The sequence below is a fragment of the Chroicocephalus ridibundus genome, chromosome 3 (genome assembly GCF_963924245.1).
Source record: "Chroicocephalus ridibundus chromosome 3, bChrRid1.1, whole genome shotgun sequence".
In the NCBI taxonomy this organism is placed as follows: Eukaryota; Metazoa; Chordata; class Aves; order Charadriiformes; family Laridae; genus Chroicocephalus; species Chroicocephalus ridibundus.
The window spans coordinates 83857323-84144050 of NC_086286.1; the positions used below are offsets into that span (position 1 = coordinate 83857323).

At 43.7% G+C, this 286728-nt stretch overlaps 7 protein-coding genes across 20 annotated transcripts; 5 read left to right on the forward strand and 2 right to left on the reverse strand.

Annotated features, from left to right (window-relative positions):
• Positions 1–25565: 25565 nt before the first annotated feature.
• Positions 25566–33362, reverse strand: PRDM13 (PR/SET domain 13). The gene is made up of 4 exons (XM_063331114.1): positions 33222–33362; positions 31354–31485; positions 31135–31255; positions 25566–27043 (listed from the first exon to the last, which is right to left on the reverse strand). Exons 1-4 carry the CDS (start codon positions 33360–33362, stop codon positions 25566–25568), a joined length of 1872 nt encoding a protein of 623 aa, XP_063187184.1.
• A 17997-nt stretch (positions 33363–51359) lies between these two features.
• Positions 51360–68858, forward strand: CCNC (cyclin C). Of its 2 annotated transcripts, XM_063329889.1 has the most exons (12): positions 51360–51517; positions 52262–52368; positions 56090–56174; positions 56418–56487; positions 58044–58095; positions 60910–60965; positions 62239–62274; positions 63133–63224; positions 63939–64006; positions 64300–64379; positions 66308–66426; positions 67085–68858. In XM_063329889.1, the coding sequence occupies exons 1-12, from the start codon at positions 51486–51488 to the stop codon at positions 67137–67139; spliced, it is 852 nt and encodes a 283-aa protein (XP_063185959.1). In that variant the 5' UTR covers positions 51360–51485; the 3' UTR covers positions 67140–68858. The 2 variants fall into 2 exon arrangements, with proteins under 2 accessions (XP_063185959.1, XP_063185960.1); XM_063329890.1 differs by lacking the exons at positions 51360–51517; positions 56090–56174.
• A 1004-nt stretch (positions 68859–69862) lies between these two features.
• Positions 69863–74380, reverse strand: TSTD3 (thiosulfate sulfurtransferase like domain containing 3). The gene is made up of 4 exons (XM_063329891.1): positions 74216–74380; positions 73893–74045; positions 73532–73691; positions 69863–72220 (listed from the first exon to the last, which is right to left on the reverse strand). Exons 1-4 carry the CDS (start codon positions 74304–74306, stop codon positions 72157–72159), a joined length of 468 nt encoding a protein of 155 aa, XP_063185961.1. The 5' UTR covers positions 74307–74380; the 3' UTR covers positions 69863–72156.
• Positions 74381–77761: 3381 nt separating this feature from the next.
• USP45 (ubiquitin specific peptidase 45) lies at positions 77762–134519 on the forward strand. 7 transcript variants are annotated; one of them, XM_063329892.1, is made up of 19 exons: positions 77762–77881; positions 86509–86618; positions 88702–88871; positions 90474–90577; positions 91274–91374; positions 99901–100046; positions 101332–101427; positions 104078–104208; positions 116590–116677; positions 120747–120828; positions 121814–121905; positions 122865–122975; positions 123941–123997; positions 125353–125496; positions 128628–129297; positions 130955–131052; positions 131442–131528; positions 131994–132147; positions 133348–134519. In XM_063329892.1, exons 2-19 carry the CDS (start codon positions 86519–86521, stop codon positions 133479–133481), a joined length of 2565 nt encoding a protein of 854 aa, XP_063185962.1. In that variant the 5' UTR covers positions 77762–77881; positions 86509–86518; the 3' UTR covers positions 133482–134519. The 7 variants fall into 7 exon arrangements, with proteins under 7 accessions (XP_063185962.1, XP_063185965.1, XP_063185969.1 ...); XM_063329893.1 differs by lacking the exon at positions 77762–77881 and adding an exon at positions 77967–78094; XM_063329895.1 differs by lacking the exon at positions 122865–122975.
• A 5507-nt stretch (positions 134520–140026) lies between these two features.
• Positions 140027–170012, forward strand: PNISR (PNN interacting serine and arginine rich protein). 2 transcript variants are annotated; one of them, XM_063329901.1, is made up of 12 exons: positions 140027–140173; positions 152540–152658; positions 153877–154062; positions 157134–157357; positions 159022–159208; positions 159520–159710; positions 160325–160462; positions 161503–161602; positions 162333–162386; positions 163687–163857; positions 166632–167733; positions 167983–170012. In XM_063329901.1, the coding sequence occupies exons 2-12, from the start codon at positions 152571–152573 to the stop codon at positions 168011–168013; spliced, it is 2472 nt and encodes an 823-aa protein (XP_063185971.1). In that variant the 5' UTR covers positions 140027–140173; positions 152540–152570; the 3' UTR covers positions 168014–170012. The 2 variants fall into 2 exon arrangements, with proteins under 2 accessions (XP_063185971.1, XP_063185972.1); XM_063329902.1 differs by having other exon boundaries at positions 166635–167733.
• A 3273-nt stretch (positions 170013–173285) lies between these two features.
• Positions 173286–185086, forward strand: COQ3 (coenzyme Q3, methyltransferase). 6 transcript variants are annotated; one of them, XM_063329903.1, is made up of 8 exons: positions 173318–173456; positions 174515–174638; positions 175012–175164; positions 175334–175433; positions 176970–177212; positions 178377–178536; positions 180811–182877; positions 184425–185086. In XM_063329903.1, the coding sequence occupies exons 1-7, from the start codon at positions 173381–173383 to the stop codon at positions 181005–181007; spliced, it is 1053 nt and encodes a 350-aa protein (XP_063185973.1). In that variant the 5' UTR covers positions 173318–173380; the 3' UTR covers positions 181008–182877; positions 184425–185086. The 6 variants fall into 6 exon arrangements, with proteins under 6 accessions (XP_063185975.1, XP_063185974.1, XP_063185973.1 ...); XM_063329905.1 differs by lacking the exon at positions 184425–185086 and having other exon boundaries at positions 173286–173440; positions 174541–174638; positions 180811–181897; XM_063329904.1 differs by lacking the exon at positions 184425–185086 and having other exon boundaries at positions 173316–173456; positions 174545–174638; positions 180811–181897.
• Positions 185087–192495: 7409 nt separating this feature from the next.
• On the forward strand, positions 192496–219708 carry FAXC (failed axon connections homolog, metaxin like GST domain containing). The gene is given in 7 exon segments (XM_063329910.1): positions 192496–192627; positions 192629–192789; positions 193159–193294; positions 198626–198822; positions 207349–207566; positions 212706–212822; positions 214412–219708. Coding segments are annotated over 7 exon segments (1230 nt in total). The 5' UTR covers positions 192496–192510; the 3' UTR covers positions 214696–219708.
• Positions 219709–286728: the final 67020 nt, after the last annotated feature.

The window sequence follows — 286728 nt, forward strand, 5'->3', positions numbered from 1 at the left end:
TCCTCCATACTGTGATTCCGGGCTGGTGCCTCCCATTCCCACTTCCGTGCATGGCCACAACCACTCTATGGCTGTGCTCATTATAGCTGCTCGTTATAAAGGCAGAAACTGGAAAGAGCAGTTCGCTGGCTGTTTTTTTAAAATATGTAGTTGAATTTGAAGGTCCTGCTTTGCTTATTTGTTTTTAATCCGAACTTTTCATCTCAACTACATAAAATATTAAATATATTGTTCACTTGGCCTAAAATATAGTTCAGCCATTAGATGGGGTATATGGAATGCTTTTTTGCCTGTTTCATCTTTCTATCTTATGGTTATTTTAAAAGCTACCAGAAAGGAGCCATGTTTTATAATGCATTTATAATCTTACCCATAAGCTGTCTAACACTAATCTTTTACATAACTAACTTTTTTAATAACTATCTACTTCCATGTCCATGAGAGTGTCTCACAGAGGCAAAGTTCATTTTCCCTCCTCTTGCTAACATCCCCATGCTCCTCCACAGGTAACAACTCCCATTGCCTGTCTACTTGCCTAAATGGTTAAAGGGACCATGTAAAACTCAGACAAATTGTTCTCAAGCATTCTTTGCTCTCTTTGTTCCCAGAATAGCATGCACACTAACAGTCTTAATTCTTTTTAGCTTTTTCAGTCTTTCCAATTCTGCAAGTTGCAATATTAACTTATCCTATAATTCTTGTTTTTATCATGTCTATGATCACAGAATCAGAGAATCACAGGATGGTATGGGTTGGAAGGGACCTCTGGAGATCATCTAGTCCAACCCCCCTGCCAGAGCAGGGTCACCCAGAGCAGGCTGGACAGGAACACGTCCAGGCGGGTTTTGAATGTCTCCAGAGATGCAGACTCCACCATCTCTCTGGGCAGCCTGTTCCAGTGCTCTGCCACCCTCAAAGGAAAGAAGCTCCTCCTCATGTTTAGGTGGAACTTTCTATGCTCAAGTTTGTGTCCATTACCTCTTGTCCTGTCACTGGGCACCACTGAAAGAAGACTGGCCCCATCCTCCTGACACCCACCCTTTAAGTATTTATAAGTGTTGATAAGGGCCCCCCTCAGTCTTCTTTTTCTCCAGACTGAAAAGACGCAAATCCCTCAGCCTTTATTCCTAAGAGAGATGTTCCGGTCCCCTATCATCTTTGTAGCCCTTAATGATGTCCAGAATCCAGCAGAAGAATGAATTTTATTTTCCATACTTATGTTTTGAAGAAATTGTGTAGGACTTCCTTGAAAATCAGGACTAAAACATCACAGATGCAATTGCTGTTTCATGAAAGTGTTCTCTTCTCAGTGACTGGGCATTTCTCAGTTCTCTGCATTAATTAATTCCTGGGGTTTGTGATTGCTTGATTTCATTCAAATAAATTCTGTAAAAGTATTTGACATATTGGATGGGAATGTTCTATGAGCAATACACAGGTATAGGACTTCTAGATTCTGGTGATTCCCTTGTGAGAAATGTTTACCGTGGTAGTTATGGAAATCTTGTACACACATATTTCTTGTTTTGGATCGCAGAGTTCTGTCATGGACAGATTCATTCAGTACTTTTTGACTTGTTTGTTCTTGATAACAAATTTGGTGAGATTAGGAGACATGCCAAAGATGACAGAGGAGGTGTTGGTAAAATATATTTCAGGGCATAGTAAGGGCTGTAATTGTGTGAAAGACTTTCTATAGACACTCCATATATCATAGAATCATAGAATGGTTAGAGTTGGAAGGGACCTTAAAGATCATCTGGTTCCAACCCCCTGCCATGGGCAGGGACACCTCCCACTAGACCAGGCTGCTCAAAGCCCCATCCAGCCTGGCCTTGAACACTTTCAGAGAAGGGGCATCCACAACTTCTCTGGGCAACCTGTTCCAGTGCCTCACCACCCTTACAGTAAAGAATTTCTTCCTAATATCTAATCTAAATCTACCCTCTTTCAGTTTGAAATTGTTACCCCTCATCCTGTCACTACACACCCTGATAAAAAAGTCCCTCCCCATCTCTCCTGTAGGCCCCCTTTAGGTACTGTAAGGCCGCTATAAGGTCTCCTCAGAGCCTTCTCTTCTCCAGGCTGAACAACCCCAACTCTCTCAGCCTGGCCGCATAGCAGAGGTGCTCCAGCCCTCTGAGCATCTTGGCGGCCCTACTCTGGACCCGCTCCAACAGGTCCATGTCCTTCCTGTGCTGAGGTCTCCAGAACTGGATGCAGTACTCCAGGTGGGGTCTCATGAGAGCAGGGTAAAGGGGCAGAATCACCTCCCTCGACCTGCTGGCCAGGCTTCTTTTGATGCAGCCCAGAATGTGGTTGGCTTTCTGGGCTGCAAGCACACATTGCCGGCTCACATTGAGCTTCTCATCCACCAACACCCCCAAGTCCCTCAGAGCTGCTCTCAATCCATTCTCCACACAGCCTGTATTTGTGCTTGTGATTGCTGTGACCCAGGTGCAAGACCTTGCACTTAGCCTTGTTGAACTTCATAAGGTTTGCTTGGGCCCACCTCTCAAGCCTGTCCAGGTCCCTCTGGATGGCATCGCTTCCCTCCAGCGTGTCGACTGCGCCACACAGCTTGGTGTCATCAGCAAACTTGCTGAGGGTGCACTCAATCCCACTGTCCATGTCACCAACAAAGATGTTAAATAGCACCGGTCCCAGTACTGACCCCTGAGGAATGCCATTTGTCACTGGTTTCCACTTGGACACCAAGCCATTGACCGCAACCCCTTAAGTGCAGCCATTCAGCCAGTTCCTCACCCACTGAGTGGTCCATCCATCAAATCCATGTCTTTCCAATTTAGAGACCAGGATGCCATGCAGGACAGTGTCAAATACTTTGCATAAGTCCGGGTAAATGACACCTGTTGCTCTCCCCTTATCTACCCCTTATCTACCAATGCTGTAACACCATCATAGAAGGCCACCAAAATTTCAGGCCTCGACTAGCCCTTGGTGAAGCCACGTTGGCCATCCTCAGTCACCTCCTTATTTTCCATATGCCTTAGCAGAGATCCCAGGAGGATCTGCTCCATGATCTTGCCGGGCACAGAGGTGAGACTGACCAGCCTGTAGTTCCCTGGGTCTCCCTTTTTTCCCTTTTTGAAAATGGGGGTTATGTTTCCGCTTTTCCAGTCAGTGGTAACTTCACCAGACTGACACAACTTTTCAAATATAATGGAATACGGCTTAGCAACCTCATCCGCCAGCTCCCTCAGGACCCATGGGTGGATTTCATCAGGTCCCATGGACTTGTGTGCCTTCAAGCACATGATGGTACATGATTACTAGGAATATATGACTTAAGGGATGGGTTCTTTTTATGTTGTAAATAGGTGGCACAGTTAAAGACCCAACTTATTCATCCAGAGGGTGACTGTTGCTCTTTAGTTTGGTAAAATGAAAAGCTTTTTCAGAGCAAATCTAAGGCCATCACAGCGCAGCTGAGATCTCAGCTGCAAATTACAAATTTTTCAGCATGTTTTGGAAAAATTTTGATTTTGTGGGAGTAGGCTTTTGATATTTTGTATGTAGTTATCTGTACCTTGCCCTTTTCTTGATGATGAATGATGACTAGAAAGGGTATGTGGATATGAGAGTTCTCCAGACAGACTGATGAAATGGTAGCTCGTTGATGGTAGAAAACTGCAAAGTCAATATTTTTTAGGTGGTGCAATCAAGGTTTTCTGAATTATGCGTTTTCTGACTCATCCAGAATGTTACACCTCAGGGTGCTACTAACAAATATCTTCAAAGGACATTTTGGGCCTTATCCCAGAACATCAAGACCTTTTGGGACATACTCATGTCTTAATCACTCAAGTGCTTTCAGTGCAATCAATACCACAGTACAGAAAAGCTAGCAGCTGCTTTTGCAATATTCTGTTGGAACTGGCCCTAAGCACCCAACCATTTGTGAAAATGACTGTAAAGCTGAGTTTCCTTGTTCTTTTTACCAATCTCTCATTTAAAATACTATTTAGGTTCTTTTCTTGTATTCAAACTTTTAACAAGATGACCGAGATTCCTACTCTCCCACAATGATGTGAGCAAACTTTTTCAGGTAGGAACACAACAGTTCGATACGGCATTTCGAATATGGGTCACAATTCTTTTTTCTGATGTCTGAAAGAAGCCTTAATAAGCTCTTGGCATTTAGAGAATCAATCTTTTCTCTTTCTTTCTTTTTTTTTTCATTTTTTTGTGTTCATTAGAACTTTTTTCCCTTCCCGGCTTTCAAATTCTGTAAGAAAAAACCTTGGAAGAAAATTAAAACTTCTTTTTTAAACACATCACAATTTGTTGATATTTTCAAGATTCAAGTACAACTGCATTCACAAGTTGAATGTGTGTGCTGTTTAATATCAAACAATTGTTTTAGTGCCATTTCAAGTGTCTGGCTGTGTTCATGCCTGCTAATTAAATGTTTTTTTTAAAAAAAACATAACAAACCCAGCCTAAATTGTGCAAAACTTCATCTACATCTGCTTCTCTTATAAAAAGACGTCCTTGGAACAACTCCAGGGTATTAAATAGAAAGCCTTTTGTTACAAATAAGACAGTCATTTACCTGTAGGCTTTAGCATGAGTTACTGTGTATTAAATTCACCATTCAGTCCCTATTGGCGGTAAATAATGCAAGTGTCTCTGTGGGATAAAAAGGAAGTATTACTTGAACCCTGTTTAGATGTGCTATGTTCTGGTGTTTTCGGTGTTTGATAACAACCAAATATTTCTGTCCCATCTCCAAAGACTTCAGGGTGGAATAAAGAAGTCGTCAAGTTTCCCGCTCACATTCAGCACAGAGGGTCGCGACAGGCCCCAGTGGCAACACCTGCGGGTTCCTCCAGGACAGGGCTCTCTCTTCCATATGCAGCAGCATCAGTACAAAGCCTGTGAGGGAGATGGTGAGGCAACAGCCTGTTACAGTAGGCAGACAATACATGCATTTACACGTTATCGCTTTTATCTTGTGTGCTAATCACGCCATCCTGCAGCTTTCTCAATAGCTTGCAGGTAATTGAAAAGCAAAGGTTATAAATATGAGCAAGGTGGAGCTGACAGTGCTAAGAACAGAACACCACTATGGAGAGCCTGTCTTGTCTGGACCATCCATCGCAACAGTGTGATGCATCCACCAGGAAACTGGTGGGTTTTTGGACTCCTCAGGGCTATGAAAACCCAAACTGTGATCCGCTCAACCATTGCCTCCCAGGCTGACCCTTGCATGCTTTTCAGAAAGAAAATCTTCTTCGTGCTAAGACCCACCATAAGACCAAACCTAGCCTCACACATGTAGCTTCTTCCTTCCCAAAAACCTTTTTCTGCATATTTTCTAAATAGCGAAACTTTCCATTAAGAGCATGAAGCTTGTAGTGCAAGAGAAAGGACTCATAAAACTCAGCACTGAAATTACAAGGATGATACTTAAGCTTCTTTGGCTTTCTTCACCAGCTTTCTCTCATTAAGGTTCTTCATAAGAACATACACACATGTGCATATTAACAAAAATGGCTAAAAGTCCTTCAAGGTAAAAAAAAATTTCTGCAAAGAGACTAGAGAGAGGTTAAAAGAAAACAACAGAAACACATCGTTCTATTTTTAAGAAGCAGAGCTTAAGGAGTCGCTGAATAGATAACGCACTCAGTAATATAGACGGAGATGTCATAGAAGTCAGATTTATCCAGGCTGATTTTCCTGCCCCTGTTTTTACCCATGTAATTTCTCCAGTCAAACTTCTTGGTGTTCTCATAGCAAAGCATGCTCACAGCAGGCATGGAAAAGCTTGTTTCACATATTGCAGTATGCTGTAAATATTCCTATAGATAATTAAAAAAAAACCACTTACAGAATTGGATGCATTGATTTCTGTGAGATAAGCTGGAATCGGTCTTGTCTAAAGTGGGTGGAAAAAAATGAGATGAAATGCAGTATGATTTCCCTCAAACACATAAAAGCCTTTGTCCACAGTTAGAAGATCACCAGAGCACAACATATCTGGCAGCACTCAGTGAAGACAGTTGTCAGCTTTTCTCAAAAAGAAGTAAAAAATGTAACTCATCTTGGCATAAACACCCTTTAAGTTTGAACCATTACAATGTGATTGCTGCAAAAGCTTCTAAAACATCGACAGATCTTTTCAAGAATGGGCTAGAGGCAACTGGGTTTACACTGGATTTCGGAACTAACTAAATTAAAATGTTAAGAGGTTTTTTCTGATTGAAGTTCAGTGGCATTTTTGCTGTCACAAGCTCAGTCATAGCAAAGCATCATTGCCTCAATGTAGTTCGTTTGGAAGGAGAAAATTCTGCCAGATAATTATACCTTATCACCAGGAATAAATTACACCTTGTAAACCCCCTGAACATTACGTAGTCTACTTTCTTAAGAAATAACTGAATAAAACATGTGGATTGCTGAAAACAAGAGGCATTTTTAATTAAATAGGAAGTAGGATTGTTATAGATTTAGGATTTAGTGATTCTTAATATAGCATCTGATGTGGCAGGCCCGTTTACCCATACATGGTGGTGAATGGGTTTTAAGTTCTAACCTGAACAAAGGCAATTTAATTTCCACCTTTCAGACCACAGCGTTTCGGATCTGGGACTAGCTTTAATCTTTTGGAAAAATGCCCTGAAACATAAGTTCAAAACCTACAAATCCATACCTGAATGAAGACAGTTCAGGACCCAAAATCCAACATTCATTATTACAGCATTCAGAATTTATTGCTCCTTGTGCAACTGAAACTCCACGTTCTTGCACCCCCTTGTTTCACAGCCATAATGCAAGAAGTCTGCGCTGACGAAGCACAGACCCGTCACTGCCCAGGCTGCTTACTGCTTGAAAAAGCACACTCTACAAAATAAAGATTATGCAATTCAAAAGGCAATTTTCAGAGCCCGAATCTGGGGAAATTTTCAGCAGAACAGCAGAACGGCCAAGTCGAGCTTCAGAATTATTTGCTCACCCATGCTCCTAATTAAAAACATGAGTTAGTTAAATTCTGAAAAAATAACACTGCAGCAAGACATTTTCTTCCTCTTGGGCCACTTTATTGGGAGTATTTCTGCCAAAGCAGAATCACACATGTGACAGACACTGTCCAGTTCCTTATGTTTTGACAGACAATATGGGGCGTTCTTGACAGCGATGTTTCTTCCAGCTCTACGCTTACTAAATTCTGCAGCCACTTCATCTCAGTTGCCATTAGATTCGTGACGGGCCGACAGATGCAGGTGTCTTTTTTGTACCAGTCGTTCGCTGTACCTATAATATCATGCCATCACAAAAGTGATGATAAAGAGACTGCTGTTTCTGAGCATTCTCACATGATACGAGTCAAGCATATAAAATTGCTGTAGGCTATGAAAACTGCTACTCAGGAACTCTCCTCCCTGTCATGCAGGTTCAATCAGCTGAGGATCTCCTACCTTGGGACTGCGTGTCCAGGCTGCTGTCAAGCACCATCTCTTATCTCTCCACAAGATTTACATCCAGCATTTTGCTTCTGTCCCAGTAATTACAGTCTCGGTGCAGCCCATGAGGGTATCGTCTAGAGCAACCACCTCTTTTCTACATTTTCCATCTCTAGCAATGCCCCTCTAGTCCAAACAAAATACAGAGGCCAAAAGTATCATCTTCCCCTGTCAATTAACCGACACGCTTCTATCAGAAAGGTAGCTGTGGTGACACACAGACAGTAAACTTTGTCCGTCTGTCAAAAAGCAAAAGTCTGTTTCGCTCTGATTACAAATTCTACTGTGGCTTACGGTTAATAATCACAACAACTGAGACAGCAAGAGTTGTCCTGCATCTTTTTTCCTTTCGAGTTTTGTATATCCTTGCACAAAAGACAATAAAGCATCAAATCTCCAGTGGAGCCCAAGGTAACTGGAAAAGCAACGCGTCTCGCTTTATGTTGCCTGCATGTCTTCTATTGTATTACTCTTAAATCATAGCAGTTACAGGTAATTAATAATTGCTAGTTTCTATTAACATTAAAAAACAACATCAAGAACAGCTCCTTTTTAACAATGGCACATTTCAACTAGCTTGCCCGGGATTCTTGTTTCTATGGCCTGGGCTTGACAGACTAAGAATACACCCAGCTGGTTTTCAAACCAACACTTTCAATAGTCCGGGGAAGGGCTGTATGACTTGCCATAAAAACAGCTGCCTCTGTCTCCCCAACCAGCCAGGAATAAGCTGAAGAGAACAAAACCTTGAATGAAAACACCTCGACTTTTCATGCAAGGACAAAAGGTGGTCATTATGCATACCAGGAAGGTTCTTTTATAGCTGCTAATTACATATAAATTGGGGAGTTATAATAAAAAAAATCATTTCTCTCTTCATCTACCTAAAATGTGATTTCTACAGCCATTATATAATTAATGGTATTTTTCGGTAACATTATTAAGAACAAATGAGCTAGTGTTTCTGAAATAATCATAAAGATGCAAATACTGAAAGTTCCTTATTAGAACTGGTTGTTCAGCATGAGGCAAGTGGCAGGAAAAAAATCTTGTCTTGAAAACCGCAAACTGAACTTTTTTCAGTGTTGAAAAAGGATCAATTTCTATCTTTCTACTATCAAGAAATAAATCATCCCTATTATCTCTGACACGTTATTTCAAGCTCCTCATTTTTCTCATTTGTTCAGAAAATGTCAACCAACTACTGATCTCCAGCAGCAAACCTAACGTAAGATGAAGAAAGATCAAAAAAAATTCCTAAAAGAACAGGAAAATCTCCCTCCTGTCACTACTACTCTTTACCAGAAAATGTCAGTCCACCATGAAATAAATGTTGTTCTTGACTCTCAGTCAAGCAGTCATTCACAGGTGCATGTCTGAAATGTGTCACTGTAAGCAATGGTAAGCAACATCTTAGGGAAAAAAAATATAAAAATAAAGAACAACCATCTCTTGGGAGATATTTATGGCTCCGTGAGCAACAGCCTGGATAGCTTTTAGTCAGCTAAGTTAGATGATATACCTCACCACCTTCAGATGTCTTGGGTGCTGAAAATCCATACTAAATGTTATTAATATAGAGGAACAAAAGGAGTGATACAGGGAACAAAGAGGAGAGAGAGACTTGTCTGTATTATATGGAGAAGGACATTGGAATCAGGTGCACAAATATCATCATGTCAACACTCAGTCCACCAGAAACTTCATTTATCTTAAGGCAAATTAATTTTTATTTTTGGTAATGTTTCTCTAAAGAGAGAAAAGCAGCCAGAAAGCACAAGAAATGCAGAAGTAAATATTCAGTCCTCCAGGATGTTTTCTGTTGGCAGAAGGTGAAATAACTCACATCTCCACAAGAGCCCTGGGACTTTGGTGTCGGCATTTCCAGCAGATTCCTGCTGTCCTGAGCTACCCTGCGCCACAACGGCAGCAGAAGGCTCCAAACAAAAGGAATAACATAACCCAAAATGCGTGAGAGCAGACAGAAACCCATTGCATGGGCCCGATGGCAGTCCATCAAAGTCATGTCTCCTTTCCCCCAGCCCACGCTCTGGCCCACCAGGTGCTTCTGCCGGCTGAGGGCTCCCTCACGGGGAGGGGGGATGCAGGGAAACCATGTCTCTCCCAGCAGGAAGCTACAGGCTAGATCTGAGCTGATGGTAAGAAATGAAGGCTCCACTACTGTGGTGAGGGGGTAAGCAAGATACCTAATTTTCACGACAAGGTCTTTTTTACTTTTTATTTTTTATCCTTATTTTTTTTTTAATTATCGCAAATAAACTTTTTCGACACATTATAATTCATCTGACTCCTTGGAAACGTCACATCTCCCACTTACTCCACTGATGATGGGAAGAGGCTCTGTCCTTAGCTGACTCAGACTGTCAAAGTGGCTTCTTCCTGGCTAATTGTTAAACATCCTGCTTTAGCATAATTTCGTAACCTTGCTCTTCCTCTCACAATATTACGTAGCATTTGAATACCTTCTGTGATACTGTCGCTCATTTGCAATGCCACCAAAAAGCTTGGAGGAAAATTATGTACATCTTAGTGATTTATCAGAATAGTTTTAATTTTGTATTTTAAAACTCATAGCAGCAGCTTAAATTTGCCTGTGACTATACCAATACGTTCCCAGTATTTGCTGTAGTGCACAGAAGTCAGTCTTATGGATTTTCTGTCTGTTAGTAGGAAAAAAAATCACAACTTATTGATCAAATTATGTGATACACATACTAAATATTACAAATACATGAGTACCCGAAAAAGTATTCTCAGGTTTGTATGGACCTCTCGGGTTCTTCAGTAAGGCCCTTTCACTGTGTTCACGTCAAACACAGCATTAATTTACAAACGAATGTCTTTTTCTTTGTTTGATCACAAAATGCACCTTATTTACATGTCTGGTTTTGCGCTGAAGTATTTACCAGTCTTCTTTAGCTGGTCTAAGCGATACCTGGTACTTGCTAGTTGACACAATACACTTACCAGTGAGTTCAGATGACGGGGGGGGCGGGGTGGGGGGCAGGGAGAGGAAGTTTTTATGAAAGTGGGGCCTGGATACAATAAATAAGTCAACGAAAAAATGAAACATGAAAGGTGGCAAATCATAAACAAAATAATATGTGTGTGAATATGAAGCATGGAGCTATGTCTATCTATGAAAAATGCTAATTCTTGCTCTTGAGCCTCACTGCCAGACTGTAGCTTTCCAATGAGTGTTCAGAGTGCACCTTTGCACGATCGCTCCATTTTCGTTTCAGTTTATGCCTCTTACCTCTTGTCCTGTTGCTGGGCACCACTGTGAAGAGCTCGGCTTTGCCACCTTTACTCACTGCCATCAGGCATATGTACACATGGAGCAGATTCTCCTGAGCCTTTTCTTCTCCAGGCTGAACAACCCCAGATCTTTTAGCCTCTACTTGTATGCCAGGTGCTCCAGTTTCTTAATCCTCTTCATAGCCCTTCACTGGACTCATTCCAGTAAGTCCCCGTCTCTCTTGCACCAGGAATCCCAGACCTGGACCTAGCACACCAGATGTGTCTCACCAGGGCTGAGTAAAGAGGAAGGATCACCTCCCTGCTGGTGATGCTCTGTCTAATCCAGCCCAGGAGACTGTTGGCCATCTTTGCTGTGAGGACGCACTGCTGGGTCACACTCAGTTTGTTGTCCATCAGGACTCTCAAGTCCCTCCTGTAAAACTTCTTTCCAGAAATTTCATCCCCAGCACATAGCGGTCCATGTAGTTCTGCCTTCCTTCCCAGGGTCAGGACTTGGCATTTCGCTTTGTTGAACTTCACGAGATGCCTCTCAAACTGTTTCTTGAGCCTGCCAATGTCCTTTTGATCTGCAGCATAACCGTCTGGTCTACAATCACTCCTCCCAGTTTTGAATCATCTGCAAACTTGCTGAAGGTGCAGTCTACCCCATCATCCAGGTCATTAAGAAGATGTTTGTAATTGATGAACATTATTGGCCTCAGTATTGACCCCTGGGGCACACTGCTAGTGACTGGCCTCCAGCTGGACTTCAAGTTGTCGATCACAACCTTCTGAAACCATCAGTTCAGAAGGTTTTCCATTTGTCTAGTTCATTCTTCATCAGTTTGCCAATAAGAGTGTTGCAGGAGATGGTGTCAGATGCCTTGCTAATTTCAAGATAAACAGCTATGCAAGACATTCTGTTCTCATTCTTTTAACTATGATCAGCTGCGGCTGCACTGAATTTACCAAGTCTCCCAAGCCCTGAGCAACCTGGTCTGAACGACCCTGCACTGACCCTGCTGTGAGCAGGAGATTGGGCTGGTTGGCCTCCTGAATGATCCCGTGTTTCGTTATAGCAAAAACAGCTGAATTGCTCCTCACCAAGAACAGGACCCAGGGCTAGGGTTTTCCTGCTATGGAAAGGAACTGGGATGGAGGAGCCGTGGAACTGCCATGAAGGATCAAGCATGCTTCTCCTGTTGGACAGGAGGACAGGAGAGACAAGGGCAGTGAATGCTGCTGCTGAGAGGGTCAGGCTGCCCAGGGACGTGTTTGAGTCACCATCCCCGGAGGTATTTAAAAGACAGGTAGATGTAATGCTTAGAAATATTGTTTAGTGATGGTTTTTGTTAGTGTTCGGTTGGTGGTTGGACTAGATGATCCGAAAGGTCCCTTCCAATCTGAGCAATTCTATGATTTCCCACATTAAGCACTGAGCTACTGCTCCAGCTCAGCTCCCCACATCCCAGCACCTGCGACACTGAGCGTGGGAGCCCCTCGTGTCAGCCGCAGCAGTCTGCTGCTCTGGGTGAACCCACCTGGTAATTGTGAGCTCCGGCTTACAGTGCTCCTTTCTGACTGACAAAGAACATTTCCTGGTTGCAGGAGTGAATGTAAAGCCTTAAATCTAGAAGAAAAATGTCAGAAAGAGGTGAATAACAAGAAAAGAGCAGCTGATCATGCAGGCTTAGCAGTGTGCAAAAGGTTATTTTTTTTGCTAATATTTTTTCTATTGTTTGCTCAGAGTTGCTAGACTTTCAATAGCCTACAGTGCAGTGTGGAAAGAATGCAGTTATTAGATTGTGCTAAAGAAACTCAAAGAATATGAGATCCTAGAAAAAAAGATACTTCTAAAAGACATGATCTTATTTTTTTTAAAATCTCAGACTGGTGATTTCTTTTTATCATTTAACACACCTGAGATTGTTGAGTCAGACATGCAGTATAGTAATGCCTGTGGCCACATTAACTCAAAATCCGCTTATAATAAGGATCAGAAACACAAAATCGAAAAAGTAACTGTTAGATGATTCTCATCTAGATTTCTAAAGGTTGCAGAACCAGACTTTAAGTTTTAAAGGGAATATAAATAATGGTACAGAGAATTCAAAGGCAAAGGTGGAGAAAAATTCACCCTGAGGAGTCCATAAATTGCAAAACTAGGTATCTGGTGAACAAATTAAGACAGTATCTGACATTAAGGTGAAAGTCTGTGTAAACGTGACTAAGTTATATTGAACACAGACTGATAAAACTGAGATAATGGACAAGTCAAGAAATCACTCCTTACTGTGGTAAGGTAAAATAAAAACTCAAAAAGGTAACATTTGTAAGAGTTTTGGAAAATGGAGAGCTTACTTGCAGGCTGAAAGTATACCAGGTGTTAAATCCTGTTGGTCACTTTAATATTGTTATGAGGTTGTTAATTTGAATTGTCCCTGTGAGCACATCCAGGACTAAATTATCCTTTCTCCATCCACACTGCATGGCACTTCTGGAGGCTCCCAGTCACATCCGTACTCCCCCAAACATGTCTCACCTGTCCTTTGAGGTCTAACTGCACATTTGGCAAGCCGCCTTCTCCTGGGCTCTTCATAGTCATCTGCATCCTTCACAGCCTTTGTAACAGACATGTCATTACTTTTTGCTTCAAACCAGGGGCTAGGAAGGGGACCACTGGAAACAGGACGGTTCAGTGGGTTATCAGCCTTTTCCGTGCTCTTCCCATGCTTCGAATTGTTGACAAGATATACAGAGCAGTGAACATCTGCTCTGTAGGACTGGCTCATCCCAATGCAGGAGGCTCCTGCAGGGATGCGGCACACTGTCACATCTCATGGTGTTCATTTGTCATCTTCCCAGCATGTGTCCTCAAGCCTGGGCTCCTTCTCCTCGGAGGGAGCCCCTGAGCCTGGCGCAGCATCAGTAGCTCTCGCTGTTACCCAGGGACATGGCCAAGGCTGGTGGGGAATCAGGGGCCTTCTCTGATTAGTGTATGTGCGGTTGAATCCTGAAGCTAAGGTCCTTCCCCAGGGCACTGATTCAAGAGACAAGACGCATGTCAACAAGTAAGACTTTTTTTTTTTTTTTTTGCCAGAAACCTCTACTGCAGTCTGATACCATCATTCCTACCCAAAGAGATCATGGGCAAAGAGCAGGCCCTCTTTAACACCCCCCATGATTATGTAACTCATTTCATAGAGAGTGACCTGCCCCTCGGCCTCAAACACCCTGAAGTTGGCCACTTACAGACAGAGTCAGGCTTAATCCACCGAGCTGAGGGTGGGAGACTCGGGGAAAGACAGCAATGTCCAGAGACGTCTCTCAACGGAAACAGATCTCACGAAACCCAGATCTTTCCTTCTGAGCCATTAAAACTGAGGACTAATTCCCGGGGCAGCCATAAAAAAAAAAAAAAAAAAAAAATTAGAACAGCCTCGGTCAAGCTGCCCTCTTACACAAAATCCCTGAAAAAATAATCATCTTCCTCAAACTTTTCCTACGATCTTTAGGCTGTTTTTTTTTTAACTGAATCTACAAAGGAGAATGGGCATCCCTTACGGGTAGAGGTGGAGCAGGACTGGACATAAAGCAAAGCCTGGAGCTCCAGAAGGGCAGAACTGAAAAGTAATCATTCAAGCATAAAAATCTTCACACTTTAAGACTGAGTAGGCTAATTTTGAAGGCATCTGAGAAAATCAGAATTCTGACCAAAAAAGCAGCTATTGCAGTAACATTTGCAGTGAAACTCCTGTGGGTATATAACAATTTTGTAGAAACAGTGTTAAAATTGTTTAAACTATGTTTAGAAAAGCCAGAGTCCAATACAGATACCTGCTCGATCCTACGCAAGACCACAGCAAAATGCTCGACACCGATGTCGTTGGACATTCTGGAACGTTTTGCAAGATAAAACGTAGACAGAGATCATCTGGCACGAAAAAGATGGTTTAAAAAATGGTTTGGGAATAGACTGAAAGGGGGCAAGTGCAAGCTGACTTTGGTTAAGAAGGTCTGTGTATTAGCAATACAAAGGACCCAAATTAATATATCCTGCTCCTCAGGGCTTAAAACTTGACCCAGTAATTCAGGTGAGGACTACAAACTGTCTTGGCTTCTTTGAAAGAGATACTGAAGAGCTAACTCAAACTCTACCAAAGAGCTAAAGCTCAAGTTAAACTCTACTAAAGAACTAGCTCAAGTTAAACTCTACTAAAGAACTAACTCAAGTTGAGAGCTCAAAAGAGATAATGCTGCTAAAGAGCGCTGAATTAAGCTATTAGGGATTTCTACTTAAGATTTAAGAAATCTTTCGCGTATTACATCCATGGTCTAATCAAATGGTGCTGTAGCTCCTCTACAACATCACAAACTCGCTTCAACTCAACATCATTACTGCTTACCATTTTTCTCATAACTTTTGTCTTCTTCTGCTTGATTCCGTTTCTGTGACACCTTCCCTGTCTCCAATGGTCAAGCCCTTAACAAGGACTTGGTCTAGCAGGGGGTAAGATGCATTTCCATCATTAACAATATATTATGGTCCAACATGAGTATGTTGCATAGTTGAGCATTTTTTATTTTAGAAGTAGAGAGTTGTTACTTACACGTAGCACATTCTCAGTGTTTGGGCAAGGTCCATAGAGAACACACAGTGGGGAGTAGGAAAAGGGGCAGCTTGAGCTAGGCAAGGCAGGCGAGAAATGGGCTAGAAGATAGAAAATTAGAGAGACAGATGGGAGCTAATTTGCACAAGACCTTGAAGGAAAGAACAAGGAGTTTGAACTGCATGCGGAAAGCTGAAATGCAAGAGATTTCACCATAAACATTCACACCGAGAGAATGATATTTAAAAGCCTTAATAAGATATGAATTTGGGTAACAGTTTAATTATCTTTCTGAGAGAATGACGCAGGTGACCTAAGCCTCGGAACCATTTTTCATATTGTTTTCCCCATCTGTGGAGTCACTAAATAATTATGCCATTATTGTGATTGAGGCCTCACTTCTGAGGAATTTCAGCAACACCTGGATATACTGACATTAACTGGTTCAGTGATTAAACTTCCCTCAGTTGCTTTAGTAACCACGTCTTTGATGGGATTAAAGAATTCTGTCACCATCACTTTTCTGAAATCCCCACCAGTCTCTACTTTACTAATCCACTAATTTGGTTCCTCCTATTTACCAATGTGCTGACCACCAGGCAACAGCACTGATTGCAGGACCACCTGCTGGGGTGATATTTGAGAATGTCTTTGCAAATATATCCTAGTTTTCCTCAGTGTTTGAGCAGGCTTTTTTCTCTGTTGAATATCCAGCCAGTACCCGACTAAGGATCCCAAAAGGGTGTTTCTCCATTCCAGAAAGGACCCTTGGAAAGGCTGTGGTGACACCGCCTCTTTCAGCATCTAGGTCTTGGATAAGGAAAGTGAGCTATATCTTTGCATCCCACTTGATCTGTGCCTTCCTTAAAGCAGCAGTGTCTTTCCAGGATCTAAGCTAACAGATTCTAAGGTAGACTCTAACAGTCAAGGGACAAATCAGACTATTTTGCAAACTATTGCATCTGGAATTTTCTAAAGAGCCCGAAAAAAATACGCACCAAATGACCATCATAATTCCTCAAGAGTCAGACACCGAGCTCCTTGTGTAACGCTCCAGCCAACAGCTTTAATTGTGCTGAGATACAGGTGATGTGAGTGGAGCTGACTGCACTCCAACAGCGTCCCAGGCTGGATGAGGGCAGGAGAGCGCAAGGGCAGGATAACATTAGAAGCCGTGTGGCATCCTATGCTTTGACAGTTGCGTACGGTCACTTCTGCAGCTCTTTTACCTCTTGCAACTTTTGGCACCGGGCTGCAAACAGGCGTTTTAGGTGAGCCCAAAGACCTATTGAGAAGCAGTCTGAGCACAGGTCTACCCATGTACCTTTCTGTGGATGCCCAAATATCTCTTTTTCGTGGAAATGCATCATACAGCCACCATATGACAGGCAAAGTCACTCCAGAGTCCACTCTAGAAAGGGCCCCGTCACTTGCCAAAAGGGTAAATGGGATTTATAGGCAGATGGAGTCTGGCTTGTCCTTTGAGTAGCGTGGTTGTACCTGCCAAAGCAAAGTCCAGCAGAGCTGACACGCAGACATGGATAAGGAAAATTACCAGGCTTTTGGGAGGCTGTTGACAGAGGATCTAGCACAAAAGATTAATGAAATCTGTGTAAACTCCTATTACCTCTGCTTCTGCTATATGTATTCTTCAGAAATACAGACACACAGATTCTTTAGAACTGACTGTGATTCTGTCACTCAGTTCCTTGTTAGTTTTGGCATCTTTCGTAAGCATGACAGATAGAAGCAACTCTGAAAGTCTTGGAAGGGTGCAGAGGAGACATCAGGGAAAGCATGCACACCACAGAAGACTGTGCCAAAACAAATGAGTTTATAAAGATCACTTTGCTATGTAGTCTATTTGAACATTGTACATGCCATGTCTTTCACCGTATATTCTTCAGACTATAAATAAATCAAATTGACATATATTCACAATCTAGCACCATCTGCTGCGTAGAAGAGGAAGGCATTTTAAAAGCAGAAAAAGGATCTGTTCCTTTTCTTACACCACACATCTTAATCAGTGAAATGTATTCCTGTTTTTACAAATGCGTAGCTTGGCTTTAAATATAACGAGCATTTGAAAAGAATGATTTGAGGAAACCCTCCTAACTATGGATTCTCATTTACTATTAGTTTCTCCACTGCATTAAAATTCATTTATTTCCAAAACACTAAGCTGAGAGCAAGAAGCAGGAAGGTCTCGTTTGAAGTGTGGTGAATCAGACCTTTGTGGAAGAAATGCATATAATCAGAGATAAGGTTTATGTTTTATATACAAATTCTTCTAATTTAAGATAAACATGGGATTTAATAATTGAGGCAAATAGTTCTCTGCATCATCATATAGTGGTTTTACTTGCTAATTATATTTTTCAACTGTTTTATATATATATACCCTTACAACAGGTCTTTTTTTTTTTCATTAGCTGTGACAAAAGTATGAGATGTTATTCCCAACAAATTTCATTCAGGAACATAAGTTATGCCTTTCTTTCCTATTTATTACTCAATTAAATATATATATGTGTGCGCGCGCGCGTGTGTGTGTGTGTGTATATGTATTCCTGAAATGTTAGGTGTCTATCTCTTTTCAAAGTTTTTGGAAGATTGTGGCAAAGCACAGAGGCATATTCTGAAATTAATACATACAGGCTGCCTCAAAAAATTAAGCTTAAGCAACTTTGCTCCCCACAGGACACTAAAATTAATTCATTAAGGAACTCAGCTCTCCTTCATTTCTTCAATAGCTAAGCTGCCTCATTTGACTTTAACATACAATCTGTTACGGAACCACTGAAATCGTTCAATATAAAACACTTGTTCACAGTTTCTTATGTCTCTCACACTAAAATATTGAAAAATTATTTAGCTTCCTCCCTCTGCTTTGTCCAAAAGTCTAATGCCTTATTATTAGCAAAGTGGTTGTCAGCAACAGAAAAAAAAAAAGGATGTTAAATCAAGTTTCTGCTTTAAAAACAGAAAAGAGAAAAAGGAAAAGAGCCCACAAAATTTCAGCGTACTGATGCAGTGAATTCTGGCCTGTGCAAAGCTGGAATAGTTTTCCTTATAGGTGCTGACCCAAAGACAACTATCACTGTGGGCCACAGGGTGCCAGAATCCTGCCTGAGCTCTGACCAGAGGCTGAAGATGGTCCCGAGTCCTTTGTTTCAATCAAAAAATGTCTATTTTCTGCTTATTTCTACAAGGAGGGGCTCTCTCAACAGTTAAAATGCACAAACTGTAGGCCAGCCACCATTGGTATAGCTGTTTGGACGCAATTTGAAGTGGCTGCTTAGCTGCAAATGTGAATTCTCAACAGGATGCTTTAGCCCTGTGCTGTGACCAGCAGGATCTTTGGTGAAGTACCTCTGAAAACCCTGGAGTATCCAGCCTCTTTGATTTTTCAATAAATATACTAAAAAAATACACTGTCTGCTTCTTTTAGCATTTCTTTTGGTGAGCTACTGCATAGTTTAGAGTACTGGAAAATGGAAAAGTCGAAGTTCTACACAGATAAATAGGACTCAGAGCTGAAATGTATTTTTAGTACTCCAATTTTCTGAATAGAGCTAAAAAAAAATAATAATAAAATTGCTCATGCTGTAAGAACCAGTCATATGCTCCAAAGTTAACGACAGGCTCCAGCCGCTCTGACTCACCAGCAGGTTTTACAAACTACAAAGGAATACAAAGGCTTCACCTCTGCTCATTCTTCCTGACGTTTTCCCCATGCAACTGTTTATTTATCTGCAACGTGGCTAAAATGATGCCAACAGCGAAAAAGCTATGAATTATTCCTTAGCGCTCTGAACCTTAGTTTATTGATGTTGTCTCCATTTCAGATCAGGACTTCAAATTACCTGGTACCAAATCATTCCCCTCAGGAGCAAGCCATCTACAATTTCTACAAAAGAATATAAATACAAGCCCTTCCACTGGAATGGGATAATACATTCCAAAGCAGAAGAGATAAAAAATTGTGAAACATTAAACATAAAAAAAAAAACACACCCAGATGCAAGTCTACAGGAAAACCTTGTGAACTTTGATCATAGTTTTCCATAATATTTCCAAATATCAGCTCTAAACATAGCTGAATATATACCTCGGATCTAGCCATCTAGCTCTTCAGCTATGGTTTTTTTCAGTTGCTAAGAAACTTCTTTCTCCTGTTTCTTGTAAAATACAAGTTTATAACATCCGACATGCTGTAGGGAATCATTCCTCATTGGATTGACTTTGAATATACCTGAAAGCATTTTGTTGCTCCTAGATTTTATCCGCTATGGTCCAATGAGCTCCAGTGAGCTTGAACCCGACCTTGACATGTTGCTCTTTACCTTCAGGTGATAATTCAGAAAGTAACTGCTCACAGTCAAGTTTAAAATCATTCTTTTCAGACAGTTTTGAGGAAAACAAAAAGATCAAAAACAAGCCTTGACCTTCACCATTCCCTAACCCGAAGCCAAGTGCAGTTAGATTTTCTCCCATCCTCGTGTCTGCTTGTCACACAGGAAGTTTGAAGCCAAGGCTTGCCGTTCACTGCATCGGGTGCAGGTCTGGGGATTCTTTTTTTTTTTTGGTATTGAAAATACAGCCTACAAATACAGCGACTATTTCAAAATGTATTTCCAAGCACGTAACTTATAGTGCAAATAGAAAAACAGTTCCCTGAAAATACTTTCAGCATGAATGCACCCAAATGAATTCATAGACTCCCAAATGAATTCATAGGCTTTTCTGAACAAATACATCGTTTCTTTGCCACATCAGAGTTGTGGCCATAGAAAGGGACCCTTAAGAACATGCACTTTTTCATACATGTAGCTGAGCTTTCTGATCAGATCACATCTGTGCGCGCGTGAATTTAAAATATCAGCTGAACAGAAAAAGCTTTGAAACTATACCCCTTTAACTGTATCGAGCCATTGCCTTGCTCAGAAGTGATCAAGTCCTCCCTGAATATTGTACTAGCAACCAGTCCAAAATCTAAGCTCATTTGCATTACAGCAGACTACGTCTGTCTCACCTACATGTCAAAGAACTTGGCAAATTTTAAATCAGTCCCACTGGCTTCACTGAGAAGAGCAGGTATCCAACACTAGCAAAATCAGGTAATTTGACGGGTTGTATAAGGCTGTAAATTCTAGTCTTGTGTTTAAAGCCATTCAGCAAGTTTAGAGGAGTAAGACCAAGATCTCTGGTCTGTAAGACCCTGTCCTACGGCTTGGTCATTCACAGCACCATTGATCTCCCATGTGCATCCTTGGACCATGAACACAACCGCGGTTACAGCATTGAGACTGTAACTACAGCATTAACTATGGCAGAGTTTCATACTGAAACCAAGATCGGTTGGAAAACAAAACTACTCCCAAGATCTTTACAATCTGCTTCTGCGATGCTTTGCGCCTCCTGCCAGACACACCCAGACTTCTTGGTGCTCTTTCTATGAAGAGGCTAATACAGGGCAAGTCAAAAATCATCAAAACTGTTTCTCAAGTTTAAAAAATGGAAAGTTACTCAAATCAATTGTTTTTCCAAGAATACCTGAGGCTGAGCATAAATTTTTGGAAACTGAAAGACCAGTTTCTGGGATGTTTAGACTAGTTTCTAATAATGTCCAAAAGCCTTCACAGTGCATGTATTCTTCTTTACTCTTGGCTTCAGCAAGTAAATAACATTCTATTCTTCACTGCAAAATGCAGCTTTTCATTATTGTCTGTTCAACTTTACTCAGAAAACGTGAGTTCTTCCATAGAAAATAAAATAGTCTTTTAATCCCTATGGCCCTTAAGAAAACAAACGTTCCAATGAGTAACGTTTAAAGGAGATAATTTTTCTCCAGCCTCACCACCATTCTTTCTGCCTACACTTTCCACTTTGCACGGAATGTTTTTCTCATCTAGAAAGCTCTTTTTTTTCCTGTAAATGTGGTTAATTAATTTCTCTGTTATTACAGGATGCAGAGGACATACTTGCCTAACTGCAGCTATCGATAATTACAAATTCAGAAACCCAAACCTGTTCCTGTCCCTTTTGGGTTTTGTTACCCTAGTTGCAAATGGTAGCTACTACGGCCACCAGCCAGCAGCAGCGATGGTAGCCCTAGAGGTGTTAAGAACGCAAAATCCAGGGCACATTGTGCCACGGCTGAGTCTGCCATTAGCTGAGCCACACAACCCGCCACCGGCAGGTTCTTCATCTCCTCTCAGACCCAAATTTGCCCCCAGGGAAACCAAAGGACGGCGCGGGAACCGCCAAGACTGGCGCAGGACTTCCTGACCCCACGAGCCCCGATCCACCGGGCCGCAGGGCAAACTCGCCCAGCGCAGGGGAGAACGCTGCCCGGCCTCCCCCCGCACCGCCCGGCCTCCCCTGGCACCGCACCGGCCCCGCACCGCCCGGCGTTCCCCCGCGTCCCGCCCGCTGCCGGTCCCGCACCGTCCCGGCCCCGCCATCGCCCCCCGCCCGGCTCCGGCACCGCCGGCACCTCGGGGGGCGGGGCGAAGCGCGATGTGGCCAATAGGAGCGCGGCCCGCTGTAGAGCTCAGCCAATCAGCGGCCGCGCCGGCTGTCGCGGGGGCGACCCGCTATGCCCGATACTCGTCGCCCCCGCGGCGGCCGCTCGCCCGGGGCCAGCAAAGGGCGAGCACGGAGCTCCGTCCGGCGTGCCAGAGCCCGGGGGCTGAGACTGCTGATCCGCCACTGCTTTTTCTCCCGAGCTGCTGCTGTCCCCGGCCCCGGCTGCGGCCCCGGCTGCCGACGCTGCCCAAATCACGGAGGTTTCGGGTGAAGGTTGTCACCTCATTCCTGGCCCCAGAGGGACAGTAAAACAAAATAAAAGAAAATTGGAATAGAATAGAATAGAATAGAATAGAATAGAATAGAATAGAATAGAATAGAATAGAATAGAATAGAATAGAATAGAATAGAATAAGCAAAGCGAAGAGAAGCAAAGAGAAGCAAAGAAAAGAGAAGCAAAGAAAAGAAAAGAGAAGCAAAGAAAAGAGAAGCAAAGAAAAGAAAAGAGAAGAAAAGAAAAGAAAAGAAAAGAAAAGAAAAGAAAAGAAAAGAAAAGAAAAGAAAAGAAAAGAAAAGAAAAGAAAAGAAAAGAAAAGAAAAGAAAAGAAAAGAAAAGAAAAGAAAAGAAAAAAGATAAAATAAAATATTAAATTAAATTAAAAAGAAAAAATAAATAAATAAAATTGAAAAGAAAAATAAAATAAAATAAAATAAAATAAAATAAAATAAAATAAAATAAAATAAAATAAAATAAAATAAAATAAAATAAAATAAAATAAAATAAAATAAAATAAAATAAAATAAAATAAAATTTAAAACCACAAGAAAATTAAAAAATAATAGTAATCAACCCTCTCTTCTGACAAGAGGGCTGCCGCAGCGCACCGCACCTCTGACATACGGGAAGCCGCACCCGAGCGCGGTGGCTCCTCGCAGCAGCCGCGCCGTCCTCCCCCCGCAGCGGCCCCGCTGGGCCCGGCAGAGCCGCCCGGGGCGGCGGGCAGCGCCGGCGGGAAAGCTCCGCAGCCGCGCCGGTGCGCGCCCCGGGCGGGTCACGGGAGCGCGCCCTCCGCCCCCGCACAGGGACACGGGGGACCCGGTGCGCGTCTCCGCGAAGGACTTGGCAGGGATGGGGCCCTAAACATGAGATGTGGCAGAATTCCTCCCTGTGTCTCCCCTCTGTATTTTGTATTTCGATTTAGCCGCTGCATAGCAGTGAAAAAAAAAATTAAAAAAAAAAAATTAAAATCCATATCCTGTTTTGTTCTTTTCTTTTTTTCTTTTCTTTTTTTTTTTTTGTCCTCGACTTTGATTATTTGCGGTTGCTTATATTTATTTCGGTTTGTATTTTTTTTCCTAACTCAAAGACTACATTAATTTTTCGATATACGAACAGTTACTTCACACAAATTGACTGCCCCAAGTACTTCTTTTTTTTTTTTTAAAGGTAGCCCAAGTATTACGATTTGATGGGACACTTCTATTAAAACACACAAATGCTACTGACATGTAAATAATTCCTGGATGACAGTTTTATTACTCAACCCTTTCCACGACCTTATAGAGTACCTGGCGCATCTCTCTCCGGCAGCAGCTCCATGGTACGTGCCTTCCCTCGGGAATATTGAAATAGATATTGAAATAAATATTGAAATAAAGAACTCGCCGGCTAAATTCCGGGTCCCGCTGCCAGTGCTATAAATGACAACAGCGCTTGCGACTCCACCGACAGATGAACAAGACTCCGGACTCCGCAGGAGAGACCTTTTCCATTTACTTTCATGACGGAAACACAACTTGCGTCCCGGGATAAAAGCGAACCGAATAAGTGGATATTTAGTGCACTAGCTCAGACCAAAAGAAAAAAAAATCCTAAAGCCTACAGCTTTTGAATCTAAATCAAACCTTTAAAGGAGATCCAAGCCTGGCATTTGAGTTACCATTTCCTATTACTGTCAAGCACGTTTAGCCTTAAGCGAGCAAACAAAGGATCAATTTTGTATCTGAGATTCTATCAGTTTCGTATCTGAGATTCTTTCAGATGCTGGAAGTAATTTGTTTGCATGCTACTTTGCGTCACCTCCACCCGGGACTGAAATAGGGCCCGATCCTGGAAACTCACAGCCTCCTGCCTCTCCGCACCAATCCAAGAGATTTACCATCTGCTTCAGAACAGTGAGCTCCGCAAAATCCAAAAGCGGGGCTCCCTCCGGTCTCCTCTTCCCGCCCGAGTGAAAGCTCCCCTGAAAGTATCAGATCGGACCTGATCGGGGGGTTTACCCGCGTGGAGGCTTTTCCAGGGGAAACAGATATTTTTCTGACAGTCTTTTTTTGTGTTGAACGCGTTTCAGGTTTTTCATACCAACAGTGTAGAGAGATATCTTTTTTTCCCCTTCAGATAAAAGTAACAACGATTCTAAAGAAGAGTGTTTGCAAAAGGGGCACGTTTGACAGAACACAGACAGATAAAGCAGACGAATAATGTTCAGTCTTTAACATCTCTGTGCTGGCCCTTTGCAAAAAAAAAAAAAAAATTATTGTTTTCCAAGAGTCGTAGGTATGGGAAAGAACGGATTTGACTTCGTTTGGGTTTTGCTGGTTTGTTTTGATGAATGAGACAAGGAAAATACTCAGACAAATGTATAATAATATATTATAATATATTATTATAATAATATATATATAAAATACTCAGTGGCAAATTCTTTAGAGCTTGACGGTGAATACCGTGGTATCTGGGCCGAGCTCCCCGTCATCAGAAACGTTATGGAGAAACAGGAGTTCCTGCTGACAGCACTTCAGTGAACCAACTAGACAAACAGTAGTTTGTCAGTAACTTTATTTAAAAAAAAAAAAAATCGCATGACAAACTGGAACCAAGACCAAAATACTGTATCCACTGTACATCATTCATTAGAAAACAAACATACACCACATTTGTATTCTACCAAACAAAGAGTGTATTTCCTTTAAAATTATATAGTGCGTGCTTTTAGATTCATGCTTTTCAATATTTATTTTACATTTGTTACTCAAATATTATCTGTTATAAATAATTGCAACTTGATCAAATGGTGCACCTGTTACTGTATGCAAACCTCTTCCGTGCTGCAAGTGTGGCTTATTGTTGCCTTTTTTTTTCTTTCCTTCTTTCTTTAAAAAAAAAAAAAAAAAAAAAGCTGTTGGTATTGCTTTATTAGGACCCGAGAAAGCACATCTGACGTGTCAAATAAAGTGTATGGATGCCAGAGGCGCTTGTAGACCCAGGACTGCTGGGAACCCCCACGGCTGGGACCGCTGGGACAAGTGACGGGAGAGCACATAGAAAAAAAATCGTTTCCAAAAGGCACAATTTCCTCGACACAAAGGTACAATAAAAATATATGGCCACTGAAATACGGGCGCCGATGGGGAAGCGGTGTCTCTCCGATGGGATCCCGGGCCCGCCAGGGTTTCGCCCCCCGCCATCCTTTCCCGGCACCGCGGCGGGGGGACACCCGCGACGAGCGCGCAGCCCCGCCGCCCGCGGGGACCTGCCAGTCCGCCACCGCCCTCGACACGGCCTCCCGTGGGACCGCCCCGGGAGGCCTGGAGCTCCGAGTAAGTTGGATGGGGGGGGTCTGCGGCGACACCTCCCCACACACCCCCCGCCCCGCCCCGTCCGCCTTCCGCATCACTGCTGGCGGTGCCTGCTGCCGCTCTCCGGGTCGCTCTGGTCGTCGGTGAAGCAGACGTCCACGTCGCTCTCGTTGTCAGTCTTTTGCTCCTGCTCGGGGTGCGGGTAGCCAGAGTCACTCTTGTCCTCGGCCGCCTTGCCGAGGCTCTGCCCCGGGTGCCGGGACTTGACGTGCCGCTCCAGGTCACGGCGCCGCACCAGCACCTTGCCGCAGTACTCGCAGCGGTAGGGCGTGTTGCCCTCGGCGTGCAGGCGGATGTGCTTGTTGAGGTTGCTGGGGTCCCCGAAGGGCCGCAGGCAGACCTTGCACTTGAGGGGCTTGTAGCCGGTGTGAGTCCGCATGTGGATCTTCAGCCCGTACTTGCGGGAGTACAGCTTCCCGCAGTAGAGGCACAGGTGACCCGTCTTGGGCTTCCCGCCGGCCGCCCCCGCCGGCAGCGCCTCCAGCCGCCCCCGGCCCTTCTCGGCCGCCAGCTCGGAGAGCTGCTGCGTGTGCATGGCGATCTCGCGGTCGATGCTGGCCAGCGAGCCCAGCTCGGCGGCGTGCAGCCCCGCCGCCGGCCCCCCGAAGTACGACACCGACTCGGGGTACTTGAGGAGGCCGCCGAGGTGCAGCTTCAGCGGGTAGTAGGGGGCGGCTCCGTAGAGCAGCTCCCCGTTGTAGACGGTGAGCGGCATCACCGGCAGCCCGCACTCCCCCGCGTACGCCTTCAGCCCCTCGAAGGGCGGCAGCCCGAAGCGCTCCAGGGCGCCGCCGGGCAGCGGCGGGTAGCGGGCGGGGGGCAGCGCGGCGGTGGGCAGCCCCCGCTCCACCTGCCGGAAAGCCGAGGCCTCCTCCAGGGGCGAGAGCAGCGGGAAGGCGCGCAGCCCCCCGCCGCAGGCCAGCCCCGCCGCCGCCGCTGCCGCCGCCGCCGCCGTCGGGGGGGCGGCCTCGCCCGGCAGCGCCCCGCACTTGGGCGGTGCCTCGGCGGCGGCGCGTCCCGCCTTCAGCCCCCCCAGCAGCTTGGAGAAGCCGAGGGCGGCGGCGGTTCCCCGCGCCTCCTCCCGCAGCGGCCCGGCGGGGCGGAAAGCCGAGCGGGCCCCGGGGCAGAGAGCCAGCCCGTTGCCTCCCGCCGGCCCCAGCAGCGGCCCCGGCCCGCGGGCCGCCCCCACGCTCATGTCCAGGGCGCGCTCCTGCTCCTCCTTGCCCGCCCCCCGCTTGGGCAGCCCCGGCTTGGAGAGCGGCGGGGAGGCGGCGGCGACCTCCCGCTTGACGGCCTCCCGCGGGCCGCAGCCGGGGGGCGGGTGGCCCCGCAGCGCGGCGGCCGGCGGCTCCTTGTGGGGGAGGCCGAAGGCGGCGGCGGCGGGCCGGCCGTGGTCGTGGTGGAGAAAGGGCCGTCCGTGGCTCAGCGCGCAGTGGAAGTGGACGTGGGCCTTGAGGCTGTTGGGGTACTTGAAGGTCCTCCAGCAGTACCAGCAGATGTACCGCTCCTCCCCTGCGGAGGCAAGAGGAGGGGACCCGTCAGCGGCGGCCGCGCATCCCCGCGCATCCCCCCGCCGCCCCGGCCCGCCCGCCGCCGTGCCGTGCCGTGCCGTGGTGCGGTGCGGGCGCTGCGCTGCGCGGTGCGGGCTGCGCTCCCGCGGACGGGGCGCCGCGGGGGGAGCAGCTGCTGCCGCGAGTCGTCTGTCGGGGGGCCCATCTGTTGGCGTTTGCGGAGGAGGGAGCGTATGTCAGGGAGTCGGCTGCACCGAACAAAGGCCAATCTAATGATCGTGAGCCCCTCATTACGCGGCGAGACAATATCCGATATGTATGGGCCATATGTAATCGTTCCCTTTCAGAGGACAATGCCCTTTGTGCCCCGTCCCCTAAACATTTCGGCTTCTCTCAAGCGGAACAGACCTCGGTGGCCGCGGCTGTGGTGACTGCCCGGCACCGCGGAGGCACAGGTTTCGCTTCCCCCTCGTGGCCCTGCTTGCCAGGAGTGTGTTCCCACGGAGGAGCATCTCCCCAGCCCCGACGGTGACACGCTGCCTCTGCGGGCAACCTGTCTGTCTGGGTATCTTTTCTTTTTATTTCTTTTCTTTTTCTTTCCTTCTTTCTCCCCCTTCCCTTTCTTTCCTTTTCCATCTTTCTAACTGTCTCTCTCCTCCCCTTTCCCTCTCCCTTCTCTCCTCTCTTTTCTTCTCTCTCCTTTTCTCTCTGTGTACCCATATCCCTCTCTCTCCCGTTCCTCCAGTCACTGCCATACACCGACAAGACGTTTCAGAAGACCCTAGGGTCCCCCCGAGCTGCTGCCCACCCTGCCCGTCCCCAGCTGACCCTCTTTCCTGAACCAACGCACCGAAACGCCACGGGTGAGGCCAAGCGCCACACGGAAACGAGAGGCCGCTGCAAGCCTGGGGCCAGCTCCTCACGTTTTGGGGGGTCGCCTGGGGGGGGGGCCGAGGTAGGGCACAAGCCACCGGGGACGGGGGGGCTTCGGCCCTGCGCTGCGCTCCGCGGCAGCCGTGGGGGGCGGCGGGTCACCGAGGCGGACTTACAAGCCCCGAGAGGGCTTGTAACGCAGCTTTTGGGCCAGGGACCAGACGGTGGCCGGTGCGGGTGAAACACCAGGTATTCGCCCTCCGCGGGAAACTCGGGCAGCGAACTCGCGTGGAAGGATCCAGCGCTGGTGCGTGTCCCGCGTCCCCCGTGTCCTCGCCGTCGTGCGCAGCCCTTCCTCGCTTGCCGTGGAGCGGCGGTCCCGGGCCCTGCAGCCTCATGGAGTCGTTGGACTTGCTTTTTCGCCCCGTCGAGAAGGGAAGGGGGTGGCACCGTGTCCGCCCGGAGCGCGGGTGGGGCAGCGGCTACGGGGATGCGGAACCACGGCCGGGATCGCAGCGCCGTGCTTTGGGGAACGCGTAACGGAGCGGTACGGAACCAAAGGCGTGTGGCCCCGCACGCCCGCCGGCTCTCTCCCTCTGCCTCCATTGGCCGTTGCGGTCTCTCCAGCCGCGCCGTTTGGCCCCGGGTTGTCCTCGGCAAAAGTGTGGCGGGATCGGCAGGACCGGCAGGACCGGCTGCCCACCGCGAACGCCACCGAACCCGGTCCAGCGCTTTTCCCGGCTCAGCTCCAGCCCAGAGACCATCGCTCGGGGGAGAGAAAAAAAAAAAAAAGTGAAAAAAAAGTGAAAAAAATAAGAAACGAAAACAAGGAAAACTACCCCTGTCTCATCACCATAAATACAAATAGATGGGGTCAAACACAGAAGATTTCCAAAGTTTTCTTGTTTCGTTTTGGTTTTGATTTATTTTTTCTTTTTAAAAAGCGCTCTCTGAATTTCTTCCGCCCTGGTGCTTTGCTTTGTTTTGTTTTTTTCCAGCATACTATCCTTAAAATAAGAGCTCTTCAACATTTTGATACACTTATTAATTAGTCCGTATTAATTAGCCTGGAAACTGTGTGGCCGGAGACACAGCAGATCCGCAGGATCAGCCTGCAATCAAGTCTCGCTTCGACGGGACGAGGAGGATGCCACACGCTGGGTGCCTCTGGCAGACCTGTGCTTTCTTGTCGTTATTTCCCCTGAGCAGCCTGGTCCCCATCCGCAGGCAAGGACTGCTGTGCTGGGAGGGCAGAACCCGGCGCTGTGTCCTCCTTCCTGCAGCCGAAACTTCGCCAGAGCCTGGGCTTTCCGAGGAGGGTGACCCTCCGCAGACTCAATCCCTCACTGCCCTTGGTGGGGGAGGACAGAGACGTTACCAAGAGTTTCTTTTCCGGCTGCAGTTTTAGTGCAAGGAGGGATTTGGGCTCTTGCGCATCGCTCGAGTCGGATGGGAGGCGAGCTGCCAGCGCCCGGCGTTTCGGCCATCGTCCCTGCGGGCCGGATCCCGATCACCCTGCGGAGCAGCCAGCCTTGAGGGGTGAGGAGGGCTCAGCGCCTCCCCCGCATCGTGCCCTCTCTTCCTTCCCGGGGATACCACCAGGCTGAAGGGTCTTCTGCATCGGGCAGGAGCAGGGAGGGTCCCCTCGCCGCCAGCTCAGCGGGCTTAGCCCGAGGTGGGCGAGTGCCCGCCGGTCGCGCCGAGCCGCCGCCGCCCCCACTGGGCGCGCCGGGAGCCCGTTTCCCCCCCCCAGGATCAGCGGGAGGATGCGTGAGGGACTGGACCCTCAAAATAATTGTCTCAAAGCTTGCTTAAGCTTCTGTAAATCGACAGCAGGCTTGCGGGCCGATAAGAAGCTTGCTTGTGTCTATTTAGCACTTTCTGCAGACCATTCTTTTGCTTATTGCCACCGGCTGAAAAAGGTGTATTGCCACCAGCTGAAAAGGGTGTAGGCCTTTGGTTATCAGAGTGGCCAGACCCTGTCTACCCCAAACTCGCTGAGGCACAATGACTGTGCTGAGCCAAGTGCTGCCCAAGCAACAAAGGCAGGAAGAGCTCATACGGCGACCGTGTCAAACAACGACTAGCTGGGCACAGGCCACTGTCATGCTGATTGGTCAAGCTACAGACCAACCTGGACTATAACTGGTACAGTGACCCCACCAGAAATTGAGACTCCCACCACCATCACGACTTGAGAACTACGGATCAATGGGACACCGCTGAACTCCAGAGGACGATCGGGACGCTGTCGGGCCTGTGGTGGTGACTATACTCTTGCTGTGTTCTGCAATACCGCTTCTCCTTTCTGCCTTTCCACTACTTCTGCCTTATTCTATCCCTCATGTCAGTGACTATTGCTGGGGAATAACAATAAAGCTACAGTAAGCGGCATCTGACCTCGTTTGTGTCCTACTCTCACGCTTGGAATCATTGCGAACCTCTCCCGGCCCAACTTGGGCTGGGATGTAACACTGTCTTCCCCCGCAAGGATTAGCCAGAGGATGTGCCTGCTGCCAGAGCAGCCCGACGGGTGAACACTGAGGGGTGCCATCTTCTCTCCCCCTCTTTAATGTGCTGCCACCTTATCATTTTTGTTAACATGGGTGTAATTCCAGCTAAGAATCAGCTTGCTGATTGAAACAAGCAGTCCCAGATGACTGTCTTCCCCTCCCCAATATCCTCGGAAATCCTTATTTGAGTGTGATTTGATGACGACTTAATTTTTTACCTAATGCATCCTAATTTACAGGTATTGCCCAGTACCCGTTTCGACTTGACTATGTGAATCTGCCCACAAAATGACCTGAAAAGAGGGTCTGAAGCTCTGACCAAGGAACACACAAGGTGAAAGTGATGTTTTTAGCAACTGCGAAGCCAAATTGCTGTCTTGCATAACAACACGAGCGCTGTTTTCATAGAAATTCCATTTGCCTATCAAAAGATCATTAAATTGTGCCGCTGACAGAACGACTTGAGGCACGGGGGCCCTTCCATACGCTACCGAGTTAATAGATCACCCTTTAAACATAAGCAGATGGAGTCTTAGTTTAAAGGGTGGCAGGTTAAAAGTCACAGCAGCTGTGCTGGCATTAATTTTTCTGAGGAGCCACGTTTGCCTACCGCAGTTTGGGGTCCCCCCTCAAAGGTGTCAATTAAAGAGGGTTTGTTTTGTTTCGTTTAATTTGGCTGCTCTGATATCGATGACCGCATCCGTACCTTTCTCGTCGTGCGTCGGGGTGGCGGTGACGGGGATGTCAAACCACTGCGCCAGGGGGTTGGAGTACCAGACGGTGAGCTCCTCTCCCGGCTGGACATCTCGCAGCGCCCGGTAGAAAATCTGGGAGGGAGAGAAAGAAAACTTCTTCAGGAGGCTTGAGCGGGGAGGCAGGCGGCGGAGAGCGGTGCCAGGCCGTCCCGGAGCCGCGAGTGGGGTACCTGTCCTCCTGGCAGATCCGCAACAGCCTCCAGTGTCTGCTCTTGGGAGTTTCGGGCAGCCCGGATTAACCCTATCCACTCCAGAGCTGAGCTCCCGGCTTCATCCACTAATTCCCCTCTCACCATCCGCACCTGGAAGACAGGCGGCACCGCTGTCACTTCCACGCCACACGAAACAGAAAGACAGCAAAAAGCTTACCCGTCCCCCTCCCCGCTCTGCCTTGCCCGGGCGAGCCTGCTTTCCCACGCCGGGAAGGTCTCTGGGCATGGCAGCTGGGAAGCAGCGGCGACAGCGTGCCGTTTTGCCGCCGGTTTGGCTCTTCCATCCTCGCCCACCTTTGGGCAGGACCTTCCTCGATTCGCAGGTGCCCCGGGAGAGCTGCGGCTGGCCTGGAGGGAGCTGCTGCTCTGCCGGGGTGAGGATGGAAGAGCCCGGGCCCGGCGGGGACCTGCAGCATTGCGAGGGGAAATGGGGAATTTTTCCCTCGGGTCGCACTGGCCCAAACGCACCTTGTTCAGTCGCAGCTGCCGCATTTAGCTTAACGCAATATTAAATGCCCAGATAAGATGTTATTTTTTTTAAGGGTTTCCGCAGCCTTTGAGCCCGTGGCAAAACAATTGCGACACACACGACTTGTCGGGAGACGGGGAGGGGGAAAGGGGAGAGGATTCTGCTTAGCTACAAAGTCTCTGTGGCCCCATCCTTCATAATCTGCTTGCCCATACAAAGAGAAAATGAAGTGCCCGTTCCCTGAATGACCGTGCAATAAAAGTCATCGGAACAAAGCAGTCTAAAGCGAGAAACCAAGGGAGCCAGATGAGAAATAAATTTGAGTGGGCTGGCAGAGCGTTTAAAAACAATTAAAGGGCATTAAAAATCCGAGCGGAACGCGTGAGCCGCGGCTGCCCGGGGGGTAGAAAGAGGGCTCTCATCCGCAGCCCCCTGAAGAGCCTGATGGACGGGGCGAGCACCCTTCATCGCCTCCTCCTCGCTCCTTCCCACCTCGGACACCGTCTGACCCGGTAGTCGGGTGGCCGTCACCCCCCTCCCGCTCCGACCGTGATGGTTGTTTGCCGTTCCGGGGGTCGGAGCTGGCCCCAGGCTTTGCGAGGGGGCCGAGCTGCGCCGGGCTGCCCCGACACCTGCACCTCGCCGCCGCCGCCCCCCGGGGACCCCCGGCCCGCTCGCCCCGAGCTCCCCTCCGGCCCCAGCCAAAGGGGTCGCGGCCGAGGAGAGGGATAGGAAAGGCGGGGGCGGGGGGGCACAAACCCGAGCCAAACGCAGGAATAAACCTGTGCATCCGCCTCTCCTCCTCCGGACAAAACCCGGGGGTTGTGAAAGCCGCATGCCCCCGTCTCGCGGGGGCTCCAGGGGCGAGGAGCCCGCCGTTCCTAGTCCTGGCCCTGCCGGGGAAGGGGGCGATGCCCAAGTGAGCGAAGCCCCGCGGGGCGGGGGCCGGGCGGCGGGACCAGAGCCCTCCGGCACCGGGCACCGGGCAGGGGGCTGCGGCGGCGCGTTCAGCAGGTCTATGTCCAAGGCGGGGGAGCGTCCGCTCCTCCGGGAGAGCCCCCGGGTCCCCTGGCCTCGCCACGGAGGTCGGCTGGGCTAGCGGAGCCCCGTCGGTGAGGAGGAGGGGGAGAGGGCACGGGCGGGCAGGCTTTCCTGGCAAAGCCACGAGGAGACATCTCGGGACGCTCTGGAAACGTTTCCCGTTCCTTTCCTGGCTCGCTCTAAGAAGGGAGGATCGAAGAGAGAGGGGGGGAAGAGCAGCCTCTTGTCTCAAGCCAAGTCAACGAAAAAGCAAGGTCCAGCGGTGCGGGAGAGACCGTAGGAAAAAAAAAATGATAATAAAAAAAAATAAAAATACCTTTTTTTTGGGTCCCGGCTCCCTGCGGTCTGACAGGTACTTGCCCAGTTTGAAGATGCCCGGCACAGGACCCAGCCGCAGCCCGGCCGGGATGCAGCTCTCGGCGCTGACGCTGATGGCCGGAGCCCTGCTGCTTTGCATCGCTGCCTCTGGGTGTGAGCGCTCGGGAACCCCAACTACTTAAGGGGGCCGGAGTGACAGCGGCGGGGAGGGTGAGGACAGGCGTATCTCCGCCCGCAGAGTGACGCGGCGGTGTGCGGGCCGCCGGCTTTTCAACGGGAGCGAGGAGGGGTACCCCTTGGCAGGGGGATGCTCTGGGGGCGCAGAGTTTGGTGAGAGAGTTTGGCTCCTCGAGCAGCTGCGGAGTCCCATCCAAGAGGGTCACATGGAGCCTTTCCCTAACCCTCCTGCATAATCAGGCGGAGTGAATGGCTGGCAGACAATGGGCCAGGCGACCTTCCCATTCCTAAAAATCCAATTTGTCAAGGGCAAAGAAAAGGCGCTGGTGAATCAAAGGTCTGGAGGGACCATTAATCCTCAGCATGGGGTATTGTCCCCCAGACAGTTACGATATTTTAAGTGACAAATCCACTGTATAATTTCTCCATAAATTTTACTTCCTTTTATTGTTCCTCGACAAACCAGTTTTGGAAAATAAGTGACTATTTTAAGTCTACTTGGCTGAGCCTTTTGAGGTTTAATATACTTCAAAGATTTTTAATTCTCTTCCCTTGGCTTTATTGTAAAGGAGATTAAACAAAGAGATGGGGAATGTTTTGAGGACTTGTTAACTTCTATTGATTCTCGGCGTGTGCCATACAGAAATTGGGCAGGTACTTGATGGGAAAACACCAGAAAATACCTACACTTTTTTTTTTTTTTTTTTTTTTTTTAAAGAACGACCATATTACCATTTCAGTGGGTTGGTTTCAGGCCAGTAATCTGTTCAGAAGAGCTTTGATCCTTAAGGAGGATGAATAGCACAAAATATGAGCCGCTGTAGCCCCTGTAAAACACAAACCGCTGCATCTGCGAGCGCTGGGGAAGCTGTGCCTGTAATTCTTGCGATTAGGAAAGAGACAGGAGGAGATAGAGACACACAGCCACCAGGAAAGACAGGGACACGGCCAGCAGATAACACAGATGTCTAGCGAACAGCACGCAGCTGGATTCCCCGCTTAATACATCCACAGGTTCCTCTCCCACACACAAAATCGCCTGCCCCGACACTGCTTTCGGAGGTGGAACCTACAAAAAGCCACTGTAAATAAAGCCAGAACGAAGCGATTCGAACAGAGTGCGTCTATGTCCCTCCTCTCCGCATAAATGTTTTAATTAAGATACAACGAGGCGCTAGGATTAAGTCGTTTTATAATTCAGGATGGGCAAGTGTCCCAAGAATTTTCCTGGAGCTGAAAAGGAAAGGCATGCGACTTTTTTCTTCTGCACATGCAACACTCCAGATGTGCCTGTCAGACCAAAGAGTACAGTAACAAATTCCGTTTTCCACTTTCGCTTTTATAGTCCTGTCTAATTCCCGCTAGCAGGTTTTCTCCGCACCATACCTCGTAACTCTCCAAAAAGAAGGTTTCTCAACCTTTCTCCTGCGGAGAAGTTGCACACGCAGATTTTATCCAATGCTTTCAGAAGCAATGGCAGGTATGGAGCTTTTTCCTTTTTTTTTTTCACTGCCGTTTTTCTAATAGTCAGACCTAATAAATTTCAAAAGAAAACCCAAAAAGCTACGCTTAGACGTGTGTCTACCCGTAGGTGCCAGGTAACTGAGCGGGCTCTTCTCAGGTAACCCCGCTTTCTGCAAGACAAACCTTGGCCCGTCGCTTTCGATGTGATCGTTAGCGTGGGCATTAATCTGGATTTGTTCGCCGCCGTCACGCGTGGCAGCGTGGGAGGAAAAGGCCACAGGGATGGGCACGGGGGACGAGAGCGTTTTGGAAGCCGGCGCGTCTCCACGAGTTGTCAGTCGCAAAGATGCTCTTTCCCTTCTCCCTGCCCGGCCCCGCGCCGGGAGAGCAATGAAAGCTCATCCTGGCAAGTTACTGCCGCTGCTGCCACGACACTTGCCCACGCCGGTGGCTGCGCGCCCCAGCCCCGCCGCTGCCAGCCCCCTCCTCCCCCGGCCTTGGCTGCCCTCCACCAGGCACCGGCGTCCGCTCCCACAGTCGGGGCGAGCCCCGGAATGTCAGCGTCCCTGCTGAGACCGGTGGGTCGCACCGCCCGTTCCCTCCCGGGGCTGCCCGCGGGCACCGGGCGGAGAGCGCTGGGCTCCCCCGGACGGGTGGCACCGGGATGGGGACCGGGACGAGGATCGGGGCAGGGACGAGGCGCTGCCGGGGGCTGCTGGCCTGCACCGAGTCCGCGTCCGTCGCGGATGTATTTTTAGTAATGATGCGTATCGGCGCGCACACGAGATAAATGTCGCGCCTGCCCCCCGCGGCACCAATGGTCATCGATCGCGTCTCTCCGCGGTGCGGTGGCAGCGACCGTCCCGGGAGCGGGGTGTGTGTCTTTCTTTTTCACTTCAGGGAAGTGAGGGGGAGAGGATGTGGGGAACTGAAGATGACCCCTTTGATCAGCGGCCTGAATGGGGAAAAAAAGGATAAACAAGAAGTTGAGGGCAATAAATTTAAGCCATGAACATGTCCCTGTAACCTCTGGCCTGGCCGCTTGAGGATGAGACCGGGTTGAAATTCCGAGAGCCGCAGAGGTAGAGAGAGGGCTTTTAAGGCGACCAAGGTACCCTACTGCTCCGCCTCGGGAGCCGCTCCCTCCCAGGCCTTAATGAGTCAAAAAGCGTGAACGACACGCGAACAATTTTATCAATAGGACCATGTAAAGGCCGACTGTGAGGAAAGTTATTTATTAATATAGCCGATTGTGGCTGGTTCCCATCCACTCAGAAAAGAAAAGCCCTTGCTCTGGAAGCATTCACACCAGTTCTCCAATTTTTATTCTGTCCTGTGGCTCAAAGTTGAAGTTCCCCAAGTGAAATAAATTGTCCACAAAAGAGGAAAGGAACCACATTTTCTTTTATTTTTCCTTCCCTAAAAAGGAAGGGTGAAACCGATCTAATGTGCCCACTGGAGCAAGATGCAGCATGAAAGGCCGGGTGTTAAAAGTAAAAGCAGCCTTTGGAGCAAATGGGATGGAAAATTAAATGAAATTAAATAGCTTGAACGACCGTATTGTCCCTTATTAAAAAGACACATTAATTACATGGTTTCAGCTTTATTCAAAGACAATGTTTAGACTCAATCAAAACATTCCACTATCGCTCTTTATATACTTAAACCGGGCTACTAGAGGCACCATTAAAGCGAGATCACTTTTGCCCAGAGATGCGATGAAAGTTATTTTCCTCGGCGGCCCTTATTTATGCCCACCGCTGAACTGCCGGTGCCCCTGAGTAACACTTTGGCACACTGTTCTCCCTGATTTAACAGGTTGCCCCATAATGAGGCATGAATGTTAAGGAACAACAGTCATCCAAAGAGGCACAGTTGCGGAGAGCAATGTCCCACCAGGGAGCTCCATTCAGACCATCAAACCGCTCCGGCACAGAGAAGGTTCAACACCACATTCAGACCAGCATGAATGCCTGTATACAGGGCCCGCCTCATTATGCCGCCGAGCACCGCAGCGCAGGCTCCAACAAAATGCTGCAAGTTCATTCAGCAGGCCATGCTCCGCGGAGCCAGCCCCGCCGCCGGCTCCCGGGGTGACCCTTTTCCCAAATGGCTCTGCCCCGCCGAGGCGGCCCTTCCCCGGGCTGCGGGACGGGACGGGACGGGGCGGGACGGGGAGGGGACCGGACGGGACGGTGAGAGGGACGGTGAGGGAGGACGAGAGGGAACGGGACAGTGCTCCCCGCCCTGCCCGGGCTGGCCTCGGGGCTCCGGACGGCGCCCGCCGCCACCGCCCCGCCGCAAGGGGATGGGGATGGAAGGAAGCGGGTGGAGGGCAGGGGGGAGGCTTGCTGAGACCCTGAAACACGCAAATCCCCTTTAAACCGAAGACACCAATACGGTCTGAACGTTTACTTTCATATTTTCCTTTTTCTCCTCTCCTCTCCTCTCCTCTCCTCTCCTCTCCTCTCCTCATTCCCTCCTTCCCTCCTGCCTTCCCCTCTCTCTCTTTTGCAATTCCTTGATATTTCTTCCTCGATTTCCCTCACTTCCACTCTTTCAGCCACTCTCCCTCAAAACCCCTTCCCTTTCCCACGCATTCCCCCTTTCTCTTCCTTCCCACCACATCCATTCCTCCCCCGTGACACCTCCCGCCGCCACCGCCGCCTCCCCGCCGCCCCTCCGCAATGCTGCCGGTGCCGGTGCCCGGCGCTGCCGGTGCCCGGTGCTGAGGGCGGGCGGTGCCGATTGGCGGGGCCGGGCGGTCGCGTCCCGGGGCCGGCGGCCCCCAACCAGCTGTGCGGTGCAGACGAGATGCGGGTGGGATATTAAAGCAGCTTTTGAATAGTAATTCAGGTTCTATGGGAACCCGGGCAGATGACAGGAGCTCGATTTGGTATTCGTATTGTTAATCGCGAGCGTCAGCCCAGATCGGATTCAAACACGTTTTGTGCTCGTTAAAAATTCCAGTGTAGGGGCTGAGATTTTTCTCTTTTTTTTTGTTTTGTTGTTTTTTTTTTTTTCTTTTAGCCCAGCTTCAATTGGAGGCGAAACTTACCGCATAAAGTATTCAAAGTCTGTCTAAAGTTGCCTTTTAACCGGATTCTCCCCCTCCCGCAGCCCCCGCCGTATCTCTTGGTTCTTTCGGTTGACATGGTGCAAATAAAAGTCAGTAAACTTGTTGCTGAATTGCAATGTTTCGGTGTACCTTATAAATTCATACCTTTTCTCCCTCGATCGCCTCAGAATGAGCCCCTGCCTCAATTCGATTTTCCTTGCTGTTGGGCACATTTAGGAGAGAGTCTATTTGTGAAGTTCATTTCTAGGCAAATGTATTCAAGAGCTGATTGGGATGAATAGGACCGTGTGTCAGCCGCCCCTAATTGGGATTAAAGCACTTCGGACCATATGCAGAGAGTGACAGAAATTCTCAGGTTTCATTGTGCTCAGACTTCCACCCGCCTGGACACTCGCCCTGGAAAAGGGGGATTTTTAAAGATTTCAGGGAGAAACTGAGGAAATAAAGAAGACGGAGAAAATGACCGGGCTGATGTCCCTCTGCGGGACTGCCAGCGTGGCAACTGCTGGGGACAACGACGGGCAGCGGCGGGACCCGGCGAGGCGGCGGGGCCGGGGCCAGCACGGCCGGCAGCGGACCTGGCGCCGGGTTTCCCGGCGGAGGGAAGGGGAGGAAGTCTCGGCTCTCTCACCCCCGGCTTCTATCGGGGGTTGAAAACGTAATGCGACATAATAACCCCGCGGCTGGGGGGTTATATGGGATGGGAATGAAAAACCCCACGGGGAAACTTCGCCGGGTGTTTCTAGCCTAAGGAACAGGCTCCCAAAAAAGGAGGGAGGCAGCGAGGAGGGAGGGAGGGAGGGAGGGAGCGGAGATGCGAGTCACAGGCAGACGTCGCTCCCTGCCCAGCCCAGCACTGGTACCAGGGAAATGGCGTTTTTGGAAATGTGGCCCTGCTGCAGCGGGAGCTGGCCGGGGGCTGTTCTCCCGGCGCCGGCCCCGCCTGGTCTAGTGAAAGATGCCGGTCAGATGCCGATTCGGTCAGTGAGTTGGACGAGGTGATCTTTAAAGGTCCCTTCCAACCCACACCACCCCGTGAGTCTATGCTTTTGACCCAAAGCTGCTCCACGTCCATATCCATCCATCGCCCTGTCTGCCCGTCCATCCAGCTGCGTGCCAGCTGTGCACGAGTGGCCCTGGCAGGGTGAAGCATCCTGCCGGGATGAAGGCTCTGCACTGGTGGAGCCATAGAGAGAGGCGATGTTCAAAGCTCAGGCCTGGCCTTCACAACTGTGACCAATCCGGGTGTGGGGTCATCTGAATGTGGCAACACAGAGAGAAAAATATTATTTAAGTTAGTGATTTTTAAACGCTGTGCTCAGTTATTAGAAATACGATGTTTAATCCCATCATAATCAGAAGGAGAAGATCCTGTACCGCTAACAGGGCCTTTGTTTGCCGAGGCTACTTTGTCCCAGCGAGGTGGCCGAGTGCTGGTGACCGTCTGCTGCTTTCGTCCTCTCTACGCTCCTCTGCAAAGTACCCACCGCCCCGACGGGGTGGCTTTGTGCCGGTGTCCCCGGCAAGCTCATGTGCCGCTGGAGGCACAGATGGTGTCCCCGCCGTGCCCGCTCCGCGCTCCGCTGCCGTCCCCGCGGGCTCCGGGACCCACAGGCCCGGCGGAGCCTCCGGGGGGGTGTTCGGTAAACCCGGGGCGATAGGACACGGCTTTCTTCGGCGATACAGAACAGGGTATCCCCTGCGGCATCTCCGCGGTGCCCGACTTTCATATTTCTGCAAGACAAAGAGCGGGATGGAGCGGTGGGCACGGTCGTGCGTGGCCGTGTGCGGGGGTCGGGACACGGCGGTCGCGGGCGGGTGGTCGCCGCTGAGCCCGGGAGAAGCCCCTGAGGCAATTTAGCCGCAACATCGCTGGCTACGGACAGGGGGAAATGCACAGCCCTGCTGTGCCTCCGCCCCCAGACGGCTGCGGTATTTAAATAGAAAAAAGGAAAGAGCATCCCCGCGCCAGCCGGCAGCGCTGCCCCAGCTTTCCGGGGGCTGGCGGGGGGGCACGGCGGGTTTGCCAGCCCAGCGAGAGCGACCCGTGTTTGCCACCCCCGGGAGACAAACCTCTTCCCTTGCCCCGGCCCGAGGAGAGAAGCGCGGCGCCGGGACACGGCAGGACCGGGAGTGGTGACAGGCCCCCGGCCCCCGGCTGCCCCTCGCTCCCGGGTGCCCGCGGAAAGGATGCCCGGGAGGCCCCGCTGGGCAGAGGCTGCTCCTCGGGGTAAAGGCAGAGCTGCAGGCAGCCGCCTACAGCTCCAGCATCCATATGTTATCCCGCGTACATCCACAGAGGCAGGAGGGATGCGGGTTTGTCTGTGTGTCCGTACACAGGCACACGAGTGTGCCTGTTTATAAGTCGGTATGCTGAAGACACTGAAGTGCCCTTTTTTTTCCCATGGATTTCATGACAGGGGCGCAGGGAGAAAGGCCCTTTCCGCTCCCTCCCGGCCCTCCCTGAGAGGCAGGGCTGTGACTTATGGAAAAGCATACTGTACATACAGAGCCAAAGGTTACCCAATATATACCGGACCAATGCGCTAGGAAGCATCTGCAAAGGTCTGCATGGCGCTGAGGAACCGAGTCGCTCCTGTGCTCCGGAGAGCAGCAGGGTGAAGAAGCACGGCGCTTCCCTCCCTCCCTCCCTCCCTCCCTCCCCATCCTCCAGCATCAGAAATATCCCCGGGAATCCAACCCATAGAGCTATATTCTGATCTGAGCTCCCTCTGAGTCGGCCTTTGTAAAGACAGTGGTTGTACCACTTAAATCACATGGTCCTTCCACCTCTAGGCAGGCACTGACTTTTAATTTCAGCCTGGGCTTTAATTGTTTGGGTTTTTTAAATACAGTGGGAGTCTCCTTCTCTGAGCACTTCCACAGACTGTCTCTCTCCGTCCTGACAGCTTGATAGATCCGAGACCGACCCTGAATCTCTTCCAGGGATGAAATTGTGCAGCGACAGAGGAAGCCAAAGCACGCAGGCAGAGTGCGCAGCCCCCAGAGCTCCCTTCCTCCTCCTCCTCCCCCTCCTCCTCCGAGGACCCCTCTGCCGTGCTCAGCTCGGCTCAGGCCGAAAAATATCCTTTACGCGCAGTAAATTTGTTGCGTTTTCCTCAAGAGCTTACAAGGAGGGGGTGGGGGTGGTGGTCATATCTTTTAAAATCAGCCCCGTGTTTACAGAAGAGTGGCAGCTGTAAAACGAAGCACTTAATTTCAGGAAATCTTCTCCCCGAGGGGCAGCGTCAGAGCAGTGGGCTATGGAGGGGCGGTTCACAGGTAGATGCCAAGGACCTCGGGAGAAGCAAAGCGGCACCAGTGCCTGGATGGGAGCGGGGCCCGGCGGAGGGAAGGCACCGACCCGCTCCCGCTGCCGATGCCCTCGGTTGGGGAGCCGGGAGGTGGAAACGGTGGCGATTTCGCCCGTTAAGGCTCCCACCGAATCCAGCCCCGGATCTGAGGGGAGGCAGGGAAATAAATCATTGGCACGGAAGACAGAAAGGGATGAAAAAACGGTAGCTGCTGGAAGGAAGATCTCTCTCCGCAGTGGCACCAGAGAGCAGGGCAGAGCTTGCTGGCTGGCTGGTCATGATGTAGATGGAGAAAGAAATGGGTTTTGCCAGCAAGCGGGAGAAAGGGCTGTAAGAGAGCTGACTTCCTAATGAGCGCATATAATGTTGTAAAGGGTTTCAGCATTTTATGCTTTTCAAGATACGGCTATCCGCAAGAAGAAAAAAAAAAAAAAGAAAAAAAAAAGAAAAAATAGAACTTTGTCACAAACGTAGCCATCAGAAACTGTTCGTTACACTCTGGTAAACATCCCCTCGTGGTGAAATTGTTGGTGGGGGGCGGAAGGCAGGGCAAGAAAACGCATCTTTTTCTAGTATGTGCAGCTCTCTAATTAATGAATTCGACAAACTGAAAGGTCTTCCTCTGGTTCCTGCGACTTGACTTTTTTTTTTCTTTTTTACTTTTTTTTTTTTTTTTAAACCCAGTAAAGATATTCGAAACAAGAAAGTATTTGGGTTAGATACGTAGAATAACGGAGGTTAAACTCACGTTATCTAGGACTTATCTTAAAGTACACCACGAAGTACAGTCTTTTTCCTTCTCTTTATTTCGGCATTGCATATTCTGATGCTGAAATATGCATCATTTTGACAGCTTCGGAGTTATGAAACCAAAGAAACTTTTGGTGTCATCTGTCGGAAATAATTTTTCTTCACAGCCTGTAGATTTTATGTTGTTATTTCTCTTCATTGTTTGTGCTATTAAAATAAAATCTAAATAAAAATATTCAGTATTTTTGCCTGATCCCTTGTGACCGCTGCCCTCAGCTTTCCCAGCATCATCATCTTTCAGTCTAAATATTCAAATATGCGTTTAGAAGAAAAAGACAGATTAACCTCAAAGTTTCGGTCTCACTCTATGTCTTTCACACGGAAAAATAAGGGCGCACTTCGTGCACACACATACAGAAGGGTTAGCTCTTCCAAAACTAGAAGGAAAAATAATATTTGTATTTTAATATTTCGATCACGGCTTGGTATTTGGCGGGGACGCCTTTTGAATAATCTGACCTATTTAGATTATTTGCGGAATGAACCCTTCTCAAAATCGTGTTTGAATTAAGCTGCGCTCAAAATATCAGAGTCCAACTAACTCCTGCTTTTGAGTCACTGGCTTTAAAGACAAATTATGATGCCCACCGTATCGGTATTTCTGCTTGAGAAAGATGGCTTGCCACCACTGTGTTTATACCCGTGTCCCGAGATATTTGATGAAAAAAATCGTGTGTGCACATTCAGCTACCGCTGAGAAGTTTTCAACATCCCGCGTTAGCCAGAGCAGCCCCCGGGCTTTGGGGTTCAACCCCAGGCGCAGAAACTGCTCTCGGATGGGCGCAGGATTGGACCCGCTGCAAACCTAACCCCATACGGAGGCAACGCTTGACTTTCATCCATCCCTTATGAGCCTTCCAGGCAGCTTTTCCTCGGCAATGTGAGACCCGGGCCAGTCCCCGAGGTGCCCGCACCCGCCGGCACTGGGCTCCCAACGCTGCACCGAGCTGTCCGCACCCGCTGTCCCCGCCCCGGCTTGCCCTGCCCGCTCCCTAGGAAGACCCCGCAACCCTGGACAGCCTTTATTTGAGAAAAGGCGGCCCCGTCCTACAGCCTGGGCGTCGCGGAGCCGGTGTGCTGAGATTTTCCTCTACTGCTTTACATTGCAAAGAAAAAAAAAGAAAAAAAGACTTTTTTTTTTAGTTTTCGCTTTTCTATTTTATTTTCCTCTTCTCTTCTCTTCTCTTCTCTTCTCTTCTCTTCTCTTCTCTTCTCTTCTCTTCTCTTCTCTTCTCTTCTCTTCTCCTTCTCTTCTTCTTCTCTTCTCTTCTTCTTCTTTTCTTCTTTTTCTTCTCTTCTCCTTTTTCTTTTTCTTTTTCTTTTTCTTTTTCTTTTTCTTTTTCTTTTTCTTTTTCTTTTTCTTTTCCTTGTCCTTTTCCTTTTCCTTTTCCTTTTCCTTTTCCTTTTCCTTTTTCTTTTTCTTTTCCTTTTTCTTTTTCTTTTCCTTTTCCTTTCAATTCCGAGAAAGCAAAAATACGCCTGTCCCCTGGGATGAGTTCCCAGGAGGGGAAATATCTGCGTTTTCATCACGGCACACCTGAAAGCTGTCACCCCGCACCCTTGTGCCAGTGCTCAAGCCGAGCCCCGCACTCCGTGTCCCTCAATTCCTATAAATATCAACCTTTACTGGCGCTCCACCCGTAGCCTGCCCGCTGGAGGAGAAGCCGGCCCAGACCCACGGGGGCCGCAGCGCCGAGCGGCTACGGGCTGCCGGCGGGGCGGGGGGGCGGGGACGGTCTGCAGCACCCCCGTCCCGCTGCCGCACCGAGCCGGCCCCGGGGGGCGGGTTGTGTTGGAGGCGGTTGAAACCTGGAGCGAGAAGACGGCAGTTTCTCAAATTCCCTTTAGGAGACCGCAAAACGGGGTGGAAAAGATGCGCATACACATGTGCGTGTTGTACGCACGTATATGAAACCTGTCCGGGGGAATGTAGGCACGGAAATATATAACATGGCAGTGATATATTTTTGTCTCCTCGGTTACATAGTTTTTCCTCACATATATAGTTTCAGAAACCCCCTCTGAGCTTCTGGGTTGGAGAGAAACCGTTTGCTACCAGATAGAGCGAGGCAGCGAAGCCTCCCCTTGGAAAAGCGTCTCTCAAGCGTGATCCGGCGAAGACGCAACTAATTAACTCGCTTCTCTGTTTTCCGCTCATTTCTCTCCGGTAATGTCAGGGGCTTGCCGGGGACGGGGGGCGAGGGGGGGCGGTTCTCCTCAGGCCAGGCTCCACCGTACGCACCGGGGAGGCGCAGCCCCCCTTCTCGCCTGCCGGGTTGCTTCAAGGTTAGCCGATACCTTTGCGAAGTCGTGCAGAAAACCCGGCTGCCGAGGTCCCACGGGGCCGAGTCAAGCAAGAATATACGTGCTCCTAATTTTATTCGAGTTAATAAAAGCAACACTACAAGTTTGCAAAGGCGGGAGACTGGGGCTGAAGGCGGAGGAGCCGCTCTCGGGGGTGGTGGTGGGGGGAAACGCAGAGTTTTGAGTGAAAACCTGGAGGAATAGTAAAAAAGGAAGGAGAGGGCTTGGGGAGGTGGGGACAGCCTCTGTGCAAGCCTGAGGTGGCGCCGGAGCATCCCCGGTGCCCTGCCGGGGCGGCCGCGGGCTATTTCTGTTTTACGGTAGCATCCTTTCCTCCGGAGAGGCCGAAAGCTCAGAGCAAAAACTTGCACCTTCGGGTCAGACTCCCTTTCTCCAGAAGGTGTTTAAGATGCGGAGGGGTGCCCGGAGGCACCCAGGGGTGCGGGGGCAGGTAGAAAGGGCTCCTGCCCTGGGCTGGGCGACGGCCTCGGGCAGCCTCCTGACTTCTCAGGACAGCTTTCATCGCCCACAACGGCTTAATGCTCATTTAACTGAACCTCTGTGAAGAGGTAAGGGAGAGGTAAATTCTCCCTGCGAGGTGCTGGTTACCTCAGACACCTTCAGTCCCCTCTCTGTGTCCCCACGGGGGTCCCCAACAGAGCCACCCTCCCTTTGCAGCTCCAACACAGGGAAAGGAGAAGCTGTAACTCTGCTTAGTGCTGGGATTTGGCCAGGGGAGAAAGGGGGCAATCTGCAAAATACCCTTTCAGAAGGGCTGCATTTCACTCACCCTGGTCTTTCCAGTAGGGAAAGTCCTCCCTGATGGGACACATACCCCGTGTGAGTGAAGGGCCACCTGGTCGGTGTCTGGACTGCAGGTTGACCTACACGGCTCACAGGGCTTGAAGGACAGTTTAAGTCCCATCACAGCCTGAACCGGGTGTGCTGCTCAGGATCTGGCCCCACATGCCAGGGCCGGGGCCATTCCCTTCACGGAAACTCTGAGCCATCGGGGCGGAGGATGCATTTCCAGCTGACCAGAGGAAAAAAAAAGACCAACCCTCAAATCAACATAACACTGATTTGATACTCTGTCCTGCATATGTTCCTGCTGTGTACATTTTACTGAGAGGAGGTGGGGTTAAATGCCAGAGTGTCTGTGACCCAGAAAGGAAAACCCTTTGAAATAACAGGCTACAGTGTGGGAACGCTGGTGATTTTTAAAAATGATTCTAAGTGCAGGTTGGTAGGAGGTGGCTGAGAGCATCTTTCTGAACTGGCTACCCTCGCCAAGGAGTTCTCACAACAGAGCTGATGCTGATGGTTTTAATAATGCCTCCGTCTCTTGTCATTTATCCTCACGTTGTAAACTGAGCCATCATTATTCTAAAGTCTTTCCCTCATCTAATGAAATTATCCTGAAAGTCTTCTACGTAGAATATTAAATGGTTGCCTGTGCAAGAGTCTTTTTTTGTGTCTGTGCATTGGGGTAGGGTGAGGGTGCTTCAAATAAAAAATTCTCCAATATAAATCCTTTGCCCCTGAAATCATCAATCAGGAACAACAGGATCCTTATGTTCAGATACGTGCTACCAAGCAGCCGAATTTTTGTTTCATATGTATAAACATTATTTGTGGATATTTCCCACTGGTTTGATGGGGTCACATCCAGAGTCACCACTCCTCCAATCCACCTCCCTCAGTGCAGTATATAGCCTAAAAGACCACCATTATTGGGAAAAATATCAGACAACTGTCACATTACCTAACTTAGCGAAATCATAACAAAGGCTTCCATTAGAAGTGACATAACATAAGCTGGAAGGGGTTTTCAATTCCACTTACACTTCTTTTCCCCGTTCCTTCCCTGAAATGTCTCACATTCTCGACATGTTTTGTGGAAGCTTGATTAAAGTCAGGAAATCTGGTTTTGTACCACTCATTCATTTCCCGAGGGGATATTAAACAGAAGACAGCAAACAGGAATGCTTATTGTCAGATCTGTGAGAAGAGACGTACTGTTTTCGGTTATTAGATGAATATGTAAACATGTACAAAAACTGAGAGCATTAGTAGAGACTATTTCTGTGTGCAACTAAGGGAAAAGGATAAAGGAAATACTGTATTTGGAATTGTGGAGGAGGACCCATGAACAAATCCTGAACGAGCATCATCCTTCCATCATTTTAAATGCTGTTTATAACATGTGGATTGGAAGAAGCATTTAGTTTGTAAAAAAAAAGAATCTATCCAACTATTCTGTGTATATCTATATCTAGCGATGGACTACTAAGCATATTCAATATGTTTGTGATGGGTTTTATTAGGGGGGCCGAGGGGGAAGAGATCAGCGAGAGCTGACAGATAATTTCAGCTCACAGATACGACAAAGTATAATTTTACCTGCAGGTTCTTGGCTGCGATTTTTTCATCCTATATCTGGATGTCCCTCAGAGCAGCAGCCAGGTCCGGGGCTGAGCAGGGGACATCAGCGCACACAGCAGCACTGCACATCTGTTTTGTGAAATCTTCGTTTGCCTGTTTTGACAGAAACACACTGAGAGGACATGGTAAATAAAGCGATCCTCCGCACAGCTCCTGGAAAAGAAAGGCTGCAGAGCAATGTCAAGGGGAAAAAGCTCTGCCCTGTCTGCCCCTTGCCGTGCCCCTGCCCGGGAAAGCACCTCTCAGCTGGGCCTCCAGGGAGATGGAGCCGCAGGGGCATCCATGTTCTCCAAGAAACATGGGAAACCGCACATGGCCATCAAATATCCCCCCTGCACCATATAACGCAGCCCCGCGGCTCCACACCAGCCACAGGACTCCTGGCCTGGCAACGGGCATCCCCAGCACGCCCCAGTCGAGAGAAGCCCTGGCCCCTTTGTGCGGGGGATACTGCAGGGCTGGGACGGACCCCCTGAAGTACCAGGTGCCACGCCGCAGGGATGCTCTCCAGCAGTGCAGGATGGCCTTTTGCAAGGCACCAGGAGGGTTTACTCCTCCACAGCCCTGGTACTGGTGTGGTCTGCTGCTGTGCTGTGAAATGGGGTCATGCGACATGAGGCCTGTCCTGCCGAGAAGAAGACAGTCCAGGAGCGGGGGCTGGCAAGACCCTGTGGTGCCAGGCGCTCCCGTTCCAGCAGTGTCCTGCAGTGCCAGGTGCTGGGCGAGCAGGGCTGTTCCCCGTGCCCAGAGTGCAGTGGAGCAATGGTATTTATCATAGCTATGGTAAATCTCCTGCCCAATCTCTACTAATTGCTTCCTGCCACACTGCAGCATGCAGAAACACAAACTGCCAACACGAGGTACCAAAGCAGAGCAAGAAAAAGGCAAGGGGGCAGGTGGAGAAGGATGGCGTAACAAAGAGATGCCCGCTTGATGTGATAAGCAGCAGCATGAGGTCTGCTGCTATTTTTGGTTGCTCTTATATGTTCAGTGAGGCAATGACAGGCTTCTGTTGTACGGCAGCTTCCCTCTCTGCTGGCTTCTGGGTGCTGTGATAAGCTGGGTGCGATGCAGTTGTGGGTGGCTGTGATCCAAAGGCATGTGCTGGCAATCTGGTTCCCCTTTTTGTAGCTGTGACGCTGAAATAGAGGAATAAGGACTTTCTCCTTGGAGTTTTCACATGCTCAGCAAGTTCTGCAAGGTCTGGATGGCATTTTGGAGGAAGGTGTCTGGTCAGAGCGCTTCCATAGAAATCCCACAGAACTCAGCCTGTGGTCTCCGCCACGTCTCCTTGCATTGAGAAGGAAGAAGTAAAGGAAACACAGCCAGGATATGAAAATTCTTTCTTCCCTACCTCACCCCTCACCCTCACATTCTTACTTACAAACAGAGTCTCAAACCTAGACTCTCTCTGACGTGCCAAGAAAGGCTTCTCATCCCAGGGGCACATGTTGAGAAACATCACTGTCTCCATCTTACCCTATGCATCTTCCCTCTCCGCTTCATAGTTCCTCATGCGTCCCCAGCACCTTAGCTACACCGTCAGCAACAGATCACTGCACGGTTCTGTGAGACTGGGTCTGAAATGCCTTTCAGGGGTACTTGGTCAGTCTAAGGACAACTATTGGGTACTTCTCACTGCTCCACCCAAAAATTCTTGGTTTACTGCATCCAGCCCCCAGCCCCTGCCAGCTTCAAGGCAAAGCCCAAACTAAGCACCCCCGGGATGCTGCAGGGACAGGGAGGGACATGCGCAGTCCATCTCTGTCATGATAAAATCAAGACAGCATTCAGGTTCCCCTACACAAACTCGCATATAAATACTCATACTCATACATTCATATGTATATGAATACACACCTGCATACCTCTAGGCTCATCTTCGGCTATCACAATGCCCAATATATTCATATATATATGAATATATGAATATCCCAAAAGATACCCAGAACTACATTAATTATAGCCAAACTAATTTGCTCATTGAATATGTAGAAAGTCCTATGTTAAGTTTTGCTGAATGGAGCCATTTCTTTGCTTACTGGTGACAGTGGTGTTGGCTGCCTCGCGGGATATTTACTTCTGGCTCCGCAGACAGTCTCTCAGTTCAGGCTGATGAAGCAGAAGGAGAGGTTTGAAGTGGTGGACAGAGATGGAGAGAGTTTGCCCACTGTGAGGAGAGCCCCTAGGGAGCAAGTAGGCGGCTCTTCGCATGGTACGCTGTGTGCAAATGGACAAGGCATACTTAAATTTCATAACAAATAGGTTTTGTCAGACCATGGAAAAAACAGTCCTCCTGTGCTCACAGGTCTTGCCAACCATTAGCACCACCTTCCCAGCAGGATAAACCAGGAGTTACCTCACCTCGCTGAGGATCTGCCCTTATCAGTACTTCTTGCTGCCACCATGATGGCTGACAGAAACTCTGCTGACTTTTGTGAGTGCAGGGATAAGTCTGAACTACAGCCTGCGTTCATGGTGGAATGGGGAGGCCATGAGGGCTGCAGCTTTCCCATAGCTGCTGCCAGCTGCTGTCTATCTGTCTGTCTGTCTGTCTTGTGTCCAGGCAGCCTTCCCCTTCCTGCCCACATTCAGTCCTGAAAACTAGGCTTGCAGGAGGGGTGAGTACACACACTCACCTGGGTGTAAGACCACACTTACATACATCTCTGGGTGGGGAAGGAAATACCGCCCCCCCCCCGACCTAGGTTCTGCCAAAGTAGGGTCCTCATTAGAGGTAACAAAGTCAGAGTGATGATTTTGGAGTAGAAGGTGTGGAAGTGGGTAACGCACCCAGGACTGACTGACTCAATCCACTAATTTTATATACGGTGCATGTGGAGGACAAGGGAGAGGAAGAGATGAATGCAACTTCTGGCACCAGCAAACACCGGTAGAGCTTGCCTTCAAGACCCCAAGAGTTTCACCTTTTTAACATTCCTAGTTAATTAGCAACTTAGGAAACCGTTCTGCCAAGCTGAGGCAACAAAATGCAAAACCTAATGATTTAGACAGCAGCTTTAATGCAAACATGCTTGGGTCAAATATTAAATCTCATAAAACAAAAAGGTCACTTTTACTGCATCTGTGCTGGCACACCACACACCAGCTCCATATGCCAAGGGCCCTGAGGGCACTCACAGCCCTGGCTGTCCTTGCCCACCCCCCAGGGCTCCCCTCACCCTGCCCATGGCCCAGGACCCCGTCTCAGCCCCCTGGGGCCATCAGGCACTGCTACATGCTGCCAAATGGCATTAATGAGCCCCCTCCCCAAACACGGAGTGGGGTTTTAGCCAGCGAGCGATAAGAGTGTGGCTACCTGGCCTGTAACAGCCTTGCTCAGGGTCCCTCGTTGGTGGCCACGCGCTCCCAGCCCTGCCAAATGCCAGGTGGGCTTGTTCGCCTGGGAGGTGATGGCTAGCATTCAGCTAGACTCCTTCAGACTTTTAAAATACATCCTTTTTTTTACTGATCTCACTGCAAAAGTCAGGCGTAATTCTCCTAGAGCCAGTGCTGCTTGAAGAGAAGGCACCATCCTTCCCTCCATCCCTCCCTCCATGCTCGCCCTCACCGGCGTGCTGCATCCTGGGGCAGCGCAGGTACCGGGACCCCCGGCTCCTGCCTCGGTGCACCCTTCCCAGCAGTACATGCATTAATACATCTCAGATCCCGCTCAGAAGTTATGACCTGTGAGCGTTTCCCATGCCACCGCAGGAAAGGACAGGAAAAGAAAGCTGCAAAGGGTTCAGGCCCAGGTTCTTCCTGTTAAACTTAAAAAAAAAAAAAATAATTACCTCCAGGGGCTTTCTCCAATGAGGAAAATTCCAGCATGGAGCAAACCGAGCCCTGAAACCTCAGGAATTGGGTAAGGTAAAGGGAAATTTAGGTGAGGTGGAGACCGCTGCAAGACAAGTAAGTGGTCTGATGTCTAAAGAACAAAGTCAAAAGTTTATCAGGAAGTTGCATTGGGACATGGTTGAGACATCACAGGAGACAACATGTGGTCCCAACTGGGCCCTTACTGGGAGCAGCCTGGTACCGAATTTAGATAGCAGAGGTTTTACACTGGAAGAGGGCAGGTTTATATTGGACAGAAGGAAGAAATTCTTTCCTGTGAGGGTGGTGAGGCACTGGAAGAGGCTGCCCAGAGAAGCTGTGGATGCCCCATCCCTGGAGGTGTTCAAGGCCAGGCTGGATGGGGCTGTGAGCTGCCTGCTCTGGTGGGGGGTGTCCCTGCCCGTGGCAGGGGGGCTGGACTGGATGCCCTGTGAAGGTCCCTTCCAAACCACCCCGTGTCTCCCCGAAGCCACTACACCTCAGGAAAGCCCTGCACAGGCGGCGGGATCCCGAACGGCCCCCACCACCCGCGGGTCGAGGCTCTTTGGGGGCTGCCAGGCCGCGGCGGCCGCAGTCCCACGCCGCCGGGCCGCTGACGGCCGCCCGGGGCCCGCCGGGGCCCGCCGGCGGCGGGCGGAACCCCCGCGCAGGGGAACGGTTCACAGTGCCGCGTGTTGCCGGCCGGCGGCGGCGGCGGCGGGCGCGGGGGGGCGGTGGCGGCCGCCTCCTTCCTGCTGCCGGCGCGGGGGTGGCGGCGGCGGCGCGGCGGGGCCGGGGCATCGCGGGCCCGGGCGCCTCCTCCCCGCTCCTCGCTCTCTCTCCTCTCCTCCCCATGGCCGGGAACTTCTGGCAGAGCTCGCACTAGTGGGTGCCGCGGGGTGGCGGAGGAAGGGGGTGGCGGGGGGATGCGCTGCGGGCCGCCGCCGGGCTTTGTCCATTCATTGCCGGGGCGCGGCTCGGTGGGGAGGCCCGGCGGGGGCCAGGGGAGCGCGGTGGCGCCGGGGTCCGGTCTGGCAGCGGCGGCGGGGCCTGCTGGCCGGCGGAGCCCTGGCGGGAGGCGGGCTGGAGTTGTGAGAGCGGCCGGGGCCGCCCCGACGTGTGGGGGCTCTCCGTGAGGGGGAGCCGCCTCCCGGCGTCTCCGTCGGCTGCCGCCGTCTCCGGCCAAGGGGTGTGGGTGGCTGCGGTCCCCCGGGTGCAATGTGTGTGTGTCCCCAGCGGCAGCCAGGGCTGAGCTGCCTTAAAATACCCCGTGCTGGGCGCGACCGGGTCTAAACGGGTGCCCAGGGTGTACTAAATATAACGTAAACCTTCCTCGTTACCCACAGGCACCTCAGATCTATACAGCCGGTTTAGTTGATATAGCTAAAAGCTAACCTTAATCCCTGCTAGTTAGTGGTTTGGTTTGGTTTGGTTTTTTTTTTTGATATCTAACTTTGAAAACCCCAGTGAACGTTTCCTTGAGGAGGTCGTGTGTGGCTTGGTTAAAGGCCACTAGCCCTTTAGCCCCGAGCCTTAACCTGTAATCTGCTGGCACGGGGTGGCTGGAGGGGGGGCACTCTCAATATAACGCTGACAAAGAGTTGCTGAAATTATTTCCCCTTCTTTTAGTTTACAATGGATTTTGGATAAACAAGATCTGTTGAAGGAACGCCAGAAAGACTTGAAATTTCTGACCGAAGAAGAATATTGGAAACTACAGATATTTTTTACTAATGGTAAAACTGTTTTGTTTTCATCTCTGCCATAAAATCTGTACAGCATCTGCCATGTCTAAATGCAAGTTTGAATTGCTTAGAGAGTGCAGTGTTTTCATTGTGGTGTTCCGTACACTTTCACAACCTATTTTAACAAAGAACTGGAATATCAATAACATTGTCATTTGTGAGCTGTATTAACACAATTTTAGGAGAAATTACAGGCAAACTAGCTGCATATATAACATTTTAACCTGTGACGGGACAAAACATGGTACGTTTTCATATTTTCAAGAGGTTCTTACTTAAAAAGTACAAGGAGAAACAAGCAGAAACTGCTAAGCTAGCATATGAGAGGCTCAGTGTCATGCATTAATATTCAAACTGGGCTTTTGGTGGGCTTTTTGGCTGTGGTAAGTATTGTAGCTGATCTGTGCAGTCCTTTTGAACAGCAAAGCTTGGAAACTTGTTATTTGGGATCAGTTACGTTCTTTGAAACCTTCATCACAGCCTGCATCTTGCCGTGTGACTGATTCCCTGGCACCGAGTGGCTCTCAAATTGCCTACAAGTTTCTGAGAGCTGTTGGCAGGAAGCCTCTTCTCCAAAGGAGTTTGGGGCTTGTCTCTGAAGTTACCTAAGACTTACTTCATCCTGCAGAGTGTTTAACTCTAGGAATGGCTGCACTGGAGCATATCAGATTATGCAGGCACTTAAACTCTTTTGTGTGCAATTGTTCAGCATTTTAAAAAAATCTGCCTAAACAAAGGATATTGCTAAGAAGTATTTTTTTTGCAGACAGCTCTTTGAATATTTTCCACAGCAGTCCTTTAACGTACAGAATGCTTATTTTTTCAGCTATCTGGCCAGACATACTTGAGACAGAGAAGTTAAGTGACTTTCCCGAGGCCACTGGAAGATATTATGTCAGTGCTGGAATTGTATCTGTGAAAGATACTTATCCCAGCTTCTCTTTTGGCTTAGCTATTTTTATAATAATTGCGTATGCTGCAAATCTGATTGCTGTGGATACATCTGTGTTGTCGCTTACATGGCACCAGGAAATCAAGCTAGAAATCTGTTCAGTCAGTTCCTGAAATTCCTTGAGGTTAAACCAAAGTGTTGTAGCTTCATAATGCAAAAAGAGAAAGGGGGGTACTGATATTTATAAAACTGCATGTCTATGCTAATTTTCACTAGTATGAATTTGAATTATGAGATACACTTTTAAAAATGTTTCACTCCAGCATTTTTCTTGTGTAGGCAAAGATTTACAAAGTAGACAAGGTGGTTTCAGTTCAGGGTTCTCAGGATCCTTGCCTCCCATGAAGGTTCAGTGTATGACCTGCAGCAGCTGGGGAATGGCTCTGCCAACATCTCCCTTGTGCACGTACGACCTCAGCCTGCCCTGGAGGAGAGAGTGGTGCTGGGCTTTCACCCCTTCTCTAGCAGAGAGAGGCCACCTTCATGCAGAAGGCTCTCAGGGGCTGCTCTGTGCTGGTGGGAGCTCAGGCAGAGCTTGCTGTATTCAAGCCCTCGTTATGTGTTGTATCATCACCTGCCTCTGCGTAGGGATCCTGCTTTGGGTTTATGGAGCCTCCCCCTCTTCTCTCTCACCTCCTGTGTTACCTGGGTGGGGAGATGAGTCTTGGCCATGGCTTGTCACGTTCAGCATGTGTCTGCCCAGGAGATGGTTGTTGCCTAAAGCAACCAAGAAATTGCCCGGAGAAAGGCCGTTTCCTGCTGCCTCCTCATTGTGGAGGTGCAATAGATCACCAACCGATTGTATGGCCATGTGCAACTACTCGGACTGTTAATACTTTAGAGAAGGAAAGCTGTCATCTAAAATAGTTTGGAAAAGGGAATTGATGTTGATTTCTCTCTTTGGATCATCAAATCTTAGTAGAGTTTTTGGTTGAAAGGCACATTAATTGATTTCCCTTTCTGGTTTAGGGCAGAAGCTGTAATGTTTGTGTTGCAGGTTACCCAAGACATTCATATTTAAAACAATTTTTATTTAAAAAAACCACTGAAACCATGTATTTTGTAAACGTAAGGGAATAAATAATCCAGTAGTTTCTTTGGAAATATTTAAAAAATTAATTACAAGTATTGGACTTTTTCCCAGCGTATACAAGCTTCCATTTCATTAAGTCTCTCTAGGCTCTTGTCCATTTTTTTCCCTAAACCAAGCTTGATATTTTTCTGACAGCAGATGGCCTAACCGTTCCTGAAAATCCCATGGGAGTGAGAAACATATTTGGAGAATTCTGTTTAGCTTAGTATTTGGATTTTTCTGATGCCTTAATAGTAAGACAGCTTTGTAGCCCCATGGTCAAATCAAAGGGAAAAATCCTTTCAAACCTCTCAAGATATGCTCATAAATATTTTAATATTTGTACAGACATTGCATACCGAGCTTAACCTCTTTTCTGGCAGTATTGCTTGTCCTAGTGTCACTGGCAAACTAGTATCAATTTGGCATTCTTGTTTTTAGGAAAAGAGTGGTATGACATGGACAGGAACTTCATGTTGCTTTGGGTAATCAAGAGTGGATGACAAATTAGTTACCTTTTCCTATGGGGGAAAAAAAGTTGCTAATTATCAGTGCTGTTCAGGGTGTCTTTCTCCTTTTCTCCTACGTTCAGCCCTTTTTAGCCAACAGCTTCCCTTGATATTTGTGTGTTTTAAAATTTTGTGCTGCTCATTAGAAGTGAGAGTAGGGTGTACCCTGACTGTCCCCAAGCGATATGGGGTAAGGGCATGGGGAAAAAAATCTGGACTTGCGTGCTTAAGTAGAGACTAAGAATTCAGCAATGACTGATAACAGAATTGTTTGCTTTTTCCATCAGTGCTCACTGTCTTGATCTTGCTGTACAGGTTTTAAATATATATTTAAGTGTATTTTAAATTACTGTTTTGGACATTTCTGGTGAGGAGGGGAAAAAAAGAAGAGGGAGTCTTAACACAGCCGAGACTTGCATAGAATAGTGGCCGTGAAGAATTATGCGAAAAATAACAAGTAGCAACCTTCTGTTTTGCTCTGCCATTCTCTATATCTGACCCCTGCTCTTAATCCCAGCTTGATGCATCTAATTTGCTTGGCGCCTTTCCTTTGCCTGGGAGGCCAAACAAGAGCTACCTGCACAGATGACACCAGGGTTGTTTTTTGGCCAACTGGCAGAGGACCACTGTGATGGAGCAGCTGACTGCATCCTCTGGTCTCCCACCCCCTCTCCCAAGACTAAATATGTCATTTTTTTAACACCTGCTGCCTCTGCCAAATTTAATGACCATGTTTGTGTTGGCAGCTTTAGTTGTTTGGAAAAAAAACCAAACAACAAAACAAACATCCATTTTGCATGGCACTGAAAAGCCGTAGACTGATATTGTAAGTATTTGGATTTGTTTTGCTCTAAAATGGAATACCCAAGCTTTTAGCCTTCTGAGATTTGTGTTGTCATCTTAAAGGTCGTGCTCATTTTGTACACAACGAAGTCAAGTTGCCTTTCCCTTTTTAAAGGTGTCCACAAGCTTCAGGATGCAGTGCTTCTTCTTCACCTGCAGGTCTGTAGGTTTACAGCAACATGTTGTGTCACCGGAACGCTGTATCTGAACTGAGGGAGAAGACTGTGCTGCTGCTCTTTAGAATCCCCAGCACTAGTCGTGTTTTGAGATCCTTTGGTATTTGGTGTCAAATTGTTGTAAAAACTCAACTCAAGCTTTTGTTCATTTTTTTTTAAGTTATCCAGGCTTTAGGTGAACATCTTAAATTAAGACAACAAGTTATTGCCACTGCTACAGTCTACTTCAAGAGATTCTATGCCAGGTAGGACTGTTTACTATGATGGTACGAGAATAAAACATTTGCTAGGCACATTTTGGTAGCCCTTTAAAAATGCAGTTCTGTATTAAAAACAGTGCCACTTTTGTTTTCTGGATGGTGTAAAGCTTTTATGCTACTAAAGTTAACTTAAGCTTTGCTTTTTCAAAAGGAAGTGTGGTGCTCTTAATAGATTAATCGTTCTACGTGTATGAAACAACATATTATAATTTTGTTATAACATTTCAGATATTCCCTAAAAAGTATAGATCCAGTATTAATGGCTCCTACGTGTGTGTTTTTGGCATCCAAAGTAGAGGTATGAAGTATTACAATTTTTTAATGTAAAATTATGTGATGTATGAGAGAGAAACCGTTTAGGACTTTTAAACTTTTTGTCGTTCTTCATGCTTTGGGGGTTGAAACCTTCTCTTTTTTTGTATGGATTTCTATAGCAATTTAAGAAAAGGAGACGGAGAAGGCCTTCAAACATATTACTTAGTGTTTGATCTTTCACAATTTTGTCTGAATTACTAACCCTGAAGGGCCTCTGAAAACTGTAAAGAGTAATTTAAATGGCTGTTTCACTGTGGTACAGTGTTTACGTATTTACATACACTATCGCTTAAATTGTGCAGTTTGCCTTTCTGGTGTGTTTTTCCTTCTTTATGTTTACTCAAACTTTAAAACATAATTTGAAATGTTTTCCTAATTATCCTTTTCCCTTCCACGTAGTGAGGGATCTTCAGAGTTTACCACACTTTCATTACTTGAATTAAAAGTATGTTGTAGCTCATATGGCATCTTTGAGAAATTATCGTAAGGAACTGACCCATTAGGGATAGTGGTGAGAAGGCTCCAATGCCTCCACCATCAGAAGTCCACTTTGAATGTGGCCAAGAGTTAGCATCAGCTTGGGCACTGCTCTTAGTCCTCTGTAATGCAAGAAGTTTTTCAGCTGTCTGAGAAGTGTCAGCATAATGGAAAAAAATCAAATTGGCCAAATTATGATATGTCAGCACTAATGAATTTTACAGGGGGAATTCAAATGCCTAGTGGATGGTAGAAGCAGTCCTACTAAACCAGTAGTTGCATGTGATACTGTTTTCTGTACAAAGACTGTGACACCTTCAAGTGTTTGGAAGAGATGAAGGAAAGGAGAAAGGTGCAGAATATTGGAGAGAGTATTTTTTATCAGCCTGTTAATTAAGCCTTTAAGAAAGTGCAAACGTAGAGCATACGTAGACAGATTTACCTTATCTCATAGAACAATTACTAGAAGTCAGTGCAGCCTTTTTTACTATGATGCAGATGCTTTTTACTTCTATGCAGAAGCTATGGCTTCTGCAACTCTAGAGGGCAGCTATAGTGGTTATGATTCTGCTATGCACTTCTCTGAAAGAATGTTGTCCATAGAAATTTTTAATCTTGCTGACTATCTCAGCAGAGAAGCTAAGGCTTTGTGGAAACATAGTAAAAAAAGGTAGTTAATGACAGGTTTCTAAAGGCAGTTTTTTCTCCAAGCCCGTTAAGGAAAAACAACGTACCTTCTTGAAGCCCTCTTGTCTATCTTATCTTGTAGGGTGTTAGCCAGCTAAGCTTTTGTGGCTTTGGTACCTTTCGTAAATGTTTACTGTCTCTCCGTAACTCAAACAGCAAAGTAACTAATAAATGAAAAAACTCTTTACCTAAAATCCTTTAATTTACTCTGTTCACCTTAAGAAAAAAAGAAAAAGAAAGAAAAAGGGGTGGGGAAAAAAAGAAATACTGCATAAAGAAGCCCATTTTAGTAAGAAGCCATTATTTTAATTTGATAACAGTATGAGTATATGGTATTTCAGGTGGTTCAACTCATTTACCATTCCTTTTCTTCAGGAATTCGGTGTTGTTTCAAATACAAGGTTGATTTCTGCTGCTACTTCTGTATGTAAGTATTAATGATTTTCATTATACTGTAGTTAGTATAATGTAGTATAACTCTGTAGGGAGATCAGACATTTTCTTTGTGTTTTTTTTTTTTGTTCTATTTTGTTTTTAAAAGGTAGCCTTTTATCAAGTCATTGGGGGGCTTGCATGTTGACTGCTAGGAGCCAATTAAAGCTATACAGAATAAATAACTTCTGTTTTTAAATTTGGAAACAGAAGGGTCCTTTCTCTATTACTTTTTGGTTGATTCTCATTTGAACTTATGCCAAGCATAAATAAAACCAAAGTAATAAAATTAAACTATTGAGGTTTATAAACAGCCTTGAGTAGTAAATTGATTTCTGAACTACTCAAAGATAGCTTTGGAAACTTAGGGCTTTATTTGTCTGTTTTATAGCAGGTATGTCTCCAAGGAAGTACCTGTTTTCAGAATTTTTGGTAGGCTCCATACCTCCTAATTTTTTAATCCGTTTTTCCCCATCATAATATTAGTCTCTGCACGTGATACTTATTTCTAAAAATACATCTTATAACCTACATACTGTTCACAAATAAAGGCAATAAAATCACGCTGTAGGTACTTCGTTCTCTATCTTTCACACCTGCCTCGTACTTTCCAGTTCCTGTAGCTTGCATCTCATCCTTCAAGGTCTTAGTGATGGCTTCCTTAATTGAACGCTATTATTTGACCCAGAAGGTCCAGCTGCTCTCAGGAGACAATTCGTGGCTGTGCTCTTCAAAATGTAGGTCAGTGCTTTCAAAATCCCTCCTAGCTGTTGAGGGGACAGGTGACTGGCTGCATCTGTAGCCTCCACATGCAGTAAGTGCATCAGTCCATGGGGCTGGCCTTATGACAGTTCCACCATCAGGAACTGAAACGCATCTTCAGTGCCAGCATGACCAAGACCAGTACTGGATTTAGCAATAAGAGTTGCTATTTTTACAGCAGTAGCATCTCAAAGCACTGACCTGTGTGGCAGTTTTGATGCATCAGTGAGAAAGCCGGATGGATTTTGGTAAATACGCAGTAGCTGATTTTACTTGGACTTCTTCTCCTGAGCCATGCTGTTGCTGAAAATCCCAATTCTCAGAATCCCACAGAAGATTGCCCCCCCGCAGTTCTTCCTTCAGACCTAGAAGCCCTGCCTGTCCTGATAAGTGCTCTGCATGTCATGAAAGTGGGGACAAAAAGCAACATGCTTTCTCCTAGCGTTTATGTCTCTTACTCTACCTGGTCTTCCTTTACCAGAGTTGCTTCAGTAGCGTGCAGCAATTTTTTTGGAGGCCTTCATAGAAAAGGTGAAAAAAGAGGAGGTGAGACAACTAAAGAAAAGCTAATGAAAGGGATGACTAGCACAATAGTGGTCAGTTGAAAAGGTTTGTTTGCTTTTAGTTCGGTAGAAACATGAAGTTAGTAACACATGCTTCTTTGTGAGGAAGATAATCTCAGATTGGTTTCTGGCAACCTCTTCAAAAGCTTTTCACTCGTGTTTCTACGGCTCCATATGGTTGTGTCTGCAGCTTGCTTTGTGGGGAAAATGTTTTGTTTCCCTATCTGCCCCTTCAAAGTGGTTTATTTTTTTACTATGTATCTCTTCAGTTTGCATGCTTCTTGAGAAATTGGTTTTATTCATTCTTCTCCTTCTTGAACTCATTAAAATTTCCAAGCAACAGCCTAGTTGTATTGTCCTACGGCAAATTTTCCAGCAAAGGCCACCATAGGTCTAAATGTTGAATTCTTTAGTCTAGAGGACTGGCACTATCATTTCATCAAAGTGAACGGCGTACTGATTTTCTAGATGTAGTATCGGTTCATATTATACTGTCATTAATATAAGGACTATTGTCCACTTCCAGGATGTTTAAATGTTACCTGTTTTCCTTGGAGGACAGGGACTTAAAATAGATGTTAAAATGTTTCACTTGTACAAATCTCAAATCCACGTCCTCATGTGTACTTAAGTTTTTCTTTGCTCAGCATTCCAATATGAGGTCACTCTGGTTTTGCAACTTAACAGAATTCTTAACAGTGCACTATTTGTACCTGTTCTCATTGTAAAATGCATGAGGATAATTAGGTATCTAAATTAGGGATCATCATAAGCTAGAAAACCGAGGATATATTTGAACATTCCCTTGGAGGCAAGTGTCTTGAACCATATCGGATGCCTAACCAGATGCTTAGGTGTCTCTTTCAAGGAGAGAAACACCCTTGAAACGTCTGATAATCCAGTGCCTAGGACATTTGTCAGCAGTGTGGTGCATTGACTTCTTGCTTTCAATTTGAGCCTGTTTTTTGCATATCCAAAATCTTTGTGTTGTGGACATACAAGAGCTTTTGGCTGAGCTCTCTCACTCTGCCCTTGGTCTTGCTTTTCTAAGGCTTCATTACATGGTTTAAAATCTTGCATGTTGAAGGATCAAGCCTATGTAAAAAAAATCGCATCTGAAAATTCCATTTGGATTTAGTGTCGGAACTGAGATCCTGAAGAGATCACCAGGTTTGGAGTGACATCAGTGGGTAGATAGCTCTCTGAATGATAACTTGTGGAAAACTAGGTGCCCACAAGCTAGTTGCTAGTTAATCAGATTTAAGGGTGCCCAAAGCAGCAGACAAATGTCTGACTGAGTACCTGTGAGTATCTGGGTTTCAGGTGTATTTCTCTTTCCCTTTCAGGATCTTAAATCTTATCACTTAACTTTTCTCTTTCAAAAACAAACCTTTTGCGCTGCAAACAGATGAGTTAATAGAAAGGGAAAGAAGTGAAAGTATTAATTACGTAATTTTTAACATACTCATTTCTCTTTGCTGTAGTGAAAACTAGGTTTTCGTATGCCTTCCCGAAGGAGTTTCCTTATAGGATGAACCATGTAAGTATCCTGTTCGAAGTACAACTTGATCAAATAAATTAAAAGACAAATAAGTGTTAGCAGGAAATTGTGTCTTTTAAATTCTAAGAAAGAAATATTTTCATCTTCGTATGTCAGGGTGCTTATAATTAGTTTTAGATAGTTTATTGGGAAAGTTACTTCTAAAAGTAATAAACCTCCCATAACCTTCTTTCCTTAAGTTGTTGATGGGAGTGCTATAAAGAGAAGTGATGTGACTGGGTGACTGAAATAGTGATTTTTAGTATAGTATGATAATACTTTTAAAGCTTTAGCTTTTTTTGAATGTTCTTGTTTACAAATATATTGCTGCAGGGAAGGTAAATAGCCCTCGCACCTGGGATACGTCAAGCTTGCACACAGGAGCAGTTGCTTACAGAAAGCAGTTTTATTTTTGCATATAAAATGTAATGGCTTTTGAAAAATAATTTTTATTTATTAGTTAAAATTTAGATCTACCAGTGGTTTTCAAGGTGTTCTCAGTCACAATGCTGAGAAATTTTGTAGTTTTTCTTGAAACCAGTTTTGACCTGTGCTGTAGTATTTTGAAAGTTAAACAGAATTAATTATTTTTAGATCGACTGTGACAAATACTGCTTTTCACCCAAACTAGAAAGCCAAATGATATATCAGAATATAAAACATCTAAGACTTTGCAATAAAAATGCGCTGCTATTTTACAGATAAAAGCAAGTGGAAATGTATTTCGGAGTACTGCTTTCCTGTAGCCAAAGCGGTCCAGTCTTTTCTTTGGTATCACTAATACGTCACTATCTCTATGGAAAATGAGAGCTGATTTAATTGCTGCGATTGGACAGAATATTTCATATGACATTAAATCTGAAAATACTTTAAAAGCCCATTTGGCTTGTTAGTGGCCTGATGAAGAGGCTCTAATTCTACAAAAAGGACTTCTCTGTTGCTTTTAAGTATTTATACACAGGGAACAATTTGCTGCTGTTGAAACAAATCAGACAGGTACTGCCAGTGAAGTAGTCTTTCCTAGTAAACTTGATCCAAAATGTTTAAATGCATTGTTATTCTGACTGGGGTTAAGTTCTAATGATGGTAAGGCAATGGCTAATAATAGTTTGATTTTTGTTTGGTTTTGTAGTTTCAGAGGAGTTGCATTTAGGACTGTTAGAAATACGTGTTGAGAAATCCTGTGGATTCATGACGTTAAACTGGATGCCGGTTAATTCTTTCTGTTGTCTGAAACATGCTGCTGTTTAACTGTGATTTTACTTCTTTGCAGATACTAGAATGTGAATTCTATCTCCTAGAATTAATGGTAGGTGGGCTTTTTTGGTGGTTTGCCTTTTTTTCTATTTTTTTTTTTGGTGTTGCCTCAGTTTACTTTTTACTGATGAAGAATATTTTGAATTTTGTGCTATGAAATATGCATTATGCTGTCTCCCCCCCCCGCCCCACCCCCACCCCGTCTCCAATTTTAGAATGATGTCCGTGGAGGTCTAACGTTTACATTTTTCATCAGAGTTTTGCATACAGGAGTTTTATCATAAGTAACTGCATTTGCAAGAAGTTATGCTTTGGGGATTAACTTATTTTTGCAGTACACTATGCAATATGTAGTACGTGTGATAACTATGTCTCGCTTCAGTGTTCAGCACATGTATCTTAATGCGGCTTTGCCCTATAGTGTCCATACAGTTGGCTGCTTTCAGCAAGAAGATTATTCCTTCTTGTTTACACCAACCTGGGCCTGAAAAGAGGGGATTTGAGAGCGAGAGCAGTGGATTTTTTTTTTCTTTCTTCCTTTCCAAACCAGTGTCAATTATTTTGGCGTGCTTTCCATGTATGGTATTTAGTGACAGACTGTTTTCTGGCAGTGTTTTGTATTTCCAACTGGGAATTACGGGTTTGTAAGCAAATGAGGTTTCAGTGTGCTGCAGATGTGGCTTTTTCTGTCTCTTAGGGGAAAGACATTGACAGACTGGCAACCATGCTATGTAATGGTATTCTAGAGAGAGCACTGCCCTCATTAGAGCAGGGTTAGGTGTCAGAATGCTACTTAAAAAAAATAAAATCAGTAATTGACTTGTAAACCAAATGTTGTATTTTTTTAATATGAACTGACAACACATTCTGCATTGTAATCTAACTTTTATCCCGTTGACGTTTTTCCTAGGACTGCTGTTTGATAGTATATCATCCTTATAGACCTTTGCTCCAATATGTGCAAGATATGGGCCAAGAAGACATGCTGCTACCTCTTGCATGGTAATGAAGACAATGATTAACAGTAGTGCCTCCTTTCAGCAAGAAAGCGAGTATTTAACAGTTACGCTTCAGAGGTGTTTAAGCAAAAGCAGACTTAGCTATATTTGAATACAAAGGGTGCCCTAGTTAACCTGTGCAGGTATACGTCTCCGACTTAGCTTATTCTGTCTTTAACCCTGTAATGATTTTACTTTGCAGCGATCTAATTTTTATTTTTAGACTAGCTCTAATAGCACAGTTTTTTACACTACTGAATGGCGACTATGAGCAGAAGTAATCTTTTCCTATTAATGTCAGCTTTCTCTTGTATCTCATCATAGGAGCAATATATAGGGGTTTTTAGCTGTGTTATCAGAAGTCTTGAACTGTTTCTCAAACACAGAAAGACAATAAAAATACTTTTTATGCTTGCCCTTACTTACTTGTGAAAGAGGTATAATTATTTTACGGCATGTGTCAATACCCTCTGCAGAAAGACATTCATGATGCTATAACACAGTGCTTCCAAATAAACTTCTGCTGTGACTACAAGGAAAAAAATGAAAGGCTTTAAGAGATTTTTTACAAGGGAAGAGATCTCTTCCCTTGCTGTTTTGCCCTGCAGCCTTACTGTTTCTACCATCTGGGAAAATATTTATAAACTAACAGCAGCTTTTTGAAGTCATATAGTCTAAAGGTGAATAGGGCAATACTTACAAGTTGTTTTTTGCACAGGAGGATAGTGAATGACACATATAGAACTGATCTTTGTCTGCTGTACCCTCCTTTCATGATAGCTCTAGGTAAGTAACACAAGTAATGTTTCTTGTCCTGTTTAAATGGATGTATTCTGTGCCTGTCCCATCAACAAGCATTTCCTTAGAGCGACCTCGCAAGGTGCTTCAGTTTGTGTTTCATACAGTGCTGACAGTGTAGCCTTGCAATTTAGCAAGCCTTGAAGAAAAATCAGATCATGAATCCCGAGTTTCCTCTGGTGAACCGTATACTGTTTTGTCTGACTTATAAAAAATAGAATGTTTCTAACTGTATTGGGAGTGGATCTTTGTTCAATATCCATGTCGCCTGATCTTTGCAGCTTGCCTACATGTGGCCTGTGTTGTCCAGCAGAAGGATGCAAGGCAATGGTTTGCTGAGCTATCTGTTGATATGGAAAAGGTACTCTATTTTTTCCTCCCACCACCTGTTAACAGATCGACCAGAAATGGTAGTCATGGTTATAAAACTGTCGTCTTCCGTGTCTGCGATACTGATTTGAACTTCATTCAGTGATCACGTGTTAAGCACTGTTGAAATCGGGCAGATCTCATGGGAAGGGAGACAAGGTCAGGTCATTCGGTTATCACCCTGCTCTGAAAGTTAAGACAGAACCATTGTGTAATGGCAAAGTGTTGCTGGTGTTGCCATTTTTCAGATGGAAATATAAAACCTTTGCATTTTTTTGCCAGAAAAAGAATTCCCAGTGTTTTTTGTCACTCAAGATAGACTTTTAAATTCTAGTGCATGTAATTTTCTGATTCTCCTTTCAGCATCATGCCTCCATACTGTTCTCATTTTCTCCCTATAAATCTACATAGTATAGCAGAGTGTAAAATGTTCCTGACGCTTTGAGGATGACCAGGGCCGTGACTTCAGTCAGTGTTAAACAGGGGGACACCAAGATCATTCAGTTCTGAGTTTGCTGCTATTACAAATTCTATGTCAAATAATCCCCTTCATAAATTTATCAGATTCCAAGGTGCAGTTGTTCTCATACTATTAATGTTCTTCATCTTCGTTAGTTCCTTTTACTTTTTAGGTTGACTTTTTTAACCTTTGTTTAGCTCCAGCAAGCAAGTCGAACTAGTACACATACTCCTTATCACACTGTTTTTCAGTCTTTTTTGAAACTGGGAGTCTGGAATTAAATAGCATGTTATGGATGAGACGTACCATTGCCCTCTGCGCTCTGTATTGCCCTTTATCCCACTGATGATACCCTGGCGTTGTATTTGTATTCCAGGATTTGTCTTCAAATTTAAGCGCAGTGTGGATGCTGTGCTGCATCAAGAGTTCTGTGAATTACGCTGTCGTGCATGTAAAAGGAGGGTGATAATAAATTGGCAGCAGAGGGAGAACCAACCTATATTTGACAGATAAGGTTACCATAAGCTTCATACTGAACACATTTGAATGTTCACACGTCCTGGTTCTCACCCCAGTGAAACAATCTAAACTTGATTTTTTTACATTAACACCACGGACCTCGTAGCCAATTAGGACTTCTGTTTCAAAGATACATATTGTTCTCGCATTTAATCAAAAGACCATGTATTAAAAAGAAGAAAGAATTCTACTTTATTAATTTAGCGAATGATGAAACAAGTATTATCCACCTTTTGTATAGGATATTGCACTAGAAATTTAATAGGAAATTAAGGTGGTTAAGTTGCAGTAGGTAGAAAATGTCCAAACTGGTAGAGAATGCTTATGCTTCCAGAAGTGGAATATGAAAGTTCAACAATTCTTATTATGTGCATATAAGAATATAATAAGAATATATAATAATAAGACGACGACTATAGTAAGAATAAGAAGTATTTAGACACTCCTTGGCTCTTTATTTCTTGGTAGGAAGGAATTCAGACCAATGTTTTGTGGTTTGGGGCTTTTTTCTCCCTACGCTGTGTCTCTGATGTGTATAGAACTTTGATAGTCACCAGCTACTGTATTGGTCACCTAGCTGCAATCATGCTGCCAGCTGTCTGTATTTTCCGAGCAGCATAGATATAAGCTGTGACCGTCGTTGCAACTAAATAAATAAAAAGCTCTTCAGCTTGCAGGGGCGGAGAAGTGGTATATACAGTCGAATGGGAGGGAAAGTACACTGTTCAGGCTTCCATTCACAATTAAATCAGAAAACTACTTGTAGTAATGGTTGATTGCCAGACCAGATGAAATGTGAGACGGCTCTGTTTATATTATGAAAATTGTGCTACTTAATTTCAGTTTGGGGCGTGTTTAATTAATTACACACTTAAACTGACTGTGACAGAGATAAAATCACTATTGTGCCTGACCTTGCGCTCTGTTTTCTTTCTAATCAGATTTTAGAAATAATCAGGGTTATTCTGAAGCTGTACGAGCAGTGGAAGAACTTTGATGAGAGGAAAGAGATGGCTACTATTCTTAGTAAAATGCCTAAACCAAAACCACCTCCGAACAGGTACTGTACTTTCTTAATATACCTTGCATATGGAAAAACATCTTAAGAATGAGTAAATGTTTAATTTGAGGTACAGCATATGTTTTTACAGTGCAGGCCTTTCTATTATAAACAGCCCGTCTGACTGTTGAGGAGCTAGTGAGAAGCAGAACATTCGTTGTTTTATGGAACGCATTAATGTAATTAGAAGGTGATCGATACCACTTAGCAAATGTGAGGAACCGCGGTGTGAGGCTCTGTGACTGGGCCAGATTCCTTGGAACTAGGCCTGCTTGATGTCGTATTTGATTACTGCGATTAAAGATCACTGTCGGGGATCCGCACAAGCAAATCCCTGCACACTGTAATGCCGTGCTTATGTAATGTGAACTTTGAAATGTTGACTTCAGAAGTAGATTCAGCAGGCAGCTGTATGGGGATGTATTGAAATTATTATTCAAATGAATACTTAATGCGTGCTGAGAATAACCTTTGCATTTTTTTATGAAATTCAGCAGAATATCCTGACTTATTTGTGTATATGTTGAAGTATTTTCCTTCAAAAGGTTTTTACTACTTTCAGAATACTGTATTTTTTAATAAATAAATAAATAAATAATGTAATATGGTGCTTATTTTTGAAGACACGTGTTTTTGTTTTTTCTTTTCTTCCAAACAGTGAAGGAGAACAGGGTCCAAATGGTAGCCAGAACTCTAGTTATAGCCAATCTTAAAACATTCCAAAGAATTTCTTTATGGACCACTTTGACTCGAGACATCCTGGGATCTTTACCTGCGTTCATGAAATGGACAGAAGGTTTTAGTAACATCTTTGACGAAGAACTTGAAGAATAAATAGCTTGTTTGTGTCAAGCATTTTGAAAGCTTTTTCTCTAAAACTGCATCATTTTCTCTGACGCTGGAGCAAATGTACTAAGATCTTTCAGTGTAAGGAATCAAACGATAAACCCAGCTGCAAAAGATTAACACTGTCCACTCAAAACAAATAGTTCATGATCGGTTTTGTTTGCTTTGAGAAAATTGTAACTTGCCATTGAAGTGAACTATTTTTAAAGCGACAATAACCTGAAGCCTAAGTGTAACTGTATTAATGACTTGTGTTGTCTTCATTTTGTTTGTGACTGAAGGAAGATAGTGCACTGTATGTTAAATCTATTCATTACCTTGAATTTTGTTGATTTTTAAAAAAAAATTAATATGGATTCTGTAACAAGTGACACAGCAACCCTTCAGAAACAAAGCCTAGAAGAGCCTGCAAAGAATATTGTTACAGTTTTAATGAAAGCTGCAGGAATGAAATTCAGTTCCTTTTTTGGATTAGAAAAATGCTGTTTTACTCATAGATGTACTTGGATGTTTTTGCCATGAAGCGTAGTAGCCCAGCTTACCAGAGAAGTGCAATATGTATAGTGATTCTGCAGTTTTCTTAAAACATTTCAAGTGTTAGGAATGAAAAAAAAACCCCAACATACTATGAATTTTTTTGCAAGTAAATGTACTGTATGGTACTATTGGAATATTTCACAATCAAGTACAAATCTGGATATAATTGCTATTTTTTATGGTGGATTTTTTTTGTACAAAAGATATACACTGTTAGTCTGCCTTCACTGTTAGTGTGAATTTGTGTGGTTCATTAGAGAGTTTATTTAAGAGGATCAAGCTTTTGGTGAGTTTCATACTGGCTAATTTTAATTGTGGTGTTAGGAGCAACTCTTTAGAATAACTGAAATGGGATTCCTTGGTTAACTACGTGCTGGAGAAAATGAGATACCTTCAAACAGGCGGCCATATCCTGTGTTCCTTACTCAGGCAGATAATCCCACTGAAATCAGGAATTGGCCTAAATCGAATTTCTTGAGTTTTAGATAACTTTGTTTTCAATTAAGTTCTGTACAGCTTCATTTTGAATGATGATGCCGACTTGCCCGAGTATAAGAATTGAATGATAAAATAAAGTTCAGTAACATTGTCCTCAATTATTTTTTTTTCCTGAAGCAACACATTTCACTGGTCTGAAATATTGGAGGGAAGTTCTTGAAAGCCCTTGCTCTATGATGCGTCTTGGTTCAAAAAACTGTCCCCTTAAAAAAAAACAACCTGTTTTTTGCAAATACCTGTCTTTGTAATTGGCTGGTCATTCAGTGAAATACAACTGAAGTGTGTTTGTATGTAGCCCGTTAGGCTACTAGCATTTATTTCTGTTCAGGTTATTTTTGTAAAATATTAGGTAAACAAGCCCAAACCACTTTGGTGAGATGGAAAATATATACATTTTGGTCTTTGCTACTTTTGTTGCCATTTGATCCATACCTTTTATAGCCAGTTGATTGATAAAGTGGAATTTGGCTATTTACCTTTGTTTCTTGAAGTCTAAAATGTGCTATTTGTAATGTGGACTTGGGGACTAGAAATAAATCAATGCAACTTGACCACTGTGTGTAGTTCTTAAACAGGAACTATTCTTTAGGTAAATGTCAGTCTTCTCACATATACCACATAATCTGCTAAGAAAGCAAGTGTTTTGAAATTAGGGATTTCACGCTATTAATGAAGAATTCTGACTGGAGTGATTAAAAGTTTTCTGGCTGCTCAAGAGCCTTTGCAGACTTTACTTCACACCAAAATTACCTGTGTGACTTAAAACCTCAGAGCTAAAATATCAGGCACTTCTTGGTGGTAACTGGAAGTATCTTAAGTCATTTCTCTACTGGGAAGGTGAGGATAGTTTTACCAGCTCTGATTCCAGCGTAAATGGTGAAAAGCAATAAAGTACGGTTAAAGGAACTGGATTCCGTGATGACAGTTATAAAAGGAAAGCTGTAAATTGGAACAACAGGACATCGAACATAATGGGAATTCAACAGGTTTGCTACCAACCAGACAGAAGAAATCACCTTTACTGTGCTTCATTTCAAAGGAGAGAAATCCACAAAAATTCATTAGAAGAGTGGTAGCTGAAACTCTTCACAGATTACATGGTTGTAGGTGACAGCGTAATGTCAAAGCAAACACAGGCCATCTATGCCAAAAAGAGTTAAAAAAAAATCTAAAAGGAAGCAAAATGAACTGGACCAGACAAGTTATTTAACTTAATTGTCATTTGAAAATCAAGTTACATCCACATAGGGAAGATACAGAGAAAGACACAGAAAGGATTATCAACTTTGACAAGATACAAATAGCTTGAGAAACACCTTGCAAAAAACCTACCAAGACTAATAAAAACTAATTAAAAGAAAAAATAGGTATACAGTGGCTTTTCTGTTAAAATAAAAATCCACAACTCTTCAGCTCAGGAAAGATAGCAGAGGTCTAGAAAAATCTAGAGTGGTGTGAAGACTGATGAGGTGTCAACCGTTCACCACTTCTGACAGAAGAAGCAGGAGGGTCTGATGAAAACAATACATGGCAGGTTGTGAAGCAGCAAAGGGAGAGACTTAACCATGCGTTGTTGAAGCCAGCACAGCCTGCTGTGAGCACTGGGAGTTTGTGTGGAAAATTTACAAATACCCAACTATACCAAGACATGCAAAGCCTGCAGGAAGTATCAAAGCACTCTTGAGTTGTAAATGAAGATAATCTGGGAATTGTATCCCTACATACTTTATCCTGCTTCATGCTCTTCCTCAGATGTTTATGACCAGTTGCTGCTGAACAGAAAATAAAGGGCTAGACAAATCTTGGTGTGACCCAGTGTGACGGTTTGTTGTTCATTTTTTGTGGCTATGTAGTTTTAGATGTTCACAACAAACTCTAATGTAGCTACAAAAGGAAGCACTGGCCACTTGTGATTAAATTGTGACTAACTTTAGTTGACTAGATCTCCTTGCCTTGTTCACCTGTATGTTGAGGTTTGGTGGCTTGCTCAATACAAGTAGACAAGATTAATTACACATTTAGCTAAATATTTTCAAATTTTCTAGACAGTCTGACCTTAATGATCTAGATCAAAAGGCATCCTTAGTCCTGGTGAGACCTGGCACAACACAGCCAACGGTGGACTTCAGTTGCCTCTTTGACTATGTGCCCACAGCATTGCGAAGCCGACAGGCTAGGTCATGTTAAACAGGCAAAATTAATAGATCATAGGAGTTGGCTAAATCCAACAAAACTGCTGGCATCTGCTACTCCTCCCAAACCCGTCTGAAAAAGACCTTTTAAGAGTAAGATAGTGAGAATTAACAGAATAATTGACCCCCACCAAGGTAAAAAGCATACTGATCCTGCCATTTTAATTTCGTCTTTATCCTGTTAATTCATCAGTTAAACTAAACCAGCATCTTGAAAATTAACCTAAATTCTGGTTCTTAAGTTGCTTGGGTTTTTTTATGGATTGGAAATAAAGTATAGCAATAAGAGCGCTAAAAAGTCAATAATACTTTCAAGAAAAGCACACTCGTTACTCACTACTATGACAACTACACTACTGGGTCTCTAATTACTAGTAAAGACAGGAGAACAGAAACCCCTGTAAGATACAGAGTCAGGGCAGCATGGCTAACACAGCTGGCTGTGCCAACTACAGGAGTTCTCCTCTAGAAACAAATGACTGCAGAGAGACTGCAGGACTTGTTAGGAAATAAAATTCCAGTAAGATTAGTTAATTTTTCCTTCTCTGTTATCTGAACTTGAGAGGGTATATTTTTTAGGTCCTCTTCTCACCATGCAGACTGCACTGTCAGAACAGAAGAGCTGTAGGGTAAGCACACATTGCCCGTATTGCTGATTACAGCAGAACCAGAAATTTTAATTCTTTTTTCCAGACATACTGCAGAGTGCTGAACTTCTGGGCTATAACTTAAATTTTCTAGAGGCCAAAGCAGTTCACCTTTGCTGGTTCCTCTGAACTGCTAACAGCATTAAAAAACAAACAAAAAAAATCCTTAAAATAATGACTACGCAAATTTTTAGGTGGGGATGGGATGGGTCGCTTTGTTTTTTGAAGTTTAAGACACGCAAATTAACGTACATAAAAGAAGGAAGGGAGTTTAGTAACTTCCTTGGACACCTCAAGTTTTCCAGCCTAAAATGATTACATCTCTGTAATAATAACTTCAAATACAGGCAAGTTCTCACTTGATACTGAGCTGCTGAGGGAAAAGCTCTTGACTGAATGCTGTAGTATTTTGTGCTCAGAAGCAGATCTGCACATAAAAATGCATATACTTTTAAAAATAAGGAATAACACAACGTTTTGAACAGCAAGTATTTTAAAAAAAAAATTTGTACTCTACGTGTACTCTTTGATGACACAGCAAGTATTTTAAAACTCCAGCTACACATGAAATAAAATAAATCTGTGCTTAGGGCAGTTACCCCAATTCCATTAGAATATCTGCAGTGTAACTATTCTAAACAAACTAGCCAACACAGTTATTTAGGAAAGGATAATTTTATTTGTCCTATCATCATTATTTTAAGCAGTCATAAACTAAATCACACAAAAATCTTAGTAAATGTAATAAGCACTTAGGTTCTCTTCACATACTTTCACCAAAAAACATAGCCCCAAGTAAAGGTTGAACAAATTTAATATGCTCTATTCATGTCATAATCTTCAGATATAAATTAAACCAAGCAGTTGGTATGCATGGCTATTTAAACGTGAATGTCCATTTACACAAGCAAGCAGGAGTGTATTCTGGAATTGGAACGCACACAGTTTGCACGCTAAAACCTACCAACCATCCCGAAGCCTTGATGGGGCAAGGGTTGGGGTAGTCATCTTCATTTTTTCTCTGGAGGTTCATGTTTTACCCAATCTTCAAAGCCACCAGCATATTGCTGAACGCTGAAAACATGCAGAAGATACAACGTTAAGAAGGACTCTTCTTGAAAAAGGTATCTAAGAGGACATGGCAAAAAAACCCCAAACTAAAATGAAAAAAAAAAAAAATCAGAGGAAAAACATACAGAAATTCTCTGTAATCAAATACACTTGTACCTAGCTTCAATGAGACAGATCAACATTCCTTGTACTCTAATGCTGCCTGCTTCCATGCAGTGTGTTCTGTAGCTCTTCTCTTCCAAATGACACAATGCTGGAGATCAAACATCAACCAAGTAGTAGCAGCTGGACCAATGAAACAGTTTGCCACTTCTTTTTTTTCTTTTTTAAAAGAGAGAACAGACTCACTGTGGTGGGAGATTTACATGTTATTATACTTCATGTGTTGTCAAATAAATGCAGCACACTGATCTTTACTTCCTTGCAAACCTACATGCTCTATAGATCTGACATAAGCCTGCACAGAACTAAACTCTGGAAAACAAAAACCCACCATGTAAAACAATACTGACTCCTTCAATTAGGCAGCAGGAAAAACAGGTAATGGAGGATATTTTGCACTTATTAAAACAATGTATTTATAAAACAGGAACATGCTTCCATACTTTTGACTAGAATTTGCAGGGATCTTCCATTTCATGAAATGCAGCTCAGCAAGAACACGAGCAACCAACCAATTTTTTAAATTCTATCTGCAGTCTTCAAGCCAGCGAGGCACCTTCTGTCACAGGTGTAACAATTCTGCCAACCAAATGCTGGTTTTGCTCTCGCTCTATCAATCTCACTGTCTTTTTAGCTATTGGCTTCACTGCTTTACTCATGGCAAACAATCCATTGCTTTACTGGAAGCGAAGGCATACTTTGTCAACAGTGAACTGTACAGGTGGAACTGCAATTTAACAAAGGGTGCGGTCTCCTAAACTAATTTAAGATTGTACTTTTACCAAGGTGAGCAATTCTCCACCCTTCCAACCATCCTAGATCTCAGGACTAGTGCTTATGAAGCTGTATAAGGAAGCAATGTCTTGGTGAGGGAGCCCTAAGAGGCAAAAGGACCCCTGTGTGGCAGCACAGTCTTGCAGCAGATTCTATCACCGGCAGCACATGCGCAGAGCTGCTGAAGGGTTGTTTCACAGGGCAATATACCTCACTTTGCTGGAACACCCAAGGTTCAGTGGCAGCAAGAGGAGTTGTCTAACTCAAATACCAGTCGCTTTGTTCACATTCCACATCTAAATTTTCACCCTGGCCCATAAGAAGCGAGTAAGACTTCCACTTCACAGGGAGAGGCCACCCTTACACACAGAAGCTTACCTGCTGAAACCCAAGGACATGGCGAAACTGAGTGCTTGTCTACTTCTCTTCCCTGCCAAGCAGGAGAAAACCACAGGGTCCGACTTGGCCGGCATCTTTTGACTGTACTTCTCCTCGAACTCCGTTGGGTCCATTTGCAGAGCTTCCACTAATTCACCCACTGGGAAATACCGAAAGAAAAAAAAAAAAAAAGAGAAAAGTCTCATTTATTCACCAGGCTTACACTGTAAGGCTTCCAATTCCTAAGAAGTTTAGCCTCACACCACACTAGCAGCCCTCTAGCACAGCTCCTCTTCGCTCAGTCCCTGCCACTTCTGCTCACAGGCATGGCCATCAAGCACAGGGGAACACCTCGACTTACGGGGTATGTTGACGGATGCTGGGATTTTTCCAAACTTGTCGATCTCCCACCTCTCCCGCACATCTACGTGGAGGACCTTGGTCTTCTTTAAGTCTTTGAGCTCCTGGTAGGAAAGGCTCGGCACCTCGCCGGCGCAGAGGCTGCGGCTCGGACCTGCCAGAGAGGAGCAGCCCGTAAGCCCACAGCCGGCTCCCGGCCCCTCGGGGACGGCCATCGTCTCCGAGAACGTCTAACGTAACACTGGGCTGCCCCCGGGCGCCGGCAAACCGGACCCCGCCCGCCCTCGGAGAGACCCAGCCGCCACTCCGCCGTCCCCGCCTCACCGGCCGCTGCCGGCCGCCACCATCCGCCGCCGCTGCCGGCCGCCCGCAGGGCCTGCGCCGCCCACCGCCAGCCCCGGATCCCGGACGCCATCAGCCCGCCTCGGAAGATGGCGCCCGGCCCGGCGCGGCCCTCCCTGCCGCCGGCGGGGGAGGAGACGGGACACCGGCGGCACCGCCTTCGCCTCAGGCCGGCGCAGGGGTTCAGGGAGCACCACGGCGCTAGTCGACGCTGGGTTAAAAACAATTAAAACCTTTTTTTTTTTCTTTTCCTGTTCTTCCCCTTGTGACTCCAGAGTAATTCCAAAACCTGAGGAGAAAAGGTGGTTTTAGCACTGGCCTGCACCGCTTCCACCCTCCCTGCTGTCCCCTCACAGCCGCAGGAGTCCCAGGGCAACAACCGCATCCCCGGATTCCATATGCTTTGGGTTTGGAGGTTCTCGGTCTTCCAGCCCTCAGGACCGATGGCCAAGACATGTTTTAATGTCTTAATGTTAGAAATGAGGGTTCCTCCATTCAATGCGTCCTAAACCAGTACTCTGTATTTACCACGTATAAATACATCACCATACCAGTGGTTCCAGCCTTTAAAGGCAGGCCTGCTGGATCTTTTCCCTCCTTCATAAAAGATGTGTTTTGAGGAGTACGCTGTCTAATCTTTGCTAATGAGAGTTCTCAAAACAAGAACAAAATATTTCTCAGTACTGTAAAGTGTGACAAATTGAACCTGGCACACGTAACTGGTTCACTAGCTGCCCTTCTGCCAGCCTCTCCATATGGCCTCCTTGACAGCCATTTGCGGATTGTCTCTTTGAAGCAGTATATCTATCTGTATATATATATGAGTCGAAGTTTTATGCGTTTTCCATTTTCAACAAGGTATGGGTAGAATACACTACTTCTGCAAATTCTCTTTTGAAGTATATTTTACTGTATATTTCCCCTGTAGTAAAATAACAACCATGGTTACTCTCCATTTATTGCGTATATTGCTATAAGGACCATAAAGCATGTGATGTGGACCATCGCACATGCACATTCACATCAAATTGCATTTTTATAAATTAATTTATGGTTTTAATTTGACCCTGGATCACACACACAAAGAATGAACACACTAGCTTCCTTGCAGAAATAGGAATGACCCACTAGCCATCTCATGAAAGACTGAGAGGCTGAAGTCAGAGGAGATGAAGCTAGGCAAACTCCCCCGGTCGGTGAAAGAGTGGGAAGCAGCACATTCAGTTCCCCTCTCACCTTCATGGCACTGTCATCCAGCATTCACTCAACCCCTCCTCAGCAGCTTTTTTCATTTCACCTCTTGGAACTCTCTCCATTTCACCTCTTCTTCAGTCCACTCTTTCTCCATTTCTGCACAGCCTCCCACACTCATCCCCACTGGCGTCATTTCCCAGCTGATTACCCAGCTGCATTTACCCTCTTCTTTATCCTCATCTTCTCATTTGACTGAAGCCTTCATTGATTGAAGATATGGTTCACAGACCTAGCCCTTCATCAAGCCTTACTGCCTTTCTATTTTTTTTGTTACTGCATCTTTTTTCTATCATCTGGGTTTTTTTTTCCCCACAAACTTTTCAGCATTCCCATAGTATTCTTCACCATGCTTTATTATTTGCTTTTGGCCTTCTCTGCTTTCTCTTTTCCTTCTTTCATAAGTCTGATTGCTGATGCTCTTCATGTTTCTTTCTTATTTGCCTTTGACCCTTCATTTTCTCTCACTACCAAACCCCAGACATGATTCAACCACAACATTGACTTTCTTTGGCTCTGCTTTTGCATTGTTAAGTGCTTCTGGAGGAAAGCTGTGGACCTGGCTGACTTCTGTGACAAATCTGTTTTCCTAACATGCAGCTTGAATGTATATGCCATTTTTCCCCAACACAGTGGGAACCTATGCATAAAGCCTGCTGTCCTCACTCTCTGCACACAATTCAAATAATTTCCTTTGCAAAACATCTTCTCAGCTCACCTTCTCCATCTCCTTTGTTTGCCTTCCCCTTCTGCCAGCACCCCAATGTTCTATCGTAGAATCACAGAATGGTTTGGGTTGGAAGCGACCTTAAAAATCATCTAGTTCCACCCCCTGCGACCGACAGAGACTTCTTCCACTAGACTAGGATGCTCAAAGTACTCCACTTGCTTTTTTTTCCTTCCCCTTATCCACCAATACTTCACCTCAAAACACCACAGTGAGTGATCACACAGAGCTACAGGGCTCTGACCAACTCCCTATATGAATATCTAGCAGGAAGCAATGAGTCTCCTATATTTAGCATAAAAGCAGATGTCCTCTTCCAGATATTTCTGCTCTCCTCTCTGTACTAAATGAACGTATTCCCCGTCACATCCCACTATCCCCCTTTCGCACATCGTCACTTTTCCTTCCTTCCCTTTAACCTTTTAATCTAGTTATTGCTCTTGCAGTGCAGTAATTCCCTAACGTCTCCTGTGCGGAGGAGGAAGGGCCTACTTCTCGATCCAATTTGTTTCAGGTTGTTGTCCCATATTCCTTCTCCCTTTTCCATACAGACTCCATGAACACAGCATTCACAACCCATGTCTGGGGCTCCTCCGTTACATGGCCTGCAGTATGCCCGCACGTCTTTGGGCTCAGTTGTCCCCACTGTCACTGAAGTGCCTAAAGAATTCCTCCTGCCTAAATCAAATCCCGCTTAATCTGTCAACCTCTTTCGACAATAGTCTTCTTGGCATCTTGTCTTTGCTTGGTCCGATGACTTCTGCATGCTTCCCTAACCATTCTTTCAGCCTGTTTGATTCTTTCAGATCCACTACAAGTTTTCCATCCTTGTATTTTTGAGGGATGCCACAGCAGCTTCACCTTTCCCCTCTTTTTTTCTCTACGCCTTATCACTGGATAATCTCATTCCAATGCAACTGCTGTCTCTCAGTCCTTAATTCAGATTTGCCTTCTGTCCAGATAAAGCCCCCTCTGCTGCCTCGCCACAGGCCGAGTTTAATCTCAGTCCCAGCCTCTACTATCTCCTCCCTCGCGTGCTGGTCACCGGTGACTCTGCCGGTCCCTCCGCTGGGACACGCACCGTTGATTTGCCATCTCCCTCCGGTCCCTCCTTGAAAATCTGCATAGACTCTTCTGCGTCCCCTCTGGGCAGGGGTATCCCCACACCCTTGGGCACAGGCAAACCTGTTCCCTTGCTCCCTGCAGACACAAATCCAGTCCGGCACCTCCGGGCCTTCCAGCAAGACCCCGCCAAACCCAGCTGCGAAGGAACTCCCATGGTGCCTCCCTCCTCTTTCCCGTGAGTTTCTCAGCAGCCCCGCAGCCGGACCTGCCGCTACCTGTTGCCTCTCAGCGGGCCCCGCTTCCCTCCGTCCCTCCCTCCCTCCCGCCCAGCCGGCAGCCCCGCTCCCCCGCCGCCTTTCCTACCCGGCAGACCCCCCCGATCCCACCCGCACCCCCCCTGCCGAGCTCGTACGGCGCCGGGGGCAGCCGGCCCGCCGCCCCGGGAAGCCGCCCGGGCCGAGGCTGTGTCCGGGGCGGGGAAGCGGAGCGGGGAGGCCGGGGGCGGGCCGCGCCGGGCGGAGCGGAGCGGCTCTGGCTGCGGCCCAGCTTCCTCCGCCGCTTCCTGCCGCCGCCGCCGCGCCAGCCTGCCTGCCGCGCGCTGCTCTGTGAGTGCGGGGCGCCCGGGGCGGGGAGGGGGGGAGCCCGCCGGACTTGCCCGGGGGCGCGCCGTGCCCGCGGCGGGCTCTTCCTAGCCGAGCCGGGGGGACCGCGGAGCCTCGGCGCGGCGGCCGCGGCTGGAGGGCCGAGCCGGGCAGGGCCGAGCCGGGCCGCCCCGCCATGGCGGCGTCCGGGCCCGCGGCCCGCGGGGGAGCCAGCAGGTGCGGCCGGGCTGGGCGCGGGGAGGGGAGCGAACTTGTGCCGGGCTGGGTGACCGGGAGTGGGGGAGCACTACGCCGCCGTGGCCCCGGGCCGGGCCGGGCCGGGCGTCCTCCCCGGGGCAGTCCTGCCCGGTGTTTTGAACTGGTGTCCCAGTACGGCTCGGCGCGGGCTCGTTTTGTGTGCTGGTGCCGTCCGGAATAATGTGACCCTGCCGTGGCATGACAAACAGCCGCAGCGGGCCGTCTCCGTGACCTGCAGTCAGTTTCTCGGTCTGTGAAATTAGAGAGCGTCGGCAGCATCGCCTTCGGTCGGGTTTAAACATAAGCTCCGTTCACTTCGCATTAGGCAAAGCGCGGTTACGGAGTGGTGTGGCGGCTCCGCGCGGCGAGGCCGCCGTGGTTGTTTCTGACAGCTGGGCATATGCCGGCCTGGTGATGCCACCGCCGTCCTGCTGCCGCCGCGGCCTGGCTGGGCCAAGGCACGCTGCCGGCTCCCCGCGCCGAGTGCTTCCGCAGGCGGCGCGTGTGACCGCAGCGCTGGTGCTCCGCGACCTGAAAGCTTGGTTTTCAGCGAATGCAGATGGGTACGTACGTGCCTGGTGATGAGATGACAGCCCGGTGACAGTCCTCTCCGGTGATGTCCTTTCCAGACACGGTGTTTTAGACCCATAACTGCAACTCTGCACGTTGTATTTGAGTTAATGTGTTGATTTTTGGATTCCCAGGTTTCTTTTAGAACTTCATTCGGTCTTTTGCTGTTGATGTCCTTTAGGACTTCATCCTACAGCTCTTGCTATAGATATGTCGCTACTCTCATGGTTAAACAGGGTTATGTGCAACAGCATATTAAACACAGATGCGCAAGAATAAAGAAAGACATCAAGAACATGGAAGTGGATGGCAATTACTCCAGGTGTAGCACTATGTTCTTGTTATGCATCGTCTTTAGCTTCAAGTATTTACCAATCCCATTAAATAATCCTCCCATACAACCGCATAAAGCAGAGTCATGTTTAAAGGATTCTTTGCACCCTCATTTTCCAGCTTTTTAAATGGAAGTGTAGTAGTGGTGCGAGCATGTGCCAGATTGATAGCAGAACATGCCTTTGTGAAATTGCTCTGCAGTTTACTATGGTTGTAAATATTTTGTCAGATTTCTTCATGAAATATTGAAGAACTGGTGCTCTGTAGTTTGTTTCTGTGAGATTCACAGAAGTGCAGCTCGCGTCTCACGGGTTCTGCTGTGAGCATCAATCGTAGATCAAGGACAAGTTGTTCCACTTTAGACGTGTCATCAAAACAAACTGGGGCAATTTGTGTGGAGGAAGAAAATGGAATAAATTTTTTTTCCCCTCAGCGTCAAGACTTTGACTTTCAAAGAGCTCAGACTAGTTTTCTGTAGTCATTTACGATTTTATCTGCTTTACCCCTATTAATTAGCTGACTCCCACAACACCCTTCCAGAGCAGATGGGAAGTTATGCGTAGCCGTTGTCTTCCTTCATCTTCTCTGACTCAGCCCTTTAGGCAGGGCTACAGCGTGAGTCTCGGCCTAACGTATTATCTTGTGTGGGCTTCACCCTGGTATCTCACACACTGTACTGCAACCACAGTTCCTTTTCATTACTTGCTATTAATTTACAGTTTCTTCTTCTTCCCCCTCCGCTTTTTTTTTTAGACTTCACAGAACTAGTGTTTCTCTGAACTTCATCCTGTGCTCATATTGCGCTTCATTTTCTCTTCTGACATCTTGAACCACTTTTTTTCCCAGTTTTTGTCTGCATGGTTATCCTGCCAAGATTCTGTAAGTTCACGGGTTATTCTCCAGCTGTTTCCGTTGTTACATCCTCAGATTTTCTGTGGTGATGGCACCATTACATCAGTGTTCGTATCACGTGAGTGCATAGTCTGTCAGCTCAGTCATCTGACTGCCTTTTCACGTACAAAATTTTCACTTGTGGGCCAACATCCTGAGTTATAAGTCATGTCTCTTTTTATGGTACTTATGTGTTTTGCTTTTTAAAGTGTGAATTTGTAGGAAAATCCGTGTTAGACCAGGAATGCATCCACCCAGATGTTTTTGCCTTTTGGTGTGTTCGTATTTTTTTTTAAATACATTTAAGGTGGATTAGAGAACTTAAGCAAAAGTTGCAATTTTCTTTATGAGTTTGGATATTGACAGGTATCCCTGAAGTTTTCCATAAGACACTAGCAAAACCTTTGCTATAAGATACTAGCAAAAATACATCCTCAAAATACTACTCCTTTTGCCCACTTAATCCTTTAATTTAGTCATAAGCCCAGTAACAGGGTCTTTTTATTCTTGTTTCTGGACACGTCTGGTTTATGTTCATCCTTAGAAATAAGTTTTCTGGGGCAAGTGGGTTTCAGTAGGAAATTTGAGGGGGATTGTGCAGGATGCAAATGTGAACGTTGACAGACCGTGTTTTGCATGGGCAGCTGGATAAAAGGGATTACTAAAAGTGAGAAATGCTATGGGTGGGATTTTGTTGTATCTGGTGGTCTGAAGGCTCTGTCTCACTTCTTGCTCAAAGAGTACCTCAGTGTCTCACCCTTTTAGGACTGTAATAGAATGTCAGGATTGGCGTTTGAGCTCCAGTGACGGTGTAGGATGTGTGATGTGCCTTTGGGCTAGGAAATCTTGGAGATGACACTTTCAGAATTTCAGATGACATTTTCCAGGGGAAGAAGTGTTGCTGCCACTACCAGTCATCAGTTCTGGTCCTTTTACTGCTCTAGCAGGCAGTGGGGGCTTGTTTGCCGCAAAGGTTTCGGTGGCTGTCAGAGCGCTGAGCCTCCTGGCCTGCTGATGGGTGACACTGCCCGGTTGCTAACTGTGATGGATGTGGTTCTTGCTGTGATTGGGTGACATTTGATCTAGCAGCGAGCAAGCCAAAATGCCACAGGTAACGCTCCAAAATATATAAAATTGCAGTTTACATCAAAACATGTAGCAATTCTGCAGAGGATCTGGCATTACTGAGCTGTGCGAGGCTCTGCTTTTTTGTACTCTTGCAGTTATGTGGAAGCTCATAAAGCCCCTTTACAAATGTGCTATGGAGCATCTTGGCCTTTGGACTTAATCTGCACGTCTGCGCTGTTCCTCAGCCCCTTGCTTTGGTGGTGGGCTGCTGTTGACAGACAGACAGTTCTGTTAAGTTACATGAAAGTGCTAATTTTTGAAATGCTGTGTTCAGTGCGCTATGCCTTTTCAGTGTGGTGCAGTTTTGTGTTTTTTTTCCCATTAGCAACATAAAATCATATAATTCTAATTGGAGAGTTTGACTACAAGTGCTGCGGTGGTTGGTATTTAGGATACCTCAGATGAATTGAGGGATTGAGGTAAATGTGATTGCCCCAGCTACTTTGAATTCAGGTGCTCACTGATGGAATGATTAACAGTGCTGGTTTTGCAGTTAATGGCCAGTCCTACTGGGAGAGTCTTATCGGAATCCAAAATAGTACCTGGAGACTGTCTGTAGACTCACTTGGCTATATTTCATAGGGTAAGCATGCTTAGATGAGCTGGTGGTTATTATACCGTTTGTATCTTGTTGTTTGCATTTTAGTAATGCAAGTGTAACCCTCCTAGTTAATCAAGAATCAGGAAAAATATTGTGGTAGGTATTACACAGATAAGAACAAAAAATGTGGCACTTGCCTGAAAGATCTGGCACCCTAATTATAAGATGAGAGAAAAAGTGGATCTTGGCAGGTGGAAGCAGTGGTATGGTAGTAGTCAGGACAGCAGGGTATTTCTCTAACATACTGATGATCTGGTTTGGGTTTCATAGAATCATATCAGAGAATACCAGGTTGGAAGGGACCTGAAGGATCATCTGGTCCAACCTTTCCTGACAAGAGCACGGTCTAGACAAGATGGCCCAGCACCCTGTCCAGCCGAATCTTAAAAGTGTCCAATGATAGGTTTCTTATAAGCACCATAGTGAAGGTACAGCATGGGAAAACTCACTAAGGTGGCACATTTCAAAATTTAGCAAGTGAGCTGTGGACGTTGTAGGAGGAGGGACTCAACCTCTAAGCAAACGAGTGTGAGATGGTAAGACGAGAATAGGTTTTTGGGAGTCTAGACAGTGAAGACATAGTTCGCTTCTCCACCTCTCCTGCATAAAGATGCTGTGAAGAGGAACAACCTCTTTGGTTTTGGTTTGGGTTTTTTGTTTGTTTGGTTGTTTTTTTTCCCCAAAGGAAAAGTGAGTTGTAGTTCACACTAGCCTTGTATCTTTTATTGGTCCTAACTCTGCTCAGTTCCAGTAAAATATAAAACTTTAAAAAAATAACAATTACTTATTTTAGAAATTATATCCATCTCTTTTTACTTTCTAATTTTATACTTTATGAAGAGGGTGCATTTCTAAAGATAGAAATATTAATGCTGTTACGTACAGACTATTTCAGGCATGCCTTACATTTAAATAGTCTAGGCATACCTTGGATTTAACATAACAAATTTAGCACGTTGATTCTTGGCACTTTGACAAATTTAAAGCTTTTAAAATTAGATAGGCAGATCATTCTGCTGCTTTTGAAGTGGTTTGATCTTTCTAGAAAGGTGGAAATGAGCAGTTGTAGCGAGGAGCTTTTGATCTTAATCAGGTTTTTGTAGGCAGACTCACATTGGGAGTCTTTTAAGAAGTAAAAAGTAAGCAGAGAATAGAAAGTGATGGTGATTACACTTCAAACTCTTGTATGCTGAGCTAAAAAAAATATGAACGTGTTTGGCAAGGATGACTTCTTAGTTTTGTATGAAATTATTGTTTATAAGGAAGAGAATTAGCTTTTTCTATTTTTAGTTTTTTCCCCGTGAAACTGCATGATTTTTACTTAAGGTTTGTACTGTGAGCCAAATAGAGATCAGGCTGGAGCTAACATACCCTCTGAACTCAGCTTCTTCTATTGCAAAATCTTTTTTTTTGTTTAATTTGTCAGGTTCGTTAGTCAAACATCATTTGCACTGTGACTTGATTTTGTGCATATGAAGTGAGAAACTTACCATATTTGTTTTTCCTTCAGAAAAAGAAACTTCCAAGTAAGGATGTGTAGAGACTTCTTTGTGCTTGTGCATTCAGAGGGGGAGTCTGTCTCCTTTAGGAGACTCCACAGCTGATGGCTGTAGCCAGAAATTACTCACTGAATGTATTTAAAAAATGGGAGAATGGGTTGAAAAAAGGCAAATCATGGGAAAATTGCAAAAGTTTTTAATTTTCATTGTGTTAAGTTCATTTTGTGTAAATTGCTCATTTCTTCTCCACCTGCTTGTCCTGAATGGCTTGTGCCTATGGTCAACAGAAACGTACAGAATTTCTCTCTTCCCTTTTTTTCTTAGCTGTATTTTATGCTCTGTATTTTTATATCTTGGGGCTTTTTGTTCAGGGTTTTCATTCCAATAAAATCTTGATCTTCTATTTCCCATAAACTGAAATATTTCCGAGAAGTAGTTTCTGAAGCACCTTAGATTTCTTCCTTGTTTATCTCAATTAAATTTAATAATCAAATTCCTGGTGTAAACATTTTGATTTTGAAGTGCTGATCATGTTTTTAATTGTTAAATGAAATCTTTTACTTGTAATGTTTTCTGTCCCCAAATATACTGGACAAGTAGTAGATAGTACTGCATATATAATGTGCTACTTGCATTGCAGATGCTTGCTGAGTGGCTCTTTGCTCTTACCCTTTCATATCACTTAAATGCTTTTCAAAATTAGGCACAAGCCTCGGCTGGCTAGGTCCTTGATAGTCTGTGGCTTTTCCAAGAGCTCACAGGTCAGTAAACATTGTCTGATGGATGCCTGTCTGTATGTGTGTTCATGAAAACTGATTAACCTAATGGTCCGTGTTATCTTTTGTTCTGCCTGCTCTTACTGAAAGAAGACTGAAAAGTCTCCGGGTTGCTCAGTGGGTTCCCAAACCTGCAGCGTGAACACCGGCTCCTTATGCCAGCATGCATTTCTAATGCTGTGTTGAGTATGTTGGGCTAGAAATGCCACGTTTTCAGTCATTGCAGGTACCAGCTGACACTCTGTCTTTTCCATGTGTCCTGAGGGACCCTCTAGAGTGGGTTGAGTGGTGGGCTGTGCGTGCCCCGATCCGGATTGTATCGCTTGGATTATGGGCCACAGGATTTCACAGGTGGTAAAGACTTGCTTATAGTTCAGCTAGTCAGGCCCATAATTGTTCTTTCGTGAAGTTATCTGAGCTCTCAAAATGTACTGACATGAACATGACTTTCACTTTTGTGAAATCTATGGTTTGGACAGTTTTACATAATCTGTCCAAAGAGATAAGAATTGTTATGCTGAAATGAACTCGTAAATCGCTTATGTCAATGTTGAGTAACCTAAACACAACTACGTTCCTTTAGGGAGGACATTTTTGCTGTCTTTGCTATTGACTCTTTACATAATTTAGTGTAAAATCATGAGTTTTCTAACAGCAGCTGTGTTGGCCTTACTGTTTGATGAATGTCTCAATGAATCTTGTGCTCAGTTAAGTGGCAGTGCGACAAGTGGTGATGGGTTGTTTTACATGAAGCTTAGATGTGTATGATAAGGTGCCAAGTTGAAGTTGTTTGGGTCTGAAGCACCTTCTCCTGTCCTAGGGATGCCGTGATGCATGGCTGTTGATGTACATTAGGCACGCTAACATTTGTTGAATATAAATAGTCAAGAGCTGGAATACTCACATCTTTCTTACTGTATGAACATAAATTGTGAACCTAGAAGATCAGCAAAGCTGAATTCAGTGGCATTCTTCACTTGCACGTCTAAGCATTTGAAGCTTCATACACTTAAGTACAGGAAATTTTGAAATCTATAATTTAAGAACATCGTGGTATATAATATAAACTGATTGCTATGTAAATGTAGCGTTCTGAAAAAAATGAAGTGCATTTTGAAAAGTGGAGGAGACATGAAGCCATTGATGCAAAGAACCAGAGAGCAAAGGTTTCTTTCATACTCTACAGAAATTTGACTTGTCCAAAGGAAATTTCTAGTCCATATGTTCCTGCAGAAAACCTCCAGCGCTAGCAGTATGCGTGACAGATGCAGAGATGTGTCCAGATCTATAGGAACCTGGAGCAGGAGCTCTGAGGTACCGATTGCCTGCCTCACTTTAGTGAGGGCTGTTCAGATACCAGTGACGGTGGTGTTCTACTATCGATACTGATGACTGTTCTGCTGGTTGGCTTAATGGATAAGAAAGGAGGGGGAATACTGGGTTCAATATAAGGTCAGTTCCCGTGTCTCTCAGAGCTTCAGTAAAGGTCTAAATGGATATACGAAGAAGATTTAAAAACTTAGGTAGACAAAGTTTTTAAACTTTGGCAAACTTATCTACTTGATTGGTAGCAAGAAAATATCTTTTGCTGTCCCCAGATGCGGGGCGTTTTAGAAGTTTCCTATACATGAACGAGGTTGCACAGTTAAAAATGGTACTGGTGGCTCAGGTGATATTATTAACCTGTTTGGGGTACATAACAAGATGTAATTTTTTTTCTAAACAGAATGGCTCACAGGTTTGCAAAGTATGAATGTTTGACTATCTTACATTCTGTAGGAAAACATAAATTTGTTTTTATGAAACACATAATTAAAAGACAACCTGTATGCTAAGCCTCAGAAGTTGTTTGTGTGATGCACAGCTAAACTTCTTCAGTGAATTCACATTTGGATTTTGATTAAATGACCAGTGTGGTGAAATCACTGAAGATTTTTAAAATAATGTTTAGGGGCAAATATTTATCCTTTAATTCTGTTCCTCATAGGAGTCCTTGATTAATGACCCAAATTTCGTATGAGAGACTTCATCCATATGGCTTCTCTGGTGTTTAATAGAGGGGTCATCTCACACTCCAGTCTGTCCTCACTCATATGAGAGGACACTTTCATGAGATTTGGAAGACTTGAGTATTTTATTAAAGTGTTTTAAATTGCTCAAAAGCTTTTAGGGAATGTGCAAGGTATCCCTTTCCAAAGGGAGATATGTTAAGAAAGAGAAGCTTTTATTTTAATGACATTTTTTCTGGTAAGGTATGGATGTAGCTCTGTGGTAGTTTACTGCACAATAACAAAAATAAAGAAAATCTTGTTATCTCAAATATTTAACACTGCTGCCTGGAAGTGTGCGTCCCCTGTAGCTGCAGATATAATTCATAATGTCATGTAACGTAACTAACTGATCTTGCAGCATTCCTAAGAGTTCATTCCTGACACGTTCCTACTCCTTGTTACACAATAGCTGACATTGGTCAAAGCCTAAAACTATGTTCGTGAGGTTTGAATGTGTGATTTAATCTCATGCTTTTAGAGTTGGAACTCGAGACATTTGCTGAAGCGTTTGGACAATACAGCAACCCCTGTTTCTCTTTCTCAGTAAGTAACAGATGCGGGTGAAAGATCCATCAAGAGCCAACCCCGAGAAAGCAAAGAGAAGCAAAAGGCCTAACAGGCCGCAGGATGAGGACTCCTCAGATGATATTTCAGGTAAATATATTAAGGGATGTTTGGCCCTGAGGTTGAGGGCTAGCTAATAACTTCCGTGTTGACTGATGAAAACCACAAATGAGCGGTACCATGAAATACTTTCCTTGTTTCGATTTATAACAGAGATATCCCCAGTCAAGTGCTTATGACGTGATCAGTTGTTACACTACGTGACTGCCCAAAGGGCCAAAGAGTTGGTTGATCTTCAATGACAACCTCTTCAGAGCAGAACAGTCCTTTCCAACGCGCAGAAGGTCAAGCGTGTGTGGCAGCAGGCTGCTTGCCTGAACAGGGAGCTTCTGAGGCAAAAAGGAAGGGCAGAGAGGGTGGAGGCAGGTTTGGGCTGCCCGTGCAGGGGCCCTGAGTGTGCAGGGATGGGATTAGGTGACCCAGCCTCAGTTAGAATTGAATCCGTAAAGGGTAACATAGGCTTGTATGGATACTGTGCCAGCAAAAATGAAGGCTAGGGCAAGTGCAAACCTGCCGCTTGATGGGGCGGGGGACCTAGGGACAAGGGGCATGCGAAAAGGCTGAGGACCTCGATCCTTCTGTCTTCACATGGAAGCTCTGCACTTGGTTCTCCCTGGTCCCTGAGCCTAGTGTCAGACTCTGGGATTTAGGCATTGTCCAGAGTATAAAAAGATTGAGAGCTGTTAAGCAAACTGGACATGAGTAAGTCTGTGGTATCAGGTGGCACCTGAAGATGCTGAGAGAGCAAGGTGATACTGTGAGGCTACACTCTGTCACCTTCTTCACAACAAAATGGGGAGAGCAGTTGATATGCTAGAGGGTAAGTCTACCATTCAGAGTCACCTAGACCGGCTGGAGAAATGGGCTGGCAGAAACTGCACGGAGTTCAACAAAGGCAAGTGGAGAGTTTGGCACCTGTGCCAAAATAACTGCACGCAATTACAGGGAATCAATGGCTTAAAAACAGTTTTGCGGAAAAGGTCCTGGGGCACGTGCTGAATAAAAGCAAGCGGTGTGGCTTGTGCCTGCCGTGTCCTGGACTGTATTAACTAAAGGGCAGGGTGAGGTGCATGATTCTTCCCATCTTTTCAGCACCACTAAGACTTCACCTGAAGTATTGTGTCCAGTTGTGGGCTCCCTGTTACAAGGACATTGACTTGTCGAACTGAGTCCAGCAGTGGGCAACCTCCTCTGCGTTGTTAGGGAGATTGAGAACGTGATGCGTGAAGAGGGGCTGAAAGGAATGGATTTGTTTAGCCAAATGACTGAAAGTGTAGTTTCTTTCTTTGACTGCCTGATAAGTGGTTATAGAGAAGGCAGAGCCAGACTTCTCTAGGAGGTCCGCAATGAAAGGACTAAAGGCAACAGAAAAAAATTAAGGCAAGGAAAATTCGGCTAGGTGTGAGGAAAGTTACTTTATTTTCACCCTGAGGATGGTCAGATGGAAAACTGATTTTCTAGTGGGTAGGTGAAACCTCTGTCCTTGAAGATATTCAACACTCAGCTGAACAAAGCCATCAGCAACCAGATCTAAATTTGTATTTGGCCCTGCTTTGGATGAAGGTTTGGACAAGATGGCCTTCGGAGGTTCCTTCAAACCTAGTTTATTCTGTGATATTATAGTGGAATTTGTGCAAAAAATATGACAGAGAAGAATGTGGTTGATATTCGTGTTCAGAATGGACAGTTGTAGTATTTGGGTATTTGAAAAATCTTTCCTTATGGATTGAAAAAGAGGTAACTGCCTGTGTTGTTACATGCAAAAATAGGTTTATATGGTATTTTACTGGTGACAAAAAAAACCAAAACAAAAACCAGGGAAATTAATTTTATACAAAAGCAATCCTTATACTTTTGTACAAAGTAGTTTATCTGTTTTTAAGAGGTGGTGTTTATTGACTTGAAAATGATTCTCATTATAGAAAGACTGAAATAGATCCTTCATAAAATTCAGTATATGGGGAGCAGCTGTCTCATTTTTCCTGTTTTAGTTCTTTACTATTTTTTTTCTTAATGCTGAATTCGTTGAAGACTGCTGTTTTAGTGTACACGTGCTCCCTTTCATAGCTATTATTTTTAATGGTTGAAAGTGAGTATGTGCCATTTTCTCTAGGCTTAACCTGCCAGCACGTGAGCCAAGCGGTGGATGTGCATCATGTGAAGAGAGCGGTAGCTCAGAGCGTCTGGTCAATATGCGCAGAATGTCTGAAGGAGAGGCGGATGAGTGATGGTGAGCCCGTGGCACCTTCAGACATCTGGCTGTGTCTCAAATGCGGCTCTCAGGTAAGCATATGCTGTAAATTTACGGAGGTGGATCGGCCCTGATTTTTCTAAAGGATACGGCTGGTGTGGATCCTTGTGTGTTAGGCATCTCGTTACCTTCAGTGAAACAATGTGACATAAGTGCTTAGTTGTGAGAGGCCATGCTCCAGCTTCTTCAGTGGAGTGGGATGTGGCATTACGGTCTTCTTGTCTGGTTTTCGTCAGTGTTTTGTGTTAGCTTTATGGTGTGGTTCGGTATTGCAAGTAGTAAGTGACAGTCCTACCTTTCCTGTGTTCTTCATCTGCATGCTTTTGCCACTTACGGAGAATTGGCTCCAGGAACTGTGTGGTTGCAAAATGCATCCGTTCAGCTGGCTCATCTGGCAGAAGATTCTGCAAATACAAATGAATGAAAAAACGGATCTGTATATTGCTGAATCAACTCACATTGTGGGCACTCAGTGCTAGATTTGATTGAAACCAGGGAGAAAGGATTGTGCCGGCATGAGAATGCCGCTTTTTGTGGCAGCTAGCCATTAGATTTGATCAGTTATAATGTGAAATTGTGCCCTCAGAGTTTAAAATGGGGGGTCCTGACCCCAAGGGCTTACACAGGTTTCTGACCTGTGAGTGAAGTAAAGCCTGATACAGAAAAAATCAGTTTACAGGCAGTGCCATGCTTGGTTCAGCTAATAGTTGCCTGAACAAAGCATTTCACAATTTTCTTAGACTTTTGGTAGATCTTGCTATAGTAAGGACAGAAGCCAGGTCCTACTAATATTAACTGAACAGATCTAATTTTGCGAAGAAACATGCTATTCGCAGTCTTCAGAAAATAGTTAACTAGATCAGAGGAAGACTCATATTAGCTTGTCTCTGAAATTTTGTAGTTAATGAGGGCTTTTACAAGGAGTTAAATCTGTCTGCTTTTTTCATGTTTTGGAGGCTATTAACTGCATAAACTCATGCCTCATTCAGAGACCAGTCCTGAATCTTGTAAGTCCCACTCTGTAGACACTTAAAAAATTACAAATGCGTTCTCTTGAAGTTGCTGTACATAGTGCGTTCTGAGTAGCTTTTTTGTATAAAACCATTTTATGTGCCTTTTGCTGTCTGGAATGCATTTGGCATTCTTGAGCAGTGAGGGTTACCTGTGCTGTCCTTTCCTTGATATTCTGTGAAGCAAATATGCTACATAGTAATTTATTTCACATTTTTTAAAGGGAATTCTTACTTTTGTGAATGACATAATTTGCTGTCTGCTGATACTTACTTGAAAGCTAGGAATTATTTTTATTATGTTAAAACAAACCTAGTAATTTTCTATACTTTTAACTGATTTTTCCAAGTAGAGAAGATGAGATTTTGGTTCTGTGTAGTGATTGATTTTCCTTTATTAGTAAGAAGAAAATGTGTTCATTAAAAAAAAAAGTTAATTTGTAATACTGAATTATAAAGAGTGTTAAACCCTCTCAGTCCTTGAGATTGCTAAGTAAGTGTTTAGGGCACTATATCTTTCTGCTTAATTTTGAAAAGTAAAGTTTTTGCAGTTTATTTACTAATAATATAGTCTTTTCGTACTTTCCTTTTTACCCCTTACTGTGTTGATGTTTCCGTTTTTAGGGATGTAGTAAGAACTCGGAAGGCCAGCATTCTCTGAAACACTTCCAGACAGCACGCACAGATCCTCATTGCATTGTTATCAACCTCAGCACGTGGATCATATGGTAAGAATGAGTATGCAGGTGTTCGTGGGTGCTTGTGTGGAAGGACTACTCATGTAGTGTAGTGTCTTCTCATGATAAAGAATGATTATGACAGGTAAAATGAATACTTGATATAAAGCAAAGGCAGCCTTTCTGGAGAGAAAGTTAGTTTGTCTTTAGGACTCTCGGAGGGGTCACAAATCAATACTAAGATAGAAGTTTGTGTCCTTTGTGTTCTGTAGAGAGTTGGCTGGTTAGAGGAGTTTGTCCTTCCTGCTTGTTTTTATATCATAGAATCGTAGAATCTTCATGGTTGGAAAGGACCTTTGAGATCATCGAGTCCAACCATACACACACAGAAAACCCCCGACAATCTCTGCCACTAGAGCATGCCCTGAAGTGCCACATCTAGACGTTTCTTAAATACCACTAGGGATGGTGACTCAACCACCTCCCTGGGCAGGCTGTTCCAGTGCCAAATATGTTTGTTTGCAGGACTATAAACTGAGATTATTTACATCTGTGTCATGGTGCATTTTGGCTGATCTACAGAAGAACATATAAGGGATGAGAGAATTCAATTTTATTCTTCTTTTTAGTATGAAACATTGCAGCCTAGAGCTTAAGTAATTTGCGTAAGGTTGTGAGAAAAGTTTGTTAGAGCTGGGAGGTGCATCCAGATGTCCTGAATTCCACTTCGTTTCGTCTTTTGTTTAGGTGTTACGAATGTGATGAAGAACTGTCAACACACTGCAACAAAAAGGTTTTGGCTCAGATAGTTGACTTTCTTCAAAAACATGGTTCCAGGGCTGAACCAAGTAAGTTTATACGAATAGTTTTATCTGGGGATGTCTATAATGTACTGTCTCTAAAAGCGAGTATTTCAGATTTTGAGTCATGTTAAACATACAAATGAAAAATTCTGTATGATGTAAGTATGGTACAATTTGTAGTTGCACAATTACTCTACAAGTAATGCCTGTTGTAGTGGTTTTCATAAACATAATTTCATTTTTTTTTGTACAGTGTGGTTACATTTTAGGAATATTTTTGGCACTGTAAGATGGTTTTCCCAAATTCTGTCTTCAGTGAAGAAACATTAGTTTATTGTAGAAAAGATGTTACCTTAAAAAAGATACCATGTAATTTAGTGCACAAAAACTATATAGAAGCATTAATCAATTGAATTTTCCAAGTATGGATATGTCACATCTTAAATTTTTTCTGATTTAAATTTGTTTCCCATAGCAATTAAATTTGTTTAAGGGGATCTTTTAGTACTCTGTTTTGGTTGTAATGCTTTCTGTTCACTGATGTCATTGGGTTTTAATAAATAGAACACTAATAGAAAATAGTATTAAATTGTTTTCTTATGTTAGGAGCCTACTATTCTTCTCAATATGTGCAGCAGTTGATAGAACTTCGTACGTGTGGCCCTCAGGTGTTTGCTCATGATAAAGTTGATGTTATTCATCCCTGCTGTAACCACCTTGGCAGCATTTCTGGCTTATGACTTATGGAATGCATTGGATTCCAGATTTTCTTCACAAAAAACAGAGCTTAAGTAAACTTTTAAAACAATTGGTTGTAGGTTTTAGCAGAGACAGTCATCTGTTTAGAAGTAAGAATGGAGAAGTATTGCCTTTCTGAATTAGAGTAGGTATTCCTTTTAGCTGCATGTGCATAAATCCTACTGGTTATAAGAGGTGTTACATAATTTTTGAGGGGGAAAAAATGAAAGGCCACTCAGAAATACATATTTTATATTTTGATCCAGTCACAAGTTGTATGTTAAATTATTCAATTGTAATAAATTGATAAATTGCTAATTTTTGCATCTCTTCTTGGAGCAGTGAAAAAACAGTATGTGATTTCAGTTTCATTCACAGCTTCAATTTCAAGTTTATGTGTAATAAATGGGTGTTGCAGCTTGCTTGCAGATGGAAATGTAGTGTTTGTTTCAATTTAATGGAAAGAATTTCATTTTGGTTTTGTGCTACTGGATAAGACTTTCAGAATGATATGTCCCTGTGTGCTTCATGGTTTAGATTCTTAATTTATGAATCTGCAAAATATCTAAAGTTTTCAGAGTGTGGTGCTTAGAAGTTTTCTGTGAAATGTCTTAAGCAACAAAAATTCCAAACTAACTCAGGAAAAGTAACCTTAAATTAGGCCCAGGATTTCTTAAAAATGGGGTTTATAGCAGAGCAGGGCAGAATATATTTGTGGTTCATTTTGATGCTCTGTTTTGAAAACGCTTATATTTCATTTAAGTATTTGCCTGATATAACTGGAAGCTCTGAAGGGCAGTTGTGTCTCCTGCTCCACGCCAGGAAAGGGCTAAGGCTGATACAAAAAGCGAGCACATGTGTGTACTTCCAGTAATGGTTTTAAAACTGGAAATCCGCAGAGAGTGTGGCTGTGCTGAGCAGTTTGGACCTTGTTCTTGAGAACTCTGGGAACGTTGGCCCAAAGATGTTTTGTTGGGATTTCTTAAGTGGCAGGGAAAAGAGGAATAAGCTGTTTGCCTGGCATACTTCGTTGCTTTGGGCGGGCTCCTTGCTGGAAGAGGCTGGGAAACAGCCGTGTGTGGATAAATAAGTGGTATGTGTGAGAGGGCATTCCCAGGCAGAGTTGGCGTTCTTGTTTCACTTTGATAAATGTAACAGCAATGCCTTTTCTGTTTTATGTCAAATACTTGGGCTGACACACTTGGTACTTCCTCTAAAGAAATGTAGTTTAAGTAAGACTATTTTTTTTCTTTAAATTAGACTGCCTGTTTTTTTAAAAATAAAATCTGAAATCGAAATGTAATTCATGCTGTTGTCCAGAACACAAAGTATAACAGAGAAAATCAACTCTACTATTGACAAGTTATCTTTTTTTTTAAGCGTAGCATTTTATTTCATGTTACAGTGATATTTTCAGGATAACTGTCACCCTTTAAGTTACTATTTGGCTTATATTTTTAAAAAATTATTTTGTATATTCAGCCATTATAAAAAAACCCTCTAATTATAAATAAATGAAAAATAACTTGTGTGAGAAACAGGGAGTGTAAAACCTGACAATTATTCATTCATATTTCCCGCTTAAAAATCTTGTGCCTTTTTTCCCATTGGTTTTCTATTTCTTCCTAAAAAGCAGCCACAGCGAAGACACTTGATTTTCATATCAGAATGTGGCACTGTAACAACAATTCATCTTATGTCTGTATTTCTTTCTGTTGTACCAAGTGGTTGGCATGGTGCATCATTAAAATTCAAATAGCATTCTGTAGAAATTTCTGCATAAATGCAGTATGAACATGGATATGAGTAACAGATAAGGGCTGCTAGGTTTTTTTTTTTGGTTCTCAAAACTGCAAGAGTCATTTAAAGATAAAATGATCAGCTTAAACATGTAAGGGAGGGTTATATAGATTTCCTAATTAATGCATCTTGGAAAATAAACAAAAGCAAAATGCTTGTCATTTGGTACTAATGTGGTGGAATAGTGTGGCAGCAGGATCCCTGCTTTTCACTCGGCCTCTCATAAAGATTCGACTTCACTTCAGCTGTAAAAATGTGCAAATTACATTACTACTACATGACTGACTTTTGTAATTACATTAAGCGATTGAGATAAATCCCAGTGCTGGGTTCCCAAAAGAATGCTTGCAGCTGTGTGATTTTCGCATCTGATCCTATGGTTTGTTGTACCCAGCAATGCCTGTTTGTTTTGGGGGGGTTTTTTTTGGCCTTTTTTTTTTTTTTTTTTTTTTTTTTTTTTTAGAGGAGTCTGTTTGGTTAAGAGGTCATGTTGGGCACAAGATGGAAGAATAAAGCAAGATTGCTTTCTAGGGTGTACCACCCAGAAATTTGTTTTGTGGAAAAGGTTAGCGGGCCATGATGATTTTCACGGAAAGGCAGGTGCAGTATTGTCCGTGTGGCACACTTGTGAGCTTCACATGGACATAATGCACATGTAGTACACAGAAACCATGCTGAGACATTGCGATCTGCATGTCTGCTCATTTGCTGGAGAAAATAAATTGTTTTGCAGTCTTAAAAGTGAATATTATGCGTATTTTCCTTGACAAAAGCCAAATTAGATGTTGGTGGAGACATAAGATTGCATACTCAATTTTTTTAGAGAGCAGTTAATTAAATTTGTTCATGTGGCAATAGAATGGGAAGGGAGAATATTTATTCTCAGATTTTCTAGTTAAATTTATTGTTGGGAAGGTCAAACAGAGGAACGAGATTTTGCTAGTAAGTTCAGCTGCCCGGATTTGCCAGTAGGTGAAAGTTAGAAACTTGATTGCTGTTTTAATGGATGTAATGGACATAAAGGAAAGATTAAAACATATATAATTTTACAGTACAATTAATAGGTGTTAACTTGTATGGAAAAACAAATAGTATGATGAATAACTTCTCAGATTTGCATTCGTCTGTGGATATTAGCAGTTGACAAAGGATCGCACTGAAAAAATAATTGTGTTCTTTCAAAATTGATTTTTACTATGTGTAATTTGGACTTTAAAGTCATGTAAGTCCATTCTGTCTATTTAAAAAGAAAACTAACTAGCAAAATAAAGCAGAATACGGTGATTCTCCAAATCTGAGATACACTTTAGCAAAAAGACATTTCTGTTGTTGGTCATAAATTTTTCTTTCAAGTTTACTTACTTGTTAGGGGCTGCTGTTAATTATACAAGTTGCAAAGAAATGAAAAGTGAATCCTTGGCAAAAAAATTTTTAGACATTCTGTCATTTTAATCCATGTATTCTTCCCTTTCCTGTGCACATACTTATTTACTTGTGAGGTGTAGCACAAGTCATTTAAGCATAGAGGATCAAAACTGGTGCTTGAACAGCTTGCTCTTTCACACTATGCAGATGTGTTTTTTCGTTTGTAACGTTCTGGCAGAATCTGAGAAATAAAATTGCAGTTGTAATCTTTCATTTGGCAGTGTTGTAACACTGCAAGAGAAACTGGGCTTTTAAAATGTAAAGCTACTGACCATTTCAGAAGAGAACCGTGCTGTTTTTCTAAGGGTTAGATTCTCATTGTTGTACAGTGTCGGGAAAAAAAAAATCTAAATTTTTTAAATAAAAAAGGAGCGCCAGACAATTTAGTAGCATTTCATAATACAGCATGATGAGAACTTGGTAAAAGAAAGGCAGTCTATTAACCTTGCTTTTACTGTGAAGACCTTCAACTGAAGTACCAGAGTTGTATTCAATAGAAAAGGCTTGACCTTGGAATAAAAGTGCATATTCCTGGAACCATCATTTTTAATTAAAAAAAAAAAAAAGTTGCATTGAAAGGATGAGCAAAAATGCTTACTCCCCTGGCTGAAAGAAAAATTGGATGTCATTTATCCTTTTGCTTGCGTACCATCTGCACCCCCAGGCACAGCTCAGTTTCAGCAAGGGTGGTACAGAAGTCCATGAGCACTGCAAATGTTTGAAATACTGGCAAAACAAATTGATGGAGACCCTGCCGTAAGTTTTCCGAAAGTCTTTTGCAAGTGGATGTGTCAGCACTGTGTGTGTGTTCGTACACCTGGTCTGGTGACTTGCTCCGATTCACGGGCTGAATTGTTGTCTGTGCTGAGCAAGAGGTGTAGCAGCGGAGCAATCTCCAACTGCTGTCCTCTTCCCTCTGGGTCTTTGAGCAGCCTGGTCTAGTGGGAGGTGTCCCTGCCCATGGCAGCGGGTTGGAACTAGGTGATCTTTAAGGTCCCTTCCAACCTAAACCATTCCATGATTCTGTGATGGGAATGGGGGTTACTAGCATGGGGGAGAGCAGGGGATGTCGTGAAGCTTTGCCAGGCCTGAAGGCAGTGCCTAAAGCGCAAATACAGCTGTCTGAGCACCAAAGGAGCAGGTGCTGGAGGTGGACATCATGGTGGGACCAGAAGCAGGCAGTGACCTGGTGCCAGGGAAGAGGCGGTCAGTAGGGTGTGATGAGTTGGATTGAGAGCTGGGCAATGGGTGTTGGCAGAGTGCTCCAGTCAGGTGTCTCTGCGCCCAGATACGCATTGTTGAGGGAAAAGGAGGTTGTGGTGATCAAGGCACAACTTGGGTGAGAGTTTTCCCTGTGTGACTGGATTAGAAAGGCCACCTCTGCAACAAAACTGCAGAAGGAGTCAGACAGAGAAGCGTAGTCTGAACGTCTGAGCCCCAAAACAGTCACAGTCGGGTGCTCTGTCGCTGCTGTGGAGGGACAGACCTGCCTTGGGCTGGTGTCCACAGGGCCTGAGAAGGGCAGAGACTTGGCGGGCACCACGTCAGTTCTCTAAAAGATGTAATAGTGAACTACAGGCAGAAGTCAATCTGTGAATTTAATTACTTTTGTGCTTTTTACCCACGTTGCTCTTGTTAACATTAACGAGGTCCTTTATAACAGGTATTACTGCAGGTGGCGGGGTGGCTTGGAGTACTTTTCTCAAAACACTGGCCAGGAGCTGAAGGCCCTTGTGGGCAGCAGCGGATGACAACCATTTTGATGGAATCCTTCTGCTGGGGTCCTCGTTGTGTCTATGCTGGCATAAAAGTCACTTTTCATGTTCAAAAGCACGCCCATTAAAATATTACAGGACTACAAGATTGTGTCAGCAAGAGTCTATGGAATGGTTCAGTGCAAATACACTTTAAAAAATTACATATTACCCTTTTGATTAATAACATGCTTGTAGCCTTGGGTTAATCTTGCAGAAGGACCCTCCAGCCCCAATCTGTAGAAGTATTAGCTATCACAGTCATTACCAGCATTTTCTATTAAGACTGACCAACTCTTCACATGTCAACTAAACATTCAGCTTCAGGCCTGTCTGTCATTTGTCACTGAGCTGGGGACACTGAGTTGAGTTAAATTAAAAACTGCTGTCCCTCCTCTGACTCTGTGTATGTCCTTAAAAATGTCTGCATGGAATAAGCGAGGCAGCAGATAATGTTTGTAATGGCAAAGCTACACTTTTCTGTCAAGACTTTTTCACAGATACAAAAAACCAGTAAAACGTCACATGGATTGTGTTTGTAAAATCTATTAAAAATCAAGAAGCAATAATTAAAACCTTCTGAATGAAAGAATTTTCCTAGATGCAGGCCTTTTCTTGATTTACTGCTACTTCTCCTTATCCCTATACTAATTATCCAGCTTCGCGGCAATGTCTGGTTCTCGTTTATTGTGTTTTATAATTGCGTATTCATCCAGCTCTTATCGCAAAGCTGGATGCTTCGGCTTTGTTTTTTCCCCCTTAAATAATTTATATGTAAGGTTCAGCAAATGGAACCTTGCTACTTGTGTGAAGCTGCCATTTAACCATGAAGTGAAATGCTTTTATCGAGTTTGCCCTGCAGATATGGTCCGCTGTGGCAGGGCTGTCCATATTTGGTGGCTGTGCAAGGAGAGCCAGGTGGTGCTGCAAAGCGTAGCACAGTGAAGCGTGGACAGATCTAGGTTTGACATTTGTCATCCTGTACTGCTAAAGGGAAGAGAAAAATCTGCTTTTCCATATGCTTATGCTTTAATTTTTGCCTGCAGTTTTGTCCAGATGGCCTTGTGAACATTGTTTACTTTAAGATGCTGTCCCAGATGTTTTTGAATGCCGATGGATAAATGCAACAACTGTGGTATACTAATACACAAATTATTTACACAATTTTGGCTTTTTTTTTCCCTTTTTTTTTTTTTTTTTATTTTTAACCATCTCCTCTTCCCAGCACTTCTCTCTCATGTTTCGGAGGGGAAGAAGTCTCCACTTGTGTTACTAAATTTCTGAGAGTGAGCGGTGCCTTTGAGTTGCAGACACTTGGAGCTCCCATTCTTTTGGAGCTCTGCGTGGGTGGATGAGTCTCAGCCACTGCAGCATGGCCCTTGTAAGCATGTCAATTAAAAGGCGTTGCTGCACGTGGTCCATAAAACAGTGGCTGTTTCAGGGTGTGAGCAGCCCCCAAGCTGTTTGTCAGTCGTTGCATTCAGAAACACTTTGTCTGCTTTTTCAAGGAGAACTTGGTGTCTTACTTCGCCCTTGTGCTGTCTTAATTTTCCACACGAGTGGAAAGCTGTGTAAGCAGTATTACCAAAAATATTTAAAAATGTTTTTGCACGGCAAAGCACCTCTAACTGCGTTTTGACAAACACAGATACAATTTGGAAAAATAATTATGCCCTCATGACACTATAGGGTGCAGGCAGACTGCGTCAGAAGTTTGTTGCCAGATACAGTAGATATTTTAATGACTTATTTTTTATTTAATTATATTTTTTTCATCTTCTAAGCAAGAAACTACCTAGGAGTGTACATAAAAGAACCTTTTGGCATGAGCATTTCATTAACGTAAATAGGTCTGTTAGATATTTCTCAAGAACACTTTAATGAGACTTCAATGTGAAACTCATTAGAACAAATATATGAATTCATATGTCAAGACAGAGATTGCAGCATCACAGTTCTTGGCATCTATTAAGTCCATAACTCATTTACATTGACATGCATTGTTAATCAATATTTAAGACACTGCAGATGTCAGTAATGTTCATATTTAGTCCTGCAACCATGACAATATGAAAGTTGCTAGTAGAATTTGAGGCTAAATATTGTTATCTCAAGTCTTTCCATTACCTCTAGGCTACAAGTTAATGACTGTCTAACTTTGCTGCCCCTCATCTATTTAAATAATAAGGGAAACAGGGAAATACGTGGACATAATACTGGTAGCATATTCCATTGCAGTTTTATCAAGTTTTTGTTGTTTAAAATTTAAACAGCTGCATTGTATGCATTTGGGTTGCATTAGCAATTCCTCAGGCTGTGACAAAGGGAGGCGGGTGGAGGAGCAAATGTAGCATTTGGGGAAACCGATAACAACTCTGATTTGGCTGTTGACCGCGTTGTACAAGGCAATTCGAACAAAGCACGGTAAGCAATAAAGACTTGCAGCATTCAGCTGGTAACTTTTGGTTACCTCTCTTCAAATGCACCAGAAAGCAGCCTTTGTGTGGCATTTCTAATGTGTCTAATGAACATACATCTTAACTACCCATTGTTAATAAACTAACAGAGCCTATTTTACTTTATTTATTGCTTGGGTAATTGAAGAAGTTACAGTCTTATAGGGGAGCGTGATTATTGTGGAAGGTTTTGTTGGATATATGTAGTTTTTGGGGGGATTCATTCTTTTTTCCCACCTGCTGTTGACTATTATTTTTAAAGATTACCTGAACAAGCTTAGGGTACCATCAAGGTATCTTTCCGCGGATGTTAAAATTCATAAACATAATCCATGGAAGCACTGTATTGATTAAACTATGCAATTATATAGTAATATTAATCTATAGTTTAATTATAGGTTCGTCAAAAATCATACGACTCCGTGAAGAAAACAATGAAACAAGTGAGATACTGAAAGGAAAAAGTTCTGGTAATGGTGCATCAGTTCCAGTTAAAGGAATAAATAATTTAGGAAATACGTGCTTTTTTAATGCTGTCATGCAGGTAAGATGGAAAGATCATACAGCTTTCTCTTAATATATTTCAGAAATACTTTATCTGTATAAGCTGTGGACTTCAGAAAAGGTTCTGACTGTTACCAGTCTTCGTTCTGCTTTCTGAAGGTCCTTTTCAAATTCTTTTTACTCCTTGCTATCCAAGCAAGATTTCCTGTTATAACAAAAAAGAATCCCTGGATCAGTAGCATTTTTCACAGTAATGAGACAAATGAAAATGTCAAGTGTTTTACACACTGCATATGTGTGTGGGTTGTGCTCTAGCATATGGTTTTATTTGTAGTTCAGCATTAGGCAGTCATGAGTAATGCACAGTATTTACCATACTGGTGGGTGTGAAAAGTGGTACTTTTTGCGTAATATAAATGTCTGCGCAGTGCATTGTGATGGTTTTAAGCCCTTACAATGGATGCAGTTATAAAAGTACTTTTATTGATTATGGGGTTTTTTTTCTGACCAGAATAAGAGGGATGAGTGATACTAATACACTTTTATTGATGTTGAGTGTACAACTAATCCAATATCCTCAAAAAAGCAGCAGCCTTAGCGGGTTTTATATTGGACCATCCTATTGCTTGTCAGTTGAGCAGGGACATCTCTATTTCTGCAGACAGGAGTGAACAAATGAGAGAAACTGCTACAAAGGCGTTCTGAACTGGCACTCTTTACCTTGTGTTTATGGTGGTGATTACAAAACTCAGCAAACAAATAGTAAATTTGTCAGGAGCAGAATTACTGCAAATTGTTTCTTGTCTTAGGGCTCTGTAGAAACCTAAGTGATCTGCAGTCAAAGTTAACCAAAAATAAAGAAACAAAGCTGGGATATGTTGAGTTGGTTTCTTTTTCAAATTCAGAGAGGTGATGCTTTTCAGTGTGCCAAAGCCTTTGTGCTTCTTGTGCCACCATGAAGGGGACTGTGGAGTTTAAAAGAAACAAATGAATTCTGATACTAATGTCCTTGCCATAAAAAACCCCTAAGAGTTAATGAATCTTGTTGTTCAACAAAAATAACAAAGTTATTACTAGGAAACTATTTTGGAATTACAGAACCAGAAGTAGATACAATTTTAGAAACAGTCTGAGTTCAATGATCTTGGCTCTTACAAGAGTGATACCTGCTTTTTCTAGTGGTCTGATTTAAACCTCAGTTGTACATTATGAAATATATCTGGTTTTGTCTATCCCTGAGACAAGAATTTATAACTAAAGAAAAAAATATAGTTGAAAGATCAGCATGTGTTTCTTGGTTGTTTGGTTTTTTTTTGTCCTTTAAGAACTTGGCACAGACTCACATACTAAATGAACTGATGTATGAGATGAAGGAGAAAGGAACAAAGTTAAAAATCTGTCATACTTCAGACTCCCAATTGGTAAGTATGCAGCAAGAAATATAAGTTTGGGGAAATGTGGGAAGAAGCTGGAGGATGGAGAATCGCATCTCCATTAAAGAGACACTCTTACTGTCCCCTTTCTTTTGCCTTGTAATTGTTTAGCCAGTTTATGATTTCTGTGAACTCACTCCAATTACAAAACTGATTATTCAGCCCTGGAGAAGGAAGAATAATCACTTCCTTTCACATTTTGTGACATAGAAGTAGCAAATAATGCCTGACCTTAAGAAAGAATGGCTGAATTATTTTTGTTTCCCATTTAGTTTCTTCAGTATGAATGTATGATACAGAAAATAGTATATTTGGCTCTAGAAAGTGTTCATGAAATATTTTATTCCAGTCTGTCCCAGCCCTTCATTGATAAGGCTTTAAAAATGTATTACGTACTTCACGGGCCAGAGGATTAAACTGAGAGTGAGGACCAAATTTCTTGTCCTCGAGCTCATTGCAGGCATATGGGAAAGAGACTCCTGTGGTTGTTCTCAAAATACATTGCTGTTCCTAGTCATGTCTCGGAGAGACATAGGTTTTCATAATATGTTGTTGGCAATAAAGATGATACCCCTTTCCCTCTGCTAGCTAAAAAAGGCAGTTGACAGAGGATTTCTTATTCTTTTTTTTTTCTTTTTTTTTTTTCCTGCTGGTCGCTGGGAGCTTCCTGGTGGCAGGGAGGGTTGAGGGGTGGGATTCTGTTTCAGATACCTCTGAAATAATGAAGATTTCTGTATGTTGCTGTCGGTGATGTTCCGAACTTCTCCAGGCAAGAACAGTGTGAAATGCACTGCCTTGCTGCCTTCATTACCTCCTGTGGCAGTTCTGAGCAACAACATGTTTCACTAAGTTCTCCTGAGCCACAGTGGAGGTCTGGAGCTTGTTTGTGCCCAGAAGCTTAGAAAGCCAGTGGTATGTTGGTTTATGCTTAATGTGAAACTTGCACAGCCAGGAGGTTGAAAGATTTATTTTTTTGTTTAATGACAATGCTTACAATGTAAATAAGATCTTTGGAGCAAAGACTGTGTTTTCTGGTCTTTATATGTCAACAGAGGATTAGAGGGCTGCAGTAGTCTAACTGATAGTAATGGAGAAACTCCCAGCTTCCTGCATGGTAAAGGGCATTTTCCCACCATTTCCTACCTTTTTATAATGCAAATACTTTATATTTGTGTGTATCCATAGTGCTTATGTTTTGTGTAGATCTGCTTTCTGGTTGAGGCAGCCTCTCTTATTGTTTGTCTGGCGGTTGTAATCTCATTTTGTGAGAGTCGGGCCAGCTAGTAGGAAGCACTGTGGTCACATACGGACCTGGGAGCATGTTAGGGAGAGCTGGCCATCTGTGGCTATTGAGATGCACGTGGCATGCGAGCAGTGCAGGAGTGTCTCCTACTCTAAGACTGGCTCAGGTGGCTGCTGGGGGGCTCCTTCCAGCAACAGGACCTGCTGGCTGGGGTGAATCTCATACCAGGAGGGGCTGCGTGGGATGTACCCTGTGCCTGTCCCCGCTCCGCCATGGTGGACCTGCTGCAAACCGCTGCTGGTGCCTTCCCAGCACCTGGTTCCTGGAGGAACATGGTATATTTCTGTGGCTGTTGAACATGTGGAAATTTCAGTGTGCGGCTCACAGGTCAGAGAAGCTGGCCACCCCTTCCCTGGGGTTGAGCAGACAAAGTGCCACTGAGCTCTGTCTTACGCTGGCCCACAGAGGAGGTCGCCCGCGTTGTCTCTGCAACTGAATTTCAGTGCACGTGGGAGTAAGAGTAAAGCAAGTAATTCAGGAGGTAGTCTGTTTTTGTGAGAATCAGACTGCCTGATTGACATGCCTGTTTCCAAAACTATTGGTTACCAGCCAATTTGCTGGACAAGAATTGTTTGTGTTTGCAGCTATTACTGCTTAAATAATAAGCTTTCTCGTCCCCCTGTACTCAGCACTGGTGAGACCCCACCTTGAATACTGTGTTCAGTTTTGGGCCCCTCACCACAAAAAAGACATTGAGGTGCTGGAGCGAGTCCGGAGAAGAGCAACGAAGCTGGTGAGGGGTCTAAAGAACAAGTCGTATGAGGAGCGGCTGGAGGAACTGGGGTTGTTTGGTTTGGAGAGAAGGAGGCTGAAGGGAGACCTTACCACTCTCTACAACTACCTGAAAGGAGGTTGTAGAGAGGTGGGGGTCAGTCTCTTCCCCCAAGTAACAGGCAAAAGGACAAGAGTAAATGGCCTCATGTTGCACCAGGGGAGGTTTAGATTGGATATTAGGAAAAATTTCTTCACAGAAAGGGTTATCAAGGATTGGAACAGACTGCCCAGGGAAGTGGTAGAGTCACCATCCCTGGAGGTATTTATAAGTTGTGTAGCTGTGGTGCTTAGGGACATGGTTTAGTGGTGGCTTTGTCAGAGTTAGGTTGATGGTTGGGCTCAATGATCTGAAAGGTCCCTTCCAATCTTGGCAATTCTATGATTCTATGATTTCAATCATGTAGGTGACATCAACATTTTAAAAAAAAAAAAAAAACACAACCAAAACCACTCTTCAGACTGAAAGTTACATTGTTCTTTGTCATAAATGTCCTAACTTGAAATAAGTCTAGTGTGTTATTAACTTTGAAATCTGATGTGCAATTTACCTTTGCTTTGAAGGATCCTTTGGTGGTAAACCTCTCTAGCCCAGGACCCTTGACTTCGGCGATGTTCTTATTCCTTCACAGCATGAGGGAAGCTGGAAAAGGTCCGCTTTCTCCGAAAGTGCTGTTTAGCCAGCTTTGTCAAAAGTACGTATTGTCAGTATCTCTTACTTATTTATTTTTAATTTCCAGTGATATGTTTCTAAGCGTGACATGTCTGTTGTCCTTTCTAAGGTGCTATTAGGTTTTTACTGGGCAGTCCAGAAAATGTTTTCTTCATGTTTTAAAGTTGCAGGGCTCCTTGTTGTGCTCCAGGGTTGTACCCGCTCTTTGTGAAATGTATGATCCAGTTCATAACCAGTAACTTTCAATGGGCTTTGAACTGAGTATGAGGGGGCAGAAGAGGGTATGGTAAAACTGAAGAAAATAGAATTACCTTCGAGGTTTTGTGGTATGTTAGCATGAAGCTGTGCTAATACTGCAAAGTGCATGGAGCTATTTTGAAAAAAAAAAAGGGTAAGCTTTTAAATGGGAAACCTCTGCTATGATGTCTGACCTTGGCATCAATTCAAAATTAAAAAGAGTCTAACAAGTAAGGACTTGAAGCAGTACTGAAATGGCATATGGCTCCAGATTGCAAAGAGCTCACAAGCCCTAAAGAAACTCCTGTTTCTTGTTCTGGAAAATGTTTACAGTGGTGCTTTGTAGGTGCCTTCAATTATGATGCAAACAATCTTGCTTTTAAAGCACCTGTAGAAGACCTATTTAAAAGTTGATACAAGTATTTAGATATTTGCTTTATAAGTAGAAGAAGCTGTAGAAGCAGAGTAGCTGGAGGATGATATAGCTGAATCTCACGTTAAAAAAGATAAATAATGCATGTTGTTTTACTTGCTACAGTATTATTGTATGGAATTTTAAGCAGCAAGAGAGTTAGGAGGAGAGTTGCAGCCCACTACCATGGCATTGCAGGGCAACCTCACTGTGCAAACATGGGTTTAAAATTTGGTATCAATAAACAAAAGCTTTTAGACTACATCAGGGACAATTTAATTCTGATAAAGAAATCAGTTATTACTTTTTCTTTATCCTCAAAATTCAACTTCAGAAACTTAATATTATATTTTTTCTATTGTACTTGACTTCCTTTTGAGTCTTTTGAGCTGTAAAAGGGAATTTGTACAAAGTGTCCTTATAGTGATTTTGAGTCAAACAGCAGTGTTCTCTGTTTAGCATTATCTACCTGGAAGAAAAATATATAGTGAAGAAAAATATGTTGTTTTCTCACTCCTCCTCCTGTTTCAGGACTACCCCAAAAATGTGATTGTAAGAACAAAATTTGGTCAAGAAATGAAAGGGAAATGATTAAATAGGAAGAATATTTTTTTCTCTTTACGTATTAAGGATAGAAGGGAAAAGATGATGTAAAACATGTTTTGAAGCCCACCTTAGCAAACTCATTGTAAAACAATCGTGATGCAGTATCCTTCAGATGGCATTGTATTTTTGAAGTGATGGTTATTTTGTACCTGCTCTGTGTGTGTTGTATGGTCATCAAGTGATGGCTACACAATATATTGGTATTGAATCTCAGATATCTAGTTGTTCTTTTTCTTCTTGTTGTTTTTTGATCTTTAAGATAGGCATATACTTCAACCACCAGCTAAAATGGAAACGTGGGCAGCAGACTTTTGCTGTTTAGACATGTATCTGTCAGCTTCTGTCATCTCCTGCCTTCATCCCTACTTCTTGCTTTTGTTAGCCTTGCAGAACACAACTTAGATATAAATCCTTTACTAGCTCTAGTATCACTAACAAAAGTGTCAGCCACGTCCTGTTAGCAAGAAATTAGGTGTTTGAGGGCAGTTAAGTGGCCGCATGGGTATGACAGAAGGTTTTGGTCTTTTGATTATATTGTTATTGATAGTGACATAAGAAGCAAGAAAGAAGAAAGGGAGAATTTCAGCAAATTCAGCAGTCTGCAGTGGTGAAGGTAGGAGAATGGGAAATCCTCATCTTTGCAAACAATACATTTACTATATATTAACTTCAACACTATGAATCCAGTGTTCTGTCGTGCCATTTTTACAAAGCCTTTTTTCACCTTTTAAAGTTGTCTTTCTACTCTTTAGCAAAGCTGAAATGAGAGAGAGAGAGAGCATGGCAAGATTGCAGGTGTCCCCAGCTAGGAAGAAATCTGTGTTGCTGCAGCATTCTCTGTAAACTGCTTTTTGAATCCTGCCAAGAAGTCACATTAATAAAGTAATCTTAAAGGCATGCACTACTTGTGGTCTTCACATGCCTTAGCACAAACTCTTTTTACTTAACAAGTAGAGTTCAAACAGCATTTTTCCTAAAGAGATGACAGGATGAGTGTGTAAAAGGAAGAACTACACTAAAAAAAATGTTTGTATTTCAGAGGGATATGTCAGAGAAAGACAAGTCAGTGAACTACTGGGGAGAACGACTTGAAATAATAATGGTTTGGTTTTATACATTTTACGTAAAAGTTTGCTGACTCCAATTGCAACCTTGTTTTTTTGTTTTTATTTTTTTTTCTTTTTAGTTTATTCTTTCCCTAGCACAGATCTTGCTGTCTCAGTCCCAGTCTGCAGTATATGGCCATACCTTTCTTCAATAAAGAATTCATAAAGCAGATTGTACAGAGAGTATAGGATGTACTTGTCTGTGATGTCAAGAGCTGGACTCAGTGACCCAGGAATTGTCTTCCCAGTCCCAGTTTTTACCATCTAGCCGAAAAGAACACAGCAGTTTCCGAATAACATATTTCTCATGTGTAGGTAATCCTTTAAAAATGGTTACTTTTCCCTGATGACACAATTAGATTATATATATATATATAAAAATATATGTGAATTTTGATTAAATTGGTATTGATGAATTTTACTTTTTTTGTTTTTCAATCTCCTAACTGAATGGTGATGTATTTTCATGTTGAATCAGTTGACGCAAGATAGAGTAAAGGTAGCTGTATAACTTAACACCTGGCACTTGCCCTCATTTCCAGTTCAGTTCTGGAATACACTTCTGAATTTGATGCCCAGAGTTGCTTTTTTCTATACCCTTGTAGGACTTCAGGACTCCACCTGCTTCAGATGTTGCAGTATGAGTTTGGATGCTTGCATTTGAACTGGGCATCCTCACCCAAAAATTTAAAAGTGCTCAGTGAAAGAAGATACAAGAAGGCAGGGAAGGAAAGAGGAGGAAAAAAGGAGCGGGCAAAGGTAGAAATACAGCTAGGTGTGGGCAGAGAGGCTGTAAAGAAGGGGACCAGGCATTGCCTTGTTCAGCTGCAGCTCTGTCGTGGCATCAGGTGGGATCCCCAAACCTGCAAGTGAGAAACTCTGCAAAGTAGATGCACGTTTGCGGCTCAAAAGCAGTGAGAGAACTGGGACACGGTCCTTTCAACAGCAGACTCTGTCTTTAAGGGTCTAGGGAGATCATGGCGTGGAGTTCATAATCCTCTGTATGAAAGGGTATTTGTGGTGGTTTTTTATTAAATAACAAAAGAAAAAAAAATTATACCAAGTGTTAATTTTATCAAGTGGTGGGGTAGCTGGGTTGAAGAAGGGGAGAAGAAAAGAAATGGATGAGTCTTTCTATAGCAACTGTTCAGCGTCTGGTACTAATTCATCCACTGTTAATTTTGTTAGTGTTGCAGCTGTCAGATGTTTTGCGAGGACAGATTGTGAGCATAGCTACGGGGCCCTTCTGTTGGTTTTCCACTATGCTGAATATCAGGACTGCAGACTTCTGACTTATCTGGAGACTTAGTGACTAACGCAACACAGATATATTAAGAGGACATACATTTTATTTCCTTTATTTGTTATGATTGAATAATTTTATTGGTGGAAGAAAGCTTAGATTTGTGTAGCAAGTGAATGTTGCAGCATAGAAGTGAGGAGTCGAGAAAGTAGTTACAGAACTTAGGTGCTTCAGATTTCCACCAAATAATTATTTATAAGGGTGTTATATTGCTACATTAACATGCAGGCAAAAATACTTGCCTAACAAAGATTTTATTAGTGGTCACAAAATATACATCGGTCTTCCCTCCCCGAGGAGTATTCATCCTTCCTTCTCAGGTGCGGAAAGTAGGACTGAAGACGGAGGTGGGACTGACAGAACGGAGCTCTTGCACAGTTAGGACTATCGATTCGTTTTGGAGGGAAACCTAAACAAAGCCTAGAGCATTCCATATTTATCACTTCTGAGAGGACATGCTAAGGGAGACTGAGGTAATGTTGTACGAGATTTAAGGGGTGAACAGGATTTTCTCGTTGATTAAGAGTCTTTTAGAGCCTTTTCAAATAGAATTGCTGTAGAGAAAAATCTCTTTTAAGAAAAGATTTCCAACTTGCCTATTTTTCCCATTTGATTTTTACCATTTAAAGATAACTGCAGCAGAACACGTGGTTGATGTTTCCTTGACCAGTTGTGAAGGATTATTTCGGGTCCCTGTCGTGCCTCCATGTGCTTTGCTGACGGTGCTGCGCCATGTTCAGGAGCTCTCTGACAGGAGATTGAATATTCTTCTCTGTGCAGCAGTAGCTGAGAGATTGCACGTCTTTCTTTTGGTTAACTTTGTCAGAGTTTCCTTAATTTTACAAAGAAGTTAACAAAGCTGGATGGATGAGGTTTATGAGTGCAAAGTAGATGAATTGCGTATATAAGTGGTGTGCATTGGCAGGAATCATCTGCACTTGCTCCTGAGTCTTGCATTCGCTTCTTCTACTCAGGAGGAAGACCTCTGCAGCATATTGGACAACACAAGTATTTGCAATGTTTGTGGTATTGGTGAGCTGCGTAAGCAATATTTGTAGATACAATGAAGAAGAAAACCAGTAATTTCATTAGGTACATTGGAGGTGTATCCTCATTAGCAATGTTCACATTAACCAGAATAGAGCATTAGAAGATAAAGCCAGTTTGGAGCTTAAGAGAGAGGTAACAAAAAGAGGAATCCTTCACGTCAAGAGGGACTTGAATATTGGGAGTTTAGGCAGGTGAGGACATGGAAAGGAGGCATAACAGCAAGACAAGACAGGAAATGATAGAAGATAAATCAGTTGTGCTTATTTAACTGCCCTCGGAAAAGTTCAAGGAGCTGTCTGTGAAACTGAAAGGCAACAGATTTAGAGCCAGGGGAAAAGAAGGGGTTTTTTTTAACATTTCGTAGAACTAACCTGTGGAACTTGCTGTCACAGAGCACTGTTGCAAATCTTAGCAGGACTTAAAGGAAGAAAGAAAATTTAGACGTCTAAAAAGAGAAAACTTTTTGTATAGGGATACAAGACCTCATGCATGAAGGCCTTCACTTGGCTACCAGCTGGTAGGAAGAAATTTCCCCAGACAGGTATTTCCATTACTCAGTGAAAAGAGCCTCATTTCTCTCTGATGGTCAAGTGGGAAATGGCTCTGGTGCAGGATGTCAGCAATTATGTTCATTCAGAGCTACTTCTATAACAAGTGCTTTTTGCGCTGGCAGCAGAGATCTGGTGCGCCGCAAGGAAGTGATAGTGCTTCGTTTTCTCTTTTGGGGGAAGGTGAGGCAGAAAAAGATGAAAGAAATCAGCCAGCACGTCCAAAGGAGAGCGAAGGGCTGTCTGTCCCTGCCATCAAGACAGGACAGGCATGTCTGGTGGTGTTATTTCCATGTGGGGGCAAGCCCGTGTTTGGTTGGGTTTTTTTCTACTAAGCACCCCGTGGCAGCAGAACTCTTATGTCTTTGGGACAGGTTTGAGGTAAGATTAATCATGGGGATTAATCATGCTGTAGGATTTTGCTCTCTTTTCTGCCGTAGTGCTGCATATAACTTGGGGTCATTAATGAGAATAATTGCTTTAGGAAGAACAAAACTTCATTCTAGCTGTTGTGTGATGACAGTGAATAGGTATTTGAAAGTGTCACTGGGAAAGGTAAGTCATGTGAATTGTGGTCATTTTTATAAACTGGCCTTTTGCATAGTTTTTTTGTAACTTTCATTGATAACTGACCAGTCTTTAGAGATGAACATTTTCATATGCAGATAAGAAAATTTTTTTTCTCTCTGGCTAACATTAAGTAAACATATTATTTTGCTTCTCTGTATGGTACTGCAGCGTTGAAGGGATTCCTACTGGATCAAATCAAATCAAATAATATGTTTTTTTTTTTCTTCTCTTTCCAAACACTTATTATTGTTTCTAAAGTTTTCCAAGGTATGAGGCTATCTTCTGTTCAAAGATAGTAATTATTGGAAGGATTATTTTGGAGAGGATTTTTATTAGAGACAGCAAAAGTATGGCCATTCTGTGCAGTATGATTGAATGGCTGCAATTGTATCCCAGTTTTGCTTTTGAAGTGTAGCTTAATTTGCCTCAAATTAATATAAGATAGGAATTGAAAGTATTAATGCTTAGAGGACTGGTGTTTTTTTTTTCCTTTTAAAAATTATGTTATTATGTAGTTTTTGTTACTAAAGCATTCTAGGAAGTAGATCATCATGAGAAGTATTTCTTTAACTGACAGTTATAACTGGTCTCCAGATGAGTAACGAGAGGCTAAATAAGCAGTACGCATGTAGATGTCACAGTTGTCCTTCACCACTTATAGCCATTAGCAGGAGTTCAACCTGTTCTGTCATTATCCTGCTGACACTGTACAACAGGTTGTATCGCATTGGCACTGGCTTCCATATGTCAGCACATCTGTGAGCGGTCAACTCAACCAACCATCTTCAAGTCCCCCACTTTTGCCAGGGATCTTGCTTGAAGCATATTTTTCAAGGAGACAAGAGCGCACATCTTTTAGTTGTCAGATTTCTGTGTATCAGCATGGACTAATTCCTTCCCCCCCCCCCCCGCCCCAATACTGGTTTGTAAGTGTAGGAAGTTTCCAGTAAATGCACTGTGTGGTGTGAAATTCCCTCCCTTTCTCCCTCCTTTTTTTTTATCGTTTTTAGGTTTTCTTGTGTGGCTTCCCCTCAAAAAACAAATGCACTAATCTGTAACGTTTTTCCACAGAACACCAGATATTTAGTATTATGTACAACGTGCTATGTACGTGAATGACAGATTAACTATATGTTAAGCAGTGTTAACAGTGACATCATTTATCAGTCAAAATAATTGACTCAAACCTTACATAGCATCTTTACACGTCATTTTCTGTGCCACTTTACTTACAAAGTGGTAGCTGTTCCATTCCCATCATTTGTGTTTCCATTAAAATTCAAGCATGTAGATTTATGTGGGGTTGGAAGGGGTTTTATTACAAGCACAGAGAAGCCTAAATAATCTTGTCCTCGTAGATGCAATGTGTGCTTGTAAAATGAAAGACTAAGAAAAATGAAAAACTGTCATGGCTCAGTTAATTTTAACCCCTTTCATTTAAGCTAATAAACTGGTGTGGAACATACGGGTAAACTATTTTCTCTTGAAATACCATTTAGTAAATTAATTTTCATCTGGAACGATTATTGTGTGTTCATCAGTGGGAGGTTACACTGGAAAGGTATGTGTGGGGCTTTTTTCTGATTGGCATTGAAGATCTAGCTCTGGGAGGTGTGCCTGCAATGAAGAGACCCTCCTGTAACAGTGATGGAGTCTTTGCTTGCTGCTTTGTCAAGTAATTATTCATTTTTCCTCCTTTTTACTATAACGTCTTTTGCAGTGGCACAGCTTCTGTGGCCAAAAAACCCCACAAAAATTCCTATTAGTACCAAGATCCAGGTTATGTAAATGCAAGATTTTGTTTTCTCGCTATACACTGGAGCTATTGATGTGCATATGTTGGAGGAGATAGGCTGAATATAACCATGGATTCCTACTGTCTTGGGAAGACAAGAAATTTCTCATAAATAAAACTAATGATAATACTGTGGCTGACTAACTAGGTTTCTCAAACTGAACTGATTTTGGCATCTGGGTTAAAAAAATAAAAACCAGATTCTTTCTGATTCCTGGCCATTCAATGAAAGAAACAATGTGAAAACTGTTTTAGCCAATTGAAAAGTGAAACTGTGCATACATGTAAACATGTGCATGCAGGTATATATGTTTGGGGCTTTTTTTAGTGTATATTGGGTGTTTTATTGGATCCAAGAGAAAGCTTTAGTGCTTTTCAGGATTTATTTAGTTTTTATAATCAAATTAAGTGGAAATAAAACATATGATTTTAATAGCAGCAAAAACTTGCATCTTAATAATAGTAAACCAAAAATATTTCATTTTTAGGAGGAGTATTTCAAGTTTGAATTAATTGATTTTTTTTTTTTAAATTTGAAAATAATATTTTATGTTGGCCTGCACATGCAAAAAAAAATTTAACTCTAAAAAGAATGCTTAAAAAAATCACCCACTCTGCTGATTCCAGATTTTATAGTAAGCATCATGGTAGAGCAGCATCATTAAATCATTTTTATCTAGGGATATTGTCCATTTTGTGTCAAAAAGTAGATACAAAGTATAAATGTGAAAGTGTCATATTTGTAAATGTGAACATGTTGTTTTGGATAGGCAGGTCCAGATTTATTCCACTTAATTTTAGGCACTGACCTGAGATGCCTTGCCACCTTAGAGCCTTCTCCAGTTACATCCCAAAGTGCCTCCAGCGAGCAGTTCAAAACTGAGCCCCGTGTATCACAGTCCTGCCTGTAGCCCAGGGCTGCCATGCCCTAACTTGGCATCTTGACATCTTGCCCAGCTTTAAGTTTTACTCTTGTAGGCACGTTGCATGTCTGATGCATTTTCTGGTCGCCTTTAATTTCTCCCGTCCTCGGGCACAAATTTCTGAAGCAAACCTGAGCAGCTTTAGTGCATGAGTGGGAAAGAAACCTCACCTTCAGCAACACTATAGAAGAGCTGAAGAGCACGGCTGGGCAAGTAAGATTATTGTGCCTTCAAAAAATACGGATAACGTATTTACAGCTCAATGTACCTGTTAGCCAAAGCACACAGTCTGAGGCTGAAAATGAAAACTGGCTCAACAGGCGTTTAATAAAATTGAGTAACCAAGTAAGTGGTTGGTTTTTCTGGCTGCTCTGACAGTTTGAGAAAATTCCTATTTGAGCTCTGCTCAGCCAGTTGTCTCCTGTGCCAGATTTTGGAAGGGGTGCACATGGTTACGCCTGCATGTGCTCTTCCCAGTGTGCAGCGAGAGTCACAGCTGCCATTTCGTAGCGTTACTGGAAATGCAAAAAAAAAAACCCAAACACAACAACCCAGCCTTTCAAATCCCGTTTTAGATTAATTGGTCCAAGACTGTAAATTTCTACACTGAAAGGGTTATCAAACATTGGAACAGGCTGCCCAGGGAAGTGGTGGAATCGCCATACCTGGAAGTATTTAAAAGACACATAGATATGGTGCTGAGGGACATGGTTTAGTGGTGGTTTTGTCAGAGTTAGGTTGATGGTTGCACTCAGTGATCTTAAAGGTCCCTTCCAACCTAGGCAATTCTATGATTCTATAAAGGTCTAAAGGGTAACTTGCCTGGAAAGACAGGTATGGTTTGGCCAGTAATTTACAGTTAATGTAAGTAGAGATACGATAATAGTGACTATTTACACAGTCTCATTTGGGGTTGTGAAAAGCTGGAGGTCCAAATTGTTCACAAGAAGCCTTCTAGCTAGGGTTATTAAGGATAACACCCTAAGGATCTGTCCACGTATTCATAAGTGTATTTAGTAATTTCTGTGTAACCTATGCCTGCAAAATAGGATATTTAGAGTATATTTAGATGCCGTGAGTAGTGAAAAAAAGACATTTACAGTTTTTGAATGGCAGTGATTGAAACTGCTGAATGAACAGATGCAACGTTACCCCTGTGCAGTTGGCTAAAATTTCACTGGTGCAAATGGCAGCATAGCCTGAACCAGAGGTTTTTCCTCTTGTGATTTAAGATGCTCTGTGCAGTTGGGTAAAACATCACTGGTGCAGTTGGCTATAACATCACTGGTGCAAATGGCAGCATAGCTTGAAACAGAGGTTTTTCCTCTTCTGTTTTATGGGGCTCATGCGGATGCTGCTGATGGCCTTTTTGCAAGAATTGCCTTTCCTGTGGAGCCTTTGATTTTTGCGTGTCCTTTGCATGTAGTAATGTGTAAACAGTACAAACTCAGCCAGTGCCAGTGTCCCTTCTGCGTCCTTGGGCTGACTCGCAACCTGGCTCGTCTCCGCTGGTGCTGTGGCCAGACACCACGGAGGAGGACAGCTCGAAGGGCAGTGTAGTCTGAGAAGACAAGGGCGACACCAGATGTGTGTTTTCCAAGGCATGTAGACCCTTTTCCTTCAAGACTTTCAGTTTCTAGGGATGAAGAGTTTGGAAGTATGCAGATTATTATTATTATTATTTTAAGAAGCTGTTGCAGTCTTTGGTGACTTAGATCTTTAACCTGAGTAGCCAGTGTGTATTATTCTAGAAGGTGGGCTTGTAATCTGGGAATTTCAGATAGTCATCCAAAAGGTAGTGAGTGATGTTATCATTTATGCAGAGGTGGTATCTTTTTTGGTTGCAGCTTTAATGCTTTTTAGCTCATTAAGGATCTCAAAACCAAAGCAAAAACCCCTCCTTCATTCAATTTTATTTTAAAAAGGATAGCTGTGGCACATGGTTATACAAGAAGTGCTTATCACTCACCTCGTGAACAAAATCACAGGTCGACTGGAGAGCTGCATCCTCATGGCTTTCTCCTGTAGGTCATTTCACATGCTCAGCTCAAGATGCTGCTCGCTGCCATTTTGGGGACAGCCAGGGAAATCCCCATGGTGGGCTGCTGTGCAGGAACCTATTCTGGAGGACTTGGGGCTGCTTACGGATGTGGCACAGAAATCATACTTGAAAAAGTTTTACCAAGGGTTATAAAGTTTGGATGGGATGGACCACGCTATACCCCATCCCCTAAACCTGATTATTGTGAGAAAAGAGCATCGTATCTGGATTTTCTTTTTAATGCTGGCTATTTAGATTAGTAAAGGAAGCTAATGGTGATAGGAAATGTAGCGATATTAAATCACAGTAACAGTGTGGAGGCTTTATGATCTTCCATGGGTCGTCCAGATTACTTGTTCTGGTGCACTCAGAAATTGCAAAAAAGCTAAAATTTGTGATGCTTTTGTATTCAATATGCAGTGGGAGCAAAATACTTGCTGTACTTGGCTGTTACGATGGGTGAATCGGGAAGATTTCTTTGAATTAGTGCAGAAGACTTGTGAAATTTCCAGCCTCTGTCATCTCAGATGTTTCTTTGCTCTCAAAACCAACTGGGTATACAGCTCCTATAAGCAGCTTTGGGGGAAAAAATCAGACAGTGTGTACTCAATTTATTACCTGCTTTTGAAGACCTGGTAGCTTTTGGAATCTGGATTCAGATGTATTGTCTGAATCAAAGCAACTGTGAAGAGATTGTCTCGTTGAATTTGGGCTCTTTCCATTTTAGGTATGAAGCTGCATTTCGTTTGCTTTCGTTTGCGTATGTTTTAATAGGAATTTCAGATGTGAAGTATTGCAGTTTGTTAGACTGTAGAACAGGAGTTTGGATGTGGATGTGATATGAGTTGATAATTCATGATGCTGAAAGGTCCTTCTAAAACTTTACCAGAGTGACTCTTAGAAGAGTGATTAACTCTTCCTACCAAAACCCCCAAACCCTGTCTTTACTCATTAGCAGTGCTCTAGAATGGAAATCTTGTGTTTAGCGCATTTATCCCCAATATCTGTAACGTTAATTGAAGAAATGTAGCATAAATAAAAGGCTAATTGAATACAAAGTAAATTACATAGATCAGAATATCATATTACAACTTTCTCTCATGTTTTCTTAATAGCATTTGAAATCCATATGCTTATGTGATGCTACTTATTTTTAGCATGCTTACCATCTTACTTATTGACTGTTCACTCAGTAAGCTGCAGATTACTGGACTGATTGACTGTGGAGCCATTCAGAAGAGATGTTTAAGAAGAAAACATACTTCTGTTTAAGAAGTTAAGAAATTCTCATTTGGATTCTGACCTGCAGTTTTCCTTTGTTTGATGCACAACCTTGTGACTTCCCTTCCATTTCAAGATCATCTTTTCCCAATTCAGACTACAGTGCTGCTTCTGGTTTACTATTTACGGACTGTTTATATGCATTTGAGATTTCTTCTTGGTAGAGAGAAGGGTGAGACAGCAAGGCAGGTTCAGCACTTTGAAAATCTCCTGCATGACATTGGGACTGTTTGGTGATACGGAAGTACTGGTATAGTCTGTCACCAAAATGCTGCTAGCACGGATGAAACTTTACTGGCAAAACTGTATTTTACTCAAGCCATCCCTAATAGGGTCAAAATGCTACCCAAATGAAAGTGCAGCGTTGTTGGTGTAATTGCAAACACACCAGGAGCTTCCTAAAGCCCCATTAGATCCAGCAGGGATTGCACCTGTTTGTACCCTTGGCATCCAACAAGATGTCTGATGTAAACTTTCTCTCATTAAGCACCTCCCAGTGTAAATTTAAGTTCCTCGCTGCTTCTTTCGTAGGGCTCCTCGATTTAAGGGGTTCCAGCAGCAAGACAGCCAGGAGCTTCTGCACTATCTGTTGGATGCAATGAGGATTGAAGAAACAAAGGTAACGTCCTCGTGTATGTTTTTAAAGAACTTATTTGACTGTATGGTAAACTAGTCTTTGCTTCAGTGTTCTTCATGTTCCCTGTGTTTTAAAGATGTACTTAATGGAGTAGCAGTGGCTCGTTTGTTATCTTGGGAAAAACAATGACATTTTTGAAAGAGGATTTCATTATGTTCATGTTTATATAATAAAACTGCTGATTGGAATAACAGTTTGAGTTTCAGAAAGAGCATGGTAAGTAGATCATGATAAATTTAGGAATCTGAATTGTTTGCCTCTATTAAAAAAACAAAAGGACAAAAACCAGACTTCTGGGTCGTCAAGAAAGTAGAAGTAGAACCTCTAATGTAGCTGACAGTGGGCATTTTAGGGTAAAGCTTTGGGACAGAAATTAGCAGCTCCTAGCTGTGGGCCTGCCCATACTTTTGTATGAAATCTATTTAAATGAAAAAATTAGGACAAAACCAAAATACTGAAAAGTTTCTTATATCTCTTGAAAGTGTGAAGAACTACTTGTTTTATAAATAAGGTGCTGCTTTTCAGTATTTAAAATCTACATCCAAGTATGCCAAGTACATAAACTGTTATATTAAAAATGTCCCTGTGTGGTTTTTCTTGTGGTTTTTCTCATGGTTTTTTTTTGCTTCGTTATCTCTGGCTCCTGCATTGTTGAATACAAGGAAGTGTGCATTTGCTTGCTCAAACTGTTTTGACCATATCAGATTTCATCTGCTGGATTTAATAATCTTGGACCCTTCTTTTCAGATAATATTTTGGTAAATGGTGTTTTATAAGTCTCATCAAAAGGAGGGCCTTAAATCTCATACTGACCAGCATATTTCCTCTTCCCTCTTACTTAGTAACGGGACGAATGTCATGATCCTGAGCTGAATTATCTTGGAGATGAAACATAAAGCTGTGTCTGAGCCCAGTTCCTGGCACTAGACTAGCGCTGAACAAATCCCCATCCTACCACAATATCAATATATATTGGTCTTGGGAGCAATACACTTGGTCATAAGCAGAACTGAACTACAGGGAGAAAGAGCTAAACCTTGACTTTGTCATGCTTACAAAATTAGGTGTCGAACAGGGCATGCAACAGAAGCAGCCAACCTTAGTTAAAAACATTTGTCATGTTTTTGCAGTGGAGGGAAACTTTATTTTGTTGTTTATTGATTTTAATGTAATAAAAAGTGGAAACTGTATTTGCTCCACAAGTGAGGATTCACCAAAAGCGGGATTATTACGACGACTAAGCAGCTTCTCCAGTGGGTGATTCCACTTTGCCCTTAAGTCAATCCCCAGTTTCACCAGTGAACATGCTATCATTATGATAGCCTGCGTTTGTATTTGCCTTTTAAATAGTTTATTATTGGAGAGTGGTGACAGCTAGAGTAGCTAGCACAAGAGAGTAATGGAAGATGGTGAGAATTTTAAGTGACCTTTTGGGCACTATTCCTACTGTCCCCATCAGTGGGCAGGGAGAGGTTGCTCCCACCCTGCAATTACACCCCTCTGCTGCCTTAATGGTGCATTATCACAGAATCATAGAATGGTTAGAGTTGGAAGGGACCTTAAAGATCATCTGGTTCCAACCCCCTGCCATGGGCAGGGACACCTCCCACTAGACCAGGCTGCTCAAAGCCCCATCCAGCCTGGCCTTGAACACTTCCAGGGATGGGGCATCCACAACCTGCCTGGGCAGCCTGTGCCAGTGCCTAATCACCCTCACAGTAAAGAATTTCTTCCTAATATCTAATCTAAATCTACCCTCTTTCAGTTAAAACTATTACCCCGTGTCCTATCACTACACTCCCTGATAAAGAGTCCCTCCCCATCTCTCCTGTAGGCCCCCTTTAGGTACTGGAAGGCTGCTTTAAGGTCCAGAGACTCCTCCCGGAGTCTTCTCCTGGAGACTTCTCTTCTCCAGGCTGAACAACCCTAGCTCTGTGCAAACACGTCTTTATCACCTCGGGCTGCTCCACCACAGACAGTACTAGTAAAAGCTCTCAGTCTTTTTTTTCTTTAAACTTTATTTGATTATCCCGTGTTTCAGGTCTGTAGATGGCATGACAAAGGGCGAACGTCAGGCCTGTGGTGACCCGCAGGAGCCTGGCAGCTGCCCGGTGTCCTCCCCACCACAACGGCTCCTGCTGGGGACAGCCTGCCTGCAGCAACCTGCCTGCCACCGCAGCCCTGTGGTGGGGGTTACAGCCGCTAACCTTCCTCTTTCACGCTGCTTTTAAACTTTACTCTCGGAAGAGGGAACAGCCATTGAAAGGGCAGCCGGCTGCTTTGCCAGCCCCCTGCGAGAGAGCCGAACGTGGGGCCGTGCCTGCTTCCCTGTCCCTACCGCGATTAGGTTTTTTCAACCCCTAAGGGTTTTGATGACAAATACATATGATACATAATATGGCACTAGTTATGGGAACTGACAAAAAAAGCACATTCCACTTTTGCCTCCTCTCCATGGTTTTGTATCTCATACAAGGGCTTTCCAACACCAGCGTTGAACTTTTCCCTATCCCTGTTAAAAAAAGTTAGAAAGCGTGTATGTACACAAGTGGGTTTTTTTAAGATAAAAGCTTGTCAATACTACAATGAAGATGACATAGCGTCTGCTGTTTCCAGCAATGTGGGCCGGAGATGGTTTCACACCGGGGCCTGAAGTGGCTGAACCCTGCTGCTAATTGATTAATGTCTGCTGCCATTGTCCCCAGCGCCCTGCCCATTCAAAGACTATGTCTTTCTTTGACCTAAATAAATGGTTCAACGCGCTAATCCCAACAAAAGGGTTGCTTATGGCCCTAAACCCATTTATGGTGCTCGACTTCATGAATTACCTATTGATTAGTCCTTTTAGTATATTGTGGGCTTTAAGATGAACAAAGCTGAGCTCGGGGCAGCGGGAGTTAATTCACAAGCCAGGTCACATACTCATAAGGTGGGAGTATGACTTGGTCGGATGGGTGCCTGAACTGGAAACCGAACCTCCGACATAGCATAATATATGGCTTGCAAGTGTTATTTGCTGCCTGCAAACAAGAGTTATTTATGATTCTTTTCCTGTTAGGACACAGGGTTTGAGTTACTCGCAGAAGGTTTGATATCTCTGTCTGTCTCTAGGATGGTACTTCGCTCTAAGTGTGACTTCAGTGACACGTGTCACTGTAAATGTCATTTGCGCACTGACGTGAGGGAGTTGTACACGTTACTAGAGTTTGTGGATTAGAAAGCTGGTACGTTTTCCAGGAAAAAGGGAAGCAGGGGGCATGCAGGCTGTGGCGTTCCTTGGCCGCGGACCTGACGCTGCCTCTGGCTTCCCAGCCTGGGGAGGCCTGGGCTGAGCCGCCTTTGTGCCAGCCGGTGCGGTTCTGCTGCTGGAGTTCACCTCTCGGGAACACGGCACCTCCGTATCCCCTGGGGCAGCTGAGAAATAGCGGGGGGAGCACCCCCTGTTTGGAGGTGCAGCTACAGCTCACCTGTATGACATTTCTTCTTCCAAAAATGCCGGGTTTTAGGATTTTTTTTTTTTTTAAGCAAGTGTTGATGACGTTTATGTGGATTCATAAAAAGTTTTGTATCTCTCCTAAGGTTTTCTAACATAACTTTGAAATGCGCAGTGTTAGAAAGTAAACAGAAGTAATAAAAATACTGCCCAAACGCAGGCATTGAAGTCTGGCTATTGAAAGATACTTGGCTCCCTTCAAGTATTTTGTATCTTAGCAATTAGTAATAGTCCATTTTTCCTCAGCACTTCCCTCCCCAACAGTGGAAAAAATGGGAAGTATTTGTTCACTGCAAATCTTATAGTTTCTTGATAACCTCTCAAGTGCTCTACAACGGCTCCCTCTTTGAGGGGAGGAAATTTTTCAGTAGTCACCTACTAAAGTTAACCTCATGTAGCTTTGGCACTCTTAGTAACAACAGTCGTTTTAAAATATTAAATGATGCTTAATTTAATGAAGTAAGAGTAGATAAAATCTAATCATATATTATTAGTTTTCAGAATGTTTACACTTAAAATACTTGCTAAGCATTTTGTTTGTCTGTTTTTTAACTATAGCGTATACAAACTGGTATCTTAAAAGCATTTAATAATCCAACTACTAAGACGGCAGATGAAGAAACTAGAAGAAAAGTCAAAGGTATGCAACTCTTTATTGAATACTTTTAAAAATGCACAAGTTTTTAAATACCGTTTTCTTCAAAACTGGTTATTGCAAACAGCAATAACAAAGTACTGTAGTTACAAGACTTTTATTATGTATTATTCTAGTGCCACCTAGTGCATATCTAAAGGATAAAGAGTTTAGTATGTGCTGACTTGCATCTTTGTATCCAGGATGAAGTCTTCCCCTGTATTAATAATGCCTCTTGTAATGATAGGTAGAATTTAATTTTGTTCTCTAAAGTATTTGCTGCATCATCAGGTTTGTTGTATAGCCACAATCATTGTATCACTCAAGAGAGGCCACTTTCCATAAATAAAACTGATTTCTGTTAGCTGACTGATACCGCGAGCACTCTAAATATGATTGATTGCAAAGCCAAGATAGGACGCTGTTTCCAAAACAGCTGTTTTTTAATTAATTTGTATGTGTGTGTTTATGCAAAAGTTCTAATTTGGGGGATTTTGTTTTAATTAAAGTCTTAATAATGATTAAGCTGTTTGGAAAGTCGCCCTTTCCAAATCTGCAGCAGTTAAGGCATAGAGATGTATTAGAACAGGCTTTGGTCTCATGTTTTAGAGTTTTATGGTTTCAAAAATCGTTTAGAAAGGGTGACAACCTGTCTGCTACCCTAGTGTCTATATCAAGACAATACAATATTAAGTATTCAAAAGAAAACTGTGATTTTATTTAAAAGGCTTCTTCTTGAGAGATACAGTACTGTTATTCTGTTACAGTAGGTGGGGAAGGGAAGGATAACAGGGAATCATATCACTAAAATATTTTGAAATGTTGAGATAATACAGTATACGATGTATTAGTTATTGTATTGTGTTCAAAACATTTTGAATATGTTTAAAATTGTGCTTTCACAATAAATCCTCGAAAGAATTTTGTTGTACTTATAGTGTGGCATTGGATCTGTTATTTTTCACATTTAAAAAAGGCAATGTTTTTTCAGCATATGGAAGAGAGGGTGTGAAGATGAACTTCATAGATAGGATCTTTGTTGGTGAATTGACTAGCACTGTCATGTGTGAGGAATGTGAAAATGTAGGTATTCTGGAATTTGGTTTGATGTGGAATAGATCACATACTGGTTTGATTACGTTGTCTTGAAAGTATAAAATTGTATTGCCAATTTTATACTTGTTTGTTTGTAAAAGCAAGACTTTATTGAAAGTTTCTCATTTAAAATGATTTATTCCTTCTTTAAAGCATTATCCTCCGCAAACCTAAGAAGAGGGATCCTTTAAATTCAAAAAAGGATTCAAGTACTGGGCTTGATTTTACATCTAACTTACGGCTGGAGGTTCCAAATTCTATAATCATCCGTTTAACCCCCTGATTTTATTTGATATTTTTAAAACACCTGCCTATCTTAAGATGCAAATCCTCCTGCCTACTCTTCTGGGATATACCTGAAAATTGGGAATTGCTTACTTTGAATTAGCATGAGTGGGGAAATGCTAAAATTACTTTTTTTTACTTGAAGTGTTTTTGATAATTAACGTAATAACTCTAATGAACAGCATATTCCTTTCATAATTAATATTACTGACATTTCATCATAAATGCTTTCCATGATCCTTATAATTTTCTTTAACTTTGGAAGAGAAAAATCTTATTTGCATGACTTTTCTAATTGAATGTTACATTTGTGTTTGGTTTACAACATTATATTTCATATTATAGAGATTAAGTTAATCAATCAGCCTGAATAATTAAGCACAGTCCCGCAGTGCCAGGTAAACTTCCCTCTGTGTGATGTGCAGGTTACACTTCAATGTGCTACTAGTATCAATGAAGAACTTTTACAATATACAAAATAGAGGTTGTATGTATTTGGCGTGTCTCATTCATTTTTGCTGGATTCTTATATTCCGCCTGCAGAGGACTCAGGAATTTGCTCGCTGTAGCCCTTTGAGGAAGAGTTAAGCATTCGCTTTCCTTTGCCTGCGTTGGCAAAGATGTTTTTGACTAATGTTTGTTCATGCAAACTCACTCTTTAGGGGAACCCCTCTTGGAACATCGCTCATCAGGCAGTCATTCTTGTTACAGTAGTTTTGATCTCATTTATTGCTTTACTGGAACCCAAATCATGGCGAGTCCCTGCACAACAGGTAAAAATAAGGCCTACAGTCCATATCAAATATCGCAGGTGTAAGACAGGGTCACGGATGCAAGAGAAGGGCAATGATGACAGTAATTGAGGGCATGACTGTGTTCAGTAACTTACATGTACAATATGATTTTTAAATTTTTTTTTAAGGCCTTGTTTTTCAGTCTTTCCAGAGGCAAGATAAGTCAGTTTTGGAAGGAATTTGATAACGGCAAGGGAGAGAGCTTAAGTAACAGGCTTGGATGAGATGCTCTAGTCATAAAGGCACATGGGAAGTGCTGAGAGCGAAAGTCTTTAGGTACGATTTGCCAGATATTTCTAGTCTCAACTTAGATTTTTATATGGCTTATAGATGGCAAAATAAAACTTCAGCACAGAAAAGAAGGCTGGTTTTTTTTCAGTCCCCTTTTCCCCAGTAATTGGATTTATTTTAACAATTACTAGCGTATGTTATGGCATGAAAATTTCTAATAAAGCTTTTGGCTGTAACCAGGAAGCCTGACTTAATCTTTTCGGAGAGTGTCAGGTTAGAACCTGTCATCTAACTGTCATTAACCAGTCCTTGCTGCTTAACGGTGTACGAGGTCCAACGCTTGCACAGAAGCATCCAGGGTCAGGAAACTCTACAAATTAGCTTTCTGCAGAACCGTGCCATCTAGAAGGCCCACATACTTGAAAAGCTCAGAGAAACAGCACCGTACTTGCTTCTAGGTCCAGTTCATGCCCAGATGAATGGCTTTGCCCTTTGTGTCTGTGTGCCGAAATTTTCTGCAGTGTTAGAAAGAAAATCAGCGCTAACATAAAAAAAAAAAAGTTGTTTCTGGAAGTTCTTCATTGTAGTTTGATACATCTTGTAACTAATAAGCTTTTTATATAGTTTCTGATAACTATTTAAAAAAGGGAGCTATGTGCTAAACTCATATATTCCTCTTTGCATTTAATATGCATTTTCTCTTTTTCTTCAAGATTTCAACAGTAAAAGAACCTTTCATTGATCTTTCACTTCCTATAATAGAGGAGAGGGTAAGAAACGGAATATGTACTAAATAACTATTGCTTCCAGTGGATTATTTTTACATACCTTTATGAAAATGTTTATGGATATACACACAGTTTTGATTTCAAGCCTAAAAATGGATGCTTGTCCATAAATACGTGTACTGTCATACATCTGTTCATTATATAATTTTATTTATATATATAGACACACAATGTCATTAAGTCATTTTTAAATTAGTCCAAACTTGGAACAAAGGACCGTTGTAATTTACTGTATATGTAGGTCTGAGATTACCTTAATTTAGTAGTATTTTTAGTATATACTTATATGAATAGAATGATTATTTTTTTTTTTTTTAAGGTCCAGAAAGTTAGATTCTAGCATATTGGTTTGCATCTAGAGAACCTGAATCATTGGGCTGAAGCGTACCTATGGGATGAGACAGTGTAAAAATGGCTAGACTTCGAATATCTTTATTCTGGTGTTTTTGGCATTTCACAGAATGCCTCCAATAGCTGTGGAGGAACTGTGTTGCTTTGGAGACATATACTCTGCTTTTGCAGGACTTGGGGTTTTCATTGGAGAGTAGGGGGGGTGAGTTGGGGGTGGTTCTTCCCCCATCCTGCGTATATTCATGTCTATTTAAGGGAGAGTATTTAACGTAATATTTAATCCCATATAAAATGTACTTGTCTCCCAACACCAGTTTTGCTCATCATAAATTCTTCTTCTCCATTGCTGCATTGAGTGCTGATGTCTGTGGGAGCTGAAGCTTTAGGAACATTTTGAGTATTTGGGCCCCTGTGCTTCCCGGCTCACACGTGTAACACGGGAACTTCACGGGCTCTTTTTGAGAGCAAGAGATCTGCTGGCTTTCAGCAATCGCAGCACTTACTTGAGGACATGCATTATTTTATGGTTGTCTCTTTCCTTTACAGTCTAGATACACCGCTGCCATTAATGTGATGGGGGCTGTGCAGCAGCTCCTTCATCACCTCTCAAGGTGGTAGGCTGCACGAGGGTCTGACATATGGGGAGCGATGTCCCCTTTGATAAATTCACATCTCGTACAGCTCCGCATGTGTTTATACAATACTAGAATAGATTATTTGGTATGTATTCTCTACAGGAACTCTGTATCATTCCTGTTTCTTGTGGCTCTCAGTTGATCCTTCAACGATGTTGACAGTGTGTTTATGATAAATAAAATTAGAAAGTAGTCCTATCTTGTAATTCAGGGGCCAGTTAATTGGATATAGGTAGGTTACTATTTTCTAAAGCGAAGGAAAACCCCCACATACTTTCATCTTTTATGTAGGTTGCAAAGGAATACAAAATTGGCGTATTTCCTTTCCTAATTTCCTGTCTAATTTCCTAGGTTGCAAAACCTGTGCCTTTGGGAAGAACAGGTAAAGGTAAAAGCGTACAAGAGGCAGATCTTGCTCAGTATAACTGTTCTTCTATCACTGCACTGAATAATCAACCCAAAGTTGTCAAGAAACACACTTTAACAAAAGATAAGGTAAGAACTCAAATACTCGCACTAACCAGTCATCTTGAGTTTATTCTGAAATTTCTAGGGTTACAGGGGTAGGAATTTTGACATCTATCAATGAAGGTATTTTGGTATACATAAAGCTGACATAGACTTGTTTTAAAATATTTAGGTCATTATTAGAGGTGTGAGAAAGGACAGTCATTGGGAACCACTTAGTTTTCAGTTACGGGGTTTTTTTTTAAAGGAAAAAAAAAATCTGCAAGTTAATTTTGATTCACGTTGCTTTTGGTTTTGTTGACTGCTTTTCTTCTGGTGCCCTCATAGTTTGTTCCTGGTTGCAATCACAAGAACTGTTAAGTAATGCTGGCTCAGAGAGCAGGCAGGTCTGCGTTAGTGCTGTCCCAGGGATTAGCTGGTAGCGGGTGCAACAAAAATAGTACAGCCAGCAGAGACTCTGGGGGACCGAGATGATGGTTTCCGTGATCCGCTTGGCCTTCAGCAGCCCGAGGGCTGGGGAGCTGGGTTCAGCCCCTCTCCAGTGCAGCCTCCTCGGCTGTATGGTTCTTCCTGATGGTAGTAAAAGGGTTCTGCAAACACGCCAGCCTAACAAAAGGGATTATTGGTACGTATTAGTGCTTAGAGATTAAAAGAAGTATGTAGTAATAACTGTGCACATATATTACTGTTAATGAAGCGTGAGAAAGGCTCTCATTGTCATTATTGTCGTATAATGTCATTATATGTCATATACGGTCATAATTCTTTTTTTTAATAAGCCTTATCATCGATATAGGGTTATGTGGCCAATTACAATCTTAATAATAGAGTTAATACTGATACATAAAACACAATTACTAAAACGTTTTCAAAATTAAGAAAATAAAATATAGTATGGATTCAATAAACTAGATTATACAGACTAAAGGAAGCAACAGCTCTGCTTTCAATAAAAATGGATAGAGTGACCTATGAAGTATGTCTGTCTAATTGGTGAGGTTTTGTGATCCTCTTTGCCCCCTCCATCTTTTCAGACACGTATTTATCATTATTTTAGTCTCTTTTTTTTTTTTAATTATTTCAGTGTAATATAACTGTTCTGCAGTAAAACTTCTAATCCAAAACAAGCAATTGTTGAATTCAGTCAGCGTTTGTTGATGTTCTGTGACTTCAGTTCATTTTCTAAGCTTGCTTGTGAAAATGGGGGCTGTCCCGTGGGTGGTTTTGTAGGCAACGGAGTACCTGAATGCTCCTTGTTTGGCTTTTCTCTTGAAATGGGGAGCTTCACAATTTTAATAATTTTTTGACTGCTGTTTACATAGTACCTGTCAACACCAGCAGTAATTTCAGACAAGCTCCTCTCCCTCTCCTCTACGTATAAAGCAAGCTTAACTGAGACAAGAAATTGTCCTAATGGAGAATAGTTTTGGGGGGTTCTAATTATTTTTATTGGTTTTTTTTTTTCCTTTTTTGATAAACTGTTCACTTGCTTACAAGTTTAAGGACTTGAATTACAAAGTCACGCATTTAGTGTAGGTTTAAACCCTGCTTAAGAAAATATTCAGGAATATTTTTTGTCTTTCACGTAGACTTCATTTGGAGTTAAGTTCTTGCTTAAAGTTTAAAACTGAGTATGTGCTTGAGGAGTCTTCATGAATTGAGTCTATGGTATATATTTAAGGGATAGACTGAAAAAAGTTCAGTGCCTGCAAGTCAGGCAGTTCCCTGTAGTGCCTAGCATTTTGGTACCCGTGACCTGGAGTGGGATCCAAAACAAAACCAGTCCAGAAACCCCCTCTACCAAATAAGAAGCTACCTAACGAGAGTCAGGAGGAACTGCTAAACACAAAGCCGTGTCTAAAGTTACGCGCTCGCTGCAGTGTAGGCACAGGATCAGGTGTGCAGATGGCTATTTCCCTCCACGTAGGTTCCCTGTTATGGAAGCAACCCGTGAAAGTTAGTTTCTGTAGTTAGCTCCGTGAGAGCACTGATGTGAGCTTAACTCCTCCTGTATGTCACTTTGTTTGTTTAAACATACTTCATTAATGCCAAGAAGTGGAAGATGTGAGTGCGCAGAGCTCCTGGTGCTCAGAGGGCATTATGAGCCTTATTTTAGGAACGTGCCTAGACTATAGGTTATGAGATCGTGGCAATTTTAGATTTTTGTACCTGGTATCTGAGTGAGCCCTACTGAAGGGGTCTGTGCCCTGTTGGGGACCATAAAACCTCTCCTGAATCAGGTTCCAACACACTAAATGCACCTGAAGAAAAAATAAAACAGAATAACCATATAAAATACTGATAGGAGCAGAGAATGAGACAGAGGTAGAAACAGGACGTGATAGAAACAAAGGAAAGGATGGAAAGAAGAAGGTGCAGACACTGATTGTTGTAGGAGATAAGGACCAAAACTCGAACTGTTGTGGTGAATGAGAGGATTCCCGCTGGCATCACTGGAATTTTGATCCAACTCAGATAAAGGAAAAAGCAAAAGGGGAAGGAAAGTTGCTAATTTCTCCTGGGAAAAAGGCAAACAAAAGAAAGAAGTAAAAGAATCATGAACACTTACAAATCACCTAAAATTATGGCAGCTTTGGTTTTTTTTAGTCTGTAGTAGCAGTTTTCTGTGGCAGCAAGGTTTTTTTTTCTTCTTACAATCTTGATAAAATACAAAAAAATCAACTTCAGATAACATACAAATTAGCAAACATACTACTAAGGATGTTTTATTTAATTCTAAGACAAGTGCCTACAAGGTGAGTTGAATGTTCTCCTGGAGGAGCTAAGGCCTTCGACGGGAGGCTGAGGGACAAGCTTAAACTTGAGAACCTTTTAGAAGCTTAAGTTAGATTAAGAGAATACCACTCCAAATGTGCCATCCCCAGCTGCCACGAAGTGAATGTAATTAGTTGTGGGAAGTATTGATCTCACAGTAAGTATAATGCTCTTAGCCAGCTAGGGTGTAGGTTTCTGATCCTAAATTGGTTTAAAAAGATCTTAAGGAGAGATCAACTAGCTTAAACGTGAGAGATGAAGAATATAAAAACAATAGGTTTAATTTGCTTTGAATTTGTTATGTTTCAAAACCTATGTTAGACCACAGTTCTGTTTTTTGTTTCTCCCCTATATTACTGAAATAATAATGCCATAATTTACAGAATCAATTGAACCAGGAGAGACGGCTTGCCAGAAAAGCCGCCTCTAATGAAGAGGAAAGAAGTCCCATTATCATGCAGGAAAAAACCAAAAAGCTTGAGCTGGAAGGTAGCTCTGGCGTCCTGTACTCCAAAGACGCGAGCGCTGACTCTGCCGTAAATGGAAGTCAGACGGAAGGCAGTGAGAAGGAAGCCAGCCGCTCGGAAAGCAGCTTCGATGCAGACAGTGAAGCCTCAGAAAGCGAAAGTGCTTCCAAGCAAACAGCGTTCAGCCTGTCCAGCAACGTGTCTGGTTTGCACGTCAACCATGGAAATGCTAAAATGCCGCCCAACAAACCAAGTGATGGTAACGATGAGATGATTTCCAGTGCCATATCCAAACTCAGTTTCTGCGATACTATAAATGAAGATAAAAAAATGAGCCGCGGGGATTCAGCATTAGGTTTATCGAATAATTCCGTGTTCTCAGTAGACAAATCCCCGCCGTCCCAAAACCCTCAAAACGCTTTTCAGACGCTTTCCCAAAGCTACATAACTAGCTCAAAGGAATGTTCTGTTCAGTCCTGCCTTTACCAGTTCACCTCTGTAGAGCTCCTAATGGGGAACAACAAGCTTCTATGTGAGAGCTGCACGGAAAGGAAACAGAAGTATCAGAAGAAAACAAACTCCACAGGTAAAGTGCTTGTATCTGTCTGGACACTACAAAATTGCCTCTCAAAACCTGCAGTTTCATTGCTCCAGCACGGGCCTCCCCCTTGTGGATAAAGAGAAAATGCCTCCCCAGGTAGAACTTGCTCGTAACAACTTTAAAGTTCATCCTGCGAAGGCAACAAGACTAAATCTTATATTAGAACGTAAGCATAGATGCAACTTAGAATTTATTTTGCATCTTTATTTTATCCAAGATAAGTAATTTAATGACGACCACAAACTGAATAGGCTCATCGTTATTAATCTTTGCTGCTGTTTCTGTTCTTTGCAATCCCAGAACCTTTGAAATAAATGCTGTATTTTTCAGCTCTAGCAACTTACATAATTGGGGAAGTCATGTAATTAAGTAAGAGGGGCAAAAAATGACACTTGAAGAGGAAAGAAAAACTTACAAAGATTTGTAAAAATGGAGATGAGGGAGAACTACCTTCTTGTGATGACGTTTTCCTCAATGTTTGTATAGCCCAAGCAGACCATTAGGGTTCACTGAGTAAGAAAAACAATTTAAATATAACGAAAAATAAACTTTTAAAAAGGACTGGAGGATTTTTTTTTTAATGTGTAGTAATTCAGAAAGATTAAAAAAAAATTAAGCTCTCCTGATTATTTATAAATAGAATACAAAGGGAAGTCTTACAGTAACAAAAAATTGCCTCTTTGCTGTGCGTTTATAGATGTCTGGAGAGATACAGGTTAAGCATGGGTAAATTCAGAAAAATTAATCTAAAAAACCTATTTTATAATCATTCATTCATCATTATTGGTCTGCGAGTAAGTGCTATATAAGTCATATTTTGGTTCCATGGGCACAGTGAAAAATGGAAAATCAGTTCATAATTAATAATTAATTTTTGCCTTCTAAAACAAAAGATTTAAGAAGTCACCTACTTGAAACGCTCCATTCTACCTGAAATGAAATATTTACCCTTGGACATGCATAAAACCAGTACATTAATTAATTATTCAGGGAAGGAAATGCTTTTACTGTAGAGCTAGCCACTGAGCTATTTTTGGTAGGAGCCCCGGATTCAGTTCCCTCTGCAGCACGGGGGGATCGGAGCCCACGTTCCCCAGTCCTGCGTGCTGAAGCCAGCAGATTGAGGCATCCTGAAGTAGACACCCCCCCTCAGGCCCTTCTCTTAAATAAGCACAAAGCATCTAGTCATTCAGAAAGAACTGAAGAATGTAAAATTAATCTCTATCTTAGCCGTTAGGACATTAGCATAGATGAAGAGACCTGCGCCTTCCCTTTCTTGTTCCAGTGATCATCCATTTATTTTGGGTGAGGTGGTTTTAACAGGAAAGTTGGGTGCTATAGTAACAGGCAATGTAGGTATCTCAGCGTGCAAGCTGACCTAGATAGCGTACATGCTTCCAACTTTTGATCTGATTTGCGCAGGACAGGTTAAAATAATGCTCGGATTTGGCAGGTGATGTTTATTAAAAACAAGAAAAATGAGAACAAAAAATTTCTGTTGCTACACAAAATTTCCCTTGGATTTTATACAACATGTACAAATTAATTGCAACGTAGATCTGTTCTAACAGATGTTTAAAAAATTCTTAAATTCTGTGTGACTGCCCCACTTTACAAATTATTTTGGTATTCATAAATACAGAAAAGAAAATGGACGGTGTCTACACAAATGCCCGGAAACAGCTGCTGATTTCTTCAGTTCCTGCTATTCTTATTCTCCATCTGAAAAGATTCCACCAGGTAAAAGGCCAAAACCCTCTTGTCTATTCCTCTGCCTCACCGGTGGACGAGCAGTTCTTTTTAAGTGTCATTGTGCGTACCGATATTTGCTGTTTACATGGAGAACTGGTAGAACCACTATTTGAAACATGCTTGTGGGTTTTTTTTTGACTGCCTGTTACCTTCAAGAGCGCATTTAGGCAGTATCCAGGGAAACCTCTTACGTGTCCATCATGCTTATGTGTAGCAGGCGCTGTATTGAAAACATAACAAAGAATGTTTAAATGTTACAATCTTATTCTTGCTTTTGGTTTCTTTTAATGGTATAGCAACGCACCTTAGCTTTAAAAATCTTCCTAGTAAAAATAATTATTTGACGGTCTGGTTTTTTTTCTTCTTTTCTTTTGAAGGCTGGTTTGAGTCTACGGAAAGTAAATAGGCATGTGGATTTCCCCCTGATTTTAGACTTGGCACCATTTTGTTCCGCATCTTGTAAGGTACCCCTTTCAAATCTTTATTTTTATTGTCCTTCAACGGGTTGTTGTCCTGAGCACACGTTAAACTGGATGATGATGATGAAGGTGATGAGGATTACTATTTCTTCCTTTCCTAGAGAAATTAGAGTGAATGTTTTCAAATAGTATCCCGAGATCAGAACTGTAACTAATTGAAGTTCCATTCATATCAAGAATACCACAGATGTTAACTAGTACTAGTTAAGCTATGCTGCCCTGATGGTGTTAGTGTATCTAACAGCATTAAGGACAAGTATTGGTGCTTCCATGGTAACTAGTTTAATTAATAGCCTCTCGAGTATTTTGAATAGATTTATTTCACCACTGGAAATGCTGTAGATGTCTGTTTGCTTCTTTTAAATTAATACTGTTGAAAGCTAGTTAAGATATCCGTAAAATTCATTGTGAAATAATTTCTCTTTGTTTTCTGTGTATCTGGGAATGCAGAACGTTATGGATGGTTCAAGAGTGCTGTACAGCCTTTACGGAATAGTGGAGCACAGTGGGTCCATGAGAGGTGGTCATTATGCGGCGTATGTGAAAGTCAGGACACCCTCCAAGAAATTACTGGAGCATATTTCTACCACTAAAAGTGTTCTGGGTATGTACAAACAGAGCCTCCTTTCTCTGTGAGTAAAACCAAAAGCAACCACGGGGTACAGCTCCTTATCCTTAAGGGGATTTATAGCAAATAACTGTTTTAGCTCAGAATATTCTGTTATTTTTAGGGCTGCATAAATCAATTCTTTTTTTTCCTCAGTTACACCCAGTACGTGACCTACTTCTGTATTAACCCCACGTAGAGCTCAGTGGATAATGGAATTTTGGTTCAGTTATTAAACAGAATTGATGGAAAACTCTTCTCTCGTTCCTAGTCAAAATAATATGTCCAGATGAATAGTTGTGCCTGGTAAAATGTAATTCCTTGGCATATTTGGTATTTGCAGTTCTAGTACAAGAGACAAATCCATGACACTTTAAACTAAATTTTCCATATATTTGAGCATTTTGCCTATTTTAGGATTACAAATTTTTAAAAAATCTGGAAAACTCTGGTTTAATGTGAACAGCAAGAAACTTTTTCATGGAGGATGCGAAGTTTGCTGTAGGGTTTCTGTTGGTATTTTAAGAACAGCACACTAGTTCTTATTAATATGTTTTGGATATGCAGAATGAAATAAGATTCTAGGATAGAATCTGTTAGTGAATGATTTGTGGAAGCAAGAATGTTGAGCTGTCAGAGTAAGATAAATATATTTACCGTTTCCCTTCACGGGAGGAGTGAGAACCAAGCACTATCCAGTCTATGCTGTGTAGTATCCCTTTGCATTTGAAGCGCGTTTCCCAGAAAGGTCTATTTTTTGTATTATTTCTGAAATGGAAGTCTTCCTCACTCTTACGCTTCCCTTGCAGTGATTGTTAGAACAGATGAGATCTTTTTGTGTTCTTCATTTCACGCTGATCAGCTTTGGAAATATGGGGGTTTTTCTATGTCAGAACTGGTTGTGTGCTAGTATAACTTTCTGTTAGAAATCAGTAAGCTGTACTTGAAATGTCTTAGGCTTTTTGAAAAAAATATGAAAAAAGCACTGGCAGTGTACACTTGTAAGCATTGTCTTCCACCAGCTTCTCTTACAGTTCTCTTTAACGTGTAAATTTCAAACTACAAATACTGGACTGCATCTAAGTCATGAGTTATTCTTGTGGGTTAGAAGCTTCTCTTGCTTTTTGAAATATCCACTGTATTTGTTTGATGATGACGTGGAAGACAAAAAACGACTTCTTTTGCTTTTCATTTCAGGTTTAAAAGAAGCCATGGGCGCATCAGGAGGACAGTGGGTGTATGTTAGTGATGCTCACGTTCAGATGGTTCCAGAGTCAAGAGTACTAAATGCACAAGCATATCTACTTTTTTATGAAAGACTATTACTATAATTCACAACAGTTTAATTTAAAAGATGGTCGTGGTTATTTAGTTTATCTTATTTAAAGCTGCAGTGGTAAGAGTACCTGTAAATATTGTGCCTTTATCTTGTAGAGAATTTATCATATGTTGACTCTGAAGTTCAGTCACGCTATTATAAATATCTGGATGGTTCTCTTAAAGTATGCACTTTGCCAAACATTTAAAATTCCTGGATACATTAAAATACAGTACCGTTAGAATGTAAAATGATGTCCTATCCTCTTGAGGTCTATGGAAAGTTTGTTCTTTATTTTAATAAACTTTCACCCGTAGTTCTAAAACAGTTGAGAATAAAAATACTGATAGCGTTAAGTGCCTGGATTTGCTGGTGTACGGTAAGAATATAAAATATTTCAACTTTTTGTGATCTAGTCCAGATCCTTCCCGTCACTGGGTTGGATGTCAGCTGTTAAGACTTCTGCAGACAAGAACCTGTCTAATCGTGTCACTTCCGTGTAGTAATGGGAAAGCACAGTGCTTCCAGGATGGAGTAACAGCAGCTGGCTCTGGGTGATGCTGCAGCGCTCTTCCCCGAGAGACTGGGGAATAGATTGGGGAGAACGTGGCTTCCACAAAGTGACAGTGAATCCTCGGATACCCAGTACCCTGTCGGCTGTCTCCAACTGGCACCGGTATAGCAATGTACTCCTGTTTTCATATAAATATATATTGGTGTGCATATGTATATCCTCTGAGATACATACGCACGCACACACACACACACACACACACACGTGTGTGCGTGCATGTATATATATATGCACACCGTAAATCTATCAATATATATTGTCATTTTACCTACTAGGAAAGAGAATTGCAAATACTTCTGTATTTAGTAAATTTTCAACTTCATAATTATGACACTGTACAGTATATAAGCTTGTGTATGAGTATGTGTGGGGTTTAAGTGTAATTGGGTAATTCTGTTACTTTTGGTTCTAAACATGAATTTGTTTATCTGTTCCTGAATACTTTTCTCACAGGAGTAATAAACTATAAATTATTTTTGCACTGTGTGTGTGAGTTGGACAGTAAATGATGACTTTTGCCCTGTCATACGTGTCTGGACTTCCCTGTGTCATGCGTAGAGGATACCACCTGTCCCAGTGGCAGAACTTGTTTCTGTATCCAGTTTGCAGAGTTTTGAGTTACTTCTGGTAATTTCTTATTTCCAACCCGGAGAGTAATAGATACATTTTAAGGTCAAAATCTGATGTCTGCTTTGAAGCTATGCGGTATTTCATTTATTTAATAAGCAGTTACTTAAATACAAATTACTTCCGTAACAGTTCCATCCTGTCCAACTTGCTCTTTGGTAGAGAAAAGACTTAAGTTTATTTCTGCTTACTCTTTTCATTTATGGAAATGTTTTTTTGGTGAAAAGACATGCTGTCCCGACCACTATCTCTACCACATGCTGTCATTCCTACTTGTGCGACTTTCCTATTCTCCTGTTCTATTTCAGACCTTCCTCCCACCTGCACCCGCTCTTTTGCGTAAGAAAATAGCAAAACCTGCCATAATTATATTTGCTCAAACTGCTGAGGTATATTTTTTAGCCACGTTACTTATGCAAACTCGTACAGGCACTAAGGATTGTTAGGCCAGACAACTAGTTGTCATAACAGAGTGAGACCCTGCTCCCACAGGATTTTATCTTCCAAAGGAAAACTCCTCTGTTTAGGTCAAAATTAGGCTGTGCCTTCTGGACAATGCAATAATTTGTTGCCCTCCACAGATTAAAATTGTCTCAGTCTACCCAAAAGTAGTAAAACCAAGCAGTCAGCTTTAGCCATATGTATTCCAACTAAGCACATCTTAACCTGAGTCTACACTAAGAAAGAAAGAAAAAAAGAATCATGTTTAGGCTAGAGTTGGTTAAAATATGTTAATTCTCTTTTACCTCCTTATCTTCCCATGCCCTTCATCCACCTCATACACCCTCCCCCTGTTTGTAAATAAATGGTTAAAACTCGGGATTAGTTCTGGGCAAGAGTTGCAGCAAATACCAACCAAGTTTCACTTCTATGATGCAATCTTGCTAGGAGACCACAGATGGAGTGCGTTTGATCCAGCTGAAAGCAGACGGACTGACTAGACGAGGCCTGAAGCTCCTAGTTTTTGCTGACTTACGTAGAACTACTGAACCTAAGTACCTATGTTAATCTCCTACTTTTTAGCCTAGAACTACCTCCCTGGAGTACAGAACTAGGAGAAAAACAGAACAAGGTTCTTAACCTGTATTTTCTTAATTTTAATGCTATTTCCAGGAAACTCTTGAGGTGGTCTTTGCTTCTTTTTAACCTGAGCTCACATACTGTTTGGACTGCTGAAATCTGCCCAAGTAAACTTACAGACCAGGATACCATGAAAGACGCCAGCAGAATTATTTCCTCATTAACAGCCGGGAACATTTCCTTCCTTTTAAGGTATTTTACAGGACACGTAGAGAAAATGGCATGAAAAAAAGCTAACGCCTTTATCCAAGATAGCCTCGCTCGTGACCAATAGTGATGGCTTCCTGAGTTGAAATAAAAGCAGTGTTAGCAGCAACTCCAGTAAGTTCAGAGCCAGGAACAGGTATGAAAATAATAGAGAAGGAAACACGCTTTAAAAGTGAGGGCAACAGGTGAAGTTATGGCTTTAGAATGAAGAATTGATGACTAACACGCGATGTCATACACAATTTTAGATGCAAGTCACACTTGGTGTGGCCTTCAAGACATAGGGTTGGGGTTTTTTTTGTGGCCAAATTTGGCTCTAAAGCAAGTGATTGTACATAAATATGCATACCGAAGATCTGTTATACTTCCTTATCAGGAATTGCAAGAGAAAGTCAGAGCATTCCAGGAACCCTGTATTTGCTAAAATGTTAAATGTGGTTCTAGAGTCTAGGAACTCTTAGTTTCCTGATGTGTGCACTCTATGGAAAAGCTGTGGGTTTTCAGAATTTAACTGAAGGGCTCCAAAGTTTAAGACTCTCCTTAAAATATCTTCTGTTACCAGAAAATATTTTCAGGCCTCCAGCACGTACTCTTCACAGAGCTACACCCTACCTTCTTGGTTTTGTTGGGGTTTTTTTTGTTTTGTTTGGGTTTTTTTTTGGGGGTGGGTGTTGTTTTGGTGGGTTTTTTTCTTTTTTTTTTCAGAGAAACTTCAGATTTATTATATTAACTTACCGACACTGATATGTGTACAGACATCACGTTTGTATAAGCCTGTCCTCCTAAGAGAGGGCTACAAATACTTAGTGGTGAAGGAAAAACAAACAAATCAACCAACCCACCCTGAACTTCTCTGCCCAAAATGTACCCGCTGTAGCCGTCTTTGTTTAGAAAATGAAATACAGTCTGCCAAACCTTCCTACCCTGTTCCCATCTGCACCCTCTGTGTGTATCAATGAAGTGCTCTTGCTTACGGATTTCAAGTGGTAGCAGGTGAGAGTGGCCTGTGAATTCATTAAAAGGCTGAAGTGTCTTAGCTTCACCATGTGCTTCTCTTTGGACCTCTTTTTTATACTAACACAAACTGAATCATAAAGGGATATGAAATAAATGCATCTACATTCTCAACCCATTACAAAAATCTTACTTGAATGTATTAGTAATAAACTAAGATTTGGAAAGGAATAATTTCTCAAGGATAAACTTTAAGATTTATTAAAATGGGAATAAAGAAAGCATTTGAATACAACTCATTTAGCAAAAATTAGCAAATCCAATTTTAATTAGAGAAGTGGTAGCATACTTCACAAAACAGCTCCACAGCAGCCCTGATTAAACACAAATTTGATAGTCCTCAGTTTTAATCAGCTGGAAACTTTTTTGCTGTGCTCTGTACACATGTATACATTTGTACAAGGATTTATACATTTACATGAAAGAGATTCCACTGATGTTCAGTAGAACCATTTCAGTCTAATTATTTTAGAATAATTTTTGGTTCTGTACCTACTTAGTGTGTCTTAGGGCGTAATTTTGCCAGCAGTTTTAGCTGTTTGTACCTCTCCTGTTGATGTATAAATACACTGCAGAAACAGTGGGGAAAGTGATTGTTCAAAATTATTCAAAATCTATTTTTTGGGTAAACTGAGATTATAAAATATATTTTCAGACAGAAGTCTGTCAGTTCAAGTAAAAACAGTTCCTTTGCACAACATTATATAAAAAGTAAGTGAATTTATTTGTTATAACAGAACAATTGCAATGTACTGTAACTACGTTAAGACTACTTGGTGTACATTCCATTTATAAAAAGTTATAAATACTTCTGTCTTCATTGATATTAGTAGAAAAGCTATTTTTTAAGTGCTGAGAATGTTTCTTACATCTATTGCCGCTTCCAATATTTTTCTAGTACGAAGCATAAATGTGCAGTACTGCTTTTAAAAGAGAACAGAAAAGCATTTATTTTGAGGAGGTTTATGACTTCTTAACACTTATCTCATTCCTTTGCTAGGTTAGTTTTTTTGGGTTTGAGCTGTGTAACCTGGGGATCATTACAGTGAACTCTGTAAGGAAACCACCATGTCAGTACCAGACATTCCCTATTGAGCCATTTCACAAAGCAGAGTTCTGACACTGCTGTCATCTGTGCATGGGGAATAATCCCTGGGATGTTCATATGTGCTTGCACTTATACAAAAGACAATCCAAGTAATCAAAAAACCCCATTGCTAAGCCCGAAAATACATCAAGCATGTTAAAAGTTTTGTCTTGTTTTCATTCATTTACTTTTTTCATTTGTTTGAACTAATAGTCTGACTCTACTCTGCATGTATTTAAATAAAAGTATTTTTAGAATTTTACTACAGTACTGATACATTGTACACTTTATTTGTAGATTTCTAATTCCAAATATTATTAAGTAAACAGGGCCTTAAGCACAGACTGTGTTTAAAAAACAAACAGAAGTCTGATCAGTTTTCCAATCTATCCTAGGTGCTTTAACAAGTTTCTCAGAATAAAGCTGCCATTTATCTTCTGTTCATTTTGCCTTTACATCTATGGTATATATTATTTGACAAATTTATAAATAAAACATCCAACCATTTGGAAAACTATATTGTTTACATAGAAGCTGTATGTTGTACAATTGAGTTTGCAAAGCTTCCATTTTTTTTTCCCAACTAAAGAGAGAACATTTTTTCCTTTTGTCTCGCGTCACAACTTCACTGCACTTGGAAGAGCTCCCCAGAGATGAGTCCATATCCTTGAACACTGAAGCTACACCACTTGTGTCCCCCTGCCTTACCATCCATGATGTAGGTCATAGAGTAAGAGACAGAGTTGGTTCCCTTTAAAAGAACAGAGTTTTGTCCTTCTGTGACAAGATCAGGACCAAAACTGGGTCCCCTTCACATCCCCAGTTTCAGCAGTAGCTTCAAGCTTGCGCATCCGTAAGGTCCACTCCAGGGTTCCAGCTGCGCGTCAGTTGGCGCTGGACAGACTTAAAACTTCCAAAACACTTCTATCCATGGGAAACATTCTCGGTCCAGCCATTGCGACACAAAAAGTCTACAACACTTCAGTTAACAGTAATACGTAGCATAAGCGGCACCAACAAATCTTACAATGAAATCATTATGTGAAGTAAAGCACAAGTTTCTTGAAGCTTTCAATTTTCCATAGATTTACAGAAGTTAGTTTATTCTGTTACTCTATGTGGGTATTAACGTGACTTTATCCAACGATCAAAGAGATTATGGATGTTTCAGGCATGTACAACAGATGATGTGAAAGGAAGTGATCACAGCGGTAAGTAATGTGCTGGCTAATGAAAATCTCTGTTCCGCAAAAAGCAATGCAACCACCAACTCCTGGCCTACAGAATCAACCCCGGCATCCGTACAAGAAGAGCTATTTACCAAGGATGATTTTGGTTTATCTTCACACGTAAATATACAACGATAACTTCAAGGTAAATCTCATAGCTTAAAGGTTAATTTGGGGATTCTGAATAAAATACTTCAAGAATTGCCCTGCTCCACAAATCCTCCAGAGATGCACAAGACTGCCCCGACTGACTTAGAAGGCCGACACCCTGCAGCTACACGACGTGGAAGTTACTGATATATGCCCATGCGGCACCACTGCCCGGAGTTACATCCACGTCACGAAGCACCTTTACATACTTCTTCACGTAGGCTCCACAGCGGAGCCTGCAATGGATTGTGCTCCCTGGCCAGCAGTTACCTGTGGAGGCCGCGGGGCTGCCGAGCTCCCCGCGGGTCTCCTCACACTAAGGCAGGCCGGCGCCGAGGGGAAGCCCCTGGGGCGTCCTGCGGGGACAGGGCGATGTTGGCCGAGGGAGACCCCTCCGTCCCCGGCCGCGGCTGCCATGGAGCGCGGCGAGACACAGGAACGTGTGTGGCTGCCCACAGTAAAGATGGCGGCGGGGGGGCGTTGCCCGCCGCCGGCCGCTTCCCGCCGCCGGAGGCCGGGGGGAAGGGAGGCCCCGCCCTCCCGCCCTTAGCAAAGATGGCGGCGGGAGGCGTTCGCGTGTTGCAGGCAAGGGTCGCCACCGTGACGCGTTTTACTTCCGGGTGAGCGCCAGTAGGCGCCATATTGTCTTGTTCGTGAAGACGAGGAGCGAAAGAAGGGAGAACGCGGCCGCCGGGCGGTAGCAGCGGCGGTGCCGGCGGCGGGAGGCAGGGGAGCGTGTAAGTAGCGGGGCAGGCTGCGCTCGCCAGCGCTCCCGGGGGCCGGCGGGGGTCGAGCGGACCCGATCTTCCCCTTCGCTCCTCCTCCTCCCCCAGCCAAGCCGGGCCGGGAGGCGTTGGGGGCCGCCCGTCCACCGTGGCGGCAGGTCCGAGCCGGGCGTGAGGAGCCGGCGGCGGCGCCGGGCCGGCCCGGAGGAACAGGGAAGAGGCGAGCTGCTGGGCCTGCCGGGCGGCCCGCTGCGCATGCGCGGCGGCGGCGGCGGGATGAGGGACGGCCGGCGGCGGGGAGCCCCTGGGGACCCCCCGTCCTGCCCAGCGCGCATGCGCCGCCGCCGCCCCCCCCCCCCCCCCTCTTGGTCCCACTGGGGGGTCCCCGGTGGCCATCGGGGACAGGGTCCCGTTAGCCGGCAGTGCGCATGCCCGCGGGGGGCGCGGCGGCGGCGCCGCCTCTGCCGGGGGTGAAGCCGCCGTGGGTGCTGTGGGCTCCCGCCCGGGGGGGGCGGGCCGGGAGAGGCCGGCCCCGGGAGGTGGCGAAGGAACCCCCCTGGATGGGCAGGGGAGGACGTCGACTTATTTAGGCGGTAATAACCTAGTTAGGAAAGCGACACGTGGGCCAGGGTTCGGCGGCCGGCGGTGTCAGCAGCCCGGCTCTGGGAGATGAAGCGTCTCTGTGGAATGTTTGTGTAGTTCTGTGGCGATTCTCACGAGTTCGTTCCACTGGAGGGCTCCGGAGAACAAAAATTAACAATATCATCACGCACAGCAACGTTTGTAAGGCACCGCAGCCTGGTTCAGCGGCTTGGCGAATGCGGGATGTTCCTAAATCTGATCCTTAAACAGACCACAGGGTTGCAAACCTTTTTGTACCAAGCACTGCTCCAGCCAGATTCCCAGTACTCTTTTTAGACAATCCCACACAATTCAGCGTTGAACTAAACTTGTTTGGGATATGCTAGCCTGTACAATTTAGGATGGGGCTACAAAAATGCTCAGAGGGCTGGAGCACCTCTCCTATGAGGACAGGCTGAGAGAGTTGGGGTTGTTCAGCCTGGAGAAGAGAAGGCTCCGGGGAGATGTTGTAGCGGCCTTCCAGTACCTAAAGGGGGCCTACAGGAGAGATGGGCACAAACTCCTTAGTAGGGCCTGCTGTAATAGGACAAGGCACAATGGTTTTAAACTGAAAGAGGGCAGAATTACACTAGATACTAGAAAGAAATTAATTACTGTGAGGATGGTGAGACGCTGGGCTAGGTTGCCCAGGGAAGTTGCGGATGCCCCATCGTTGGAAGTGTTCAAGATCAGGTTGGTTGGGGCTTTGATCAACCTGATCAAGTGCAAGATGTCCCTCCCGTGTCAGGGAGGTTGAACTAGAAGGCCTTTGAAGGTCCCTTCCAACCCAAACCATTGGATGATTCTATGAGGTGCTATCCCAGCTGAAATTTACCAAGTTTCTGAAACAAATTACTGTAGGGAGTATTCATCTACCCTAGTGGTTGTTCATTTCTTCTCTTATAGTCACACCTGTAAATGTTTGTACACAAACAACTTGTATCTAAAGGTGTGGGATACAGAGAGCAAGGGATGCTCTAAAGGATTTATTTTAAGGCAAAGGGTCAGCCAGCTTTTAGAGGTGAGGAATTCAAAGGTAGTCTTCAAAGCATAAGGTACGTCTACCAGCAGACAATATTCTAACATCATTTTACAATGGCAGGGTTACAAATAACAGGCCAGTCCAGCTGAATAGCTGTATTGGGTGTAGGAGTAAGAAACCCCTCTTGAAATCAAAAGTCAGGCCACGCTGAGAGGTGGTGCCTCTCGCGGAGGTGACTGATCCTGCGGCTGCTCCTGATCGTAAAGCACAGGAGGAACTGGGAGCCTCGGCTTTGTCCAGGGACAAGTCGTTAGCATTACTGCCAATTCAGTGACAAATCAGAAGACAAGCTACTGATTTTTGATTTGCCTGGGGCAGCAGCAAACCTTGTGTCATCTCTGCTGTTATGCCATTATGAGAATTCCTGGATTGTCTCTGTCACAGGTGACATGCAAACTCCTGCTCTGAAAGAATGCGCTCAGAGGTATTGCAGGGCTTAGGAGTCCACAAATTTAGCACAATTCCACAAATTTTTAGTGGACAGCTCACCATATAACCTGTAGTGGTAGAGAGGAGTCTTAACCATGTTTGATTTTCAGTCAGGTGCAGGATTATGCAAAGGTGTTATGGAGACAGGAGTGTCCAATCTCCCCTCTTCCCATGACTGAGGTACGTGATGATCGTAAGTCTGCCTTTGGCAACAAATAATACTATGGGTAGGTTTTATTAGACGTCCTTGCGTTCATCACTAGCTGATATCTCTTCCTTAAGTGATTACTGTAGTTATCATTGAGTGTAATATCTGCTCATGAGAATAGTTGTTTATTTATTTAGTTAGTTATTGGTGCTATTCATTTTTTGTACAGAGCACGTTCATCAAGGAGGAAGTTGCAGATGGACAGTGCACTTCAGGAAAAAAAATAAGACTCTCTTACATTGCTAATTGAAAGTCTAGCATCAGGTCTTCTAGTGGAATGATACGTGCAAAAAGTAAATCAGATCAGACCTTTTTTTCCCCCACCCCAAACCCAGTAGAGTTTTGTCTCAGACCACCTAAGTTACTATGGTGTTTCTGTGATAGTGAACGTTTTAGCAGTGGGTTTTGTGCTTTATGATAAAGCATGTGCTTGTCCTTATGCCTTCAAAATACAAAAAAATATTAAATGATACCCGAGTTGCCAATATCTGGTCCTTTTGTTCTTTTAAAAGGGTTGGCTTCAGCTCAGTGGATATGTGGATTTAAGTTTAAAATAACAGACCTTGGAAGCTACACTGCTTGAGTGACTCACTGAAGAAGTTTTCATAGTACTTTTTTTTTTTTTTTTTTTTTTTTAATTTGGCCTTTGTTCAGCCTACTTCATCTTGGTAGCACTGTAAATATTAGTCAGACATGCTGACGTGTGAACCAGATTCTGGAAAACTTTGTAGATACTGAACAAGCTGTTTTCTTCAGTTCTTTTTCTGGTTCTGTATTTTGGATCTTGGTCATGCATTTGGAAAGCCTCTGTTCTTCAATGTAAGAAAGAATGGTTTGATGTTAAAAAATGCTCTTGGGAAGAGAAAAGATCTACAGTATCTGGGCATTAAATACCTGCAGCAACTTAGAGTGATGCCCTAAGGGATCTAGAGAGGTCTTTGGCCAAATAGAAGTGGGATGGGTGAAAAACTTAACTCATCCCATAAATGTTTAATTTTCTAATCAGCAGCTGAGTATAATATAGTAGTAAATATTTGTTTTCCCAAATAAAATGGCAGCTGGTGCGTTTTTGCTTGAGCGATGGTGTGCATTTGTTCTGACTCTGAGTGAATGTGTGCATGCAGCCCTTCTGTAGTAACTCCTAGAGTTCTTCCTTCATGGGTGCATAGGGTGCAGCGCTTTTCCATACTCCCGGATATTTTCTGCTGCAGAGGTGTTCTGACTTACCTAGGTCTCCCACATTAAGATCACCAGCTGATGATTCTTGTAGTACCCTTTCTGCATTAAATTTTCCTTCTTGGTAGAGGGGCTCCTCCAGGTGTGCGAGGCCATTTTTCCTTTATCCTATTTGCAACTGAACGGTTCCACAAAATTCATCATGGAAATTCACCATAAGCCTTCAGTCACTGTGCTGAAACTTCACGGAGTCAATATCAACTACCTTGAATGAAAGGAAAAGACCTTACATTAGGAAAAGGCGCTCGCATGAAAGATGAAGAGATCAGGCTGTTGATTTCAAGGACCTCTGCTGCTGAGACCTCTCCGTTTACCTTTAGGTCCATCGCCAGAGCCAAAGCCTATGTGGGACAGAGAAGCTCTGCCCACAGAGTATGCGGTACTTTTGAGATGCTTCTCAAGGTGTGATGTAGATGACTCTCTGCAGTCCAGGAATTCCACAAAGAGCATCAAACAGAGACTGATGTATCTATGCTGTTTGTGTTGTCTTGAGCTTATGCAAAAGATTACCTAGCTAATGACACTGATTATTAATATTAATTTGTTTCAAAACTGGTAATTGCAGTTTGTTGTACTCCTGCCTCTTGAGGTCCTTCCCTTCAGCTACTCTGTAGACCTAAAGATAGTCAAATAGTTATGGCCGCAATAGCACTTTGGCTGCGAGGAAATGGAATATCTGGGTTTTTTTACCTAGATATCCAACCGGTGAATGGAATATCAAGAAGAGTGTTGTCTTTAACCCTGGGGTCCAAAGACTAGCTGTGTAGGGGTTCTCAAAGTATGCACAGCAACCTGCAGTTTCAACTTCTTTGTTTATTTAGATGATGGATACTTCCTTGCTAAAATGCAGTACCTGTTTGGAAGGCCTGCAAGACAAGATCTTTAGTCACCAGAAGAACTTCTGCAGCTACGTATTAGAGCTCAGATTGCAAGTAAAACTTGTCAGGCCATCTCACGTCACATATGGACCTGCCGTTCAGGGATGATGAGTAACATTAACAGAAAGGTGATGCAACAGCCTCTCTTCTGCATCAGAAAGCACTTGATTATTGTCTCTGGTTCTGTAGGCTCCAGAATCATTTGTTGGTAGTCTGCCTGTCTACAGCGTTGAAAAAACAGTCTGGCAGATAGTTTCTTGGAGATCTGGCCAAATGCTGGTTGATGTCTGATGTAGGAGTTCCTAACCTTGATCTCTTCAGCTCATGACACAGCAGAAGGTGCCTGCTCCTTTCCTTCTAGGGACAGCCTGAGTCCTAGGCTGTGTCCTGATTTCTTAGAGTTCAGGTAATCTTGCTTCTAACAAGTATCTTATTTAATGTCATCTTCCGAAGAATACTTGTTATGCACTGCCGAGATATTTCACTGTCATGAATTTCCTGGGACAAGCCATTCAGAATCTCCAGATCTCTTTTTCTGCAGAAGCTGTTGATGTGTAAGGTGATGTTGTGGTTTAACCCCAGCCAGCAACTAGGACCACGCAGCCGCTCGCTCGCTCACTCTCCTGTTCCCTCAGGTAGGACAGGGAGGAAAGGAGGGGAAAGAAAAAAACCCTCACCTCCAATGATCGGTTGCCTATCCTGTCCCAAGCAGTGATGGAGCATCCTTGCCCCCAGCCAACCCCCATTTATATATTGAGCCTCATGTCTGTGGTATGGAATATCCCCCTGGTCAGCTTCTCCTGTGTATGCTTCCTCTCAGCTTCTGTGGGAAGCTGAAAAAGTCTTTGACTTAATATTACCTAGCAACAACTAAAACAATATATTGTTATCAACGTTCCTCATTATTCATCTTGTACCAAATCCAAAACACAACAGCTACTAGAAAGAAAATTAACTCTATCCTAGCTAAAACTGGGACAGATGTTCTATGTAGTTTGGATGCTGTGTAACGTTCATAATGGGGAGAAGCACGTTGTCACAATGGTGATAGGTTCTTAGAAGGAGCAAGGAAGAGTCTGCTAGATGTACTCATCTGGCCAACTAGGTATGGTTGGTTGTCTTCCTGGCGCTTTTCTGGAACTGGGCTAACTTTGTAAGTCTCTGTCTTACTGTCTTGGACGATCTGCAAGAATTGGACCAATTCAGATTATCCATTAGCTCTATTAAATTTTATTTAGGGACAGGTCTTCCTTATCTTCCCAGTGAAAATTTCGTGATGTTTTTCAGTTCTGCTGCGGCCAATCTTATAAAGCATGTAAGGAAGATAGCATCTTCAGGATGACAAGTGGGCATTATCTTTTGACATTCACAGGACTGAGTCTCGCTTCCTAAGATTGCTCCTCTCCGTTGTCTGGACTGTACCATTGAACTGGGTACATTGAACTGGGTACGTTGTATGATTGAACTGGGTACATTGAACTGGGTAACAGATTTTATGAACTTACACTGTGAAACTGCCGAGGTAGAGTTTTCAAGGAATCTGAGTGAGTTCGTTAGAGCTCAAGTTCTGTTGAACTAAAAAATGGGCCCATCTTTGATATCGGTGGGCAACTAACTATGGAGGCCTTCACCAAGTACTGTGCCATTGGGAATTGTCAAGAAACCATGCTCTACTTGACAGGGTGGTATTTCTGTTGGTGTAAAAGCCTGTAATTTGCTTCAAGGTAACTGTATTTTGGGGGAGTCTCCCAGAGTTAAAGGTGAGCATATGAATTATCACTCAAAACTCTGGTTACTGGTAAGTAACTTCTAATTGTATGCTTTTCAGTGTGTGTGGTGTGTCTGGACACATCATACAACCATATTGAAAAATACCTTATTTTGCAGACAGATAGGCAGGTTGAAGGAGATGCCTTTTTTCTTAAAAGAGCAGGTTAACACTGAGGTGTAATCTGTAGCTGAGATGCACATCACAATCGAGGAGAGGAATGGAAAGGTGCCTTTTAAAATATCTTTTATCTGTCTTAACCTAGCTTTTTGTTGGGTAAAATACTAAAGTGTAGTAGAGAGTTTGACAGTGACTTTCAGTTTTCCTGGGTGCTGTTGGCCCTCAGAGGTTGCTATTTGCTAGGGATCAAGGTAAGTCCTATCTATGCCACTATGTCAGCTTTTATCACCAACAGGAAAGCTTTCAGCAGCAGTCCTCTCAAAGGTGGCACATTTTAGTACCGGTAATTTGCAATAATAAAAGTTCAGCAGATCCTGCCTTTGGATAAAGTTCCAGTAGGTCCAGCTTTTGAATAGGAATCTCTTTTTTTTTTTTTTTTTTGTTAAACATACAACAGAATTTATTCCAGAACATGTGTGCTCTTAAAAACTCTAGCAAAATTTTGAGTTATCACATTAACTTTTCATAATCTGTTAAGTACACGTAACTGAAAGTAAATGTGAATTGACAGAGTGTTTTTCCCATGTGATTGTGTTTCTGTATAAAAGAAAAAGAATCCTGAATTGGCTTCTGTTTCTTCATTGGTAAACAGATTTTTAATAGATTCAGGTTCCTGTTCTGGGATCCGACATCAGGGAACGGCTCTTGAAGCACCAATAAATGTTCTTTTGTTTATTTGTGTTTGCTAGAGAGAGAGAAAGCAGAAAGGCTATATCCGATTTAATTGAAGGGTAGAGCAGCTAAGTAAAAGAACCTTAACCCCTGTCATCATAAAGGAGGGTATTATATGCATTTTCCTTTACGAGTAGGTACCTGTAAAATGGATCCATTCTTTGAACTTGTTTGCTTTTCAAAACCTGTTTTACATGTAGTGACATTGGGACCAGAGTGTCTTAATGACTTCACAGTTGATGTACCCCTCTGTTAGTAAGTAACTGTCTTGTTAATGTTTAAATTTAGTAGATTTTAGCCAGTATTCATCTTCGGTCCCTTTCAGTGGAAAATAACGCTTGTTTCACTGCAATTTGGGTGCTCTGCTGCGTACTTGGCCTCGTGTCACTAGTGGGAGGTGGGCTTAGAGCTCTCTATTGTGTTAGGTGAAGCCTCTTTCTTTCAGGTGATGCTGATTTGGGAACTTGGTAAGAAATTAAAACTCGTTTATAATTTGTGTGGTAGTGTCCTCAGTTTTGGCAATGCAGATTTTAATTAGGTGGGTAGTGGACTTGATTCTCTTTTCTCCATTATTACTACTTGATGTGTCTCAGGAAAATAATGTTTGCTTCTTGGCACATAGATTAGTACAAGAGGCTTCAGCTGTTTCAAGCCTTTAAGTTACTGATTTGGTGGGGGAGAGGCATTGTTTGTTGGTTTTGGGTTTGGTGGGTTTTCTTCCCTCCCTCAGTATTGGGAGTGAATTGCCTGCAGTAAATCTAAAATTACTGTGAACAGGCTATGTTTTCTTTGCTGTGTTTTGTGAGTTCTTCTAGAAGTAGTTTGTGCCATTTCCAGTCTATGGCGCTAAGGTTCAAAAGTGTTGTTTGGTAACTGTCGTATCGGGTTTGTTCATTACCCTAAGACTTGTCTCGGTCTGCTTTTATTTTTGACATCTTTAAAATAGCATCACTAGCAGAGGAAAATATCAGCGATATCCGATGGGACAATATTGAGATTCTGTTGAAAAATTCTATGATTCTATGATTCTTTTAGACTATGATAACTTAAAATGAAGAGCTAAAGCCAATTTATTTGCCTCTGAAACTTAAAAGCAGGTAAAACCATTAAACACTGCGGTGCTTAGCAAAACAATTTGTGAAGACAATAAATCACCTTTAAATGCCTGTGGCCTCCCTGTAGCGAGTGAGAAAATTTTACCTCAAGTACCTTTTTCATGTTTACCATATACTAGTTAGGGAAAACTTGGAAAAAGTGTAGGAAACCAAGTGGGGTGCAAAAAAAGCAGGGAAGTTTGTTTCTCTGGAAGTGATGGTGTCCTGCTGGTTCAGGTCACCATGTAGGTGGAGGCCTTAGAACAAACCTCTTCTGTTCACTGGCTCTGAATACTGCATGTTTAAATACGTCATTTACTTTTCACTACTGAAAGAATTTGAATACATGTGGTCTTTTCCTTTAGCCGGTATATCTTAAGGTTAGTTTTATAAACATTTTAAGATGCTAATTTTGTTCCTTCCATATCCAATTCCTGTTTCTGTCCGAAAAATAGCACAACAGAGATGAGTTGAAATAAATAGAAAATTAGAAATAGTTTTGGCCAATTTTCACAAGCTACTTGAAAAAGGGCTTTTTGCATATATAGTTGCATAAAGAAAGTGATGTAATTGCTTAAGTATTTTTGTAGTACATATTTCTGATTAGTAAAAAAGTTTTTTTTTTTATACTGAATTTGGTAAGAAATCTGTACTTGAAAGCCAGCATGTTTTGTAGTTGCCAGCCTCTGAAAATCAACATTTCTTTGGGAAAACAGTGGAAGCAAATGCAATACAGAATTAAAAGCTTTCAAATACAGTTCACAAACTAAAATTAGCAGTTTCAAATGGCAGTGGTTTTTAAATTCGTCTGCTCTGGATGGCATAAATTGAATTAACCAAATGTTGAAGTTCTTCAGGGTTTTATGCAGTTGTTACTGTCTTGTCATGCTGTTGTGCATCAAAATTGAAGTCAGCCCCGTGTCTTGACCTCTTGCTTTGCACTTCCCCACCTGATTTCTCGTCCCAAAATAGCGATAATAAGGTGAAATAATCTGTCTGGGGAAAGCTGAAGACTCTGGGCGGTATTATGTTGCAGAGTGGTGGAGAAGCATCTATGTATGCTAACAACTAAAACCCAACTGTTTTTTTTTTTTTTCTCTGGCCCCAAAGCCAGCTGGCTCTGAATGAAAGTCTCTGACCTTCCAAACCAGGATGGACGTGTCCCAGCTGCTCGCTGGGTCCCAGGTCCGTGCTGACACCTGAAACGTGGTTGGGAGCAGCCCAGAGGAGTCCTTGGTGGCCTGGGTCCGTGCTGGTCTGTAATGGGAAGATGGTGGAGTCCTTCGGCACCGCTTCCCTTAGCAGCACAGACTTGGGCTCGAGCACGATAACTTGCAGAGAGGGAAACCAGGAGAGGAACAAATGCTGCTGCTGGTGCCTAAAGTCAGTGCCTGTCTTCTGGGACTCTTGGTGACTTGCTCAGATTCCGGTTGATACAGCTGCAGAATAATTTATCTCCCACAAAAAAAGTTGAATTAATTTCTTTGAGTACCTCCTAAAATAGTAAGGTAGTTGCTATCTCAGGGGCAGGTTATACAGAGGAGATTTGGAGGAGTTGGTTACCTTAGAGCTTCTTACGCTCCAAACTAGTGCTTCAGTCTGCCTGTAGTGAAAGAATAAAGAAAAGGCTAGAATACTAAATATCCTTTTCAGCGCAGAATCCATAAGAAACAGGTAACTGAGAAGTGTTTTAACAGCTACAGAAGTTTATTACAAGCTAATTGTGTTAGCTGGATCATGTTAAAAAAAAAAATAATCCTGAATGTCCAAGATTTTAAGACAGATGTATAGCCAGTCCAATAAAAAATAATTGTCATCTGATCCAATCAAGTACAAACTGTGTGTAGGAGGTTCCAATTCAGTTGAATTTGTAGAGGTGCTCTTAATATTGCTACACTTCCATAAGACAAGTTGACAGTTTCTTTAACTGGTTGAAAAATGGATTTTTTTAGCATTCAATTATATGCAAACCTGCCTCTTAGGTTATTGGTGGAACAATTTAATCTTCTAAGTCTTTATCACTAGCATGATTTAACAGCTGGAAACAAAGGGAGCATCAAGGTGAGGCTGTGCAGTGCTTTGAACCACAATTGTTAAAACCTTGGTTTGAGATGTAAACAAGTTTATTTTGACAATTGAAAGAATTTGGGTTCTTGACAGAGAGATGAATTGAGGGGAGGAAGAAACAGTTACATTTTTCTTACTTTAGGATGAAAATAGTGTGAGAAATTTCTTTTTCATACTTTGTGTACAAAATATGAGTACTTGGGAGAGCTAGGAGTGGCAGGACCAGCTTAAATGTTGGATTAAGTGCACGTTAGCTACTTTTTTACTCAACTGGTGAAAGAAAGTTGACTTCCTAGGTACAGATCAAAATCTTTTAAAAAACAAAACAAAAAAACACAAAAGAAGGCCATTGTCTTCACCTACTAAAATTTTTAATATCATAAAGATATCGTGGACAAGGAAAAAAATCAAATATTTAATTTGGCAAGAAAAGAGTGTGAAAATAGAAAAGTAGGTTTTGCCCAATACTTCCCCCCATTCCCAAAGTTGATGTGGTCTTGTTTAAAGCCCCCAGAAATGCATTTTCAGCTGAATTTTTCTGAGCCATACACATGTACTTTTTGCACTGGCTGGAACATAAGTGGTCTCAAAACAAAGGTGATCTACAATTTTTCAAATTAAAAATAAAATTTGACAAAAGTATGTAAAATATGAGCTTGCATTCATCTCTGCCTAACCGAGCACCCCACAGTGTTATGTACAGCTTTTGTTGTTGTTGTGCATTTTTGTGGTGTGATGCTCTCTTCCTTGCAGTCACGCAGTTATTTGTAAGAATGTGTTAAGCACTAAGCACCGGATCCCTTTGCAAGCAGGATTCCCTCTTAATTGCTCTTCTTGGGTCAGCCAAAAGCCGTCTCTGCCTGTGGGTCTTCATGTGTCCTACTCAGTAGTCACGGCTGGGGCGATGTCCCTGGCTGGCCACCCGAGTGACACCGGCTGCTTTGAGCCAGTTTCCTCTGAAGCGGACGGCTGTATTCATCTGTTCTCTATCGCTGCGAGCGTCATCTAGGTCTTGTGTGCTGCTCCTGTGACCTCGGGGAATGCTTGTTTGTGTTTGGTTTTGTTTTTTTTTTTTTTTTCCCCTCTTGTTTTTTTTAAGTTTGGAGTGTTTGAAAGAGCCTACATGGGTGATGCAATGGCGTGAGGAGATACTCATTGAGAAGGGAAAGCCTGTTGAGAAGTTGCTAACAGCCTGGGAAGGGCAGAGGGAGTTGCGCTTAGTGCAGTGTATTCCGTACTGGCGTTGGGAGCGGTTCCTGGAGTGAAGTGTTCCCAAAGCCCAGGCTTTGTCTTCAGAAAAGCTGTTTAGAGTGGTGTAGGTGGCTGCTCTCTGGTCCTCCATGTGTAGCAGGTTAGGTGTAGGCAGGTTAGGTGTACAAATGACTGTAAGGAATTGATATGCCATTATAGGCATATTGACCTGGTAGACCTCTGTGCCTCATCGAATTCTTGCATAGCTGGTCCTGGGGCTTCACTGAAAGCAGGTTGTGGAGCTCCCGTGCCATCAGGTCCTAGGGGCCGCCACTGCCTGCTCGGTGAGGATGTACAGCATGACACCAAAAAATGTTTCTTGTGATTTTAAGGGATGGTGTGGTAACTGTGCAGTTATGCAGTGATATTATTTTTTTTTCCTCAGATTTGAAGGCATCTATTACTTAGTAATTATAACGAGCCTGTACAATGCATAAAATGCATGTGGACACTGTCTTGTACTTGTGCAGTTCTCCAGTGCAATTGTTAACGATGTGTTTTACCATTCGGTGGCTTTCCTTTGTCTTGCTTAACAGCCTTGCATGACACTTGTATAGAAAAATACACATCTTTTCCCTAAGAAACAGGCAAAGATATAATTTAACTAATGTCTTTTATATTTTGACTTACTTTAAATTGCATTTATTGTCAGATGAGTTCTTATCTTACAAACTTGTCATATCTCTCCTTGAACGTCATTTGGTAGTTAATTTCTTTGTGAAAATACAGAGAAAGCATACTAGGCTTCTGAAATCTTACAGTAATATTTTCAGACATTACTCTAAAGGATGAACCATTTCTTCCAGCTTAAAATATTAAGCCAGCATTGCTTCAGCTTGCTTTGCAAGGCTTAACTATATCTGCAGTTATGTAAGTTTCAGTTGTGTGATATTTCATGGGCATCTATTTAAACATACAACTATTATTTTTAGTTGAAATATAGACTATATAAAGACTTAAAAGATGTGGGATCAAGGTGGACAACCTTGGCAGCAATGGCCTTTGAACCAACAGCAGTGGATGCAGTCATTTCAGCACCAGCAAGATCCAAGTAAGTATAGAGAAAGCTTTGTGGATTAATTTATTTTTTTTAATCTGTTGTCATTTGAATTTTTGAGTCTTTGTTACAGAGCATGACGGATAGTTGCTTCTTTGAACAACTAGAAAAAATAGAAAACATACATCAATTCCGCATGTTTTGACATAGTTAATATTCCATATGTAAAACACAGGCAAGCAACCTGAGTTATCCTGGACAAGCTATCAACATTTTACCGGTCATACAGATCAGCATTTAGACCTCTTGTACTTTTACAAAATCTGTATCCCTATCAGTTCTTTAGCCAAGCCGAATCATTTATTTGAGAAAATCTGCTTTTTATCCATTGCCTGTGTGGCAGAAGTACTAATGCAGATGTATACACAGGAAAAACTCTCACTGGAAGATTAGTATGATATTTGTTTTAGGTTACAGCCATGATGACCATGATCTCTTGTTTGGATTTTTTTCCCCACCACCAAAAAAATCATTTTAAACAGTAGAATATAATATACCTTAAATTGAGAGTTAGGTGACAATTCAAAGTATCAAGAGAAATACTGAAATGGATAGAGAGAGTGGAGGCGTGTATTTAATACTCGGGCAGAATGATGAGGCATACTGGTTTTACATTGCTTTCTGTCACTTCAATTTCTGTAACTTCACTAGAGAGATTTCCTGACTTGATAATTAACAGAAGACATACTACTGTCCTCTTCTGAGAGTGCCATTTATTTACTTACTGGTTGAAATGGTAGTAAAGAAAAAAAGGGGGGAGAGAACTCTAACATAAAATAGAATTCCAGAAGTCAGGGCTTATACGAAGAGTATAGGTTGCAAAATGTGTTTTTCTAACTATGCATCTTTCTTACACTTCAAGGTTTATGAAGTTAGAATTTAGGCTATATATATTTCTTTCTTGTATCAAAATGAGTTCACTTATGAAAAATTTCTATTACGACCACCCATTCAGTGCTAATGTGAACCTAAAATAATTTGCCTTATGGCATTTTGAACATACACAGAGAAACTCTACTTCAGCAAGTATGTACACTGACGCTTGCAGTCTGTTTTAGTGTACACTGTGAATAACTTTTAATGGTGCTCCTGGTACTTGCTGAAGGTAAACGTTGCCCGTTTCTCTTGAGCAATGGGACATGTAATTGAGAAACACAGTTAAACTTCAGACATGTGAATACTAACCTTTTAAATTTCCGCTGTTTATTTTAGGCCAGATTGACTGGGCTGCATTAGCTCAAGCATGGATTGCTCAGCGAGAAGCCTCAGGGCAACAGAGTGTAGTGGAACAACAAGGAATGATGCCAAACGGACAGGATATTTCAGGGATAGAGTCTGGTCCAAACAACCATAATAATTTTCAGGGGGATCCCAACTTCAACAGAATGTGGCAAACAGGTTTGTTTTCCTTCCCATTCATTGCTTTTTTTCATGTAATGAAATTTTGGTTTTGTCAGATATCTTTGAGTGTGAATAGGCCCTGTCCCTCAGCTTTCAAGATGCAAAACTACCAGTAGCATAAACTAATTAACCGAGTATTGCAGTTTCTATCTTCCAGTCAGGTGTTCCACAGAGTGGGTAGCAGTACAGACACAAAGGTCTGATAACACTTCAGTAATATCTATATAAAATAAATAAATTGCTTTTATAATATACACATGCAAAAGATTTGTTTTGTCCCTGAATGTTGTAGAAAGATAAATTGTGAATTGGCAGTTATATATTTATTTCCATGGATTTTATTCTTGCATCTTATGTGTTCTGTTGCGTATCCCACTGCACTAGGAGCAGCAGCACTAAAGGCAACAAGACGCTTCAGAATTAAAGCGCATCAGTTGCTCTTTCCTGTAGCGTAATACCTGCTTCTGGCATGATCTTGAGAAGTAGAATGAGTTCACAATACAACTGACAGATGCTGGCTTTAGGTGTTTTAAAATCTTGAAAAAGGAGATAAGCAAAATTCTGTGTGTAAAATATGTTTTATTACATGTTTCATATGCTTAATATTTGCCCTTTTTGACTTACCTATTTGATTGTCATCTGTGTAGTTTTTCAGTTATCATATGTCAGAGTTGGTTGAACGCTTCTGTTAGTATTGATTATTTTCAGTTCTCTATAACTTCCTCAAAACTTCAGTTTTGGCCAAAAATTCATTTTCTTTTTAAAACTTCATAAAATAACACTGTCAATAAGCATGGGGTAGAGATTGAGTATTTTCTGCTAAGAATTTTTCTGAAGTTGTTTTCTGAAAGGTTTGTTATGTCACCACACTATAATGCAGTTTGAAATGCGTGAACAAGGTAGTCAGTCAGCCTGTGTGCAGGCCTTCTGTTGTCTTGGTGAAAACTGCACTTCCTGCTTGATTCTGTTAATGATTGAAAGAATAACACCCCCAATTTTCACTGTGACTATTCAAACTTGTTTAAGTGCAATGTTTACCAAAAGTAGGCTTAAAATGTCATTGACGGTTCTTACATGTGCATAACAAAGGGTGGTCGCCATCAGGGTTCATTTAAGTTTCACCCACGTGCCCTGGGCTATAAGTTATTGTAGTTACATGTAAGAATTTTAACTTTACTATGTGGCAGTACATAGAGTGTATTCTAGCTGTATTTCTGTATTGTAAGTAGAAGTTTTCACAGCAATACTGTGTCATTATTGGACAACTTTGTTTTTCATATGATCCGGTGGTGGTAAGCTCTTCCTCCTGTGCTTTTGCATCTGTGAGGTGAAAAAGAATAGTATCTTAAGTGGTAGTTTTTGCATATAGTCACAGAATGATAACAGTGAGGAAGATGTTTTGCTGATAATTATAAATGTTTGGTGCTCAAGCTCACCCAGAAGATGCAGAACAGGAAAACATCTTGGATCTAGGAGTGAGAATAATGTAACACCTTTTGTTAATGGAAAACAATGTGCCAATGCATGTTTTGATTGTTGGGTATATCATTCAAAAAATACATAGTTTTCGCAATTTTTTGGGACACTGGTAAAGACCGTGCTGATGCAGGTAGGACCCAGCTTCCCTTAATTTAGGCAACGTTATTCTTAATGTGTAAAAGCAGTCACAGCAGACAAACTAAATCATAGCGTGCATGGCTAGCCAAAGTCCTCTGTGTATTTACTCTGTTTCTACAAAGCTTCATCTTTCTCCATATCCTTCCAAGTTTCTTTTTGGATCCAAAAGTCCTTCAGGCGCTACTAATAAAAAAGCAAAATGGCAATCGGAAAGCCAACTGCATAACTTGCAGACAATTAATTTTGAAGGGATTCATGTTCCAGAAGTGAAAACAGCATCTGTTGTATGCACTTGCAAGCTTTCAAGTCAGTTGACTTGAACTGAACTGGGCGTTTAAATAGTATCAAATGTTAACACATACACTTATGAACAATAGCTCTTGTAAGCTGTACTTAAAGGATAAAGGATTCTGTCCCTTAGAATACTTTAGGAGTATTGACTCTGGAAAAGGATTTGATTAATCAGCTAAAAATGACCTACCAGGATGACAGTGAGAAAGAAAGGAGTGACACAATCTTTGAACGTACAAGAAAAAGAACAACGAAGTAGAAAAACCATGTTAATGCTTTTTAGTTGCTACAGTAATGGATCCAGTTATGATGCAGATGGGAAGGACAGTAAAAATTAGAAAAATGGAAAGAATTAGTCCAGGACTGGATGGAAGGTAGGAATTAACCTGAGAGGCCAGGTATTAGTTCTGTTACCGTGAAAATTCTGTCACAGTCTATATATATCTGTATTAGTGAACATAATTTTTAGACTGGCTTCTTAAGGACACAAAGCTTATGGCCACTTCAGCTATTAATTAATTCCTTAAACCCTTTTCACTCTGTTAACCAATTTTAATTTATGTTTGAGGGCTTACGACTGTAGATTATGCTGGGACTTCTGCTAGATATTAGAGAATCTAGGGAATTATCTGTTATCAAGACACAAGAATTTGGAAAGCAGGTATCAGTGGTTCTCCTGCTCACAAAACCATTTGCTTTCCGTAATATGTCTTCTAAGTCTACTGTGCAAAGGAATAAGATAGCTCATTGCTTTGAAAGTTGAAACAAGGTAGAAATAGAGGTATAGGAGCAGTTCTTTAGCAGTTCACAAAATTTATAAGTGCTATGGTGGGCTCAATATCACTGGAAACTTATATAAACAAATTTACAGCATCTCTGTCTTAGTCCAGTTCTGCCCCCACCCCCCCACCACCCGCCGTTTTCATTCAGCTAAAGTACAGCTGAACTAAACAGTTCGTACAGCTATTTGTATTTCCTTCATTTAGTTGAAGAAATTGTTGAGGTGGCATAATACAGTCTGTAGATTGATGAGTCTTCATAACTTTTATCATCTGCGTTGCGTTGAGGAACCTTGTGATAAATACAAGAACACTGAGTGATTGGTGACTCATATGAATTGTACTAACTTGGTATTGAATTGTATTCTGAATCCTAAACAGAATGGGGAATGCCTCACCAACCCCCTCACCCACCTCCAGATCAGCAGTGGATGGCTCCAAGCACAGGTCAAATGGAAATTGTTCCTCCATCGGAAGACAGCAACAGTCAGGACAGTGGGGAATTTGCTCCTGACAACAGGCATATATTTAACCAGAACAATCACAACTTTGGGGGACCTCCCGATAACTTTGCAATGGGGCCAGTGAACCAGTTTGACTATCAGGTGAAACATATTTGTTGCTTTAATATTGTAGACGCGCAGAGTCCCTTCCGTGGATGTGTTCCTCTAATATCATCTAGCGGCGACTTTCATTCTTCAGTTCTACAAACATCTACAGAATCTGTTATCTGCTAAGACACATTTTTACCAAATACTTTACAGAAGAGACTTTAGAGTTTTCAGTTTTGTGCTGAGGCCAAAGGTTTTTTTTTTTCTATACTAGTAATGAGAAATGGCTGTTGTTTGCAATATTAAAATGAATCACTGTGTTCCAGTATATAAACTAACATTACGTAGTTTTGTATTTAAAGGAAAAAAAAAAAAAGAGGGGGAAAAAAGTGTTCAGAAATTTATACTTAAATACACTAGATAATGTACCATAGGGAACAGTCCTGTATTTGCAGGAAGATAGACTGGATGATCCATTGATCTGTCCATATCTATCTACTGTGATTCTTTAATAAACAATGGTATTTCTAAAAAAACCCACATCCAATTTTTTCTTCATCGTGGCATACAAGTTGCATAGCATAATAAATCTGTAGGTGGTTTTAGCACTAATAATAGCAGAGGGCATTGCACAAATTTTTAAACACAAAGAAAGTTTTGGATCTTTCCCCTATTTTCAGTACTTTTCTTTCAAAACTCTTGATCTAAATGACAAACTGTACCTGTTAAAACACCCACCTCCTGTTCATAAACAAACGCAAGGGAAGACAGGCAGAATGTGTTTCTATATTCTGGCCTATGTTATTATTAAATGCTCTTGTTCAGCAATATGAGGAAGGAAGTGAACCAATGTTTTCAAATACACTAGGTTATTATAATTTCCTTTGTTTACTATTGTGGGACCAACTGTTAAAATTATTTTTCTAAGTACTACAGAAAACTTGTTTTGCAGTGAATAACAGGGATGCTTGGCCTGAAATTGTAGTGGAAGAGTGCTTCTACTACTAGTGACTAAATAAATAGTCAATAAAATATAATTTTTAAAAAAATAGATGCTATAACTTTCTTCCTAAACACTCTCCTCTTAAATAGTTTCATTGGGCATTTCTGGGCAGCAAATTTTAAAACAGTAACCCCCTCATGTATGCCTCAAGACCTGTGACTTTTGGATTGTATACAGCTTGCTCAGAACCCAGGGTCTGCACTAAACTTACATATTTATGCATTTAATATTTTAATCAGCCATACTAATAACATCCGTGAATGATCACTGGAAAACGCACAGTGCAAAATTCTTTTGTAATGAAAGCTCAAACTTTCCATTTTTGACTTACGTTGTAGTTACAAGGAAAGATTGCTAACATAGGCTTTTAAACCTTAATTTTGTATACTGTTCATTTAACTGCATGCTCTGTTGATAAGCTGGGAAGGAACTGCCGGAGATAGATGGTGATTATAGGGATTAACGTTTAGCACAATATGAAAGGAGATTGATTGAAACCCTTCCAGCTTCATTAGTATCCCTGCTTAAATCTGGGTTGGCTCATTAAATATTTAAGGAAAACTTGTTTCTTGGGGACCACAGAAAAAGAGATTGAGAGATCTCAGTAGCCTAGAAATCGTGGATTCCTACTTGCATGGATTTCTGTAGACCGACTTGCACACATGCTGTGTTTAGTGTTACATGTAAAGAAAAATAAACTGCATTGCTCTTTCAGCATGGGGCTGCTTTTGGTCCACCTCAAGGTGGATTTCATCCACCTTATTGGCAGCCAGGACCACCAGGGCCGCCAGGTCCACCAGCACCTCCTGCACCTCCTCAAAATCGAAGGGAAAGACCCTCATTCAGAGACCGACAACGTTCACCTATTGCGATGCCTGTGAAGCAGGAGCCTCCGCAGATTGGTACATGTTAACCACTCCTTAATGAAAAAACATAAAAGCTGTGTTTTGAAAAGAATTGCAAAATTTGAAGACTTTTCCTTTTTTTCTTTTCTTTTTTTTTTTTTTAAATAAAAAAGGAGGGAAAGAAAAAGCTATGGTAAATGGGCATTTCCCCACAATCACATATGTGGCTTGATTGGATTGGGGTGGAGGGTTTGCTGCTTTGCTCTTGGTTTTTTGTTTTTTGGTTTTTTTTTGTTTGTTTGTTTTTTTTTGTTTTGGGGGGGAAGGTTTTTTTTCATCTTACAAAACTGTAAACTTTGCTTATGTAGATGCTGTGAAGCGTAGAACTCTGCCTGCTTGGATTCGTGAGGGCCTTGAAAAGATGGAACGAGAAAAACAGAAAAAATTGGAAAAAGAGAGGATGGAGCAGCAACGCTCACAGATGTCTAAAAAAGACAAAAAGGAAAACGAGGAGGCTGAAGAAGTGGATGGTCCACGGTTACCTCAAAAAAGCAAATTTGTAAGTAGAAAGGTTTGCTTTTTGCTCAGGTTTGCATTTCCTGAAACGTATCAACTTTTTGGTCTCTTTCAAGCAGAGACTGTGTATTCCTGGTTGTCTCTTTGTTTCTGTTCCTTGAAGTTAAGCTGCTGCTTTGCTGATATTTACTTGGTGTTTTGAAGTTGTTAATGTCTGAGAGGTAAAAGTATGTTATTTGATCTGCAGTAGCAAAGAAACAACGATGAAAGTAGGCTTTTTTTTTCTTTTCTGTACTTTGGAAACATACATGGTCTTTGAAGGCTTGAATTCTAAATCAGCAGCTGAACAAATTCAGACACCTGTTTTTGCTAAACTGAGCCCATTCAGGAGGCCTTGTGTTGCCTTCACTTTAGCAGTTATCTCATTTGTTTGCAGTTCCGAGTACCTGTCTGGCAATGAACTGACAACTGTGTATTTACTTATCTCGTGTGGGTAGAGAGGTACCTGCGTGTTTGTTAGGAGGAGAGAAAAGAACTAGAGTTCTATAACTGTAATACAGATTTCAGTATAAAGTAAATCATGTTAACTACCATAAATAGAAACTAATGAGCTTGACATCTCAGTTTTTCCTGAAATGCATGCTGCTGTTCTTGTAGGACAGTGATGAGGACGATGAAGATGCTGAAAACACAGAAGCTGTAAGCGTTGGGAAAATCAGCAGGAGTCCATCCCCGGCTCCTCAAGAGGAGCAAAGTGAACCAGAAATGACAGAAGAAGAAAAGGAATATCAAATGGTATTAATAACGTGGTCGTATTTGCTCATATTTTTGGGGGCATAGCAAAGTAAAACACTTTTTCTCTGCCTGATACTGTCAATACAGGTGTATCTGTTGAGTACTATATGAGTACTTATCATACAGTAAAGCAGGTTATATTTGCATGTCTCTGTATAATGCTGTTTTTCTCATGTAGAGAGAGATATAGGTTATATAACACATAATTAGCACAGTAATGTAAGAATGTAATGACTGTAATCTTTACATTGATTGTTATTAGTTCTGTGGTTTGGCTTAACTTGTCAAATTCCTGAAGAGTTTTAGTGATTAAGTGCACCCGTCTGAAATCTATCGTTCAACCTCAGCTCCTGTGAAAGGGAATTTAAAAAATGTATTCTTGCAAGGAAGTGCTAGAAATCTAAGTCCTAGACCAGCAAAAATTTCACTATGTGTGCAGAAACTTTGTACTTCGAAATCATAGTTGTATGCTAATTGTACAACTGAAACATTGTTAATGAAGGCCCTGAATTCTAAACTGTTTGATGAATGTACTTTTGTAAAGCACGTGGCCAGACTGAGCAGCTGGGAGACGTAGCTACCAACATTTCAATTTTTGTAGTAAATATGTAATAATAAAATACTATATAAGTAACCTCTGATGATTTTTGCAGGATTGGGGTCTGTGAGGCAGCATACCAGACAGAAATGTACTCTTTGTTTTTTAAAAGAATAAATGGGACCAGTCATTTCTGATTTACATATTCATTTGTTGTACCATCTTTTACATTAGGAATCAGTGCCCTGGATAGCTGTGTGTAATACGTGTGGATACAGTTCACAGTCAAAATACAGTTCTAAAAGTTTTGAAATCAGGTCAAATTTAAACAATTTCAGACTTAGTTTTTAAGTCCTGTCTGTTGAAAGAAATCATTAAATAAAATGTGCATGAGAGTACTTTCATAGCTGTCAAAAGAAGTGACGCTCTATAGATACAAATTGAATGCAGCATTTATTCATGAGATTTTAGCCTTTAATTGTGTATATACAATTTTCTTCAGATGATGCTGACAAAAATGCTGCTGACAGAGATTCTCTTAGATGTCACAAATGAAGAAATTTATTATGTGGCCAAAGATGTTCACCGTAAAGCAACTAAAGGTGTGCCGGTTCTTTTTTTTGTTTGTTTTTTTGTTTTTTTTTTAGTTTACTCTGTGAATATTCTATATTTGCATGTCTCTAGAACATAAACCTCCATAGTTATCCCCCAAGAACAATTCCAATATAATGCATTCAACTTGGTAGAGTTCAAATCCAGTAATCATGTACTGTTGTCCTGTGCAGTGTATTGTGAGTTACTTCAGTTATTCCATTTCTTTCATACAATTCATTTATTTAGTTAAAATGGTACCTATGTGTCAGTGCCTCTTGAGTTGTAGCTGTTTCTTAATGCTATCATCTTTATCTCAAGTTCTTAGCTGTTCAGAAGTGAAAAGAGACAAACTTTGAGTCCTCAATTAGTAATTCATTTGCTCTCAATATTAACATGTATTGTACTTACATAACAGATTTTTTTTTTAACATAACTGAGTTAATCTAAATATGTAACTACTGAAACTTGAAAATGATGTGCAGATGCTGTAACTTGGAAAGTGATTTATGAGTATATATTTGGTTTTTTTCTGTTCACTATTAATTTGCAGTTAAATTCTAAATCTTCGTGGTCAGAAAATCTAGAATTGGTTTTAAATGGATGATGCGTTTTTAATGTTTCTTCTCTCCCTCCAAAGAACAGCAATAGTAGTAGATTTAACAATACCATAGACTCATGACTATGAAATCGTGGCTATTTGTGTTAACATGTTGTTCCTGTTGTTGATGTGATACAAAGCTCCTGCAAAACAGCTGGCACAGTCCAGTGCACTGGCTTCCCTCACTGGACTCGGTAAGTATGTTCCTTATTTTTGAGAGGGCTTAAAGGGGGAGTTTCACTCTTGCCTTGCGTTTCTAGAAATTGCATTTTGAAACTAGATTTTAATTGCCCAAGAGCATGGGTCGCTTTCCAATAACTTTTATTATTATCAGCACCTTTGTTTGTTCCACAGGTAAACCTACTGATATAAGTGGGATGGTTTTTGGAGTAAAGGACTAGTCAGTGTGAGTTAGCGTATGAGAATCTTGCCCTGATTTTGAAAATGCATAAAAACTTTAGATAGGTCTGTTTTTCAAAGTATGATTGTTTCAGAAGCACACTGCGGTCTTCAGAGAGAGGAATACTGTTTTATATTTTTGTCCTATTTTGATCCATCCAAACAAGAAGGGAAAGTTGTTAAGAGTAATGTGGAAGTCTATAAATAAAAATACTATAATTTTTGGAATTATTATTTTATTGAAAAGCTACATAAGCACAGAGGCTCCCATATCATGTATGACCAGAAACAACACAGAAAAAAGAGATTGAAATTCCAGCTTGAGACACCAACAGCAAAAAATCTTTCCCAACATGCTTTTTATCATCTAAAACATACTACGGCAGTGTCAGTCATCAGTTATGTGCTGCTTGTGTGGATTTCTGATGAATTAGGTTGAATGTTGTCATCACAAGTATACACGTTTTAAAACTTAACTCAATCAAGATCGTAAGAACCTCAGACTGAAAGAAAGTAAAATATCTCCATGTCTGATGTTTAAATTGACTTTATCTTTCTTACCAGTCCAGTAGTTATTGGTATCTCTAGGGGAGAAGAAAGTCCATTTCTGTTCCATCTCCGTACCTGTCAAAGTGCAGTGTTTTCTAAATCAAAATAGAAAAATTGATGTGGCATTCAGAATTTCTGTAGCCTTGGACTACGGAGGCGGCTGAAGTCATTTCAGAGATGTCTTCTGGGAAAGGTCCCAGGCATTTTCTGTCCGGTTGCTGATACAGAGGCAGGCACTGTTACGATCTCCGCAGGGAGCTTTTTTTCCCTTTCCATACAATGGGAAAAGTACCGTGATCACAGTGGTTGCTTGCCGAAAATAGACGAGCTGTTCCAGATGGAGTAGAACCAGACAGTGAGCATCAATGCAGATATGGGGGCCTTGATCACACCAGTCAAACAACATTGGCACTTACCAGAATAAAGTGACTTCTTCAGAGAAGAGGAAGTGAAGGAAGGGCAATGTTACTCTCCTCTTTGCCCCGCAGAAATATTAAGAACAAAGCTTAATCTTTCCTCGTGATAGACTGGACTTTATGCACGCAGGTGGACTGGGTGGTTATGGATCAGGAGACAGTGAAGATGAGAGGAGTGACAGAGGCTCTGAATCATCTGATACTGATGATGAGGAATTACGACACAGAATCAGGCAAAAACAGGAAGCATTTTGGAGAAAAGAGAGAGAACAGCAACTACTACTAGAAAAACAGCTAGAAGGTAAATCATGTCATGTCTTCTTACTGTGCTGCTGTATATGGAGTTTACTGCTTAGCACATGTAAATTGGTGGGAGAGAAAATGCATTTTAAGCCAGATTTAGAAATAATGTTCTTTAAGTAAAAAGTTTTAACAAAAAAAGATGGTTGAGCTACTTGATCAAAATGGGTTTGCTGCTTTTCTTTCTAGTAAGAAAAAAATCCATGTAGTGTTTTCCCTAAACTATTCTACTTCAGCGTTAAAAGAGCAGACATGGTGCACATATATCTATATTCTGTAGATATTGTACTATAATGTGTTTTTAAAAAATTATTAGTATCTCTTGTGACTGGGGCATAAATGTCACCCTTCTGCACCAGACTGCAGTTTATATAAACTTGATTCCTTAAAGCTGTATGCTGTAAGTATATGAAGCACATTTCACGTCATCTGAAAAACCTGCTTTTCTGATACATAATCTTGTGCCGTGCAGCTTTCAGAACCTGGAGCAGGAGGCTGCAGTTTCTTTGAACTCACTATTCCCAGTCATAGTTGAGGGTTATGTCCATATGTTGCGTCTCCGTAATGGTGTTTTTATACCTGCTACTGGGGCAAGATTTATTAAACCCAGTCAGTTCACGCTTAGCCTCTGAGAAGGTGACAGGCTTGATTTTTAAAAAAAAAAAAAAAAAAAAAAAATCTGTGATTGACTTCTGCTGCTCTATACAAGGTAAGGTTTGTCCTTTTATACCAGTAATGTAGGTGAAAAGGGCATCACAATTGTCACCTTGCACTGCTGAAGAGCAGTCTAGGTAACGGATGAATACAATGGTAAGAAGTCGTGATCTAAGTTCATAAGCTGGAGGAGAAAGAAAGTGCTATTACAATAGTATATTCTTTTTCTTATTTTGATATAGATGATTTCTTCCTTTTTATTTTTAAAGGCCTAGAAATAAGACACATGTATCTCTTAATAAAAGTCTGAACTAGCTAAACTTTTAGTTTTCTTAATATTCCTGTCCTTCTCTGAGTGTTTTAAGATTTATGTATAAAAGGATAGTCATGTGGAGAGTGACCGAATGGTGGCCTGTGACCTCTGTCTTCCAAGTACAAGAGGCCAGATGCCAGTTTGGGGACATCTCCATAGGACTATTTACCAAAATATAAATCTAGAGTAAACAAGCTGATTCTATACATCCAAAATACTGAAGAATACTAAATGCAGAATCCTATTTGTAGCGGTGTTTAGGAAAAGAAGAGATTTCTAATATATGGTTACGGCATTTTCTAATATACACTGACTTCTGCCTATATTACCGAATAAGTTGGGGACCAGATGGAGTTGTTTTCTGGGTTAGATTTGACCATTATAGTATGGTTTGGGTTGGAAAGGACCCTTTGAAGATCATCTAGTCCAACCCCCCTGCCACGGGCAGTTGCCATTTTGAATCACAGTGGGTTTCTGGATGCGGTTTTATTCCCTAAGTTAATTCAGGAACTGATGGCCCACATCAAAAGGCCATTTTTTGGCTACAAACGTTGTATGTCAGTTATTTTTTCTGGGTTCAATTAAAAATGGGGAGGGAAGATAAACTTGGCCAATGATGCAAAGGGTCGTAGGTTGAATGGAAATAAGTAAAACTTTTTTTAAAATTGGAAACCTCTGGAAAATGCTCTGAGAATCTGAATTTCTTTATTTTGCTATATGAAAATATTGGCCTGATAGTCATTAAGTTACTTTCAAGAAATATATTTTTAATTCTTCTGTTGTGTTCTTGCCATGCTTATAGTACTTGCTGACTACCAAGTTTACATATAATCTCAACTGACCTTAACTTTTTGTTTTGTAAGAGCTTCACCATAGAATCATAGAATTGTTAGGGTTGGAAGGGACCTTAAAGACCGTCTAGTTCCAACCCCCCTGCCGTGGGCAGGGACACCTCCCGCTAGACCAGGTTGCTCAAAGCCCCATCTGTCTGTATTAAATGCTGTGGTCTTAACTTTCAAGCTGAGTCTTGAGCAAAGGACTATCTGCAAGTCTCCTTTTTACACTGTTCCTCTCTTCCTTGGAATTCATTGGCTTGTTAAAAACAAGGACAAATGTAAATTGTTTATCCTAGTTAGCTTTTAGGACTAATTGAAGTTATCCTTGGAAAACACCATAAACCCAGTATTTTCTTTCAAAAAACAAACTTGCGTCGCTACAGCGGAAGGTACTTTTTTTGTGTCATAAGGCTGGCAAAACGTACGGCCAACGTTGTTCTGAGGTTGAGAGGCCACCCATGCACCGTGTGCAAAATACAACTTCTTCAGACCAGCCAGTGATTACTCAATCCTGGATGAACAGGGCTGGAAGGAAGGCAGGAAGCGTAGGCAGAGCTAGAGGAGTATTGTAGGAGGGAGAAGGGCAGAATCAGGCGTGCCAAAAGGTTGCAGGAGGAAAAGGTATGTGTATGTAGATGAATTCGGGAGTTCGGGTGCTCCAGGGTATTCATTGGAGAACTTTGTTCTCTTATTACCACTGAAACATGAAATGGCATCAAGCACTTCTAAAAGTGTCTGGGTTGTACACTTTTTCTAAACCAGGAGGGCAACTTTTCTAGAATTATAAAAAAAGAAAATAAGTTGTGTGGTAGGTAGTTGGTACAATGGCAGACAGCGTATTATTTATAAGTATTCTGAAATGTGCTCGGAAATTTGGTTTTGCCAAAAGTAACAGTATGGAAATTATTACCTATTACTCCAAATTAATTGCATTTTTCTTTTGTATACCTTTTTTTTTTTTTTTCCCCCCAGAAGAAAAGCTACAAAATGAAAAAATCTCAAAGGAGATGAATGAATTTATCAACAAAGAACAAAACAGTAACTTGGCATCACAGGAGGCAAAAGAGCTTGAAGCAGACATGGTTCATGAAAAGAAAAGATCTCCAAACGCAATCGCACCTGATCTAGAACTCAAAAAAGAGGGTAAAGAAAGGACAGGAAGGAGTGGGTCAAGAAGCTCTAGTAGCGGTAGCACTAGCAGCAATAGCAGGAGCAGCAGCAGTAGCAGCAGCGTATCCAGTTCATCCTATAGCACTAGCTCAGGTAGTAGTCGCAGCTCTTCGCCTTCTTCCTCTCCTAAAAGGAAGAAGAGGCACAGTCGCAGTAGGACGCCTTCACATAAAGTTAGGCGCAGCAGAAGCAGGAGTTACTCCCACAGAAACAGGAGAGAGAGGAGTAGGAGCAGGGAGAAAATAAGGGAAAGGAGAAGGTCTAGTAGAAATCGCAGCGCTGAAAGAGGGGAGAGGCGAAGAAATCGGAGTCCTTCTCGAGAGAGAAGCTGGGATAGACGTAGAAGTAGCAGCCGCTCAAGAGACAGGCGAGCCAACCGTGCGAGCCGCAGCAGAAGCAGGGACAGACGTAAAACTGAAGACCAGCGTAGAAGCCCTGCTGGAAATAGGCACAAACATAAAAGTGAGGGTAAAGATCAAGAAAGGAAGAAGGAGCAGAGCGGAGGTGTAGACAAAGACAGAAAAAAGAACAGAGAAAGGGAGAGAGATCAGGAAAAAAGAAAAGATAAGCCGAAAAAAGAGGAAAAAGAAAGTAAGGCTGGCAATCATGACGACAGTAGATTAAAGAGAAAAAGAGACAGCGAAAGAACTTTCTCTCGCGGTGATTCAATATGTGTGAAAATAATCAGACAGGATTCCAGACAAGAAAGCAAAAAAATTTCTACCAAAGATAGCAAAAAACGGTCAGGCTCCGAATCTAGTGCGAGGAGTAGTTCTGAATCACCAGGAAGCAGTAAAGAAAAGAAGGCTAAGAAATCGAAGCATATTCGGTCATGCTCCATGGAGAAATCTCAAAGGTCTGGTAAGAAGGCAAGCCGCAAACACAAGTCTAAGTCACGATCAAGGTAGTATACTTTTTAAGTATTTTGTCTGACTTTTTTTTTTTATTATTTTTTGCTATTCGTCTTCATGTGTACGGCATATGCACTTTTTTTTAAATAAAGTATGGTATTTATTAGATTTTTTGTCTTAGGCAAAAGTAATTTTGGAAAAATCTTTTAAAGCTGTTAATTACTAAGCCTAAAGTGTGTGTGGGTTTGGGGGTCTTCTGTTTTTTCCAATTAACTTTTTCCCCCTTTTCCTTTATTTTTCAGATCAACAACTCCTCTTCGTCGTAAACGCTGAGGAATTTATGGCACCAGTGCTATGACGTTTAAAAATTCCATGAGTTATAAAAGGCTTGTCTCATTATAGAGGCACATTGTGGCTATGTAGGTGAAACCAGAATCCTTTTTTTATCTGTAAATAGGTGTATTTTTTCCAAATGCTGCTCAGAATTAAATACCTAATAGGATTTCTTTGTATTACATTTTTTCAAGAACGGTAGTGCTTATTAAGAATATAAAACATGCCATTCTCTTTCAGCTGTAATGTTCTTAAAATTACTATTGAATGTACTGTGATGTCAATAAAGCTCTTTAGTTCATTTTTTGTTTAAAATTCTTGCACCCGAATTTTGTGTTAAATTGTAGAAAGTACCTTTTTTTAAAAAAAAAAAAAAAAAAGAAAAGAAAAAGGCAGCTTTTTTGGTATAACAAATTTTTAAAGTACTTGAAAAAGATTTTAGTGTAAAACACTTGTCAAAGTATGTAATCCGTGGACCTGACGAGATTTATCTCGGGGGGGTGTGGGGCGTGGAAGAACAAAGAAAAGACATCATACTTTTGATATGTGTAATAGATTTTTAATATCCTTTTGATTTGGACTAGCAAGTAATATATGCTGTGTGTGTAAAATATGGGTCACTGTAATGCAAGCTGTACTTAAACAGACTGAACCCCATTAGGAATATGTGCGACTTAACTGATCTTGTGTGACGGTGTTAAGCTCTGGAACTATATTCCTCACCCAGTTTTCAGAGAGAACTTTCTGGACGTTCAGGGATATTACAGGAACAAGACTCAGTATTTTAGATGTTTTTTTTATGGAATATATTTATAAACGGCACTCAGTACACATTAGAAAACCAGTAACAGGTTAACTTCACACTTTGGCACAGGCATTAAACGTGTAGTAAACATTAAAGCTGGTTATTTTTGTTAGTGTTATGAGAATTGTGGTTCCTGCAAAGCTAAAACATTGATAAGACAGCAACGTAATTAAGTTTTTTTTTTTTTAATATCACCATAAAGTGAAAGAGGTCACTGCGATTACCTCCTCCTTCAGGAAACGGACTCAGACTATTGCTGGTAGTAATAAGAGTGTGAAATAATACTAGTTAAAAAAACCCACAACAATAGGCCAGTGACTGTTACAGAGGAACATTAATTCAGGAAGAGACTGGTGATCTGTGCCTGGAAGGTCTGGTACGATACCAATTGTGAAAAAGATAAAAGGCTTAACATCAAAGTAAGATCTCTTTGGCTGTATCTTCGAAGAGAAAAAATTTACTAGTACAGGCAACTTGCAAAGCATGTCTTCATGAACGGATTAATCCATTTACTAAAATTAGAATTCAGCTATGTAGCATTTTTGCCAGTGTAATTTTTTTTCTGTAAATTAAATGCAGAAGTAAACTGCCTCAGTGCAAAGAATCACATTTTAACTATACATTTATTAAGCAAGCTAACGGCTGGTGAGTACGTGCATGTTTATCAAAACACCGTTACAGGGAAATAATTAGTTAACCAGTTATAAATAACATACCGCCCCAATTAAGTCCGTTTACAGAGAGTAAGCAGTCATACTTATTAGCAAAATAAGGCATAATTTGCAATGCGCTAATTTTACTTGCATTGGTATGGATATAAATAACAATGTATTGATCCAATCTTGGTACACTATTGGCTCTTGGTAAAAGTGAGGATTTTTGGAAGAATAGGTAGCGTAACACTTCAGATGCCTTAGAAGGATATTGTGAGAGAGAAAGAAAGAAACTAGAATTAAGTTTAAGAAAAGCTATTGAGGAATACAGTTTCTATGATGCATTGAATTTGATTTTCAGTTCAGATTTTATATTCTCTGTCTAATAATAAAAAAAAGATTGTGTATGAAAAGCTTTATATACTCTGCCAACAACTGGAATTCTGTCACTTCCTGTACATATGAAAATTATTTTTTTGACACAAATGCACTTATATGGGTAGTGACTGTATGCCAATAAAAAGAGCATACGATCTCTGTATTTAACTGTTTCAGAAATCTTACTAAACAGCATACTCGGCACACCAGTAATTAAAAATACATCGGTACTATGTCAGCTTCACATACATTAGACTGCTTGGTGTTTTACTAAAACTTCCTTATGAATGTTTTTCAAGGGTGAAGGCTAAAATAGCATCCAGTCTTTAATTGCAAACATCTGAAGTGATCTTAAATCAAAACATGTGGAAATATATAAAAAAAATGGGAATGTATCGCTTTGGAAAAGTCTAAATTGGGTTGTTGCTCTATTCTTTTACATTTTTAAATAAACACTTGAAAACATTTCAGTACTCGTGCACTGTAGGAGAGCAAGACGTACAATCGTGAATGTGATGCAGCTACTCTGAGGCAGTTCCCTTGGAGATTTTTTTGTAATAAATAAGGGATGGTGTGGAATCAAGTGAAAAGTGGTCTCCATGCAGATACTGTTTTGAAGATGAGTACAACGCAACCAGCGTGAGCGTGTGCCCCACGGTACCTGTTACACCATCAGAACAGGAGTCGGCTGCTGCCGTGGTTAGGCCAAACAAGAGCAGTTGGGTAAAACGTTCTAAATTTAAAGACTGAGCAACTACACGCTCTTTGAAACATGGCCCGATAACTGCCTTGGAAAAAAAATAATCTGTTATTGGTGTCTTTGAGGCCCTGTCTTGTGGGAGAAGTCAGAGTCTAGGCTGCTGCATCTAACTGCTGTTATCTGAGGATCTCTGTTTAATAACAGAAAAATGGAACAGCTACCTCTTGTTTAAAACCAGCCTAGCCTGTTAAGTAAAATACTTGCCAGTGTGCGTGTATTTAATTGCTTGTTACTGAAGTTTTTAAAATGGCAAATATAAAAGCAATGGCAATGTAAGGATTAGCACTCTCTCTCTCCAGATTTTGCCTTTGCTTTGCTCAGTAAATGAGAAGTCATCAATTAATTTGCATAAGTAATATGCAAAAGCACACGTGGAAGGAAGGCTTAGTTTTGTGTCTTGAGAAGACTGTGTGTCTTGGCAGAAAGGACGACTTTGAGCTCTGAGGTGTTATTAACGACTCGTGAGTCCACTGCACCCTGAGCTTTGCTGGATGGGAAGCGAGTGAGTAGGGAAGTGGTGCACGTACAGACTAAGCAGGTTTGCTGTGTATTTAATTGCTGCCAGGACAAGCTGCTTTGAGACCTTTCAGTTAGGTTGTGTTGGTTTTTTTTAAATTTGCAGGAGACCTGTAAACGGGCAGGTTTCAAGCAGCGAGGGTTGTAGCACCAAGCAAGGTCAGTTAATAAAACAGACGGGCGTTAGATAGAGGGCAGAGCGAGTCAAACTGCGACTGGCTTTGTGCAGGCTGTGCCTCTCATCTGCGGATGCCAGTGTCCCCACGGCTGGGCTGCCATCGTCTGCTCGGCGAGCACAGGAGCGCTGCCAGCGGCTGATTCCATGGCTTACCCCAGCCTTGCTCCGCACCGCTCCCGCCCAGCCAGCTTTGGTTTTCATGGGACTTTCTCATGAGACCTGCAGCTCAATAAAGTGTCAGAAAGTTATTCTTTTTCACAAATGGCTTAATTCTTTACCATTTAAGTGTGTTAAAACCAGCTCACCGAGCTCGCCAAGGGGAAGAAGATCTCCTGGGGTCTGTTGGCTCTGAATGGCCAGTGCTTCTCACAGCTCCATATGGATTCCAACCCCCTGACTGGGCAGCAGCGCCTGGGCGAGGGAGCGGGGAAGGCAGCAGCCCTGTCCCTGCTGGGCCGCTGCCCGGACTGTGCCGGCAGACCCTGAGATGGCACCAAACCAGCCAGGATGGTTCCCAAGAGGAAACACTCAGGAGTTTGTCTCGAGCTCGGCCATCCTGGGGCCGAAGGGCTTTGCTCCGTGCCGCAGACGTGTCATGCGGGATGTTGGGTATCACTTCTCCCCCTGTGCCTCCCCTCTCCCTGAGAGAGGAGTCTTGTAATTCGGGCCCTCCCGTGCAAGGCCGGTGTGCTACTTGGCAATAAGAGACTGGAAGCTGAGAACTAATCACTGTCATCTGAACAAGCCTCTGCTAAAGGAGTGTTTTCCTGTTCCACGAGACACGCAAGGATCAGGTCCACATGCAGAAGTGAGGGGGCATAAATTTAAATAAAATCACTGTGTTAATTTTCAGCAGGGCTCCCAGGTGGAGCCCCAGTGACATGTCCCATGACGCACCTGTGGGACAATGCGGGCTGTATCAGCGATGTTGCAATGCAAAATGCATCAGGACACTGCAGTGCTTTCCTGTTGCGAAGGGAAAGGGAAAATAAAGCTGTTTTTCTTGCTGCTTGTACATCTTCCTAAGCTGGAATCTTGTTTTTTTTTTTTAAAAAAAACAAGCTTGAGTAAGTGCTTGTCATGGTCTGTCCAGCATCTTGTTTTGCTTCCCTTATGTTTTATAAAATAAATATTCATAACATGTTAAATACTAGAATCATAGAATGGTTAGAGTTGGAAGGGACCTTAAAGATCATCTGGTTCCAACCCCCTGCCATGGGCAGGGACACCTCCCACTAGACCAGGCTGCTCACAGCCCCATCCAGCCTGGCCTTGAACACCTCCAGGGATGGGGCATCCACAGCTTCCCTGGGCAACCTGTGCCAGTGCCTCACCACCCTCATAGTGAGAAATTTCTTTATAGTATCTAATCTAAATCTACCCTCTTTCCATTAAAACTGTTACCTCTCATCCTATCGTTCCACTCCCTGATAAAGAGTCCCTCCCCATCTCTCCTGTAGGGCCCCTTTAGGTACTGGAAGGCCGCTATAAGGTCTCCCCGGAGCCTTCTCTTCTCCAGGCTGAACAGCCCCAACTCTCTCAGCCTGTCCTCATAGCAGAGGTGCTCCAGCCCTCTGAGCATCTTGGCGGCCCTACTCTGGATCCACTCCAACAGGTCCCTGTCCTTCTTATGCTGAGGACTCCAGAGCTGGACGCAGTACTCCAGGCGGGGTCTCACCAGAGCAGAGCAGAGCAGAGGGCCAGAATCACCTCCGTCGCCCTGCTTGGCCATGCTGCTTTTGATGCAGCCCAGGGTGCGGTTGCCTTTCAGGGCTGCCTGTGAGCGCACATTGCCGGCTCGTATAAATACCTATAAGTACATTTTATGAAAGATTCTAAACGGCGGCGCTACCCGCGGCCGGGCCCGGGGAGGAGCAGCCCCGCGGCGGCCGCCCCTGGGAGACCCGGACCGGCACCTCGGCCACCGGCGGCCACCGAGGGCCGGGCCGGGCCCCATCGACGGGCGGAACCAACCTTCCCGGCACCCGCCCCGAGAGGCTGCCGGCGCCCTGTGGCCGCCGCACGCCCGGCGCCGGCAGCAGGGCGGAGCGGGACGAGCGCGGCGGCGGCCGCGACGATGTGGGGCGGAGGCAGGGCGGCCCGCGCCCTCACCCGCGCCCTCGGGCGCCGGCGGGCGGCGGCGGCGGCGGGCGGTGAGCCGGGGGGGGGCGCCGGTGGGGAGGGCCCCCGGCCGGGCGCGGCGTGGTGCCCGCGGGCGGCGGGGCCTGGCCGGCCCGGCGCGGTGCCCGCAGCTAACGGGGGCTGTTTCGCCTAACGGGGCGCTGTTTCGGCGGCCACCTCGCAGCAGGGCCCCAGCAGACCTCCCACCGGATCCGACCTTGGCGGTTGCTTCTGGTGGCGTCTCGGCGGCCCGGCCGCGGCCTGACCCCCCTCCGCCCCCGGCTCAGGTCGGCCGCTGTTTTCCGGCGGCTGCGCCGGAGGAGGCCGAGGCAGCCGCAGGCCAGGCTCGGTGCTGGCGGGCTCCCCCCAGAGCTCTCCCGAGGGAAGCGTTTTCCCCCGGCCACCTCCTTATCCCTTCTTCATCCCGGAGGGATCTGTAGGTTTTTCCGTCGCACCCTGCCGCCTAAAGTCACCTTCAGGGGGCTACTGCTGTGGGGCAGTGGGGCTTTGCTGTGGTTTGGGGGCTGTTGGTGACAGCGGGGCGGTGGGTGAGTGTCCCTCAGGCCTGGGGGAGCCTCACCGCACCTGGAGAACCCTGTTCAAGGCCATGTCTCTGCACTGTCTGTGAGGTTTTCTTGTATTTCCATAACAATTCATACAATACAAACTGTGCGTGCAGCTCCATATTTCTTATTACAATATGGAATTTCTTACTCCTTTGTCCAGACAGGAATCAGAGACCAGTGTCAGTAATGATATCTGTGCATATGCACAGCCTGTGGTCAGAGTAAACGTTTTGGTGAAATTTTTGCTAACTGAAACATTTCAGCTACCTGAAAAGTTCTTTGTTTGGGCTCTGAAAAATGTCATCACACATAATTAGAGAAGTACTGGGGTGGTGAACTAGCATATGCCCTTTTTATTTCATCCCCATGTGCTCCCTAACTACGATAGTGAGCAAATGTGTAAAGATTTGCCCAGTTAGTATTGTTGTTCTAGAGCGGTGGCATTGTTAAACTAGGGGTTTTTGCCTATGAGCTCTCATAAAGCTGATGTTTTCCATTCGGTTGCTTTCCTTTTATTGATGCAGATGACCATGCTGATCTGTCTTTTCAGACAGGCCTGAGAGGTGCCCTTCAGAACTATAACTGGAAAATACAGATGAAATCCAGCGGTACTCTGCCTGTCTCTCCAACTGAAATGAAAAGCAGTATGTAAGTATTGTATCTAAAATAATCCTGCATGACAAGGACTATAATTTTCTATAACAATTTAATTTTACTTTGTGTCAGTGTTACATTAAGTGATTTTTACATCTCAAAAGTGTTTAAATGTTTGATGTGGCCTATTTTTGTTTTATTAATTACCAACTTAAAAATTACAGATACGCAGCCATCTGTTTTGGGAGATACGTTATACATACAGTATATAAAATCTGTTTGTTATTAATCAAGTATAACTAGAACCTCTAAAGGAACATGAGTTTGGGTTTTTTTTTCATTTTCTGATGCAGAATTTCTTTTCCCATATCTTATCTGACATGAAACGTCGGTACTGGTTTCATGACATTCAGCTTTCATTATTTAGGCTCACCATGAAGAGACTTTTCAGCACTTCACACTCATCAGTGGATTCAAAGGAAATGAAAAAATTCCAGCTCCTCGCACATAAGTGGTGGGATGAAGAAGGAGAATTCTCAGCCCTTCATTCTATGAATGATATTAGAGTGCCATTTATTAGGTATGGTTTTGAAGACAGATTTTTTTTTTTTTTTTAGTATGTACTGTTGCTGCAGAACCTCAGAAAATATTGTAAAAGAAAAACACTTAGTAGTACTTAAGATAAATGCATATTGCATCTACTAAACCACCCTGTGTGTTTGCACTTAGTCACATCCCCTTTCTTCCAGAGATACTCTGTTGAACATGAGTAGTAATTATCATTTGGGAAATCCACTTTCTGGAGTAAAGATTCTCGATGTTGGCTGCGGTGGTGGACTGTTAAGCGAGGTAAGAAGCAGCGTGCTCCAGTTTCTCTTGCTAAAAAGCATACAAAGTACTTGCATTGTTTTACTATTACACTGCTTAATTTCTAATCCTCTGAGGAGGAGCTTTTCTCTTCTATGATATATGTTAGTTTCTGAATGTTTTGGAGCAGTTTGCAGAAAAGGAGGGAGTTGGTAATGAGGAATTCTAAAATTGTGAGGCTCATCAGAAAAATAAGGTTTCAAACACTGTAAAGAAAAGGAGAGGGGGAAAATTGTGTGAAAGTCTTTGAGTATTCCTCTGTGCAGTCACAGTAGGACAACTTTTTTTTTTTTCTTTTTTTACTTTGGAGCCTAGACAAGAATACTTTAATCATGACAATCCTCATTACTAAAGGAGTATTTTCTATTATAAACTTGTCCTTACATGTTCACTTCTTTGAATTGCTTATCTTCATTTTTTTTATATTGGGGGTGGGGATTCTTGCCTTTGCTTTGATCTCATGGGAAAAGCATGGAATAATGTCAGACACCTGAGGCATACCTCCACTCTGTCAGGAGAGATTCTCCTGGTACAGAGGCTGATGTTACTGCTGCTTCTTGGGGAGTCTGCTCAGACTTGGGACTGAGAAGGAACTATTTTTCATGGAACCCTTTGGCCGCACAGGCTCTGAACGGTGCTGTATCCATTATCAATGGACTAGGGATGGTTTGTGAATTTAGGATTACAGATCTGGCTGAGTTACTCTGGGAACTTCATCAGCATCTGAAACGAGGCGTAACAAAGGGACCTGAGTCTCCCCCCATGTTTTCTTTTTTCTTTTATTCTGAGCAAAATCCTGTAGTCTTGTCAGAGTCTGCTCTCGAAACCGGTGTGCTGCATCACCTTCTCAGACTGAACAACTGGAGAATTCCAGGTTGGAATAACATACATGTGGTCATGTTCTGCAGCCTGTTTCAGTTTCAAAAGAGGTGATGGCTGAGGTGTTAACCTGTGAGTAAGAAGACACTGGAGAAACTTGAGTGACAGCCAAGCCTGATGCTATCCTAGTAAACATCAGCGTTTAGTTCTCAGCAGTGAGAAAGTCCCAGAGATAATCATATATTAAGTAACCATTAAAAAGATATGAGGATTTACCATTACAGGTTGATGTTGAAGAAAGTAATGATGGTAATTAAATACGGCATTGTTTTCCCCTCTTTAAGTACTGTGTTGATTTTCCCCCTTTGTTTTTCCTCTATCAGAGGGTAATAGTGGAGGAAATCTTTATTTGGTGTAACCAAATGGATTCAGAACAATTTATTTTAAAAGACAATTTAAATGTGTTTATTCCAGTATATAATTTTCTAAGAAAATTAACACCATCTCCCCCAAATCTAAAGAATTTCTTGCTTTAACAAACATTTAAAATAAAACTACTGGATCAGAGCTCATCGTTTACTGTTGTTTGTCTTGTTCCTTGGTAATGTTTTATAGATCGTGTATGTACATTGCAAAGCTGCAGAAACTTTTAAGTAAATTGTTTTCATGCAGAGAATAAATTATCCTCTGTTTTATTAGCCTCTAGGTAGACTGGGAGCTTCAGTTACTGGAATTGATCCTCTGGAGGACAACATTAGAACAGCAGATCAGCACAAGTCATTTGATCCGGTCCTGGCCAAGAGAATACAGTACAAGTCCAGTTCACTGGAGGAGATTGTGGAAGAGTCTATGGAAACCTTTGATGTAATTGTAGCTTCTGAAGTAGTGGAGCATGTGGCTGACCTTGAAGCGTTTATCAAGTGTTGCTCTCTGGTGTTAAAGGTAAGAGAGTTTTTGCTTTCATTATTGGGAATATTTATTCTCTTTTATTATCATTAAGGCTTTCATTCGAAGGCATGTGAAAACACCTAAACCTGCATTCATTCCTCCACTTTGGAGTGCTTGAGATCCGAAGCCTACTCCAGAGGTGCCTTCCATTCTCCTCCATCTTGCAAGTACACGTTCCCACCTTCTGTAACTAGAGAAAATTTATTTCCCCAGCCCTGCCTTAGAAAAGTGTTAATGGCATTACCTAGCATTGCAGTTTTGCTTTGCATCAAGACCTCAAGAAATCTGGTTGCATCTGATTTCACTGAGGTGGGAGGAAACATTGTTGATGGATGGCAGCGGCTCAGACTGCATTGAAACTGGCTGTAATGATGTTTCTGACTCACAAGATTCTATTCCAGCTCTAGCATCACATCAGATGTGCTCCTGGATTGCTCTTAAAGGGTCATAGTTATGCTTGGAGATACCAGGTGTCGTTTTATTCCTCTTGATATTATTTCATTTGTAAAGGGTGGTAGGCCCAGTACACAAGCAGCAGCTTTCCTTTAATCTCTTGATTTATCTTTCTGGTCATCAGAAGGAATATAGATTATTTGAATGGAACACTTAACTAATTTTCAGCTTGCTGGGGACATAGAAATTATTCTTTATTTCTACCAAACAGTCTCTTTCAGTACTTAGAATTCATTTCTGGCTTTGTTTTTTGACCCTGTAATCATTAAAACAAGCACGGCATTCAGCAGAATCAAAAATTAGGCGGTATTGCATGTTTTACTTTGGTTTTAATTTAAAAAGGTTTTCTTTTTACAGGAGGTAATTATACCATAATATCTTTTATTTATCTACTTCTCAGCAATGTTACGTTATAAGGGACTTTGTCAGATGTTCTTTTGGGCAAGGAAATGGTTATCAGACCATCCAAGACTTTGATTATGCTGACTCTTTGAGGACTACTGAGTCATACTCTTAGAACGTTATATTCTTTATTGTATTTAAATGGTATACTTTTAAATATTGATCCGGGGATGAAATTAGTTCTTACTCTTGCAGCATGTAGACTTGAAGATAGACAAATTACGTGTTTTAATGTGATGAAATTTACCATTTTTTTAAAAAAATAAATATTCTTCTGATTTAACATTTTAATCTTTTAATTAGCCTGAAGGTTCTTTGTTCATTACTACAATCAATAAAACACAGCTGTCCTATGTCCTGGGAATTGTGGTTGCAGAAAAAATAATAGGCATTGTACCAGAAGGAACACATGAGTGGGAGAAGTTTGTTCCCCCCGAAGAGCTGGAGCGCCTCCTGGAATCAAGTAAGTTCTAGGCCAGATGATGGGAATGCGGAGAGGTATCCAAACGCTCCCTGTAGAAATGGCAAGGGGATAAGCTAGGTGGGGTGAGTGCTAGCAACAGTACACAGCTTCTCCTGTGTGAGTTACCGGTTAGATGTTATCAGTATCGTTTATGGTTTAAAGACACTGCTGCTTACTGGATTTTGCATAAAATAAACTAAGTGGAGTCGTAAGAATGCAGAGATTGCTCAAACAAAATGACTGTCACAGCTGCCTTCCGTTTTATCCCCTAACTAAAAATGCCAGGGTTCTCCGTCCTGTTCTGGTGACAGAATGTACGCCCTGAAGTGGTTCATACGCTGTAGGTCGAGTTTGAGAAAATAACTGCATTGGCACTCCAGAGCTGCACTGCTGCCACTGCGTTGTCTGTCGTCTTCCCTTTGAGAGAAGGTGGTTTTATTCTTGATTGCTGCTCCGTGTTCTTTATTCATGCCATGTTACTAAAAGATTTCTTCAAAAACGTAAAGATGAAACCTACACAAATTCATTAGTCAGTTCTTGAGAAACTATATGATGCTGATTTGAAGAAATAATTAAATTGCCCTGGTTTGTTTGCTTTTAAAATAGACAAAGCACTGAGCTGGGAAGAGTTCTGCCCATTGCCCTCCTTCCCTGCAGATGTTTTAAAACCCTCTCACCGAATATTTCACTTTGCTGTAGTTCACTGTAAAGAAGCTGCAGTATGAGTTGAGCTGTTCTCTTGGCAAGGTCTTCTCCTGGCACTTTGAAGTGATGCCATAAGGAACATGACTAATACCGTGTCGTGGTTTAACCCCAGCTGGCAGCTAGGACCACGCAGCCATTCACTCACACCTCCCCACAGTAGGATAGGGAGAAGAGAGAGAAAAAGGAAAAAAGAACCCAACAAATAAAACAACAAAAAACCTCTTGTGCGTTGAGATGAAGACGGTTTAATAGAACAGTAACGGAAGAGAAAATATGAGTTACCGGTCATATATTATGAGTATCATTTCTGGTTTAAAGACACTGCTGCTTACTGGATTTTGCATAAAATAAATAAACTAAGTGGAGTCATAAGAATGCAGAGATTACTCAAACAAAATGACTGTCACAGCTGCCTTCCGTTTGATCCCCTAACTGAAAATGCCAGGGTTCTCCATCCTGTTCTGGTGACAGAATGTACGCCCTGAAGTGGTTCATACGCTGAAGGTCAGGTTTGAGAAAATAACTGCATTGGCACTCCAGAGCTGCGCTGCTGCCACTGCGTTGTTTGTCAGCTTCATTACTCAATAATGGTAAAAGAATGTACAAGATCAGTGATGTGATACAACTGCTCACCACCCAATGATCAGGTGCCCAGCCCATCCCGAGCAGCGATTGCGGATCCCTGGCCCACCCCCACTTATATACTGAGCCTGATGTCTGTGGGATGGAATATTCCTTTGGCCAGCCTGTCCTGTCTCTGCTCCCTCTCAGCTTTTATGGGAAGCTGAAGTCCTTGACTTAATGTAAGCATTACTTAGCAACAACTGAAACAACACGTGCTATCAACATTATTCTCATACCAAAACCAAAACACAGCAGCTACTAGGAAGAAAAAATTAACTCGTATCCCAGCTGAAACCGGGACATAGCGGTTCACATCCTGGTGGTTCCTTCTGTTCTCCCTTCAAAAGGAGAAGCAGGTGCAGTGGAGTGATTTGTTTTGGTAGGGGGTGTGTTTTCCACCTTCCCTCATGCATCCAGCTGGGACGCAGCAGAGCCACGCAGTGAACTGAGCGCGCCTCAGCAGGGAGTGCTAAATCACTCTTTACTTGCACTGAGTCCGTGATGGCATTCTTCTGCCTTTTTCTCATCTTTTCCATTCCTAAGGGGAGTCTGCCGAATCCTTTCAAAGACGTGCTCAGATTTTGATTTTGATGTGTGTGATATCAATCTGAAGAATGTCTCCACCTGCAGAAAATGTTACCAGTCACCAAAATGTGGTGATGTGAAGTTGGGGTTTCTAGCATACGGCTTTGAGGTGGCTCACCATAAAGCATGCTCATGGTACGTGGCCTGGCACAGAGCTGTCGCTGCTACTGCCGGTAGCAGGACCCACTGTCACCGGTGATGCCGTTGCCACTGCCTGTGGTGGTGTGTGACAGAGGCCAGCTTGTGAAGCTCTGCTCCCCAGCTCGGAGGAAGAAGACTTGTTGTTCTAAAGGGTTTGATGTTGCAGTGACTTAGAGTATTTCAGAACATCAGTTGCTTTATGGCTTCTTTCTTTTCTAGATGGCTTTTCAGTCAAGACTGTGAATGGGATGTTGTATAACCCCCTCTCGGGGTCGTGGAGCTGGATGGAAAGCACGAGCGTGAACTATGCGATGCATGCGGTGAAATCCGGGGCTCGGGCACAGTCCAGCCCCACAGACGCCCTGTCAGAGATGGAAAGCGAACAGCCCTCAGCCACAGCTGGCACTACCGTGTGACAGTCTGAGATGGGTGGTGATGGACTGCCACCAGGAACAGCAAAGAAGGTTTTACCCAGGTGGACACAATAAAACCTTTTTTAACAACAAGCTTACCATTTGCATTAATAATGCTTATGCTATTTTTGGCCAAATATTTTAGGGCAGTCTCAGAAAAAAACCAGTGCCCATTATCTCAGGAATAATTTAAGATTGAAATGAGCAATGCTTTTAAAGAGTAAGTATTCTTATAAAAAAGTGGTTTTGAATTGTTGGACAGGGAAATGCAAATTATTCTGTCAGTAGCTGGGAGGAAGCTCTTATATGTGATGGCATTTTCAGTCCTACTAGGAAAACTCAGATCTCCATAGAATAATAGCTTAAATGTAGAATGAGTTTAAAAACACAATAGTGTATAATAAATAAAATGCCTTAGATATTTAAGTTACCGAACTGAGTCAGTTAAAATATAGAAAACACTTTAAAAACCGCAAACACTTGTTTCTATATTATGCCTTCTCCCTGAGAGGAGGAAAAAAACCATAGAGAGCTGCGAACCTTTTCTGTCAGGTCGTGCTATTTCTACAGTTGACGTGAGCTAACTGTGCAGGGGTGGAAGAAGGATCTCCTAGACCAGAGTGCCTTAGCTGGCAGAAGTCTTTTCACCATAAAGGTACTTGTATCTGTGCCTATTATTTCAAATTTCTCGCTCTACCCAAATGAAGGGAAGTAAAGTTGCAGGTAGAATTTTACTGAGCAGCCAGAGTTTTATGCTAGAAAAACGATGCATTATCAGTCTGTCCTAGAATTGAAGTTAGATACCTGCTCACTCTCAAGTCCTAGTGCCAGGTTAAGGAAAAGCGTTGATCTGCAATGAAATAGGACTTTCTCAATAAAATGTCTTGTGTATATCCATGGCAGTATCTCTTTCCTTCTCTCCTCTTCCTCGCAGCTTGTATACAGGTAGAGAGGTGGGCTGGACGTGTTTTTTCTAACTTTTAGTTTGCAGGGATTAAAAGTAAACTTTTTTTCTTTCTTTTTTTTTTTTTTGCGGGGCGGGGGGTGGTGGTTCAGGGGCTGTGTGGATTTTTTTTGCTACCACTGCATTTTTCTTGCTGTAGAGGTTTGGTGGGCTAAATTATTGTATTACAGATCTGCGTTCTTGCAGGTTTGCTGCACCTGCATGATGCCCTGGGATCCAATTTCGTGATGGATCTGATGATGCACGGAAGAATATAGTTAATTTATAATGCAAATAATAGTAATTCATACGTATTAAGACTGAAAAGGGTTGTCTAGTGTGATCATTTCCATGACAGTAAATTCTGCTTTATAATACCTGTTTGGGCTGTATTTTGGCTTTGGGAAGAAGATTCATCTTCATGTAAAGAGTTGAGTGATGGAGAAGCCACTATGTCGATAAGTAAATTGTTCCAAAAGTTCATCAGTTGAAGTGGTCTAACCTCAGATCCCAGCCAGTGTTGTCTTAACGTCTTATATTTTTAGGTTAAGGACCTCTCTGCTATCAGCTTTCTCTGTCTTGTAAATCTAGCTGGTGTAGTTTCAAGTCAAGTCACCCCTTAATTTTAGATAAATGGACTCTACAGCTGCTTACTGCTGCGGTGTAAGTTCGTATAAAATTTTGTGGTAAACACCCTTTTTGAAGCATGCTGGTGGAAATGGACACAGCATTTCAGTAGCGGTCTCACTAATGCTGTCTGCAGGAGGGACGATGTCGTTCTGCTTCTGCCTGATCTTCTTTTGCACAGGCATTTGCTCCATCGGTCACGCGTGCAAAGCAGCATGCAGTGTTGGGGAGAGGCGTGACACCGGGAAAAATGTGGAGCCAGAGCACATAACCAGCAGGCTTTGTTCCCAGCAGGGCACGTGGGTGAGTTCCCCATGCCAAGTAATTGACTTCAATCTAAGTTATTTATAGCTCTATGACTGACTGCTTCAAATTTTACCAACAGTGAACGGAAAGAAACAGTATCTGGAGAGCACTGAGACCTGGGCAGGTTCCCAGGGTAGACCACTAGAAACACCCCCTGAGGGGGAGCAGTCTCCCGTTCACCGATTTCCTAAATCCAGATGTTTGTGTAACCAGCTGACCAGCTGTTATCCTGGCTTTCTCATCCTTTCCTTTCTTCCTGCTTGCTTGTCGTTTGCGTGTAGTTTTTCATTAAACTGTGAGCCGCCTGGGGAAAGAACTGGTTTTTTTTTTCACTGCTATTTCTATTGCACTTAGCACAAAAAAGCCTTTGATGCTGCTTGGGTTCTCTGTCCGGGCTCACATACCAAATTAACAATGGCTGGCATTTAAGCAACAAGCGCATGGACCTGGTTGTCCATGGATACCCGTTTTTGACAAAAACCTTTTCGCAAGCACCTGACCTGCTGCTCCTGCACGTGTATAGGAGCCCTGTCACCCTGGGAGAGTTTAGTGAGTGGTGTGGGGACTGCTTCAACAGGTCCTTGTACCCATGGCATGTCTCCAGATGTCCCTGTGTGCTCCATCCTCAGTCTCTAGCCCCGGAGCATCCTAACTATTCTGGCTGTATTTCATCCCTCTGGTTAAAACAACCTCTTTTAAATCTAGAAAGTAAATGATTGCACTAGAGATAATTTTAGTGAGATAACAAACAGTGCGAGAATGTCCTACACCTTGCTTTTTAGCTGGTTTTTGGTTTGGGTTTTTTTTGGTTTTTTTATCCTTGCATTATTCATGAACGTGCATCTCTGGCACAGTGTAATCAAATTCAGTACTGTGCGCTGAATACATACTATATATTCATGCTGCAGAAACTTTTTTCTTAAAATCTGTGCATAGGAAACCAGTCGTGATTTCACTCTTCTCTTAGCCCGGTTGCTGTGGAGATTTAATAGGTGCTACTGAAATGGACAGAATTTAAGTCAAATAAATATGCAAATCTTTTGACTTTCCCGTTGCAACTTGTTCATGACTATGGAGCCATAGCTTCAACGTTTACAGGAATAGTGATGGTAGGAGGTAAAAAAAGTAATGTTATAGCACCAGGCACGCAGCGGGGACTAGTGGTGAGGCAAGAGGTGATTCTTGCCTTGATATTAGGAAAAAGTCTTATTTGGGGCTTGCTCTTTTTCAGCCCCTGTGTTTATTTCTGGTTGTGGACCCTTGACTCTCCTATTCCCAGCCATTTGTTTCTGCAACACAACAAATCACAGCAAGGACCTGATCTGGCTAGAAAAATCCAAAAGAGCAAACACTGGTGCTCTGGGTGGTCTCAGCTGTTTGGCTCTGCTGTGGCTTGTCGTGTGTCTCATCTCTCCCCCATTGCTCCGCACGGTCCCAGTCCCAGCCCTTTGGTGAGACTGGTGCTTGTCCAAGTTTTAAATCTTTTTTTTTTCTTTTCTTTTTTTTTTTTTCCTTGGCGTGCTGGTGGTGGTTGTGCTGCTCAGGGAGCTGAATTTTCCCACTGTCGAGGACTAGTGCCAGCCAGGAGGTAAGCAGTGGGAGCCCAAGGCCAGGGAGAAGGTGGGGCAGAACAGCCCCATGAGGCTTTTAGGTTGGCTCAACTTGTCTGGTGGAACAGCACTTTCAGATAATAATTGAAAAATGAATTTAACTCAAGCCCAATTTGGGTAGTCTGAGAGCCTCAGAGGAGATTTGCATTTAATTTCCTTTTAAAATAAAAACAGAACTTGAAGTTTCCATGACGTCCTGTTACACTGTCTCATTCCCCATTGTTCCCTGGAGGTCAAGTGACGTTTCGTAGCCATTTTTGCAGGACTTTTTACATTTTCTTTACATATGTTTCCACAAACAGCCGGTGTCAGGTTTGTAGGGAATGGAATAAAGGAGGGAGAAAGTAGTGGGAAAGGAAATCTGTAGTGGCTGTGAGTAGAGATAAGAATATCTTGTAAAAAGTTTTTCTGAAAATGGCTTCTCAATTTCTTTCATTATGTTGAAGTCTCAGCTTTAATTAAAAAAAAAAGGTAGCTTATTTTCCACACGCTTCTAAGAAATGCTTGAATGGAATAATCACATGCAGTCTAGAGGTTCAGAAGCCAAAAGGCGCAGCTTCTCTAATTAGCTAGCCTGATGAAGCAGACTGGAAAAGTGAGACAGAACGTTAATCATCACGTGTGTGTTGACACCGTAGTTGCAGGGATGTGAGAGGCACCCAGGAGTACCTGGGATGGGGGACAGCATTGAAATTGCAGAAGGAAGAAGAGCGATGCCTGGAAGATAAATGCAATTCCAATGGAGATGCCCACAGGCAGGAACAACTGTATCCTAAAACTGCAACACTGTTGACTTCAGTTGATACTTATTTAATAAAATTATTAATGTTAACTTGTTAAAGGGGAAAAATGTGGAAGCCCGAATTCGTCATTTCTCTTCCAAGTCGCCTCCCCTTTGAAGTCCTGCAGCTGCTGGGCAGCAGCGCCTCTCCCGTACTGCCTCGGCTGGGCTGGGCCCGTGAGGGAGCAGTAACACTATAGCGGGTACGGTTATCCTTCAGGTAATTCAGAATTATCCCAAAGCAAATTTTGTGGTTTATTGGGCTCTGTGCTGTCTCAGAATAACTTTCTATTTTTCCAACGCGGGGTGAGTTTTGTTGCCTTGTCTCCTGCTTCATGATGAATGATTGAAAAATAGTTCTTCTTTAAGTAATGTGCTGTCTTGCCGTCATGACCATGTATTTTTCCCAGCCCCTTCTTCAAGGGAAAGTAGAACACTGCTTTTATAACCCTTTCAAAATTAATTGATTCTGCTTAGACTGAACAGTACTATAAATCCTAATACCATATATATATATTTTTAAATATATATATATATGTATATATAAATATTATACTATCACAAAAACATTTCCAGGTGATGTTTTTGTTATAAAAATCAGCGTGTATTTCCTCTGGTTCCTCCAGGTTATAGGACAAAGTTCCAATCATTTAATGTTTGTACTAACAGTAGATTTTATTTGCATCGACACACATTCAATTTTCTTGAAGCAATATAAAATGATGTCCCGTTTTATTCCAGCCAGAAGGGTTGTGATTTCACCTAGGATGTAAAATCACCTGACCTGTCTTGACTTACACGTGCATTAATTGCACAGCCACCTCTCAGTGCATTAGGGATTCAGGATATATACTTTGATCTGCATTTTATTGTGCTTTTATTCCAAAATGGAGTCACTCCAGAGATACAATCAATATTCACTTTTTCTAAAACATAAAATTGTTTTCTGCTTAAAAGGATTGTGAAGAGCATTAGTGTTCCATTAATAAATCTGAAACCTCTGTTGTGTCTTCATGAGATATGTTATCTTAAAAAAAACCCACAACCCTGAAACAACTTGGAGATTACACTGCTAATATTGCTGTGTACAGTAGTTGTATTATAAAAACTTGCAATAATAGATGATATAGAAAAAGATCTGGTGTTTATTTTCCTCAATTAGAATAAGCGTATACAACCTGAAGACATATAAAAAGGAAAGTAAAAGAAACGTACAATAAAGAGACCTTAGAAGAATGTATCCAGCTCACATAAATAACCATAAAAGTTAGCAGATTCACCCTGAACACGCTCTGATGAAGCATAGCCCCAGCGTTGAAACTTGGGGTTTAATTCCCAGCTCTGCCTTCCTGCTGTCGGATGAGTGGCAGCTGGGTGCCTCGCCTCCCTTGATCCGCCTTGAAGTTACACTTCGCAGAACGAATGGGACCCGGCCACCCCGGGGGCTCTGCCCTGAGGGTCCCTGCCCCGCTTCCCAGCTGTAACGGAGGAGGTCCTGACCTAGACAGCCACATCCACAGCCACCGAGTGCTGCCTGCTGTGGCTGCAGGAACGGAGGCATTGATAGCAGGCGAGTGGTTAGATACACATCTGTGTAGTTGTGCAGAAGGCAGTCGGACACAAAATGCAGTAGAAGATTACAAACACAGACCTTGGAAGGTAAATGGGAATCCACAGGCAAGGAACGGCCAAGCGCAGCTGTGGCACCTGAGAAGGCTTCCAACAGGTTTTAAAGTGTTTTGCACGCTCCTGTAACACAGAGTATTGTGTCTCTGCCATGCCCAGGGCTGTTAAAAAACAGCGAACCCCAATGTTGTTCTTTCTAAACGGAGCAGTACCAGATTTCCTTTGAATGTTAAAGAAAGAAAGGTGTTGCCTTGTTCATTAATCCTTTCCCCCTCCCAAGACCATCTAACTCCCTAAGAGCATAAAGCTTTTGAACACCAGGATAGTTTCCTAATTGCGGGCAAAAAATGCTGAGTTATTTATATCATTCGAGGCAGTCTCAGGGTATGTGCCACCTCAGAAAGTGGCTTTGTTTACCAGAAAGTGCAACGTAAACTCTGGGAAACTCCTGGAATTGCACTTAATCTGGACTTAGATATAGGTACTTCTGTATAGCACAGAAGAAGTAGTTTGGACTCTGGATGTTTTGCATTTCTTATGTATTTGTGCATTTGTATGTCATTAAAGTTATCATTAACCCCTTTTCTAAATCCAAATCGAAATGCATCATGACCATTTTGCAGCTTTACATTGGCTATTTTTATCTGAATAACTAAAAAGATGTGCGTATGAAACTCAAGCTGCCCAGAGAGATCATTAATATTACAACAAAACCAATCCTGGCAGCAGCCAGTGATTATTTCAGAAGGATCTTGGAGAGCCTGCCGGCGATGAAAAAGCCTTTTTTCACCCTCTCATAAACTTGTCCCTCACCACAAAACCCTATTAAATTATGTCTTCTGCAGACAAGGGCTCAGTGAGTTTGGGCTGTTTCAAAGAGAAGGAAAGCATTTCTGTCCCACTGGAGGATGCCCTGCCAGCACACAAAGAGAGAGTCCTACCTGAGCCGCAGTGTCACTTTGGCTGGGGACAACCCATCACTGCACGTGGGGATGGTGAGGTGCTTTTGCTTCAGGCAGAGCAACCTGTAAAAACAACCTGTACTGATTAATGGAGCTGTTAAAAGCTCTTCTGCACTGACAAAACTCTGGCCATGTGGAAGAGAGAGAGGCAGCGAGTAGAAGCCATGGGTGATACGAGAGTGGGAGACGAGCAGAAAACGTGTGTCCCTGATTCTCGAAGCCCCCGGGGAGATGTGGCAGTACAGGAAAGCAAAACTTAGGACAACACATTCAGCATATGCCCTGATTTCTAAGATGTTTATTTAGTTCTCAGGCTGCAGTGGGACTCTTCAAAGACCCATCACAACCGCTGGGCTCAGAGCGTGGTTTTGATATCTGCCACCAGCTCCGTGGGCAGCTGGCCACGCTAACTGCAGGCTTTTTTAAAGAGGAGGAAAGACATCACAGAAAAAAAAATAAATTAACGTAATAAGCAACAAGAGTTTTTATACCAACATACAGACTCTAGTAACACTAATGAGTTTATTAGTGTCTCCCAGCCCCCAAAGCAAACTGCAGACTTCAGAAGAAAAATTTGACCTGCTGAGTAACAAAGTAGGCTTAGATTTATGTTAACTGGAAAAATCTACTTATTTTATTCTGTTATTCTCTCTTCCTTTAGGCAGCTGCACTAGAACAGATTACAGATAAAAGTGTACTTTAACGTATTAGATCTTGTTTTGCTCTGCACGATGTATCTGAGGGATGACTGTTCCAGACTGTGCCGCGCTCGGTGCATGTCTGCAGCCAGACAGGCATGTGGGTGTATCACTGTTAGCTCTTATTTTCCCCACTCACAAAAATGAAAAGTGGTAATTTAGCAACGATGCTGGATTCCCACCCTCCCTGAGCGAGAGAGCAAGGTGGCCATCAGTCCAGCGTGCGTCACCTGTGAACTTCTTAGAGGCAAAGGTGGGAAAACCCAAACATATGCCAGGAACCAGTCCGAGATTGCAGCACCTGCGATGCACAGGAGCAGAAAACTACCCACTGCTGGATGAAGTGCTGCAGCTTGGGTTCCTGGGCACTACCACTGTCTAATTAGCCTCTCATTAGTCATTAGTCAACAAGTCATTAGTCACAGGCAACAGTGTGCCCTGTGGGGCTGTGCACCTTCCCTGGAGGAATGGACACTGCCTTCTCCAACAGCCAGGGAAAAGGCGGGCTGAGGACATGCACTTTGCTGTTTTTCCTGCGGATAAGCTTGGCTACCAGACTGCCAGGCCAAACGGATTCAGTAACTGCTGGCAGGAGACTCTGGCTCCCAAGATGGACATGCACCTTTTAAGTGGTCGAGTCTGGTCAGTGCCATACAGGTCATAACCAACCTTTTAAAATCTGGTTTATGAGCAGGACAAGGCTCCCTGGGTGTCTGCAGGGATCTGTATCCAGATCCCCCCACAAGGCACACGGGATCTGCAGCTGGGGCGTCCCATGCTGGGGCACCACTGTGCGCTGGACCGCTGCAGCCTCTGGGCAGCACCGCACCCAGAGCAGCAGTAACACAGTGTAAGGCCCTTGTCCATCAGGAGGGTGGCAATTTCCTTGCTGAACAAATCTGACTAAATAATAATCCTGGGGCAACCAGTTTGCCTTACTGTCTCCCTTGCATCTGTACAGCATCTTAATGCCAGCAAAGGCACAGGCAGGGCTGCCAACAAAAAGCACTGACTTCCAGAGCATAAATTGCAGTAATACTTCCTTCCAAACACCAGGTTTGCCCACCCTGTTTGGGGCAGCTTCGGGAGATGATGGTTTACTCCCTCCTTCCTACTCTCCTCTCCCGCAACGGTCTTCCCCACTTGTGCTGGCCATTGATTCCAAACGCAGGTTTTAGGATAGCTCATTTGCCTCTGCAAGTCAAGCAGTGGCAGCAGCTGGGATGCGGATGCCCAGGACCTTTCTTTGCCCTCACAGAAGCTTAGATCCCATCTGTAACTGGATCTCTCTTATCTGTAACACAACAAGCAATTCCCTTGCAGTAGCAAAAGCTGAGACCAGTTACCAGGCTGTGACGGTCCAGATTTATTAGGCTATCTGCCACTTGAAACAAATCTTCAGCCAGAGATCTGCAGGTGCTATAGCAGAGAAAAAGCACTTTCCTTCTTTGTCTCTTCGCTGCCCTGTTGTAAGAATTTGACAAAACCTCATGCTGCAAATCATCAGCTGTGGCAGGGAGCAGCCGCTACTCTCACTTTGCACTCTTATTTCATTACCTGCGTGTCATCTGTAGCGTGGAGTGGCCCAAAAGCTGCGAAGAAGGTGCTTGGCCCCCACCTCGTGAAGGATGAGGGCAAAGGAGCTCAGCAGGGTTTGGAGGGAACAACCTGTTTGTGGAACAAGATTTACCGCATCCCTGGGACCTCTCTGATCCCATTAATTCCTGAGAGCAGGGCGTCAGCACAGTATCAAACACATGGTATGTATCAAACTCGTGGCACGTGGCACTTGCACTGTAGCCTGTGGTTACCGAACACCCATAAACAACAAGTTAAAAGTGAGGAATAAAACAAAATGCTGCAAGGAGCTACAGCAAGAAAGCGTCAGAGCATAGCACCCTTCCCGGTGAGCGCAGGCAGGAGGCAGAGACCACTGCTTGATGTTGCCTAGCAAAACTAAACGCAAAACTGGCCACTCCTGGCACTTGGAGAACTTGGTACATGGATCTGAACTCCACGGCTTTGCTAAGGGCTCTCCTCTTCCTCATCTTCCTCCTTTGTCTAACCTGTCCCATAACCTGAGTTAAAGCACCTACAAAGCTCTGGGCATAGACCCCATCTATCCCCTACCAGACACTGAAAATGGCTCCATTTGTGTGAAGAATCAGGTCACTTCTATTGCCCCTGATGGCATAACAAAGTGGGAGCTTTTTGGAGCAGCTCTGTACACACCACTGCATTTAATGAAGGACTAAGTTGTTTGGGCAGCGGTATTAATGAGACCACAAAGGGCACTGTTAGCATTTTAGGGTCAGTGTGATGTGGATGTTTGGCAGAATATAATGTCAACATAACAAATATAATGCCATCACATAACAAATATAACACCATCAACCAACAAATATAACACATATAACACCCAGGGCCCTCGAGGCAGCAGGCGAGGGTGCAGGGGGGCCCTCGGTGCCAGATAAATGAGGGATTTGCTCTAGCGTCATTTTGCTTCCCTTCTCTGCATCTTTCTCCTTGTAGAGGTGTTCTTCTCAGTCACCTCATCCAGCATCGAAATAACAGAAAGACAATTGCTGCCGGGCGCTGGGTGTTAAGAAACACCCGTGGTGGTCAAGTTCAGCTGAAGTCATAGAATCATAGAATTGCCTAGGTTGGAAGGGACCTTTCAGATCATCGAGTCCAACCATCAACCTAACTCTGACAAAAAACATCACTAAACCATGTCACTAAGCATTACGTCTGCCCATCTTTTAAATACCTCTAGGGATAACAATTCCACCACTTCCCTAGGCAGGCTGTTCCAATGCTTGATAACCCTTTCAATGTAGAAATTTTTCCTAATATCCAATCTAAACCTCCTCTGGAACAACTTGAGGCCATTTCCTCTTGTCCTCTCACCTGTTACTTCGGGGAAGAGACTGACCCCCATCTCTCTACACCCTCCTTTCAGGCAGTTGTAGAGAGCGATAAGATCTCCCCTCAGCCTCCTTTTCTCCAGGCTGAACAACCCCAGCTCCCTCAGCCGCTCCTCATAAGACTTGTGCTCCAGACCCCTCACCAGCTTCATTGCCCTTCTCTGGACCCGCTCCAGAGTTTTCCCTGTAGCGAGGGGCCCAAAACCGAACACAGTACTGGAGGTGGGGCCTCACCAGTGCCAAATACAGGGGGCAATCACTTCCCTAGTCCTACTGGCCACACTGTTCCTGATACAGGCCAGGATGCTGTTGGTCTTCTTGGCCACCTGGGCACACCGCTGGCTCATATTCAGCCCTCTGTCTGCCAACACCCCCAGGTCCTTTTCTGCCAGGCAGCTCTCCAGCCGCTCTTCCCCCAGCCTGTAGCGCTGCATGGGGTTGTTGTGACCCAAATGCAGGACCCGGCACTTGGCCTTGTTGAACCTCAGACCATTGGCCTCAGCCTATGGATCCAGCCTGTCCATATCCCTCTGCAAAGCCATCCTGCCCTCAGGCAGACCAACGCTCCTGCCCAACTTGGTGTCACCTGCAAACTTACTGAGGGTGCGCCCGATCCCCTCGCCCAGATGGTTGATAAAGATACTAAAGAGAACCGGCCCCAATACCGCGCCCTGGGTCAGGCACCGGGGCGCACTATGTCCCAAATACCGCATCAAACACCAGGCCGCCGTTCCTCCGGCCGGGGCCGGGGCCGGGGCGGCGATGCTCGGGGCGGCAGCCCACGGACATTTTAGGGCCCGGCGAAGGGGGGACAACGCGAACGCCTCCTGAAGGGCAGGCCCGGCCCCCCGCTTTCCCCATCCACCTCTCCTCCCCTCCACGCCGCCTTGCGCAGCCGCGCAGCGACGGCTGAGGGAGCCGCCGGAGCCGCCCGGCGCGGCGCGGCCCTCCCCGCCGCCGCGGCTGGGCAGGGCAGGGCAGGGCAGGGCGGGGGGCTCGGCGGGGGATGCGGGGCCCGGGCGCAGCATGCTGTGGGGGGTGGGCCTGGCGGCTCCCCGCTCCTGCGTGGCGGACCTGAGCCGCAACCGCAGCCTGTCGCTGGGGTGGTGCGGGGGGCCGGAGGAGCCGCCGCCCGCCTTCTATGGGGGGGGGGGAGATCGTCGCCTTCCCGCTGGCGGGCGGGGGCGCGGGCGGCACCATGGCGGCGCTGGGCACCGACTCCTGGTGGAAGAAGACGCTGTACCTGACGGGCGGCGCCTTGCTGGCCGCCGCCGCCTACCTGCTCCACGAGCTGCTGGCCATACGGTGAGGGGGCGGCGGGGGGCCTGGGGGAGGGCGGCGGTGCCGGGCGCTGCCCCCTGAGGAGAAGCGGTGAAGCGAAGGGCGCTCCGGCCGCGGGGCCGAGGCGGCGCTCACCTGAGGGGAGAGGGCGCTGAGGCCTGATGGGGGTGGTTTCTCCGCTTCACCGGGTTTTTTGCCGTTTATCCCTCCCCCCCCCCCGCTTCCTTCTCGCCATCTCTGGATCCGAGGAATCACAAGCCTGCAGCACCCCCGTTAAAGGAGGATGTTTGCGTTGTCTCGGCCAGGATGTCTCCTTTGTCTGTTTAATCTATTGATGTATCATGCACCTGTTCATTTTTTTTTTTTTCCTTAATTCTGTTTTCTTTTTGACAGGAAAGAGCAAGAGCTTGATTCGAAAGATGCTATCATACTGCATCAGTTTTCACGGCCTACCAATGGCGTTCCAAGCTTATCTCCCTTCTGCCTGAAAATGGAAACTTACTTAAGAATGGCGGATCTCCCCTACCAGGTACGTCTGTGCAGCTTTCCTTTACCCTGCAGTTTGCTATGATTTCATAAAATGCCAAATAGGCATCCTTTCTGCCCTCCTCCCCAGTCTGTCTCACCCAGAGGGATGTAAACACACACCTGCAACGAGGTGGGTACCCCGACACTTTTTTGTCTCTGCCTAAATTTGGTGTTTATAACCTTTAAAGATACAACTTGAATAAGATTGATCTGGAACAGCTCTGTATTTCACTGGCAAAGCTAAATGAATGTCAGAAGTTACCTTGGCTGGAAATGCTGAAGTGGGATAGTGGTCTGGAGTTTATGTAATGCTAAATAACACCCCGAAACTGAAGTGTAACATTATGTAGTCTCTTAGAATTTCACCGTGCTAAAGAAAGAGATCAAGATTAGACAGCTGCAGCTTCTTATTTTCCTGGAGGGTTTCTCTCTGGAGCTCTCCTGGGAAGACATACTTGCCTTTTGCTTCACCCCCCATTGCCAGTGCTTCACTTCCAGTGAAGGGAGACAGGATTGCTTTTAGAGGTATTGAAAGCCGCTTCTTAATTGTGGCTGGGTGTATCCTGGGCCATCTTCCCACAGGGGACGAAGCCCGAGCTACTCGGGTGAATGAAACCTGGGAGAGCAGAAATTTGAATGTAGCAGTCTCGCCTGTTAGCGGCAAGGTTTAGTTGTGACGCTGCGAGTCTGGCATGCACCTTGTTGTGGTGTCGAAGCTCTTTGAAACGTGGAACAGGTTTCTTTTCTTTTTGTGTAAAGTATTGAGTGTATTTAAGATGGTACAACAGTGGTCACAAGTGTAACAAGAATCTTGGGTAGAAGAAATGTCATTTTTCTTTTTTTCTTCCTCTTTCTTTTTTTCCCCGCAAATGGTGTAAATTTGGCATCTTACTTTCTCAGAGAGACTGAGATGTGGGTAAGTTGCCTGCTCGCCCAACGTGAGTTCAAGTCACTTTTAACTTCTGCAGACCAAGGTGTTAGGAAGAATGTTTTGTTTATGTCCAGTGTTTTACAGAGGAAAACCAACCATATTACAACCTTTTCTTTTTTTTACACGTTTGTGGTTGATACTCATTTGGCTTTGTATGCGATTAAACTCCTTTACATCGGAAGTGAAAGAAAACCTAATTAGCACATTTTGCTGAAGTCTTTAAAAGCCTGAGTTTAATGTTCATTATCTTACGATTTAATGGTACTTGAATCAGATACTTCAGGGCATTAAACTGGGAGATTTCCATCCCGTGGGATGTAGTTTCCTCATTTAGGTTTACAGAACCTGCAAGATAACTGAAGTTTGAACACGTCATTGGAGCAGGAGGACTTAGTGCGCATTGCCTCTCCACCCAGAGTAATTCGGGTAGAAATGGCATGTTTGAGGGGAAAACTATTCTGGTGAGAATGGTTTTCTTTTTTCTGTTTTCTTTTTCATGGCAGTTGATGCGATTCAGAGGTTTGCAATGGTCAAAGTTGCTCTGGTGGAGAGTAGTTAAAGCAAGCTGTGGTTATAAAATACGGTTGTGACAGGTTATGGTCACTTTTAAAAGATAACACTGTGCATTTGTGTGATTCAAGTTGGAGCCATTTAGACAGCTAATGCTGGGTAGAAGTGACTCACCCAGCTTTTTGGAGAGAGAGAGGTATTTCCAGGGGGTTATCTTCCCCTCTTTATTCTCTGTACTGATGGTCAGGATTGCTTTTTGGGGTTGCATCTATCTGTCCTTACTCATTAGCTGTGAGCACCTAAGCTGGCACAGGTCAGCGGAACCGCCAAAACCAGCAGTCCTACCTTCAGCGGCAGGTGGCTCCCTCTTGTCCTTTCCTGCCTGTGTTTTTCTGTGGCAGATCAGGCTGGGACAGAGCTGGCTTGGCTGGAGCCATGAAGGTTTAGTTTATTTAGCCCAGCTCAGTTGCCCACATGCTCCACATGCAGAGGGGGAGAGCAGGAACAGGTCCCGCAGATGCTGGGAATGCCAGGTTGACACTTTAGCCGTGCTGGTTTATACAGATTTAAGGTGTTTTGAGGTTACCCACCCTATGTAGGGTTTTAGAGGTGAGTGTTGTGGAGCTAAGCCGAAGACCCAGCTTTTCTTCTGGAAGAGGCAGATTCTGTTTCTGTCCTTGTGTTAGGAGTAGGGTGCTGTGTTTGGTTCTGATGGGCGGAGAAAGGTGTAGATGCCACCATGGGATTAAGAGGGAGGAGAGCCAGCAGGCAATGCCGTTCTCAGCTGGAGTTATGAAGTTTTCTATACTCGGACTATCCGGAGACATTTATTTTGTTCCCTTGTGGCTGTGTTACCTGTAGGACACTGTAGGTGACAGAGGCAGCCAATGGCCCCCCGGGCAGGCAGCGGGGTGGGTGTGTAGGGGGGCTATATGGCTTGACGCAGGAGGAAACACCTCCCTTCCCTGTGTGCTGCTGGCACCAGGGCTCGCCTCTGGAGAATTGCTGTGGTCATCACCTTCCTGGGGAGGGGATGCTTCGAAGGGAGGTGAAATAGGGTGAAGAAAAGGCATCAGAGGTCGTTGGACTGCTTTTACTCTTTCAGTTCCTTGTGTTTATTAATAGGGCATCAGACTATTGAATAACGTGCTGTGTGTTATACAACATGCTTTAATGGCACGTGAGAAGTGGAGTTGGGTGACACATTCCTACCTTACTCTCATCTGAATTGCTCCCAATGGATGCGCTCTTGTAACGTGCTTACACTTTCCCGAAGCTGCCTTTTTAGGTGCAAGTTCTCCATCCAAAATAATTTGGCAGCCCCACTCCAGCTGGGCTGTCGTAGTACCCAGCTGTTTTGTTTTTTTTTTTTTCAGATTTTTGATGCTTTTCTTGATAGAGCTTGCTTAGAAAGAGCCTATTCTGTGTGTTCGTGGAGATCTTTTGGGTGTTCTTTGATTCCCTCACAAATATGGAGAGCTGAGCATTTATGTAATCTGAGAAGTAATTAGCACAGCAGAAACATGCTGGTTTTGTGCTGGGTCTGTGAAGATGGTAGCCTCCTAGTGAAGAGACGTGAGTAAAACTAAAAGCATAAGCACTGAAAATGTGGAACGTAATTTTTTCTGGAGAGTACTATAAAATTGCCCCAGAAGTGCCCTATGCCATTCTGTTTATAAATTCCTCTATAAATGAGGTTCTGGGGACCTTTTGTTATTGTTGCTTTGCAGTTCAGTTAAACGTACTATGAGGTATGAGGGGATATTTTGTTTGATTGTTCTTTTTTTTTTTTTTAATGATAATACCATAGCTTTTCCCTGCTTTGCAGCTGGAACAATTTTTAAGTGGAAAATCGATAAATATTTGATGGCAATTAGTAGCAGCTGTAAGGGTACTGAGGTTTCAAGCCTAAAATTAACCATCTGAGAACAGTGGATGCAAGAACAGTATAACAGATTTGTCAAGAGACTAAGGTTTTCTCAGGTCATTGAAAGATGTTTCCTATTTTGTTTTTATGTAGTGAAACATGAAAATCCTGAGAAGGCTTTTCTAAGCTTACCTATACTAACTTTCCTATAAGAACTTCAGCTCTCATTTGTGTTTTTGAGAGTGTAATATTAATGCAGTGCTAACAAATTTTTATGCAATGTATTCATATATATAATATATGTGCTTGAAGAAATGTGTAATTGAATAATAAAACTTGCTTTTTTTCTGCGTTGCAGATGATATGCACTGTAGTAATTCCAATGTGTAATAAACACATCTTAAAGTCTAGTGGCTTTTGTAAAACATCAGTGTTTGTGCACAAGAAGGGAAATCTCATTCTGAAAGGGCTTAATAAAGATTAAATGTTCAGTGCCATATAGACACACTATGTAGTTCCAGAAAAAGTTTATGATTCTGTAGTAAATTCATAATGAAAAAATATGGAAACCTATCAGTCAGTCTGAGTGCTGCAAGAGCCTTTTTGATGAAGGAAAGGTCTGGAATGTGGAAGGATGGGGCAGTGCTCTCCTTTCAGTTTCAGGTGTGCAGCAGCTTTAGAGTTTCTCCCAACGTCACCCATACATGCAAGCGGGGTGGATTCAGTTGCTTTATTGACCGATGCAGTTGTTTGGGCAGAAATCCCAGAAAAGGCTATGGCCAGAAGGCATTGTTTTCCCAGCAGCATTACCCGTTTCTTCTGTTTTCATCCATGAGGGAAGAGTCTTCGGGAATGGCTGGGCGTTTGTAGTGCTTTGCCCATCCGTGTTTTGAGTGGTAGCCAGGATGCTGTGCTCTCAGACTGAGATGGAGGCATGTTCTGGTGTACGCTCCTTGCTGCGGGAGGACCTTAACGCATCTTTAATGGATTCAGGAAGGGTAAATATTTGAGGTCCAGAACTACTAAACCTAAACCTCCAGCGATTAGGAGCCAGATCCAAAAATGGTTAGGGTGACTGACAGAGACTTGAGTATGGGCCTGTTTGTTATGAGCCTTTATGGTTTGGGTTTCTGAGCTGGGATTTTTCATTCAGTAGATAACAGGACATGAGGAAGTGAATCACAATAAAATAGAAAGCTCTGCCTTCAACAGTAAGAGAGAATTGAAGTCAAACATCTGATCATGTTCTGGAAGCCATCAATTCCTCTTGTGTTTGTCAGATGAGACATAAATTCTCTAATCTCTGTTTCACCTTGCCCAACTGTAAAATGGGGAAAATACATTGCTACTCGCATGTGAGTGCTATGCTGAGCATACCAGCATCCAGCAATACAGTAGTGTTGTACTGGTGCTAGACTCTTGGAGATCCAATTGTAACAAGTGTGTCTGTAAATGTATGACACTTCTACGTTATGAAGTTGCAGAAGCACACGTAAAGGCAGATTTTCATTCCTGGCCAGTGAAGGAATGATGGGCCTTTCGTTACATGCTTGTGATTGTGTGTGTTTTATCCTTGGAGGTAATGCAGCTGTCTGAGATAGGTAGTGGATGAATCTGCGTAGAGTACTTTTAACGTGAAAAGCGCTGCTCTGTGCAAGAGCCAAATTTAAGTGTCAGTCCTGTGATTAAAAATCACGACAAATAAGAAACCCAGTCTTCTGGGAGATCTGAGCATCTCCAACCCCTTAAATAGCCTGGGTACTTAAATAATATTACATCACGTGGCATCCAACATAAAAGCGTGTAACACCTTGCAGGACCTGGAAATAATTTTATCTGAATTATGCAGGGTAACGCTTTTGCTCTGATTGAACAGCTACTGCTAGTCTGGAGTATTAAACAAAAAAAAGTTTGCCTTTTAAAAACACAGAAAAATATTTTAAAAGCTTTATTCTTATTGAAACAGAACCTGAAGGGCCTCATTTGTCTGTATGTTTGTTTGTTTACTTCCTTTTTTTTCTTAGAACTATTTTGATGGAAAACTTTCCCCTCAAGGGAAAATGCCTTGGATTGAATACAATCACAAGAAAGTATCTGGCACAGAGTTCATTATTGACTTTTTGGAAGAGAAACTTGGAGTGAATTTAAATAAACACCTTGGCCCGCATGAAAGAGCTGTTTCCAGAGCAGTGACAAAAATGGTGGAGGAGCACTTCTACTGGTAAGCTTGTATGGCGAAGCTGGCTGCGTTCTTGCGCTATCAGATCTGCCCCTGCGCTCGTGCCTGGATGTGAATGCTTATTTTCTCTTGCAGAAAGCTTGGGTACCCAATTATTAATTTCACAACTGTCTTCACCCTAGAAAACTGCTGCTGCTTTCTGCATGCACTAGTATGAGCCAGGGGGTAATTCCCCTGAGAAGCTGTTGTGCTGTGGAAGCACGGTGAGAAGTCAGGCCCTTCACCTGCAGCTTTGCAGAAGGGAGCAGCAGTGGGCTGTTTCTCTGTCCTGTTTCACGTGATCTCCGTATAGGATCAGCCTTGTTAATAATGAGCAAATAATCAAGATGGCCGAATACATTCGTGGTTTGGGTCTGCGCAGGGGAACAAATCCAGCATTCATAGTGAATCCAGAATATTGTGTTATTTCAGATACTGATTTTAATTATCTCTGTGTGTGATTACAATATGGATTATTGCCTTTCCTGTGACACAGGATAGTCCTGTTAATATGTATTGTTGGCAACAGTGCCAGTTGATAGGATACAGTCTTAGAGTATCTGGGAACCTGAAGTACGTGAATGAATGGAAAACATAGCCTTGCTGGTACTTTGTGCATTTTACTGATACCTTTGAAAATAATACCTGTGATTTCCCACCCCCACCTCATGTTTCAGTCCTTTTTTAAGTGCCCTTTCCATCCTGAATTCGTAGAAGTAGCAGGTGGACATGGCATCTTGGATGCTGCATTGGCTGCCTCAGCGGGCACAAGGCATTTTCCCAGTAGTTTGCTTGCTAGTGTGCATTTAAGTCCTTGATGTACTAAGTCTTCTGTTCATGTTGCACTTCTTTTCTTCAAAACAATGTGTGATTTAAATTGAATGCGTTTACTTGCTTTTTCTTTCACCTTGTGATCGAATATGAGCAGCAACACGTGTACTTATAGTTCTTCAAATAATTGTTAGTGTTTCCTGGGAACAATTTTAGCATTCAGTAGGCAGATTCAAATGATGTGGTTTAGAAATGTAATGCCTGCCTTCCAAGAAGTGTGACCTTCACCAGTTATGCCCATGTGCAGTCCATAGCCTCAAAAAATCTGACTCAAGTAGCCTGCAAATGTTGGTTATTTCGTGTGTTCATTTTCCCCCCTCAATAATAAAAGCTGACAAAGGGAAGATGAGGCCTTTTAATCCCCTAATGCTCCATCTCCTTGCCTTAGTGTCGGTTGTTTCGCGGTCCATAGACTTAACTGCTTTAAATGTAACATTACTGATGACAAACTTGCACAGCTGTTGTGTCTCAATTACAAATCACGCTTTCCTCTGTGAAGCTGTTGGCTGTCCATCCAGGCTCCCTCTGAGCTGACTCAGCACTGCTGGGTGTGATATAAGGGGGGGGCATGGGGGGCAGGTATTGCCAATTCAAGTGCTCACTCAGGGAGGTGGCATTGAAATGGGTGGACAAAGCTAGACCAAGTAGGAATAAAGACCTGTATGCCTGACTCTGTCCCCGTTGCCTTTCCTGTTCAGTCACACAGTTGAGTTTCCCTAAGGCATGTGTTTTTGCTGCAGTGTAGTAGATAGAACATCCAGCTGTATTACTGTATGTACCTGCTGTGTGGCTTACCAGAAGCTTGCTACCTTGGTGAGGTTACACCATGCCAGTTCTCAGTACTAGGCAAAGCCTGAGCTGTGTGGCATCACAGTTGTACTGCTCTAAGTCCTGGATAAGAACCTTGACCATCTTATATTTAGACCAAAATAAAATCAGGCTTTAGCTGTGTAGGACCGCCTTTCTCCCTGACAGCATTGCATCTGTGGTTGTGGGATCCCTTCACATTGGTCCTTGAACCTGCCCACTTCCCACCAGAAGCTTAGGGTTTGTTCATGGTGTCCTCAAGTCTCACGGTGAGGAACTTGGGACAGCGATTGCCTTTCTGCAGAATAAGGTTTATAAAATCCAGCCTCCAAAGCAGTGATATAAAAAGTGATTTCATACCGTTTCGTTGCCAGCAGCATGCAAAGTAGCTTCGTCATAAATAAGTAATACTGTAGTACATTTATCGAACAAAGAAGCAAAGTACATCCTGTGGTATGCTGTCTCTGGATGGAGCTAATCCTGGTGGGTGTTTAGCATCTCCTCCTGAAACTTTTAGCTTTTGCTGAGGTAATTGCTCATCTTCACTAATTAGTGCCTCTTACAGGTGGAAATTGCTGCTCTGGCTGGAGTTGAGAGCAATGCAGGGCTGTTGTGAACCTCAGCCTCTAGACACCCTGTCTCTGCCCCAGGCTGCGATACCTGGCAGGGGTCAGGCAGAAAGACAGCAAGCGAGTGAGCATACCTATTTTTGTGCTGGGATTAGAGCATATCTCCGAGATGCACAAGACTGATTGGGAGCTGGCACTGGAACTCCTGTCCCTGGAGAATGCCATAACTATTAGGCTTTTGCTATGTTTAAATCAGCAAAAGAAAATAAAAAAGCCTGGGAACCTGAATGGGTGTTGGGCTGAGTCAGCAGGGAAGAGATGGGAGCAGACCGATTTTGTGGCTCTTGTCCGAGGCCCTGGACCCACTGCAGACCTCTGTTATCTGCTGAAGGCTTGCCCTGGGCCGCCTCCACTGCTTGCAGCGACCCGTGGGCCCTCAGAAACCAGTGGGGCACACACAGCCATCTTCGGGATGCGTTGAGTTTTCGGTGTATCTGCAGCACGTTGGTGGGACCAGACCTCTGTGTAAGATGGGCTGGGGGATGTCAGATTCTCACATCCTTTTGGTGCTGACATGCTGGACTCGGCAGCATTGCCAGCATTCAAACCAGGTAGCTCCTGGTGCCTGGAGGGCTAGCAGGCACTGCGAGGTGCTTTCTGGCACTTTAATCTCAGGAGAAGGATCTCAGGCTGATGACATTAATGTGCTTAGTGAGAACCTAAAGCCTTGAATACGCAGCTTAACCAAACTAACCTGTTAGCTTGGTTTAGCTGTATTGTCAAACACAACCTTAGTGATCTAAAGAGGTGATCTATAAAAGCGTGTGTGTGTATATATGTATATATATATACACACACTCATACGTATTCAACTCACTTCTTGCTTTGTCTTTCAAGAAGACCATGTAAGCATCACGTATTTCATGAGTGCTTGAAGCAGAGGAAAAGCATGGTATGAGAATACAAATGAAGCTGACTTTGGTTGGCATTCAGACTTGCCATGTATTAAACATAAAATACGTTTATAATATAAATATGTTTAAATACATCAAGCCAATTACAAGAGCAGCGTCTCTCCTGCTATTAACAATGATGACCCTTGAATGCCACTGGCAGCTTAAAAGCCAGTTGCTTTTGGATGGTGCACAGCAGGTGGTGTTTCTACAGGAGGTTGTGGAATGAATTTATTATAATCCTTTTGTATATCAAGAAATTCCACTCTGCACAGGTTCAGATAGGCAAAATAAGCCCCAGTTCACATCCATGTGAACACCTCCCCCTTGCCTTGATGTTCAGAGAGTTTGGGGATAATCAGGCAAGCCACTGTTGATGAGTCACTTTCTCCATCTCCTCTCCTGATTTATGTATTGAGGCCAAAGCTGCTTTTACATTTAGACTTCAGATTTGCTTCACCCCCGCAGCATTGCTCTTTAACGCATTATTGTTTTATTTATATTCTAAGATTTGTACAGATGTGCTGGCACAAATGGGAATGTTAATGTTTCCCAAAATGCTCAGTTCAGGCCAATGTTTAAAATAATTATGTCATCCTATAAATACTAACTGTAGTTTAAGATGTATAGTTATGCTGAAGTAGGTTACGTAGACTACCAGTTTTCTGGCATTTTCTAACCTTTTGTAATGTTGATAATACTCTAGTAATGTAGTTTGAGCAGAAGGATGAAGGGTGGGATTAAATGCAGAGGAGCATGTTTTGATAGGAAGCACAGATTAATGAACCTTTGAATAGAATTATTTTAACAAAGTGTTTGTAAAGCCAGTTTTAAAAGTGCTTTTAACTGACTCTCTGGATCTGAGCCTGCTTTTTTTTCTTTGCTTTTGCATGCTCAAACCCATAAAATTGTAGGAGTAAACTTTGTAGTTGTCTGTTTAGCTGCCTTTATTGCCCATGTAAATTTGGGATTTGGGACATGTGATAGTTTTACTCATTCAGAGTGACAAGCAGATGTCTTAAGATAGTGCTTGACAGTTTAACATAAGCAGGATTACCTAAATCCTGTGCAGTTCTGCTCTCCCTGCCTTAGTGTCCTGATCGTTAAACGCTTCGTCTGATCTCTGCTTCTTCCAGACCCAAAGACCTTCTGCCCCAGAGCAAGCAAGTGAGCGCTAGGGAAATGTATTTTTGATTTAAAGTATAGGCTAATTAGCTTTGTGGGAAACCTTCTTCATCCTGTCTCATGAAATTAAAGCCATCCTGGACATGGTTGATCATTCTTGGTGCAGTGCCAGCTTGCTGGTGTGAACAATAGTGATGGTAAGTCCATAGGGCTGAGTTAGTCTTCTGCGACTGGGGTGACTTTTTAAAATGCTGCAGCAGAGTCTCCTGTTTTCTTTTTCTGTTTTGTTTTAGCTTCTTTTCCTTGTTGTCCCTCTCCGTGGCCAGGCCTGTTGTCCTAAAGCAACTGAGTTGTGTTGCAGAGTTGCTGCGTGAAGCTGGTCAGGTCTGTACTTGGGGAAGAAGAGGTCTTTGCAGTGAGATGCACAGCAGTCCTCTTGGAGAGCAGTTTTCTTTTTTTTTTTTTTTTTTTTTCCCCCAGCTTATTCAAGTAATAAGTAATAACTTACAGATATAGATAGTATTTGCTATTATTTCCCAGCGTTTGCACCAAGACCAGAGTTTTTCTTCCTGTTCTGAGCTGCACCTGCTGAAGGGACCTTTTCCTTTCCCGGGCCCATGAAACATGACTACTGAAACGTTCTGCTCTATGGAGCACCCTTATGCTTTCAGCCCAGTCTACTTTCCACCCTTCTTAAATCCTGTTTTACCTTTGTTCCTGGAGCAAGGCAGTGTTGCACCACATCTAGCCAAATACAATACTTCTGGCGTTTCACTAGCTGTTTATGCCTGTGCTTGCTGGCTTCGCTTTCCCCCTTTTTGTGCTGGTGCCTCTCGCTAAGTCTGGCTTTGTTTCAAACTCTGCTGTGCTGAAAGCAGCCCAGTGACTTGAGTTGATCCATCCATTTTGAAAAACAAGGATTGTGCAGAACAACCCCGTTTGAAGAGTGGTACCAAAGCGTGCGAAACTTCAGCAGGATGCTTTCGTCACTTTAATACAGTGTAAAGGGTTGTGGAGAAACCTGTTGAGGATAAAAGCCATCAGAAACATAGCAGTGCGTTTGCAGCAAAACCTGCACGTACCTCACTATTACTGATTTTAATGAAATCAGTTTGAGCAGAAGGCATTGTCCTGCAGTGGACAATTTTTAAATGAATTAAAATGCCTTTCACCTGCTCTGTTGGGAACATTCTAAATTTGAGCTGTAAGTGGATTTTTTTCAGCTGTTATGCCAAACGTTCTTCTTTTACCTCATGTTATTAGTAATTCCAGTAAAGAATCTGTGGAAACTTAAAGTTTAGTACATTTTCGTGGTGGAAACATAGTTGTTCCCGGGTGGTACTGCTGAATTCAGCTTCTGTTTGTGACATACATGAGTTTGATAAAACATACATTTAAAAAAAAATTCACAGGAGTTCTTCAGGAAATACTGCTTTGTGATTTTTATTTTTTTTTTTTTTCCCTGTCTTGAATTAGGCGATCTGTATCAGCACTAAGGAAATTATATGGAATTAGAAATATGTACAAAGATAAAACTGAAGTTGTATTCCAAACTAAAAAAAATTGAGCTCTGATCATATTGGAAATGGGGAATTATTAAGTTTAATGTAATCGTGTACATGAACTTGCAACTTTTGCTATTTCAACTTTTTGATCTAGCTGCATTAGTTTATCATAGAATCATAGAATTGTTGAGGTTGGAAGGGACCTTTAAGATCATCAAGTCCAACCTTTAACCTACCCTGACAAGAGCCACTTCTAAACCATGTCCCTCAGTGCCCCATCTACCCTTTTTTTAAACACCTCCAGGGATGGTGAATCCACCACCTCCCTGGGCAGCCTATTCCAATGTTTAATAACCCTTTCAGTGAAAAAATGTCTCCTAATATCTAATCTAAACCTCCCCTGACGTAACTTGAACCCGTTTCCTCTCGTCCTATCACTTGTCACCAGGGAGAAGAGGTCAGCCCCCATCTCTCTACAACCTCCTTTCAGGTAGTTGTAGAGGGTGATAAGGTCTCCCCTCAGCCTCCTCTTCTCCAGGCTGAACAACCCCAGCTCCCTCAGTCGTTCTTCATAAGGTTTGTCCTCCAGGCCCCTCACCAGCTTTGTAGCCCTTCTCTGGACACGCTCCAACACCTCAATGTCCCTCTTGTAGCGAGGGGCCCAAAACTGAACGCAGTACTCGAGGTGGGGCCTCACCAGTGCCGAGTACAGGGGGATGATCACTTCCCTAGTCCGGCTCACCACACTATTCCTGATACAGGCTAGGATGCTGTTGGCCTTCTTGGCCACCTGGGCACACTGCTGGCTCATATTCAGCCGGCTGTCAACCAACACTCCCAAGTCCTTTTCTGTCGAGCTGCTTTCCAGCCACTCTGCCCCAATCCTGTAGCGCTGCATGGGGTTGTTGTGGCCCAAGTGCAGGACCCGGCACTTGGCCTTGTTGAACCTCATACCATTGGTCTCAGCCCATCGGTCCAGCCTGTCCAGATCCCTCTGCAGAGCCAACCTACCCTCAAGCAGATCAACACGCCCGCCCAGTTTAGTGTCATCTGCGAACTTACTGAGGGTGCATTCGATCCCTTCATCCAGATCATTGATAAAGATATTAAAGAGAACCGGCCCCAGCACCGAACCCTGGGGGACACCACTTGTGACTGGACACCAACTGGATTTAACTCCATTTACCACCACTCTCTGGGCACGGCCATCCAGCCAGTTTTTTACCCAGCGAAGAGTACACCTGTCCAGGCCATGAGCAGCCAGTTTCTCCAGGAGAATGCTGTGGGAAACAGTGTCAAAAGCTTTGCAAAAATCCAAGTAGATAACATCCACAGCTTTTCCCTCATCCACTAAGTGGGTCACCTTATCATAGAAGGATATTAGGTTTGATAGGCATGACCTGCCCTTCACAAACCCATGCTGACTGGGCCTGATCACCCTGTTCTCCTGCATGTGCCGTGTAATGGCACTGAGGAGGATCTGTTCCATGACCTTCCCAGGCACCGAGGTCAGACTGACTGGCCTGTAGTTCCCTGGATCCTCCTTCCGGCCCTTCTTGTGGATGGGTGTCACATTTGCTAACCTCCAGTCAGCTGGGACCTCCCCGGTCTCCATGGGCCTGTTTTCATACGATCTCAAATATGTAAATCCACTTTTAGATTTGTAATTTTGGAAATTGCTACAAACATAGTGGAATATGTGTATCAACTCCCAGTGTTTCTGAGAGCCTGTTGGCTTCACATATTTGTCATGTCTACTTTGAGGTGTCTTTAGCCTCTTTTTCCAACATCCCTTGAACTTGGTGACAAAAATCATGTGGTCTTTTTGGTTTCTTCGTAATGTGAGAAGATGTTAGATATTAAAAAAATTAATGTTTCTTTTTTCATAGGTTTCTTGAGTAGTGAGAGCAACAAATCAATTTTTTGTTTGCCGAAAATATTAGTAAAGAACAAAAATTCACGTAGGGAACAAATTTCAGCTGGTAAGACAAATTTTTATAAAAAGACCTTTCAAAGTAATGTATCTGCCATTCGATAAACCTGAAATACAGCTCAAAATACAACAGATCCTTTGGAAAGGTGTCTCTCACAAAATCAACCTTTTGAAGAGAGGAAAAAATACAGGAGAAAACTAATCCAATAACCACCACCCCTTCATTTTTCTTACATTTTATTTTTAAAAGATTGTGTCATTCTTAGTTTCTGAGGAGAGCAGAGATCTTCTGAAAAATGACTGCTACAGGATTTATGTTGGGGCAAAGTTACTGCTTGGCTAAGTTTCAGCAGTATAGAAAGCGGGGAAAACAGGTTGGTGGGAAAGACTGGTTTCTTTGTGGGCTGTTTGTTGTTGTTTTCCCCAGGTCTGTGCAGTCAATCATCTTTAGCTAATAAATCCTTTTGGCAGATTTGGCACTGCAGTTCTGTTATGCGAGTTTAGCAGAATTCTGCAGTGTTTATTTTGTATTTCAATGTGAATGCCATTTTCTCTTGAATGAGTCATGATTTACTGAAAGAATAAGTGTGGGGCAGCCTGCGTAAGGATTGCAAAGTCAGTTTTTTCTGCTGTCACACCTGAGTTGCATCAGGGTCTGCTCTTTACTGGAAACTACCTCTCCACCAGGGCAGTGAGTGCTCAGCGTTAAGAAAGCTCGCTGCCTAACCTTTGTTGCGAGCCTTTGCAGGGTGGTGGTGGGCTGTCTGGGTATTTCACTGCTGTAACTTATTTTCGCATCCTTCTAGGACTTTGGCTTATTGCCAATGGGTGGAAAATCTTCACGAGACACAAAAGATGGTTTCACTTTTTGGCCCCTTCAGTGACTTGCTGAAGTGGATCCTCTGCCATCTGACCAAAGGGATCGTGAAACGGGAGATGTACGGCCATGGCATTGGCCGCTTCTCAGAGGAGGAGATGTACCAGCTGATGGAGAAGGACATGCGGACTCTAGCAAGCCTCCTGGGTAAAGTACAGCGAGTTCCGTGCATTCTGTTTGATCACAGCCTGCTGTCCACAGGATGAAATTGATGGCGACTGCTTCCTGGCAGCTTGGTTGTGTACACAAATAATCTCATTTTGTCAGTAGGTAGAGTCTGTGCTGCTGCTGTCACCTTTGCTCTGGCAGGGACAGTGCTTTTTTCCCCTGCTGTTTGTGACCAAATTCTGTCTCTAGAGGGCTAAGTGGCTTTCTTCTCTGCGCACCTGGTATGTGTGTCTAGAGGAGCAGAATGTGATGCCATTTTGGAAGAGCATTTTGCTATGTGAATTTAGGAAAATGTAGTGTTTAGTTCTGGAAATGAAACCTCTTATTTATATTTTGGGGGGGGTGTCTCTTTTTTTTTTTTTCATGGAACTTATGGCTGTTTGATGGATTGTTCATAGAATCATGGGATTGGAAGGGGAGATCATCTAGTGCAACCCCCCTGCCAGAGCAGGGTCACCTTAAAGCAGGTTGCACAGGAACGCGTCCAGGGGTGTTTTGAATGTCTCCAGAGATGGAGGCTCCACCACCTAGGCAGTTACGAGGCAGCCACTTGGAAAGACTTTGCAGATGTTATTTTGATGAGCTAGACTTTGTTGTATTTGGTTGGTGTTAGCAGCTTTATTCAAAGCTGCTAGTAGGAGATGAGTCTGTGTTGTCAAAATGGGTGGGTTTAGGCTTCTTGGTTGTCATGGGTGGATCCCATAGGGTTAGTCTTAAGGTTGACCTTAAGACTATTCCAGCTATTCCTTAGCTGGAACCATGTGAGCCTTATTTCTGTTGTGTAGCTCAGGCCAAAATCTGCACCAGAGCCGTCTACGCTGTGCTGCTTGCCTCTTGCACAAGGAACCAAGGGAGATGGTACCTGTGTGGCAGCTTTGTTCCCTATTGTGATCGCTTTAAAGAGGTGGCTGAGAGGAGGGCAGGAGGGATACCTCCCTGCTCTGTGCTCCAGAGGGAGGACATATCGCACATCCTCTGAATAAATAGGTGTGGAGTGGATGGAGGGAGCGAAGTGAGAAGAGCCCAGCAGAAGGTAGAAACTGAGTGCTTGCTCAGAAAGGGAAGGGAGATGCTTCTGGGCTTCCAGGGTGTTTTGGAAAGGCAGATGTTTGTAGACCTAGACTGTGTAGAGTTTTCTGTGATTTTGTTTTCTGAAACAAACCTGCTGAATTGCTGGATTGGGATCAAGGCAGAAAAAAGACATGCGATGCATGGGCAAAGTTGACAAGGCAGGGATTTGGTGACAGCTTCTCTTGTGTCAATGCTTTCTCATGCTGCATTTGGTTTGTTAACAAAAAAAGTTACCTGTTCTAGCGCCTCTTCAAAGAAAACCTAACTTTGGAGCTTAAGAGGTCCCTTTTCTTTCTGGGGGACGAAGGGAGGGAGCAGATCATTTAGAAGAGGAGACCTGGGCATGTCTGCAGAGCTGTGGCCAGCTCCAAGTGCCCTCAGCTGTGGGACTGCCGTTGCCTTAGCTTTGAGGTTGACACAGGATGGCTCCACGTATGTCACAGAGTGGAATGGGGTTGGTACAGGTGATGGAGCAAGTTCAACCTATGACTTGGGAGCTCAGCAGAACCCCCTTATTCTGTCTAGGCAGCACTGGCAGGCTGAAGGGAGCAGCAGTGGATGTGTCCATGCTAAAGTCATCCCTGTCTGCCAAGAATAGACGTAACCTTCAAGAGAAAACTGAAATGTGTTCCCGAGTACCTGTAAAAGTCTTTTGGTTTCCTTTTTTGAAGTCTGCATCCTTCTGTCTCTGGAGTCTCTGCTGACACTCAGATTTGTCAAGTATTTTTCATCTTCCCCTCTGAAACGGATGTCAGATTAGTCCGTGTGCAGTTATGTGAATCATTATATTTGCCCTTTTGATTATTGGTGCATTTGTCTACTTTTCTATAATTGCCTTGATTTTTCATTAATACCAGCATGGTGACGTTTTCTCCAGCCAGCTGTTTATGGTTGGGTCTGGTAACTGTGGTCTCCAAGTGGTATCCTGGGACTGGGGACAGGAGGTGGGATGAGGACTTCCAGCCTGACTGGAGACCCTCCAGTTTCGCAGGGGGAAGGAGAAGGTGGTCAGTTAGTCTGTTGCCTGCACAGCAATCTTCTCCTTCACGTATATGTGCCTGCATATTTTCCCTTAAGAGGAGGCAGTTGGGATTTTGGCTGTTAATTAGAGGGCAATTTTAAGAGCTTAAAAAGGATGTCTATCATGCAGAATAGCTGCACATACCAAACTATAGCTGTCAGTCATCAGGTATATCAGATTAATTGAATGCTCCCCATTTTTTAACAGAGCCATTCACGTGGGAACAAGAATGCCTTTTAAATTCCAAGAGCTGCTTCCAGAGAATGATAACTTGGCATCTGTCAGGTCTTGTGACACTCATATTGACATTCCCAGTCACATCTTGGGTGCTTTTTTTTTTCTTTTTCATTTCTGAGAATCATTTTTCCTTTTTCCATGTACCTGTTTCCCTAGCAGACTCCTCCAGATCTCTTATAAACGTGGAAAATGGAATGTGGAATCCTGTGATGGATCATTCTGCCCTGTTGGTATCATCTTGCTCTTTGTCCTGCAGTCCTTGAACCACGAATATAACTTCCTTGTGTTGTAGTAGTTTCCTGCTACCTGGTAGTCGTGTTAAGGAAGTGGAGGGAACTGGGCATATGAGCTAGCAATATATAAAAATATATGTTTTGGTAATTATTTAAAAGATGCAAGTGAGTGAGCAGTGCCCATAAATCTGTTGGTGCTCTCTCAGCTGTCTGCCTGCTTCAGGCTTTTGGGTAAATGGGGATTTTTGAGCAGGGAGTTGCAGGGCAGCAGCTGCCTGAACAGGCTTTTGAAAAGCATTTGCTGTTTTGTGGAGGGCAGGGGCACTCAGAGCTGAAACACAGAGGTGGGACTAACCTGAACGCAAGCCTCTAATGCTAACTGTAATGCCCTGCAGCAGCCCGCGTGGGCTGTACGTGCTGCTGTGGAAGGCTGCAGGTCTCCTGTTGGTCCTGTGTATCGTAGATCTGTCTCATGCTGGGGTTTCTCAACCCCGTGCTGAAGTAGCTGCTTTTTAATTCTCTGGTGGGTGCGTTTGTAAATAGTGGAGCTGTGTGCTCTCAAATCCCCAGGCAGTACAAATTTGACCCAAGTCTGGTGTGACCAGGTGATTGCATTTCTGCTGGATTAGGCAGGGGATCGGGGTGTTTGAGATTATTAGCACTATGGCAGCCTCGATGTGACAGGCGCTGTGTAATCTGGCATAAAACTAGACACTGAGAGACGATACCTGGTCTGTCAGAAAGTCTTCTGGAAAATTGTTGTACTGGGAAGTTTTGGGAATGGATTGGAACCGGTAGGAGGAAATGTGCGTGGAGGCTGTGTTACGCAGTGCAGGGTGACCTAAAACCAGATTTACAGTATTGTGGAACCACAGCTCTATTTCTTCCGCTTCCCCACTGTTTCCATGCACCTGAGGGTCTACGTGTTGTGTCTGGGGAGCCGCTTGGCTTGCAAAAGAGTGGGGTGGTTTAGCCCTCACTCACTGCCTGCCCTAGTTCTAGCAAGACGGAAACAGCAGTATTAACTTCCCAGCACAACATCGTTATGGATTGAATCCCAGACCTGGTTGTACGGTGCTAAATTCTAGTGTTGGCATATAACTGTGGTTTGGGGACCAATTTTTGAGCTGTGTTTGAGATCGATGAATGCTAGGCGTCACATAAGTACTGAAAAGACACAACATTTGCCCTCTACGTAGTTTTCAAACAATAGATTGATGGAGCCATGAGAGAGCTGGGGAGAGTTAACTCCATGTTAAAATTACACCCGACAGGCTGGAGGAGGTTATTGTTACTGGTTATTCCTGAGCGCTGCTTTGCTACACTGTATAGTACAGGGGGATGTCAGCGTTCGTTGTACGGTACTCTGGAATTTGATGCATTTTATTGCTGGACAGTTTTTCTAAACTCACTCAATAACCCTAACATTTAATAACCTGCTGAATTACAGGCAGCTCATATTGGGCAGGGGAAGAATGTCCTGGGGAGACAGGATAACTGGATTTGGAGAATTCAATTATGTACCACTTTCACAGAGTTTATAGCACTTTGGGCCAAGGCAGGGACTGTGCAACCATCTAACGTGATCTCTGAAATACCGCATGTTTTACCTGCGTGCCGTATGTGTCGTCTTTGCTCCAAGTTTCTGCTGTATGTTTCTTTGCAAATGGTGGCTTTGAAACATGATTTTCTTCCCTATCTTAGGTAGTTTTCCATCTGTTTGTGCTGTGGTGGCCACTTAGGACCATCATGGCATTGGGATGCCCAGAGAGGTAAGCAGAATAGCTGTGTGGAGTGGACATGTCCTTCCTCTGACCCAGGCCAGTCCTAAGCAACTTGCGTGCCTGATGTAGCTCTGTTTGGTCTCTGCGAAGTAGAAACCAGTGTTTGTGTTGGGGACACTGTGCTGGTGGTGTGTGAGAGGAGATGTTCACTCCTGTCTATGGCTGTGTCCTCCTCCTGAAGATGCCGATCACTTCTGAGCAGTTGCTGCCAGTCTGACTGCTGCATCGGTTTCAGCCTGAACAAATGGTGGGAGAGAAGCTTTGGGTACAACTTCCTTTTTTCATGTGATCAAATGGGTAACCTGAAACTGGATCTGTACGCACGAGAGATACAGGGTGATTAGCTTCTTTCAGCAAGTGCATTCTTGATTTCAAACTGTGGTTGAACGATTGTGGGTTTGCACCAAAGGAGAAAATCATGCTTTCAGGCACCTGCTGGCTGCAGAGATTTTATATGCAGCAGAACTAGTGCAGTGTGTGCGTGCTGCCAGCTGTGATGAGCGGAGGAGGTTATTTGGCCAGTGGTAGCTCCGTAATTGGCCTAGTTACAGAAGTGATGAGCAGAGGGGAAGCTGCAGTAATGGATTTCACCTGCTGAACAGCTTTGAACCATATTCAACATTGAATTGTCTTTGAACCAGTGAACATTTTCAGCTAAGTGATTTCAGAGAAAAAAAAAAAAAATGCTAAAGATGTAACCAGGGAATTTTTTTTTTTTTTAACTGGGGAGAGGTGTCATCCAGGTAAGAAATGTTTGCTGTTGTTTTTACAGGTGACAAGAAGTACATTATGGGACCAACCGTTTCCACTGTTGATGCCACTGTCTTTGGGCATCTGGCACAGGCAATGTGGACACTCCCAGGGACTAGACCAGAGAGACTGATCAAAGGTAAGAAAGCTTAAGTTTTTCATCTCTGATGAAAAACTCCTGGTGACATTTGCCATGTTTAAACTTGGAGCACCTTGTAAGGACCCGTAGCATTTCAGCTATTTGAAGACTGCAGCAGCACTTCAGCTGCGTCGCAGGCTGTTCTTGCCTTTGATGTAGCATTTGTACCCTGTAATGTTATTTTCTCTTAAAATTCTTGTTTGTTTTCTCTTTAATGTTCTACATGGTAATTGTTTCTATTCCTGTGCTTGATCTTTTCCTTGTTTAACATAGCAGAGACTGAATGCCTCTAAAGAATGAATGCTGGGTAAAGTATGAGAAGACAGAAGCACGGCCATGAGCCAAATTCTGCTGAGCTGAGTAGTTTCATTGAACTGCAAGTGCTATTGTCCCACTGAAATTACAGCCTTTGCTGTTATTGACGATGTTGGTCAAGGAAAAAGTCTAGCCTGGCTTTGGAGTCACTGTGCTTTCGCATGAATTGGAAACATACCCCTCCCCTCCACACGGTTTTTTCTCTTTTTTTTCTTGTGGGGTGGTATCGGCGTGGGAAAGTATCTTTGCATCCCTCTTCAAAATAAAACCAGACACAGTATGAAAAATGGGAAGAGCTAAGGAGGAAAAGGATGTGAAATAGGTGTAAAAGGAATAAATCCAACCTGTAGATCTGCTCTGTGCAAGTGAGAGGTATTAAAGCAACAGTTAGGAGGCATAGACTCGCTCATTATTAAAACTTTGAGGGGAAAAAAAATACTTGAGGACGTAAGTATTGTCTATACAGCTCTTCCCCTTATTGTCTGGGGAATCACAGATACAATTCTGAAGGGTCCATGGCTTTCAAGAAGGAATACAATGTTTGTTGAACTAGTTTGTCTGTAAAGAAAATAAATAGATGGTAATAGGTGCAAATACCCAAGCAGTATGGATGATTCTCTGTACCCATCCAGCTGCTCATGCTATTGTGAGTGCAGTTTTCACAGACATTCCCTTTAATATGCTGTTATTTCTTTGTTCTTTGAAGTTTTCTGTAATTTCTTCTCTAAGCGTACATGTATGTATAAACATAAGGCATAAGCTACTAAGGCTAGGAACATCAACGGTGAGCCGGAGACTGTATAAAAACTTCAGAATGTGAATTTATCTTGCAGACAACGCTGCCATCTGGTGGTAGAAAAGCTAAATTTACCGTATTTTAGTAAGTGTATATATAGGATCGAATTCTGTCTTTAGAAACGAGGCTTCTGCAAAATAAGCAAGGATTTTACTATGAAAAACTTACAGTATTAATATCTTGTTTTGATTTATTTCTGTAGAGGTTGAATTTGGGATAGCTATTTTGCTACATGCATTTATGTTCATTCCAGTGTGACCCTTCTTGTGTGTAGGTTAATAACGTGTGTTTTAAGTTACCTGAAAGTTCGAAACAGAGTCCCTAAGAGGAATGGTGGGATCTTGGAATTTTGAAACGTCTTTGGAAAGAACCTTCACAAATTGTTTCCCAACAGTGGTAATGTGTTTCTGCGTCAGCAAGTGAGTTAAAGCATCGTTGACTGGATGTATTTACTGGTGTTTCTTGTGCTGTGTTGCAGGTGAACTGATTAACCTTGCTATGTATTGTGAAAGAATAAGGAGGAAATTTTGGCCAGAATGGCACCATGATGATGATAACACTCTGTACGAATCTGAGGAAAGCAGTGAAGCAAGCAAGACTTACTCCCCTTTGCAGGACTTCAGTTTTTATTCAAGGACAGAAACATTTGATGAGGAAGGGAACAGTATTTCTCAAACCCCTGACACAGATTACACTGGACATTCCCTCTTTGACTCGGATGTGGACATGGATGACTACAGAGATCATGAACAATGCAAGTGATGCGTACAAGCATCTCCCATTTTGCAGACAAGCTGTTTCTTGGGATCAGTGTGATTTATTTTCTCCTCCAGGTCAGGAAGAGGTTTATACCACTTTGGAAGTGACCATTGTGCTTGACTCAGCTGTCATGTGCTACCCGGACTATTTCAACCTTAATTCATTTTGTGTAAGTTTTCAGGTGGAACCAAGGTAAACAGTTATTTAAAACACACATGGGCAAACTGAAGGTCCAGAGGGCAACAGGACCTTTCAGTCTACGTTTTTGTTCGCACTCAAAACCAGATTCTGCAACCAGGTGGGACAGACCTCCAGGAAGTGGAGCATTTATCAGAGCTGTTTTGTGTTGATATCTTATCTTTACAGGAATGGGTCAAGGACAAAGATGGAAGAGGCATGATTGGCACACCTTTCTCCCAAGGAAGAAAATGATTGATGCTGTATTGATTTGGCTGAGGTGTTTGGTTTTTTTTTTTTTTGGAGGGGATGTGGGGGGGATTTTATTTGATAGCTACCCACGCTCTGGGTGCACATGCTACTTACAGTGTTTGCAGGAAGGAACTGCTCACAGTTCAAGGAAGGCAGGAGGGAAAAAAATATTTCTACAAAAAGGAGCTTTTTAGTATTTCTTGTTCTTTGTAAAATGTGGAAATCGCTACTCCAGAATATTTTTATTCAGAAGGGAAATGTGAGTTTTAATGAATAACCTCCCAAACACTCATCTGGAATGTGTGTTGGCCAGATTTCTTCTGTGTTTTCAAATTAGTATTATGTTTTTACTTCCTGCCACTGGCTGTTGTCTGCTATTGATAGGCAAGGCTAAAGAATTGGGATGTGTTACTAAAAGTCCGGTGTGCCTCAGCAGTGGGTGCCCTGTGTTCTTTACCAACAGACACGTCAAACCTATGAAGCTTGCAAAGCGATTTTGGGGTGTTTCTAGGCATGGGATGCTGTGTAAATGTAAGGTGTTGGCCCAGGCTTAGGAAGGTGCCTCAGAGGGTGCTGGGCACTGTGCTGGGTCACAGTGCACAATCCCTGAAGCCGGTGCAAAGGAGGCAGTTGAGATAGGGCAGCTGCCTCAGCACTGCTGTCTGTGGGGATTTCCTGGTGCTGAAAGCATGACCAGAATTGATTTTTAAGGTGCCTTTGCTAGCACATTTGTAAATCTGGAACCCCAAATGCAGAATGATTGCACAGGTGCTGGCATGCTTAGTGTTCGTGTCTCCCTAAATGCAGGTTAGGCGAGAATGAATCCATTGGATTTACTTACCTGTTTGAAGGTAAGCAGTGTTGCTTGGCCATGACTAGTTGGTTTTAAGTAGGGATAAAGCATATAGAACTCAGAGACAGCTGTGGTATTTGTAAACATGTATAAAATTGGGTATTTGCCTGCAGACTTTGGTAGTGGCCCATTTAAAAATATTTTAATTATGACTTTCGCTATAAGTTACAGTTAAATGAATTGGGATCTTGCAGCAAAATTTTTATAATGTATTGGTTGTGCCATACATTCTGGGAGGAGACAGGGCAGGCAACTGCTTTAGAGCGTTAATTGTTGGTAGTCCTAATAGTTTGGAGCTTGAAATAACTCCAGCTTTCAAAGAGTACCTCTTTTGGATCGTGGAGTATCTCCTGTAGAGGGAAGTGCTTACTCTGGGGAAATGCTGAGTGAGCCGTGGCTCTGAAAGCAGGGGGACATGTGTCTGCCGTGAGTTCCTGGGTCTCTTCATGTATGGGAGCCAGCCCAGTGAGAGCTGACAAGTTTGATGTGGTCTGAGATGGGCGTGAATTTGCACCTGTTTCTTCAATTCCCCAGACATGTCCTTGGAGCCATGTTCCAGTCAATGATCTCCACTATTGTGGGCAAGTATCATTTGCAAAGTGCACCAAAACTGAGAAGGAGGAAGGCATCATCCACTTACTTGGGACTCTTCTCGGGAAACCAATCACAGGAATAGGACACAAGAAGATAAGTCTTGGGCTTGAAAGCACAGAGGTGATGGCCTGAAGCGCCTGTGAAACTTAATAGCCAAGTCAGGGCAAATGCTACCTACGGAGATTAGGTATTGATATTCTGGATAAAAGGCATCCGTGTCAAAAAGTTCCTCTTTAAAAATGCTTGGGAATGTGTTGGGAATTCTTATCGAGGTGTTCTCGTTCACTTACCTGTGTGTGTTTGAAGGCTGTGCTTCCTCCGTCTTTTCAGCGTTGGGAGGGTGTGCTTGCAGGTATGGAGGCTCCTGCTGACAGCAGATGAGTCCCAGCCATAAGTCACAGTTATTAAAAGACCAGCCTGAGTTCAGCAGACACTGTCACCTTTGTAATTTCGGTGGGCTGACAGATTTATTTGTGGCAGGGGTCCTTGTGACATCCCGAAACGTGGGTTAACCAGAAGTCAATGGTGCCGTTTTACCCTCCCGCTTGAGCACAGCCAGATTGGGATTTTGCATGGCTGTGCATGGAGATGGGAGACAACAAAGCAGTGGACAGCCGGTGTTGTGCCACAGCCCCATTCTCCCGCCGGTACCCGGAGCTGTTGGCATGGCGGATAGAGCGGGTCCTGCCACACCATAGCATGAGTACCTGTGCTGAGGATGGAGGTCCTGCCTGTCGGGGCCACAGTTACATTCGCACCCAGCATTTTTTACTTTTGTTTTGAATAAATCGGCGTGCCTCAGCGGAGGCTGAACTTCACCCTGACCAGCCAGGTTAACGGGCTTTGCCCCTGCAGAAGGTGAAGAGGAAAGGATCAGAAGGGGGAGCAGCCTGTGGCTGTCGGCTGAGGCATCCCAGGGTGTTAATCAGTGAGGTGAATGTATTTTGCAGCTCGTCACATGCCTGCCTTTTCTGAGGACTGCTCAGGTTAGTTTAGAGGAGATGTTGGTTGGGAGAAGTTAGTTGGCTTTCTTCTCATGACAGCTACTCTTGATAAAGTCTGCGTTTCTGTGTTTGACTGTGTTTCAAACTACAGGTGAAACTAGGAAAACGGCATCTCTTTAGGAATTTATAGGTGTAGTATTTTGTCCAGGTTTGATAGCCAGTCTTTAGGTTTATTTATCCCTTCCAGAAACAAATACTGACTGTTAGACCTGTTTAAAAGGATTTAATCCAAACTTCTTTCCTTTGGAAGCTGGTCTTACTAAAGTGTTGTGGGGAAGGGCAGGAATGTTTAAAAAGGAAAAAAAAAAACAAACTTTTTTAACATCTGTGAAAGAAGTTTAAATTAATTTTGGTTTGCATTGGGAAAGAGAAGATGAGTTTTCTTCAAAAAAAAAAAAAAAACAACCAGATTTTTTTGACTTGCCAAAATTCTGCTAGAAGAGCAATATTTTCTTAGTCCTGCAGTGTTTTGATTGATTGGCTTTTTTTTTCCCACCCTCTTTGATCATTTCTATTTTTTTTTATCATAGTGCTAAGGGGCCATATGGACGTAAAATAGTTGGAGAGCATCTTTATTTCCTCTTGGTTTTTTTGCGTTGGTTTGTTTGTTTGTTTTTTTCGTCCCTCATTGATCAAAATTGCAAGCAAATCCATCGTAGGGATGCCAGAGGTCCTGGCTGCGCTGCTGCTGAGGGTCAGGGACATCAGGTGTCTCTGCAGCAGTGAAACCTGGAACAGCCACAGGGTGCCGAATGCCCGATGGCTGAGCTGGGGTGGACACTTCAAGCTGGAGGGTGAAGGATGCCATGATGTCATGTCTGAGGTGACATGGACCACATAAGGTTTTCCCCTGGCTGAGGTTCCCACCACTGTGGCCAGACACTCATTGTGGGGTGATGTTAGGAAAGATTCGGGGACACTTGTCATGAGTCAGATGTCCTTGAGGTCTCTGAGAGCATCACAGCTGCCAGCGCCAAACCTGGTCGTGGTCCCAGCCGCAGCCCTGGGCTGGTTTCGGGTAGATGGTGGTACGTGGTCCTGGCAGGAGGAAAGCTAGCTTGGGGCTCCTCCGTGCTGGCCGGCCCCTCCCAAAATAGGGCAGGGGGCCTTGGATGGTCAGGGAGGGAGGCAGCGGGTGGGAGAGGAGAGGGTGGGATGCAGGAAGGGTGCCAAGTGGCAGGTTGCCGCAGGAGGACTGGGGCTGAACCTGTGGCCTGGCTAATGCCACTTCCAGTGACTGGATGGGAGCCCTCCCTGGTCACGAGCTGGAGCACAACCCCTCATCCTAGCGAGGAGACAGTGTGGTGGTTCTTGGTTATTTTACCTTAAATACCGCTAAAGGTTGAGCACTGCCTTTGTTACCGTTGTGCTGCTTTAAGAGAACGGATAATTGGTCTGCTCCTCGTTTGGCAAATGGGAGTTTAAAGCAAGCCCTGCATTTCCAGAAGAGTTACATTTGAAGCAGTCTGTTGTTTTTTCATGCGAATTGCAGTGTTTGACTATGTAACACTCTGTCATGTCAGAAGGGATTTGTTTACCCCTGTTGGACTCATTGGCTCTGTCAGCAGAGCTCACTGTTACCGAGTGGGAGAAACAGACGCCGGGATGTATAGGTCCTACAGAAATCCTACAAATGTGGTGCTTGATTTAAAAACCAAACCAAACCCGATGTTTCAGATCTGGAGGACTGTTCCCATCCAATTATAACACTGCAAGTCACACGTTTTGATCTTTAAAACCTTGGCAATGTCCCTCCAGATCTATATTCTCTTTGAAAAATATTGCCTGAAATATTTCTGCAGTAACAGTTCAGGCACAAATTTCCTTTTGTCAGTGATGTCTGCTCAAGTAATCATGACAGTTTCATACTGTTTTCATCGAAAGGGCTGTATCTGTCAGATACTAAGCCTTACAAAATATTGCCTGCTGGAAAAGTGTGTTATGTGCAGATTTATGCAGGGCAGCTCACCAAGTGAAATTTCTGTGGCAGGGGATGAATTCAAGTGCATCTTGTCCTTAGATGTTTGAATAAGAATTCAAATCTGTTTTCTGCCAAGTAGCTATTTAGCCTACCCCCCACCCCCAAATACCGCAAAATTATGAATTAGGCATGTGATCAAAATAAAGCAAATTATGCTCTCTAAATGCAGAATTATGTTGGATGGCCCAGTATCTGGCATATGGAAATGGGGAGAGAGATCTGTATAGTGTAGGTGCGAGTTGTGCCATACGTGTCAGTGGCTGTGATCCGGAGGAGCACCCGAGTAATAGTGTCTAATCCTGTGGACCAAAAGGACCAGAGGTACCTTTGAGTGACTGCGGTGGTTTTCAGCAGGTATCCGTGTGTGCTGTGCTGTGCTTCGGGTACTCATGAGTGCTGGGTAGCCAGCGCAGGGGCTCCTTTTGGTAGCTGTGGCTCCGGTGAGGCCGCCAGCATGCTGTCATCCCGTGCTTACGCTGCAGAGCCATGCATGCCCCGGTGACGAAGGGCGAGGGCAAGGATCTGCTCGGATCTGGCCCCTTTGCAGGGCACTGCAGTGAGTGCAGCTTCGAGCTTACTGGCGAACGTGGGTCATTGTGTCCAGCTGGTGCCCTGTCAAGGGAAGGTATTCCCTGTGCCGCGTGGGTTGCTGGTGGGAGGGGGGATTTAATTTTCAGGCCGGTGACCCCAGTCTTGACAGCTTTGGCTTATTGGAGAGAGGTGTTGCAGCATGAATGGGCTCTGTCTCAGCGGTCTTGGGCAGTCCTTTCTTTGGTGGCCATTGGGGAGGGCTTCTCTTGCATTCCTTCCTTATGGAAGTACCCTAATGTGAAGTATTTCTCAGCCAGGCTTTCTGCAGCTCCCTGAGGAGTTTGGAAAGAAGTGGGATGTCTGTGTACAGCACAGGGATCTCCATCGTTGGAAACGTTCAGTGTTAGCACCGCATCCTGGTTGCCTCACTTGCAGATTTTTTTTTTTTTTTTAAGGCCAGAAGAGATCGTTATGGGCATTTACTCTGACTCATGCATAAAAAGGATTGTAGGTTTTCATCTAATAATTTCCACATTCAGCTCAACAAACTAAAGCTGAAACGGAGCATATGCTTGCAAAAGGCATTCAACTTTTACAGAGCAAATAAAATCCTGCCCCCTTTGAAGCTGCTGGCAAAAGTGCCATTTGCTTCAGCGGGGATGGAGTTTCCAACTGAGCTTCCAAGTGACCCAGAATTTACCACTTCTCTTATTCCTCTAATTATCCTCACCTAAAAATTTGCCTTGTTTGCGGCAGTAAGGTAAACAAGATGTTACTCTTGTTTTTTTAAGCTCTCTGAACAAAAACAAGAAAGTGCATTTTTAAGCTTCACTGGTCGTGGTGATATTCTCACTGGGCACTATGTTTGTGTGTGTTCTTCCCTCACTTCTTCGTTTGTTCTTACAACTCATCTTTCCTTGAATGTACAGGTTTTTATTTTTCAGGATAGTGGAAGAATGCAAGTTCCAAAGTTTTAACCATTGGGGTGTGCAATCCAGAAAGAATATAGTGCACGTGGATGGATACAGGGAGAGGGATTTATCCAGCTAGCTGCAGTGTACAGGGTTTAATTAACAAAGTGAAGCAACACGTTGCTAAATGAGGACTTTACTGCTGTAGCTGCATTATGTTGTTTGGTATGAACTTACATGAGACATACGTTATTTTAGCACTGTTATTACTACTAGTTTATAAAGCCATATTTAAAATTGTACACTTAATTGTAACATAACTTTAAATTGTGCACTGTGTTGATCCATGTATATATATATATGAAAATCTGTATATTTTGTCTTTATGCTGTATGTCATTGTTGTGTAAATTACAACTAATGGATCTAAAATACCTTTGGGGTTCATGTCCTTATTCTGAATGTCTCTCTGCTTTCTGTAGAGCTGTGAGCTAACGGTGCTCTCTTAAGAGTGAGGGTGGGGAGTGCGTGAAGCTTTAATGGCTGCTGAGTTAAACCCTCATCTCCTCAGGTAAATACTTCAGCCACCAGCATTATTTGTATGGGGTCACTCTGTCACGGGTTGTCTCTCCCCTCGACGCTGTGGGGAGGACCTTGGGAGCCAGCACAGGGGGAGGGTCTGCACTTAAGCTTGGGCATGAGGAGGGGTCCCTGCTTCCCTCTGTCTCTATTTTGTGGCTACTGCCACCAGCATGAAAATAAATAATCCTGAGAAGGGAACTGTGTCAGAGGAGTGCATAAGCTTTAAGGTCTTTGCCCGAAGCACCGTGCTATTTCATTGTACAATAATATTCTGGAAACTTTTTGGCAGGTGTAAGTCCTGAGCCAGACTGGGCACACTGCCCCGATGGCAGCATAGGGACCGCGTGACAGGAGACGTGGCCTTGCTGGGAGACATATGAGGATGATTAAGGTGCACAACTATACGCAGGTGCCTTCAGACCTCGCAGGGGCTTGACATCAAATCCCGCTTTGTAAGTGATGACATCAGTGTTGCAGGTGCACTTCACCTACCTGAACGTTAAACCCACAAAAAACCCAAGTCAGACCCAACCTTGGAGTACCATTCTGAATAGATTTTTAGCTCCTTTCATTGCCTTCAAGTTTTATGGCCAGTGAGGTTGATGTTTGTAGTCTTTTTCTCCATGAAGGCTACAAATGTCAATGTATTTAATACACACAGAGGTCAGAAACACCTACCTAGGTTGTACACAGGACTCGAAACATTAAGTGTTGCAAGCTCAGAAGAGCTGGCAGCCAAAACTGAGAGGCCTGTCAAGGTCAGGTCTCTCTCTGTTCCAGTGAACTTCTGTCTTGGTGGAATACTCACGGATTCTCGTTTATCCCCCAGTCCCCAAACCGTTACATTATGGCATGTGAGAAGTATTCTGGATGTGACACAGTGGTTCTGGGACATGCAGCTGCTTCCTGCAGCCTTGCTGGCAGGAATTTGGTCAGTCATCGTCACTGGTGATAAGCTTCATCTTTACTTCACAGAGCACTTCTGAAAAGCTGAGGGTACCTCTGTGTCCCGTGGGAGGAGGTGGAGGCAGGTGCTCTGAGAGCGCCCCAGGGGCGTGGGACTAGATGACTTTTAGAGGTCCTTTCAAACCGAAAATGTTCTATGGTTCTATTATTCCTCATTTTCCAATGAAATTGTTTATAGCAGCTGATGAGAAGTCTCTATGCTAGCTCTGCCCCCCACTCAGATGTCTGTTGCCAGGCTGGGCTTCAGTTGCCCAAGGTAGGTGCCCAGTATCTCCTGAGATGCCCTGGGAGACCTTGGGCACCTGTGCAGAGCTGGCAGGACCCATGGAAGACCTGAGGGCAGGAGCAGCAGCTGGAGGCCAGGCAGGCTAAAATGATCTAAAATGATGGCTGAACACTTGTGTCCAGGCAACAGAATCCCACCCTGGATAACCACTTTAAAGGGAAAATGAAAGAAAGTGATGATGGTGGTGTTGTAACTAATATTCAATGCTTATATCATGGTAGAGCCCAAATAATCTGACCAGCATAAACCCTTGTAAGTGATGTTCTTCAGAGGCTCAGACTGCCTACCGTGAGGTTTACAATCCCAGAAAAAAAGGGATGCAACAAGAGTGTGAAGAGAGAAAGGCAGTCTCTTGTTTCAATACTTGGCTGTGGATTTGGCCATGTACGTTTGATTTTATATTAAGACCTCGCTAGGCATCTCTAGGTGTCCGTGGAGATCTACTCTGAGTGGTCCGTGCAGCCTCGGGGCTCCTCAGGGGAGCAGAAGTGCCTGCCCTCGGGTGAGCTGACCTGCTCCTGCTGTGCTGGCGATGGTGGAAGCCGAATCTTTAGCTCATGAGTGTACCCTACAGTCAGACATCAAAATTAACACCTCTTAATCCCAGGCTGAATCCCACCCTAAAACATCCGTGTTATTGCTTGGAAGCCCAACCATCGCCTCTGTTTTGACACTTTTTCTGGGAAATGACATTGCAGAGAGGAGAAGTTGTTCAAGGCAACTTCAGGCTGTAACGTTGAGCGCTCCGGGGTTAGGAAATACCAGAGTTCAATTGCCCCTATAGTTTTAATGCCACCTCTTTTTGCATAAGTATCGAGTTGCAGATTTAATTTCTTTCAGTCTCTTGTTATTTTTTTTTTTCTTCCCTTAAGACCTCTTCCTCATCTGGTGCAGGGGGTAGAGACTAGTGAATTAATGATGAGCTGGTGGTGATTTCATTTGAAGTGTGACCCCCTCAAGCCCTATTTACTGCGCAGGATTCAAGCCCTACAATGGCAACATTAATGATTAATTTCCTCGTGAGCGTCTCTGTGGCAGTCATTACCATGGTTTCTGGGTGCTTCAGAAATACTAACAAATTTATTTTCACAACATCCCTGTTGAGATGCAGTAATAGACAAGACTAGAAAGATAGAGTCGTCAAGGGCCTGGAAACTAAGGGCAAGAAACTGGAATTTGATATAGGAAGAGCCAGCGGATGGACTCAAAGAAAAGGAAAATAAAAACAAGCAGTAGGCATCAAAGATGTTCTTAGCAGACACACTTAATGCGGGTTAGAGGGTCTTGGAGAAGTGCTGATTACTATGGGATGGAAGTTGAGGGTCTGAAATAGAGCCTTGTTTGTCAAAACAGGAAGGAAATGATTTAAAGGAGAAAAGTGATACAGAAATAATAAGATTTGGGGAGAGGAGGCATGGGCTGTCATCAGGCAGAGGCCCTTTTTTCCTTCGTTCTCCTAAAAATCTGGGGTGGCTGGGGGTGTGCTGCCCTTACAGACGGCATCGAAAAGAGCTTAGTTTTCTCTGCCCAGACATGGCAGCTGTAAGCCTGGGCCACGCTCGGCCGTCGTTTCGAAGGCAGCGTTTGTTTGGGAGCCAGCTGAAGCACAGTTGTTACCTAATAAGAAGCTTTGATTTGTTGCCTACGTCTCCGCATAGAGAAATTGCCGTGCTTTCCCATTCCCCGATTCACTCTGACAAAGAAAACCGTAATTATTTTCAGCGTGCAGACTTTGCCGCGTGCTGACGCGGCCCTTGTCGTTGCGGCTTCTCGGCGCCCCTTTTAACCTTGAATGCAGCACGGGGGGTACAGGTAGCCAAGCAGGGAGAGGTGGTCAATTGCTCCCAGGAGGATCCAAAGGAAGGCAGAGCGACGTGCTCGCTGTCGCTTGGGAGAGCCGGGGCTGAGCACAGGAAAGGTTTTCCCCCTACGCCAGCCTTTCTCTGCGCCTAGCCCTATTTTTGGTCCCGTCACCAAAGATCGTCAGTGATTCATCGTCACACAGCGATGAAGGAAAGCATCGCTGTGAAAGCAGCTGGCTCCCAACCACGTGCATCTTTTACTCTGGAAAAAGCAGAGGGTGAAGTTTGTGCCTCCTTTCTCCTGAGTTGTTTGGCAAGTTGTGAGCAGCCGGTGCTTTTCCTCTTACAGCTCCGTAAAACTTGGCTGTAATATTTCAGCGGTAAAGTACCGTTGCACCTTTTAAAGGTGGGACCAGCCTTCCAGTACCTAAAGGGGCCCTACAGGAAAGATGGGGAGGGACTCCTTATCAGGGAGTGTAATGATAGGATGAGGGGTAACGGTTTCAAACCGAAGGAGGGGAGATTTAGATTAGATATTAGGAAGAAATTCTTTCCTGTCAGGGTGGTGAGACACTGGCACAGGCTGCCCAGGGAAGCTGTGGATGCCCCATCCCTGGAGGTGTTCAAGGCCAGGCTGGATGGGGCTTTGAGCAGCCTGGTCTAGTGGGAGGTGTCCCTGCCCATGGCAGGGGGTTGGAACTAGATGATCTTTAAGGCGCCTTCCAACCCAACAAATTCTATGACTGTAGCTATTCTGCGCTCTCAGGCTCAGCGCCACTGGAATAGTAAATATTTTCCCAGCTACCTTCTGAAAGCCAGTGCCAGCCCTGCTCTTCCCATTAAAATAATTCAAAAGGTTATATTTACATTAATGCATATGTCCTAACGAATGGGAGCTGGGAAGTGCCTGGATTTCGCTGTAGCTCATAACCAGCTACCAAACCCCTGCAGAATTACCAAGGAGTTGTAAAAGTTTGAGGATTATATGTAGACTTTTTAGCTGCTATAACTATTGTTAGTTTATTTATTTCCTTTCTGCTACAAGGCCAAAAGCAAATCTTAACCAAAGAGGGGGAAAAAAGTGACTAAATCCGATACGCTGTTTATATAATAAATAAATTATATAATGGATAATGCTGGAACCCGCTCGGGGAATGAGAGTGAATAGCAATCTTTTTAAAGCCTGCTTAATGAAATGGTTCCCAATGTCAAATCCCTTGGACAAATCATTAAAGAAATCTTCAGTCTTTTATTGAAAGCCGTGAAAATATTAGTACTTTTACAATGAGCCTAAAAATACGACAAACAAGAACGAATGGTATGATTGCTAACTAATCTCTCCATGGTTCTGGGGCTGCTAACAAGATGGATAAAAGTCAAGTACTTAGTAATGATTTGCTTTGTCTATTACATATTTTTTTTAATCTGTAGATAGATTTCGGAGAGCTTTGGAAACATGCACTGCCTGAGCCAGACAGCATCAGGAAAATGCCAGAAAGGGCCGTGTACGTGATACGTGCTGGCAAATAGCCACGGCTAGCGGGGGAAAAAAGAGCAAACGTTTAAAAAAATGGAGCAAACCAGAAGCCAACGGTAGGAGGAGGATACAGCAGACGAGCAATCATTTTACGAATGCGAACCCAATGCTTGTTGTGTGAAGTTTTAAAATCCTACCTAGAAGAATTTTAAAGCTTCACAGGGAGTGAGAGGGATGAGATCCGCAGGAGGGTGTCTCCACTTGCGGCCGCACCGGGCACGTTCCCGTTCACAAAGTCGTTGCGATGGTGGTTCAATCCGTCTCTTAAAGCAGCTGATGCTGGCAAAGAGGCCGGCTAGATTTTGTGATACACTTTTACCAGTCTAAACCGAGGCTCCTAGGCATCTTGAAGGCTTCAGAATGGCTTCTATCAGTTTGTCTTAAAATTCAGTGTTTTCCGTGCTAATAAGGTGAGAAGCTTCTGGATTTGCGGCTGTTGTTTGAGATTTCTTTTAGCAGCAAGAGGAAACATTAGTAAATTCAGTGACAACTTTTATTTCCACAAACATAAGTGCATACTTGTCCCATTGAATTTTAAGTCAGGAAGAGGTTCATTCATCATCTAAATTAAACGGTTTCTCAGCTCTACAGACAATCTGGTATTCGCCTGTGTTTTGGTGGCTGAGGAGATGGGAAGAGGGAGAAGGGACTGGGGTGAGGAAGGAAATGATAAATAAAATACTTAACATTCAGGTAAACACATTTATAAAATCATCATTTGTACTGCCCTGATTGCAAACATCGGTGATTAAATTTCTCGGATACCAAAACATGGCTGGAATGTCTCAGGGGAGACAGAAGTCGTGTATTTCGGCTTGAGTGCTTCCCTGCTGGGTGCTGCTCTCCGGGGCGGCTTTTCTGTACGCACCCTGCTACTCCGCAAGGCAAAAACCCAGTTGTCCTGCAGCACTTCTGCTTACAAATCTTATTAAGCTTTCCTGTTTCCATCCAGATTCAAGACAGAAGGGTGCTTCAAAGTAAAACTGTTTTTAGGGAATGGGGTTTGAGGCAGCCCTGGCCCGGGCAGCAGCCTCACACCTTGCCCCTTATCTGATTCCCTGCTGCTGGGAGGCGCCAGGGCCAGTTATTAATTGCACATCCCCAAACATCTGTGCTGGGGTTAAAATGACAACTTAGGCGTCAATCACCCTGATTTTGATCTGGTGCAACAATGCCCCAAATAAGGAAAGGCCCGACAAAGTCCCCATTTAGCTGTTTTTTCATTCTCGCTCTGTGCGTAATCTCCGTCAAACAGAAGTGCCGTTTTTAACTGTAATCTAAGCCTATTTGCCTCCCTACCGGAGTCGAGGGTAGCTCATGTCATCAGGCCACTGCAAACATAAGCAAACGTAGCTTTGTTAGGTAAGTAAATATGTTTTCTCTTTGACATGTGAATGAAATGAAATAGATATGAGTGATTGACTGACACCGGAGATGTCAGACCCCTCGGATGCCCCCCTCCTGCCCTAGTTTAGTCAGCATTTTGTTCCATCCGCATTCGAAAGATCATTAGTTTTTGTTTATCCAGAACTCTAAATGAGAGAATGATGTTTGTAATTTAAAGTGCTGATCCTTCCTCTCCTTTAACCTCCCCATCCTAAGCAGGGTGTAGTCAGCCAGTTTAACATTCAAGCCAAGTGAATTGTGCCACGAGCTTTCAGCGACACAATTACATCATCTGACGCAGGTGTACCAGGTTTCTAAAACATCTAGTGCTCCCTGCTTGGTACTTCAGCTCTTAGCAGCTATATATAGGGGGAAGCAGGAACGAATCTGGAGTATTGTGTCCAGCTTTGGAGTCCTCAGTACAGGAAGGACATGGACCTGATGGAGTGAGTCCAGAGGAGGGCCACAAAGATGAAGAGCAGGCTGGAGCACCTCTGCTGTGAAGACACCCAAGAGAGTTGGGCTTGTTCAGCCTGGAGAAGAGAAGGCTCTGAGGAGACCTTATACCAGCATTCCAGTACCTAAAGGGGGCCTACAGGAGAGACGGGGAGGGACTCTTTATCAGGGAGTGTAGTGACAGGATGAGGGGTAACAGTTTTAAACTGAAAGAGGGTAGATTTAGATTAGATATTAGGAAGGAATTCTTTCCTGTGAGGGTGGTGAGGCACTGGAACAGGTTGCCCAGAGAAGCTGTGGATGCCCAATCCTTGAAGGTGTTCAAGGCCAGGCTGGATGGGGCTTTGAGCAGCCTGGTCTAGTGGGAGGTGTCCCTGCCCATGGCAGGGGGTTGGAACCAGATGATCTTTAAGGTCCCTTCCAACTCTAACCATTCTATGATTCTGTGATGGATCAGCCACTTTGCATTCAGCCAAACATCTTTGTGGAGGACTGAAGTTGGGCTTCTACCTTATTTGTCTTCAGTTTGCTTCTGCAGTTCAGCCTCCTCCTGGTTGTTCTGATGGGTCTCCAGCAGAGCCGCCTGCTCCCACATCCTGTGCTCCTGATGATGGGCACCCTCCTGTTCCTGCAGTCTGCCACCTCACTAGGAGAGAATCCAGCAATGAGTGTTTCGACCATAAATATTCCTATTTTCTCTCCTGGGGAAAACTGAAAGAGACTCTGAAGAGATCTTCTGAAAGAAGCTGCAAAAAAGACCCTGACATCTTTCTTTGAGGGGCTGCCACGTGGCACTTGTTGATTTTAGTCATGTATTGTTATTAGAAGAGAGACATGAGATGTCTCATCCAATCTTGCTGCATTCACACATCAGGGAAATGTAGAAATTTCTGTTGTTTGTGCCTCTTTCTTCTCCTTTTGCAGAATCCTCATTGAAGATCGATTGCTGTCAGCCGCAGGGAAGGTCCCCGTCACGTCCCGAGTCATTCCTCTTCTGTGCTTGCCTTGATGGATCCCTGGTGGTAGTGCAGTATTGCTGGCGTGCTCGGATGACTCTTGGATCCCCCTGTGGTGACAAATCTGCCTCCTTGGTTTCTCTTGTTTCTAGTTCCTGTCCAAATGAACATTTTTCTGGAGATGCTATCTTGTTCTGAAACACATGCCCCCAGGCTTTGCTGTGTGTCACCAACTCAGCCATCTCTTCTGTGTTCTGGTGGAGAGAAAAGCAGGGCCCTTCCTTCTTCCTCCGTGTCGGCTACTTACTGTGGAGCCGTATTTAAATAGGAGGACTTGTATATCCTTCAAAATTCCCTCTCTGTCCGCTTGCTTAGGGGTTTCATCACGACACCTTTCACAGCAGCAGCTCCCTTGAGTTGACCAGGCCACGTGTCCGCCCTGCTGGATGTGTGGTGGGCAGGGTGGCCATGGTGGGTTTGGGCAGCAGGGGACATCCCTCTACTGGCTTCCCTTGTTGCTGCATGGGCTGCCCTGCCCGTGCGGGGACATCCAGGACAGAGAAAGTGTCCCTTAATTATCACATCTGTGCTGACACAGCTTCAGTCGGCAACCTGTCCTTCATCTGACCTTCAGCGCTCGCCTCTGTGGTGACAGCACATTTTCCCATTATTTTCCTAGAAACAAGACGCACCTGTGCCGTGTCGGCAGTGTGGCAGTAATTTAGCAATCTGTAGGTTACTGATTGGCGAATGTGGGAAGCAGCTCATGCAAACAGCAGAAATTCTGAGAAGAATGTAGCCAATTTTTGATTTAAGATTACTGAACGTCTCTCAAACCTCAATCGTGTATGTGTTGACACCGCACGCCAAAAACGCTGCTGGATCAAAAGCCACAGAATAACGCTTCCAACGCACCCGACAATCCCAATCCTGCCCCTTCGGCGACGGCACGGGAAAATGAGTAAGACTTTGTAATCCTATCTGCGCCCGATCCAGGAATTTTTCAGGGACTTTTGTGTTGCATTAAGGAAAAATGCAGGGTTAATCTCAGAAGATAATATTATTGTGGCAAGAGATTTTACTGAATTTGACACAAGAACTCACTATTATATTTTTCTAAAAACTGTGGAGAAATATTAATACGTTATACTTTCCTGTGGTTTATAAATTGTACGTGTAACATACCTTCTGGGGTTTTTCTGATTAACTTTCTACCACTATTAAAGTTAGAAACAATCTTTCGGCCAACAGCCAAGCATTAAGTACCGGGGAAAGACAACATAAAGACAATCTACTAATTTGGCAAATGTATTTGAATGGGCTCAAAGATGAGGCCCTTCCCTGCTGCCAAGTGCTTTGGAGGTGCTTTACACACAGCCACGGGAGGGCAGTGGATGACTTGGATATGCGCTTTCCTCCTAGTTTTTATCTGTTTTTTAATCGTTTCGTTTCCCTTCCACCGAGCCCCTATCTTGTCAAGAAATAAAAATCTGACGCTGATGCGAGAAAAGGGATTTGATTTTCATTTCCCTCCGCGGGTTTGGCACATTTTCTTCGTCTTCTTGTTAGTTCAGCTTATCATCAGTGTGTGGAGAGCGTGTGATACCATCCCCGGTACTGCGCGCAGGGCACGAGGGGAGCCGGGAGGAACGTGTTTGTACAACTCCCCTGTTTACACAACTTTCAAGGTCAGGACATCCTCCCACGAAAAAACAGAACGGAGAGCCCACAAACAGTCTAATGGCTATCTGTGGTGCTAAGTTGTCCTAGATGCACTCCGAATTCTTCCTTCTTCATTGAAGGACCCTGACCCGTGCTCAGCCCAGGTTTCAGCCAACCAGCAGTTTAATAACAAAACCCTACCCCTCGAGCCTCCTGGGGCTTCAAGATTTGCTAATGGGCTGGGGTATCTTTTTGCCACTATGCTATTCAGCCCACTCCAGCCTAGGCTAGAAAAGGGTAAAAGTTGTAGTTGTAAGCGGAATTAAACATTTTTGGTAAAAATGAATGCAAACAGGTCTCCTCCTGACCAGTGTTTGTGGCCAGCGGGTCTCTGGGAAGGACAAAAGGCAACTTAAAATGTCAGGACAAGCTCTCCGGGCTGACCCCGTACCCCCATCAAAGGTATGGAAGTTGGCAAACACTCAGGATCAGAGGAAGTCCAGCCTAGCAGTAAGCAGAAACAGCCACATTCCGGCTGGACAAGCACTCCGTGGAGACTGAATACGAGTTGTACAGTTCACAGCAGAAGTGATGTTTGAAACATTTGGAAGCGAGTTATGGAGAACAAAGGCTGTTTCTGTGGCACACCGAGTGCGGGGAGGAGAGGAGAGCATCCGCAGCCTGCCAAGGCGGCATGAAATATATGCCTGTGTCTCAATATGCCAGAAGCTTCTGGGCTTTATTCCCAGAACTCCCACTGGCGTGTATGACCTTGTGCTAGTCACCCACGCTTGCCATGCCTCAGTTTCCCTATCGCAAAGTGAGGACAAAAGTACCTCCAAAAGGCTGTCAGGGGGCTGCTTTTTTAACTTTTGGATGCGAGGGAGAGGGTGTCTATTTGTATTTGAGTAGTACCAGCTCTCAAGCATTTTGGAGCTTTTTGACGTTTGCGGTAGAGTAGCCAGTCTTTGTTGAGGCATTGCAGGAAAAGAGGCAGCAGAGGCAAAACTCACATTTCCCTAAGTACAAGCTCCCTCAGCTAATTATAGAAGAACGTATCCTAGCAGCTGTCAAGGTAGGAGCTCTGCGACTTGTGCCAAAGTAGTTTTGACTCCATGTAACAGACAGTGCGTAGGTATAGCGGCCAAATGCAGACCAGTAGGTTAAGTAGGTTATTGACCCACCATTTCAGTTGCCAGGTTGGCTGGTCACCAGTTCCCGATGCAAGGTTCAGCGTGCCCACGCCGACAGGAGAGGACGCTCAGATGGCACTGGAAAAGCAAAGGGAGCCTGACCCTTAACCATGAAGGGCAGACGAGAAGCCGCCGGGCGACTGATGAAAATCTCTATTTGGCCAGCCCGACGGTTGCTGGGTCAGACTCCACATGCCCGCTGTGAATGAATTGGACTCGCTGTGTAGGTACGTATGTGATTTGTCTCTCAGTGGGTTTACACGGATTTACAGATCTGGCTTATTTTGCACGGGACTGTGCCCTCCTAGATCTGTCACTGACTGGCCTTGGGTTGCAACACGTTTCTTTCAGCTGAAGGCTTGGCTTACAGTACATCCAAAACTGCACGTAAACTTCAAGAGGCGGAATTTCTCCGTACTTGCATTGCTTTCACTGTTCACCGCCACCAAACTGAGCCTCCAGGCTGGTACCCGACAGTCGTGTGTGTGCGCAACCCCACGTACAGCCCACCCATCACCGATTTTTGGGGGAGGCAGGGAGAGCATTTCAGTTATTAGATTCTCGTTCCCTTTTCAGTTGGTTTCCTCAATATTGAGGGCGATAAGTTTGTTGACAGGAACATCTCCCGATAAAGTAGGTTCTAAATGACTTTTGTAACACAACAGGAAAGAATCGAGAAACCATACCTGCAGAGATGCTTGGTTCGTCTTACCTTCTGCGAACAGTGAACGCAGCATGGGGGTAGTGACCATTTCAGCTCTTTCAAATATTGAGTATTGCATACTGTCAGCTGTTTCCTTGTGACCTACCTACCAATGAGTACGCATTTCCATTTTATTTTTTTTTTTTATATTTTTTAAATTCTTTTAATTTCTGGAACTTTCCCCAACATATTCACAACCAATTCTGAAAACTCATCTCCTTGCTGTGAGGTCTTGGCAGCCCTCTTGGCCTCCATGTTGCCTATTTATAAAGTAGGAGCAATACTCTTCCATTATTTCCTCTGCTGAGGAAAAGTTCACCGGAAACTGTGAATTTCCCATGTTCTGAGATAAAGATGAACATAGGAGTGGCTACGGTAGATATTTTTTAAGTATTCATGTTGAATGCTGTTATCTTGGCAGCAATGGGTAAGGACATAGAGAAACAGTGCTGTGTAGAAAAACCTGCCATGGTGCATAAAGGTCCCACCTGGAACATACCAACGGAGTTCCCATTGAAGGAGCACTAACGTTTCTCCCATCAGAAACATTTTTTGCTGCATGGAAAAGGAATTACTGCCTGTGGATGGTAGGCCTGTGTCAAGTGAAGGTGGAGGTAAGTACTACAAAGAAATGTCAAGCTGTTTCCAGAGCAGGGTGTTGACTTTAAGCCCCAATCCGTAATGACTTTTAACCTTTTTTCTATATGCGTACTACCTGCAAGTCATTCAATTCCACATCAAATCTTCTCAACTGAGTTAGGACAGTCACGTAGACTGTGTGAGATGATACTTCAAATTCCTCCTCTGATTCAAACCTCATCCAAACCCAAGCGTTTTCCACTGGACTGCTGTGTGGTCTGTAGTGATGTGTTCCCAGTTTCCCAGTTTCACAGCTGTTCTGCTTTGCAGAAGTGCTCTGTACGTCCACAAACACGTATGAAGCAGGGATGTACCCTCCACAGTCCCCAGCACAACAGCTGTAGGTTCAGGAGAAGGACAAAGAAAATGGACTGCAGATTTGCATTCAGACTCACTTGTCCTCCCAAAACAGCATCCCCCGTTGCCATTCTCTGAGAGGCAATGAGGGCCAAGAGGGACCACTGGGGATTTAGGGCACTGCCCTGAACAGTGGAGGGTTTCACTTCAGCTTTCTGCTCTCATGGAAGCGCAGCCATCCCCATATCAACGTACCCAAACCTCCATCAGTGCCTTCAGCACCAGGGCACAAAAGTCCTCCCCTCACGGGAGATAATATTTGTCAATGACTTCCCCCCGGTGATCTAGTCTTTACCAAAAATGATCCCAGCCACAGTCTAAATTTAACCATAAATGCTATAGAAATATTGATCTGGGTCAACCTGAAGGAACATTTTCTTCTGAGAGCTGTTTCTTTTGCCTGCAGAGCTGAAAGCCAAATGCTTCTCCCAGGCTACGCAGTGGAAGTGGGTGGTGAAAGGGGAGAGAGGGACATGGGGGTACCAAGATGAGCTAGTCTGCGCTAAAAAAAGTTTTGAGACAAGTCTGGTTTTGTTTCTGTTGTTATTTTTAAGCCACTAAATAAACAAGAAATATTAATGACATCAGTAATCCCTCCTGGACATATGCCTGGTCATTAACTTCTCTTATTTTCCTAACCAAAGGCAACAGCATCACATTGTGTTGATGTTTTTTCAAGAAAATATCACTAGCAAATAATCCTCTTAAGGAAGTGCAAGTGGCTGGAGGCAGTGCTTGGGGCTAAAAAATGCTAAGTGGACTCAAACCAAAACAACTGCTCCCCTCCATGCTACTCGGCTGCTGGGCCACTATCAGAATACTAATACAAAGAGGCCTGGGTAGCAAGGAACGGGCTCACAAAACAAAAGATTTTGACCCCTTCTGTTTGAAAACAAGCAATGTTTGATCAGTGAACACTGTCATATCTTATAAAAGGTGGAGGATAAATCGGGTAGCAGATAATTATAGTGTCAAAACAGTAGAGATCAAGTCCACTCCTGTTGCATGCCAGTGGAATTCTGATACGTTTGACCAAATTTATTCAGTACTTTTACCTGCTACGTCAGCCTTGGTTCAACTTCCAACAAAGGTGGTGCTAGCTCGCTTCCAGTGGGCCTTCAGAAGTTTTTCGAGGTGTTCCCAAACCTGATTGCCCTACATAAGCCTAATTTTAATGGAGCAAATTTTTAAGGCCAATGAAAGCTATGTCCTTTGCAGTGTCTTTGTCTCCGCATCTGAAAAGGGTTCTGAGGTCTATCCTTGTGGATATCTGTAGGCCCTGCTGACTACTATGACTTCCCGAACAGTCATGGATGCATCTCAAGAGCCTGATGATAAGCTTACAGGTGAAAGTTGCAGAGGAAGAGTAGAAGAGGTAAGGTTTTCTGTTATCTTGTACTGATATTCATCACCAAGCCCATTTCAAGGGAAGATTGCATTTCACCTCCTTGTTTTTAAACAGTCGTGTTTATGCTCCCCCATACCTAAGTGCCGCTCTTTGCTGAAGCCAGGTCAGAGCTTCAGGCAGAGTTCTTCATTTCTGGTGCTGGGGGTTCTCTTAAATTTTCATTTAGATATTTGGACAGTCTCAGGTTCCTCTGGGCTGTTTGCTCAGATGTGATATCTAAAAGCTGCCCTCATTACCTGTTCTTTTCCGCCAAATTCTAAGTTGAAAAATATCCTCATCCTCTAGAGCTTCTGATGCTGCTCTGTCAGGTTAATTTCTTACTGTGTAGTCAGTCCTGGGGCTGATTCACTGCATCCCTTAATTTTGGTTCCTTTAAACCTTGGTGAGCTCCACGTTTGTACTGCCCTGTCTGAAAATGCCACCTTAGTTTTACCTTTTTTAAATTTGCTTATCAAACTGCACCCTTCCTAAAAATGCTCTTTGCTCCTCAGGAAGATGGTAATGTGATACATGGACTTCTAGAAAAGGGGACAGAGACCTCTGTAAGTGTAGTTTAAGACCGCTTAAAACTTTTGTCTAGTGATCTTTATGAGCCTGTTTGCCATTGTTTTCACTCTAACGGAATTCAGTGAACCTTGTTTTCCACTTTTTCCAGTGCAGGGGAGCGAAGTTCTCTAGGAAGTCTGTAAACTTACTTGTTCAATTAGCCCTTCCTCAATCCATGGGGTTATTGGGGCCGGGAAAGCTGCCGGGAGCTTGGAGAGCAGCCGGGAGGGTGTGCAGGAGACGCGGCAGGACTGGGTGGTGGAAGAGACTATTGCCTGCAGGGCCTCTACAGCATGTCTTCCGCACAAGTTGGGAAGCGAATAGTGAACAAGACAGAAAACTGCAGTAAGAAAAGGGACAGCACCGTGGTTTAGCTGGCTAATGCCATCCTGGAGAACTGGATTTCAGCCCAGACAGAGTTTTTCGATGATACTGAACAATTAATTTAAATGGCCATGCATTCACAAGTAGCCACACCTGTGTGGTCCCTTCTTAAGGCTGTCCAGCCTGAGTCGCTCAGGCCCTGGTTCTCAGAGCACCAAAACACACAGCAATAAACAGAGTACATGGAGATTGACCCAAACACAGTGGCTGCTACAAAAATCCTGGCTATCCAACAAGACAGGCATCACGGGTGCTTATTCATCTTGCCCAACTCTAAACAACTAATGCTTAAGTCAGGAATGAGGTTGCTTCTATATAATCCAAGGTGGAAAAGGTTGCTCCAGAAGGCAATACTCCACCGAAGACATGACACTGCACACGCAGACAATCCCAGCTCCCATAAACCATCAGGTTTATGGAGTGTGCTCAGAAAAAGTATTGCGTGGACTATTTGATTGTGTGTGAGTGCATGAAATCCAGCTGTCAAACCAGCTAATGGGATACATTGCATATCTACAGTTAACCTCATCTAGTACATCAGTGTGGAATGGTCATTGGAGGGTGTGTAGCTACATTGATGTAAGAGGTTGACAGAAAATGTTGGGTGCTACAACAGTAAATTATAAGGAGAAAACAGCAATACCCAATATCTTGGGTATTGAAAGAAAGATAAAAACCAGTGGTAATGTAATTAAGGATCATGTTGTAAAACACGTCCACAAAACAACTTCAGGGTCACATTCATTTTGTCATAGAATCATAGAATGGTTTGGGTTGGAAGGGACCTTAAAGATCATCTAGTTCCAACCCCCCTACCATTGGCAGGGATACAACTGTAATTTCCTAACTTCTGAACATTTACATTACTTTCTTATTTATTAATATAACAATAATATAAAAGGCATGGTCTGAGGTGCTTAGATGCTGGTGGATATCTCCTGCTCTCTTTTTGTGCTGCTGAGGCAATGGCTTTTGGCCTCTGCTAGTGGTCAGGATAACATTTTAGAAAGTGTTTTCTGGGCTAGGCAGCGTGGTGACACTGGAGCAGATGTTTTGGTGGACTGCCTGGACTAAATACCTCTTGCCCAGCCAGCTGAGACTGTGGATCCACTGGCCTCTGCAAGAGGAAGGCAGCTGCTGGTGTAAAGCTTTGGTCCGGCTGATGAAGTCTGACAGCAAGAGAAGCCCAGTGGCAACAAACTGATGGGGCTGTGTTGTTGTATTCTTGAGGTAGGAGTGAATTTCTTTCTTTATTTTTTTTTTCCTCGTTCCTTGTCATTATCATAAGAGTTCACATCCCATCCAACTCGTTTGCCTGTGCTAGGTCTATACAGAGTCTCTACCAGAGCAGGATTTGAGCTGGACTTTTCAGCCCGTGCATGTCCAATAGTAAAGCTGGTGGCACTGCCTATGAGAATTATGAACTTATTTCCCTGCTCCAATCACAGAGAGATAAACCAGTCCTTATATATTATGAGGCAATTATATGAGCTAATGATCGAGTTTTCCTACTCAAATTGTAATAGCTATGCTTTTTATTTCCAGCCAGAACAAATTTCACACAGACTCTGGCCAAGCCAATAATGATTGCCAGTTCCCGTTATACCTTTAAAAGTTGAATAATATATGTAGCACTTGCAGTGTTTTAGTGGCACTTAACGTAGTCAAAGAGCTGAACAAGCAGTATTGCAGTTCACAGTCAGTTCTGTCAAGCAGGTGTTCACAACTGCCATCCCCGCCAGCGTTCCTGCAAGGAAACTAAGGTCTGAGGAGAGATAGGGGTGAGTTTTTAGCTCAAGCATGCCCATGCAGCTCTCTGTTTTTCATACTGGAATGAGAGTACATCTGTCTGCACCCAGTCATGTAAGTGTGCCTCTCATGGATGCTCATGGTTCCCTTTCTCCTCTTCAGTGGGGGTTTAATGGGGAAAATCTTGCAGTTTGGTTTTTTGGTTTTTTTTTTCTTTCTGCATGCAATTTTGATTCTTCGCGGTGAATGCAGGTACATGAGCCGTTAGCCTGAGCCTTCCTGTGATTTACAGGAGAAGGCAGAACTATGTTTATGCTGGAGTCTTCCTAGCAAAAAAGGCAGGTGGCCAAGCTCACCGCTGGAGAAGCTACTGCTGAGGTTTGGGCCACTGCAATACCAGATGCTGCAGGTTCCTGCTGTGCTCAGCGACTCTTTGGGTCCATTGTACGGTGTCTGCCCAGGGTCACTGTGTGCTGGGGTCACAACGTTTTCCTTCTCTGTCTTCTGGAAGGGAAAATGACATTAAACAAAAGGAAGACTGGGTGAAGTACATCCAACTTAATTTAGCTGTCTTAAAGTTAGGTGTCTAAATCAAAGCTAGCTCACTTATGACTCTTGGATGTCTACACTGGAATTAAATCATGAAGGCTCCCTTTGGACTCCGATGTATAGAACAGGTATCCAGAGAGAACTTTTCATCACATCCTCAGACAGACATTTACAACAGGTGCCAAGGAATCACCTCTGGAGACTTCTGTTTCCTCCCATTGATAATTAAAAAACCACAAAACAACAAAGTTAGGCTTTACCGTCTTTTCAGCCCTGAAAGTCAGGGCAGATGGATCCTTTTGTCAGTGTGCTAGGTTCCCGTGTTTCATTCCCTCTTTCAAAATCTTGGTCTTTCCTTGTTTAATAATTATATCCTGTGTTCTGACACTGTCCAGGCTGCACTTTTTCTGTCACAGAGACAGGTCAGTGGTAGTATTTTATTGTTAAGATTTTTGGGGCCAAGAATAATTGCATGTTTTTCTCTTGTATGTCTGTCGTTATAATTGATTTACACTTTGGAAGAGCCAGGCTTAAGACATGCCACTAGAAATAACTTAATGCATTGACTTCGGTATCTATGGTTAAGAAAAAGAAAAAGAAAAAGAAAAAGAAAAAGAAAAAGAAAAAGAAAAAGAAAAAGAAAAAGAAAAAGAAAAAGAAAAAGAAAAAGAAAAAGAAAAAGAAAAAGAAAAAGAAAAAAGAAAAAAGAAAAAGAAAAAAAGAAAAAGAAATTCTTCCACTTACTGCAGAAGATTTGCCATATTCTGTCCTACTTATGTCAGCAGGTCATGCTTCTCTCTCTCTCTCACTCTTTCTCTCTCTCTTCCCCTTTCTCCTTCGGTGGGAACATTAGAATTTATTCTGTATCGCTTTACTTTAGCCTTAAAGCAAGAGAAACCAGACTTAAAATGTATTTTTTCACCTTTCGTTTACAGAAAACGAGTGACATAATGAACTACTAGTTTTAAGCATGTTGTACTGGGAGAAGGATTGCAAAAAGAGCTTCTCAGCAGCCCTAGTACCAGGATGTATATAATCAAATGTTACTGACCCAGGGTGTAAACTTCTCCCTGTTTGAATGTAAATTTTTGTGATATACAGGGTGAGAAATCAGCTACCCTTTCTCATACTAAGAAACAATAGAGGAGGGTGGACATGTCAGCTCAGGCATAGAGCAGAGCTCAGGTGGGGAGTACAGGGATCCAGCTGGAAAACTAGGACCAGTGGGAAAAAAGGTCAACGACCTGAGAGAAGAGCTTATGCCAAAACCTAGGGTGCTGAGAGTCAGGTTTTGAAAAGAGCATTTAAAAAATAAAATAAACTAATTAATAGATTGTGACACAGAAAGTGAAGGTTTCTGTTCTTAGTGAATACAAGGTAGCTTAAATTATCCCATCTGATACATTCCATCAGAAGAAATAATTTAAGCTACTCATAAATATTGTTGGGATCTCAGTTCGGCATAACTAAGAAAATAATTGGGGCAGCCCAAGAGCTCGGTGAAAGTGGCTGATCGATACGCAGCTAGAGGTGAAAGGACTGAAAGGCTTGCCGTGTTAAAAATGGGGCTGAGTGCTGAGCATGTGACAGTCCTATCTGACATGTCATGAAGACACAAATCATAAAGTATGACGTCATCCAGAATTCTGGTCTAAGTTCTGCTTCTTTTGTCTCAAAAAGACGTGTGAAGCAGAAGCTTCCATCTCGGTAGCAGAGGTGGTTGTAAAAATAGAAGGTGCTTCCATCTGAGTTACGGTTGGAATGACTAAGACGGCTTAGTTCGGAAAGAAGATGAGGAAGTGGGAACATATTGGCAGAATATAAAATACTGAAAATGGAGAAAGTAAATAGATTGCGTATTCTTTCTGGTAATGACAGATGAAATGAGTATCTAAACTAAAACACACTATTACTATTTAAAATCTAAAGAAATGCTTTTTTAACACAATGCAAAATAAACTTGTGAAGCTCACGATGGCTAGATATCATGGAGCTCCAAGTTGGCAGGATTAAAAGCAGATTAGACATTTACTATTAGAGCAATTACCAATAACTAAGAAGTCTACAGTCACATTAGATGGTAGGACGAAAAATGCAAAAGGAATATCAACCTTTTGCCTCAGTGAATAGAGAAGCCATTCAAGAGACAGGGGTTAAGCAGACACTTCCGCCAAGAGCAGGTTTCTCCTTAATTATCTAAATGAAGACTTCTTGCATCTTTCTTCAAGGCATCTGTCCCTGGACATGACCAAACTTTGGTTATTTGTCTACTCTATTTTTATGATGGAGATCAGGGGAAACGTGATAAAAACTGGTATTCAGGATGAAAATAGATACAAGAGTTACATAAAATGTAGATTGCTTGTAAGCCTGGTCAGAAACCGACTTATTTAGGGGACGGAGAGGAAGAGTTTGATGAAGTACACGGCCAAGAAAATCTAAGAGAGGAAAAGAAGAGAAAAGGAAACATGATGCTGGAAAAAAAACCCCAAACAAACCAAAAACGGGAAGAGAACTCATTTTCTGGGCAGAGTGTGGGCTGCAAGAGGTGTAGAGCTGGGACTGAGGAAACTTTCCTCTTGATTCCTGCCCTGCTCAGGAAACAGGGCACTGTGTACATGCCTGTAAATAAAAAGGATTCAAAGAGGTAGCTGACTGCATGATCAATTTTAGCTTCTCCTAATTGCCAGAATGTAGGCTAATTGATCTGGACAAAGAAGTAACTTCTGCTCTGTTCTGCTCTATCCTACTCTTTCTATTCTATCACAATAACACAACCTTCAGTGTGCCTATACTAAGCTCTTCCTAGGCTACATTAATCAGTGCCTATTTTAATTTTCTTTTTTTTAAAAGAAATTTTTTTATTCTTCCTAGGGCAGAGAACGGTGGAGGCGTCTTTTGCAGGGTCTTTCACATTTTTTAAAAGGTACCTTGCTGATAGCGTTAAAGATGATGAGGACGGTAAAACGTGCTCTGCATACGGAGCAGGGGAGAATTAGCAATGGTTCATCACTCCTGTGAGAGTTCATTCGGCTGCCACAGACTGGCCCATGAGAATATTTCTGGAGAGATGAACTTTATCTAATAATCAAAAGTCCGCTGACCTGCTCTCATGTCGCAATTCCTATAGCATGAATAATTGCACCCTCTTGTATAATTGGCAACATTAAGAGTGCTAAGTGAAATAATTATGAAGGAATCAGATTTCACGAGCGCACCATGCTCTTACTTTGAGGATTTTATTCGTACCTCTTCCCCTCTCCTGGATAGTCACCACTCGGCTGCGCTTCTGCCGGGAGATGTGGGCAAGCATCTGCCTCAGCAGCTCCTGCCAGCCCGAGGCTGGCAGGGTGTCAGCAGAGCCCCCAGGATAACGCATGGCATCTTCAGCGTATCTGGCCTTCGGCGTTCCAGCAAAGATGCGAGTCCGTGGCACGGAGTTTTGCACCAGGTGCCTCTGGTGCCTGGAACTGGGGTTTTCCAAAGGCTGGAGGTAGCAGCGCGCTCCCAGGCGCCGAGGAAAAGAATCATTCGGCAACGGCAAGGTCCCTGTTCCACAAATTAATGAAGATTGATCCTCCCCTCCCAGATCTCTCAAAGAAGCGACGGTAACGCATTTACGGGAGAGCAGCCATTGGAAGCTGCCTGAGCGTAAGGACATAGCTTTGCGGTGGGTCACGTAGAGCTGGTGGGAGCGTGCCATCTTTGCTGGGTCAGTCTGAAACTGAAAGAGAAAAATCCCTGACCATCTGGCAGGATGCAGCTGGCACCTGGGGTAGTTTAGGATCTTTTTGCTGGTTGCAGGGCAAGGGAGAGCTCGTCACAGAGCAGCGCGCACAGTTCCCAGACAACCCCAGGGAAAAAATCCAGCGATGTGTTCCAGCTTCGACCAGGACTGATCCGCGTGGATAACATGTTTGACAACCATCCGCTGCCTTAAAAAAAAAAAGAAAAAGAGAGAAAAAGAGAAGAAAACCCACAGAAAGAGAGGAAATACGAACTGCTGAGAGGTCACTTGGAATTAGGCGAGCGTGAAATGTGGTGTGACACTTTTTAGGTCACAGGTTGGGGTGGAAATCTCACATATTGAATCATACGATGGCTGCAGTCACATGCACTGCGTCACGCAAGAGCTGTGTGACTAAACATGCCAGGTCGCAGGCTGGGGAGCAGGATCCTGCAGGAGATGCATTCCTCAGGCCCTGTGCTGGTGCCACATCACCCCGGCACCCCTGTGTGACTGGTGGTGAGTGCAGCACCAGCACTACCACCAGGAAGGTGTTGCAGCGAAGCAGGAGTAAGGGGGACACCAGCTGAATAGGTCTCATGGGACATGTCTGGCACTCCCTCTGCTAGGCAAAATAACGGGAGAAAATCTTGAAACTAGTACCTTCCAATCGTAATCTGGGGAGACACATGGGGGGCAAAACAAAGAGCTGGGGAATTTCTGGATAAATGCCAGAAATGGTAGTCAAACCAACCCCTTGAGAAAGCAGAAGATAAGGAGATGTAAGGGTGGTCGAAGACCAGGTGACCTTCTCAAGATACTGCATCACCATGGGCTTGTGATCTTTGCTGCTTTACAGCAGATCTCTGACTATCTGATGCATTTGGGAGAGGCCAGGGTAATGAATAACACTGGACAGTTGTCCTCAGGTCCAGTTCTGGTTTATCTTCTCCAGCATACTGACTTTTCTTTTGTGTGGGTCTCCAAAACACATGTACACCTCTCACACGTAGTATCCATAACCCCCACAGCCCCATTTCTCAGCACAGCCCCCTTGTTATACTGGAGTTTACCTCCCCAGCTCATTCAACCTTAAATGTTGACGTGCACCAGTTGTTCTGCTGGTGCCTCATCCTGTTCCAGCATTAGCCTGGGAGTTGCTTTCACAGGCTTTGTGAAAGAGGTGTGAAGATAGGGTGGGCAGTGAGAACGGACAAACAAATGTGGCAGAACAGGTCCAAAACACGGTCTAACATTGCAGGTCTTTGCAGGCTGTTAAGCTGCAGCTATCTCTAGACCATACCCCTCTTCAGAGCATCTACTGGGAAAATACTGCAAACCAGGTCCCAGCCGCTCTTCGTTATGCCAACTATTCCTGCAACCCACTCCAAATACAGATGTCTTTTTCCCTTATGATCGTTAATTTCCATACATCAACATAAACAATAATAAAGATCAAGGGGGGGGGAAGTTTCTAGTCAGCTAAAATATAACGGGAGGGGGAATTAATATAAAGAGGAGGTTCCAAGGCATGAAGGCATCAGGCTGCCTGCTGGGAATGGAGGAAATAAACACGGCTACAGATGAAGATTTATAGGGAGATTTCTAAATGTGCTCGGCTGAAGCTGTTACAGAAAGAGGATGGATCCAGTCTCTTAAGCTAGGCTTTAAGCTGGATTCTCCCTGCCTTAACACTCTTTTATTTTGGCAATTATAACATTTGTGTTTATCCGCACTTCTCAAACTTCATGTAATCTGAAGAGTTTGCAGTATCACGTAGTATGGCTGACTCAGACGCTAGAAACAGCTTATGTAGTGAGATAATATAGAGAGATATTTAGCATTTTTGTCACATTCTTTCCAAAATGTCACATAAACAAATAATTTCTGTATTATTGTTGTTTCTACCAGGAGGAACTGATGCGATATCACTGTGCTCTACATCTTTTTTTGATTTTGCCATTTTTATATGGAATAGAGAGACCAGAACGGCAGGAGCCACATAATACCAAATGATGACGTAACACATATTTAAACCAGCCCTCCACTTTTCACACAGTAATAATATAGATTAATCTCTATTTCTAGTAGTAGCAGACAATGCTGATTAATACACAGTGAGCTCATACCCAATTGATTTTGATTCCCTTTAACTGATGATAAACTCATGCGTAACTCGTCATCAAAAATTAGAGGCGTGCTGGACATTCAAAACATCACAATTTTGCCAATATTTGAGCATACGGCTGGGGTTACCTTGCCTTACGATCTGCTGGAGATGCACGCCATTTCTGCATAGCCTGCTCCGACTGCACAGAGAAGGTCGCTGCGGTTGGAGCCGTTAGGTAGATTGGAGGAGTTGAGCTCAATGGTGCACAAAGGACTCAACGAGTAGGATCACAGAATGAAGGAACTGATGCTTGGTGGAAGGGACTGGTCAAAAACTTTCCTTCCAACCAGTTTTCTTCAAATGGGAAATTGGTAATTCGGTGGCAAAAAAGTCGTTTTTTCTTGAAATTGTTGCTTTTAAAATAAAAACTATAAACTGGTTTTCTTTTGGCAGACAGGTGGAAAAAAAATCGTTTCTAGATTCCCAGCAAAAATTCAAAATTCTGGAACAAAAGCTCCCAGTGTCTAATCAGCTCCCCATATGCCTGTCCCTCCTGGCTCCTGGAACAGCTCCACAGGAGGTCAAGCAGGACAGCTTAGGAAAGGTCATGTTTTGCAGATGCCCTCTTTCATCTGGATGTAAGATGCAAAGTCTGACAAGTTGTGCCGTCTAAACTCCCGTATCACTTTTTTTTTTTTTTTTTTTTGCCATGTCACACTTACACCTCGGTCAAATGCTGCCTGCTTAAGTTATTAGCATTGTAAACTCTTATTATGTTCGGCGTGCACTTCATATGTCATTGGCCTCCAGCTGTTGGTGCTAGCGTAGGAGAAGGCGACTTGACCCAAGGTGGAGAGGAGGAGCGTTATGGGAGACCCTTGGAGTGAGACAGCCTGGGAAGCCGTCCAAGGGCACGCATGTGTAAAGAGCGGCTGTGAAAGGTAGGAGCTGCACGCAGAGCCATGCCCTATCACTCAGATTAGCAATTTCCTTATCGTTTCACACTTTTCTACAATATCAGCCGAGGCCGCAGTTGACGTGGTAGTATAAGCTAGCCATTAATGCATTAGCTGCTGCGTGATACCGGCACTTTCTGAGCGAAACCAGACAGCGCGGTGCGTGAAGCGCTAACCGCCAGCCCAAGCAGTGCACCTCATGTTGATAATTCAAGGGAGGGACACATTTCGCTTTTGAAAAATCGTGCTGAGGACAGGCCATTTCTCCAAAGGGAAAGGAGTTTGGCCGCCTCAGTGGTGGCAGACTAACCAAGACTTTTTAATGTGGAAGAGATGTCCCTTTGATGCAGCTGGAAGTCATTACTGACTATGGAAAAGGAAATTTTGGAGGAGGGAATTTACATCGAAGAACCCGGAAAACACTGCTCCAAAGGGTACCTTGACAGACAGAAAATAAATGCATCCCGGGAGGTAATGAGAGAATTGGGGCGCAGCAGAAGAGCCAGAAGATGCTAAATGGATTTGGTCAAGGCATGGTGGCAAGTCTGTGTTCATAACAGAGGAAAAAAGGGGCAGAGGAGGGAAAGCAGATAAGGAAAAAGTAGGTAGGACAATAGTAAAGCAATACAGTGCCCTATCACTCCAAGTTTCCCCTGAGAGGTGAGCTGGAGAAGTTGTTCTTTTCTGTTGCCATTAGCACTGTTGCACAGTTTTCAGGAGCAAAATGACTGCTGCAGATCTCCCTGGAGCTGGCCTCTTTGCGGTAGAGGATGGCCCTTTGTTTAGAGTTCAGCTGCTTGGCGAGATACTTCGGGGGATTTTCAGGAGCATGGTCAAGACTCTATAGGGAACGGAAGAGGGGAGCATTTCTGCCACTAGTCAGACACTATGACTTTGCAGCTGCGGAACCTATGGCAGATGGGGAAAGAGATGGGTCTTGTGTTTTTCCTAACACTAAATCAGACCTGCAGGGTGACATGCTAAGGATGCTTTAGCACTAGCTTCTTCTCCTTCTCTTTCAGTTCGCCAAACTGTATGTTTCGGAGTATTTTTACAGCTTTGGTAGTAACAGCGTAGTCATAATGGAGTAACCAGGAGGCAGAAAGTGGCTATTATGGGGAAACTTTAAAATAATTTATTTTCAAAGAGAACAGAAAGCCAGTGAATGCATGCTGTGCGTCACACGAATTAAAGTAAAAGGTGAAAGGCTTGCACCTGAAAGACTCAGACAGCATTTCTCATATTGCTCATGTACACGTACATATTATAGAATGGTTTATGTTGGAAGGGACCTCAAAGACCACCTAGTTCCAACCCTCCAGACTTGGGCAGGGACACCTCCAGGTTGTGAACCTTTGACCAGGCTGCTCAAAGCCCCATCCAGCCTGGCCTTGAACAGTTCCAGGGATGGGGCATCCACAGCTTCCCTGGGCAACCTGTGCCAGTGCCTCACCACCCTCATAGTGAAAAATTTCTTCCCAATATCTAATCTAAATCTCCCCTCTTCCCACTTGAAGTCATTACCCCTTGTGCTATCACTACTTGCCCTTGCAAACAGTCCCTCCCCGGCTTTCTTATAGGCCCCCTTCGGGTACTGGAAGGCCGCTATAAGGTGTCTTCGGAGCCTTCTCTTCTCCAGGCTGAACAACCCCAACTCTCTCAGCCTGTCCTCATAGCAGAGGTGCTCCAGCCCTCTGAGCATCCTCGTGGCCTTCCTCTAGACCCGCTCCAAGAGGTCCATGTCCTTCCTGTGCTGAGGACTCCAAACCTGGACACAGAACTCCAGGTAGAGTCTCACCAGAGAAGAGCAGAGGGGCAGAACCACCTCCCTATGCCCAGGTATTTATATGAATGTGCATTTATGTAACACACATGCGTACATGCTTAAGCACATGGAATTCTTTTTTAGGAGTATTATTTATGTGAAAAAAACATAATCACGCCGCCAGCATCCTCTAAATGAAATCTGTTCAAACTAGAGATAGATGAAGATCTGAAGTGCCCAAATGCCAGAACAATCTGGGAATGCCGCCGTCGCCTGCAACCCACACCGGCCCTTGCTTTGTCGGGGAGAGGCTGTCCCCAGCCTCCAGCAGAAGCTGAAGGAGGACTGCCGTGCTCCCAGGCCCCGGAGAGGGGGGACAGGGCAGCATCTGGGTTTTGCCCCCCCCGCCCCCTTTCGTTGCTAATTGTGTGAGCTGCAGAGTTTTGAACCCAACTGAGCTGTGTTTCAGGTTACACAATGCAGCAGAATGGGATGCGATTGAAAAGGCTACAGATAAAATCAAATGCGAGGGAAGGATGAGAACACGGTCCTTTCTTCTAGCCATGACTATTTTGTTGTGACTGTTATCTAACCCTGTAATTAGGACGGCATTCAGAAAATGCGAACAAAGTTGGTATTCTTTTCATAACCCCCAAATCTTTGCATTGCTGCATGAAACTTTTGGCTTCAGCTTTTCCCTGTTCATTAACCATGCCAAAATTTTTAATCTAACACCACTGTTAAAGAGTGGCAGGCTTCCAGGGAAATATATCAGCCAGGCTTATTAATTTCATGCCAAGTGCTGGAGGCGTGAATGTAGAGAACGCTGTTTGACTTTGGATAATAGGAATCAGGCAGCTTAAAGGCAGGGGATAAAGATCAGGAGCCCTGTGTCTCAAGAGGAGGAGCAGGTGCAGGCTGCAAGCAAGGCCTTCAGGCCCAAAGGGGCAGCCAATGCTTAAAACAATCTGCGGCGCCTCTTTTTTTTTTTTTCTTTTCCTTCCTCCTCTTTTTTTTTTTTTTTTTTTTTTTTTAATTTGGCATGTGCCTCTCACAGCTTAACAGACCGCTGCTCCACAAAGAGTGGTAAACAGAGAAAGGGAAATTAAAAAGGGAAGTCCCATGATAGACAAAAACAAATTAGGGCAAACAAATTACACAGAGTCAACAAATAAACAAGGGAACATCTGTGAATATATTTCTTGGATTTTCTGATTCTGAAAGCAACCTGAGAAACAGTGGAGGGATGTATAAAATTTAATCGGGGAGCCAAGACTCTCCTCCTCTCCCCCCGCCTCTCCTTCCCTGGGAAGGTTGAGTTGCAGCAGGGGATACCTGCGGCTTCGCTGGGGACCCCGCCGGCAGGGCACATCTCATATACCCTCCCTGCTCCCCATCCCAGTCCTGGTCCTGCTGTTCCCACTGATGCCAGCCCCGCAGGCTCCCCCGGGACCACTGGCGGTGGCCAAGGAACCCTCCGATGGCAGTGGGAGGGGACGAGGCTGTGGCCACACCAGGTCACGGGGGCTTCCCTTTCCCTGCTGCTCCCCCCGACGCTAAGGCTGGGTCTGGGTTGCACAGGGGAGTCAATATTTTGTCCTCCATCTCTTCGATATATCACTTGTTATATCCATATGTATATATTTATGTATACATTTAAATACAAATATAGATATAAGTCTATATATAGTACATACATACTTTTTTTTATACATAGATATATATAAAGATTCATAGGTACAGAGGCATAGACACTGATCCTAAAGATTTTGGGATTTCTCTTCTGGGAGGTATTGCTGGGAAGCCTCAGGATCCGAGATAATTTAATTACAAACCTGAAGTCGGGTAGAAATTCTCAGACAAGTTCTTCAGAAATGAACCTGGTCAATCAAAAAAAGCCCCCAAACAGCTGTGTTTACTTTTTATGCATACACTATCAGAAAATGACATTTAGTTACTGTTGGCTGGGGGCATGCATAAAAAAGAAAATGGAGGACACTTGAATTTAGCAAATCGATTGTTTATTTTGGGTTCTAGAAATTTATGTGTTTTGGTTTTGTTTTTTTTTTCTTTAGTAAAGTTCACAGGAAGGGTCTGAAATCAGAGAAATCCATGCAAGGGGCATTCATCTGAGAGTCCACCCAAAAGCACAAAACACGTATTTCATTTCTCTCCGGACCCTCACGTGGCTCTGAATAATTGTGTTTCCCCCCTCTTATATCTATTACACTAAAAGATGCTTTCAAAGGAAATTATTACGTTGACAAGCACGCAGAAGTGATATATTAGTAGTGTTCAAGTTTTCTATGCAGCCCTTAATTTACCCCCTGCATAACAAGCTTTGGTCATTGCGTTGCATAATATTTTTCCCACGGGGCTGTGGCCTTACTCTGTATGTGGAAGGGGCAATACTTACTTAACAGGCAACTATTCAGTGCTTTGTTTTTGACTCATTCTGTGTGTGGTCTCTGCCTGCTATTCAAGCTCAGCTCTGCAGGCAGAAGTTGTTCATTTTCTTGAGGTTTTGCTGCATTGTCCACCACTGGGGTTTTGAGGTGCTTCAGGAACCTTGTTTTGTTTTCATGGCTCTCCGGGCAGGGTGGTGATGGTGACAGCGCTGCTGTCTTACGTATGAGGAGCAGAGGCAAGGAAGAGTTGCAAATAGATTTATTTCAGGTGGTCAGTTGGAAATGCATGGGACCTGGGCTTTATTTTCCCAAACTGCTTGTATTTACATGTAGGTGTATAGCTATAATGTAACGCACTGCTACTGCTGACACATCTTTTCTCGCGAATCTCTCCCCACCACTCCGCTAGTTTCTGATCCCCCGCTCCTTGCTCTGTTTGGCCCAACTTTTCTTTCAGCTCGTTTTCCCCTCTTGGTCTTGGCACATTGCTGCGTGGCTATTGCTCTAGCCTTATTTTCCTCCCTAACTCTTCGTCCCTCTTTGATTCCCTGACACCATTCCCCCTCTCCATGGTTTTCAATAGATGCAGCTTTTTCTCCTTTGTCCTTGAAGTATTATTACACATGGACATCACAGAAAGCACAGGAAAAACAAGTCTTATCTTGCTATAGGCCCCAGTTACAATGTTGAAGGAAGACCCTGTGTAGTCCCATGGTCCCATGCAGCATCATGCCCTAAATAGAGGAAATTCATCCAAAGGCAAGAGTCATTCCAGGCTAGTAGGTCATAGCAGCAGCTTTGGACATTGACAGCTGGATGGGTGGGTATCTCCCAATCATCAGTTTCACTTTCGATGTAACTACCATCAATTAAAGAGGTCCAGCTTAGCAACCGCAAGTATCTCCGGTGAAAATGAAGAACTTTTCTATTTCTGGTAATTGTAGGCATGGAATTACACTTATATTAATTGATCAGCAGTCCTCTGGGCATTTGGAGGCATCCAAAACTGTCCTGACTATAACAACAAACGAAATAAATAAATTCAGGACTAGCCAGAAGCAGAAAGTAGAAAGCAGGGGGCATGGATAGAGGATAGTTCCTGCCTTACAGATTGACACTGGAACTTTCTCCATAGATTTGGACGCTTAGCTGCTCAACTTTCAAGAGCAATTTTTAAATGCAAAATCTGGGAGAGAAGTTAGAATTCAGCTTGCTCTGAGTAAAACGCATTTATCTGAAAGGAAAATCACATTTTTGAAATGCACTTTCTGCCTCACAGCTTTCATGTGGCTCGGTATGCAGATCAAACTGAGTAGGTGCTGGATAAACATGATCAGTAAAGGTTCATATCAGACCGATGCACACCAGACTGGTGGCTTCCAGTGTTATCCAGGCTGGTTATACCATGCAGAGAGAGGAAAGGAGACGAGGCAGTGAACACTGTTGCTTGCTTTCTCTGTGATCAGGCTGGCTTGGCCAGGTGCTGTAACAGAAATGCTGAAAAAGTTGAAGAAACTTTTCTTGTCTAAGACTTGCTAAGGAAGGCAGCTGGAGGAGGAGGAGAAGTTACAAGGCAGTCTGTGCGTACCAGCATACTCTGGGTACTTATGTTTTCTCACACTCCAGAAAACAAGAATGAGAAGTTTCATTACGAAAAATAAGAGTCATACAGAAGCTTACTGTAGGCTTTCAACTGAAAGTTTTAAATGGCAGGGGTTCGTACTAAGAGTGCTAGTTATAAAGCGTGGCTAGGCTCCCTTAATTTTTCTTGTCATCTTTCCATCTGATCGAAGACAAACTTAGCCCAGAAGCTTAATGAGTTTCACTGGTTGGCCTACCCAAGTCTAAATGGGGGACAGGAATCCAGGGTGAATTTGTCTTTGCAGAATTTTGTACTTTGCCCAATTGGCGTCTATTTCCTGGGGATCGTCACAAAATCCTGCTCCATCTCAGAGGAGTGTGGTGAGATGTCTAATGCCATCAAGCCACCCAGACAAGGCATGTTCCCAGTGCCTGGTGCATACTGGGACATTGATTAATGCAAACTGGCTGAGGGTTCATCCTCGTGGATGGGCTTTGGGAAACGTGTGGGCTGGGCAATCCTTTGGTATGGAGAGCACATATCCTGTCTCTGCCAAGAAGGCTCTTCATCAAACAATGAAGACACATTTTGCAATTTCCATTTACTCCCAGTCACTGGAGGCAACTATAATGCCCATCTGTATCTCCTTATGTGGTTATGACAGTTTCCTCTTCAAAATAGGTCTTGTCCCGTTCAACCATGTATTGGTGGTTTACTGGTTATGGTTTTATTTAGCTAGACTTCATCAATGCAGAATATAAATTCCCTCTCCCGTCTGCTATAGGAAACACAATTCCTTTGCAAGGGCCACTACAGCTGTAATTTAGATGAACCATCACTGTAGCACTTGATAAGACATAATTCTGCTTTTAATACCCATTTTCTGTTAACTTTGTTTGCAGCACCAGAATGTGTATGTACCTTCAAAATTCAGATCTGGGTCCTGCTTATTTTCTTCTGAGAACCACAGGGTTCTCCTGAGCAGGAGGTACTGTGTCTCTGCTACAACTTCAGGGGCCTGCCAGAGTCTGTAAGTACTGAGCACACATGTGCACCTGATTTCAGGAGAAGTCTAACAACTATATGTTTCTGGCTTTCAAACAAAAGGGTTAATTGCGCTAAACCGAAATTTAAAGCATATTACCTACCTTCTAAGACTAAAAAATTTGACCATAACCAGCTAATCTGAAACTTCAGACCTTGAAATTTAAATGCTTTAGCGTTATCTGCATGACACTGGTTTCAGTATCTTTCTTTTCTCTCCACCCTCAAAAGTATTTGAACATATTTTTTCAAATTTCATCTCTTTCCCTTAACTTCTGGGTAATTTAAGGAACTTCAAAAGTTAAATAACACCTGTTACAAGCAAGTCCCTGATTTCCCAGGGAGGACTTTAACTTGAGTCACCTCGGGTCTTAAAAGTCTATCAAGCATTGGGGTGCCGGTTTACTCACAAGGAGCGTAAAGCCTCCAGCGGTACTAAGGGAGATGGCAAAAATTCATGAGTCTTTCTCTCTGGATACCTATGAAAACTCTCCTGCAAGCATACAGCAGTGTCCTGGGAGGCAGAAAAGTAACTTCGCACATCCCTCTGCTCCAAAATCTGCTTTTCCAACGCATAGCTGTGGAATGAATGCCACCTGCATTGGCTCGTGTCTCCTCATGGTCATACCTCAGCTGTCTACGTGACACTGATTAGCTCTCCGGCTTCTCTCGTCCTCTCTGGGCATCAGAGGTAGGAGGCTGTGGGAGGAAATGGAAGGATAGCAACAGAGATCCTGTGCATGAGGCCTTCAGGAGGGAGGTAAATCCCATTGCAGGAGAGGGACTCAGCCTTGGGATGGAGCCGGATGGCTGTCAGGATCCAGTGGAGAGTTTCATGTTGTAGCTAGTGGCTTGTGGAGGACATGAGGTTGGCTCACTGGGTGTAAAGGCAGCTGTAGCTCTGCACAGAGTTTTCATGATGCATTTTAAGAGGACTTCAGACTGAGGAACAGAGATGTTTTGTAGCAGATCATGGCTTGTTGCACGTCTTTCCTTTCTTGATCTTATTGCTGGTGCAGGATTTTTTTTTTTATGGCCATTTGCAAAAATTCTTATTTGATATTTATCATCCCATCCAATCAGTGGGATTTGATAACAGTGTAAGTGCCACATATATGTATATATGCTATATAGGTAGGTAGATAGGCACGTATATCAGCTCCTGTATGTATACAACGGTTGCGATGGACTTGCACCTTTCTTGGTTATTCGAATGATGTGGGCTCACAAGCTCCTTAGGTTGCTATACAGCCAAAGGTTTTCCACACTTCCTTACCTCTCCATCAGCAAGGCTACTGGGGGAGTAAGGAGTTACTCTCAGTGAGGAAAGGGATTGGATCTGACTCTTAGCCACTCTTGTTGACAGAAAACACCACTTCAAATGTTGGTCAGGAAGGGAGGCAAGGATTCGGTATTCTCTGAACAGCTTGGTCTAATGGTACTCCCTCATTCCTCTGCCTTCACCTTTCTTTTCAGCAACACACGCTCACGAGGAGTGTACTTATGAGTTCAGTGGAGTCTGTGTGTGTGTGGTGGTAGTAAACTTTGAGGATTTGCATGTCCTGTAAATAACTTTTCTGAAAACAGATCTTTCTTTGTTTAACCATGGTAGTGCTTGCTTACAGGACCGCAGCACTGACCTGAAACGTGGGAGGGCTGGAGGTGGCGTCTATCTCTCTGCATTGCGACGGGTAACTTAGCTTCTTGTCTTTTCACAATATAATGCAACCGAAACAGAACACTTGGTATTTTAGATACCTTGAAAGCATCAGAGCGCAGATGAGCCTTTGCTGGCATTCACAAATCCTGTTACTGGCAAATGCTGGTCAACCCAACATCATGTTTGGAAACCTTGAAGGCAGAAGGCCAATGAGAGGAGACTGCTACTTCCCAGCTCTGTAGTCAACCCACAGCTTGGAATTTCTCCATCTAACACATCTGCTGTTCAATTAAACAGGAGGCCAAATCCTCTGCAAGATCCACAAAGAGCAGAAACCTACTCCTTTAAAAAAATAAAAAAAGAGTGCCTTTTATGAGCTGCTTTCAGAAAGACTAGAAAGCATCTTGACAATTCATTAAAGAAGAATAAATCGTATCAGAAAGTGGCATTGATGGCAGTCCACCCGATTCCTAAGTGTTAAAAAAATAACTGCGACAAAAGATTATTCTTAAATTAAATAGGTGGGGAAAATGATTGTATAAGATGAAATGACACATAACTGGGGCTAATAAGGCCTGAATCGTTCTGGTTTGATTCATTAAGCCCCTGAACTGAATGTCAGTATGCTTTTTTTCTACACTTGGTGTTAAATTCCAGTATGAAGTATGGTCTTTTCAAGAAAGGTGTCTTACCTGGAAATTACTGTACAAATCTAGGCTGGTGGGCGGATGTTTTTGTGAATCAGACCCTGAGCTAAATATCAGACTTCGCTAAAATTTAAGCCGTATGGACAAAGACATTTTCTTTGATTCATAGTTTGATTAGTTTAAGAAGAAAGATTAAAGCAGGGATGAATGGCTGTGTTAATGAAAGCTGATAGGTCTTGGAATGGGCTCAGTTACAATGTTGATCTCAGTGTCTCAAAAATGTAATGTCATTATCCAGGATTAGAGATTATAATGGAGAAAAAGTTTCTTTGTGTACATAAATTTGTTCCCAAACTCTCTTGATTATTAGATTACACTAAACACTTCAACACGACTATGTATAACATAGTATGAGACAGAGAGATGAATAAAACAAACAAGCAAACATTCTTTGAATTAATTGGAATTTTTTTTTTCTCTTTCAGCCCATTCTCACCCCATAAAGTGTGGGCTGATTTCAAAGATTTTATCAGAACTGATTCTGGGCTGCAAGTAAAGGTTCGTAGGCTCCAGGTGATTTCTCTCTGCCTGCAAGCTTCATAACTTGAAACTATTTTCTTGATGTCTCCGACTGCTTCCACGGAACTACAAGGACAGAGGAACCTCAGTGACCATCTCGTGTGACCTCCGTAAGGACACAAGCCAGGCTCCCCTCAGGTCTCTACGCCCAGGCAGCTCCTACACCTTTAGAAACCTGCCCAGTCCTGAAATGAAAGCTTTGAGGGATCCACAAAAAGTCATCCCATGATTTTTTAGGTGTTAATAATGCTTCTTTTAAAACTTCTGTTTCCACTTTTTTCTCAAGATTTGGCTTTTTACTCCTGGATGTCCTTTTCTGCTGAATCAAAAAGTCGTGCAGCATCAGACACCACTTCCTCACGAAGGTGCCTGCTTACAATAGTCAATCACTTCTTAGGTCTTTTTTCGGTTTAAGTAATATAACTAAGATTCTGGAGTCTTTTACTATGAGACAAATTTTCCGAACTTTTACTACAACTTGGGTTTTTTCCCAGTGTTTCTAATTTCCACTTGCCTGGAGCCTCCGCTTTCATGGCCCCCATCTTCCTGGCTTTGCAGCTTCATGAGGCAGTGCTGCCAGGGACTTGGAAGCTCCAGGCAGGTGAACGGCTGAAAACCACTGATCTAACTATAATTGATTTTCTTTCGAGAGCAGCTAGGCAACACCCTAGTGGAAGAGAGAGGCAAAAATCCAGATGCGCTACGTACCTCATTCACTGCCTATGTGTTCCAGCTGTGGAGGTGGGAACACAGAGCCTGCCAAACTGGCCAGGCCTGGTTCACAACTGGCATCGCTTTGAAAGCTCAAGCTGGCTTAAATAAAAAGCGGGGAGAAATGTCTAGAGGTATTTCAGGTCTCTCATTGAGTTAGTCCTATGGAAGTTTCTTTAGATGCATCACTACTCAAGAGTTTAATACCCAAAGTGGAATTCTGCTGCATTTGAGGAAGTTTATTTTGTATTATGTTACATGTTCCTGCAAGGGTTATGCAACGTGAGTGCCATTAAAACATCAAAGACAGAGTCATCTTCCTTTTGAGAATATTCCCATTCTGTTTCTTCTGTTCTTCTTCTTGCTTCAAGGATCACTACAGTTAAAAAATTAAAGTGTGGATCTTTTTTCATTACGGGAGAGTTTGTAAATTCCAGCTAGGTGTTTTTCAATTTGCATTTGTCATCCTTTAAGCTAATTTTCAGTGCTGCAAAACAACTTTAAATATTGTTTGAAGCCCTCCATTGAACTCTTCTTAACATGACTAACATAACCCTTCTGTAGTCTTTTACTTCAGTCTGACCAGTGTTTGTTACCATCACAGAAGGCCAAAAAATGGAGAAGACTGTAACTTTGTTTCTGTGCACAAAAACATAATGAAATTCCTTAAATGATATGACTTGGAGTTGTTTTCAACCCTCCAAAATTTTAGGTTATTAAAAAAAAAAAAAGAGTCCAACAAACAAAAGTTGGAAGAAGTGAGATGAAAGAGGGAAAATGCACAAATTTCCCTGTCTTCCATACCTCTGCAGTGATTAAACAGAAAACCCTTTAGCAACCAAGTTACATTTTCACTTTAAAAAATCTTCAGCAAAATATAACCTTGCAGCTGTAAACATATGTCTGAATAATTATTCTGGCTTTATATCAAAAAACCCACCTCTGCCAGAGCAGACAGATTTTAATTTAGCATTCCCCCCAGAGCTCTGGAGGGCAAGGTGGATGATTGAGAGGGCAAGGTGACTTGGCTTCAAGGGCTATCTTTATTTGCATGAATGAGTAACCGTAAAGCACAGAAAATATCTTTAAGTAAATTCCGCCTGTCACTGACAGTGATCTAAATGGAATTATAGTTGCATGAAACTCTCTTTTGCTAATATATATATTTTTTTTTCTGAGAAGCATCTCCCGCCACCCATTTTAAAATAATGCAAAAAAAAAAGATGTGAGAACAAAACAAGCATTATCAAAGAGCAACCAAGGAACGTGATTAAATACAGCAAAAAACCTTTCAAACAAATGGAATTTTTCCTCTTCTAAACCATGCTGGATGGAAGGTGTTGCACCCACAAGCCTTCCCTTTAAACCCCCAATAGCTACTGCAGAGCCTGTGGAAGACAAGTCTTCTCTGTAGTGGTCTGCTGGTGCAGCTCAGAGGCATCCCGCAGAGGCCCCATCCCAGGTGAGCGCTTAATTAAGCCTATTTTTAAGACTGGGATTTTAAGTTGATGAGCTTTCTGTGCACAGGAATTAGAGCTGGGACTGTTCAGCCTGAATAAAAGACAGGATGTAAAGAAGGGAGAGTGTTGAGAAGCCAGGCTCTTTTCGGTGGTTCCCCGTGGCAGGACCAGGGGCAATGGACACAAACTGAAACACAGGAGGGTCCCTCTGAACATCAGGAAATGCTTTTTTTTACCATGGGGATGACTGAGCACTGGTGTGGGCTGCCCGGAAAGGTTGTGGAGTCTCCATCCTTGGAGGTATTCAAAACCCAACTGGACATGGCCCTGCTTGAGCAAAGGGGCTGGACCAGGTGACCTCAGGTGAACCTTCCAACCTCAACCAGTCTGTTATTCTGTGAATATTCTGTGAATACTCTAGTTAGGCAAGGAAAGGTAGGCAAGGTAGACAATGGAAATTAATATTTCTGGAAAAAAAAGAATCTGTAAATCTGGCCTCCTGAAAGACAGAGTGCAGGAGAGCACTCATTACAGGAAGCAAACCCAAGCAAACCCAAATCCTGTTGACTCAAGTCCTGTGCTTGGACTACTGAACTACGCCCATGTCATACTTCCTAGGCTATAAGGCTGGCTGCGATATTTAAAAAAAGCCCAAACATTGAGCCACATTGTTCTGAAATAGGTTGCTATACCCTTCTGCCGCTTCTGTGAGTGGTTACGCTACTACAGCTCCATAGCCATTCCTGTAAGTTCTCTCTCAGCCAGAAAAATCCATGTGTAGCCAGTACAGTAGCGGCATCACACTGATTTATTGCTATTTGTTTATCACCTACTCCAATAGGCTTCCAGTTTTTCGGGGAGAAACACTTGCACTGGAAAGTTTTGCCAGTGAGCAGATCTCCAAGATGTGACGTCCTCTGATGCACGATTAATTTAGGATTGAGATCTTCCTCTCTCTCTCTAGGCATCATTTGCTGAGAACTTACTGAATAGTGTGCGACAGTTTGGCCGTTTTGGGTCTGAAAGTTGCAAAAAGGGAGGTTCTGCAATAATCCTGAAAATGACCAACACGTGGGAGCTAACGCAATCTGCCTCACTGCAGCTGAGGGGGAACATCTATAGGACACCCGATGCAAAGACACCCTCACCTTGGCTTGCTGCCTCCTCAGTGAAGTTTACTGGCTTCCTGCAATTGCTTTTGAAGGAGGCGGAAGAGCCTGGTGATTCAGGATGTTCTCCGAGCCCTTCCCAGCTTCTCCGGTGAAGCTGCCAAGCACAGTTTGACATCCACAGTGCCACCACTTTTTGCAGGAAACGCGGAAGTCAGCTAGAAGGGCGGCAGGCTGGCAAGAGCGGAGAAACTACCCGGTATTTAGAGCCAGATATGATTCTGATAATTATTAAAGGCCAATTCCCAGAAAAAATATGCATAGTTAGCATTTATCACCACATGGAATAGTAAGACTAGGATCTACATGTACAAATAGATACAAATAGCTGTAACCTTGTAGGTATTTTGCAGTGAGATTTGTTAGCCTGGTTGTCTTACTTTGACTGCAATAGGGTTTTTTTTTTGCACGACAGTTCCTAGCTTCTTTTTGTTTGGTCTGCTGTATTTAATAGCTCCCTAATTCCGCTAGATTAATAAAAGAAATATGTATTTAAAATCTAAAATAATTCATATTCAAAGCCACTGCATTTTCACAATTTTGCCGCGCTCTGTCACGGTTTAGGGTCATTTCAATGTTATTCTTCTCAGCTCTGTGAAATGTCACTCACAATGGGAGAACACTGGGGAATACTGCTAAGGACTTGTCTACATGGGGAAATTTACTGGCAGAATGATGCTGGTATAATATGAAAGTGGTATTTCATTGGCATTCACCATGTCACTACTGATCCGGGATATTTAAATGACATGGTAACTTTGAAAAATCTCTATTTGATTATGTTAAGGAAAGCAATTGCATTTTTCTTTTGTGTGCGCCTCTTAAAATAAAAATGATTTTTACAAGGTGTTTACTGAGTTAAGTGGAAGTGCAGCAAGCAAAGTTAATTATAAAAGATACAAGATTCTGAAAATATACTACCGGTAAGAGGAAGACCAGAAAAAGCATCAGTCCAGTCTTCAACGGTGAGGAAAATCTAACAAGGAGGAAGCTAAGAAGGGCAAAGTTTTTGGTATTTCCTTGTATTTCATGAAGGATTAAATCATAGAATCATAAAATCATAGAATGGTTTGGGTTGGAAGGGACCTTAAAGATCATCTAGTTCCAACCCCCCTGCCATGGGCAGGGACACCTCCCACTAGACCAGGCTGCTCACAGCCCCATCCAGCCTGGCCTTGAACACTTCCAGGGATGGGGCATCCACAGCTTCTCTGGGCAACCCCTTCCAGTGCCTCACCACCCTCACAGGAAAGAATGAAACAGCTAAAACAATTAATACTAGTAACTAACACCTAAGGAGTCTGGCTAGAATTAGAAAGAAATGTATATGAAGAATGAGACATTTCGAATCAGCTGGACATGTCAGGCATGAATTTGGATAGCTTGGGAGCTGCTTGAAGGAGTTGAAGAATTAGCAGAGCTTTGGGAAGGGGGTGTGCAGCTTCAGAAGCATGGGTGATGGCGTCTCAGGGGTCTACCTTCTCTTAAAAAGAGAAGAGGAGGGGATCTTAAAAAGAGAAGGAAGGAATCAGACTCATTTTAACTTAATTCTTGGACATACATGCCAATGGATCATGACAAAATTTGTGATCATCTGGACGAAACAAAACAATGCAACAGTCAGTAATGGCTTCGTTAAGAATAAAACACATCAAGCCAAGGTAACTGACTTATGAGCAACAAGACTTATGGAAGGAAGAATGATATCGTAGAATCATAGAATGGTTCGGGTTGGAAGGCACCTTAAAGATCATCTAGTTCCAACCCCGTGCCGTGGGCAGGGACACCTCCCACTAGACCAGGCTGCTCAAAGCCTCATCCAGCCTGGCCTTGAACACTTCCAGGGATGGGGCATCCACAGCTTCTCTGGGCAGCCTCTTCCAGTGCCTCACCACCCTCACAGGAAAGAATTTCTTCCTAATATCTAATCTAAATCTACCCTCTTTCAGTTTAAAACTGTTACCCCTCATCCTGTCACTACACTCCCTCAAAAAGAGTCCCTCCCCTTCTCTCCTGTAGGCCCCCTTTGAGTACTGGAAGACTGATGTAAACTCTTGCTGGAGCCTTCTCTTCTCCAGGCTGAACAACCCCAACTCTCTTGGGTGTCTTCACAGCAGAGGTGCTCCAGCCCTCTGAGCATCTTCATGGCCTCCGCTGGGGCACAGAGGAGGGCATGTCCTCTACATGCCAGATAGATCTTGATTCCTAGTAGATTTTTATACTGTCTCACATGATAGTCTCGTGAACAAATACGGAAAATGTGACCTATGGTCAGATGAAAACTGGCCAAAGAACATCAAGGAACCCTTCCCTGCCACACTGCAAGGCTGCACTGAATGCCCCTCCACTGTCATTTGGACACTCTTAGGCAGATTTAAATACCAAACTGGGAAACACTTCAAGTGCGTCGGTGGGGAGGACTAGCATTCAGAATTATATTGAAAATTTGAGGAATTTTTCTGCAAAAAACGGGGTAGATTTTGATAAATGCAAGCTCCTATACTTCGGTAGCGTAACTGACTGCAGAAATGCAAGAAAGGGAATAGACGTCTAGGGAGCAGTTCGGCAGCAGAAAAGTTGGAGATTGGAATGACGAATGTACATCCACAGCATTACACAAGAATAATTAAAGCTATGTGTTAGACGTTAGTATGCAGATATTCAAATAGTATGGTGCTCGGCACTGGAGACCGGTGTTAAGTACCGTATATTCAAGACAGAGGAGGGGCCAGGGAAGGGCGGCAGGGAACTGCCACCAGCAAATATGACCTTTGAAGGAAAAATATCAGGGTTAGCCTGGTTTCATCTGAAGAAGAAGAAGATGAAAAAGTGAGGCCAGTTTTAACATATGGTAAGCACAAATGGAAAGTATTTAAGTGGTCTGGGTGTCCTTTGGAGATCAGATGAGAAGTCATGAGGATGTAGGCTACATACAGGGAAGAAGAATTTTCTGCCCACAAGAGCGGCTGAGCACTGGGACAGGGTCCGTGACAAGGAATCAGGGGTGGGCTCTGAGACCTCCAGAGCGATTTTCTTCCATTCACACTGTGATACGTCAATGTGCTGAGGGTAATAAACCATCACTGCCTTGCCTGCTTTCTAATCATGTCAAAGTTCAATTTCTACATGAAACAGAAATTACCTCAAGTGTCTTTTGCAAATTTTGTCCACTTCCACTCTAAAAATGAAATCCCTGAATTTTATTTTTCTTTTGATTTTTATGCTCTACTCATTTGAGTAGCATGCCAAAACATGAATGGAGTCAAGTTGTAAAGTTTTAACAGAAATAATTAGGTTTTGCTACTTAGCTGGGGTTGAAAGTTCTTTTGCTAGATCAAACTGTCTTCTGTGTGTGTATTTTAATAAACTGGTTTGAAATAATTTTATTAATCCCCAAAATAGCTTAATTAAGTATTTCTAGGCTAACAGAAGAAAAATGGAAGTACCTGTTCTGAAGTCACACATCATGTTTATTGTATTAAGCTAGGCTCTTTAATTTGTGCTTTTATGTGACATTTTAAAATGTCAATTTGCGATTAAGATAATATAATAATTTAAATATGCATTCATGCTCTGACCATGTAAATTTGTAATACAGTAAGTAAATATTTGCATTGAAATGAAATTCAAATAAACACTAAGCAAAATTTTTACATTCTAAATTACATTCTTACACCAAAATGCTAATTCTTTTTTTTTAAAGAAAATTTCACTGAACGGGCTGTGGTTTCACCTGCAGTTATTTGCAGTCAAAACAACCTTTTACTAAGCCATAAATTTTCTGACCATTTCTGCTTCTAGTCGAGATGAGTCATATGTATCAAGATTTAGCCTTTTGTACCTTTTAATAACAAAACCTGCATTTTAATCACAGCCTTTGTATTCTTGCATTGATTAACAGGATATATACTGTACTTAGTAAGCATTAAATGACTGTTTCCATTTATTTTGTAGCTTCCCGGAATAGCTGACGAACCCATTCGTACATACTGACTTTTTAACTTTTTTTTTATTTTAATGTTCATACTGATTAATAAACTTATTTTTAAAACACAGGCTGTTCACAGTTTCATAAAGGAAATGCTATATTAAATTAGGCTGTTTGTATATTTTTTCCATCTGAGTGTATACGTGTACGTATACATTTGCAAATACTCAGGAAAAAACACCTCTTTTTAGCACTTCTATCTGAAATAGCAAAAACTGAAGAAAAAGGGTTCTGCGGGGAGCAGAAGGTGGTCCCTGAACCCTGTAGTTAAATCTGAGTAGTATCCCAGTACCTTGTCTGTGGTGGAAAGAGCTTCCTGAAAAAGAAAAGATGTTCAGCATTCAGTAAGAATATATTTTCTTGCGGTACCAGGTCTTGCTGCTTGGGTTTGCCATGGAAATGAAGAGCTGAGATGGTGGTGGGATCTGATAGAGGGAGAGAAGGCGGCCTCCCTGGGTGCCTGGGAAAGCGCTAGGAAAAATACCTTTCTTCTTCGATCAGACGATCTGGGTGTCCCCACATCACCCGCCCTGAATGAGGAAGGGTAAAGCAGAGCCAGGAGCACCACTTCATTGCAGCCGGTTTCTGAATTAATTTACAAGGAAACCTGTCAATTGCTTGCAAGAAATGTTAGTGCGTTTAATACTAATTAATTCCACTAAGGACCTTTTCCAGGACTCCTTACACAGGCCACCTCCCTGCTGACTTGGTCTGCAGGCTCGAGACCAGGGTATGGACTGAGTAGCACTGGTTTTTCTGTGGTCTCTCAGTGAAATGTCAGTGAAGATTAATAAAACTATCACAAGTAAGAAGTTAAATCTGCAGTTAGGGTACCCAGAATAAATTGTTTCGAAATCAGAGCTGTCTGAGTAACTTCAAGAGGACTGGGCTTCTTAAACAGACAAAAAATATCCAATATTCTGCTACTTTTGCAGTTTAGGGCTCCGCTCAAAGGCATGGCAAACAATCCTTACCAGGAGACCTCTCAGGACCTCTGACTTTCTATTCCATTTAAGTCCTTCAGTGGAAACCCTTAGGACACACATTTTGCACTCTCTCAATCACTGGCTTCCAGGAACGACATTATGTAGACGATGCCCTGAACTATGTTAGCAGCAGTATGCAAAAATGATGTGATTCAGCTTGTTTGGGCGAGGAAAGATACTGCAAAGTTACTGAGCAGTGTCGTTATAGGGTGATAACCCGGTGGAATTGAAGCATTTAATCCATGAAGGATAATTAATAGCACCACTGGATACTGATTCTTGTTTTTCTCGTAGTTCCAGATGGATTATACTTTGAAGGGCAGCAGGCATTTAAACAATGTGGATTAGCATTACACATCACTAAAATCTAAGCCTTAGGTATGATGGACTGGGAAAAACCTCCTAAGTAAACTCCATCGTTGTTGCTCTTATTAATGCTGGGAGCAGCAAGATCTGTGTTTAAACATCCCAAACTTTTAACATGAATTTTGACTTAAGCAACCACTTATATTCTCACCTTGTAGTCTGTCTTATATTGTCTTATATTTGGCCAATTCAGGGAAGTAATATAACACATATCATATATGTATCATATGGTTTAATTTTTTTTATGACGAACACTGTATTTGCAAAGCTTTTTCTGAAGGTTTAAACAATGAATGAAGAATAACAATTATTTCCCAGGGGTACTTTATTTTTTTTTTTTTAATTTTAAATAGGTTTCTAAAATAACCCCAGCTGGCCAAAATCACACTTTTTCTTTAAATGCTGTTCCATGTATCACAGAGGCAATTGCAGTGTTTCAGTGCTAAGAGTCGTCGTCCAGGAGAGAACTTCAAGATCTTGCAAGGGTGATGGACATCAAAGCCCTGCGAAGTCTGGAGGTGAGGTCTGTGACTTGATCTTCACTTTTTATAAGGTATCATGGTGGAATGATGGAATAATTCAGGTTGAAAGTGACCTCGGGAGGTCATTTGGTCCAGACCCCCAGAAAAAAACCCATGGAAAGATACGAGATAACAACCTGTATTCAAGGAAATGTAATAGTGAGGCCCTATGCCCCATACTTTGTTACCTATGATATCAGATTATTATCAGCAACCTGACTGAGGGGTTTTGGCAAGTGGGTGATTCACCACCGAGATCTCCAGGCTCATTGTAAATACTAATGGGGTGCTGAGCAGCCACTGTAACTTTTTAATTGCCAGTGCCACGAGTCAGATTGAGGGCTGCTTTTCAGGTGGCAAAAGACCCCTTTGAACTGCACAAATCCCCTGTGCATGGGTCACCCTTACGCTTCCTTTGAAAAGGCTCAAAACATCTATCATGCCAGCTTGGGGTCCTGGCGCTTTGCCTTGCTCCTTGCTCAGCATCTGTGTTGTGCCTGTGTTGGAGAAGCTGAAAAGCCTTTCCCAGCCCTGCCTTGTATTTCATTTGTATGCGTACAGACCACTTCACGGTCTTCTCCAGAGGTGGATGTTAGTATCTGGGAATGTGGAGATGGGATATTTTGTGATTTCTAGCAGGTATCCCCCACTTATGCACCCAAAGACCACACTGCTCTCTTCTGCAACGCCACTGCTGTGAGAGCATCTGTAGAGGCAATTGTCTTCAGCAGCTCTAAGTCCTTTTCCAAGCCCCCGTGGTCCCAGGCAGAGCCTGTTCTCCGATCCCCAACGCATTACCTGCATTACGCGGCATTCAGCTGTCTTAAAAGGCATGTTGCTGGCTTGCGACCATCCAGCCTGTGACAGTAAGCTGCTCTCCTTGTTTGCCGCTCCACCAATCTTCGTCTCGTGGCTGAGTTTTACAGGATTTCATTTTACCATCTGGGTTGCTGATAAAAACTGAAATGGGCTCCTGCCTGCGAGCCCGCTCTTGTAGCAGTGACCCTCCTTCGTATTTCCCCGCAAACACGGGCCTTTAAGCCCTGTTATTAAGACCTGATACCTGCTCTGCTTGTCGTGGGCTCTTTCTAAAGGAGTTCAAGGTGCAACTTTAAAGCAAAGGCAAAGCAAAGCTGTTTAGATTCTGAACCACAAATAGCAAGTAGCCCAAAGTTACAGAAACAAATATTTTTTAAGCTGCAGAACTGGAAATGTCTCACTGTTGTACTCACCTGTGCTCAGTGTTCTGCTTGGCTCCTTTTATGTCTGGTAGTATCCCTAAAGCTGTACAGTAAATTCCTTTTAATGATGGCTTGAAATGTTTGATATCTTCTAATGCTTTATGAGAAACACCCAGACCAGAATACAAGTCTTGGCAGGTTAAAAAAAAAAAAAGAAAAGAAAAAGACAGAGCTTTTAAGTTCTTTTTTTTTTTTTTTCCCCCCCGATTGCTTTGGAAACATTTCTCTTAGAGATGTGCATTGTGGCTTTAAGGTTTTGAAACCACAGCATCTAGCTTCAAGGGACTCTTGATGTTCACCAGAGCATCCTCATCACCGTCTAAGCCACTTCTTCTGGTCTCCCTGTAACGCCGAGGAGACAGGAATACAGAGCATTTTTGCTTCCATGGGAGGATATATGCTTACTGGCTTTGGTGTCTGTGGTTCAAGAGTGCCTTGCAGGGACTGGTTAGGTTTCATCTGCCGGCGTGTATCCTGGGGGAGGCAGAGTACACCTCTCAGGCTCTCCTCACTGGTGGGACGGGAGTAATCTGATTTTCAACTGGGCATTAACTGCGGGATGAGTGAGACACTCCATGGAGAAACAGTCCGAGACTTGATGAAAATAAAACTGTAGATATTACAGAGCACGTCCCCCTGCACGAGATGCAGGATCCCCCCGTCTGTAGCCTGCATCACCCAAGACAGCAACTCGTGGCAGGAATTAAGCGCCCATCCTTACGGCCTCTGCAGCCATCTGAACCGGGCATCTCCCAGTCTCTGTGTGTTCCTCCTCACAGCCAGCTCAGGGATGGCAGCAGGGCCCTCCGGTTACCCCAGCTGCGCGGCAGGGATGGAGCTGCTTGTGGGGCTGAGGGCTCTCCCCGTGCCCACATGCCGCAGGGTCCCATCCCAGCTCCTGCCACACTATGGGGGCCAGGAGGACCCATGGACTGAAGGGGTCCTGGCTTGTAGGCAGAGTGCTTTGTCCTGTTCTGGGTTAGAACCACGGTATTACTTAAATTCAGCATTGCCCAGAAATGTAGCTTTCTTTAATGATTATTTCACTGGGTGAAACGTTTCCTTTTGTCCTTTACCATGTTATTTTGCTGCATTTTTTGGAGCATCACTTCCCCTTTTGGAGCACACCTGCTGCTGAGGGTGGACTGAGCTTCCTTTGAAGCAACACTGAGGTGCTGGAGTGCGTCCAGAGAAGGGCAACGGAGCTGGTGAGGGGTCTGGAGCACAAGTCTTATGAGGAGTGGCTGAGGGAGCTGGGGTTGTTCAGCCTGGAGAAAGGGAGGCTGAGGGGAGATCTTACCGCTCTCTACAACTGCCTGAAAGGAGGGTGTAGAGATGTGGGGGTCAGTCTCTTCTCCCAAGTAACAGGCAAGTAGGACAAGTGGAAACACCCTCAAGTTGCACCAGGGGAGGTATAGACTGGATATTCGGAAAAATTTTTAAGCATTGGAACAGGCTGCCCAGGGAAGTGGTTGAGGCACCATCCCTGGAGGTATTTAAAAGGCGGGTAGACACAGTGCTTAGAGATATGGTTTAGTGATGGTTTTTGTCAGAGTTAGGTTGATGGTTGGACTCGATGATCTGAAAGGTCCCTTCCAACCTGGGCATTCTATGATTCTATGATTTTTTGCCCGACCCTTCTAGCTGCCCCCTGCACTCCCTGCGCTTGCTACCTGCACTCAAGAGCAAGCCATGTGCTCCTGTGCCCCTACAGCTACCCAAAAAATTGTGGACCCCTGGCTTTGGCTGAACAGGATCTGCTGTACAGTAAGAAAGAACAAAACCCCTCAAAACCCAGCAGCTTTCCCTGGATTCCTGCTTGTCAGAGGAGGGATGGAGTCACGCGTGATGCTGGCGTGCTGGCTGGGAGGTGTGTGTTCTCCAGAGGAGCTGAACCCCGCGACTTTGCCCCGTGCAGAGGGATGTGTGTGCAGTCATCCTGTAAACCAAACAACATGTGCTCCGATAACGCAGAGCTAACGAGATTTATGGGGTTTCAGCGACGAGCTGTGTTTGGTCTAAAATGTAAATTCGGAAAACGGGGAGGGAGGAAATATATACATACATATATATATATATATGTATGTACATACATATGTATTTTTTTTGGCTTGCACTCTTGCTTATCTCAAGCCAGTTAAAAAAAAAAAAAATAAAAAAAATCCCCAAGTTTCTATTGGACTTTGGATGAAGCAGAGACAGCATATTTTCCCTGTCTCTCCCGAAGCATCACACCCCACTTTGGGAACTTCATTTATATGCACATCATATGCAATCTGACTGACTCCTACTGTACCTTTGAACAGATCCAATCAGATACCCATATGCATGTAAATGAGGCTCCCAGAGCTGCGCTCTCCGCGCCGAGGAAGAGGAGTTAAAGAGCAGCCTCTTCTTGAAACTTGTTACGGTGACAATCTCATCCTGCAAAACACAATAAAGCCTTCCCCATCCCCCCCGCCCCGCTCCCCAGCCCTTCGCTTTTCTCTCTGCCGCGCACGTCAGGAGAATGCCCTGTAACTCACTTTTCCAGGCTGAGGTAATTTATTTAAACATGGATTATTTGAAAAAAAAAGAAAAAAAAAATGGGAAGGGATACAGGGTTTGATTTTAATCCCTGCTAACACAGAGGAAAGAATGCTCGTGTCACAACTCAGTGAGTGTAAAAATTAAAAAAGGCTGAGACTATTGTTTGAAAACAGGCAAAATAATTAAAATTATTATGGAATAATCACATATCACACAACAACCTCCCACTCTTCTGAGCAACAATCCAAAACAGCTCCTCCAAAGCAGGCCCAGGGGCAGAGGTTCTGTATATCATTCAAAGACCATCTGTCATTCAATTCCTGTAGCCCCTTTCCACTATTCTAAGGGCAGGCTGAAATTTAGTCCTGGCATTTCTTTTTCCATTTGCTAACAAACAGCAGTGATGGCAGATAAATATGGCAAACAATAGGCGTTTGTAATGAACTGGAAAGGGATATGGATTTTTGGAACCAGCACCAAGAAGTTCCCGGTCCCGCGTGATGCTCTGGGGACCCCCAAAGCCTGGTTCTGCCATGTGGCTGCACAGACAGACATCTGCAGGCTGCGTTAGGCTTTCAAGAATTCAGCCAACCTGCTAAGGGGCTGATTTAAATAAGATCAAATTTTTTTCTTTTTTTTATTTAAAAAAAAACACAAAACAACACCAGAAAGACTGAAAGCTAATTCCATTCCAGGGTAGGATAAAGAAGGACACAAAAGGATCACAGATATACAGCACAAGCGGTGTGGAAAGCACCCTGTTCTAACAGTAATCTTTATTTTTATTCTCTGCTTTTCTTAACTCATTCAGCATTTCCTATTGATTCTCATAGGAAAAAGCAGCAATGGATCCCGCTTTCATGCCGCTCTATGGGAACTCATGCCTGTTAAATGCTGTTTAAGCCAATGCTCATTTTATCTTTATTTATTGTTTGGAGACTAAAAATGAAGTGTGATTGTGTGGAGCTGAAGCCGAACGACAGAATTACTGCTGCACACACCTCAAATCGATACCGTTTCTTTTCACAAATTAACTCTCTGGGAAGTACTCAGTTGCTGGGATTGGAGTAATGCTAAAATGCTGCTGGAGAGCAGGGAGGACACAGGGACATCGTGCCCAGCCCATGCCTGCTGGCTCTAGCCTCCCCTTACCTCTGTCCTACCTCTGAGGGGAGCCACCTGGGCAACAGGAATGCCTGGGGTGACCCAATCCCGCCTCAGGTGCAGCAAAAGGAGATGGAGGGAGAAATAAGGAAAGGAGGGAAGCTGGGCTGTTTGAGGTTCATGAGATGTGAGGACACCCTTCAGCACCCATCCTAGCAGCAAGGAGTCTTGGTTTTCCTGGGTTGGTTGGTTGGTTTGTGAGGAAGCCATGCAAAGGGCTGTGTGGCCCTTGTTTGAGGATGCAGACTCTGAAATTAAGGCCGGCCATAACACAAAGGGGTTTTGGACTTGTCTGGTTACCCAACGCACCATGTCTGGAAAAAGTCCACTTCTCCCTGAAGGGAGTTAGCAGGTAATCTGTAATACATCCCACTGAACTGGGACATGGTGGCCTGTGTCCCCATCATCTCGATGCTTGGCTGTAGCATCCCACCCTATCTAGGAATGAAATGGCACTCCTGTAAAAACATGAGCGGCACAAAGTGCCGTAGCCCACGGCACAGCTTCCCAGGGCACAGGCAAAGCTGGGGTGTGCTGGGTGGATGGGTGGAGGAGGAGAAGGCAGCACTCTGGCCAGTCTGACTGGTCTCCTGCACCACTGCCCACCCCCAGGATGGCAGCTGAGGAAAGGGGTGCCCAACCCAAGTCCCCAGCACTGTTGCCACCTACCACACCACAGAAAGGAAAGGCCAAGTGAGGACTTGGCTGTTAGCCGCTTCCACGGGTTGCCCTTTCTGCCTGTGCCTGGGCTGCTCCAGCCGTACCCATCTCCCAGTGAGCCCTCCAGCAGGGCTCAGCCACCAGCTCTGGCTCTGCCTTAAACCCAGGCAGAAGTCAAGGGCCAGCCCCATCTGTCTGCCCTAGCTGGGGTGAATGAAAAAGGTGTGCAAATGCAGGAGTTTTTGCCCTTATTGCCTTTTTGCAATAATTTTCTTGTACATGTACAGCGCCATAAATGAGCCAAGCTTTCTTCTCACACTGGGAATGGTGAGCGTGACTCCTTTCATACTGCCTCTGTTTTCAGAAGTCAGGAAGTCTCAGATACAATTGGGAAGGGCAGAGGGAGGGCATATATTTACCCAGATACAATCTGGGTCCAGTATAAAACTAGACCAGAGTTTCCAGTTTTGATATAGACCCTACGCAAGCCTCTTAATAGCTCTCTTATGGCATCTCTAACTATAAAGTATGGATAATTCTTAACAACAGGTGTGCTATCAGGATTAATTAATTAATGTAATGTAATTAATGAGATCTTGAAAGCAAGGTGACATGAAATGCAAACTAGCACTACAGCAATCAGTCACTTTTTCCAGGTTGATTGTCTTTGCTAGAAATAAAATGCCCCTCTAGAAGAGCTCGTAGCTGCTTGTTTCGAAGTGGAAAATGATAAGCAGCATGTGTGAAACAATATGCTTTTAATACTGCACTTTGTTAAGAACTGATGACTTTGTTAGATGGCTTGCAGACAACTGAGAGAGGATCCTGACCTCCGGAACCCCCAGAGCTTTCTATATTGCTTTTTTAAAGCTTTTGCCCAAGCCAAGTAAAAGCAAAGACTCAATATTTGTCAGAGCTGAGACATAAGGGGGATACAACTGACTGGAAAAGAATTTTTTTAAAGCTGAATTTTACTGAATGTTTCACTTATCTATAGATGCCTTAGGAACTCTCTCTTAGACAAGTTAGACAGTGAGATCCTGAGAGAAGTCTTTTCTCCGAAGGATAAGAAGTTGTACTTCTGTCAGGAAGAAGAGCTATATGCTAGGGGAAAAGCTTTTGGCACCATAAAAAAAGGTCATGTTAGGCGTTTGGATTAGAAATCATGGCTGGAGCCATGGAGGCTGTTGAAGGCAAGACTTGGTGGGGCTCCAGATGAACCTATGCTCAACGTGGAGCAACATGGAGCAACGTGCCAGTGGCACTGTCAGACAGACTTTTAATCACTCCCCATACAGCAGGGTTTCCTAATTGCCGTTTCACAAAAATGTCGAGGTGTGACTGTGTCTTCTCAGCAAAAGGAGGAGAGGCCACCCACAAAGGAAGAGGAGGACCGGTCCGTCACTGCAACTACCCACCAGTCAGTCCTGAGACCTGGCTGGTTTTCAAGTCCAAAAATGCTTGTGGATACCTGGTTGTAGACAGCAGCGTATTTGGGTGTTTTGGTACCGGGCATGGTATAAGCAGACCAATAAACCAACTTGTTTTTCCTAATCTTTTACATTGCTTTAGGAGAATAACAATGAGTTATTGCTGCTTACCTATGCTAAATGAGCCAGAGATGAAACTTCAGGCTTCCTCCCCAGTCCCCTGGGCCATCTAGATACCTCATGATCATTTTCAAAGGGTATAATTTACATGAGATTTTTTTTCCTGCCTTGTGAGCCATAAATTTATAGGGAGCCCCTCTGAAAGACTTACTGCTTTTGTGAAGCCTCAGATGAAGTCAATCAAGCCAACTAGTATAAAAGCCAAACTCCCAATTAATTCTGTCCCTGAGGACCATGTTGTTTGCCGTTAGATTGCAAGGTCTATGGGGCACGGGCTATCTCTTTCCCAGGTGGAGCAGGCTTGCATTGGATGGGGGCATTTTTCAGTCCACGGCTTGAGCGGCGTACGTGCCCTCTAAGGAGGTGAACATCGCTCTCGGTGGTGCGAGCGTGCCATGCAAGCCCTTCGCAAATGATAAATAAATAGCTGAGGGGTTTGCTTCCTTTTCTCCTCACTTGCTACCCTCGCTACTCGCTACATTCAATCATTTTTGGAAGCTGCATAATAAACAAAAGTTGTACATCTCAGTGTTCCCAGACCAGATTAGAGAGGATTAAGCATCAAGGGGTGGCAGCTGGTCAGTTTACTGCACATTTTTAATGTGGAAATGTTTCTAAATGAAAAAAATGAAAGGTGGGAGATGGTAGCAAACTCAGATTCTTGCATCTGCTCCCCGGAAAGCCGGCGCTTCTGTGGGGAGGGGGTGAAGGGCAGGGAGGAGGGAGGATGGGGCAGAGTCCCAGGGCCGGTGGAGGAAGGAGGCCAGGCTAAGGCATTCGCAGCAGAGCTAAAAGTGGAAGTGGAGTAGTTTGTGTCAGGAGGCCCTGGTGGATGCCAGGGCTGTCAAAATATTGGCTCTGGGTCCCATGCTTGCAGGCGGCAACACGGCGGTGGCAGGGCATCCTCGCTGCCAGGATGGGATGCTCAGCCTCCGAGCTCACCCGCTCCCCGACCTCTTGTTGGAGCCCGGCCACAAGAGTGTCAATTAGTGCTAATTGTGAGGGGTTTCGTTTGTCATGTGGCCACCTGTCCGCCAGGAGCCGGGCTGAGACCCCCCGGCAGACCCTAATGAGCAGCTGTCAGCCCCCAGCCACGCTCGCGCTCTCCTGCCCAGGGCTGCGTCTGAACATGCCTCAAGGTGAAGGCGTACGGACCCCGTTCCCGGGAAAAATCTGTGTCATCCCCGTCATGTCTTAAGTGTAACCTATATTTTAAGGGAATATAAACGCACCCTTTTTTTTTTTTGGCTAATTAAATTACACCCACCTCTGTAATTCCAAGATGCGTATTAAAGAGTGTAATTAAATGAAAGCTCAAGTCACTAATTAGAACAATTCTTGAAGGGATACATTCTCCCAGTGACACCTGTGTAACCTCTATATGTGAACGGTACGCATCTTGGCATTGCAAAATATGCAGTAACCCTTGTGCAAGATTTTTGTATAACAAAAAAAAAAAAAAAGGAATAAAATTTCTGAGGTCAATCTGATTTCACCGCCGTGCTCTTTGCTGAAAGGCCTCGTTTGACACTATATCTTCTAAACCATCCCAGCAGGGACACAGCCATTGATGTGTGGATTGAGGGTTAATGTCGGTGTGGGAAACCTTGATGTAAAATCCTACAGTGTGCCGAGGAGGACCGAGGGGATGGATTTAGCGCTGCAGCCCCAGGTATGGTAATTCCCAGCCCTCCTTCTCCGCCCCTCTTTCCTGTGAGGCTCTATGGCCTTTATGTCTCCTCCTGGTTCCGCAAACATCCTTTAAATTATTTTTAAAAACAGTCCTATAATCAAAATGTCTCCGCATTAGTTTGTGTGTGCGTGCATGTATAAGCCAGGTTCCCTGATGCCCAGCGTAAAGCTCCTGTTTCAGAGAAGGGCTGCAGCAAGTGGCTGTGGCTCAGGGGCTGGCAGTAACATAGGGAGGTTTTCTATAATTGCTAACGCGGAGGGCATCCAAAACTCCTTAGTAGTGGTTCCCATGTTCTTCTTAAAACTCCTACGCCGTGGTTCCCAAGTTCTTCTTCACAGCCATTAAGTGTGAGAGGGAGCGCTGGTGGACACGACTCCTTTTGCCCTGCTTTCATCTTTCACGTTGCTTCTGGTGCACCTGGGGAGCTGAACGTACACGAAAGGGGAGGCAGGAGCTGGTCTGTAGTTCCCTCATGAAATTTTAGGGCATGTCTGATAACGCTGTTCCAGAAATGAGAAGAAAATCTTTTAACAGTCGAATGAGGTAGAAATATCTGTGGATGAGGGTGGACCAGACGCAGACCCGACAGTCCCAGACACCAGGAATCGATCACCTTGGCAGAGGTGGCGATGACACACTGTGAAATTCCGTTTGCAGACAGGGGATATTGGCTGCATTCGTTATGCGGGGCAGCCATCTCATTGGGACCACGTTCGGCGGCGGGGGGGCGGGGGGGGGAAGCATCTCTCTGCCTTTGCTTTCTCCCAACAGCATGCCAAGAATAGCTCTGCAGGGACTGAGCAGGGGAAAGCTGATTACACCTTTTGATTGATGGCGTCTTACACGTTTAGAGAGATTTCATGCAGGAGCCTGATTTACTTGCACATCAGTTCTAGAAGCGGGACCAGAGCAAAGCCCTGGACTCAAACACCTCAAGCTTTTAGGAAATTCATAAAGGGATCTGAATTTTCACCTATAAAGTGCCTTGTACCAATTCTTCCTTTAACAGTGAATCTGCTCCCTGCTTCTATTTCTTGCTCCCTAAGGCCACCTTCTTAGCAAACTGTCTCCAGGGTAATTCAGGATGCCGAAGCCATTGATCACCGTGTAAATCTCACCAGGCTGAGGGTGCCCTGCCCCGTGCTGTGCGTGCTGCTCGGGCTGCGGCTGTGCCCTGCGCTTGGCACGGGGTTGCCCTGGACAGAGAAGCAAGCTTCACCCACGGATGGCCTCTCTTGGCTGCAGGAGCACACAGTGAACGTCAACGAGCGGGCTGGGGCTGCAATCATTTTCTGGGTTTGTTATTTATAAAAGTTCCAATGCCCTTGCCTTTACTGTAAGATGCCAGGAGATGCCAAATGCCACAACATAGAGACACTCTGTAACAGCAGAGACCCCAGGACAGTCCTTAAAATAGGTGGACAGATGCATACAAACACACAAATTTACATGTAGAATTATAAATTTGAGTATGTGGATTAAAAATATTGGAGTGAAGACAGCTGCATCATTTACAGGTATGTTTTATATCTAATTATTGAAATTAACCCTCTTATACTTAATGATTACTGTAATGAGCTGACCAAAACGCTTTTCTTGTCCAGAGTGGGTGTGGAGCCAAGTATTGAAGTGGGTACACAAAATGATGCCTAAAAAGCAATGGTAAACAGTCATAAACCAAAAGGTTAAAACGGGCAGTGTTTGCGGTCTCAGCTATCACAGTTGCTACCTTCAGCCAGCACAATAAATGCAAGCCTTAACAGTATTGATAGTAACACTTCTGCAGTGGTGTGTACGGCCGGACGCCACTGCTTTTACAACGTACTCCCCACACGAATACAATGCGGACAGATTGCAAAACCTTTATCTACGAATGCTGTAAGGCTGGTGAGATATCTTATCAACTCACCGTATATTTTCTGTCCTTTTACTGCGGTGGCTTTTTTCACTTTCCCCAAGCTAAACTTGTAAAAGCGTCAATCCCCCGCTGTCTTCCTTGTCCCAGCTATCTGCACTTTTTGGTGTTTGTTGGCACCTTGTTACTCTAAAATATGGGGGAAGAGACCATGCTTTTAAGTATACCTAGCCCTTTAGAAGCAAAAACTACTGGGATTTTTTTTAAAGAGAACAGTTTTATACCAGTTTTTCAAATGAAATTTATTGAATTTAGTGACCTACTTTTCTCCAAAGTTGCTGAGCATCCGCATTTGAAGCTGATGGAAACCGTGGTTGCTCAGAGACCTCAGATAAGCAGCCAAAATGTAACGTGGGCTGAAATTCTTCTAGTCTTATTATGGGGATGCTAACTTATTCCCAAATTCAAATCTCTGTGAGCTAAAGCAAAGCCTGAGAAAGAAACTGTTTGATTCAGTTTAGGTGAGAACTTGGACGGCTGGTAGAAAAGCTACCTCCAGTAAGATGGAAGATAATCAGAGCCTGGGTAAAGATTTCACTCTTCCGAGGTTACTGACAGCCCACTACTGAAAGAAAAATATGTAAAGGAAAATATGTCTAGAAATCCAAACCCTCCATCTACATTATTGCATCAGCAATACGGCCCTAACCCAAGTGGCTGGGAAGTCCAGGCATGGGCTGAGACACAGCTGCTCCAGGGGCTACAAAAGAGAGTTCCTGCCCTGGACCGTGACATACAGAAAAAGGTTCAGGAGACACATAGGTGCAGATATACACAGGACTGCAGGAGCAGCAATACCAGTCATCAAGAAAAATGGTGCCAGGAAAGGTGAAGGAAATTGGGTTTTGTTGTGCTACTTTTGAAGTGGAGATGAAAGAATGAAAACAAAACCCTCTGTGCCAGACCATACGGAGTTGCCCTTTCACCTCCTGCACCAGCATCCTCAGAAACAAAGTAGATCTGGGAAGGACTGAGAGAGGATTACAGGTCATTTGTCTATTGATGTCATTTGTAGGACACCTAAGGACAATGCTGAGAAGGAACAAGGAGACAGCTATGGACAAAGACTTTGGGAAATTTGGACAGTGGGAGGAGCAGTAGGAGGATGGAGCAGGAAGACGAGACACCTAACTCAGGGGATATTGACCGTAGTCATGACAGTAGGGCACAGACTCTCTGAAACTCTTGGGAGGAAAGAAACAGGGATTGATTACATCAAAGGAGCTTGATAGATCAAAGGGGATGAGAATAAAGAAGGGATCTTGGAAATGTAGCTGTTGCAAAAATACTTGAGGTGTGGGAGTAATTTATTGTGGCCAGCAGGTTGAGGGAGATGATTCTCCCCCTCTGCTCTGCCCTGCTCTGCTCTCATGAGACCCCACCTGGAGTACTATGTCCAGCTGTGGGGCCCTCAATGTACGAAGGACATGGATCTGTTCAAGCAAGCCCAGAGGAGGGCCACAAAGATGATCCGACGGCTGGAGCACCTCTCCTATGAAGACACCTGACAGAGCTGGGGTTGTTCAGCCTGGAGAAGAGAAGGCTCTGGGGAGACCTTATAGCAGCCTTCCATTATCTGCTGGGGGCCTACAGGAAAGCTGGGGAGGGACTGTTTACAAGGGCATGTAGTGATAGGACAAGGGGTAATGGCTTCAAACTGAAAGAGGGGAGATTTAGATTAGACATGAGGAAGAAATTCTTTACTGTGAGGGTGGTGAGACACTGGAACAGGTTGCTCAGAGAAGGTGTGGCTGCTCCATCCCTGGAAGTGTTCAAGGCCAGGCTGGATGGGGCTTTGAGCAGCCTGGTCTAGTGGGAGGTGTCCCTGCCCATGGCAGGGGGTTGGAACTAGATGATTTTTAAGGTGCCTTCCAACCCAAACCATTCTATGGTTCTATGATTGCACTCCTCTACACTGTAAAGTGCTCCTTTTCCAAATCCATGTGCTTTCACGTGACTTACAGATCCTTTAGCTTCTCTTTTGTGAGCAAAATCTTGCACAGATAGATAGTTTTTTCAAGCAAGATGGGCCCAATTTCTCCCATGCCCACACTATGCAGATGTCACTGAAGTCAGTGAGAAGTGAAGGCATTTGTCTGAAGGCAGACTAGGGCTTCCAGCTCAGGAGTATGGAGGTCCTGTTTGGGCTTCTTTGTTTGAAAGCCGAGCTCAAGAAGCTCCCTTTTGTCTTCTCTTTTTCCATTTTTCCTTCCTTGTGTTCATGTACTGCTTTTGAAATGGAACTGTGGAAAATTTTTAAACACTTGATACGGCATCAAGGGAAGAATAGCTCTGTTGATGGAAAAAGCAGTGAGAAAAAAGAATTTATTTTTTTTTTCTGGACTGAAAATATCATAAAAGCCTAGCCCTGGTGCATTGCACTGTTATTCAGCATGTTTTCTGCTGTGAGATGACAAGTGTGGGGTGGGGGATGAGGATGGAGTTTCAGCTAATTCCATGAAACTATGCTGATTATCTGAGGTGTCAGATGTATATGTGTCAAGGAGCATTTGAGTCTTCGCTTCTTGTCAGATCATTTTTTAAATCAGGGTGCCTGGGGCCCTTCTCATCAGCAAAAACAGGATATAAGCCTTTCCCCCTTGAAGATGATTATCAGTTTTAGAAGAAGTACATTTGTATACTTTCAGAAGTCTGCTTGAAATGTAACCAGGCAACTCATTTGGGGAAGGAGACAAATGTCAGCCCAAACTCAAGGCTGAACTGCAATGCAGGCTTTATAAATTCTGCCTTTGAAAGTAAAGACAGTGGGTCAGCTTTTGGGGCCAGGGAAGCTGGTACAAACTGGATTCACTGCTTACATTGACAGTACACAAAAGGTAGCAGATTTAACTCCGCTGCCTGGGAAAAACAGAAGTTAAAGTAATAGGTGGTCTATTTTAGCTGTTTCCTTGCAGGTTTCTGTGAGCTGCATTTTGGGTAGACTATACTTTTCTGTCTCTTGTATGTGTGACTTAGAGACTCTCTAGTTTCAGATGGACAAATTGTGGAGGACATAAACTCCATGTGAGTTTAAAGGTCCGATTCTCAACAGTGCCGAGGCCCTTGTATGTACTTTTGATGCTCACATTAGGCACGGTTACAAGGACAGTGTTTCTTGCTGTGCCTGCTTTAAGACTCCTTTTGCAGATGGGCTTCTCCACCAGCTCAGACAGGTCTGAGACCCCTCTGCAAATCTGTGCAGAGGGTGGGAGTGCCTGTGCTGCCGTTTGGAAACTTTATGGAGTCATTTCCCACAGGTAAATAACAACGCTCGAGTCCGAGATGTTGCATGCAGGGGCTGGTGGCTCGTGCTATCTGCAAAGAGCGTTTTATCCTTGCTTCGATTCACCTGTGAATTTGCCCAAAGGTGACTCTTGAAAGTTCTTCTTTTACTTCTTAAAAAGCTTCTGCGTGATGAAGTAATATTTCAGACTCTTCTCCAGCTGCCTGGAGCCAATTTCTTCAAGTTAAAATCTAACCAGAAATAGGCGGCTTTGAAACACCGAGGCTGCAGCATCTCGTTACTAATGCCCTTATAGCAGGTGGCAGACAGCAGCCCGTTCGTCCGCTGTGCTTGGGTCCCCCCCCGACTCAGCCCACATGGGCTTGGGGGAGAGTGAGGCATTGCTCTGCTGCTGATAAACCAAGGCAGTGCCTTCAAACCTTGTCCCAGCGAGGGTACTGGGCACTGCTGCTGCTCTTAAAAACAGAGAGTCGTCACTTTGGTTGTGTCCCTTCCTACCACCCTCCATCTGGAGGTGTTTGGTTGCAGTGGGGGCTTCTGTCACAGCCACCGCTGCTCCCCGTATCTTTGAGGAGGTCTGACCTCGGAGGAGGATGCTTTGGAAGGAGGAGGCAAATCTGCGCGGGAAGCCCCAAAGGCAGAACTGTTCCCCTGCCCTCTTAGGGGCCGTACTGCCCACGCGCTGCCCACGCATGGTTAGGAAGGAACAGAAGGGTAAAGGGTCTTCTCCTGTGGTCTGGGTCCTCCCAGGCTGCAGAGGTTTGTCGTGGCTTGTTTTATACGGCAGCTGCTTTTCCTCTGACTCGTCTTGCCTCGTCAGTATGCCTTTGTATGGAAAACTGTCAGCTCTACTTTTAAATGCTTTTCAGTACTGAAGATCACCCCCTATTCTAAGGTTTTTTTGCTTGTTAGAGCAACTGCACGTTCTTACTTACATTTTCTCTCCCTCAAGGTCTCCTATTTACAGACAATCTGTCTCTGGAATGATTCAGGATGCTGAAGCGGTTGATCAGTGTATAAATCTTCACAGGCTTCACAGTTTACGCAGTAAACATGTATGAGTCTAAAACCGCATTGTCCTGGCACCACAGATTATTCCTTATTAAAAAATCAGTGTTTAGAAAACATTAGACTTTTTCATTGGGGAACTGGAGGAAAACACCAAAACTGGTTGTTCAAAATATGACGTTTTCTGAATTTATTGTTCGCGCCGCTTGCCACACTGATAGGCTCGGAGATGGATATCTTTTGTATCTCCCCAGAACAGGCACTAAACCAGGGATGAACTTTTGAAATTGTCCACAGCAACACAAGCCTCCAGGCTGCTCTGTGAGGGTGGAACCAGACCAGGAGCTCCACACCGCAGAGGGCCGGCAGCGATCACAGCCCGTCCTGAAGTGGCGGAGCAGGGAAGAACAAAAGGAGAGGGCTGTGTCTGGCAGGGCCCGTACGCATCCTCTGTTAAAATGAAGAGGTACTGAAATTGCTGACTTATTTTATGATGGTTATTGAAAGGACACCTAGACCTACCTTTGAATCTGTGGCGCAGAGGTAATAATCTCCTTTTACTCCAGGTGGCCACGGAAAAATAATCTCACTGAATAATTGGTCAAATAGAGAAAACTCAGATCCTGTGGTATGAGAGAAAACAACTATGGGAATGTTTCACATGGCCACATACCCCTTAGCACTGATTTCTTGCATTTAACTCTGCTAGGATCGTTCATAAAAATGTCCCTTTGTGACATCTCCGTTGGGTAATAAGCCCTGAGATGACTCCACAGTCTTTCTTTTAGAGGAGTGGGAGTAAAATCTCTGTCCACTAAAGGGAAAATACAATGATCAGCCGTGGGCAAAATCAACATGGATGACTTATGCTTTGTGTGCGTGCCCTAAGCACCATTTAAGTGGTGTAAATAATCTGTGCTGGTTCATTTGGCAGCAGGAAAGCAGAGGAAAACGCAACGTTAACCATTTACAAGAGCTAGCTGAACGCAGTTTATGCTGACGCGGAAAATAATATGACTGCTTTAAAGGCAGAATTTGCCTGTTTAGTAAATGGAAGGTAGCAGTCAGTTTGGACTTCTCAAGTGAATTTCTTGAAATACAATCTACGCATCTATTATTGCTAACAACTTCAAATTGGTGCCGATCACTTAAGTGATCCATCAGGTGTTAAAAAGTGCAGATTTCCTCTTCAGACCCAAATGTTGTGCTATATGAATGCAGCCATCTCAGCTTCTATTAATTAAAAAAGAGAAAGATAAAAGAAAAAAGGCCAATAGAGAGGGTTTTCAGATATCACACCTTTCAGGAAAGATGGGAAATAGGAATCTTAAAGACTCAAGAGAAGTTAAACAAAGGGGATCCAAAAATCCTTGTTTACAAAAATATTCCTCATTTTTTAATATCCGTCGTAATGGCAAAATTGGCATTTTTAAATATCCATAATATTGGTAAAATTTGCATTCTTTAACTTCTACTATATTGGCAAAGCAGTTTTCCTGACTGCAGTTCAGAGGAGGAAACCCCACAGAACACCTTGGTACACGGAGGGTGGCACTGCAGCAGTGGGTGCCATCGTTTGAGTCCCCTGCACTGTCCCTCGTTGCAGCTGCTGGGCTGCCCTGTGGGAAACCTGGGCACCTTGGGGTACAGTGTGCCCCCCTGCCAGCCAGCGCAGTGGGGTTCCTGCCCATGGGGACCAGGAAAGCGGGGACGGTGATGGAGAACAAGCGCATATCCCAGCTCCTCCAGTGCAGACCTGGAGAGCGAGGCATTCCTATGCCCAATGATGTTGATGAAGTCACATTGACATGATCTTCCAGCCCAATACTGTATGGTCATTTATTCCAATACAGCAGCTTTTTTATTTTGGATAAAACTTTATCTGTGCTGGCTGCCGTTACAAGAAAATGAGGAAAATGCCTTTCTAAGTGGAGGAGGAAGCAGAAGCGCAGAACATGAGTGAACCAGGTAGGTACATTGCAACAGCTCCCAAGTGAAATCCCACCTCCGCTGAAGTCGGTGCAAAAGTCTCAGTGGGACACTGGGGCTTGGATTTCCCTCGGTGCTTTCCCTTCACCTGTGGGAAAAGCCAACGTGGCAGCAGCATCGCTGGGCACTGCGCTGCTGCAGTGAATCATAGCATGAGCTGGTTCCGATACCCCTTCCGATACTGTAATATATTTATAATTTAAATTATAAGCTCTGGGGAACAAGTACTGTGTTTTTTCATACAGCATTCAATATGCTAATGTGTTCAATAAAGAACAGGTACATTCACAGAAATAAATGCCTCCTTGTTTCAGATATGTTTTGTCCTCAGGTTAGAGATACATTATCAATATGACTTTTTTTTTTTGGCACAATGAATTGGTTTTATAGAGCAATAAAAACGCTACTGTGGACCCACTTCACACCAACACCTGAAACCCACATACGCGTTGGACATTGGTTCTGATTCATCTTCTTGGGTGCCTGCCCATCAGCCGTTTTCTGTCTATCTGGTCAGCATTAGCGACTCAGTCCCTGCTTAGTTATCTCCCAGACGCGATGAAGACACTGAGATGCAGAGGTGAGAAAAATCTCAACGGCAGTAAAGCAATGACGGAGAAACTTAACCTCCAAACTTCCGTCAGCCAGACCCACTCAGCCACAGCAAATATCGCAGGCAATTCTTGGTGAATCAGTACACAGACAAACTTAGAAAGCCGCCTGGAGAACACAGCTCTTTCTTCTGGGAAATTACAGCTTCTTTATCTGCCCAGGGAATCAAGGGAGGTATGGAACGGAAAAATGTTCGTATGGCAATGTGATGGTTTGAGACAAGCAATGCTGCTCACCATAATGAAACGTCAGTGTTACATTTATACCTATAGGAATTTGTGTGTTTGCGTCTGTCGGGGGTGAGGGGCCAAGAGAGCGTGCGAAATGTAAAAACACAATTAATTTCAATAACTTCTACAGGTATGTGCCTAGGTGACATACATACTCTCAGACAACGAGGACTATGCTGCGGATTAGAACGATATGTAATTTCCTTGGTTTTTGCTCTGATTTTGCATGTGCCCCCAGCCCCGGCAGCAGCACGTAGCTCCTCACCTTCCACAGAGCTCAGTCAGGCTCTGCCCCGTCTCTCCTCAGCACAGGCAGCCTCGCAGCAAAGGTGCTCATTTCCCACGTCATTCCACCTGTGGCTCTCGCTTTCTCTTTCCCCTGCATGACCACCCGCTACCAGCTCTTCTTGCCAGCTTCCTTCTCTTCTGTCCCTCTCGCAGCCCATGCTCCATCTCAAATTTCTCTCTCACCTCTCTATGGCTCTGCTTACATCAGCCAAAACCGTCATCCCTCCTCAGTGGTGCGGAAGAACTGGTGACCCTGTGCATCAGGTAGCCTCAAGCAGCTTTTCCTCCCACTTCTTCAAACCATTCCTCATTGGGAATAACTCACCACTGCTACCCTTCATCTACTGCTTTTGCACTAACCTACATGGACACTGGATGAACGAGCTGTCCATATGTGAAGTGGTCGCTTCACTTGTTCAGCAGGGAAGTCCTCCTTCTCCCTCACCAGTTCCCCACCAGTTATTCTCCAGTTTAAACTGCAAGCCTACCAGGGCAGGCAGCTTTGCCCCTGGAGTGTCTCTGGAGTACTACGGCACACCTCTCCGACCACTTAGAAATTACCAACGACGCTATTTGTCTGCACGCTTCTAGATGTTGCCCTAGGCCTGTAAAAATAGATGTTTCCCAAATATATGAAATTAAAGCAGCCTCACGGGAAAGAAAGCCCGGCGCACCCCAGGCGGGGAGCCCCCCCCGCTGACGCCCAATTTGTGCATTAGAAGGGGATAAGCGGGGAGATGCGGCGCGGAGCCACGCCGGTCTCCTGGTGCTTTTGTTGTTGTTGTCGCATCATGGTGGAGAATATCCAGACTTGCCGGTAAGTCAAGGAACAATCTCTTCCTATTATGCCAGCTCGAATACTGAACCGGCTTACAGTCACACATCTGCATGATCCTAACCTTCCCTCATTACAAACACAGTAGGCATCTCCTTGCACCACGCTAGCTTTGCATGGGGCCTATGTTTTTATCCAGCAAAATCACATGTTGTTACCTCCGGATGTACAGTGGAAACAGCATGAGTAATGGAACCTTTAATCCTCATTTTTCAAAATTAGATTATAGTTTTGCCTTCCCTTTCTCTTAGTTTTTAAATCCCTCCCAACGCGGAGCATCGAAGACGCTGCTCTCCCTCTAATCGTATTCTCCGGCGGCTCCAGTCGTGGCTAGCTAGAAGGGGCTGCCTATGCAGATCCAGACCCCAGGAGACTGCCTGGATCACCTTCAGTCACCTTCCTTGTGTCCCTTGAAGAATTAGTTTAATCGGAACAGATAAAGTAAATGCCATATAACGTAAAATTAAATTAAAACCTATATGCAACAACAAAGATAGTATTAAGACATATCCATCATGCCTCTATATCTCTGCACTTGCAGATAAACAGAGAGATTTATAAGGCGGGAACTATTTCGGTGCTAAACCGCAGGCTGGCAATATTGAATTAAGCTGCACATATTTGTCAAAGGCTTTTCTGAAAGTTGTAAGGGCCGCACAGTGCGGTCTCTTCTGCCTCCTGCCACGCTCTGGAGTGAAACATTACGCAGCACAACACAGTGAGTGGATCCTGCCTTAAGGCCCAGGGCAAAATCATTGTGTGATCTACTCAGCTGCCTCACGCCCCAGTTGCATAGTTTCCGTCGGCATGTATGCTCAGCGGTACTGCCGCCTGGTATTCTCGAGGATCGCTCAGTAAATTCCATTTAATTGTTGTAAAGTGATTATTCTGCAAAGTGCGGTCTGCTAGGAAGGATTAAATATGCTTGTACAATCATGGCAGCGTAGTTAAAGTTGCAATTAGCTACCATTATTAGGTCCCCTGTAACTCGGGGGAACTTCCTTTGGCCTGAAAATTGTGACATCTATGCTTATAGGAACAGAGAATACGGCTGAAAACTTTGAATACTCTGTGCCAAACTAGTGTTGAATTAAATGCAAACAAAAGCCACCTGATTGAAACACCTTCTCTAACAGGAATGTTAAGTTGTCGTGCATTAATTATTGTTATTTAAACTGCAATACCTAAGCTGCAGTATGGATCTGCAGCAAAGACCTGCAGACCCCTTTATGCTAATCACTTTGCAAACACTGAATAAAATGATGGTCCTTGCCCTGAGCATCTTATTTCACAAATAAATGTAAGTATTTATAAGCTACAACAAATTTTTAGAGGAAGGTAAATACAGTATATGTCAAACAATCTGTCTCCCATATATATATATATATGTGATGTACATATGTATATGGTAGCACAGTGGGCTTTCTCTAAACTATTTTACCTCTGTCCTGTTCATCTCCTGGCACCTACAGCAGAATGTTCTGGTGCCACCTGCAAGGACCGTGTGGGTCAGCAGGCCCTGGGGTGGAAGTCAGGCCACCGAGCGGTGCCTCATGCTTGCCCTGGGTGCGAATCCCTGGCCTCTCCGACCCATTTCCAACATAAACCAATGTGTCCAGAGACCAACCATCGCTTGCCAGTGTTGCACTGGGAAACCAAAACTACCGTCAGGTTGGAATGGCTTCTCCACCTGTGAAGGGCAATTTATGCCCGGCAGACGCTCTTAGCGCCGTACAGCTCCCCATCCATTAACCCCGAGGAGAGCTGTGTCCCTCACGGCCACTTCACTGCGTCAGACCCTCCCTAGCAAAACGTGCTGACGTCTGATGTGTTTGAATTTCGCAAACTGCACCTTGTGTTCAAAGTCGGTGTTAGCGTGCCTGCGAGTCCTCCTGGGCATTTTGGGGTGTTTGAGTGCTTTGTGGTGGCTGCCAGAGCCTCGGCAGTGGCTGCTGGCCAGGATCCCAGCCTGCCAGAGATTTTTCTCCTTTTTTTCCCCCTGTACACTCTTAGCCACCTCATGAAATTTTCACCGCCGGCCCCCTTCCCATATCCCTGCCCTGCTTCAACTGCCTCCACAGAGCTTATCCCCTCCCAAAACAGATAGGGCAGCTAAGGTGGCCCCGTGGGCAGCAGGGACATGTTTTCCCTCCCCTGGGAGCACGACTGAACCATTGGGTCACAGCAAAACCCCGGAGCCCACCTGCAGCCATGGGCTGCTCTGCATCCTCAGCCTCCCGAGCACCGAGGGCTGTAAAAAGCCTTTTTCTCTACGAGTTCATAGGTTTTCACCCAGGATCACCCATGGATCCCTTCAGTGGGATTTGTAAACTGAGCTGTAATCAACTTAAAAAGCGAATGAAAAAAAAAAAAAGAAAAAGGAAACTTGCAGGGTTTGAATGAGGAGGCCTCGTGAAAGCAAATTGTATATTTAATTTGCTCTCTCAGACAATAAGAAGATCAAATGATTTAAACAGTTGATGTGTTGTGAAAACACATCCTGTCACAGCTGGGAGGTGGATGGAGTCCTAATCACTCATTTCCCCTCAGTGTCGTCCCCCCTCTCTGTTTGCTGTGATGCTGCTGAGTTTGGTGTTTACTGTGCTGGTAATTGGAAGATACTTCTCTCAATATATTTCAAGACAGATTTTTCAGACAAAAAGTCCTATTGTATTTTCAATAATAAATATGTGAGATAATGCCATCCTTGTACACTAGTTTTGTCTTTTGCATCGTCCCCTTGGTACATCACCAGTAAGTTTTGTTTACAGCTCCAATTTTTCACTCATACCCTGCTTTTCTCCCCCTTCCCTTTCCCTTTCCTCCCATTCTTTCTGCTTCTCACCATCTTTTCTTTCCCCTTTGAATCCAGCATCCCAGGAAGTTCAGCGAGCGTGTCCTACTCGGTATTATTCATGCAGGTGTCTAACATGACTCTTTTAAACATGCCGCGAGGAATCGAGTTCACTCTTGGGCAAAGGTTTCTGAGGAAGGTGACTTTATTACTCAGGCGCGCTCTGCAGAATACAGATAAACTTCAGTGCTCCCCTCTAACCCTCTATTCCTCTTCCAGCACTCCCAGCACAGAGAGTTATCTTCATTAACAAGTTCAAATCACTACGTACTTGCAGCATCAGTGGCCAACGAGTGCACGTGTTCCTCGGTCTGTGAGATGAGCTAAGTGGATAAGTTACTTTCCCTGGTCAAAAACATCCTCTTTCCTTAACGGAACAGCTTAATTATTCCTTCTTTCTCCTGGTCCTGGGGGACAGATTATTGAAGACAGATGGGCGCAGAAGTGTGCATACATTAGCGGGTGAGGCTGGATGCAGCCGTTCCGCGGATGCGGGGTCCGACAGCTGCCTGGTCGCATCCAGACACCCGGGAAATTGCCGGAGCCTACCCCATGTGTGCGGAGCGCTGGCGTCCCCGTGTCCTTCTGACGCCTTCAGCTGGGGGCCTGCGATGTCACGTACGTGTGCACACGAAATCCTGCGCAGCCTCATGGACTTGGCTGTCTGTGTTGCATCACGTGTTGCATCCGACCTGTGCAAATGTGCAAACAGACACGACTTTAAAAAGTCATCTGTTTGCATCAACTTCATGTTCTCCCTTCCCTATTGCTTTACCACAGCCTTTTAAAATTGATGTTACTGTCGTCTCTCTTGCTGCCACGATTTTCCCTCCTTCCTGCAAACCCTCTGAAGCCGCTTGTCTGGAAGGCGAGGTTGGCTGCTGGTGGCAGGGAAGCTGCCATCAGCCTCCGCAGAGCCCAGCCTAGGAGGAGAAACCTGAGGCTTCTTTCAGCTTTTGCAGGTGGGTTTTGGGCTGTGCTGAGTGAAGAACCATGAGACTAATGTTTCATGTTTAACGGGA

Coding starts and splice junctions, on each gene's coding strand:
- PRDM13 (XM_063331114.1), bottom strand. CDS start 33,362: ATGCAAAGCAGCAGGGCTCCGGCCATCAGCGTCAGCGCCGAGAGCTGC. Junction 31,486..33,221: donor AGCCGGGACCCAAAAAAAAG/GTATTTTTATTT, acceptor CCTGTCTTCCAG/GTGCGGATGGTGAGAGGGGA. Junction 31,256..31,353: donor CGGATCTGCCAGGAGGACAG/GTACCCCACTCG, acceptor TCTCCCTCCCAG/ATTTTCTACCGGGCGCTGCG.
- CCNC (XM_063329889.1), top strand. CDS start 51,486: ATGGCCGGGAACTTCTGGCAGAGCTCGCACTA. Junction 51,518..52,261: donor TTCTGGCAGAGCTCGCACTA/GTGGGTGCCGCG, acceptor CCCTTCTTTTAG/TTTACAATGGATTTTGGATA. Junction 58,096..60,909: donor TTCTGCTGCTACTTCTGTAT/GTAAGTATTAAT, acceptor TCTTTGCTGTAG/TGAAAACTAGGTTTTCGTAT.
- TSTD3 (XM_063329891.1), bottom strand. CDS start 74,306: ATGGCGTCCGGGATCCGGGGCTGGCGGTGGGCGGCGCAGGCCCTGCGG. Junction 74,046..74,215: donor GTGGCGGCCGGCAGCGGCCG/GTGAGGCGGGGA, acceptor CCTCTCTGGCAG/GTCCGAGCCGCAGCCTCTGC. Junction 72,221..73,531: donor ATGTCCTTGGGTTTCAGCAG/GTAAGCTTCTGT, acceptor GCATGTTTTCAG/CGTTCAGCAATATGCTGGTG.
- USP45 (XM_063329892.1), top strand. CDS start 86,519: ATGCGGGTGAAAGATCCATCAAGAGCCAACCCCGAGAAAGCAAAGAGA. Junction 116,678..120,746: donor TGAGGATTGAAGAAACAAAG/GTAACGTCCTCG, acceptor TTTTAACTATAG/CGTATACAAACTGGTATCTT. Junction 121,906..122,864: donor TGTGTGAGGAATGTGAAAAT/GTAGGTATTCTG, acceptor CTCACTCTTTAG/GGGAACCCCTCTTGGAACAT.
- PNISR (XM_063329901.1), top strand. CDS start 152,571: ATGTGGGATCAAGGTGGACAACCTTGGCAGCAATGGCCTTTGAACCAA. Junction 159,209..159,519: donor GCAGGAGCCTCCGCAGATTG/GTACATGTTAAC, acceptor TTGCTTATGTAG/ATGCTGTGAAGCGTAGAACT. Junction 159,711..160,324: donor TACCTCAAAAAAGCAAATTT/GTAAGTAGAAAG, acceptor CTGTTCTTGTAG/GACAGTGATGAGGACGATGA.
- COQ3 (XM_063329903.1), top strand. CDS start 173,381: ATGTGGGGCGGAGGCAGGGCGGCCCGCGCCCTCACCCGCGCCCTCGGG. Junction 174,639..175,011: donor ACTGAAATGAAAAGCAGTAT/GTAAGTATTGTA, acceptor TTCATTATTTAG/GCTCACCATGAAGAGACTTT. Junction 177,213..178,376: donor GTTGCTCTCTGGTGTTAAAG/GTAAGAGAGTTT, acceptor TCTTTTAATTAG/CCTGAAGGTTCTTTGTTCAT.